The sequence below is a fragment of the Hirundo rustica genome, chromosome Z (genome assembly GCF_015227805.2).
Source record: "Hirundo rustica isolate bHirRus1 chromosome Z, bHirRus1.pri.v3, whole genome shotgun sequence".
In the NCBI taxonomy this organism is placed as follows: Eukaryota; Metazoa; Chordata; class Aves; order Passeriformes; family Hirundinidae; genus Hirundo; species Hirundo rustica.
This window is the reverse complement of record NC_053488.1, coordinates 50,182,768-50,471,125: the sequence shown is the minus strand read 5'-3', so window position 1 is coordinate 50,471,125 and position 288,358 is coordinate 50,182,768.

Genomic DNA, 288,358 nt, shown 5'->3' with positions numbered 1-288,358 from the left:
GGTCTCCCCCTGCTGCATCTCAGATCAGCTGGGCTTCTCCCCTCCACTCTTTTCCTCTGCGTCTGGAAATCACCAGTGGGGGGAGGAGAGCTCTGCCCACCCCTCAGTGACAGTCAGGGTGGCTTCAGCCCAACCGGGCCCATAGCTGTTATCCGGGGCCCTGTGGAGATCCATCCCTGTTCCAGGGGCTCTGGGTCTCCAGGGAGGTTATAAAAAGTAGTTGATGTTAAACTGCAACCTCTCCTCCCCTGCAGATGATGATCTGAGCGATGGAGCTCAGCCAGGCTTCGGGGCCAGCTTCCCTCCAGAAGGGGGGAGGGAGCAGCAGGCCCAAATTGATGTTACCTGTTCAGCTGACCAGAAGGAGAAGGGCTGACTTGAACAAAATCACGATTTATATGGGTACTCCCCAAAGCCGCATTCAACATTCTCAGTGGTCAAAGCAGATGCCAATATCCCAAACTAGCCTCTGATAGGTCCCTGTCCTTTCTAAAACAATTCCAAAGTCCTGATAGGGAAACACTCCACATTCCTCCCTAACTAAAAACCAAACTGTGCCAACGCATGACAGGAATCAAAATTGTAATTGTTTGTTTTGGGCTTTTTTTAGTGTTGCACAGTGTCTGCTTGGAGGAAGGAGAGTATGTACTTGCAAAATCTTTTTGACAGGTCAGTATATTGAATCAAAGTAAGATCGACACTAAGGCTGAGCATATCTGATGCAGTTGTGTTTTGAACATGCATATCTTACAGAACATGGACATCTGTTTCAGTTAAAAGAAGTCTATGACTGGAAATGCTAGCTTTTGCTATAAATTATATAGAGGATGCTGGAAATAATCCACAGAGCAGTGATGTGACACAGAGAAGACATCCATCTGATATATGACTAGTTCAACCCAGGTCTGCCTTTCGTGGCATACTCTGGGCAAGAAATACAATGCTGAGATTTGGCCTCCAGTCTGACACAGACTGTTCTTGCAAAGCCATCATTTTACAAACCTAGAGAAATAACTGTCTGAAGAATAGGTGAATCCCTCCCATTTACATACAACTAGTAACATTTTCTCCTAAGGATTTTAAGAAAACATTTTGCTACACCCACTGAAATTTAACTTTTCTACACTTTACAGATCTATCATAGTCCTATACTGGGTTTCCACAGTGTATTTATTTTACCTTTGAAGCTTGTGTGTTTGTCATACACATTTTCAAAAGTGTCCTTAATTTTTTATTTGTTGCAGAACAAAGGGTACACTAAAATGGATATATGAGCATAATAAGATTCCAAACAAGTTGATCCATTGATGTCCACTAGCACAAAAAACTATCTGTGTGAGCACATCTATGCTCTTTGCTTCAGCATAAAATGATGGATATATTCTTATTTTGAAGGGCAATGTGCAATATAGAGACATCCAAGGTACAAAATCAGTTTGCTGCATCACAGAGCATACCATTAGGCTGAGATACAATTTTGAATGTCAAAGGTAGTTTTGTGGTAGGATTTTAAACTTTCTTGTATGGGAATAAATGCATTAATATCTAAGTAGTCTACCATCAGTAATGTTAAATATTTAACTATACTTATTAGGGTATGCATATAATATATTCTCTTTTTTTTTTTTTTTTTTTTTTTAAAATTCTGATGTCTTCTAAATGCTGCTAAACTCTTGAAATGTGCAAGTGTCTCTGATCATACTCTGTGGATATTCTGATTCTTTCTCATGCAAAACTGATGAACAACTGATGGAGAACAGCAGTTAAAGGTGTTTTTTGAAACTTAATATATTTTTCATACTGTATTATCAATTCTTTAAAGTGAGTAAAGTCTTATGAGTTTTTTTTAAATTTTGACAATCATTTTAGTTTTGACACCTGTGGTTTTATGTGCTTGAATGCTCAGCTACCTGAGGACTAAAATATCATATTGCTATAATCATAATAATTTAAGGAGGTAAAATCCGAGACTATTTGTAACTATGTGTTGGGGCTTAGGTTTAGTTTTGGTTTTTTTCTTTCCCTACAGAATTTCCCCCCCCACCCATAAGTTGTTAAGAGACTAAATACTGATGCTTAAATGGTGCTTGACCCACACAAAAGAAGTGGTGAGGGTGGGGGAAGATCACTTAAGTTTGGGGGAGGGAAAGGCTCAGGGGCTCCGGGAGCTGAAGGTGCCTTTTCTCCTGCACTTGGCATCAGAGAGGACGGTCAGGCGACTGCTAGCTGCTTGAAGAGCCCACTGTTAATGGAGGGTCTGGTCCTGGGAATTCTATCACCATCCATCATCTGCTGGAGCGCCCAGGAATTCGGAGCTCCTCATCTGCCCTGCTGGAGCTGGGTCAGCCCCTGTCCAGACATGGCAGCTTCTTCAGCACTGCTCACTTTGCCTGCCGGGACACACCCCCTGCCTGCTGGGGACAACCCACTGTTTCCAGTCATCAGCCCGAGTGTCCCACCATTTTGGCTCGGTGCTCTCAGGGTGCCAAGAGATCAGACTGCCCCGGACTTGTGAGACAAAGCCCCTTGAGGTTCTTGGTTCTGTTTATTATTATTGTTATTGCTGTAGTTGTTGATGCTTGTTTGTCCTGTTGTATTTATTATTAAAGAACTGTTATTCCTTTCCCCAAAACTTTGACTGAAAAGCCTTTTTAATCTTCTAAATTATAATAACTTGGAGGGAAGGGATTGGAGTTCCCCCTTCCTAGAGAGGTCCCACCTCTCCCTAGCAGATAACCTGTCCTCTCAAACCTAGACAGTACAGTAGGTGAAGCCTAATTAGTTACCAGATATTTGGGATATTTATGTGGCTTTTAAATTCTGAATTGAACTTGCTTTCCCATTATTTCCTAGTAAACATTCTATCTGGCAACTTTAAATGCCTTGCAGTCTGGTATCTCTATCTCTGCTGATACGACCTTGAAACAGGACTTCTAATAACCTTCTGAGCAACTCTCTGTTTTGCCCAGTAGTAGAAATACCTTTACATCTTAAGATGTAAGTTAAGTGTGAAGGAAGGGTGATGAAGATTTTAATAGGAAGCAAAGTGAATGGTAGGTCACAGTCCTATCCTTATGAACTCACTTTACTGTAAAATAGCTGTAAACAGTCAGAGCCCTCTTCAATAAATTATTAAATATTGGATAGTGGACTAATATGGCAATAACTGAAGACTCGGTGTCTTAGAAGCTCTTCTCAGTCCCCAGAAAGGTGGAAGGAAAGTCTTTGATGAGAAAAGAAACCACTGGATTTAGTGGTTTCAAACCAAGGCTGACAAAACTTTTATTGTTTTCAGGCAGCCAGCAATCACTGAAGAGGATTTAAATGGGGACCAAAATAATCAATAAACCCCTGATGGCTACTTACCTTGTAACAGTGTGCCTGTATTCTGTTGAGGTTTTTTGTGTGTGTGTTTTGGGTTTGGGTTTTTTTTCTTTGTTGTTTTTGCTTTAACACATGTAGCTTAATAGAAATTAGGGGTTTTGTTCATATTTCCTTATTGTGGTGTGATTTTCTGCACTGCTTACTCTCTGAAAATCATGGAATTATGAGGTAATTCTTTCTGGAATAACTTAAAAATCCCAGCTGCAAATATTTTCATAAAGGTATGCTACAGTAGACAGCGAAGTTTACCTGGCTCCAGTGCCTGTACTTACAAGTGACTGCCTTCATAAGTTTGCTTATGCTTGGCAGTAGTTCTTCTGAGCATTTATTTTAGTTCTATCTTCATTCTCAGTTTTAGAATTTCTGTAAACATGAGCACAGGTGTGCTTGTCTTAGGCCCCATCTGGTGAGTTACAGCAGTCACTTCCTGGACCTAAGTGTTCAGTTGCTAAAAGTCAAAAACATCACTGAGAGAAAGATAGACTTTTATCTGCAGGCTGGCATTTGTTTTTTGAAATGACAATAGATGCCTATAATGATAAAGGAAAGAATGCAAACTAGAAACCCTTTAATACCTAATGGCTTCAGAACTTTGAAGAGAAAACCTTTAATTTGACTTCTGAGTGACTGAGAAGCCAACAGAGAGTAGAAGTATTCGTGTATTCTGAACTTTTAATTTTGACATCATCCAAAAATAAAGGGTGGGAGTGGGGTGTCTGTCCTTCATGTCTAATGAAAAACCAATGGAAGTTATAAAATCCATGAGAAATTTATTTAGTGATAAGTATAAAGAAGAGGGGAAGAAATCCAAGGAAAATATTTTTACAGACTTGATCTTAACATATGATATAAGTGCTTACAGAAAACTATGTTTAAAGAAGATTTATTGACCCATTGGAGTCCTCCTAGTTTCAGTTCTTGGCTCCTTCTGTTTGTCATTGTGTATTTATGATATTGAGCCACTCTTCTGAAACACAAAGTGTCATCTCTCTGGGGGTGGAGCAATTATTAATAAGTCAAATAAATATTTACATAGCCTTTCGTATCAAAATCCTGTGTGAGTTGGATAACTGATGAGATTGTGATAAACTGGACAGAGTTGTTTTAAATTCAAATACTTGGATGTTTGGTGTACAACTCTTTGGGAAGATGCCCTGCCAATTTGCAGTTCCTCGTGCTGTCTGGTGACTTTTTACTTCTTGGATGCTGCCTGTTTTAAATGTCAACCACCTTACTCTGCTCCTTTGGTGATCACACTGTTATATATGTGATATATATATATATGAAGTTATGTCTGGTTATACCATCCTAGTATCACAAAATGATTGTGTGCTATTCCTAATTACACCATTGTAGTGTATATATATCAAGTTAATAGCCAGTCAAAGCTTCACATATGAACAGATTTAAAGAAATAAATGTACTTTAGATGAGTTTCTTGTGAAAACAGATTTTGAAGTCACAAGGAGTTGACCTGCTTGGATACAAGACCAAATTCAAAGATTGTAAGGAAAGATGGAACAAGAAGTGAGAGGACCAGGAGAATGATTCTGTATTAGAAGCAGAACTGTAGCTGATATTCCAGATATGTGCTGCACAGTAGTTCATGAGGCTCATCATGTATCACACTGGCAGTTTAACACAAGTGAGAAAGCAAATTTTCTCTCTGCATGGACAATCACTCATCTCTATTATTTTCATGAGATACTATAGTGTACTTTCTTATGCAGCCGATATATGATCTGATCCATCAATAAAGGATGATGATTTCTGAGGAAATTATAACATATCAATATATTCATTGGTCACTTCTGCCTGATGCTTGCCATAGTAACTCAGTTTTAATGGTGTGTCCACACCATTTCCATTTGCCTCAGAACTGTGATACAGATGGCCAGAACCTATCACATTTTAGGACCAGACTGGTTATTCCCTACTACTAAATGTGAAATATGTCCAGATATTGTAACTACTTTTGCAGTATCATAAAACATAAACACTATTTCTGTCCCTACAGAGGACATAAAGACACTGCTTTAGTGGCTATGGTTGCAGTGGTAGTTAGTTATCCCTAGATACGTACAAGAAATGTACCTGTTATGTTACATCAGGTTTTCTGCTTAAAACTATTTTTATGTAAATGCATTTATTTCATGTAGCCACAGTTAGAATGAAGCAGTAGTGTGTGGACATAAAACACAGTGTACAGCTCTGCAATCCTTAATTCCACCTGTGTTGCTGGCCAGGAGATGTCAGGGAAAATGAGCTTTGGCAAACAAATTGTTACATGGTCCAGGGCAGTTCTTAGCATAGAATTATCAACGACTTTCTACATTAATTAAAAGTTCTGAATATGTTGCTTGGGCATTTGCATGGAAAAAAAAAGGTAGAAGAGTATCAATGCTGATGAAGTTGGTTTTTTTTTTTTTCTTGATTTGAAGTTTGGATAAAAGGGCTTTCACAGCTTTGAAATACCCGTTGGTGTAACAGTAAATATTCGCTGCATTGTGACATAAGACAGCAAGGTCTTGTGACATAAGGCAGCTTTCACAGCTGTCTCTTTCAGAAGGGTAGCTAGCATACTAGCCCTCTGCCACATGCTTTATATATTCTTTGACTGAGAAGGAAGACTGCCTCAATTGATGACATTATTTTAGTAAGTTGAGTTTGTTTATCTCAGAAAAATATGAACAGACTTTTTCTCCCATTTTTTCTCTCTGTCTCTTTCTTTTACATTTAATTTCATTTTAGTTTTATTTATTCAGTGCAAAGTCAAGATTTGTGTTAACAGTCACTGTGACAACAGCTTCTTCTAAAAGCCATGCTCAAAACTGCAAATTCCTTTAAATTACCTTTCTGGAGATATATTCCTGTCATGGACAGAGAATCAGTAGTTCTGTTTTTTGAAATATTCAGTTTTTCAAGAAAATATGTTTTGTAAAAATACCAGAAATCAGCCCAATATTTTCATTCCATCTGATAAACAATAATACAGAAAATAAAAGGTAACAGATGAACAATTCTGCCCCCCCCACCCCCCCACCCCACCCCCTGCCCCACCCTTATATTTTGACCATGTTTTGTCTTTTAATGACTATTTCATCTTTTCCATTTGGGCCTGTGCTACAGGAATAAATAAATAAATAAATAAATAAATAAATAAATACAATGTAAATATATAAATATATTTTTATGCAGTATATCTATCTATCTGTCTATGTAAAATTGACAGCATGTATTTCAAATAATGCTATATTTCTAATTTTTTGGGAGTCACAAAATTTGATGTTTTCTTTCCCTTTGCTTGATGGATTAAATAATAAGAAAATAGGGGAATATAAAAGAGAAATCTGAACTTGTAAAATTAGTCTGCAAAGCTGGTAAGGAAAACTCTGACTTCTTCCCATATAGTGGCATGCACTCTAATATTGTAAAATTTTGTGAACACCTTTGTGTGGCCTGAGATAAATGTTTAGGCATGGAGAGATTGAAACCTGCTATTTTGGCAGTAATCAGGACTAGGAACTTACAAGTGAGGAACGTATGGCTCAGTATGCAGAATGAATAATTGAATATATCTATATATATATATAGATATACTTACTTTAAAGAATTCTATAGCTGTTTTTAGAACAAGTTTTGCCCTTTTGAGGAGGTCTCTTAATCATGGTAATTTTGGACTCTTGGGTTCACTTGTGAAGGCATAGAGTAGGCAGAAGAAATAAGACCCTTCAAAAATATTTCCTTTCTTTTAATCCCCCGTATGAAGCTATGTAAGAGCTTATCACTCTTTTTGGTTTTTTGGTGTGACTCACATAACATCTTCACAGATTTCCTCTATATGAGCAATGTAGCCAGACTAAACCAATGTTGAGAAAATCTTTATATCATGCCGCATAAATGAAAGCCTTCATTTAGTTACGCTGCTAAAAGTATTGTTTAACCAAAGAAGACAAGTAGCATGCTGCTCATCACCAGCTTCCACTACATTTTTCACAAACTCCACTTAATTGTATTATGTCACTATATAAAAATTGCTTATCCAAGCAATAAGCTACACTTCGAAGCCAGACTTCCACAAGCAGAAGAGGTTTTTGCCTGCAATTATTTACTAAGAATCCCTTTTACTGCGAAAGAATACTCAAACTGCTGCTAGCTCATCAGGTAGATGAGCAGAGTTCTAGGGCTTCACATGCTTCCCAACAGCAGACTTTCCTAGGGACAAAAAGATTATATGTCTTTTCCCTTTCTGGTAAGAAGAGAATATTGATTCCCTCTGTTCTTTTTCACTTGTGTATTTGGACTGAAGTTCTAGTTTAATTTATAACTTCTATTTGTAAAACTTTTCTTTATTTCATAAGATGTCTCTATGTCTTTTGTAATTTTTTTTTTATACCATACAGAACTTACTCAACCTCAGTTTCTCTGCATCTACCCCCATTGTTTATTATGCTTTCCTTCCTCTTCATTATTCCCTTCCTTTTTCTTTCATTGCCCAACCCAGTTCTCTCAAGTGAACTTCTTTCCACATTTAGTACACTGTCTAATCTGTACAACCTTTTCACCACTGCTTAGCCACATCCCAAGACATGACACCAAAATTATGATTTTCTAGTCTGTCCTCATAATTGATGTTTGAGTATGTTCCATGTAATACCAAATTTCATATGATACACACTGCACTTTCAACTGAAACACTCCTGATTTTTTTTGTGTTCAATACAATAAACCTTTTTCTTAAAGGGACAGATCTCAAACAGAATGAGAGTATTGCATTATTTTTAATTTACTCATCTGTTTTTAAATGCTGTTAAGAATGGATATAAACAAATACATCCATGTTGTAAGGTTGCCTTTCTGTACATTCTCCTGTGATTTTTAATTAAAGTACTGAGTTGCTGGCAGGTATGTAATAGTAAATGTTAAATGTGTTTCTTAATTATTCATTCTTTCTTGTGTTAAAAAAAAAAAAATGGATTTGAAAATGCATTAGTGTGAAAACGCCATGTAAAAGGCGTATTCTATAAAAGTCTTAATAGGCAATCCTCGTTCTTCTTCAGGGGACAAAAGAAAATACTATTTAAAATGTTTAGTTTTACTTGCATGAAATATTGACTTTTGCTGAGAAGCAAAAAACCTGCTTCAAGTTTCAAAATTTTAAATCTCATCAATCTATTTGCTATAAGCCTGTGAATAGACCAACAAACTCTAATTAATAAGATAGATTCATAAAAGAATAATAATGAGTAATCAGAGCTGTTTAACATCAAAGATTAATCCCTTAAATAACCAAATTAAAAAATTAATGTTTGTTTACATCACTTTGGCAAATATCTTTCATTTGTGTGTTTCTGAAACTCAGGATGAAGGCAAATTTAACTTCAATTAAGTTTTGTTTTGCTTGGCTTTCTAAATGTCTAAACTGTTGTACTGTATGGTCATGGAGAAATCTAGATGGAAAAAAACCCTACGAGGTTTTGTCTTACTGGCTTTGTCTCCTGCTAGACCAGGATTCCACTCTCCAATACTCTACAGTTGCCTCTGCTGGCTGACTTGAATATGATGAAAGTGATGTGCTTGCAAAATTTTGCTGAGTTTCAACAGAACTCTGAACTAGATGTTTTCTAGCCTTTTCAGCAACTTTTAACTGTTTCTTGTCCATTTTCAAAAACTATTTTTAATTCCTACAACTACTGTTTATACAGTATTCATATCTTCCTGGTAATTGTACCCTCCTTTTTAGACAGAAATCATCTTCTATGCCCAGACCATTGCTGCTTCAGTTTTAATTTTCTTATTCCTACTTTTCTTTCGTCATGGTTGTTTTTATGGTTGCCCTGAGTCATGAAACTTGACATTCATGATCTCTGCATTAAGTATTTCACAATATATTACTTTTTACAGAATTTATCAAATTACATTTATTCTATTATTTCCTGTGTGATGAAGGACTAAGCAAAGAAAAGTAAAGAGGAAATAATGATTTAGATATGAAAATGTTTGTGACTGCTTGTGGGGTAATAACTTGGATCCAGTCTATGACACAATCCCTCTTACCACCCACTTTCCCCTGACATCTCTCTTCCAATAATCCTCAGTTGTTAAGAATGGGTAATAAGGAAGACAGAAGCTAAATATCAATTGTTTATGTGTACTATATTCAATTCTGAAATTTTAGACATACTGTCATTAAGTTATTTTGCTGCTACCAAGAACATTCAGGAGGTAGGATGGAATGGCATGCACAGATGGGGTCACATAAACAATTTTAAAGCATTAGGAGAAACCATGATGGATGGTACATATTTACAGTTTCATTACTGAACTATGTTTCTTACATACTGAGCTAAATTCTTACAGTGAGTAATATGAGGTCTATGTGACTTGGCGGAAAAAATGTGTAACAACAGAATGATATGCAACATTCAAATAAAACAGCTATTGATAAAAATTCATTCTCACAAGTATTACTATCTGATCAGGCTTATTTCTTGCAAGACTGGAGACCAGTAGCTAACTGCTAAGATGAAAACACCCTCTCTGTGGTGGTGTGTGTTTTGTTTTATTTGTTTTATATAAATTTATACGGAATTTTGTAATGGTTTGTTCCAATGTACCCCCCAGTCTTCTGTAATAGTTTGAACTTGTTTACCACAAAGTGGTCTTTTGTTCGTTAAGTGTCAATAATCCCTTCCCCCTACACCAAGTTGTCAATCCCCTCTCTTCCCCTCTTGGGCGCCCTGTCTATCATTCCGGGACCCTTCCCTGGCTTCTAGAAAGCTACAGGGAAGGTGTCGAGTGATAGGCTGGGGCCCTGGAAATCCCCTACTGCCCTTCTGTGGTTGGTCCCCAGTTCTAATGTTAACACCCCCAGTTACGCCCCTGTTCGTCCCCATTGGCTGATGGGTTGTTGCCACCCCTTATTCCTCCCCTGTTTATAAACTGTTGCACAGCTGCTCTTGGTGCTCTTTCTGGGCAGCAGGTCAAGAGTGCAGAGCTCTGTGCTCCCTCTCCCCTCAATAAATCCACCTTTAACCCTGCTCGGAGGAGTCGACTCTTCATTGGTTGCTGCGGTTGCGCATTCCATCATTGTGCCCGTCGCTGGTGGTGGGGATCCAAGTTCCCACAGGGAGGAGGTGGCTTGCCCTGCCTGCCACCCCGACCTTACCACGTTGCCGCAGTGAGGAAGACTGAGCTAGCCTGTGGCTGCGCTGGTCAGCGCTAGAAAGACACTGCGACACCTCTCTGTCTTCTTTACCTTGGTATCGCATGATACCTGGTATTGCCTGAGTTTCTTCATGCAGAAAGCAAGGACAATCATTTAATAACATAGATTCTAGAATCACTTCAGAGGTAGCAGGATCAGCACCTGATCCATTTCTAAGCAACAGGGTCTGAGGAATAAATGGGAAGTTCTGGTGCTGGGGTCCAAAAATTTCCAGTTGGAATTGCTTTTCCTCTGCAACTTGGTGATTCTTTTTCACCTGGATACTTGCACAATGGTTCACAGACAGCCGCTGCCTGCTTAGGGACTTCTGCTCTTGGGCCTTTGTTGTGTCCTTGCAGCAGTGATTCTGAGGACTTTTACTCATTGTCTTACCTTCAGCTTTATTGATGATAAGGATTTTCTTTGTCTTTTTGTAGTGGTTTCACATTCACTAAATTTTGGTCTTGGTACTTACTCTTTTTGTGGGAGAGAGACTAGGAGAAGAACACATCAGGCTCAACCTTAAAATTAACAAATAGTTTTATTAACATACACTAAGAAAATAGAAAAATGAAAGTTGAAAAAAAACAAAAATGGAATGAAACTTCAAAAAACACTTTTCCCACTCCTTACAAACTGTTCACTTTCTTACAAAACAACATGAAGAGACAAAACTTGTAATTTTCAGTCAGTTTCACTATCTGACAATAGTCTTTCATCAATTCATTAGGGGAAGAGTATCTTCTAGAGTCATGGATCCCACTGACAACTTAGAACAGTTCTCTTGTGGGTTTTAAACTGTCACAAAAACAACTGCTCGGAGAAACTTGCTTTTGTGACCCTCCCAGGAGCAGTTTCCCAAGCTGCTTATGGGTCATGGGTCTTAGATTTTTGCATACTGGGGTGTCACCTTTTAAAGATGAATAACTCCAAAGCAAAGGATTCTTCACTTCAAGGTACAGAGAGACCTTCTCACTTCTGCACTGGTGCAGGGGCTTCTCATCTTTATCTCTGTTCAAGCATCGTATAGGATATTACTTAGTCCATCACAAACACCTTTGCTTAAATCTACACACAAATTAAAACAATCATCTCCCCAAATGCATAACTTTCCCATGATTTAAAGGAATGACTTAAATATAGAGTTCATTTCCATGTCTCAAGTAAGAATAGAACAACCAACTCTTCAACCTTCTGTCTCAATAGTCTTTTCACTCTTGCTCTACTGACTTCATGCTGTTGTTCTTTATGTTCACTCTGTCCTTTCTTACTCTCTCAGAGAAGGGCCAAGCTCTGGAAGCTTCATGTTTCTAAGAAAGAGTTAAATCTGCTTGGAGTCTTTGTCTCTCTCTCTGTAGCTTGTGGTGTTAGATGTTCAAGGCCCAGCTGATGAGAGAGGAAGAACTCACAGAAACATAAGAGATTGGAGCACTCAGGCTGTCTGGAATCACAAAAAACCCCAGGCAGGATCATAAACGCCTTCTCAGCCCATCCCTCAGTGTAAATTGGGGTGGCTTCGACCCAGATGGTGCCCATAGCTCTTATCAGGGCCTAGCAGAGATCTCTCCCTGCTCCAGAGAAGTCCGAAGAAAGTAGCTGTTGTAAAGCAGCAACCTCTCCTTCCTCCCTCTTCACCTGGGAGCCGATGGAATCCGGCCAGGCCTCAGGCCAGCTCCCCCCCAAAATGGGGGAGCAGCAGGCCCAGCTCGATGTTACCTGTCTCTCTCGGGCCAAAGCAAGAAGAAAAAAGGACCTACCTACAGGAAATCAAGGGGTTTTACATGGTACTTCCCAAAGTTGCAGCTAACAATTTCAGTGGTCAGAATAGATGCTAATATTCCAACTAACTCTCTGATAGGTCTCTGTCTCTTCTAAAGCAATTTCCAGGTCCTGACCTGGAGAATTATTTTACATCCTTTTATAACTAAAAAACCAAACTGTACTAACCCATGACACTTTTGCTCCCATTTCTTAGCCTTTGTGAGCAGCAAAATTTAAAAACTATAAGAAAAGATACTGAAAGAAAATGTGTCATAATGGCTCCTTCTTCTTAAAGCATTGCATAGACTCTTCCTGTTCTTCTAGTGTGCTTAATTGGCAGTCTCAAAGAGATTTACAAGCATGAGGGAATCAGCATAATGGGTCTGAATACATGGGTTTGCCTGCAGGGACAGAATGGGATTCTGGGGAGCTGAGCCTCTTGATACTATCCACAAGTGGAAGCAAGTGGGAAAAATTTCTTGTCGTAGTTACTTTATCCATAAAAATAATTTCTGGCATTGCCATCACCAGATGAGCACTTTAAATGCTTTTTACTTTGAGAGGCCACATGTACAAAGTATGCAAAATGGATTAAAAATGTCATTGTGAATAATCATGGAATTCTGTGTGGCTATCTTAAAGAAACTCAAAATACAACAAACCAAATCTGCAGTAACAGTGAAGGTGTTAGCTTTTCATTGCACTTCTTCTTTTTGACAATCACACTATACAAGATCACGTTAACTGATGATAAATCATCATGCTGTGTTTTCAATCATTAGTGGTTTTTGATTTTGGAACTCTGTGGGCACAAGGAGAAATGTTGTCAAAAAGGTCAGATACAGTGCATGTGGTGCACGCCTCATTACAATTTTTTGCAGTGTTGGCCTTGAAATTACAATGCCAAATTAAGCTCATTAAGACCTATTAATATGATTACAACCTGTGCACAGATAATGGAAACTCCTGGTTCTTGGGAGACCTACATTATATACACGTGCAAAAAACCCCAGATTTGTACCCTTTATTCTTGTGTTTTTAGACATAGAAAACTCCACTCTTTCCACAAATCGTTGTTCATCGAATGTTCTGTTGACTCTATCAGAAGGATGTTGGGGTGGAGAGTTGGAGGGGGATAGGAAGTAGAAATATTTAAAAGGAGAGTGTATCAGTTGAGAAATCTGGGAAAGTAAATTTTATAATCTATATTCTTCATAATTTCTTTCTGTTTGTGAAATATATTGTTTCTGTTCTGTACTTTTTCATTACTTCCAGTGTACCACAAAATACTTTCTCCATTTGTGATCTCACTGAAATATTTCCTTGAGGCACAGATTTGGTCCAGGCTTTCATACGCATCAGAATAATGGAAGTTCCAAAACACTCTCTGGTGTTCCAAAACACTCTGCCTAGCCATCTTTCTGCCTAGAGATTCTGGAATTTGAAATTATATGTTGCTAGTGCCAGCTAAACATGTGCTTTTCAAACTTTCCACAATATTTCCCGGACATACCTGCAGAGGTTTAGGTCAAGCACTTAAACATTCATTCTTTTATACTTTATCAGGACATTCAGTTGTTCTGAGTTCAACCTGAACAGTGAGAGAATGGAAAATAGAGTTTTAGATTGCTGTTGTCCCTGTTTTTGCCACAGCACTGGGAATATATAAATTGAGAGTTGAAAACAAGTTCAAATGAGCAAAAATTAAGTGCTGACTGCCCAGTTTTCACATAGAACAAGAGAGCTGCATTTGTTTTAAAAGTGTTGCATCATACAGAATGTATGATCACCTTACAAAGCATAATTTAGAAGTTAAATTTGGGGTGGCTGGTTTTGACTATAGAGATGTAGGAAGCTGGACTATGCTGTGTCCATTCAAAAAAACTATACTAGCCATGAGTCTGGGCCTCATGTGTTTTTAGAACCTGATGAGAGGGTTCGTATATAAATGAATAACATAGGAGGTTAATAATTTATTTAAACCTCAAAGTTTGAATGTGGAAAATGCTTTGTGAAAAAGGCTCTCATCAAGGCTATTATAAGAGTCCACAAACCACATTAGAAATTTAAAAAAACAGACCAAACCGATAGTAGTGGAGAGATGAATCCTTACTAATACCAGCTAACAAGACTATTGCATATTCATCTCAACGATGCTGAAACACTTTGTTCATTGATTTTTTAAAAATAATTCAAAGACAAATAAGTATGTGGATGGGCAGGGAAGTGAAGTGTTGCAAATTCTTACCAATTTCAGACACAACCTCTGTGGCTACTGAGTCCTTTAGTTTTGAGCATGTAAGAAGTGGAGGACATCTGGCAAAAACAAAAGTGGATGTATAATGCCCGTGCTGAGTCTTTAATATTTCCTGTACTTCTGAATTGCTGCTATTTCTAACAAGAAGCATTGGGTCTGGTTTCTTGTTTACCTCTGCACTTCACAGGGAAGTCTGATGGAACTAAGCAGGGAAGAAGAATTCCTCTTTTTTCAGCTGAAGCTGTGGAAGTAATCACTATTGCAGAAAATGTGTAGTTTGTAATGAATTAGATATGGATATGCTTCTGTTAAATGTGCTTATGTGGGTTTCCTTTTTTTTTATTTTTGGCTTTTTAGGAAGATCAGTATATCTAAAGATTATATTTTTGACAATTCACTATATGATGCAGCAATTATACCAAATTTAGTGTGGAACTGAAAAAAAGAAAACCTGAGCCATTATTAAATTGTCTTTCTGCAACTGGATTATTTTTGGGCTTTAGCATGGAAATTAGAAGCAGGGTAGCCATGGGATTGAGTAACAGATTCTTATAGCGTCTGACTGATTTAACTGAAATAGATTTAAGGCATTAAAGAAAAATAAATCTTTAAGATAAATTATTTGAAAAACTTAATGAGCAGTGGCCTTTTAGGTACATGCATATTTCCTTGAGACATTAAAAGACCCCAAACCTCGAGTGAAGGTTAAAATGCAATTTCTTAATTAACTGGAGTTAAATTCAAAATTACAATTTTATGTCATGTAGTTTAACTGATATGTAGAATAATCAGGGAAAAAGTGTGGGTGGGAGACACTTTTCTTCCAATGCTCAGTATCCAAATTTTGAAGATTACGATGTGATATGGTTAAGTGTAAGCAAAACTTATTCTGATGTGTTTATTCATATTGGCTTGACTCAGCATGAAGGGCATTGTTCAGACATTGTTCAACCAAAGAGATCACTTTTTTAGTTCAGGATTTAAGTAAGAAAAATTGGTCTGAAATATATAAAATTTTGTGCTACAGTATTTCTCTGTGGTACCTGTATTTGTTTGAAGTCATGTAGTGCTTTGAAGTGTCTTAATAAAGGATATATATAGTATTTTCTAAGATTCTGCACTTGGTACAACAGAGCATTTAGAGTGTCATGGACTTATTTATGTTGTGTAGTCAGCAATTAGGAACCTTGAGCCCTGTTGCTTTCTTAGTAGTTATGTGTGGCCACTGAGTTCTTGGGCAAAACATCCTTATGAAATTTTCATTTATGAGAAGAGCTGTGGTTTTATTTTCAGAATGGTCTGAATGAATTTAGCTGCATGAGTCCCATTAATGTTAATAAGTGTTGTGCATCTAAATGACTGCATTTTAGTGAAAATTTACCTCTTGGTGTGCTTAGAGTAGAACAGGATATATTTGAAATCATTCTTCCTTGAAATAACCTGAAAATCTAGGGAATATGAGGGTAATGGGAAGGCATTCAGAGCTACAAATCAAAAAGAACTGGAAGGAACCACAGGGGAAAAAAACCCCAAAACTAAAACCCACAAAAAAAGACGCAAAGCAGATCAAACAGTCGTAAAGTCAAATGGAACAAGCTGGGAGCAAACAAGGACATTAAAGGCTTAACAAACCAGAATACAGAAGAATCACAAAACTGCATTTAATAGAGGTCACTGTTAAATTATAGGATTTCGTTTTAAATCACCTTCTAAAACCTAGAAATCTCTTCTGTAAATGCTGATAGTTGTGAATCATGGTATGTAGAAATTTATGGAGGTACTTCTATGCTTTCACCCCAAAGTATATCTTAGGACATCAGATTGATCATCTTGACTTTTCATGTTGGGAAGTCTAAATTTATACTTTCTTTTTTTCTTGACACAGAGATCATGTGTTTGACTGTGTAATCCTGCTGTAATACTCACAATTGATGCATTATAAAACTTCGCAGTATAGTCTTGCAATAACAAGATTTCTCAGTAAACTGACACGTCTAATCTCTGTGACCTCTGGCAGAAGAGATGAAGAAAGAGGAAAGCATGCTATCTTCATTTCCTCACATTTTCAGAGTGGGGTCATGTTGTTGATCATCTGCCGAAGATGGAGTAGCAGATTCTATAGCATAGGCCAGACTTTGGTCTGGCAGAACTGAACAGTAGAAGAGCTGCCACTTATAAATGAGATGCAAATTGCCAAGAAGTTTATGGGAACAATTTTCTCAGCTAGATTAACCTTTAAAAAAGCCACGTATTGTACTAATTTTCTGTGAGAGACTGGAATGTAAGATTATAATCAGAATGGTTTGATGGATAAAATCCCTCCCTCATTAATATTTGATAACTACTATTCCAAGAAAGAAATGCTTAATTTTGTTGAACATGCTGAAATATTCCTAAAGATAGAAAATTTTAAGTATGTGGTGAATTACTGTATGAGATCATGGTATTTATTGTGCTGGTTTATTATATTTATTATGTATATAATCAAAAATATAATCAAAGCTGCTCTGTAACAATCTTTAATCTACTATGGGTGTCCAGTATTGCTGTAGTGCTATCCCACATTCTGTGCAGCACTTTCTTTAAACAGTAACAATAAAAAAAACCCAGCCCAGAATGTTCTTGGTGGGCTGTATTAGTTTGGATTTATCTAATTGACATTTTCAGTTTGCAGCTCAAGAAAAATGCTTTGTGGTCTCATTAAGAAGTAGTGACAATTGCTTTGTCATGTGCCTCGGTTTTTATTGGTGGATGAATGCTAATGCAATTTTAACTCTCCACTTTAGATCTATTCTTCATCTTCCTTCCTCCCTTGTCATGTGTATACTCATATTGATAGATGAGTGAAGCTGCTGTGAGCAAAAGAGGTATTTCATAATTAAAAAATAACCACACACCATTGTGGTTTACAAGGTGGAGTTAGGTACTTCAAAGACTATGTTACATACTTTTCTTCTGCAAATATACTAGACTGGTAATTAGTTACTTCACAGCTGGGATGGGGAAAGCTTTGGTTCTGACTTATTTGATCACTATTGTGGCTTTGCTTCAGAGTTTTACCTAAAATGTACAACATTAGTCTGTGGACAAATTTAAATAAAATACATTAAAAAATGAAAGTAGTAATAAATTATTGCAGAGACTTTACTTATTGTTTCTGTAAAGATTAATTTACCCTTGAAAAATATCAGGATAGAATTTTTGAACATTCCAGACTTGGTAAAATCACATAATTTTTTTTCTCTGTTTCCTAAGTATCTTAATTACTTTTTGTATGGAAATGAAGCAATAGCTTTCATGTCTAGAGTGTATTGTCTCCCTGAGTTCCACATAAGGTTTTTCTGAAGAATGTAATCTGTTATATTCCCTATTGTTCGATGCATCTATACAGGGGATTAAACTTCCTTCTGAAACACTTATTATTTTATACACTGAAGCATTTAGATTGATTGGCCCCTTAGTTTCATTCTAGCTGACTTAGTCTAACAGTATATGCTATTTTTATTAATGAATGTTAAATCATTTTTATATGTCACAATTTTCAGTAATATCTGGTGGTATCAAGCACCACAAATTATTTATATGTTATATTGTCATAACTCACAATTTATATGGCATTTTAAATGTGTAGCCTTTTCTAATAGAGGACATGGTTTAATCCCAGCCAACAACTAAGTTCAATGCAGCTGCTCTCACTCCTCTCTCCTCCAGCCCTGGTTGGAAGAGAAGGAGAATCAAAAAAAGCTAAAGCCTGAGCCTTGAAATAAGAACAGCTTAATCATTGAAATAAAGTAAAACATTATAATAATAGCAACAATAAAAATAATAAAGGAAAAGAGAGAGGAATAGACCTCAAGACAAAAAAGTGATGCATAATATAATTGTTTACCCACTGACTGATGCCTAACTGGTCCCTACATATGCTTTGGTTAAGACTCTACAATATTTACAAATGCCAAATACTATCAGAGATTTTAAGAAAACATATTTCTGTGACATACTAATTGTTGATAGTTCTGCTGCTAAAAAATAGTGGAGTCCAATGAACAGAAACCTAAGCAGCGTAAAGAGTACATAGAGTGAACAGCTCAAAGACTACGTACACATTTGGGTATTTATGTGTGGAAAATACAGCTAGCACCTGGTAATAATAGGTATTTATAAAGACAATTAAGATACATTTTATTAATTGTTCTGCATCTTCCAATATTAAAGGTATAGTCAGAATACACGGTAATCAAAATCTTAAATACTATTATTCATTTCAGAAACTTAAATTTCAGAGTAATTTTGATCTAACTGGAATGCACAGAAAACCACATCTTGTGTCCAATAAAAACAATACAAATTTAATTTATCAAATGCTTACAACAAGGTGTTGATAGATCTATTCCAGACAAGTTTATATTAAATACAAATATTTTTGAATGCCAGTATCTTCAGATATACCCATCAATTCTATACAGAAGCAGCTAACTAGGACATTTTGTGTGAAATCATGTGCTGAGATCTGGTATTATTCTGCCAGTTTCAAAACCTATATCTCTCCTATCACACTGTAGAAATAAAATCAAATTACCGATTTCAGAATAACTACATTTGCATAGTTCAGCACCCACAATGAAAGAAATGTCAAATTAAAAATCTTCAAAGCTGTGATTCTGTTTTTCAATTAGAAATCACTGTGGTTTAAATGAAGTCCAATGCCACTACAAGCTGAGGAGAATCCTGTTTTAAGTCCCTTATCCTAGTCAGATAAATCACACATCCCTTTCATCCACAATAAATGGTAACTAAATTGTAAGAAAATAAATTCATAAATTCTGGTGAAGTAGCAAGAAGCCTATAGCATTAAAAAAAAATCTTAGAATCCATAATTGCATTTGATCTCAAGCTATGATTTTAGAGTATGTGAAATGAGGCTATTTACTGAATATCCACAGAGACTGAAAATGATTGGAAATGGTGGAATTTCTATCAGTTCTCCCATTTTCATACAGCTTTCTAGACTTGTAGGAAATCATGTATACAAAGCACAAGTCAATGTAAAACTATTTTTCTTATATCTCTGGGGTGAAAATGAATACACTGTTATATTGTTATTCATATCTTCACAAGGACCTCATTCATACTCTTTTTTCCAACCAGAAAAAGTAAGCCTGTCTTTTTCTTTCCCGTATGGAGTAAACAGGCAGATATTTGACTTTGTATGCAGGGTCTCACCTCCGTGGCTGTCACTGTGCAGATTGTCCTGCTATTGTAATGACACAGTGAGCACTCTTGTGTTTCCCTTCCCCTCTCCATTATTCTCTTATGTTTTTCATTTACAAAGAATCTAAAAAGATTTTAGGTTTCTTCTGCCCATTATGCTCTCTGAATATGAGAAAGACCACATTCAGTTGTCAGTGGTCTATCAAACAGTCCTTAGAGGCCTAATCAAATTCATACTGCTTGGAATAAAATGCACCGAGCATCACAAGGTAGCCCTGCATCCCTGCAAATGTGCCTGAGGGCATTATTATTGCTGCAACCTCTGGCAGACTGAAAGCCTTGAGGCAACGCTTCTTTAGTGTCTCTCTTCTATTTTGCACCTACAGTAATCCTAATTTAGCCCTTAATTAGCTAATTGTAGTGCTGTTGGGGTTTAGGTTTCTTTCTTTTGTTTCTTTCTCTCAAAGAATTTTTCCCCATATGTGTTGCTAGGAGACAATAGTGACTGGGTACTTAAGAGATCCAAAAGAAGTGGCCCCAGCTCAGGGGAGGGGTCCAGCTGGCTACTCTCTTTACCTGGGAGGTGGAGAGACAGAGATACCATGAGAATCGGGCTGGGGAAAAGGAAGCGGGGTGCAGCTCCTTGTTCTCTTGCACTCTCCGCATTCGGAGGCGGGAGGAGGCTGCAGCTGCTGTGGAAAGAATTTTCCACCACTGTGGGGTTTCGTCTCCTGTTGCCTTTCTTCTACCATGAGGGGAGTTGTGCTCCTAAGAGCGGTTGCTGCAGTGGGACCTTATTAACACCCTACCTCACCAAAGGACCCTTCACATTCTGCTGGGGTGCCTCAGGGGATCCCCCAGCCCTTTCCTCCTTCCAGGGAGCCTCTCCCTGCCCAGTTTAGGAGCTGGGCTGCTGCTGCCAGCCCATCCTGTGCCTGTGCCAGTGCTCCAGGGCATTTTACTACACTGAAGTCGTTCAACCCCTGCCTGCCTGTCCCGATTCCAGCTACAGCTGTGGAGTTTCTGATACATCTCGTGTACTACTCCGGGACTTTACTCCTCCCTGCCGTTCCAGTTTCCTGCTTCTAAGGTCCCTGCTACACCTCTTTTTGCTATTCGGAGGGGCGCTATGGCCGGCTGCCCCTTGGGGTTTATAAATGAAGCTCCGTCTCCCTCCCTTCTGCCAGCTGAGGAGAGTGGAACTCGTGCCACAGCGCCCCCTGCAGGGCAGGGGAATCACCGCACCTGCCCTGCCCGCCGGGGCCACTAGCGCCCCTGCCGGCTATGAGCGGAACTGCACCAAGGGGAAAGCCGCGGGAAGCGGTTCTTCATTGGGTTTTCTGGTTTATTCTTTCTTTTATTTGTTGTTGGTGCCATTGTTGTTGTTTGTTTGCCTTGTAACACACATACATAGTCAAGCACTATTATTTCTTTTCACATATATTTGCCTGAAAGACCCTTAATTTCAAAGTTATAATAATTCGGAGGGAAGGGTGTTGTATTGTGCATTTCAAGGGAGGTTCCCACCTTCCTTGGCGCACACCTGTCTTTCAAACCAAGACAAGTGGCTGTCTCAAAAGGCAAACTGGAATTTAAACACACAGAAATTTGTGTATGGGAATAAACCAGGTGTTTGTTTGTTTGTTTGTTTGTTTATACTGATGGCTTGTGCCAGGTTTTATAGAGAAAAGCATCAGAGGACACAAAAGTTTTGTTCACTAGTGTTATATTCTCTGGAGAATAACTACATCGATTGCTAATTGCTACAAAAAGCAGTTAAATGCTGCTGCTACTGAGATGGATTTGGTGCCGAAATGGAGACCTTTCCTGTGGTATTTTCATGTGGTTCAAGTGAAAAAGTGGGAAGTGAAAAGGCAAAAAAAAGTGGGAACCATTCTTTCCTCTACAAATCTTTATTAAAGCCCAGATACTTTCCGTGAATAACAAATAAACTCTGGAGAACACTTGAGAAAGAGTATGGCTGAATCAATGGAAGTTACAGACTCACTGAAGACTGTACCAATATACAGAGAAATATCAATGATCAGAATTGCAATCTAATAAGCCATAAGAATGTCTTTATTTGAAGTCTTTAGTTTCTTTGACTTTGAAGTGCAAATTTCTGTTGATAATTGAATTTAAAATGTGTTGGCATTACTGACAATCTCATTCAGAGTTCAAGAAGTCCTAATCTGTAGAAGTTGTCTTGGATGAACTACCTGATGAACTTCTCATGAAGTTTTTCGGCTTTTTCTATCTTCAAATACGACCCAAGTATCTAGCAGAAACAATCACAGAAGAAATATTGGTATGTGTTATGAATAATTTGTTAACTGTATTATAAGGATATTGACATGTTTTTTAAGGGGACGATGCTATTGCCCACAGATCTCCTGAAATGTCTGCACCTTTCTGTATTTGTCTTTTAAAGCGGTACAGCTGAATGTGTTGGGTTTTTTTTTTTTTTTTTTCTTTTTTTTTTCTTCTTCTTTTTCTTTTTCTTGTGTGTGTGTGTGTGTGTGTGTGTGTGTGTGTGTGTGTGTATCTTCTCTAGATGAAACACAGTCTCTTAGGAGGGGTGGTGGTTTGTTTTGTCCAATGGTGCTGTTTTCTGGTGTGTGAGAAAACTCATTCAGTCAAAACCCACAGTGGTGTAACATCAGTCCAAGTTCTCCCAAGTCTGTCTAAGCTTTTAAATTTGAAACACTATTGTTACATCACTTTCTTACTCCTCAGCATCACCCATGTAGAGGATTTAATTATTCATTGCTTTAAATTAATATTCTGTTCTGTTAAGTGTCTACATGACACCTTCTAGTCTATCTGCCAAGACTAGTGCCTCAGATTTGTGCTTTCTGAAATTGAGAAAAAATATTCCTAAACATAAGTAGTCATAAGTACACAAGTAGCAACCCAAATCCATAATAAAAGCTACAGAGGCATAAGGATAAAAAGGATCATATGTTCACCACTTTGCTGTTGTTATTTTGTCTTCTGTTCTGCTGACAAACTGGATGGGTTTTTTTAGCCCAAGAGACTAGAATATGCATGAAATTTGTGTCTATGAGAGGAAAATTTCTATTTTTAAAATTATCATCCCTTTCTTCATGCATGTTATTTCTTAATTGACTCTTTAAAAACTCTTGATTACTTTTCTGTGTTTCTGCATCTGCTGGCTCACTGTGAAACACAGGTTCTTACTCATGGATAGATGGGAAAGTATTTTTTATGATAATAGTGGGGGGGGGGGGTGGGGCGGGGGGCAGGGTGTTTCACTCACCAGTTCTCAGACTTGTATAGATTACTTTTACATTCTTCCTAGGTGTGTCTCTGGATAAAAACTGTGTCTGGTTCCATCCCGCACCGGGCAGGGGCTGACCTCCGGCTAGCTCGAGTCAACCCAGCCGCAGAAGGTCCCAGTTCGTTTCGGCTTCTCGGCTTAGCAGCTGGACCTGATTGTGTCGTGACAGCTGACAGCAGCAGAAGAGAAAAGTCTGGCTCTCAGCTTAGCAGGTTAAAAGGTGTTTATTAGCTCCAGAGTTGAGGAGCAGAGAGGCTCACAGCTCCGAGCTGTGAGCTGAGCGGCTGAGCGGCTGAGAGGCTGAGAGAGTTTTTTCCTCCCTCCTACCCCCTATAAGCGGGGGAGGGGTTCCAGGGAGGATACTACAAGACAACAAATCAGGGAATTCAAGGGGTAACAAGGTGTGCCCACCCCCAAGCCTTGGACCACTAAAATCCACAGCTAAAGGAATTCCCCCCCGGGCCCTATCACCTGAAGCCTTCTCCCTGAGATTTCACAACCTGGGAGGGCTCCTCAAAGTGATAGACAAGCTGCCCCAGAGAGGGGAGTTGGGGCAGAGGGGATGTTACAAGTCAGGTGAGGAGTGGGAGGACTGACGCAAAACACCTTATTATACAGACAACACAAAAGGGATACAGAATTGGGGATACAGTGAAATGAACCATAACATAAACTTCTTATAAAAACCTAATTAAACAGTTCTGCACCACCGCAAAAAACATAATATTCCACATAATTCTGGAAAAGATTTGTAGATCTATGACTTTTCTAATTTTACAGTAATAAAACTTGTATTTTCCCATGGAGTTCATCCTGTTTCTTCTTAACTAGAATGCATTAAATACAATTAAATAGATGTGCTAAAGTTTCTTTTTTTCCAGTTAGCACTATGTCTTAGGATGATTTTATGATGCTTGTATCCCCATTCATCTGTTCTGTTTATGCTGGATATTAAGTTCTTCACCTTTAAGACTGGTTCTGAGAACGAAGGTGGAGAGAAGGATTGTGAGGTTTGTTTTCAGAAACTGTACTTGCTCCCCTGCATTCCGTCTCACAGACAGTGTTGTCTGCAACATGGACAGTGGGAGAGGTCTCTCCTTTACTTTTTAGTTTGTTTTTTTTTAGCTAGCTGAAGCGGAGAATTTCCCTGGACTGTGGCTTTTCTTTTTCTTAGAACTAATCAGCCCTACTCTAGACTGAAAACTCAGAAAAAAGACCATGAGCTCACACCTGTGGCCCAGGATGTGGCATTTTCCAGTGCAAAAGGGACTGATAAGAGACTGGGCGAGCCGAGCTATACACCACAAAAAAGATGGGAATTCTGAGTTTGCCATATCTTCAGAACAGCGAGAGGTTTTATTGTTTAATATTATTCATTTTTTATACTTGTGAATACTTTGCTGGTTAAAACAGGTTTTTTCCACTTTTCTCCAAGGAAATCTTTTCCTGAACCAGTTAGAGGAGGGGCCTCTTGAATCTGTTTTCCGGAGAGACTCCATTTGAAAGTTTCTTCCCAAATTTGCCCCAAACCAAGACACACACATCTCTTTTTTGCTAAAACTTTGCTTAATTTGCATGTGTGGAAGCAAATTTTTAAAAAGGTCACTCTTGTTGTCAATATTGAGTAATGATTTGGAAGTAGCAAATATTTACTAGAAACTATCTTCCTGATCAGGAACATCATGGGGTCTATTTATCATTTAAATGTTATGCAAATCCTTGAAATTAGACTTAAACCTTGCAAATGTTTTGTGCATGAAGGTGAATTCCTACATAGTGAGTGTATATCTGAAACTAACACCTCTTTTCACCACCCTATAGGGAGACTGAGGATTCAAGCTTCAATTTATGAAATATATATATAAGCCTCCAGGTTTCCCCAGATTTATAGAGTCGTATGAATGGTTGAGGATCAAAAATTTGTAGCAGTTGATAATTTTCATTAATGCATTTGGACATTCTGTCTGATGAGAATAAGTGGAGTCTCTCCTTAGGGTTCAAAAAGGAATCTTGACCTTTGCATGCACAGAGGTAATACTGACATCAGCACATGCACACACACCCCCACACCCACACACCCCCCCAACAAACAAACAAATAAACAAACAACAAAAACCACACACCCCCACCCAACAAACAAACAGTTAAAAAAAAAAAAAATCCAATCTCCCCTCCTCCCCCCCCAGCATCCCCCGTCGCCAAACCCCAAACCACCCCAAGTCTTTTAGGCTGGAGTAAAGTCATTGACTAGAGTCTGTCCAGAAGGCAAATTACAATGAAACACGATGCAGAGAAGAATTAAAGTAGTTCTCTAATTAATTTTTAATTAATTGATTAATTATTTTTAATTAATTAATTAAATTTAACTCTCTGCGGGTTTTGGTTATGAGAAAGAACTTAATTAACTTGAGTAGAAGTACAGGGTAGAAAAGAACAGCTGTTTTCCTGGTCTGTTGAGATTCAGTATGAAATTTATAAAGTTAGAGTAGAACATTAGGAAATTCTAAGGAGAAGAGAAGGCTAAAAGAAATAAGGGCTGTACAATGATTAGTACCTTCTTGGATACTATAAATGTTTTGCCATAGGGTAGCAGGAGACTCTAAAAGGATATGCTGTCAACATATAAACCTAAATCTTACTTGTGATAGACTTTATTCCACATTTGCTTTCAATTGAAAAGACAGTGAAAACTTGGTTCGTCCTCCAGAGGGAAAATAAAGTAAGTCTCAAAGCTGTTCTGTCTGCCAGTGATTGGTAACAGGTCACTGAAATAAGTCTTGCTTGTCCCAGTAAATGGGCTGTCAGGATTGGGATATACCTGGCACACATTAGTCTGGGAACAAAATTATAAGTATGTGAAAGGCTTCTTCCACATTCAAAATGAGAGAATAAAAATCCTTCTGCAGAAAAACCTCTGTTACTGCAGGTTTATGTTGTTTTCCTGACAGACTGCAACAATACTGATAAAGAGAGGGAAAAAAAAACCCAAAACAAAACAAAACCCAAAAACATACTGAGAAGTGGACTGAGAGTAAAACTATCAAAGATGACCTTCCAAAAGCCAGTTCAGAAAAAATTGTAATATTAACCATTTAGGAAGGGAATTATTCTACTACAGTATAGCCATAAAAACCTATTGGCAACGGGTTGTTGGAAAGATAAGCTGGAACATCTGAAATTGACAGTTTAATATTTGTGATTTTGGCTCTGAAAGATTAAATCTGTTACAAGTACTTTCTTGATGCCACATGAAGAGGTAGTTCAATCATCCCTTTTTGGAAGTGCTAGCATAAGCATCACAAAATATTTTGGTTATTAAAACTTAAATAACACATGAAAGTCTGGATCTGGGTATCTCAGATAGATTAATGCTATAGCTGAGATGCTGGTCTTTGTCAGTGTCCTGAAACTCATGCACAAGATCGAAATTAGGTGTTCAAAGTGTGAGCACCTTTGAAATTGAAGTGTGTGGCATGAACATCACTTAAAGTCTGTCTCGATACTGGCTACAATATTTTTCTGTTCTTGTAGCAGCAAGGCTTGCACAATTTAAAAATGGACACAGTCCATATTTGTTTGTGTTAATAAAGGTTATTGCAAAGCACTGTCAGAAACCTATGTAAGACATTTGGAGCACAAAGGTTTTCAGGCCATTTCTGTACTGCATGTCCTTGCAGTTTTTATTTTTATTCCTGGAAAGGCTGTCAGAAAGAGAGCCAGGAGAGCCCTGCAACAAAGAATCACTGACTGTAGTTAGCAAATTTTCCTTCAGATCCAGACTCAGTTGAGTTGAGGCTTAGACAAAGAATCCAAACACACTGAACAGGAACTCTTCCAACATACAATTTAATAATAATTGAAAAAAAAATTTTAAATTATACTTTTTGAGTCTCTGATGCTGACTTTAAAAACATGATTCCAATTTATTTTGTTTTTAAGAATCAGCTCCAAAAAGAATTCTCTTAAAGAAAATATATTGATTAAGAAAATCAAACCAAACAAAATACTCTGGCAAGGGAGTTGTAGCAGTTTTCATTAAAATTCTTTAAAATGGAAAAATTTTACTTGATCCCCAGGTTTCCTCACACAAAGTAATAGTAGTCTTTGAATCAAAACTTCATTCTTCAAGCCTGGTATGAATCTGAGAATCAAGTAGCTTGTGCTAACTGGTTGTTGCTGTGAAATACAGCACAAAGACTTAAAAACCCACAAAGACTTAAAAACACAAAGACTTTAAAAAAAAAGCAACAAATAAGAACCCTTAAAAACTTTTAATACTTTAATAGCCTTGTAAATGCTTTCTGTAGACATTAACTTTTAGGACTTTAGTATTTATTTTCTCATAACAAGGGTGAATTGATTATTGAATGGTCAAATGATGCAGTACATATTGATCTGTTCATGCGTACCAGCTTTCTCCCAGCAGGCACCTTGCTGCCTGTAACATATTTTAAATAGGACTACTACTCATTAAATTACAATGACCTGGAGCAATGGTCAACAAAACTGAAATTGCTTCAGTTCATCATGTTTTGGTTCACTGCCATTAAATTTCTGTGGCTGTGTTTCCTTAGAGACCTGACGAACATATGTGGTTGAATGCTTCAACTTGTACTTAATCAAGTAAACCTAAAAAATTTATACCTACATTTGGAAGTTAAGGAAGTGTAAGAAATCATTTGTTGTAGTTTTATGGAATTTTAATACTTATTTTAGATTAAAATGTAACAATCTTTGGCTGATGTGATACGCAGCCATACCCTGATACACTGGCTTTTGCACACAGGGGATTTTATTTTGATTTAAAGAGCTGTGGGCCTGGTAGTTAAATCAGGCCAGGATCTTCCTTTTAGATTGTTTAGCCACATTTGTGTCTTCTAGTTTTAGACATGAACACAGAAGAGGGACGTAGAAGTCTATTTAATTACATGGACACTGGATCAAAAACAATACAAAGTAATTTTCCTTATTGAGTGATTAAACTGGAAGCTGTCATCTACTGTTTTCCAATTAATCCAAATTTAAATTATGTCTAAATGGGTCAGGAAAAAAATCTTTGCCTAATTGTAGTGGTTTCATGTTTGCTAAATTTTGGTTGCTAAATTTAGTGTAGTGGTCTTAGGGGTTTATTCTTTTTTTGTGGGAGAAAGATTAAGAGAAAAAGAAAAGCAGACTTAAGCTTAAAAATAAACAAATGGTTTTATTAACACACACTAAAAGGATGGAAAAAAGGAAGTTGGGGAAAAAACAAAATTGAATGAAACTCCAAAGCACTCTTCCCTCTCCCTGTAAACTGTTAACCTTTTTACAAAATAACATAAGAGAGACACAACTTGTGATTTTCAGTCAGTCTTACCATTTAAACATAATCCTCGTCACTTTGGGAGAGGAGCCTATCTAGAGTACCATGGAGACATTCGCCACAAGACTACAACAGTCCAGTGGTTCCCAATGTCACAAATCTGCAACTGCCCAGAATTTTTGCAGATTGTGGTGTTCGACCCATTAGCTGCCTTTCCCCTGGCTACTTATGGGCCTTTCAGTGTATCTGGGGTACTGTTTAAGAATGCTTCTTCTAGTACAAAATAAGGATTTTCTTCTTCTATCTCTAAAATCATCTCTATCTCAAAAGAACTAAAGGCTTCCTGTTACTTCAGGAGCCAAGGGCTTCAAATCACTTTCTCTCTAAAATCATCTTTGTCTCAAAGGCTGAGACCTCCTTTTAACCCAGGAGCAAGGGCTTTGAGATTCTCACTTAAATCTCAATCATATCAGTCCTCAATTTTGATTAGAACCAGCATTCCCCCAAACAACATTAAGATGTTTGTTACAAGGAACAGTCCATTTCTCCATAGTTTACCCCAGAGAAGTCCGGTTTAAAATGTCCACTTCCTTGATCTCATTGTCCAATAATATTATCAGTTCTTTCACTCTTGATCCACTGACTTCATGCAGTGTCTTTTCTACGTACACTCTGTCTCTTTCTTCTCTCTCTCAGGGAAGGGTTAGGCCTTGAAAGCTTCATGTTGCCAGGAAAGGGTTAAATCTGCTCAGGCCTGCAGTGGCCATGTGATGATTCTCTGTCCCGGGCTGCAGGGCTTTAGAGACGAAAAGCCGTGCTGATAGGGGAGGCTGGCGGATGTCCTCTTTTCCACCCCTCAGTCTCATTTAAGGTGGCTCAGCTCAGAGTTGTTATGAAGCTGCAGGCTTGCTTTCTCTGCTGCCAGCGGCTGTTGAGCCAGGCTTGGCCCCTTCCACTGCGGCCCTGGACACGTGGCCAGCACTGCCAAGCTGCAGCCTCCCCTCTTCCCTGCCAGCAGCTGGGGAAAAGGGGGCTCAGCCGGCCCAGGCTGCTCCCCATACGGGCAGCAGCTCCTGGAGGCCTGGCTGCACCGAGTCTGGCCACCCAAGGCCTGAGCCAGGCCCTCCTTTGCTGCCCACGATGTTACCTGGTGACTGACCTGGAAGCAAGAGAGTAACCTGCAGGGAATCAGAGTTCTTACATGGGTACTTCCCAAAGTCGCATTTGACATCCTTAGTGGTCAAAACAGATGCCAATATCCTAAACTAGTCTTCTGATAGGTCCTTGTTTTTTCTAAAGCCATTCTAAAGTCCTGACTCAGAAAAACATTCCATATTCCTCTATAACTAAAAAACCAAACTGTGCCAACCCGAGACACAGATTTTTGGGATATTTTTAAGGCAGACAGAAACTTGAAGCTATTAGCAAAGACAGTGGCACTGTTGCTCCTTACACCAGGAAGACTTTGGGATGAAACCTGGGAAATGCAAGAATCAAATTCTCTTTCAACCAGATCTAAGAAAGAATCTGGATCTTCTGTATAACAGAAAAACATTTTAAATGCGAAGATGAAGAGAATTACTAAAAAATTACTAAAAAATTTTCTCACATAGCATATGATATAGCAGGTTCTGTGTACCACACTGCAATTACCCTCATTTTCTTTCTGGCAAAAGTAGATTTTATTGGCCTTTAAACTATTGATTTATTTCCATATGAAGTCTTAAAGTTGAGGCTTCTTTAAGTGGGGAAGAATGAAAAGGAAAATAAAAAGAAAGAAATGGAAAAGGGAAGGAAAGGGGGTGGAAGAGGAAGGAGAAAAGGGAAAGGGGAAAAGGGAAAGGGGAAAAGGGAAAGGGGAAAAGGGAAAGGGGAAAAGGGAAAGGGGAAAAGGGAAAGGGGAAAAGGGAAGGAAAATAGAAAAAGAAAAAGATTTTTATAAAAATGTGTCTTAGTAAATAGGACCTCTTTTATGCAAGTACATTGTATCCCATACTGCCATTATGCTTTTGTCTGCAATTTGCCAATCTCTTGTTTGGAAAGACAGCTGTCTGCCAAGTAAACTAGAGCCACCCTTGGAATGGAGAATGGAAACCGCCTTCCCTCTAAATTATTATAATTTTGCAATTAGGGGCTTTCAGGCAAAGATATGGGAATAGGAGTAACAGTTCTTTACCAGGAATATTAAAACAACAACAACAACAACCAACCAACCAAAAAACAACAACAACAACAAAACCCCCCAAAAAACCCAAAAAACCAAAAACAAAAAAAAAAAAACCCAAAAAACCAAAAAACAAACAACAACAACAACAACCCCCCCCCCACACACACACAAAAAACCCCCACCAAAAATACCAAACAAAAAACCAAGGAAGCAAAAAAAAATCCTGGAAAAAACCCTGACAGAGTCAGGGATACGACCTGGCACCCTGCTGGTCAGGGTGTTGGAAGCAGACCAAATAAATCCTCGTGGAGTAACAGATGTGGTTCCGTGGAGTAGAGATGTTCCTGTAGAAAGTCCGGTGGTGAGGAGATTGGTCCAGTCTTCCTCCAGAAAACCAGTGGAAAAAACCAGATACCTTGTGTCTTTCAGTCCCAGTTTTTCTCTAGCTAGGAACAGTTGGCTCCTCCCCCACAGGCTGGAGTATCTCACAGTGGCATGCTGGAATGTGTCATGTCATGGTCCATTATCAGAAGCTGTCCCCCTGGAGGATGGAGGGGTGGTGAAAGAGATAAGAAACACTGCCCCACCTGGTTTTAATGGCTGGGCCATTATCAGAAGGCATCCGCCCCCCTCCCCCTGGAAGTGTGAAAGAAGGAAAAAACATCTCCTAGAAAACAGCTTTCAACAGATGAAATAGAATACACTTTTTAGGTTACATAATCCAATACAGCCAACCACTACTCTGGCCAGCCATGTGGCTTTTTTTAGAAACAGTCGTTTCTAAAACTGCTTTGAAACACAAGTTGAAGTAAGAGTGAATATTTTTCAGTTTTAGTGGAAACGAAATTAAATTTAGCCAAACATGCATTTCAGACTCTTTTTACTGTGTGTGAGTGTTGAAATGAGAGAGTCTACATCAGAACAATGTATGAGGATTGCAGGGTGGACATCAGTCTCCTTAGAGTCGCATTTTCACCTGCTTTTATGGTACACATCTATGCCTTGATGGCAGTACAATTGTCATTTTGCCACATACCAAATTATTATTTCAAGAGATGAAGTAGGTTTTTGTCAGTTTGCCCTTTTAGATGATGCTGGGTGTTTCCTAATGATTTCTTTCAGACTTACACTTCAAAATTGCTCTGTCATAATTTAGATCGACTTGTCTGAGCCCATGTGTCATGGATATTGCAGACATAATCCTATTTGTTTCATCTAACAAGAAGGTTTGTGGTGAGTGGAATGATTTCCCTAGTGAGACTGAATTCAAACTAATTAGCTACTGTTACTCTCCACTTGACAAGCCATTTGCAAAAACAAGAGGTGAGTCTTCATCACTCCCAATCTACATTGGACATATTCCAAGGGGATGCTACTCGATGATGCACAGCAGTATCTCATAACAGAAGATGTCTTGGTTCTCATTTTTACTTCTGCTTTGCTACTTGGCTTGTAGGCTTCTTGAAGGCTATTTTTAGTAGATATTTAAAGCTCTGATTTTAATAACAGCAATCAGTTAATGTCATTTCACCTTCTGTGTACTTATTGTCTGTTTTCTACTTCTGTAGATTCTTTTCTGTTAGCTAGAATGAAGCCTGAGGTTTTTTTCTCCATGCAGGCTCTGAATATGTATCTTCTTCTGCCCTATGTATCCTAATTTTTCATCAGCAATATTATGTCATTTACAAATAACTAATTGGACCTAAGTGCAGAAGTTTGAGATTTACAGTTGAAAAACACTGAAAGTAAAATTATGAATTAGTGCACATTTATTCAAGCTGACGGAAAAATAAAGACGTAATGTGACTGCTTAAGTGGGTAAGTATATTCATGTAAATACAAAATAATTTCTATACTCTTGAGGCAGATAATTCCCAGTTGCAGTTGACTATCTCTTTACATATTTGTATGTGCCACAAAGGTACAAATTTTGCAGTAACAAAGAGAAGACAGCAGAAAATTAAAAACACCTATAACTATGCCTTAAAACAATACCTTACTGCTTTTGGCTTTTAATTTCACTGGAGGATGTTCCCATCTAGCCAAGGGAAATTCTCCTTTGGGGTGGCAAATGTGGGATGAAACATTTTGGTCTGTAGAATGTATGCACATTCTGTCAAAATTCAACTCCTCAGACATTAGGCTTATAACCAGGCCTGTGTTTTAAAAGCGGGCCAAAAGAATAAATAGTAGTGTTGGTGCCTCCTTTTGTATAGTCTCTGTAATCTGATTATCATATAAGAAGCTTTCTGTCTTCTCATGAGAAACTCTGTTATTTAAAGTTGCCATAGGTGTCACAATCACTAAAATACTTGAAAGCATGTCAGTGTCTATAGGCTTTTTAAAGTTCTTTTAACAGTAGAGATAGGAATCTTCTGTTAAAACAGCTTGCTTATAGTGGATGAAGACATTCTGAAATTAGAAAATCTGAGATCCAGGAAACTTTGGGCTCCACATTTTCTTATGTGATAGTTGTTTGGACACATTACTTTTCAATGTATTGACATGATTGTTCTGGCATCCTAGGTAATGTGTTTGCAAATTTGGATTTTATTTTGTGACACTTGATGTCCTATGCACTATAAAGTGGGTGCAGAAACTTAATACAGTGTCATGGATTTTGCTTTAAGCCAAAGGGCTTGCAAGTTAGGTGTTATGGAACCTATGCTAAAGATGCATAGGTCTTTCCCTGAACCTAACCTGAACCACTTTTCATTGTGTTGAAATTACTTCTGTGACAAAAACTGATCTGTAGCATCCTGCAAAGAATAGTAGTACAGAGATTCAGCACTGAGTAAAAGAATTCCACTAAAACCTTGAAAACATGCTGATAGGGAGAATATATGCTGTGAGTTATTTCAAAAGTACCATTTATATCTTCTTTGCTTTTTGTTTGCAAAATAGCACTAAGCTGAAGGTACTTTTGCTACTTCTTATACTAATTTCTGAGATGCCTCTCTCACTAATTTTTTTTTTAGGGAGCTTAACATACCATTTCTCGAGTTTCAGTCAGAGTGAAACACTGAAGCACAGATAGTAGATCAAATCTGTGACTGGCCCCTTCATTTCTTTTCCTGTCTGATAATTAGGTGACACACTGATTCTGAGTTTTGCTGCTGTCTATAAAGCTTCCTTTCTCCATTACATGTTCTTTTCATTGGATTTTCTTTTGCTTGAGGATGGGGAGATGCTGCACAGCTTGTTGTTTTAAGAGAGATTCTAGGTCCCACTGGCATCCTCATCCATCCAAGAAGGAATGTTTTTTGCTCATATTTTAGAATTAGACTGGCTGTTTTCTTATTAAACACATTTTGAGAAACTTAGATCAGATACTGTGTATTACAGAGGTAACCCCTTGACAAATCTCTCCACATAAACATTGCACAGCAGCATTAATTGTACCCTGTTAGCGTAGTGATTACTAAATTATGGCACTTTTCTCAGTGTTCATAAACTGTTTAGTAGCTTACTTATTTCACTTTCATCTTTTCCTCTGAGTCACACTATTCTAGATGAGATTTTTAAAATTATGTATTTTTTTTTTAAATTGTGAAATACATGTGTATGCAAAGGAAAACATTTAAAAGCTAATCACCAGTTTTGATTCCTCTTCTATCTCAAAGTAGTAACAATAACAACAACAACAGCAACAACTCCGACCCCCACCAGTTTTCATATGGATAAAATGTACTTTTAACATATTGAATAATAATCAGAACTAAACCAACTTCGTTTGTCCAGTATAAATGCTCCTTCTTTCCTTGTGTTTCAATTTAATATCAGTGGATATTCTCGCTGTTTCTCTATGCTTTTTCTTGGCACTTGAGAAAAACTTGTTTTAGAGCAGAACATTTGAGTCTCTTTGCTGCAGTGACATCAATCCTCCCAAAGAGAACAATGGCAGAAAACATCTGCAGTTACCAAAAATCATGTGCTTATACTTTTAAACTGCAGGGTTGCCATGTATTTTCCTTACCAGTCAGCATTCTTACAGGAACTTGGGGCTACTCTTCAAGAGTTAACATAATCCAGGACCCATTCCTGGACGTTTGCACCTACTCCCTCTGCGCTGAAAGCTTGGAGGATTTTGATACTATGCACATTAGCTATTATGTGGCAGTTGTTCTAAAGTCAGAGGACACTTGCTGACAACTTTAGTTTAATTGTATTTTAACAGGTCACTTGTGTTACACAAATAATTCTATTAGCACACGGAAGTCTGTGTTCCTTATTTCAAAGTTTAGTGTTCAACAATTTTCTGAGTGAGGGCTCCTGAAAGCCAAACAATTTCTAACTCAGAATGGTTTAAAAGGTAGTGTAAGGAAGAATACACAGCCTGACCAACCAACCAACCAACCAAACACCAAAAAAACAAACAAACAAAAACCCCCACACCCTCCCAAAACAAACTAACAAATGGAAAATGCCACCCCCCCCAACAACAACAACAGACCAACACCACCACCACGACCACCACAACAAAAAAAACCAAACAACAACAAAAACCACCCCCCGCCAAATCCCCAAAACCCAAAAAACCAAACCAAAACAAAAAAACCCACCCAAAACCACCCCACCCCACCCACCCCACATTAGCAGCATTCCAGCTCTTTTTAAAAAAACATAATACAAATCCCAAAATCTATAGGTAGTTTCTGGCTAAACAAAAAGTGAAGAGAATCAGGTAGCAAACAGCATGATTCCTCTGCTAATCCACATTTTCAGGTAAGCTTTTGACACTTTCATCAAAGAATTTAGAGTCTTTTTAACTGATTATGAGGTAATGAAAATTTTGGGAATTATATGGTTTTTTTTCAAGGGACATATTCAGATGTGTCTGTGGTAGTCAGTGTTCTGCTTGCAGAAATCTAATATAGAAAAAAAGCTAAAGAACCAACAATTTAGGGATGCTACTAAATCTAACAATTTCTGAGTGGTATTCTGTGTTTTAAAGCAGAATTAACCAAGAAATGCCCTAGTGAATATATTGAATCTAATCTTAAAAATATTCCTTTAAAATTCTGATTTTTATGCATTTCTTTGAGCCTTTAAGGTCAATTTTTAGTAACGCTTACTTTCTGTGGCAAGTAATTTTTTTTAGTCTGGTTATTTACTGCTGTCATGATTACTCTTTGACCAGTGTTTGTTCCTAAATTAAAAATTGTGCCATTAACCTATGAAATGTAATTAAAATATGGTTGACGGAACACACTTAGGGTCCACTTGCATTTTTCCAGCCCTGGAAATAAAAGTGATGACAGAATTCTGCTTACATATACTTTAATATGGAAGTTACTGCTTGAAGATAGGTTGCATGTATGGAGCATTAGTACTGGAAAGCATTAATTTTTCAGTTTTTCTAGCACTGAGCAAGAAAGCAGCTCATTAGCTGGATCTGTTGTTTTTGTCAGACAGTTTGGGTAAAAATCCAGACTCACTGGTGTTCTCTGACCAATGGCAGCTGAATTTTCTGAAAGTAACTAATTCTTAACTGCACAATTTCAAACATTATCCAACAAAGGCCAGGAAGGCTCTTCAAAAACCTGTTGGACTTTTCCACCACAAAACCCACTCCTGCGTTGGTTCTTCTCCATGGGCCACTGCTCCTCACAAGAACATGGTGCTGGGTGGACTCTCTACAAACTAAAGGTTCCTTCATTGCATCTTCACCTGCTCTGGCGTGGCATTCTCCGCAGGTCCAAGTGTAGATATCAGCTTTATTGCAGTTGTCCGTGTGCACAGAGACAGTGTGCTTCACCATGGTCTTTACCCCAGGCATGCTGGGGAATCTGCGCTGAGGCCTGGACCTCCTGCTCCCCCACCTTCTTCACCACTATTGGTGTCTGTGAGGCTGCTTCTTAAATATTGTTTTCCTTATTCCTCTCCCATCCTCTGCTTTGTGACATTTTAATGCTTTTTATAAAATACTGTCTTGGACCTCCCATCACTTTGGGTGGGTGTGTTGGAATCTTCTGGAACTGTTTCTGGTACAGAGATGCCCAAGCTTCTCCTCACAAAAGCAAACCCTGCTGTCCCACACTGCCAGAACATGAGCACTTGTACACAATAAAGCTAACTAAAGTGATCTTCCAATGGACAAGAGACATCACCCCTGGAAATGACATTAGTGAGCCTTTTTACAGCTAGTTTCAGTGTAGAAGTCAAGGACTGAATGGGAGCATTGATTTATCTATCTATCCTTGAACTGAATCCTGAAGGTACTTTTTGTTTATCAGTAAAAATTGTTGGTAAAGCCGAGTACAGGCAAAGGCAATATCAGAGTCTAGCGTCACTTCACTCTCTAGGGAAAAATTGGTCATCCAAGTTATTAGGGTTCTTCACATGAAAAGTCACATAAAACAGTAACATCTGTTAGATAATTATGTTATTCTCAAAGCAGACTTGCATATTGTTCCTTCTGAGGATGAAAATAAGCTGTTTGAATGTTGAGCCTTTTATCCTAAGCCACTCATCTTGCTGTAGGAGAGTCCCCTTCAAGGGTCTTTCATTCTGTAATAGGGTAGAAATCTTAGAGAGTGGTGACATGGCAGGTAGGTGATTCATTTAGATTATATCCACCAATCTTTTGAGAACTAAAATCAGGGGAGAGAAAACTTGTACCAAACAGCCATTTCAAATAAGCCAGATGCACAGAATCTATCGGTTGTCATGGTATTAAAGAACTCTGAGAGAAAGACATTTTCTGAAGACTGTGACTGTAGAAATTCCCCCTCCTGCTGCTGCTGTGGACTCCAGGACGGTGTGGATGAATGTAGACGAGAGATCTCTGAATTTGGGTTTAGAAGATGAGGTTTATTGTAAGGGACATGAGGCCTTGCTTGGACCTGCCAGGCGCAGCTCGTGGCAAGGCCTAGGAAGGTGGGGGAAGGGAGAGATAAGGAGAGGAAATTCCAAGAGCAGATAGCAAAGAGGCAAGAGGCAAGAGGAGAGGACAAAGAGGAGAGGACAAAAGAGACAAGAGAACGGCCCACCCTCGCAGCCCCCTGATAAGGTGTTCCACCAGGTGGGCTGGAACAGGGCTTGTGCCAATGGGGTTACAGATACTTGATACTTCAGGGGAGAGTTACAGGTGTGGGATGAATCATACATTGGGTGTTGTTTTCCTAGGCATCCAGTAGCTAGGACATCTCAAACATCAAAACTTACTTTCAATTCTATCTCACTTACAGGTTTCACATTCTCAGAATCTAAGCAATCATATTTATAGGGCTTTCTGGGTTCATCTTTCCCAACATGTGACTATGTTGAAGACATGGATATAGTCCTTCAGGACCTCAGGTGGAGTCCCAGAGACTGTGACAAATGCCACTTCAAGTTTTGGTGCTTTTTAATGTGTGCAAATCAGTATAGCATCTGGCTTCTTTCAGTTTTTCCAGTCATATAGTGAAGTACTGGATAAATTTCCTAATTTTTTCTACCACTTCAGCACACAGAGAGTAATCAAAGTTATGCATTTCCTGGGACAGATTAAAGTCAATATAAACAACATCACTCCCCCACCTCCCTCTCCCTGCTTCATTTGAGCTTCTTCATTCTTTGATTGATTTTAAAAACATGACCTCACACTTGGTATATAGAATATTTGTGGTCTGCATTGACATCAGTATACAGTTCTAAGGCTTTTCAGGGGCATCATGGCTGACAATCATGAAAATGTCACCCATGTTTGATGCTGTTGCTTTGTCTCTGTAAAGATGGTGTCTTATGGCTGTCACCTTTCCTCATCTATTCCTGAATTAATTTCTGTAATAAAATGTTGAAGGGTATTTTCTTGAAATTTTCTGTTTACACAGACTGGCTATAAATACTTATGATTAGTAATGGAAAAAACCACAAAACACAAAACCCACTTATGATTAGTAATGGAAAAAGCACAAATAAGCTAGATAAGCATTATATAATATATTTAGCATGTGATTTTGAGCAATTTTTCATGCTCTAGAGAAACCAATATCCTTATAACGTAATTTAGATGTTTACAGGGTTAAATTTTTTGTGATTCTTTCAATAACTTTGTACCATGTACCACACATATAAATGTGTGCATATGCATGAAAATGTGTGTGAAAATAAGTTGGTGGTAAATTCTCAACTCTCTTATAGGGAGAACAATATAAATTACTTTCCAGAACAGAAAGTGTCACAGAAGAGAGTAATTAATTAATTAATTAAAAGATTGATAGCTTTTACTCTGTAGACAAAACTATTGCAAAAAGTTAATTCAGAATATCTAGTGTTAGAAAAACTGAGTTTCAGAGCCTGAAAAACAAATTGCAAAGTCCTATTTCTTTCTTATTTCAATAGTTTCAAAGTGTGCCTAATGAAACATTTAAATAAAATCCTGGTTTCCTGCATTCTCAGTTATTAAACTGTTCTTATTTTAACACATGGATTTTTCCTTTTTTTACATGGTACTTAGTTGTTGGCTGGAGACGAGGATAAAATTAGTATTTACCGAATGAGAAAAGTAATCTGCAATAGAAAAATAGAAATACACTGAAATAAAATTAAACTATAATAATGCTTTACACAGAGACTCCACATTTTGTACCTGATTTTGTAAATACAAACACACTTGTAAGCCCAGTCCCTCCTCTCTTCTGTCAACGTTTTTTAACAATGAGATAAGTTTATCATGTGATTGAAGCATTTAATTTTTAAACATTGCTAGCATGCATTCACCTCCTTGCAGTGCAAATATATGTGTACTGGAGAGGTGTTAGAAAGTGTGAGTGTTGAAATCATGGTGAAGTTGTGATCTTCTAAGTCACACTGTTTCTTAATTTTTAAATTAAGTTTTAATTTTGAGTAAAGAGGGAGAATACTGTTCAGATTTGAATTTCAATAAAAGTGAAGAGCCTTATATTGAAAGCATTAAATCCAATCTCAAATAATTTTGAGCTCAATGGAACAGCAATTTCTTCCAGTGAAACCCAACACTAAATTTAATTTTCCAATGCAAAAGAACCCTTGCTATTTAAGTAAAGGGAATACTTGTCTTTAGACAAGTGAACACATCTTATCTTTAGAAGAACTGGGTGGTCTGTCTTAAATTATAATGTAGACACAGTCTCTTTAATAATTCCTGGAGTACTGTGACATCCACAGGAATATGAGTCCAATACACCCTGTCTTCTTATGCCTTTTTCAGTCTGTGTAGTATTTATTGCCCCTGCTGTGCGAAATGGGATGGCATTCGCACAACATTCATTGTCAGATAGGACCTTAACACAGAAAGTTGTGATGGGTAAGATGGGAACCATGAAAGAATGAGCTGCTGTAGAATGTCTTACAAAGTGGGAAAAGTTACTAAAAGGCAAAAAAAATTAGCATTGGTCAGAATGGCAGATGAGGTGCCTTTTTTCATAACTTCTAATTTAGTTTAGTTCTATACTCTTTAGGAACACATTCGGTGCAGATAGCTTGAGGTACAGCTGCAGTGGAACAGCAGATTGAGCTCTGGGTGGCAGGACCTGAGACAAGAGGCCATGAACAGGCACTGACCCTTTGCACAACAAAGGACACAGGGATCTGTGGCATTGGTCACAGCCAGGTGAGAGACACTGAAGTATGCAGCAGGAGATGAGGACTCAGCAGGAAGAGCCAAGACTTCCATGCATTTGGACTGCGAGAGTATAAACCCCCAGGATTTCCTCTCTCCAGAGGCATCAGCTCAAGATATTGAGACACCATGTTTAAATTAATTTGATGATGCACAGGTTTGATACTGAGACACCATGTTTAAATTAATTTGATGATGCACAGGTTTGATACTTAAAAATGGGAAACTGAGAGTCAAACCAGAGAGGAAAGCTGGTCTGACTGAGTGACTGGTGTGACTAGGCAGTCAAATGGGGTGCCCATCTGGTTTACTGGAACCACCCATTGTGAAGAGTCTTTGGTCCAAGCAATGACAGTCTCATGTGGTGGGAATGTGACTGGCAGAGTGGCTCCCAAATAGTCAGACTGGGAAGTTTCCTTAACACACACATCTCTTTAAGGCAACTGGATGGATTATTTATCCTGGATAAACTGAATAAACTGAACATATTATGAGATGGTCAGCTTGGTATCAATCATTAGACCATCTTAGATGTTCTTTGCTTAATGGAAGAGCAGTAAAAGAAGAAAGATTTTATACAAGGCCTAAACAGATTTGGTGCTCCTGTGATTAGCTCAGTTTCAATGAACTTAGTTAAACTGTGTCTATATGCTGCAGCTTGAGATCTTGTCCTCAATATTGGTTAAGAAATGAGACAGAAATAACTGATATTATCAAGTAATAATTTGACCTGTTTAAAAACCCTGTGATCTGGAACCCTAAAATATGTCAAGAGGAAGGCTGAGGGGGAACAAATGATGAACCAGACTCAACAAATGATTTAATTATGTTACCAAACATTCAGCAAAACTAAAGTTAGATTTTAAAAAGTAGATCTAACATTCAATGCTCCAAATAGTTTTCACCTGACAGATTTAGGGATGATTTTTTAAAAAGAATTTTCTTAGTTTCAAATTAATTTCTTCACCTTTTTATCTTAAGTAGTAGAAGTGCTTTACAGCTCTTTTGAAATGGTTGTTGCTAATTTTCCAAGGTATCAAATGGGTGATGTCCATATACTGTGGGGTGGCTTTGAATATGACCGTGCTTTTGTGCTCAGATAATTGAAAATTGACAATTTAGGCATTTGTGGATAATTTCCATGTAATTTAAATTCTGCAACAAATGTTTTCCTTTTCCTTTACTCTGATTTTTTTTTTCTGCATCTTATTCCTACAAGAATTATAAAGCATGAAAAAAAAAAATTAGAAAAATCGAATTGTGTAGTAAGATCACTTGTGGTACCTCAGGTGATCTTGCCACTAGAGGATTTGTTGCAGAGGCCCAGGAGAGCTGCTGCTAATGTAAGAGAAATTATTTCATTATATGGTGAAAAGGGCTTCTCTTCTATGAATCCTTGCAGCATCATGTCAATGTCTTTTAGGTTCTGTTACTCCATTGGTTCATTAAGTTGATGTAAGCTCATGTCACCCTGGTCCCACCCCTGTTTTCCACATATGTATGTTCCCCAGAATGTTCTCCCTTCCTTCAGTCCTCATTGGTTTCTGCATCCCCACCTACCTACCCTGGCATCCTCTATTGGTTGTTACCCTTTACCCCACCCCTGTACCCTCAGATTATTGGATCTGACGCTCTGCTCCACCCCTACTTCGCCTGTACTTAAACCTATACCTTCCATTGCTCTTGGTCTTTCTGTCCCTGGAACCCTTGGTACAACTCCAATAAACTCCACTGGAACCTCACACAGAAGACTCTTCCCGCCTCTCATTTGCCGACTTCTCTCCATTGCGTGTGACTGTGAGGACAGTGTGATTGCTTGTGTGCCTACCCAAGCAGCTTCATGAAAGGAGACGCTTTTGGGAAGATTGCAGCATTTACCATCCGTGCACGCCGCCGCAACAGTCACTGACTAGATATGTAATTTCTTGGTATTTTGCTCCTTCGTGATTAGGGATTCTGTTTTGGTGTGGTAGTGGGTGGACCTTTTAAATGATGCATCAGAAATTTGTCTTTCAGGTTGTTATCTCAATTTCACATTGAAAAGAAAATTCTGCTTAGTAGAAATCTGTATGCATGTCACAAATAACAGCTCAAAAATATGTGTAGGACAATGCCTAGTATTTAATATCTACCTGTCCCTTGCAGCAATTACTGCCTTTGCAATGTAGTATTGTAGTAAAATGCAAACTGCCATGAATTAGAGGTATGGTTTTAACTGTAAGAGTTAATTTTTGAATTCTGGGTACTGATAAGGAAGTGGCTTTATACCAGTTTTGATTTATGGTTCAATATAGTTCTTCATTATTTGATTCTTGCAGGTACATGGCAAATGTTACAGGCTGAATTTTCCTGATAGAGAGCAAATGCCAAGGAACAACACAAAAACAAGCAAATATTACTAGTATTATGGAGATAACTGCTTTGGGTTTAGCTTGCATTCGATAACAAGTCATTCATGAGTAAAAGTCTTCTGTATAGCTATCAGAAGACTATTGGAAAGAATATGTAAAGCAGCAATGAACATTAATATCAACTGCTAACTTTCTTTTCTTTGCATTTTTAGGAAGACATTTTATAATAATACTGCTACAATGAGAGAAAAAGGCCATGCTTTTTATTTAATGCTACTTACTTGTAGAAATTCATGCTAGGAAATAAAAATATGCCTAATATAGGGATTTTAGGTATGTGTTTTCTATGAACAAAGAATGCGTTAGCTAAATATCTAGGTCTGCACTAAATGACAGGTAATTTACACTGTTGAAGTTTACAATCTTTTTTCTTTTTTTTCTAAAAGATTAATATTTTTATGTGTATTTTGTATTATTCAGGCATATCTTGTAATAAGAACCCCCTGCATGTAATATTTCTTCCAGATTAAGAAATAAAGTCACTGTTTATCCTGCTATAACAATTTAGATATACCTCCCCCATAAGGGCTTTTATTGTCTTTTACAGGAGATAAGGAGTTGTACACAGAATAACAGGGAATGAGTAGATCAGAAGAGACCTCCAAGATAATTGAGTCAAATCCATGCCCTAACACCTCAATTAGACTATAGCACCGAGTGCCACATGCAGTCTTTTTTTAAACATGTCTAGGGATGGTGACTACACCACCACCTTGGGCAGGCTATTCCAGTACTTCATAATTCTTTCTGTGAAAAATATTTTCCTAATATCCAGCCTGTATTTCGCTTGGTGCAACTTGAGACTGGGTCCTCTTGTTTCATCAGTTGCTGTCTGGAGAAAGAGACCAGCCCCCAACTGTCTACAACAACCCTTCAGGAAGTTGTAGAGAGTGGTAAGGACACCTCTGAGTCTCCTTTTCTCCAGGCTGAACAACCCCAGCTCCCTCAGTCGTTCCTCACAGGGTTTGTGTCGAAGCCCCTCACCAGCCTTGTTGCCCTCCTCTGGATGCACTCAAGCATCTTAACATCCTTCCTAAACTGAGGGGCCCAGAACTGGACACAGCACTCAAGGTGTAGCCTGACCAGTGCCGAGTACAGGGGAAGAATGACCTCTCTGCTCCTGCTGGCCACACCATTCCTGATCCAGGCCAGGATGCCATTGGCCCTCTTGGCCCCCTGGGCACACTCCGGCTCATGTTCAGCTGCTGTCACTAGTACTCCCAGGTCCCTTTCCTCCTGGGCACTGTCCAGCCACACCATCCCCAGCCTATAATGCTGCAGGGGTGTTTTGTGGCCAAAATGCAGGACTTGGCACTTGGACTTATTAAACTTCATCCTATTGGACTCTGCCCATGCATCCAACCATTCCGGGTCTCTCTGCAGAGCCCTTTGCCCTTCCAACAGATCAACACGTGCTCCCAGTCTAGTGTCATCTGCAAATTTACTAATGAAAGATTCAATACCCTCATCCATGTCATCAATAAAAATATTGAACAAAACTGGCCCGAGCACAGACCCCTGAGGGACACCACTGGTGGCTGGCCACCAGCTGGATGCAGCACCATTCACCAGCGCTCTCTGGGCCCAGCCAACCAGCCAATTCCTAACCCCGTGAAGAGTGCTTCTGTCCAAGCCACAGGCTGCCAGCTTATCCAGGAATATGCTGTGGGAGACAGTGTCAAAGGCCTTGCTGAAATCCAAATAAACGACATCCACAGCCCTTCCTGCATCCACCAGGTGGGTCACCTGGTCATAAAAGGAGGCCAGGTTCGTCAAACATGACCTACCCCTCCTAAACCATGCTGGCTGGGTCTGATACCTGGGCCATCCTCAAAGTGCTGCATGATGACACTCAGTATAAACTGTTCCATTACCTATAAACTGTTCCATATGCCATAAAGATTTTCTTTAGTCTGAATTGTGTTTTGATAGTGCAACTTTAGAAATTCTTTATTAAACATAATTAATATTTTTTCTGTACTGTGTTTAAGGTATCTGAATGACATTTGGTGGATATGGATGTAAGTCCAAACTTACATGAGTGATGATGATCTTCCACATAGTATAAAAGTTATGCTATCAAACAAAACCTGTAAAAGTAAATCAGGCTGTAGCCAAGAAGTGTTACATGAAAGGGGAAGAAAGAGGAAAAAAGGGAGAACTGGGTGGACAGAAGAATTTTGAGATTTCCATAGCTAGTTTAATTTCAGCTGGGACATGAAGCATAAGAGACTGAAAATCTATCTGCAGTCTGGGAGATAACATCACTTAAGGAGATAAAAATGTTTTGATAGGGCGTGCTGCTTTCCAGTGTTTGAGACTCCATGAACAGACACATTACTTGGTTTTGTTGTTGATAGAAAGGCAAAATCACTGAATCCCTGCCTTTATGGTAATCTGTGTCTAAAGCTCAAGAATATCCTGGACTTTAGACCATGTCACCAGCATCTGGAAATTGGATTGCCTAAGGCATGGCAGTTTGGAGGCTGTGAAATCCCTGTGTTTGAGGCAGTTGCCAGGTTTCTGGTGGTCAAACAGCAGATTGCTTTGGAAAATTGCTCCAGATGAAGGAATTTGGATGCTATGTAGGTATGAAGATTACTGTTGGCTTCCTAAATATTACCATACCACCCAACCAGTTTCAAGTCTCCAGTACAGTAAATAGCCAGAGACCTTGCCAGTGATGAATAAAAAGGAAGGTGAGTAGAGAGTTTGCTTTGGCAAATCTACCTGTATTCTCTCTGATGCAAAAGATAAGCATCTTTATCAAAGATTATTTTATAGGGGAAGTGGTTTCTCAGTGGATGGGTAAATGCCAATATGCTTTTAGGAATTTTCTTAATTGAGTTTGGAAAAAAACAACTAGGACCAGTGTAGAGAAAGTTCAAAAACCCTCAAGAATTACAAAAATGATCTGATTACAGATGTAGACCTGTTAAATTACATTGTCTCTATGTAGACATAAAGTACTTTTAATAGTGTATCTATTTGTACGACTGATTACCCTAGAAAATATAATGTTAAGTAAGAGCCATGATAGAAGTGCAGGAAAAATAAACTATTAAAAATGGGGGGGTTGCAATTTCTGTACTATCTTTTCTCACAGTGAGTAAGGCTTCATCTGTTTATGTAGATAAATACGCTGTCTGGGATTATAGGTGATGAGCATTATATTGGACCAGTGCTGTTAAATATCTTCATCAATAACACTGATGAAGAGATTGAGTGCACCCTCAGCAAGTTTGCAGGTGACGCCAAGCTGAGAGGCACAGCTGACACTCTTGAAGGACAAGATGCCATCCAGAGGGACTTGGATGAGCTTGAGAAGTGGCCCCTGGGAATTTCATGAGGACCAACAAAGCCAAATGTAGATCCTGTACGCGGATTGGGGAAACCCCTGCTGTCAAAACAGGCTGGAGACTGAAGGGATTGAGAGCAGCTCTGCACAGAAGGACTTGGGGGCACTGGTGGGTTTAAAATTGGATATGAGCCAACAAGGTTCAGAAAAGACATTATGGAGATGGTCCAGACCTTATGGACCAGAGGAGAAGCACAAAAATGATCAGAGAGCTTGAGCACATACTCTGTGGGGATAAACTGAGAGGATTGGAATTGTTCAGCCTGAAGAAAAGAAGGCTCTGGGAACATCTTATTATGGCCATTCAGTCTCAAAAGGGTCAGAAAGATGGGAACAGACCTTTTAATAAGGCCAGTTGCAACAGGACATGGCTTTAAATTTAAAGAGAGGAGATTCAGAAGAATGTGTGAGGAAGAAATTTTTTTATGATGAGGGTGGTGAAACTTGCACAGGTCGCCCATAGAGCTGATGGATAACTCATCACTGGAACATTCAAAGTCAGGCTGTCTGGGGCTCTGAGTAACCTCAATTCATCACTCCCTTGCAGAGGGTTTGAAGTAGATTAGCTTTCAACCCAAACTATCCTATGATTTTATTATAGGATGGAAAGTAGAAACCTATGCTTCAGGGTTTTACACAGTATTTGGTCATAATTGTACTCACATCCTGTTAAAATATTTTCCTGCACTTCTTTTATGTGGCTAGGTCTTGTTGACCTCAGGGTACTAAATGAGATGAGATGGTGACATTACCTTTTGTAGGACTGCCATAAAGTCAAGAAAAAATTAAATGTAGAATTTAGTTGGAAGCCAATGCAACCCTTCTCTGTCATTTCCCTCAGAGTCTGATTCATTAAGAACAGAATGTCATTCAGGGAAATGTCAGTAGATTATTGATTTGACTGAAATCAGTGGGATTTACATTTGAAGTTAAACACACCGTTGGTTATAGTTTTGCCTTATTATTTTTTTAAATTTTGCTAATATGATTCAGAAAAGCCTTCTGGGTATCAAAATTCTGATGTTTATAGTTCTTAAAAATCATCAGCAAAACATCTTCACAAAAACCTTTTGCATCTACAGACACAAGTACAAAAAGATCTTTAATGTGATAAAATTCCAGGTAATTTCTCCTTCTTGTTACACCACTCTGCTGTCATTGTGTGGCAAGATTAAATGCCCTAATGATTTCTTGAAGTAATGCTCCTTTTCAACAAGGTTAGTCATCTCGTGAAAGAAGTCGTACTGTTTACAAGCAGTTTGAATAAGAAAGTTTAAATAGTGCATAAAAATATTTGTAGATAAGGTGACAATAAGGGTCTAATGAACACTTATTGAGAAACGAATGATCTGCAAAGCGAGAGAGCCTCCCTACTTCCTGCGAATGTTTTGTGGGAGTTCAAGGTCCAAAATTACTTTAGAATATTCTCCTCACTGATCTCAATAACAGTAAAAAATCTTCAATACATTCTGTATTCAGTAACACAGACTGGTGTTCCAAGAGAGATCAGTCTCCTGAGTCTGGTTGTGTTTCTTTGTACATACGTATTGGTGTCATGCTATCCTTTGTCTGGTCTTGGTTAAAATTGTGCATATGTTCATGTCAAAGAATTGCTGACAATGCTGCTCTCCTGCCCCAAGACCTAGTTTAACCTATAATTAAAAAAAAAAAACCAAACCACTATAAAGGAGGCAAAACCTTCCTACCTGAGATACTGGTTAGATTAACTTTTCCATTTCTATTAAAAAGAGTTTTCAGGCTCAGCTGCTTAAGAGAAATAGATAGTGTTTAAAAATAAGCAAAACAAAAACTTGTTCTGGAAGATAAGGAAAGCAATGAAACATCAAGTAAAAGTTTTCTGCCAAAGGTAAATAGTTTCTAGATAAGGCAGTTGTTAAATACTTATGAACACTGAAACCTTTAAAGAACACGTTATCAATTCAGTGTTCAGCTCTTAGAACTTGAAACAACTTATATTAAAAGATCATTTTTTCTTATATATGTTATGAGCACAAAATAACTTGTAGATAATTTGTTCTTCTGCCTTTATTAATCAAGGTTTATTGAAAGTTCTCTTAGTGATAATTTTCATGGTTTGAAATTCAAATTATATTATCATCTATCTTTTGACATAACTCCATGACTGCAGCAATAGAAGGGCTTGTCAAACATATTACTGCATGATACACTTATGTGTTTTTCTGGCTGACCACTGCAGTGACCTCCTTCAAGTAATAGATTCAAAACTATTAATAAAGTTATAAGATTTATATAAATACAACATCAACTTTAAGGGGGAAAAAAAAGGGAGAATGTTTGAAAAATGCATTAAAATTAAAATTATTTCCAGAAATCAGGATGTTCTCCATATTTCGCAAATTAGTGGAAGGTGTAAAACACATAGCATAACTACAGTCTTGCAGAGGTTGCATTTTAAAGAAAGCTTTTTGGAAAATGTTTTTTGGAAAATAATTGTCAGAAAGAAGGGTTTTATTGAAAAGAAGAATTAATCAAAATCTATATGAACACTTTTAACTGAACTGATATATTATCCATAAATGCTTGTAAGGATATCATGGGTTAGCACAATTTTGTTTTCTAGTTGTAGAAAAATGTGAGATATTTTTTCCCTGCCCTAACCATGGAGTAGTTTGGGGAGGAGAACAAGGACCTACCAAAAAGCTAGCCAGGATATTGGCAGCTAAATTAACCAATAAGAAATGTCAATGCGACTTTATAGGGGACATTTAAAACTATCGGCTAGAGATCAGTCGCTCTCTCACTTTGGAAATCAGCCATGAGGTAACATCGTGGGCGGTGGGCGGCCCCAGGTCGGGCTTTGCTGCCCTTTTGGGGGCCGGGCCGGGCCTGGCCGGGTGTCTGAGGGCCGCTGCCCACACAAGGAGGGCCTGGGCCGGCTGAGCCCCTTTCCCCCTGCTGCCGGCAGAGGACAGGGGTGGCTGCAGCTCGGCAGTGCGGGGCCATGTGCTCGGACCGCGGCAGAAAGGGCCAAAGCATGGTCCAGCTTAATCGCCACTGGCAGTGGAGAAAGGAAGCCTGCAGCTTCATAATAACTCTGAGCTGAGCCACCTTGGATGAGACCAAGGGGTGGAAAAAAGGACATCTACCAGTTTCTTCCATCAGCACAGCTTTGTATTTTCTTCAGCTCCTGCAGCCTTGAGTGGTTTTTGCAAGCCTGAACAGATTTACCCCTTTTCTAGCAACATGGAACTTTTAGAGCACAATTCTTCCTTGAGAGAAAGAAGAAAGAAAACCAGAAAGTACACAGAAATAGACACTACATGAAGTCAGTTAGATTAGAAGTGAAAAAACTAATAATATTGGAATAGGATTGAAGAAGTGGACATTTTATCCGGACTTTTCTAAGGTAAATTATGGAGAAATGGACTGTTCTTTGCAGCATCTTAGTGTTGTTGGGTAGAATGCTATTCTAATCAAAATTAAGGACTGATATTACTGAGACTTATTTCGGAACTTTAAAACCCCTGCTCCTGGGTTAAAAGGAGGTCTCAGCCTTTGAGACAAAGATGATTTTAGAGTAGAAGAAGAATTCATAAATAGTACCCCAGATACACTGAGAAGCTTTGCTGATAGAACATCACAGTCTGCGAAAACTCCGGGCGGCAGCAGATGTGTGACATTGAGAGCACTGGACTATTTTGTCTTGTGGCAAACATCTTCATAAAAAGATCTTAGAAAGACTCTTCTCCTAAAGTAATAAGTGGTTATGTCTAAATAGTGAAACTGACTGAAAATCCTAAGTTGTGTCTTTCTATGTTGTTCAATAAGAAAGTTAATAGTTCGTAAGAGGAGAGAAGCATGTTTTAAAATGTTGTTCTGCTTTAGTTTAAGTTTTCTTTTTCTCAACTTTCTTTTTTTTTTTTTCATTCTTTTAGTGTATGTTAATAAAACTATTTTTTGTTCATTTTTAAGCTTAAGCCTGCTTTTTTTTTTCTCCTAATCTCTCCCTCCCACAAAAAGAAAATTAATACTGAACCCCCTACATTAATTGTTGTTTCTGCCCGGTTATATTAAATTAAAACCATTACAAAGGAAAAGTTACTTATGAGATGACATATCAAGAAGTTTAAAATTGCTTTGTCTGCTGACTGAACTATAAGCTTCTGCAGCCATGCCTACATAGTGGCCTCTACTCACTATTTTAATCGATGGCATATGACAGCTATAGGGATTAAAAGGTATTCCTGAGAGATGTGCAGAAGAGACACTAAATATAAGATACAGTCTGTCTTTTTCTGGACTGCTTCTGACATTAATTTTAAGCGGAATTGATGAATATTCAATATATTACCAAATTGCAACATCTAAACAAAAATTAGACAGTAATAAAACAACAGAAGTTTTGAGATTTGTGTGTGAATTTCTTCAGCAACATCTCCTATGTATGGAAATTTTTTCATCAGTCAAGTGGGGTTCAAAATATGGCAGGTAACTCTTCTTAAGATGCTGGAAACTGGCTTACGGTTTCTTAGTGACAGTATAAATGGAACATGACTGGCATCTTTAGCTGCATCGATGAAAAAAAAAAAAAATAAATGCATTTGCAACAACAGGAGACTTGTAAGGGCTATAATTTTTCCACTCCTCTAAAAAAGCAAGATAAGAGTATCTATCACGATTGATACAATTTCTTGTTCTTTATGTGTATTACAAGCATGTCTACAGAAGCAGATTTCGTTTTAAAAACGGGGCAATTACTTAAAAGAAGCCATTTTTTAACCTAGATTGATTTGACTTTTTAAAATGTGTGTTGGCTTGTTTTGTTTTGTTTTTAAGTAATTGCCTTGAGGATAAAAAATTATTCTGGATACACTCTGCATTTGAAACTATTAGCATGAAAAGGATAAAATTTCACTGAAGAGTTAATGAAAGTAGAGGTCCAAGATCCATGGAACCAGTGGGATATGGTTCAGACATTAAGACACAATCTTTTCCACTGGCTGCACTCAATATTTATTTTAAAAACTGTGGACTGTTTTCCATGTTTAAATGTCTGATTCTGTAGTGGTGGTCAGTGCATCAGATAGTAGTTTGCTTAGCTGTGCCCGAGCCTAGGAACCACACATTGACATGACAGACTGTTCCATTTTCTCCTGCATGCCTACTCTTTTGTGGATTGGAACAGACATTGCTAATAAGATTTTGTATGTGTTGACTAGGTTCAGAAGAGTCAGACAGACTAGCTTCTCCTATTATCTCCTCTTCTGTACCTGTCAAAAGACTGACATTCTTAGAATTGCCATTGACCTGATGAAACTGGGGGTCAGAGATGGGGGAAAGGAAGTGATGGGGCTTCATGCATTCCTCTGCATTTGAATCAGGCAAAATTTTATGAAATGGCAGCATATTACTTTTATGGTGTAGGCAGATTTGGCAAGTAGGAAATTTATCTCAGTTTCTCCTAGTAACAGTGTATGAATTGTGGGTCTGAGAAAGCTGAGCTGCTCCCAACATGAATGATCGAGGAATGCCTGTATGAGGCAATGAGTACAGCAGGGAGCTGAACCTGGGTTAATCGAAACAGAGTACCTGCAGTCTGAGGTACATTAGCCATGAAGATCACAAGAGGATGTGAGGGTGTAAAGGCTAGGGAATGTGTAGATAAGGCCTTCAAATGCAGGCTTTTAATAATGTTTGGAGCCTGAGGGCATGCTTAGATGAGTTTATGAGCTAGGTAGATAGTACATGCTAGACACTCAATAGAAGTCTGACAATTGGTAAGATTAAATCATAATATCATTTAGGAAACAAGAAAAGCATGTAAGAAAAAATTGTATGTAAGTGTGATACAGTTTAAAGAGTGTTAGTGCATTAGGATTGCACATGTATATGGTACTTGATTTTCAGTGAGAGTGTGTCCCTTAAGAAATTCAAACATTTGAGCAGTCAATCTCACCCTGAATTGAACTTTGGGGCTAGTCATATCTAGCTGAATCAAGTCAGTTGGGATCAGAGGCATATTCTGGAGTAATTGAAAGTAGCTGATTAATGAACATTCACATACTGGCATACTAGCAGCTCTGGGAGCAGCAGCTAGTGTGCTTTGGCATTAGGCATTACAGCTCTGAGCTACTGTTTGGACGAACTGAAGGAATCCCTATTACTGTGTAGGGGTGACCCTTGCTAATGTAACAGTGTCCACTGAGAGTAATGACATCCACTTGAAACTGTGACATTCAAAAATACTTTACAATAAAAAAGGACTAAATTTAATGTCAGGGAATATTATTAATTAAATGCAAGGGAAATATTCTTGTGTGTGTACCGAATTTAGAAAAGCAAACTCTAAAGCATCCAGCGTGTACCACATCCAAGCATCTTTTCATCCATCAAAAAAAGCCTCCAAAAAGAATGAAAGAATGGTTTCCTACAAAATATTAATCACATACAAAATTAAAGAATCAGTTGAAAAGTATTTTATTTTAAAAAAGTAATAGATATGAAAGAAAAAGACACTTTTAGAAAAATTCAAGAAAAATATAACTTTTCAAAATTCAAGCAAGCTTCATTGCAGTAAAAACCAGAAGTATAAGAATCTGTACATATTCCTTGGGAATGTGTGTTTTTCATTATGATGATATTCATGGGGAGAGCAAGATTTGTCTATACTTACACCAGATTATTTGGTCTATTGATACCGGTGTAGTGAGAAAAAGGTGAGGAATCAATTCTTCAAGTCTGACAGAAAAACAAGAAAAACATTTTCCTAATTTGTTAAGTGCATCTATTAGATATAAAGTTAGACTTAATATGGTTCAGTGTCAGAAATTTATGGATGTCAAAAAAGACTGTAGATTCTGCATAAAGATGAAAAACCTGAAATTGATAACCATATGGTTACAACCTCACAATGTGAAAGAGGAAGATTTGTAATATCAGCAAAACATTACGACCCTATGTTGGAGGGAAATTCTATTGAGAGTTATCTAAAAGTATACCCTGTACATTTATGTGTGCTGTGTGCCACGTGGGCAGAGCAGACAGTCATAAAAGAAAATTAGTCAGTTCCTACAGATCATAAAATGAAACTTATGAGTTGCCTTAATAAAGTACTGAAATTCTGTCTGTAATCTGTATCAGGTGGGGCTGAATCTGCATGATCCTTTTGATAACTGATGGGGAAACTGGTAGAGGCAAACCCAAGGCAGAGAAGCTTGGAACTATCTTTTCAGGCTTTAATAACAGGAAGCTTCTCTCAAGTGCCAGCTCACATGATATAATGGAGTCTGTGGTATTACTTCATGGTAAAAGAGAAGGGAAAAGAGCTACACTGAATAAATGGCTAGCTGCTAGTAACCAATTAAAATAATACCTTTACCTCCTAAATGGAAAGAATTAATTGAGCCTAAGGGAAACTGAATATTGTTAATCAAAACAGGAGTTATGTCAGCCAGAGAAATGGGCTTGGATGTTTTTGAAGACTTTCTTTCCAGTGACTTGCAATGCCTTTTTTTTTTTTTTTTTTTTTTTTTTTTTTTTTTTTTTTTTTTATAAAAAAAAAAAAAAAAACAAAATAAGAGAATTGAGTTCTGTTGACCTAGTTAGGAAAATTCATTCCATTTCATTTTCATTTAGTAACTTCTGAGAAGCTGATTTGTCAGTCTACATTATTTCTATCAGTGGAATAATTCACGAAACAACATGTTCTTTAGCTTAGAAGTTCAAGAACTTTCCTATGAAATACCTCAAAATGCTTTTAGTGGATCTTCTTGGTTTTAATGGAGGAAGAGTGAAGTCACAAATGAGAAATGATATGGGTATGAATAAGAGAGCATTTATTTTCTTATAAATCTAGTGCAGAATTAAGTGTTAAGTGTATGAATCTGTTAGGTAAGATGTCACATAACCTAATTATTATTAATTTGAATTAGGATCTGTGAGATTTATAATCAAAAGCAGAGTAAGGCATGGTGGATGATCTACTTGACTGAGATTTTGGGAAAGGCTGTTTTAAAGAGGGCAAAAGTAAAAAGATCACAGTCTAAGGTTGGGAGGAACACAGGTCAATGATACAGTGGATTGTCTTGTCCAGACTCGCTGCTTGAGTAGGGTCTTCCTAGAGCTCATGGCACAGAATTGCATCCAGATAGTTCCTAAATATTTGAAAATTATACATTGAAAGATTAGGACTAATGAAATTCTCCCTGGTTTCGTGTAAAGTTGAAACATCATTCAGCTGAACTGCAATGTGAAAATTACTCTGGAAAGTGGAAATAGTTCAGAATATCTATCTAAGTTAAAAGATTAAGGCACTGAAAGAACTGTTTTCTCTGTTACCGTAACTATGATTCAGAACCTCTCTATCTGAACCTAGGGATTTAGCTAATAAATTCTGTCCTTACAGAATAAAAAAACTAAATTGTTTCCCTGGGCAATAAAATACCCATGTTATTTTATTTGATTTATAAAGCTCTTTGACAGCAAACATTTTTGTTTGAAGTTATAACCTCTGGCAGAGAAACTGCTTCCTATTTTTTTTTTTTTCCCCCAGGACAATTAAAGACACAATACTAACATAGTTCCATGAGAAAATTTCTTTTTTTCTCCCGTAGTGAGGGTTCTAGTAAAAAAAAAAATTAAAAAATTATAATATCCACATTTAATTAAAAACACCCAATCCCCCAAAATCAACTGGTTCAGGGGTTTTCTTGGATTTGGTTTGGTGCATTAAGCTCTTTAAATGATTTAATTTTGGTGGCATCTGTATTGTGATGGGCCCTCTAGAACTACAAGACATGCATCCAGAGAAGAAACACAAACTTCAAACAGGAAAAAAACCCCAGAAATTATAATAGATAAAAGGTATGTCTCCAAGCTGCATGGTGATCAACTGTCTCATGATAACACAGAGTCAAAAGGTAAATGAACCATCTTCAGAAACTCCTACGTATCATAGTAAGCTATGAGTACTTATTTTGGAGGATTTCTGTAGAAATGTGGAGAAGTTGCAGAGCATATAACAGTCATGTCCACCAAGTTATGAAGGCAGCTGACGTATGTGACCCCATCAAAAGAAGTACAGAGGTATTTTCTGAAGAAACAGAGGCTGTCAAGTCTGTCACCATTTCTCATCCCTCACCTCTTTCAGTAAAGTAAGATAAAATAGTTTAAAGCAGAAGGCTGCATTGTAAAGAACAGAAACAAAGTGAAACTGGGAGCACCAATTAAAAAAAGTCAGTGCAGGGTGACTTTAATAAATTTAACTCATAGAAAAATGATCTTTTTTGTGCTTTTTTTGACTGCCTGACATGTGACTAGGCTAGTTTTGAGAACAGAGGTTGTAGAACTGTGGTGAGAGGAAAATGCATATCTATTACATGTGTTATGATTTGCAATATTTTTTGAGACATATCATCCTATATAATCTTTTATACTATGTACATCATCATTATCAAACCATAGATGGTCCATTATTATTTTTGTAAAGGGTAAAGGAAGTAAGAATTTCCCTTGGTTAAAGAGGATTGGGTTAGAGAATGCCTTGGAAAACTTGTCATCCACAAGTCATGGGGCTCTGATTCTCAGTATCCACAAGTACTGACAACGCTGGCTGAAACAATAACTAGACAGCTCATAATATCTTTAAAATGTTATGGCAATCAGGAAAAGTGCCTGAGGACTGGACAGAAGCAACATCACATCTGTCTTTAACAAGGGCAAGATGAAAGACCCAGGGAACAACTGGCTTGTCAGCCGAACCTAATTCCCTGGAAGGGTGGTGGAGTGCCTCATTCTGGAGGCCATCTCATCCAGGCAGATGACAAGAAGCTAATCAGAAGTAGTCAGCATGGATTCACTGAAGGCAAATCAAGCTCAACCAACCTGATTGCCTTCTTGAATGAGAAAACCACCTGGATGGATGAAAGGAGAGGAGTGGATATTGTCTATGTCTTTAGCAAGGCTTTTGACTCATAACCTCCTCACAGGCAAACTCAGGAAGTATGAACTGGATGAGTGAACAGTGAGGTGGATTGACAGCTAGCTGAATGGCAGATCCCAGAATATTCTAGTAAGTTGTACAGGGTTTATCTGTGCTTGTCAATAGTGGTGTTCCCCAAGGGTCAACACTGACCCCAGTATTGTATAACTTATTCATCAATGACTTGGATGAAGGGGCAGGTGCCTCCCCAGCCCATTTGCTGAGGTCACAAAGCTGGGAGGAGTGGCTGGTACCCCAGAGAGCTCTGCAGCCCTTCAGAAGGACCTCAACAGGTTGGAGATATGAGCAGAGAAGAACTAGATAAATTTTAACAAAAGCAAGTGCAAGGTCCTGCACCTGGGGAAGGACCACCCCCTGGAAGGCTCCAGGACAGGCTAGGGCAGCCCCCAGCTGACATGCTGGAAAGCAACTCTGCAGAGAAGGACTTGGGAGTCCTGGTGGACAACAACATATCCATGAGTCAGCAGTGCCCTTGGGACCAAGAAGGACAATAATATCCTAGGGTGCTTTAGGAAAAGCTTTGACAGCAGATCAAGGGAGGTGATCCTGCCCCTCTGCTCAGTCCTGGTGAGGCACATCTGGAGTGCTGTGTCCAGTTCTGGGTTCCTTAGTACAAAAGATAGGGAACTCCCAGAGTGGGTCCAGCAAAGGTCTAAGAATTTAGATTAAGGGACTGGAGCATCTCTTTTGGAAGGAAACACAGAGAAATATGGGCCTGTTAAGCCTCTAGAAGAGATGACTGAGATGGGATCCTATCAATGTCTAAAAGTATTTGAAGGGAGGGTGCCAGAGGATGGAGCAGACTCTATTTGGTGATGCGCAGCAACAGGACAAGAAGCCACGGGCAGAAACTGATGCAAAGGGAATTCCATCATGAAGAGGACCTTCTTTAATTTGCAGTGCCTGAGCACCTGGTCAGATTGTCCAGAGAGGATGTGGAGTCTCCCTCACTGGAGATATTCCAGAACCTGAATGCAATCCTGTGCAATTTCTTCTAGGAAGACCCTGTTTCAGCAGGGAGGTTGAACCTCATGGCCTGGTATGATCCCTTCCTGTACTGTGACTCTATGATTCTATTTTGGTGAAGGAAATAAATGAACCTGAATAGCTCCTAGTAGTGTTCCCTCTAAAAGAAAAGGTGTTTCCCAACAAATAGCCACAAAGCCACAGCTTTTACCCATTCTATTTATCTAGAAACCTATCCTAAATAATAATAATAATAATAATAATAATAATAATAATAATAATAATAATAATAATAATAATAATGTTATTCCATTTGAAACTGCAAAGCAATAAACTTCTGTGTGCTGCAGTAAAACAAATAAAATGGTTGCAATGTAAATGACAATCGTCTTGACTTGTATTCTAGAATACAAAATTACATGTACCAAAATTGCAGTAAAATGGCATTGATTTGACTATCTAAGCTTTGATTAAAGGATCTGGAGAACAAAAGAAGAAAAGTTAATAGTCATGCCACATTTGAAAGAAATTTGCTAACAGCACACTGATGTTCCATTTCATATTTTTCTTGATGTCTTTTAGTTTTTTAAAGTTTCCTGGTTGGGGATGGGGAGAAAAAATAAAATATATCACCAGGAATATTTTTTATTTCAAGGTAACAAGCTTGAAAGTGGCAATTTGAAGTTAATAAAGAATAATAATATCTAGTTTAATTGGGTTAGTTTTAAGCATAATTAGGGAAGGAAAAGTATGATATTTTCCTGATTAAGACCACAAGTATTGTTTGTTCTCCCTTCCCTCCTCAGGATTAGACTGCATAAATATTAATTCCATGTTAGGACAACAAAGGATTTTGTCGCAGTTTTCTGGGTACCAGCTGCTATGTTGCATTTTAAAAAAATGTATTATTTTCCCGCTAAAGGACATGAATTATCATATGGCATTTTGACATTATGAGAATATAAAAACTGCTCTGTCAAATAGTCTTTTAGAGTCCATGAGGAGAAAACTATTAAGAGAAATGTAACACAGCAGGACTTCATTCTAGCCCGGTTTTCAAAGAAATGTTATTTAGGTGTTTATTTGTTTTAAATGCCTATTTCTAGGGACTTTAACTATGCCAAGGATTATTTCACATAAGTTAAACAACCTTGAAAATCACAGTTTGTCACAGAAAAAAGAATTTTTTGGTTACTATAGAGCATTGTACATGAAATAAGAAGTAGGTTGTTTTTGCAGTTATCACACTATGAATTTCAAGAAATGGAGACAACTTTTTGTTTGTTTTTAATAAACATCAACTTTTAATAACAAACTAGTTTTGTAGCCTTGCTGTTGAAAAAAAAATGCTGTTCTCATGAAATTCACTTGCCATTGTAAATTTGCAGAAGAATCGATTAGTCTGAAGGGATACCAGTAGGGGTCCTCTGGTATTTTGTATTTTATCTGTGAGTAATCTTATTCTTCAAACATTAATGAAAATATAAAATGATAATAAGAAATGCTTGTGCCCAGTCTTTGCTACACAACAAGAATCTTTACAATATGGCTATACTTCTACATACAATATAAATATATTCTGAAGTACTCAGGTTGGGGGTTAAGTTTGGTTTTGCTTTTTTTTTCTCCTATAGAATTTTTCCCCCATAAGTTGCTAAGAGACTAAATACTGATGCTTAGATGGTGCTTAGATGGCCACACAAAAGAAGTGGCCGAGGGAGGAGGGGAAGACCACATAAGTTTGTGAAAGGGAAAAGGACGGTACTAGAGAAGCTGAGTGTTCTCTTCCTGCTCTTGGCATCGAAGAGGACGGTCAGGCTGCTGCTTGCTGCGGGAGGAATCCACTATCAACAGAAAGTCCGGTCCTGGGAATTCTACCATCATCCATCATCTGCTCATGTGCCCAGGAATTCGGAGCACCCTTCGCCTGCCCTGCTGCAGCTGGGCCAGCCCTGTCCAGCCGTCGTGGCTTCTTCAGCACTGCTCACTTTGCCGGGACACCCCCCTTGCCTGCCGGGACATTCTCCCTACCTTCTGGGGATATCCCGCCGTTCCAGCCACCAGCCCCGGAGTTTCCACCATTCCAGCTTGGTGCTCTCAGGGTCCCAAGGGATCAGACTGCCCCGGGCTTTGTGAAACAAAGCCCCTCGAAGTTCCTAGTTCTGTTTATTATTAATGCTGTAGTTGTTGTTTCTTTGCCTTGTTATACTTATTAGTGAAGAATTATTATTCCTTTCCCCATAGCTCTGCCTGAAAAGCCTCTTTAATCTTCTAAATTATAATAACTTGGAGGGAAGGGATTGGAATTCCCCATTCCTAGAGAGATCCTGCCCCTCCCTAGCAGATACCTGTCTCTCAAACCAAGACAACTCATAAGTCAAGAAAAATGAAGCAAAAATATTATGGAGAAAAAATGCAGCACCAAAAAAGATAGTGATATAAGTGTTGCCATACCTGTAGAAAAGAAATAGTCCTGCTCTGACATCTTTGTTACATGGAAATAAAGTAGCTCAGTTTCCTGATACTTGTAAATCTTTTTCAAATGTGCACGACTAAGCTTTTTTGGTGAATGATGCGTATTTAACTATAATGAATGACACCAAAGACAATGTTTTATTCACCTTTTGCTTAAAATCGGGGAAAAAAAAAAAAAAAAAAAAGAATAAGAGGCAACAGGGAAGCTTCTCAAAATATTTTAAAAATCAATTAAAAAGACTTTCTTTAAAAGAAAATCTCTTTTAGCTGCCATATGGGTGGCATTTAGTTTTTTCATTCCATGCTTCCTATAGCTTACTCTAACTGGTTGTCCATCTTCCCCCCTACAGCTTTCAATAGTCCTCACTTCTCTGCAAAGCTGCTTAACAATCAGGATAAAACAGTCATCCGTGAGATTTCCTTGAACCTTGCATCATTGGTTGAACCCAGCTTCAGCCAGCAAATGATTACTTGAGAAATGCTAACGTTGGCAACCCAGCTTTCCCCCAAAATATGCTAAGGAAACATGAAGAATTAGAAGTTAATTGCAGTTCAAATCATCTGCATGTATCATGCTTAGGTACATAAAAAGTCATGTCCTCCAGCCCAGAAGAGCCAGTCACATCACAACCATATAACATTTCTAAAATAATTTTTTTGTCATGAACAGTGTGCAATACTTCAATACTTGACTTTCTACACCATGTACTGCATTGACAGGTATATAAAGAGACAATTTATTTATAAAATTATTACAAAGGGATATTTTGCTAAAAAAAAAAAAAAGAAAAAAAAAAAAAGAAGTGAAGATCAATGACCAAATTCCATAGGAATTTCTGCTTATTATGGAACAGAATGATTCACAGAATCTAAATAACTCTAAAAATAGCTGTGTGTTTATTTTTCTTAGGATTCAAAATAGATTAAAAGGAGATTCATGTGCTTTCTCAGAAAGCCCCTAACTATTTTGAGTTTATTTTGTTCTTACTTGTTGAATATGACAATATGGAAGACTGTGCATCTGTAAAAGATGATAAAATGGAGACAAATAAAAATGCATTGTTTGACTCCCTTTTTCTTCCACCTTAATTTACAAAATTAAATGAAATTTTCTCAGTTGAAGGAGAAAACCAATGATAGTTTCTTGAAGAGCAATAAAAAGTAGTTCTGCAAAGCAGAGTAGTAGTTGAGTACTTTTCACAGTTGTCCTCAGTGAAACACATGTATGAAACTCCTGGAGCAGTTCCAAAGCAGAGAAGGGCGAAGAAAATGATTCAGGGACTGAGGCATTTCTCCTGTGAGGAAAGGCTGAAGGAGCTAGGGCCATGCAGGCTGGAAAACAGATGAGTGAGAGAAGATCTCATCAATATATGTGATTATCTGAAGGGAGGTGTCAGAAGATGGATGAGGCTCTGCATGGTGGTACCCAACAATAGGACAGGAGGCAATGGGCAAAAATGGATGCACTGGAAGTTCCACATTTTACTGCAGAGTGACTGAGCACTGGAACAGATTCTCAAGAGAGGTTTTGGAGTCTCCCTCACTGGAGACATTCCAGAACTGTCTGGACACAATTCTATGCCATGTGCTCTCGGATGATCCTGCTGGAGTAGGGAGGTTGAACCACATAATCCACTCTGGTCCCTTCCAACATTCCCCAGTCTGTGATTCAGCAAATCATATTCTAGCATCTGTGTAACTATGAAAAACTATAAGGAAGTTACTCATCCCCTACCATGAAATTTTCTAGCAGCTGTGGCTCTGGCTGTAGCAATAAAATAAAATTTCAGAAGCTAGAGGCAACTGCCTACACATGGATTATTGTCTGTCATTATGTGCAGACATGGCTCCACATAATGTTTTCTGAGTGAGGAAAGGCGGAAGTAGACATTGTAATTACCTGAGTTTATATTATTTTTCCCCATCCTTTGTTGGAGATGATAAATTATACCATGTTTAGAGTGTCCAAACCAGATAACGAGATTTTTTTACCAGAAAAAAATTTAGTTTTATTTTCCTGAATCTCTCAATACTTATTGTCTATTTAGAACATATGCCACTCTTCATTTTTATTCCAATGCTAAAATTCACCACTTTATAAGAGTAAATAATTTTAGAGTGGTAGCTGGCTAAGTATTTTTTGCATTTTTTATTGAAAATTATTATTTTAAAAGGATTTTTTTATTCCCAAATATGTCGAAGGTATGCCAGTAAAAAATATTGATCTAAGTTAGTTTATGGAAACATTAGTCCATTCTGTCCACTACTGACTGAAAATGTGGATCTAAATCTCTGTAAAAGAATCCTAATAGTTCTCTTGGGAGATTACAGTCAGTGAAACGTGAAATATGGTGGAGGTATGCATTTTTACATAGATTTTTATACACATATAATGCACAGAGATGTCAACTTTGCTACATTAGTATGTGAAAAATAAGAATATGAAAAAGTACCATTTATTGTTAAAGTGGGCTAAATTATCTACAAGTAACTGGCTGTCACCATTGCAGTATGATTTAATGTGGTCCCTTGAGAACTGTTTTCTATGTGACAGAAGTTTGCAGGGAAGTTTAGTGATATGTCTAAGAGATTATGCCATCTGAATTATGGATTCAAACAGTGTATCCTCTTATATGACCATAGAAAATGGTTTATGATTTATAGATCTTTTCCAATGTACATTTCTCCATTATTGTTCACCTAAAACTAGGCAATATATATACATACTTTCCACACTTTCCTTTGAATCCTTCAGTAAACTGTATTTAAAATTGAATGGCAGTACTACTTAAGTGAAATATGAGATAAAGCTATTATTACTGAACTAGCAAAAAGGCTCGTAATAGCCACTACTAAGAAAAAAAGCCTGGTCAGCAACACAAGATTTGATGGTCAGGGACTGAAATGGTTCGTAGTTCACATGTTGTTATGAAGGAGTTTTGCCCATTATAGCAAAAACTGTATAAAGAAGCTATGGCGGAGGAGCCCACCCCTCCTTAAAGGGAACTGTGGACTGTGAGTTAAAAACTGGGACTGAAGGACACAAGGTATCCAGTTTTTTCCACTGGATTCCCAGAGGAAGACTGGACCCATCTCGTCACCACTGGACTTTCTACAGGACCATCTCTACTCCACAGAACCACATCTGTTACTGTGGACTGTGAGTTAAGCCACCAAGATAAAATAAAGGGGACACTAATGTTCAATCATCTCAGGTTGAGGGAAAAGAATGCATCCACAAGAAAACCAAACCCAGCATCTGTGCTAAGAATCATCCCTGGTGGGGCCTGGGATGATTCTCACAGCCCCCAGAGCCCAGGTTTACAAAGACTCTCCCCCAAAATGAGGTGGAGGAGAGGAGGTTTTGGGTGTGTGGCATAACCTCTGGTCAGAGCCACTGAAGGCCCACCCCCCCTTATACAAACCCACCCAGCTGTGAAGCTCCAACCTCAGGAAGGCCACATCCATGGGACATTCACATGGGAGACAGCTGAGGGGGTGTGATAATCGGTCAAAGACCCCCTAAAATGCCCCCCAGACTCATTCCTGAGGCCTTGCACCACAGCACTAACACGTGATGCAAAATGATTCAACAGACCCAGAGTCTGCTGCAAGAGACTGTGTTGAACTTCACCCCCTGCCCTGGGGGAGGTACCTGGGCATTCCCACCTGGCCTGAATGTATATTAATCCTTTGGATTCTATGCTTTTGGGGGTACCTTCACCACCAAGAAGGAGAAGACTGGCTGGAGAGGATAATTAGGACACTGCTGGGATCCACGGAATGGTGATACTCTCTTTGTCACTCCCTTTGTGTTCCCCTACCTCTTTTCTATTTCTTTCTTTTCCATCCTTTCTCTCTCTCATACTTAGTATTAAAACCCACATTATTGACATTGGCATATGGTCTCATTTGCACCTTAATTCATGCAGAGGCATTTCTAATAACTTTCAAAACCAGACCATAACATTGGCATGGAAAGTGCTGACTTTTCAATTGTTTATTGGAATGTTTTTCTTGAATTCAAGGCCTTGTTTTGGTCGTATTTAATTTAGAATAGATATAGCTGGCTCTGCACACATTATTTATTGTAAAATTTCAGTTGTGAAAGCTGAGTCTGGAAAGACTTTTATTTTTTTCATTTGGCTGGCAGTGGTAAGAAGATATAATGGATTTTTTGTTTTGCTTTGCATTTTGCTAGTCAGATCAGGTTATAAATCTCATTTACGTTTCTTCCTACATTTTGCTATTATACAGAGATTGCTAGTTGTGATTCTGTTGTGCTTTCCCTGTGTTGACAACCAGATTACATCTGTTGTCTTACCATGACTTTCTCTAGGAGTGTTAGACATTGTCAGCTAAAAATTACAGCAAGCCAAACTTTCTTTTATATCATTGTCCTTACTCTAGGGTTTAACTGATAGAAACTGCTAATTGGGTAGTGTAGCATCATAAAGTGGGCATAGTCTGTCTGTGGAAAGCAGATAAAAAAATACATAGCTGCTTGTCCAAAGAGATTTTGTGTCTTCCTACATGAGTCAGCAGAAGGAAGATGGAGGTAGGCTGGGCCATTCCCACAGGAACTTTAAAAACTTCTCTAAAATTGTTTGTTTGTTTGTTTTTGGTTTTGTTTCTGGTTTTGGTTTTTTTGGTCTTAATGGTGACATTCAATGCCAGCAGAATGCAACCATGGTGGCTTTGTACTCTGTATAAATTTGTCACAACATGTAGAAAAGTAGAATTTTTTCTTTTTAAAGTATTAAAAAAAAAAAAAAAAAAAAAAAAAAACCAAAAAAAACCACACCACCAAACATTTAAGGGCATTACAGCATTCATTCTTTTGTTAGGTTGTGCAGTAACCAGCAGGGAAAATTATTTTGCCATTTTGAAAACTAGCATAGACAGGCAACTCAAGTAGAAAACTGACAAAAAGGAGGCAGTTGTACCTTTGGACAGGAGTTGTCAGTTCATGTCTTTGCCTTTGTTTCAGAACTAACAGTTCTTGTCTGTTAGAATTATCCTAATAATGAAAAGCTTTTCTTTTGTCTTAAAAAAAAAAGAAATCCTAATATTTCATGACATTTTGTGCATCTTCTTGTGTCTTTGAATTGTTGCAGTTTTTCTTTTGAGATCCTTAATAGCCAACAGACCTTAGAGATGCCACTGGGAGAGGGGGCGTTTTCTCTCCAGCTCTCCCCAAAGTACCGCTCTGTGCAATGCTTTTCTCAATCATACAAGTCTGAGACTTTTATTTTTTTTTCTTACTCTGGACTGGCTTATTTTTGAAGAACCACATATTTGTTATTATCATGGGTTGGCACAATTTTGTTTTCTATAGAAAAATGTAAGATGTTTTTCTCTGCCCTGACCATGCAGTGGGTTGGGGGGGGGGGAGGAGGAGGTGGGAAGACAGGGACCTATCAAAAATCTGGCTGGGATATTGGCAGCTAAGCAGACCAATGGGAAATGTCAATGTGACTTTGGAAGGGACATTTAAAACTAATCTGCTGCTGGATTGGGCCCTGCTGCCTATCTGGGTGGCTGGACCAGGCTCAGCTGGGCCGCTGAGGGCTGCTGCCCACACAGGGAGCCCACACAGGCTGAGCCCCTTTCCCCTCCTGGCCGGCAGGGGAGAGAGGCGGCTGCAGCTCAGCAGTGCTGTACACATGTTCAGACCATGGCAGAAGGGGCCAAAGCATGGCCCAGCTTAATCGCCGCTGGCAGCGGAGAAAGAAAGCCTGCAGCTCCATAACCACTCTGAGCCGGGCTGGCCTGGATGAGGCCAAGAGGTGGAAAAAAAGACATCTACCAGTTTCTTCCATCAGCACAGCTTTGCATTTTCTTCAGCTCCTGCAGCCTCGGTGCTTACACATGGCCCTTGCAGTCCCGGGTGGATGTAACCTTTCCCTAGCAACATGGAACTTTTAGAGCACAATTCTTCCTTGAGAGAAAGAAGAAAGAAAAACAGAAGGTACATGGAACAGACACTGCATGGAGTCAGTTAGATTAGAAGTAAAAGAACTAATAATAATGGAATAGGATTGAAGAAGTGGGCATTTTTAACCGGACTGTTCTAAGGTAAATCATGGAGAAATGGACTGTTCTTTGCAGCATCTTAGTGTTGTCGGGTAGAATGCTATTCTAATCAAAATTGAAAACTGAAGTAATTCAGATTTTATCTGAGAACTTGAAAGCCCCCGCTTCTGGGTTAAAAGGAGGTCTCAGCCTTTGAGACAAAGACGATTTTAGATTAGAAGAAGTATTCGTAAATAGTACCCCAGATACACTGAGAAGCTTTGCTGATAGAACATCACAGTCTGCGAAAACTCCAGGCGGCAGCAGTGTGACATTGAGAGCACTGGACAATTTTGTCCTGTAGCAAACGTCTTCATAAAATTTTAGAGAGGATCTTCTCCTAAAAAGTAATGAGTGATTATGTCTAAATAGTGAAACTGACTGAAAATCCTATGTTGTGTCTTTCTATGTTGTTCAATAAGAAAGTTAATAGTTTGTAAGAGGAGAGAAGCATGTTTTAAAGTGTCATTCTGTTTTAGTTTCTTTTCTTTTTCTCAACTTCTTTTTCTTTCATTCTTTTAGTGTATGTTAATAAAACTATTTTTTGTTCATTTTTAAGCTTAAGCCTGCTTTGTTTTTTTTTTTTTTCTCCTAATCTCTCCCACAAAAAGAGAATAAATACTAAAACCCCTACATTAATTGACGTTTCCTTCTGGTTTTATTAAATTAAAACAATTACAGTTATCCTTTCAATATCTTCATGAAGTGGGTTGGAAGTCTTGGTGATGATGCTGAGTCTGAAATTTTTATACTTACACAAGGAATACAAATGTGTAGGTGGGCTCTTCTAAGTGGAATGCATACTCTTTAGACAACTCAATATTAAGTTGCTGTAAGTGGAAGTTTGTTGTACATTCAAGCGTCACTGGTCCACCCCAGCCGACATGTTGGTCTGCAGTGTTCTGTACAGTGCCATGTGGTATTGCACACAATACTTTGCCTTCAGGATTGCACTACGATATACATACCTCTTGATGTGGAGTAAGCTTGGCTTGGTAACCAATGAGGAAGGCTCTTCAGATGGCACCCACTTGGTGGTAATGCTGATGCTGGTTGCATGTGTTTGTCATAAAGAGAAGAAAAGTCTTTCCATATAAAGATAATTTTGATCAAAATAGAAAAGATGAATAAAGTTGCTTCTTGCTAAGAAGTCTACGAAAACTCAACCATGGTGCTGCCTCTGCTGAGGCATAGCAACCTGGTTCAGGAACAACATGGCAGCCACAACACGGCTGCTCGGTCCATCAGCTCACAGACACCAATGTGGTGGACAGCAAATGGCGTTTATTAACTGGTTACATGGGGTTATAAAACTTCTGTTTGCTACATCACTTCCATCTGCTTACATTACAAATTACATGTTGCTTAGCTTATCGAGGACACTAACCAACTAAGTGTTGAGGGAGGGGTTCTGTCTACCCGTACAATGCGATATCTTCCGACCGCCTGTCCCTAATCTCCCACATTTCCCCCCCTTCTCATGATTAAGTAAAAAACCTATAAAAGTATAAATGTTACAAAAATGCAAAAGCTGTTAAAGTTAGTATAATAGGATACAAAAGCGATAGAACATGTTAGTAATAAGCGCACTCCCTGGTAATTGCAGGTGTTCGACAAATAAGATGTCGACTTTCTCTAAACGGCTCTCAACAAATGACACTAACTTGTTTAGAATGCAAGGCCCAAAAATCAGTGTCAGGAGTATCGTGGTGAGAGGGCCTATTAAGGTGGAAACAAGGGTAGCTAGCCACACTGACTGGTTGAACCATGACTTGAACCATCCTTGTTGGGCCTCTCTCTCTTTCTCTGGACTAGTCTTTCTCTCAGTTCGGCCATGGAGTCTCGCACGACTCCGGTATGGTCTGCATAAAAACAGCATTCTTCTCTCGAGGCGGCACACAGGCCTCCTTGCTGCATGAGCAAGAGGTCCAGTCCTCGCCTGTTCTGCAGGACGACTTCTGAAAGCAAGGAGACAGATTCCTCCAGAGAGGCGATGGATTTTTCAATTCTTAACAAGTCCTTGTCAATTGTCATTTGCAGCTGAGAAAGTCCTTGGTGTTGGGTCACGAGAGCTGAAACACCAGTGGCTGTACCGGCAGCTCCTAGGCCAAGGAGCACTGCAATGGTTATACCTGTCATTACTTCTCCTTTGTGGAGCTGGATGGTTTCTTCTAAAAAGCGATACATTTCTTCTTCTTGGTGATACAGGACTCTAGGAACAATTAGAACTTGGACACAAAAGTCAGAAAGGTTATTGAATTTACCAAGGTATACACAGGGGGTTCTTCCAGATTGTTGACAGACCCACATTCCTGGTACAAACAGCACCGCCCACTTATCAGTTTTTTGACTAGGTTGGATGAACTCAGCACAGATATTTCCCATCTGCTTTGCTAAGGTTACACTGCCAAAGCACTTGCCTCGGCCTGTGACTTGACTCAGGATAGTTTCCCTCCCGGGTGTGTCCCACCTACAGTTGTGTGGATTATCTGCTGCTGAATATTTGAAAGGAGCAAGGGGCAAGGGCAACACCCTCATAAAAAGGAAGTTCTGCATTATAACATCATGACCTCGTGGGCCCGTAGGCCCTTGGCTTGCGCATGGGGGTGATCATGGTAGGGTCTGTGCCCATGAGCCGCTGCAGGCTGGAGCCGTGTAGCAGATGATCTGCACCAGTGACCGGAGCTAGTTGCTTTGCACAATTGTCCTCCCACTCTTGTTTAAAAACTATCATCCCCGCCCCATCAAAAATCAATCTGCAGGTTTGCTTTATGTCAAATGGGTGCATGTCATCCCCTCCAAAAACACTATCAATGAGAGTGGAAACCATAGCTGAATTGATCCCTCTGTCAGTGATTGCTTTAACAATTGCTTGTACATCCTTAGGATTTACCAGTGAGTACATTCTCTGGTTTCCCCCTGGCCCTCCCACTCGGACTGGAAAAGCCAGTGTGGCCGATGGACCCCAATCGGTGCATGCCATTCTTATCTTCCTCCAGTCTGTGAGAGGAGTTCATTCTTTTTCTGACTTCCCCTCAACCCAAGTAGAAACATTGTTATTACTGATTTTGTATACTGTTACTTCTTCTTTGTCGGAGCCAGAGTCCCAGTCATCTGAGCTAGAGTCCGATTCAGAGCCGGAAATCAATTGACTGGCTGCTTCTGGGCTCTGGAACCTTTAGGTTGGGCTCCGACCCCGCCCCTTTCTCTCAGGGCTGGGCCGCTCCTTCCCCCTGGGCCCCCGCCCCTTTAAACTGTGTACCTTAAAAGAATGTGCTTTTTGGCAAGCGTTCTGATTAGCTTTAATTCCCCCTTTGAGTTTTCCCCCCCTTCTTTTGCTCACGCGCGTCTGCGTTATCAAACAAACTTTCTTTGTTTCCATTGGCAACGGGCCCGCTATCCAAAAGACCTTCTTTGTTTTCTGCATCCCCGTTACCTAACAAACATTCCAGTCCAACTGCATTCCTGCACTCTCCCAGGGATTCAGTGCAATCCCTTGCCACATAAGGTAGGGGTCCTTCCTCAGCCCCCCCAACAGCAATTCAGTGGCAGAATTTTTGGCAGAATTTCTGGCTTCCTCAGCTAAATCATCCCAAAATAATTTTCCATGCCTTTTTCCTTCAGCAGGTGACTCTGGGCTTGAAGGCTTTGAAGGGAGCTTTTGCTCCTCGAAGTCTCTGCACTCAGCAGAATTAACCTTATCAACAGCCTGAACACAGACGTCGTCCTTCAGATCGCATTTTTTAATGGTCTGACAACTCTCTGTAACAGTTTGCGTCACTGCCCCCACCCCTAATTGCGGAATAAATTTTAAACAATTCTGGGCAGTTTACCAAGTCTCCTGCTCTTGCAGAGCCTTTTGCAAAGCCTGCACAGTTTTTCCCCATGATTTAAGATTTTTCCCTGAGCCAGAAGACATTGTCTCCTCAGCCAGAGCTTTCGTACATTGATCCCATATATCTGGGTGGAGAATATACACCAGTCGATCAATGACCCCAAGTTCCAAAAGCCTCATCACTGCGAGGGTAAAATCTTTTGCTTTACAATCAATCCCCCACTGCTTATGAATCTGAGATATGACCTTCATGAGAGCTTCCATCCTCCTCCCGCGGGTCCTGGGGCATCCCCCTCTCCGAGCTGGTCCCGCCGCTCAGCCGTCATTCACCCGTCCAGGCGATTCCTGTTCTCCCAGGCGATGTCCCGGGGTTTTGGCACCGCTTGCTGCCTCCACTGAGGCATAGCGACCTGGTTCAGGAATGACACGGCAGCCACAACATGGCTGCTTGGTCCATCAGCTCACAGACACCAATGTGGTGGACAGCAAATGGCATTTATTAACTGGTTACGTGGGGTTATAAAACTTCTGTTTGCTACATCACTTCTGTCTGCTTACGTTACAAACTACGTGTTGCTTAGCTTATCAAGGACACTAACCAACTAAGTGTTGAGGGAGGGGTTCTGTCTACCCGTACAACGTGATATCTTCTGACCGCCTGTCCCTAATATCCCATACCATGGTACCCTCAAGCCTCATTGTGAATAGTAGAGCTGTTGTGCCCTTACCAGATGTCAATCCAATAATCTATTACTTCAGGTTTAGCAACATCAGAACAGGTGTAAAATTTTATAGTGAGCAAGCTGCTCTTGGAGAGTTATAATACCTTTCTTTACAGTGTTTTTCTTACTGGGGTTCAAAAAGATTGTGAGTCCCATTGTGTAAAAGAAATGTCCTTCTAGAAAGTGGCTTTTCTCTGTATCTCTCTCCTCCTTCAGAATATAAAAGGTCAGTCAAGTGAATTTCCATTGAAAAGTAGAAAGGAATAGCAGCAATCTGAAAAAATGGCAAAGAGAGGAAGAAAAGTTCTTATTAAAAATGAACTGAAGCATGGAAATTTTAAAGATTCTCTTCTACTCATTTCTCAGCCTTCATTATACATTGGGATACTTCGTTGACTAAAATTTTCCAAATCTCTGCCCTAAAACTTTCCTCAGATTCCAGACTGTTCTCTCTAGTTGTTGCAAGGTTGTCGCAGTGCCTCTGCGCTTGGCACAGCTCGCAGGCTAGCTCAGCGAAACTCACTGCGGCTAGCGCGTGGCAGGTCGGGGTGGCAGGGCACGCAAGCCACCTCCTCCCAGTGGGCTCTTGGTTCCCCAAGCGGCAACAGGGCCTAGGTGTCGGTACGACCACGGCGGCAGGAAAAGAGTCGACCCTCTGGTGTAGCGCAACAAGAGGGTTTATTGGAGGGAGACTGACAGGGAGCTCAACCTCGGTCGGCAGCTGCACTCAGAGAGCCCCGAGTTGAGCTGTGCACTAGGTTTTATTCAGGGGAGGGTTCGGGGGAGGTGACAACAGGTCGACCAATGGGGAAACGGAGGGGTGTAACAAGGGGTGTTAACTATAGAACGGTGATCCAATCCCAAATTGGAGGGAGGGGACTCCTCGGGCACCCACCAACTACTCGATGCCCTCCCTGGATCTTTCCAGAACCCAGGGAAGGGCCCCGAAGTGATGGACAGGGCGCCCAAGGGGAGAGAGAGGGGATTGACAACTGGGGTAGAGGGGGTAGGGATGATTGACATATAACGAATTAGGACTACTTAGCAGTAAACAAGTTGAAACCATTCGTAAGAGAGGGGGGGTACAAGGAACGAACCATTTACAATGAACATTAAAATATACATAAACTCATTAATTAAACTAAAAGCACACCGCCACACAAGGTAACATTTCAAAGCACATCAGCTGTAGGTATCAGATGTTCTCAGATTCTCAGGAGAGAAGATTACATAGTTGCAGCTAGAAGAAAACTTTTCTGCCAGGAATCTCTGATCTTCTCTCCTGTATGGGAACAACCCCCTCTCCATGTCTTGCGATCTGTCTGCTCGAGTGATAAGGGAAGAGAGTTTGCCAGAGAGGACCAAAGCAAAAAGTTGTTGAGTACCCCAGTTTTCTCACCTGTTACCACTGCTTTGCCAGCCTTGTTTATCAGTGAGGGTATGACTTTTTTGACCTTCCTTTCCTGGCTGACATACTTGTAGAAAGATGTAAGATGAATTTACAAAGGAATAACTGATGTGAGGTGCTTGGCTTGCACATTCCTTTCAGGTGATGGTAATCTGTGAAGAATGGTTTAATTTCCAGGGCTGAGGGTGGTTTTTCAAGTGCTTAAAAATAAACAGAGTGAAAAAAGATACATCTCCAAAACCACTTGCCTTAAATGGCAAAAAATTTGCTGTGCTAAATATGGAGGTTCGTAAGTCTGTTTTTACCAAGTTACGGGCAAGATTAGAAGTAAGGAAATGTCAGACCTGATACCATGGAATAATTGTGACCAGGATTTTTCCCTAAGTATGGTCTAGTAAATAAATACGTTGGAAAGTTTCAAGCATAAATTGGGAGATGGCTGTGGGGTCTGTTGGCCAGTTCTGTTTTTAAAAGGTTCCACCAGAGGGAGAGGAGTCCAACTACTACAATTCATAGATCCTTGATATTACAACACAAAAAGTCTGATGTCAAAGATAACAAAGGAATTAACTTCAAAACAGTAAAATGAGTCTTGAATCCAGCTGGAATAGTGCTAGGGGAATCATGTCTATCTCTTCTCTGGGTATTGCTAGATTTCTCTTTCTATACAAAATTCAGTATCTCTGGCTCCATAGTTACAGATTTTAGTGGAACAGCAAGTGCAGTTAAAAGGAGGAACATTGAAAATTAAATACATAAAGGACAAAATTTAGAATGCTTTTTAATTTCTCACTTTTAATTACAGTAAACTTAGTCCTTATATTAATCACTAGAATTCAGGAATTCCAAACCTGATAACCTGATAAAAAAGTAGAACATATTTCCTATATAAGAAATTTCAGAGTTATACGAAGTTTATGATAATTGAATTCTGATGCAATTCTTTACCTACTGCAGGCAAAGGGGAATACGATATTGAGGACCTCTTCATGTCTGCATATAGAAGAGTTCCTGCAACTTCCTATGTGCCTGTTTACTGATTCTGGTCTACTCAATTCTAGCCAATCAATGAGTGCACGTGATTTTTTTCCCAATTTCATGTAATAGGAACTATTAGGTCCCCCAACTCTGCTTTCTTTCAGTGTCTCTGTTTTCAGGAGTGTTTTTTGTTTATTTGTTTGTTTAGGGTTTTGTCTGGGGGTTTTGTTTGTTTGTTTTGTTTTTCCAGTTTAAAATAAAATCAATTTATTTTGATAGGAAGCCTCTTGCTTTTTGTTATTCACACAGTCCAATAATACTTGAGAAGAAGGCACACACTTTCTGCATTGCTTCCATTTGGTATGCTAAAGTGCATCTACATTAGATTTATGCTGCAGTGAAATGTAAAAACAAATGGACCAAAAGTAAGTTAATTGACTCAGAAAGCAATGGCAGTTTTGCAACTGCAGTTTGGTGCACAGCAGGGACTAATTTAACCTATCACCTGCAGCTAAAGTAATTTACACTGAACTCCAAAGTTGATAGTCAGAAATAAGATACTGTAATTACATACCTTGTGTTAATTGAAACTCTATAGAATTTGCCACAGTGAGAGTGACAAATTTTGAGAAAATTCGCTTTTGATTTTGTATATTGAAAGATGAAATAAAAACATAAAAAATAATATTTGGAACAGGAAGCAGTTAGAAGAGCCTTCTCTCTAGCCCGTGACATCTAGAATGACCTGAAACATCTGGATAATTATTGAAATATTTGTGAAAAGCAGCTGTTTATAGCAGGAAGAATAAACAACTTCAAGGATGTTTTAGTTCAAAAAGGTATTCAGACAAGCGAAAATCTATATTCTCTTAGGTTCTATGTTAATTAAATTTTTTTTTTAAAAAAGAGTGCAACTTTCATGTTCTGGTCTTGGTAATAATGATAGATTTCATGGGTTAATATGTTGAAAGAAAAAACATAGCATACATAAAGCATATTAAAACCCCCCATATTATTAGGAAAGATTGTAAGTGTTTTCTAAAGGATGAAATGAAGACATATTAACATGTCTTCTAATTTGTGTTTTGCTAATTCTTCACATCCCTGCAACATCAATTACAATTGTCATGCAATTGCACTTGACTACATACAGTAAAGCAGGCTCTCAACTGGTGCACATCTGCTGACTTCAAGGGAATTACTGTGTTATGTCTCAGCAAAAGATATTCTGTAAGTTGTTTATATTATGAATCAATGCAAAGTTTTTAAATTAAAAAGAAACAAATGTAAATGGATTCATTTGCTTATGCAGTTCTTTATCTATTTGTCTGTAGGATGGAGGCACCTGACTCTCAAATACCTGTCCATATCTGTTAAGTCAGAAAGTAATTGCACTTTTCTGAAATACAAGAAAGGTCTCTGAAATAATCTATTTTTTCAACATATTTTTACATCTATTCAGAACACTTTGTTTAACATCCATTTCATGCTTAGTAAGACTGCAGAATGAAATTATTTTATGACAAAATGTTTGCTTTCCAAGTCTCTTTATCAGAATAATTAAAATAATAGTGTGATTATTTAAATTTTATGGTATTTAATCCTGGAGGACCTCCAAGAATATATAATTTTTTGTCTGTAGTGAATCAAACAACAACATAAAGTGAAGAGAATATTTTATCAATAATAGTTTATAATATTCAAATAATATAATTTTCTTAATCTTGTCTTCAGAGATGTATATAAATAACAAGTAATTAGTGTCTTAAACCCATGAAATTTTAGAAATGTCAGTTGAATCAATTTGTTTTATGCAGGATGATATAACTGTTGGTCTTTCTATAGGCTACTGACATGAAGACAGATCACAAGTGTTTAGCTCATTACCACTTGTGTCATCTCTGCTGCTGGACACAAAATATATTTTGAAAACTTGTGGTCACAAAACAGGTTGGTTGTTTTGCCTCACATCTGCATGCCTAATTTAGGATCTTCAGACACACAGTGGACTGGCAGGAGGAAGAAAAAACCCTTACTAGGTTATTGGAGAATTGCCTAATTGTAATAGAGAGTTCTATGGGTGAAGCTACTGCTTTTGAAAATCAGTGAAGATGACAAAATAGCCAAGGCAATCTCAAGTGCTTTTTCAGTCCTCTGTATCAGAAAGTGTATTATGATCTATCTGGCTTATGTTTCTGGTTTGTTCCAAACTGTGTTGTCGTTTTTTTTTTTTTGTTGTGTTTTTTTTTTTTTTTTTTTTTTTTTTTTTTTTTTTGGTTTTGTTTTTGTTTTTTTTTTTTTTTTTTTTTTTTTTGTTTTTTTTTCCCCCTTTCCCCCAAAAGAGGCAAATGCCTGTACAGTTTTCTGGAAGACATATCTGTAAAACACATCTTTTGTGAATTTGTGCTTATCTTTCCAAAGTTTTCAGACCATTTTCCTCTATAAAGTGGAAGTTCAGACAAATTGGAGCTATTGGTGACAATTCTGGTTATAAATATTTCCCCAACCCTGTCTTTACTTTTAGATTTCTTTATTCTAGACAGCAACAGGATGAAATTCATTGTCCCTTCAGAGATTGATCTGTTTTCAGAATGTCTTCTTTCTCAGAAAAGAATGACATCTTTTATGTATAAGTCAGGACACGAGTATGTATGTATCTCTTCTCACTTCTTATGTATGATCATAAACTTTTCAATGAATTTTTTGTGACCTTTATTTCTGGGGTGATTTTTTTCTCCTTTACACAGTGTAGCTATCATTACTCTGTTTTCATATTCAATGAAGAAATTAAATAGAAAAAAATTGTCCTCAGTTCCCAAAGCAAAGGAAAATGTCATCTCTGTTGTGACTTCTTCTTCCAGTAGAAAGTAACAATCACAAGTTCTGACTGAAGAATATTAAAAGATTCAGTATCAGGCCAGGTGATTTTCTAAGACTTTTCTGAATATGTCTTTGGCACCTATGTTTTCTCACCCAGAGGAGTTCTAGGCCACCTTGAGCTGTTCCTTGTTTACAAAGGTGCAAGATCAGCCTACGTGGCCCACAACAATTTATTTTTAACATGAAGCATAAGTGCTGCAAAACCCAGTTTTATTCATGAACCTAATTGGCACAGACAGCTCAGAGTTCTTTGCAAATGAAAAATTATTTCAAATTAATTCAATGAAATAATGAAAATTATTTCAAATTCACATTAGAATGTGTCTAGACCAAAAAGAAAAACAAAATCCTCAGGAAATATTTTCTGCTTTTTCTCAACAGATTTACTTCTTCAATTCAGTCTCAAACCTGCAGAGGATCTATCACATAAACTCTTAATTTTCTCTTTAAATACACAAATATACAAGAATTTGGTTTAGTTGCATGACCTTTGAAATATTTTAATGTTGCAAAAGATACAATATTTTATATCAAGAACATAAAATTATTGCTGTTGCAATATTTTTTCCTCTCTTTTGTCTTTAGCTATGTTTTAATCTCTTAATTTGAAAATTGATGAGACAACAAGTAGACAAAGCAATGTGAGTTATCCCATGGGTCCCTTTATTACTGCATCTGGGTCTGCCTTGACAAGAAGGGAAAGAAAAAAGCATGAAGGGAAAGTTAAACATATCTTGTGCGAATGTAATAATGAACAACAGTGATATAATTCCACTGTGGCACTTCTGGCAGGGGATAACAGTACTAAGTAATGAAACAGAGAATGATGTTGTAACAAGCAACAGTATAATAAAAGGAGCATGTAATGAAGATAAGGGAAATGATCCCATAAATTCAAAATTATGTTCATTCTTAAATTTCTGTAAAGGGAGATCCCCATCATGAATACCTGGCAGGGCATTAGCTTTTGCTATTCTCTTTTATCAAAAACTCTAAGGAGAGGGAAATTAACTCCTTTATGTTTTGAGGATTGATTACAAGCCTTTACATTTACTTATTTGTTTGTTTTCTAAGTCAGATCTTTCATGACAGTCTTATAAAGTAGAATAAGCTGCAGCAGTGAATTCTGGCTGTCCAGTTTATTTTCTTTTCACAGCATTAATGAGCAGTGCATTTAGGAACAGGGCAGCTTCTTTTCTGCAGTCCAGATTCTTGCTGCTGTTAACTGTAAATTGGCAAAACGGCTGCCTGAATTTTCTGGGAAAAATAACAAAGTTGATAGCAAGTTCCAGCTCCGCAGCCTCATATTTGTTTAGAGTTTTTTCCACTACTACTTTCAAAAGGAACTTGAATATCAGAAATATTTGTATAGAGATTTTTAATGATCCATTGAAAATTTATGAATTCTGCAATTCACCATTTGCTGCATTTGCAGAGTTGCTTCAGTCCGAATAATTTAAAGGAGACATCTGTCCCTCCTGCCTTCCTGCCCCAGTTCCTCTGTGAGATGTAATGTATGCTTGCCAAGGTAAACTTTTCACATTCTATCAGCAAAGTTCTTTATCCCATATTAGTATAGGTGACAGAGGAGGGCCTTGTTAAGATGATTATCTGAGACCTACAGAATTTGCATCTGGGGGTGAGATAAACGAAAAACTGGGGAATTTTAGAAAATGCACTTGCATAACTCTTCATATCTCATCTGAGAGACAAACAACTCAGAAATTATAATCCTTTGAACATAGATCAATTTCCTGTCTCTTCTTTGAAAGTCCCCTCAGCTGTAGAAGCAATGATGCTTTGTAGCTCTGTGTTAATGGTGGGGAACAGAATAATTTGGGACATGCAAAATAAAGTTGGAAGAATCGCTACTGGGTGGTTGGTTGATTTTTGGGGGGAGATTTATTTGGTTTTGCTGCTCGTTTTTGTTTGGGATTTTTTTCCCCTTATAAGACCAGAGGCTGAGGTGGGAGCAATTGGAAGGAGATGAATAAAGAGGACAAAATATAGAGCCCTAGATTTTAGTTAATATCTTTCATCTATGTGAAATCTTTTGGATATGTTACAGTTGTGTGTATGTCTGTGAGAGTGTGGAATGGACCAGTCTGAATTGCTTCAGTTTGTGCTCTTTAAGACAGGGATTGTCCTTTAAAGGGCATTGGGAATTAAGATCCATTAGTGACTGTGAAATTATGAAAGCATGGGAGGGAAAAAAAAAAAAAAAAAAAAAGAAGAAGAAAAAAAAAAAAGACTCACACTTTTTAACCTTTTTAAAAGAAAATTGCAAATGCAAATTCAATAGTTCCACAGTTAGTGGGGATCACAGAAAAGTAGAGATGAAATCAGCCATAAGAGAGAATTTTGGATACCTGGACCACTCCTATGCATAATATTTTGCACTACTTTATTGATTTGATACTGAAGGAGTTTGCAGAAGATAAGGATTTTTGATGCTCTAGGATGTCTGGGTGCTTTTTTACAATTTGGCCAGGGTCAATTGGATAAGTATTGTGTTCAATTGCATAAATACAGTGTCCAGAATGTATGCCACGCTTTCCACTGGAATTTTCCAATGAGAAATATAGGAACCCCTAATGGTGAAAGACCGACAAATGCTGCTAATGTTTGATGTGTAGAAAATCAGTATGATCAATAGCGTTGCTGGCATGATGAAGAGAACCTGAAATCATTCAGAGTTAATTTAGACAGAAAGTTACTCCAGAATGTTCCCAAGATGACATACCCAGTAGCCTGCACTAGTGACAAATGAAAGAAGTCAGTTCAGAAAGAGAGCAAACATAAAATACCACTTTGAATTTCCCAGTTACCTCCTCCCAAAGAAGGGAATAATAAAATATATGAAAAAGGAAGAGCACTGAAAATATGATCAGTGAAAAGTGCAAGGTTTTGTTGTTCCTGTCTTTTTTTATTCTTTTAGTGTATGGTTGGAGTATTGCATTTAACGATGTCTTGGGCTCTGAAAGAGAGGGAGGATATATCAACGTGAGCCTGGGGCAGATGGAAATGAAGTAAGCTTTAAGCACAAGTCTTCAAAGGGGAAAAGCTAATGAATTAAAAACTGCTGCTCTTTCTGCCTTCCTATTCTGACTTGTTAATTGCAGAGTTGTGCATGATCTATACTTCAAGTGAAGCATGCAGAAGTGATTTTGTAAAGTAGGTGATAGCAGTTAAAAATGACACTAAAAATAACTCAGTCCTTTTACAATATATTATTTTCAAGTGCCTTGGGACATAATGTTGTATGAAAATCACTGTTCTAATTGAAATTACTATGTCTTTTCATAACAATTGACTTTATGAATCCCTTTTCTCCCAACTGCATAGAAAAAGAGGAGAAAGAAGAGAAGGCGGCAGCCTCCTACTTTTTGCAGTACAAAAATAGGAAAAGTTTGTGGGAGAATTCTCTGAGAATACTGTAGGAGAATATAAAATTGCAAAGAACTTGTAGGCTGCAGACACACATTATCTAGATTAATAAGATTCTTTTTGATGCATAAAAATTCAAGTAGAAAGAGTGGCTAAATACAACTCTAATGATACAGGGCATAATAGCCATTAGGGCATATTTTGCGACTTGCTAAGATCCTGTTATTGAGAGATGCCTTTGCCCAAATCAAGGTGCAAAGAAAATCACATGCCAAAGTCAAAAGCAGTGATGTAGTTTAATAGTAAATGTCAGGTAGAGAAAGAAATAGAGAAGAGTGAGGTCTGATGATAGAGGACATACAACTGACACTGTGAATGGTTTCAAGTCATCAGCCCTCTATTATGTCCCTGTACAACCTTTTATACCCTTCTCACATGCAAAACACCTGTGTGCCCTTTAACCTTTTCGTGACTGGTCAATACACATCAATATTCCTTGCTTCTTTTTCCTGCAATGCTGTTCACCTGTCTTACACAGCTGCAACTTATCAGGGGCAGGATTGCCTGCAGCACTATTTCTGTCCTTTTATAATCCATTCTCCCACGGGTTGAGAGTGGAACAGGGAAGAGAGATAGATTAAGCAAAAGAGAATTATCAGCTATAGATTCAGCTGTGTCTTGTTGGTCCCTCTTCAGCCTTCTCAACAGTTAGGACTCTCAAGTTATTGAAAATTGTTCATTGTTTATATATTTTAGAAAACAAAGAAATTAATGTCCATTTTTTACACTGTTCTCTTATTCTGTTGGTTAAATGATTCCCTCACTTCTGATGCTACTTAGTTCCATGTTCAGTTGTTTTTTTTTCTTTTGAGTTGGTGGGGTTTTTGAGTCAATGGTTGCAAACTCTTCTTGCCGGAATTATCTTTCACTTGATCCAAGCTGATTTCAGCACAGTTGCTGAGCTGACTTTCCTTATGGCAAAAAATTCTGTCATTAGTAGTGATTCATCCATGTCCCCTAGCTTTGCTTTCCTCTAAGTATGCCTGCCATAATGGAAAATGGTAACACCTTTATCTCAGGTTCCTGTCTTGGTGGCTTAACTTACAGTCCAAGTTTCAGATAACCAAAGAGGCATATCCGGGGGTGAGGGTTTAGTGATCCCAGATGTCATCTGTCTTATAACATGATAGTATCATTGTCTGACCAGGAATATAGATATGAGCAGTTTCTTTACAGTCTTCCACAGTGGTAATTTTTGTCTGGATGTGCATCCAGGGTGTGCTAACAAGGTCTTGCTTCCACCAGGCTTTGAGTTAGAACCATCCTGTCCACTCTGTGCTTATTTCTTGGCAAAATCCTTCTGTAGCCTAAACAGTGTTTGGTAAAGGCAATTCTCACCTTTAAGGCCTTACAGGACAGTATAGTAATTTTCAAGGTGTTTTCTTTCTGAGGTTGTGGTTGTATGGTTGATATTTCTTACAAGAATTTCTTCTGGTATAGGTTCTGGGAAAAAGCAATATTAATCAAAAAGATCTCTGACTTAATTTGTAACCAGGGATGGAACTGGGATGGAGAACTTACCCATACTTATAAATATCTTGGTGGTTTGAGATACAGACATGGGAGGAAGTTACATGGAAATATGTCTAGGAGGGACAGTTTATTACAAAATTTAATGTTTTTGGAAGTCTGTAAGATGAGATTGTTAGCATTTATTCATTTCTAAAAAAAACCACCTACAGCTAATTTCTTATTTTTCTCTCCAGTGGTTTTCTTTTCCCCTCCTCTCCACTCCAATTCCTTTTGTCTTCTTTTTTCTTGGTCACTAAAACTTGCTAATTCAAGTATTGTGGTCAGAGCTTCTTTTCTTGAAGAAAGGATCATATGTGCAAATATTTGCATGTTTTCTTTTAGATATTTCAGTGCGAAAACTGACAATAAAATCAACTCTCTGCTAAATTAATTTTATTCTAACTGAATAATGAAAGCTTCTGACTTTGTCTACGTACCTTATTTTTCTACTTGTGGACATGAGAAACATCTTGGCATATTCTGGCACAAGCATAGGTATTCGCCTGTAGACAAGAATCAGTATTTGTCTGTAAGACATAAACGATAAAGTAATGGTCTAGTATTTGTTCTTCTGTATAAATTTATGTTGTCCTAACATATTTTTGTGAGAGGAAAAGCTTTAACAGTAGGTTAAGTGCTCATTTCACATTAAATGGCATGGACTTTTATGATTATCATATTTGGTTTCTACATGCATGTATTTAAACTAAATAGAATGGTTTAAATTTTAATTTCTTATTTATTTTTGTGAGGGTTTTCAAGTTGCCATTACTTGTTCTTTACAAAATTAATTTACATTTGTTAATAATTCTGTCCAATTCCCTGTTCGAAGAAAATGCTCCATTCTCTAAATATATGGTAAAAATATTATTTAAAAACATTTCAGGAGTTTTTGAAACACTAGTTCAGATTCTAGACAGCCATTCATCATCTTTATGGTTCAGATACTTTCAGAAAATATGATAAACCATTTATTAATCCATTTGGCAACATATTAGCAATTGCCTGGGTTGGTAATTAAATAATGATAATAATAAAGCATGATAATGTATTATCAGAGAAAGAGGTCCGTAGGTGTGAATAAAATTATTTCAGATTCCAAGGCTCTGGGACAATGCATATCCATCCTGCTTCTGTTGTTTTGGTTTAGAAGACAAGGGAATAAAAACATGAGCAAGTAAGGAGACCTCACAAAATTAGCAGCAGTATATTAGCAAAAGATCAATTAAACTGTGATTTTAGTGAATAAATATAGAGTAAATTTTGAACAATGCTAAATTGTTTGAAATTTCCAGAATAGGCGTATCTGGAGAATCATCCAGATAAGCATGGAGTTCCTCCTTTTCTAAATGAAATTAGATGGCTATGTCAAGACATATAGTATTCATCCTTTTTTTATTATGGAAAGAGCAAAGGTATTTCTTCACCTCTCTCCAGGTCAAACGTATATTTGATGATGAATTTTAATTACCTTTTCAGTAACCTGATACACAAACAGTACAGGAAAAGAGAGACAGTTTTTAAAATCTTAATAAATATGAGGTATAGTGACTTGCCTGATCTCGGATCATGCCTGATGATAAGTTGTATGATAATTCTGAGACTTTTATGATCTGGTTGCAAAGAAGTTTGCAATAGGGGTTCTCAATCTTGCTTTCTGGTGATTCATGTTTGCATCCTCTCTTCTCTGTAAGTTGTGAGGATTGAAAGTGAGGGAGGTAAGAATATTTTTTGAGTTCTGAAAAATAGATTCCTTACTTGACTGAAATTTACCCAAATTAACTTGGTGTTTTTGCTTAAATTTACTTTAATAATTAATTCTGCTTGTATTTATGTAAATTAATATTGGGAAAAAAAAAGTTGTAGCATGATGTGACTGTGCCATGTCTCTGAATATTGTGATCAGACAGGGCAGGAATGATAGGAATAATTTTCCATATATTTTGAAGCTTGGAAAATAAAAACAAGGCTGCTCCACAGGGTTTATGGGAAATGAATGAAACTTTATTGAGAAAATAAAAATCACCATCAGAACAGACCCAAATGTTTTGAGGTAAATTTAAGTATGAAAAAAATGCTTGTGCAAATGAGATGTACTTTAAGCCTAATATAATTTTGTACCCTCTGCCTGAACTAGGCTTAGAACTAGTAATCTTTAGCCTCAGGACCTTATGCCTTGAACTTTTGCAGGGATAGACTGCTGCTTCATCCTTTCCAGCTGAGGAAACTCAGTATTCAAACATATAAGCTTATTAATTTAGTTTATTTTAAAATATTTAACCTTGTTTCTTGGCAGGTTTTTCTTTATGAAGTGCATTAGTGCTATAGACTTTTGCATTTACAGGGTTGCACATATGAAATACTGTGAAATGTCATGTCAGGTATTAAGTTATCATCATCATCATCATCATCTATTTGCTAATAATAGATTTCTGCAAAACTGTTCACAACCCTTAAAAATAATTCTGCTTAAATATAAAAGTTTACTATTAAATTTCTTCACATTATTTTCTTCAAAATTTCAATTAAAAAATGATAGATGTATATAATACTTTATTTATGACTTAGGAGTTAAAGCTTCAGATGAGCTGCTAAGGAAAAAAGAACATGCAGCTCTTTACAGGCTCTTGGTATTACTGTGGGAGAGCTGTAAATTTCCACTGATTGATGCTGTGAGATCATTTGGGGCTTCTGCCTTTTTTTTTTTTTTTTTTTTTTTTTTTTTTTTTTTTTTTTTTTTTAATTGCAAATCCCTGTAATTTTGTCACAAGGTCAAGGCTCCCAATTGATACCTCATGTCTTCATTGATCAATGAAGATCATTCCAAAGATTTAAGAACAAACTCTGTAAAATGATTTCCTAGTCAACTCAGTGTGGAGTTCATATTCCCTGGTGATCTCAAATTTGAAAGCTCTTTCTATGTCTTTATTTTGGTGGCCCTCAAAGGTTGTTACATCTTATTTGCAAAATTTAAATATGTCTGGGCTGGTAGATATATGTATATGTCTTTCTTATTTGAAAGCAAGAGTGATAAAATCACCTTGGAGAGCTTTGCAAGCTTTGCAAGATTTCAAAGATTTGAATTATTTTCTTTGCTGGGCTTGGCTTTATGCTGTCTCAAAATCTTGGAGGGGTGTTATCTAAAAGGTAGGGAAGTTCTCGGTCATTTATGATCTTTCTCAAACTATAAAAATATATAGCAGCTGATTCTGGTATCTTTGACCCTCATGTTAGAATGGAGGGTTGTATCTTTAGATGAAATATAAGCACATTTATTTTTAAGCTAAACTAAATTAATTTCAGAAATAATTGAGAGAGAGGTTTAGAGAGAGAGAGAGAGAGAGAGAGGAAGAGGGAATGAGCTGAATACTTCAGAAAGTTTTATTTTACTTAGAAAAATGGAACTGCCTTGGAAAAACACTTAATTTGTGGAGGAAACTTAATAATATGCTGGGTTAGTTCCTGAGGCGATAAATAGTTCTCATACACTTAATGTGGACTTAGGGATTCCTTTATGTTTGGGAAAAAAGTACTCATACCTGCATCAATATCAGGAAAGTTTTTACTACTTCTAGGCTAGGAAAAAGCTGATAAGTTATATCCTGTGTTGGCCCTTTGGTACCATTTGAACCTTGAAGATTGTACTCCACCTTGTTTATACAGTGCTTGTACAGTGTGAACAGCACTGTTAACTGTGTTAGGATTTCTTCAAACATCCTAAACTATCATTTGTAATTCTACTAACATTTTTTCTTTGAGAGTCACATGAAAGGGAGACCACAAGGACTGTTAATACTGTTCCAGGGATGAAGAATCTGAATTTACTTTTTAAAACTTACTGAGCAACAAATATAGAAAAAAGTAAAACTACATTTTAATTATTTTAAATCTCATATGGCTCATTACAAATAATATGTGACATACATGCCTAAAGAGTAGACTACTCATGTGATAAATAAGTGTGATATACTCTAGGCATCAGTGAATGTAGCAATACTATTTGAAAATTATATTGACTTAAGAACCTTATTTAAAAAAAAATATGGTTTTGTACAGGAGATCTGGGGACTGTCATTTTGTGTATTGTAGATGTGACATGTAGTAACACTAAGTCTGTCTGTATACAAGAAGCTATGGACTGCATTTTCTTATAAGAGACTGCATTGGATAGAAGGAGAGCATTTCTTACTGATCACTATAGTTCACATCTAGCTGTATATTCAGCACCCAAGATTTTATGGAGACCTCGGTGAAGGTTGAAATTTCACACATACAGCTTTAAATAATTCCTCTAGGACCTGATTGAAGCAGTTTTGCAAAGGAAGTATAACCTGTTTTGTAGACACCAATTAGTTTAAGCAGAGAAGTGTATGATTTTGCATGGCAAGTTCTTGTGAATATTCAGTTATTTTCCAATCTTCAGAAATTAATTACTGTCATCTACATATATTTGGCAAGAATTTGCTCCAAATTATTTTCAGCCTATTGCCTATCATACTGATTATTACTGTCTTACTAAATTATATTTTCCATACCTGTCTGTTGCCATCTTTTGACCATCTCTTGACCAATCTTGACCTGTAGATTACTTAGTACAAGAAGGTTCCACCTCAGGATCAGGGTGCTCGCATGATGTGGTATTACAATTACTCCAATTGTATTACTCCAATAGTAAAACCAAGAATAAATCACAAGGGAAAAAAAGTCATAGATAAAGAAAGAATGCTTATTAATGGCATAGAGTCACAGGATCCTAGAAATCAAGTTGGAAGGGGCCTGAGGCTCTTGTTTGTTCCAGCCTCCTATTCTAAACAGAGTCGTGAGACAATATATCACAGTTTTTATAAATAAATACCTTAAACTTCAGAATTTGGGGAATTTTCAGAAACTTCAAATCCCTAAATAAGTTACCATATTAATAGGCCAAAATGCCTTGAACATCTGAGGGAAAATTTCCAGTCTTTTTAATAAAATGCCTACAATTATTAAAAAACAGAAATAGATTCAAATTTTGGGATTTCTGTACAAATCAATAATCCTCCACAACCTAACAGTTGTGTTGTATGTGTTATTCTTAAGTCTAGAAGCATGCAAAAGGTACCACTATTCCAGACATAATTGCTGTATGATCAAAGGGAAAACCACCCCCTGCCCCCTTCCCCACCCCCCCCAAAAGCTTCATGCCTTCCAGGTATCTCAAACTGAAAATAATGCATGTACATGTGTGTGTGCACACTCTCTTCTCTCACTCACTTTTGTCTCAGCACTATAGCTGATTTGTGCTTTTGGTCCCGTGACCTTTACAGTTTACAGTGATTAAAGTTTATCAAGTGCTTCTGGTGACTTTAACTGTCAGAAAGCAAAAAAGAGTGACTGATGCATTCCTTGGTTCACCTTCTGGGGAAAAAAATCCATTTCCTGAAACCCTTTCCAAACACAAGGCTTTCTAAGTTATCAAAAACTTACTAGGAAAAAAAATCAAAAAGAGAAAGTGAAAAAAAAAATGTATTGAATTTTTTTTTATTTTTCTGAAGGAGAGAATGCAGCCTTGTAGAAGTTTATAATCTTCCTGTTACATGAGAAACCCCCATGTGATAGGTCATTGGACTGCATTTAGGCAGTTTAGCAAGACATCTGTAAAAGATATTTATAGATTTAAGGATAAATATCACCTGAAAAGCACACTAGCAAGTACCGAATCTTACAATTGTGACTGACTGTTCAGTAAAACTGTTAACTGCAGGGGAAAATGCCTATTTCCCCAAACCTATAAATTTCAGATCAAAATTCAAAATTTTATCACTCCTAAGCACAGTCAAATCTCCAAGCACCCTGGTAGCTGGAAATTTGAACATAATTTCAAATATTGCAACTAGGTTGTTTTTGATTTCTTTGGTTTTTGCACTGTGAACAAGATTTTTATTCCTACAATTAAGAAGCAGCAACTGCAGAAACATTTGCTGCCCAGCACTTAAAATCTAGCTTCTGGTCTCTCACTCAGAGTGCCTCCTATGCTGTATCTACATTTGCTTTGACCTTGTATTTGTTCCCCTTCGCTTTCTGACCCATTGTACTCCATGCCTATAGACAGGGTTCATCTTTAGGCTGATTTTAGCAATAGAGTTCCTTAAGGAGGTAAAATAAATTTTTAAACTAACTTTAATGCCCTGAGACATTTTAAGGGGGTTTTTAATAAAAAATGCTTTAAGTCTGTTTATGCCTTGCCTAAAGTAGTAATTCATACCCTAGAATAATGTGTATGTTTTTCTTTAATGGTCAGGAACATGAACTGTGAAAGATGAGAAAACCTCAGTCTTAGGGGATAAATGCTTGAATGCCTGTACTTATGAGAATATTAAAAACAAACAGATGAAAGATTCATTGCAAGAAACACTTGGAATTATGAGGCAGGTTGCAATGAAAACAGTAAAGCATCTATGGGTGTATGCATGAACAAACACACTCTAAGTTATTGTGGAAGAGATGAGACTTGTTTTAGTGCAAAGACCTGGAAATTGGGAAACTAAACCCTCTCATAATCCAAAACATCTCTTAGGCTAGGTATGAGGTCAGTGAGGTACAGATAGAGAGCATCTTTGAAAGGCAGAGGTTACACTGCTAGGAACATAAAGACAAACAGGAATTGCTATTTCAATTCGGGTGGACTCCTAAATTAGTGTAGTTTCTGTAAAGCAGAGCATTTAATGCCAAGTGCTTTAGCAGAGTTATATCTATTAAGGAAAGTTGTGCCTGGAGCATGAAGGCTGATCTTTCCATGTTTTTATTCTTACAAGGAAGGAGACATAGGAGACATTCTTTCTTATCATTAACTTAATGTCCAGATTTCTCCATACCTCATAGCTGATTTATAGAGGGTCGAGGTATGTAAAATAGAGTTTTCTGTAGCTGCAGTTTCTCATTACTGAAGAATGACCTCTATGTTTATGTTCTGTCCTTGCTCATTACCCAGTACAGAGAAACTGACTTAAAATTTGGTATTTATGCTCCCTAAAAAAGAATAACATAGGACAGTAGCTGGAGTTTTTTTTATTTAAGACAGGGTACCTTGGAAACCTTGGTTCAGTTGTTTAGCTTGTCTGGGCTTTACTATGTCATTTTAAAACTGAAGATAGTGTCATTGACACAGAATACTTAGAAGAATATTATGAAACTCAGTTAACTAAATCTTAAAGAATTTGAGCAGTCATTTGTCACACAACCTAACTGACAATAAATGAATGTGTATTTATACCTGAGACTGAGTATTCTACTCTGCCCTTGTGAGACCTCCAGTTGGAGTGCTCGGTCTTGCTCTGAAGGCCCCAACATATGGATGTGGATATGCTTGAACAAGAGGAAGCCACAAAGATCACAGGCCATGAGACATGGGGATGTTCAGGACTGGAGAAAATAAAGCTGTGGGGAGACCTCATTGTGGTCTTCTGGTATTTAAAGGGAACTTTTAAAATAGAGGGAGAATTAATTTTTACATAGGATAAGGGGAAACACTTTTAAACTGAATAAGGAGATGTATATGTTAGATTTAATGAAAAGTATCTTTACCCATAAGTTAGTGAGGAGCTGGAAAATGTTACCCAGAGAAACTATGAATTCCCCATCCCTGGAAGTCTTCAGGGCCAGACTGGATGGGGCTCTGAGCAACCTGATCTAATGAGTGGCATCTGTGTTCCTGGCAGGGGATATGGAACCAGATGATTTTGCAGATTCCTTTAAACTCAAGTTGTTCTGTGATTTCTTGCTTTGTTATGACAAATGAAATAGCCACAGCAACAGAAAATATTAGGGGAAAATTTTGGTAAAAAGGGACACAAGGGTTGCATGACTAAATGCTCCTCTGAGATCTGTTTTTCCAGATAGGAAGGTATATCAGCTTTTCACCCGGTCATACTCCTTTTCAGACCCATAGTGCTAAGTAATTTCCATTTTCAGCCATTCAGATGCCAGGTTTCTGATGACTCATTAGACTTCAGCCAAACTAACCATTATCAACAGTCCTCTTTATGAGGAATTAGTGCAAATATTTTACCTCCCCCGTGAATAGGACAAAAAAGAAATGTTAGTACCGAGTAAAAAAAGGAAATCCAAATTTATATAGAGAAATTACTCTAAATTTACTCGGCCTTGAATTTATATAGAGGTAGTTATTTCATACATATGGATCATATATAACTATAAATAAACAATATATATTACAAACTATATTAAATCTGTATATAATTCATATGTATTGCTATTTCAGAGAATACAGGGTATTGGTGAGTGAAAGAAAGGATGAAATCAATGACATTAAGGACTTCTGGATTTCTGGAAAAACGGTGTATATATGTTGCTGTGTGTTATTTGTTTTCATATTGTATTTCATTTTTATATTGGGTTTTATGTTATAATGGTCTGTACTCCCCTGTTCTCCTGGAAAATGTTATATCCCAAGGTTTGTCCTTGCCCCCCTTCCCTATCCATCCTCCCACACTCCTTCCAGTCCCCTCCTGCAGGCCCTGTCTATAATTCAGCTGTTCCTCCCAGCTTCTGGAGAGTTCGGGTAAAGACATCGAATGATAGGGCAAGAGCCGAGGAGGTTCCTCCCTTTATGTTCCCCACTGGTATCTTTAAATGTCCCTCCAACCCTGTTCCACTCCCACCTTATCCCTCATTGGGTGTTGGTTTGTCCCCTCCTTTAGCCCCTCCTCTGTATATAAGCCCAGAGCATGAGGGCCAGGGCATGACTTGGTTTGAGCAGCAGTCTGAGGCAGGCATCCAAACAGGACGGGACAAAGACTGGAAAAAAGACCTTGGATTTGCCCTCAGATCAAGTCTAACTCCTTTCTTCTGCCACAGACGTGGTCTCTCTTGGTAAGGGGAAAAAGGCCCTCCGCCACTCCCCGGGTTATTAGGACCCAGTGGGGGTTTTCCTGTATGTCACAGTCTTGAGCTAGCCTGGGCAAAACGGAGCCAGTAGCTCCGGAAGAGGCAAGCAACATACATATATACATATATACATATATACATATATACACATATACACATATACACATATACACATATACACATATACATATATACATTCACATTCACATACACATACACATACACATATATTAAAACCGGAATAATTTAAAGATAAAAACCAACTATCTCCGTTCACTCCATTATGTATTATTTTATTCTGCCAAACAAACTGAAGATTCTGAAGTGAGACATTATGATATGATATGATATGATATGATATGATATGATATGATATGATATGATATGATACATGATATGACAGATATGCATATCATATCTATCCATGCTGGGACAGCCCTGCTAGGGGCCTGGACAAGATGGTGTTTCTTTGTGAGTCCTAGACTTGATTGACTACGTGTTGTCCAGTTCTTAGGTTTGTGCACGCGGACATTTGATGGGTTGGTGGGTCATGTAAAGAGCATGGGAGTAGCTCAGACAGGGTATATCATCTGGGCTTTCCCAGTGTGTCTGTTGGTGTGCAGAGCTGGTTTTACCACACTGCTTAACAGACGGGACCTCTGGATTCCTCAGTCAAGGGAATTACTGGCCACGATTTTCTCTTGGTGAGCTTTACTTCTCTTCTACTGAGTGTAAAATCAAAAGGGAGATGCAGGAAGACAGAGGAATATTAGCTAATGGTGTTTCCATATTCAACAGAGTATCTGTTTGAACTGGTGGTATTAGAGGCTGAAATAAACTGACATGTAAAAAGGGAGAAATCTTAAAAACTATTGGTATGATCTTACTCTAAATATTCTTAGAATATTTGATGCTAACTTTCAAAGAACATAGGAACACATGTCCCATAAACAGCTAAAACAGAACTAAACAGTGAAACCTACTAGTTGATTTGATTGTACATTTGTGTCATGTGTCTGATTATTGTTTGAGACCTAAGTTTTTTCCAGGTATTTAGGCATAAGTCTGGAAGACAGGAAAATGAAAAAGCTAAATAGTCAGAATACAGAACTTTAAACATTAGATACAAATAAATTGAGCAGTGCACAGCAAGTGAAATCATATCTGCTACATCAACATTACAGAGACATTTTGTGTTGGGTAATGTTCTTTTGAAAGTACTAGACAAGAAGAGTGAGCTTTGAAGCAATTCTTTGAATCCAATTTGAAGGATATTGCTGTTGTGTCAGCTGAATGACAAGTGAAAAGCTATCTCCTGTAGGAGTCAAATGCACAAGAGGTACAAATCCAAAATACTTTTACAGCAAAAATTTGATGTTACTTGTTTTTGTTGTTACTTGTAAATGACTAAGGGGCACATTTGGAAGACTGATTTAATTTATGTTTCTTTGGGTTAAGTGAAGAAGGTAAGGAAGGATAGTTTCAAAGACATATTGGATTTTTTCTGAATTAGGCATTTTTTCTAACTTGTGATCAGTGTTGTCGATACTGCAATGTTGAATAGTTTTTAATAACTCTCTATTTAATAACTGCAGATAATATATTTTGTTTGCTAAAGCCTTAAAACTAAAGCTGTTTTTCTAATACTGTATCTGTTAGAGAAGGAATAGGATTAAGTCTTTCAGAATTTTATCTATATACTGTTTTTTGTGAAATACAACTTATCTTTCCCTGTAAGCAAACTAAAATACAAAGCAAACTGGAACCACAGTTTTGGTTTTTGACATGTATGTCAAAAAATAACTCAAACTTATTTACTACTGTAAGTAGTTACCTTCATGTGCAGGGTGGCTTAGTTTTATCAACATGGTAAAACTTTTGTTTTCCGTGACAATGCTTCATAAACCAGGAAGACATCAGTAATTACACAGCACAAAGGGGAGTCAGACCAAGAGGAGAGGCATAAACCAAGCCACAGAGAGTAACTTGGCTGACTGAAAACAACACATATCCTGGGAAATAATCAATAAAAATACACAAGCATGAATGAAGGTACATGGGGGCCAACATAGTGTCTATACAGGAACTGTTCAGTTTTCCTTTGGTGGGGAAGACCTATACAGGCTGTACATTTGTAGATATGATTTAAACGTATTTTTCAGACAAGATTAATGGAAATTTACCTTTATTATTGCACAACATAGGCCTTGCATATCATACTTTTTCAGTTAGATTGTCTATTGACTTGGCTTATAAGAATACAAATATACAAAATATTAATGTACAAACAAAGATGCGAAAAATTACTGTTTAACAACAGAAGACAGAAAACCTACCATTTACTAGCAGTTAATTATGCTTTTTAACTAAATGATTGTACTCTAATTACAATTTATTTTTATCAGTCTTTGTTTCGGCTTTGGGATTTCTATTATGGCTTTCAGTTCTAGGTCAGTCAGCTTACTTTAAATTAGCTCTTGCTGACTCTCATTACTATGACCAGTGAATTAAAGTTACAAAATAATTTCCTGGTTGTGGGCAGTTACATTAGAACTTCATTCATTTCACAGGGGGTAAGGATGGGAGACCTACCACGGTACTCTTCTTCAAATAAGAGCCCTAAAAAAGCAATATTACATATATTTATATTTTTTTATACCAGCACATCTTGCCATCTCTTCACTAGAACTGGGTAAAGGTATCGGTTCTCTGCTTACAACTACATAGTTTGTTCTGCCCATAACAAACAGGAGAGGCAACTGATGCACCAAATAACAGCTCAGAATACAACCACCTGTATCATGAATCTTTTAAAATTTCTTCATATAAAAATTTCAGTCCTTCAAGCGATGTAATTTCCTAATATGAATAAGAATGAAATGCAAATGTTTTGCCAATCTAATTCAATGGTTCAGAGGAGTGAGAGAGCTATATTATACAACTGATTTTCATAGAAGACATCAGTTAAAACAGGAGGCAAATTTCTGTCTTTGCTAACCAAGGCTACTTTGGGCCAACCCCTTCATTTTCTTTATATTCCAAGGTTGTAAAGTTGGCTTAGAACATTTAGGTAGTTCAAAATATCACTATGAGTCATCTTAGTTTTCCCAAAATGAACCTGTTTTGCTTTTTGTCCAAATCTGTCTGCCATTTGAGCAATTGTAAATAATTTTTCCAATAACACTTTTATCTGGCCACTTGACTCTGAATGTGTGCTGCTCCCATGTCTATTGAAGGCAATTTATCTCTAGGATGGGTTTACTGGTATTGTATGATTTAGACTTATTAATAACTGGCCCATGCTGAGAACATTGCTTAATATTACTGTTCTGTGCGTCTAAAAATGGAGCTTGCCTTCTGCACTTACAGATGTAGCCACCAGATTTATATTGCATAGGCAAGTAAATGGAACAGTTCCACAGTGCTTTACCTTTCAGAGATGGGTTTTCTGATGTTATTTTATGCAGATAAACTTTTACTATTTTTGGTCATAAAGTCAGAATTCATGAGCAATTCTGACTAAGCTGTAGGTCTTTTATTGCATTTCATTTATCATTAACTGCACGACACAGGTACCATAAGCAAAGTTGATGTCTTCTGGTATTACAATCAACCTCTTATCCTTACAATTAATATTTCGACAGAAGACTCATGGGAAAATAAAAAGGTAACTGAGGGAAAATGATGTGAAGACATATCTATGTTTAACTACAGTAGTGTCCACTAAACAGGACTGATTAATTCACAGTACATTTGATATATTATTGAAGATTCTAAAAAATGCTTTTTTCTAAATACAGTAATTAGGATTACCAGCAACTGGTGCATTCTGAAAACTGATGACATGCAGGAGTGTTAACTGTAGATATTGCTTCGCTGCAGACTCCAGGACAGTGTGGATGAATGTGGATGAGAGATCTCTGAAGCTGGGTTTTAGAAGATGACGTTTATTGCAAAGGATGCGAGGCCTTGCTTTGAGTTGCCAGGCACAACTCGTGGCAAGGCCTAGGGAGTGGGGGAAGGGAGATGTAGGGAGAGGAAATTCCGAGAGGAGAATCCTCAGGGAAGGGTGCCAGGCAAAAGAGGAAGAGGGGAAAGAGAGACCAACCCACCCTCACAGCCCCCTGATAAGGGTGCTTCAAGGTGGGCTGGAACAAGGCTTGGGCCAATGGGGTTACAGATACCTGATACTTCAGAGGAGGGTTACAGGTGTGGGATGAACCATACATTGTGGGGTGAGACAGAATATTCCATTTGACCTTTGGCTGGCCATATAATTGTTTTCCCAGACATCCAGTAGCTAGGACATCTCAAACATCAAAATTTGCTTTCAATTCTATCTCACTTAGAGGTTTCACATTCTCAGAATCTAAGCAGTCATATTTATAGGGCTTTCTGTCTTCATCCTCCCCAACAGTTAACATATTTTGTTTAATGATGCTATTATGATGGTTTCTTGTAAATGGGGGGACTGTCTCCTCATAATCTGCTATTATTGGCACTGGGATTTTGATTAAGTTTACACTTTAAAGGAATTTCCTTGGAATGGCAAGACAGAAGAGAGTAGGGAATAATACAGCTACTCCAATCATTACATTTCAAATTCCTTTCCATTGCAGGGATTGCTGTTTCCTGTTTCATTCTCCTTGCCTTAATTGCACCTTTCATATTTGTGTCAAGATGTTTAAGCCAGGTAAATTTTCAGCCATTACTTCTCAGCCCTATTTTTTATCTTTCTGACAATGGCTTTAAGTTTCCCAGAACAAATTTTCAACTTCTTCTGTTGTGTACAAGCATTGTGCTCAGTTTAAGATAAAAAATACTTGGCTTTCCATTTGTTCTTCAGGATATGATGAAACTATTTTAATGTTAATCTTTCTGGTAGTGCTGTGTCCTGGGATGACTGGATGATCCGGTATCCCCATCATTTGTTTTTTTGTATAGAAATGTTCCATAGTTTTAAGCTAGCCAGAGAGAGAGAGAGGGAGGGGGAAGGGTAGTGAAATGCCTTGCTGCTTGCGTTCAAAACACAGGGAAATAAGAAGTGCAGTGCTCTCTGAATTCTCAGCTCTGGAGGGAGAGATGGAGAGTTTTTCCTCTGCTGTTTTTTTCACTGGTTTTCCTCATTAGCTAAGGCAAGAAAACTTTTCCCAAGACTGTGTCTTCTTCTTCTTCTTGAACTGTTCAGTTTTCCTCTGGTCGGGAACACCAAAACAATTGCCCAGGGGCTCCCCAATCTGCACTGCAGCCTGGACATCAGGCCTGAACCCTGGAGAGACTGACCGAGATGGGGCAAGGCTGAGACACACCCACAGAAGGACTTCCTGAATTTGCCATATCTTCAGAGCAATGAGAGGTTCCATTGTTTAATATTATTCTTTTTCATGTTTGTGTGTACTTTGCTTGTGAAATAAACAGGGTTTTTTTTCCACTTTTCTGCAAGGAGATTTTCTCCCAAACCAGTTGGGGAAGGACTGATGGAATCTGTCTTTTAGAAGATGCACTCTTTCGGGAAGTTTCCTCCCAAGTTGTATCTCAAACTGTGACAAGCTGTGATAGAAGTGTATATGAGTTTTGAGGGCTTTTGCCTCCCTTCCCAGGACTATTGATCAATGGAATCTTTCCTTTACAACTTTTCTTTTTTTCTCTTTCGTGATGACTTTCCCCAAAATTTTTGTGAATCATTTTTAAGTCACTCTGTGTTGTATACATCCAATTTGTTACCAGACATATCAATACTTGTCTTTCTTAATATCAGCTAACATACAAACAAATTTAAATCCATGACATTGCCAAGGAAGAAACAACTAAATAAGAGATATTTGAATGTCAGGTAATCAATGAACACTAGAGTGCTTTGCAGAATATTCATGAAGATTTCCTGTCCATCTCAGGCAAGTGTTATCTTTTCTTTGTGTAAAATGACTAGCATATTTCTAAGGAAGGCTGTTCAGCATCAAGACAGAATCTGGAGTTAAGAAATTAATTAAAACTGTATAATAGCCTTGCTGAGCATTATCATATTTGTTTTATGTGAATATTTATTTATACTGTGATTGAACAAGTATAATGATATATCATGCAGTGCTTTTTAAAACAGTTTGGGTGCAAAATGTTATGGTATATTGGACTTGTTGCTTAATATTTGGGTGATTTTTTCAGAGCAATTTCATATATCTGTTCCCTTATATTTTTTTAATGTATCATCTGAATTTTGTTTTAAAATACGGTACATGAAAATACATACTTGTGTCTAGAAAATGGTTAATGTGATATAATGAATGAATCTTCTATTTAGTACAGAATGGCTCTGTCTATTTACTTTTACTAAATCAGGATTTTCTTTTTTAAAATAGTTTTTCTGGAATGAAAACAAAATTCAGTAGGAAAGCAATGAGTTTAATTCACTCTAGATTGACAGTTTACATTTTACTCTATTGTATTTGTTTGTTAAGATCTTGGACACTTACTGAATATTTTAAAAAGTGTCTTATTCACTGATATTTATGACTTGTAGTAAAAACTTCTATTCTTCTTAGGTTTTATATTTGGCCTCAGCTATTTATCTTGTAGTTTTTCTTCTTAAAATTTCTGTGATTTCCTTGTCAGAAGCTGTGACTACACTATCAAAAACAGCTGTCTAAATAGCAAAAATAATTTATTTACAGTTTTTCTATCCATTTCTGTTGTACAAAGTATATATTTATTAATTATGAAATATATATAAAAATCAAAGTTATTTGTAAACTTAAAAGAAACAATGTAAAACTAAACATCCTTCCTGATTAATTCAGTCCTTTCTGCTTTTATTACACATTTTAAAAGACTATTCAATTTGAATTTAGATGTCTTGTTGAGCAATTTAGGATACAATTTAAGAAACTTTGGAGGAAAATTAAAACATACTAGATTTAAGGACAGTGTCAGCTGTAAGTAAAACATATACAGAACAAAGAACACGTACAGAGAGGTCTCATGTAAATGTCTTCCACAAAAGGTTAAAAAAGATAGTTTTGGAAATAAGGTTTAAATAACATGAAACATATTTTCTAAAAATGTCAAAAAAAAGAGAAGATAATTGAATTAGCTCTTCAAAGCTAGATTTTCCTAAATATATGATAATGTCTAAGAATTTTATTTCATAGTTTAAACTTCCACATATTAATTATTATTAATTTATGGGAGTAGAACCCTCATAAATATGAAATAACCAGGCTATTTTTGCTAGATTAAGGTTATGTTTAATCCATCTGTATATAATTAGACAAAGTACTTCAAGTCTTCTAGTTTAGATTGCTATGATAATCTGAGGAGGAAGACATGACAATGGTGAAAAGAAAGAAGTATTATGAGGTGCTTTTGCCTCCAAAATTCAGGCTGACTTTCTTCTTATTGCTGTTGGTGTTTTTTGGTTTGTTTCTTTTTCCATTCACAACTAAGGTTTTAACTTAAAACACAAATCTGGTTTGTGTTTTGATCTACTAAATTGAAAATATGTTCTCAATTTCTCTTGAGAGGAAAGCAAAGTATCCTTGACAAAGAAAGAGCTGTCAAAACCGGCAACAAACACTAATGGTTAATTTTAAGAGACTGTAAACAATAAGAATTACAATTCATAGTGGAAGGATAGGGAGTAAACTCCTTCACTGAAATGCAGTTTTGACTTAAAAGTAGTAAATGTAAACATAAAATAAAGAGCTGCTAAAAGTGCACGTCAGAAAACATTCCTGTAACCCAAATCTCCTTAGCTGGTGAAATTTATTTAGTTAGTAAAAGATATGAAGATAAGTACCAGCTGCAAAATGTGTCTTAGATACAAAGGCATTGATGACTTCCTTTGTTTATAGTGGAATCCACATCCCAGAGTAAAATACCCAAGTGCCTTTCTTCACCAATGAATGTTTAAGAGCTTTAGCATGCTATTCTAAAACAATTTATCATTCAGAGCAGGGAGCTGTCTCAACATTGCAAATAGGAAATATTGAGTATATGTTAATGATTGCCACTGTCTACATCCATTCAAAGTAATCCGCCCTTGAAGATGTCTGCCAATTCTGCTTCCTTGAAGTGTGAAGCAGACAAATCATCCCAGTAGAACGGCCTCAACAGGAGAGAACTATCTTGCCCAGACAGAGGCAGTTCTGAGCATGTGAAGAGTTGATACTATGGGCATTTGAAAAAGACATGTTAAAAAATGCATCTGTTTATGGTGTTTACAAGGCCTTTAGAGTTAGCCAAGAGGATCACTGATTTGCAGGTATTTCAATTCCTGCTGTAAGCATCTGAGTCTTTATGATCTGATCTGGTTATTTTCAATGCCATTACAGAAAGCACAGCAGAATGCAACTTGGTTTCTCTGTGGGGTGTTATATTAGTCCATCTACTTTTGCATGCAAAAGTCTGGCATCTATCAAGTAATTATTCTATCTAAAAGACACCATTTTCTCTCTCCTTCCCTCTCTGCACAGTTCTGTCTTTGTGCAAGAGACTGAGAAGGAGAGAAAATTTCCCCAAAGTAGCAAAGGAACTCCTTTGAAATGCAAACAGAGATTATAGAGAGGTCCTATGAGTGATATAGGCTTTTTCTTCAAACTTACAAAGTTTGGAAGTTTCTGTTTCAGAAAGTAGTTTCAGTTGTTAAAGGGCAAAAAGAACTTGAACAAAGGATTTGGTTGGTTACAAGCCTTTCAATTCAACTTTTGCATACTCTATGAAATTCCATAAGAAGGTGAAATAAATAATATTCAGAATGTGACTTTCAGATTGTAAGACTGATAACAGGAATGGCAAGTTGTCCTGAGACTGTATCTCCAAGAGGGCGCTTGCTTTCTTATTTCAGTTCCAATGTCCCTTTTTGCTTGATTAGGGCATCCATTTTTGTTGATCAGTGTAAACTAGCAATGTACATTACAACCCTGAGGCAACATTTAAAATGCACTTAGAACTGTAATCTTTGTCTCCTAGTTGGTTGCGTTTCTATCAGAATGAATGGGCAAAGCAAAATTGGACAATTTGTGTTGTTTGATTATACCTTCAATTCATCTTTGATCTGTGAGCAGAAACCCCTTGTAAAACCTAGAGAAAGAATATAATCACAAAGGCAAGTTGAAAAAAAAAGAGGTATTACCAAAAAGCATCTAGCGTTGAAATAATTTACCAGCACTTCAAAAAATGTAAGGAATGGAGCTGAAGTTGTTCTTAAAATACTTTCTTTGTTTTGTTATTTAATTCTTAAAAAAATCCAGCTGTACAGCCAATACTGCAGTCTCCCAGCCTCCTAATTTCATTCAAAGGTAAAATTATGAAATTCCAAAATTCACCATAAAATTCTGTCCAAGATGTTAATTGCCAGCAAGGGACCTGCACAGATATATTGTGATCTCAGATGTGAGATCACAAATGCATACTAAAGACAAGTATTCACAAAAATGAAAACTCATTGGTAGCCACTGTTTCTTATATCAGAAATATCTTTCTGGAGGATACAAAGGATAAAAAACCTGCTGATTTATCTAATTCAAAGTAAAAATTCAAAGCATATTAGTTGTGCTCTAATGATGTATGATAGAGCGCTCTAAAAAAAACAATTAGTAGTTATTTAAACTGAAACAAAGTAATATTTATTGCAAAACTAGGAATGTGAATTGTACATTTAATGTAGGAGATTTCTCTCACTGGGGAACAAATATTCAAAGCTCAGAGGGACATAAAACGACCTGTCCATCTGCTTGGAACTGCAGGTCAACTGCACTCCCACTGGGGTCCCCTCAGCAGGTCACTCAGCCTGACTCAAACTAGACCACAGAACCCTTCACAACAGGTGAAGAGTTCAACGACCTCCAGGGTAGTTGTAACATTCTTGATCATTGGCAACAGGGGCCATTTCAGCACAATCGCAGTCACTTTCTGGAGTCTCTTACTTCTTGAGGAAAGGAGGATCTTCAAAGAACCGGAGCTGGGAGCAGGCAGGTGTAAGAGCAGAAGCATGATGATATTTGGGACCTTAAACATGTGAATGGGAGTTAATAAAGATCCCTGCAAACCACAGCAGAAAGCAGAGGCCACCACCAAATATCTGCCCCAACCCCAGCAGTTCTGCAGCTCTGCTTTTGCTCCACCTATCCACGTCTAGTATGTGATGCTCAGCAAGCAAGTGAAGGAGACTGAGATCCACTTGCCTTGTTAGTTGGAGAAGGCAGCTACATAACCACTAACCTTCTGCAGGTTGACCACCTGCACAGCTGCAATATCCAAGAGGGAAAGTGACTCCAGCCAGGCAAAAGGTTACCTCTCTCTCGTGCATGCTGTTGAGTTCCCCAGCTCTGTGCCAGCTGGCAGAGATACCAAGATCATCCAAATAAAGACAGCTCTTACAGCAATGTTTAGGATGTGTTTAATCAGATTAATCTCTTTACAGGATTGTGCAAATAAAATGAAACAACAGAGCTGTAAGAGGAGGATATCCAGTCTGGCCTGGCTCTATTTGTTCCAGAAACAGGCAAGAGGAGAACGGTGATTCTTGCAAAGAAGAAAGACAGGGCATCTCCGAGGGGACTCTGCACTGCTAGCCTTACTGATATACTCTGCTACAGAATTAGGAGCAAGATTTCAACCTGGCCATGGATTTGTTCTCATCTATAAATGTCCTCTTTAAGTAGCCTTCGCAACACAGCTGCCAGCACTGTGAACACCTGTTGCTGTTGGCTGCTCACTTCCCAGCGCTGCCAGCACAGAGGAACCAGGAGTTGACAGGTCAAGACTCGCTACAAAGAATCAGAGAGCTCCCAGTTGCTTATCTGTGGGTGTGTACAAATGCCAGGATTGGCATGAGAGTGCACACCAGAGTGACTGAAGAGGAGGCTGGCTCCCTAGCATATGCTGTAGGTATACTCCTCTCAGTCTCTGTCCAAGTATACTGGAGATCAGTGGTGCAGAAACTTGAGCTATGGAGGATGGTAAATGATCAGCCTCATTAATTCCAACACAGGCTCTATTGTATCTCTTGTATCACCCTTCCCTTGTGTGAAGGGGTGATGCAGAATGCTGTCACAATGGCTCAGGTCAGAGCATTTACCCATATGCACATAGGACCAGGACTGCTCAAGCATGCCCTGGCAAAAGTCCTCTTGGAATTATTTTAAAATACTCATTCTAGAAAGTCTTTTAGAAGTTGTTTCCTCAGGGTGCTGTTAGTTGGGTGGAAGATGTCTCACTAAGTATCCAGTCTGTACTGTAAGAGATCCCAGACAAATACCAGGACCAAGAATCTGCAGCCACATGTCACCCATTGACTCTGTGTGTTGCCTGTGGAACTATGTCCCAGCCACTTTTAGCATGCTGCATTCCTTGATGAGGAACTGATAGAAGACTGAGGCAAAAGAACTGTCCCACTGATGCTGGAAAAGCTCCAGCACTACTAGGGTCATGGCATCCTCAAGCTCTCTGTGGAAGTAGACAACTACTGCCCACATCACCCCAGAGTCTATAAAGGAGAGGTGGAAAAGGAAGTCACCAAAAGAAAATCTCCCAGCTTCTCCAGCTCTGTGTACATTGCTATCCCAGGCCGGGAAAACCAAAGTGTTAATAGTCTGGTTTGAATTAACAGGACTCCACAGTGCTTGCAGGGCTGGGATTTTTGCTTCAGGTGACACACAAACTCAACCTTCAGGTGACACACAACCATGAACAACCCTGAAGATTGAAGGAAACTGCTCTCCTACTACAGTAATAAGCACATGACTGTAATAAGCAGTAACAGCCAAGCCAAGTGACTGTGCAGATGAATTATCATGGCACCAGCTAAGCACACTTGCTGAAGTCTATAGGACAGTCCGGCTTGAAGAAAAAGAAGAAAAAAAAATTACAGACAGGGAAAGGGGGCAAGTAATGAGAGAAATCCTTACTCAAATTAATTTCTTGGTATGTTGGTCCTTAATATAAAGAAGTTTACTTTGCTATATAAACATTCTTTTCCCTCTAAGAGGACCAGCAGATTCCCCCAGGGCTAAAATTGCCCCTGTGCTACATATTGACATAACTACATTTTGAGGTACGTGGAGGCCCTTCTGAAGTCCATAACCTCATACTCTGAGTGAGACCTACAGGCAAAGCCTCTAAGAGTTCTCTGCCTGGACAAGGGCCCAACGGAGAAGAAGGAGGTGATAGGAGAGGATGGGGACATCACAAAGTCAGAGTCAGGAAGAGCTGGCTTCTCCCACCCATGGATCAGGTAGGAGAGGGACAACCCCAGCCAGCTAAGGATGTTATTTATGCATGTAAGACAAGCTGTGAGGAGCCACCCAGCTTCTGCTGTCACTGCTTCTAACTGCCCATGGAACTGCAGCCCTGGCCCAGAAGCTCCAGAGGAGAAACTTCTTTGTGAAGGAGTAGTGTGACAGTTATAGCTGGTCTGTAAGCTGCACAGATAAACTTGCCATAACAGACACCAACTTGACCAGCCTTGCTCATTATAGAATAGAAGTAAACAAGCCCCTGGGTATGATAGTGATAGGCTGGACTCAAACTCAAACACAGGACCCCAGCCAATCCCATTCAATTATGAATGCAGATGTATAATTGGCCAGTAAACTGGGCAGTGTTAAGACCTTGACTAATCATGTGTGTAAGCACAGGAAATTTGAAGCCCCTATAAAAGGGGAGCCCATCAATAAACTTTGCCTCTTGTCACGTGAACTTGGTCAATTTGGACGCATGCTTCTCTCCAAAGCTGTGATAACTGGCAACCAACCTCCAACGTGATGCAACACTTGCCATGAATAGGGCAGAGAGACAGAGGATAGCATGGAGATCTACCTGCAGCCTGTAGAGCTGCATAGATGAGTAATGTGGAGGGCCACATAGTCCTGACGGAGCAACCTGGAGAGCTGCGAGCTGTGTGCAGAACTGCAAAGAGCAGTGTGGAGAGCCACATTGGTCCAGCCCCCTGGTAAATAGAAGAAACCACCAAGAAACATGGGAGGATGGGTCTCAGTGGAAGAAGACCCTGTTGTAAAGGTATGGACCCTCTTTTTACAGAAACAGGGGATAAAATGTGATGAGTGGGCTTTGCTAGCCTTGCTAACATGTTCCGAGGACCATGGGCTGGATGTAGGAGCCACTCTTGATTTAGGAACATGGGAGCTGGCTGGCAGATTTATAATTGAGGAAGCCTTCATAGGCGATGAAACCACCATTAATGTCATAAAGCCCTGGAGGCTAATGGTGGACTTACTGAGGCAGTTAAAGACTGAGCATGATGCAAAGATGGCAGGGGGATGCTGTGGGCACTGCCCACTGAGATTTGCAGTGAAGACAGGGCACCAGGTGAGGCAGTGGGTGGCATTGGTGCTGCACTGGGCACCTGAGAGGGGAGGATGGGCATGACAGCTGCACTAAGCTGCGCTGCTGCTCCATGCCGGGATGCCTCAGCAGCACAATGCCCTGCAGCCATGTGAAGCTGCTTTACCACCCTGTGCTGGGACACTGCATCACATCACTGCACCACAGCAGTGCACAGCCCCTGCAGAAGCACTTTTGTCACCTGCACTGAGCACGCCTGTGTGGTCAACCAAACGGCATGCGCCAGAGCTACACATGTCCTTTGCCACCCCAGATGCACTGGGACTGCCTCCTCCTGGGGCTAATTGGCTTGGCTCCAAGATCACACTATGGCCCAGCCTCCACTGGGCATACCCACTCACTGTGTGAGAAAGACTTCTGAAAAAAAGAAAAATAAGACTTCTGAAAGTTATCTTACCTTTACTATTTCCCACATTGCCCATGTCAGGTTCTTGGGAGCCTGGGGACAGGACAGTTAAAGTATACAGTACTGATAGGCAGCAGAATTGTGCCTGATAAATACACACCATTTCAATGGCCAGTTCTTTCTGAACTATGCCAGCTCATTGCCAAGCCTGGACTGGGGTCCTGTGAAGTTGTCAACATGCTGTGGTTTCTAACTGCAGAAGAAGCAGTTAGAAACCACAGAATGTTAGATACCCTTTGATATAAAGCAGCTTGCAAAATTGATATATACCTAAGTCCAACATACAGTTTTTTGAATCGACATGGTGGCACAATGCAGAACAGCAAGAGCTAAGAAGCCTAAGAGTTTCACAACATGAACCATGTTTTGGGCCAGGGGTTTCTCAGCTCCTAAGACTACCATTGGTGAGGGGTCCATAACTTCAGGCAAGGTTACACCCATTGGTGCTGGCACAAATAAAAGACTTGGGGATGCAGACATTGTTCCATGTGGCAAAAATAGGTAGCCCGACCCAAAGGTACTTAAAGATCAGACAGGAGGTCTAAGAACTGTACCTGCAATTCATAGAAAGACTGAAGAATGCAGTGGAAAAACAAATCATAAATACTGAGACCAGAAATGAAATAATTTTACAATTGGCAAGGGACAATGCTAATGAATATTGCAAGAAAATCTTTGAACTGTTACCAAATGAAAATCCATCTTTAGACGAGTTGATAAATGCCTGTGCTAAAGTTGGATCTGAATCCCACAGCATGTCTTTATTAGCAGATTCCATTGCAGCAGCTGACATCCCAGAGCTACAGATGTGGACAACCAGGCCACATGAGAGCTTTTCCCTGCAAGCCCATTCTAATGGGGACATTTCAAGGATAGAGTAAACAAAAACTGCAGTCACTGTGGGAGACCAGGTCATGTGGCCAGATAATGCAAATCCAAAATCTGTACTAACAGATGTTTTCCTAAGGACCAGGGAAATGGAAGACTGTGCACGAGGGAGAGATGTGTGCTTATACAAGCAACTTCCTGCCTTCCTCTGCAAGCTTATGTGACCAGGAAGGACAGGAGGATAAACTGGAATGGATGTTTCCACCCCAATCCCAACAACAATAAGCACTTTAAAGGATCTCTCTCAAGGTAAATAGAAGATCTCTCTTGAGGGGCCCATCAGGAGAGGATAGAGTGCACTGTTGATTGGAAGATCCAGTGCCACTCTACAAGGTGTCTTTCTATACCCAGGTATTATATGTCTGATTTTACAGGACAAAACCATAACCTTGGTATAAACCCCTGCTCCACCTGTGACTATCCCTCCAAAAACCTGAATTGCTCAACTTGTCCCTTTTAAGTCTCCTGTCCCAAAATCAGATTCTAAGGTGTAAGGTGACCAAGGCTTCATGTCAACAGGAGAACCCCAGATATATTGGATTCAGGTCATAGGTGATCAAAGACCTAGTATAGTTTGTACCATTGGCAAGTGCCTCGCAGATAATAGTCAATAGAATGATGACAACATCATCTCTGCCAAGATCTGGCCTCCATGGTAGCCTACCATGGCTGTGGAACCTGCTGTTGCTGGCCTTGGAAGGACCACACAGAGCTGCTCGAGCCCTAAAATGGCTTACTACTTGACCTGTGTGTGTACCACTGTGGTCCCTTGAGAAAGAGAAACTACATACCCTAAAATCCTTGGTACTGGAGCAGCTAGCTCAGGAGCACATAGAACCATCTATAAGCCCATGGAACACCCCAGTATTTCTTATAAAAAAGAGGTCTGTTAAATGGAGGTTACTCCATGGCCTAAGAAAAATCCATGCAGTTGAGGAAAGTATGAATACTTTGCAACCTGGTATGCCATCTGGTACTGTGTTACCTGCCACCTTTTTTACTATCCCATTATTGTGGGTTGGCACAATTTTGTTTTCTAATTATAGAAAAATGTGAGATATTTTTCCCTGCCCTAACCGTGGAGTAGTTTGGGGAGGAGAACAAGGACCTACCAAAAAGCTAGCCAGGATATTGGCAGCTAAATTAACCAATAAGAAATGTCAATGCGACTTTATAGGGGACGTTTAAAACTAACCGCTGGAGATCAGTCGCTCTCTCACTTTGGAAATCAGCCATGAGGTAACATCGTGGGCAGTGGGCGGCCCCAGGTCGGGCTTTGCTGCCCTTTTGGGGGCCAGGCCGGGCCTGGCCGGGTGTCTGAGGGCCGCTGCCCACACAAGGAGGGCCTGGGCCGGCTGAGCCCCTTTCCCCCTGCTGCCGGCAGAGGACAGGGGTGGCTGCAGCTCGGCAGTGCGGGGCCATGTGCTCGGACCGCGGCAGAAAGGGCCAAAGCATGGTCCAGCTTAATTGCCACTGGCAGTGGAGAAAGGAAGCCTGCAGCTTCATAATAACTCTGAGCTGAGCCACCTTGGATGAGACCAAGGGGTGGAAAAAAGGACATCTACCAGTTTCTTCCATCAGCACAGCTTTGTATTTTCTTCAGCTCCTGCAGCCTTGAGTGGTTTTTGCAAGCCTGAACAGATTTACCCCTTTTCTAGCAACATGGAACTTTTAGAGCACAATTCTTCCTTGAGAGAAAGAAGAAAGAAAACCAGAAAGTACACAGAAATAGACACTACATGAAGTCAGTTAGATTAGAAGTGAAAAAACTAATAATATTGTAATAAGATTAAAGAAGTAGACATTTTTAACTGGACTTTTCTAGGGTGAATTATGGAGAAATAAACTGGTTTTGCAGCATCTTAGTATTATTTGGGTAGAATGCTATTCTAATCAAAATTAAGGACTGATGTAATGGAGATTTATTTGGGAACTTTGAAACCCCTGCTCCTGAGTTAAAGGGAGATCTCAGCCTTTGAGACAAAGATGATTTTAGATTAGAAGAATTATTCGTAAATAATACCCCAGATACACTGAGAAGCCTTGCTGATAGAACCTCACAGTCTGCGAAAACTCTGTGCGGCAGCAGATGTGTGACATTGAGAGCACTGGACTATTTTGTCTTATGGCAAACGTCTTCATAAAAAGATCTTAGAAGGACTCTTCTCCTAAAGTAATAATTATGTCTAAATAGTGAAACTGACTGAAAATCCCAGGCTGTGTCTTTCTATGTTGTTCAATAAGAAAGTTAATAGTTTGTAAGAGGAGAGAAGCATGTTTTAAAATGTCATTCTGTTTAAGTTTTCTTTTTTCCCTCAGTTTTTTTTTTTTTTTTTTCTTTCATTCTTTTAGTGTATGTTAATAAAACTTTTTTTTTTTTTTTTTTTTTTTTTTAATTTTTAAGCTTAAGCCTGCCTTGGTTTTTTTTCTCCTAATCTCTCCCTCCCCTATATCCATTACACCCTGAAGATACCCCAAAGTTTGCCTTTACTGTGCCATCCATTAATCATCCTGCACCAGTTAAGCATTATCAAGTTCTACCACAGGGAATGAAAAACAACCCACAATTTGTCAATGGTACATTGCACGGGGGCTTTCATCAGTAAGAGAATAATTTCCAGGGGCTTACTACTGTCAGTTCATGGATGATATCTTGATAGCAACCCCAACCAAAAAAAAACCTTCCACAGATTCAGTGAAGCCTGATGCAAGCACTAAAAATATTTGGGCTGCAAGTAGCACTGGAAAAAGTGCAGTAGCAACCACCATGGAAGAACCTAGGCCTCAAAATAATGGATCAGACCATACAGCCACAAACAATTTGACTCTTAGCAAAAATTCAAACTTTAAACAATGCATAAAACATTTTGAGTATCATAAACTCCTATCTGGGAATGACCACCCCACAACTGGCACCTTTATTCAACATTCTTAAAGGTGATACTGAGGCAACTTCTCCCAGAAAATTAACCCCAGATGTGAAAGACACTCTTGAAATAGTAGAGCAAGCTGTAACAAATAGATTAGTCCATCAGGTATGTCCAGAGGTGTGTATTATTGTATTTATTTTCATCGTTGATTTTCACCCTACTGGTTTATTGGACAGTGGGATACTCAATGGCCCAACCCATTGTATATTTTAGAGTGGATGTTCCTGTCTCACCAACCTAAGAAGATGGCACCTACCATTGAAAATATACTTCCCTCTAGCCGCCCCCCTGGTTCTCGCTAGCTCAGTTCTTCAGGGGTTTTAGGGAAATACATTTCAGAGAGACAGAATAAAGATTTCAAAAGAGTGGCTCTCACCCCCAGGCTTCCGTCCAAGCTTTATTCTCGATGTGATGTTCCAGGAGCCCGAGAAGAGAGAGAGAGAGAACAGGAAGAGACAGGGGTTTATTGAGCTTTGGGCCAAGAAAAGATGTTGGCCCTGAGCCAATAGGGTCAGGAGTAGGTGTAATAGGGAAGAAGGGTTAAACTACATAGCACAGGCTTCAGGGGGATTCTGAGGGGAAAAACTGTTCCTCAGAGGAATACAACATACCATCTTCAAGTCAAGTGCACAGTTAATCATTGAATGGTATCAGAGGTGTTTACAATTAAGTGCAAGAGGTCCTTCCAATTTTATTACACCTGTGCCACAAGAACAATTTGAATGGTGCTTTGCCAACACCAAAGCTTTACAAAGTGCCTTGCAAAATTTCTCAGGACAAATTAGTTACTATCTACCAAGCCATACATTACTGTAGCTGAGTGGGACCACTGTACTATCCCCCAAACCACTGAATAGTTGCACACCCCTAAAAGGTGCTACAGTAATTACTGATGGTTCTGGGAAAATGGGAAAAGCCATTGTAACCTGGAGAGAGGAGAATGAATGGCAAACATTGGAAGGGTGTGAGAGATACAAGTTGGTGCAGATACATGGTATAGCTGTGGCTTTTCAACATTTCCCACATATTCCTTTAAATGTCATGAATGACTTTGCCCATGTTGCTGATATTATGCAGAGAATAGTCCGAGACCTATTGAGAGAATTTACAATGAACCACTGTTTGACCTACTAAAAATTTTGTGGCATACCATTTAGGCCAGAACTTGCCCTTATCACATCTTACATATTAGAAGCCATACAATTTTACCAAGTTTCATTGCAGAGGGCAACACTTGAGCAGATTGGCTAGCTAGCTCTGCTTGGACAGTGCCACAGCCAGACATGCTTGCACAAGCAAAGGCATCACACTCATTCTTGCATTAAGGTGTTCAAGCCCTATAGTGACAATTCAGGTTGTCAAACACAGAGGCTTGTGTGAGAGATTAGGAACAGGCAGTCGGAAGATGTCGTGTTGTACTGGTAGACAGAACCCCTCCCTTAACACTTAGTTGGTTAGTGTCCTTGATAAGGTAAGCAACACGTAGTTTGTAACGTAAGCAGACGGATATGATGTAGCAAACAGAGGTATTATAACCCCATGTAATCAGTTAATAAATGACATTTGCCGTCGACCACATTGGTGTCTGTGAGCTGGTGGCCCGAGCAGCCTGGGTGTGGCTGCCGTGTCGTTCCCGAATCAGGTCGCTATGCCTCAGCGGAGGCAGCAAGTGGTGCTGAAACCCTGGGACATCGCCCAGGAGAACGGGAGTCGCCTGGGCGGGTGAACGACGGCCAAGTGGCGGGGCCAGCTCGGCGGGAGGGATGCCTCCAGACCCATACAGAGGATGGAAGCTCTCGTGAAGGTCGTTTCTCAGATTCATAAGCAGTGGGGGATTGATTGTAATGCAAAAGATTTTACTCTTGCAGTGATGAGGCTTTTGCAACTTAATGTTATTGACAGACTGGTGGATGTCCTCCACCCAGATATTTGGGATCAATGTACTAAGGCTCTTGCCGAAGACACAATGTCTTCTGGCACAGGAAAAAATCTTAAGGCATGGGGAAGGGTCGTGGAAGCATTGCAGAAGGCTTTGCAGGAGGAGGAGACTTGGAAAGCTGCCCGAAATTGTTTAAAGGTTCCCCCCAATTAGGTATTGCAGCAGCGACGCAAACTTTCTCAGAGGGAACTGTTGTTGAGAATTTTCAGAGCGTAAAAGAATGTAGTTTGAAGGTTAGTGATAATGTTCAGAGTGTTGATGGAGTTGGTTCTGCCAAGTGCAGAGGCTTGGAGGAGCAAGGGCTTGCTTCAAAGCCTCCAAGCTCAGGGTCACTTGCTGAGGGAAAAAAGCAGGCGCAGTCATTTTATAACGGTCTAGCTGAAGAAGCTAGGAATGCTGGAAAAGCAGGAGAGGGACCTCCACCTTATGCGCCACAAGGTGGCGCTGAATTCGTGGGGGGAAGTGGGAATGCGGTTGTATCAAATAAGGAATGCTTGTGATATGGTTATACTACAGAAAACAAAGAAAGTCTTTTAGATAGTGGGCCTGCTGCCAATGAAAACAAAGAGAGTTTGTTTGACAACACCGACACGTGCGAGCAGAAAAAGGGGGGAGAACTCAAAGGGGGAATTGAAGTGAATCTTTGCCAAAAAGCACGTTTTTCAAAGGCAAGAAGCTCCCACAGCAGGAGGCGGGGGGAGCGCAGGTGCAGGGAGTGGCTCAGCCCTGAGAAAAAGGGGCAGGGGCCCAGGGGGAAGGAGTGGCCCAGCCCTGAGAGAAAGGGGCGGGGTCGGAGCCTGACCAAAAGGCTCCGGAGCCCGGAAGCAGCCAGTCAGTCGACTTCTGGCTCTGATTCAGATTGTAGCACAGAGGACAGGGACAGCTGGTCATCTGCAGCCGACCCCGGCTCCGGCTCAGACAAAGAGGAAGTAACAGTGTATAAAATCAGTAACAACAATGTTTCTACTTGGGTTGAGGGGAAGCCAGAAAAAGAATGAACTCCCCTCACAGACTGGAGGAAGATAAAGATAGCATGCGCCAATTGGAATCCATCGGCCAAAATAGCTTTTCCAGTCCGATTAGGGGGGGCAGGTGGAAACCAGAGAATGTATTCACTGGTAAATCCTAAGGATGTACAAGCAATTGTTAAAGGAATCACTGATAAAGGGATCAATTCAGCAATGGTTTCTACACTTATTGATAGTGTTTTTGGAGGGGATGACATGCTGCCGTTTGACATAAAGCAAACTTGCAGATTGATTTTTGATGGGGCAGGGATAATAGTTTTTAAACAAGAGTGGGAGGACAATTGTGCAAAGCAACTAGCTCTGGTCACTGGTGCAGATCATCCTCTGCATGGCTCCAGCCTGTAACGGCTCATGGGCACAGACCCAACCATGATCACCCGCCATGTGCAAGCCGACGGCCTATGGGCCCACAAGGTCATGACAACTACCCGTGCTGCCACGGAAGCCATCCGCTCTGCTTCCATGGTCATTGCTAAACCATCTCTGTGGTCCACAATAAAGCAAAATGAAAGTGAAAGTTTTACACGATTCGTGGACCGGCTCCAGGCAGCACTTGACTCCTCAGCTTTGCCCTCAGAGGCAAAGGGTCCTGTGTTAGCAGAGTGTTTGCGCCAACAATGCAATTCAGCCACCAAGGACATTTTACGGTCTTTGCCACTCGGGTCCAACATCGCAGACATGATCAGGCATGTTGCAAAAGAGGAGCAGTTAGCCCCAATCCAGGCAGCCGTCCATACCGCAATAACTAGTGTAATGGCATGCTTTTAATGCAGCCAAGCATTTAAATTGGGCAAACGTGCAAATTATCAGACTCCTGCCTTCAGTACCCCAATCAATTAGACCCTATCAGATTCTCACAGCACGCAGACACAGGAGAGAGGCCACACTTGGCACCTCCTCCTCATTCAGTCCTTTAGCTATCTACCAAAAACCTAAGTCAGATCCTTACAATCCATTTCTTCGTGTGTTAAATGCTACCTTTTTGTCGTTGAACCAATCCAATCCAAACTTTACAAAATCATGCTGGTTATGTTATAAAGCAGAACCTCGTTTTTATGAAGGTGTTGCCCTTGATGCTCCTTTCGAATATTCTGCAGCAAACAATCCACACAACTGTAAGTGGGACACACCCCGGAGGGAAATCACCCTGAGTCAAGTCACAGGCCGAGGCAAGTGCTTTGGCAATGTAACCTTAGCAAAGCAGATGGGAAATATCTGTGCTGAGTTCATCCAACCTAGCCAAAAGACTGATAAGTGGGCAGTCCCGTTCGTACCAGGAATGTGGGTTTGTCAACAATCTGGAAGAACCCCCTGTGTGTACCCTGGTAAATTCAATAACCTTGCTGACTTTTGTGTCCAAGTTCTGATTGTTCCTAGAGTCCTGTATCACCAAGAAGAAGAAATGTATTGCTTTTTAGAAGAAACCATCCAGCTCCACAAAGGAGAAGTAATGACAGGTATAACCATTGCAGTGCTCCTTGGCCTAGGAGCTGCCGGTACAGCCACTGGTGTTTCAGCTCTCGTGACCCAACACCAAGGACTTTCTCAGCTGCAAATGACAATTGACAAGGACTTGTTAAGAATTGAAAAATCCATTGCCTCTCTGGAGGAATCTGTCTCCTCGCTTTCAGAAGTTGTCCTGCAGAACAGGCGAGGACTGGACCTCTTGCTCATGCAGCAAGGAGGCCTGTGTGCCGCCTTGAGAGAAGAATGCTGTTTTTATGCAGACCATACCGGAGTCGTGAGAGACTCCATGGCCGAACTGAGAGAAAGACTGGCCCAGAGAAAGAGAGAGAGAGAGGCCCGACAAGGATGGTTCGAGTCATGGTTCAATCAGTCCCCATGGCTGGCCACCCTTGTTTCCACCTTAAGGCCCTCTCACCATGATACTCTTGATATTGATTTTTGGGCCTTGCATTTTGAACAAGTTAGTGTCGTTTGTTAGAAGCCGTTTAGAGAAAGTCGACATCCTATTTGTCGAAGGCCTGCAGTTACCGTGAAGTGCGCTTGTTACTAACCTTTTATACCGCTTTTGTATCCTATTATACTAACTTTAACAGCTTTTGCATTTTGATGACATTTATACTTTTATAACATTTATACTTTCATACGTTTTTTACTTAACCATGGGAGGGGGAGGAAATGTGAGAGATTAGGGACAGGCGGTCGGAAGATGTCGCGTTGTACGGGTAGACAGAACCCCTCCCTCAACACTTAGTTGGTTAGTGTCCTTGATAAGGTAAGCAACACGTAGTTTGTAACATAAGCAGACGGATATGATGTAGCAAACAGAGGTATTATAACACCATGTAATCAGTTAATAAAACGCCACTTGCCGTCAACCACATTGGTGTCTGTGAGCTGATGGACCGAGCAGCCTGGGTGTGGCTGCCGTGTCATTCCTGAATCAGGTTGCTACGCCTTAGCGGAGGCAGCAGGCTAGTAATGTATTTTAACACCTGTGTTGACTGCCAAGGCCACACTGCACCACTGCAGAGGGGGGTTAATCCCTGTGGTCTGTGTGCTTTGCAAATCTGGCAAACTGATGTCACACACATCACACATTGAATTTAGGCATCTAAAATACATGAATGTACCAATACCTTCCCATCAACTATATGGGCTTCTGTACGCACAGGAGAAAGGAGTTAGTATACCATGGTACATGGCAATCAGCCTTTGCTGCTTTAGATATCTCCCATGCCATCAAAACACATAATGACTCTGCATATACTTCACAAAATATGAGACAATTTCTGCACCTCTGGGGTGTGTTTCACCACACTGCATTCCCTACTCACTAACAGGACAAGCCATCATGGAATTTGCACATGGCACTTCAAAACGTATACATGATAAACAAAAGGGGGGAATATGGGGTGAGACCCTGCAGAGTAGAGTGGCTAAAGCTATATATACTTTAAACCCTTTAACAGTATTAGAAAATTTTCACAATCCAGTAATTTTAAATTACTTTTTATCATTGCAATCATCCAGTGATGCCCAGTCGCCCAAACCCGAAGTGTGAGATATTACGTTACAGGTGGCGTGAGATATTATCATTAATAAATAGGATATTCTTACATGGAAATGTGGGAATGCCTGTGTCTCCACAGACACTGGAACATGATGGGTGTCTGCCAGGTGTGTATGCCCTGCTTTACATCCTGCTTGGAGCCACAAGCAACACCCTCCTGATGGCCCCTGAGCAGATGTCGTGGAGCAATTTGTCGAGCAGTGATTGAAACAACTTGTGCACCTGCAGCATGGAGATCTAGGACTCTTGAGGTGACACTTTATATAAGGATTTTATCTATTTAAGGATATGAAGACTGTATATATTTAAGATTTGAGGACTTAGGGTTTTTTTCTATTTAAAGAATAAATCACAAATCTGAACTAAGACAAATTATTTCTCCTGTTAGTTGGTTTCTTCACTGTTCTAAAGTTGAATGGCTTCCTGTTTGTAGAATTAAGTTGTAAAATTGTAACTTCCAAGTAATGAGCCTGCAGTATGCCACCTTGAAAACTTGTATTACTGGTGATCTCACTGGACAGCTCCTGGATATGAATGTTACATCTCCAGTGATATATGGGATACATTGCTGCCTGGAAGGGGCTAGGCTTGAATTGGATGGAAAGCCTTAATCAAACTAGGCTCATCATCAGTGTCATCATGCTGTCTTGTCATCCTGTCTGCAAGGGATTCTGCAGCAGACAAAGAACACTTTGCATTTTTTAACAGGAAGAGGGGGAACTGTGAGAGCTACAGCTAGTCTGTAAGCTGCACAGATAAATTTGCCATAACAGACACCAGTATAATTCGTTAGCGAATATAGTTAAACAATTCCCCAGGTGAGGCAATGATAGATAGGATTCAAACTCAAACATGGGACCCCAGCCAACCCTGTTCAATTACGAATGTAGATGATACAATATTAATGATCATCAGCCAGTAAACTGGGCAGTGTTAACACCTTGACCAGTCGTGTGTAAGCACGGGAAATTTGAAGCCCCTATAAAAGGGGAGTCCATCAATAAACTTGGCGGCTGTTGCATGAACTTGGTGTGTTTAGTTGTGTGCCTCTCTCCAAAACTGCAACAGAATAGCACCTGTTTGCCACAGAGAAAAGCAGGTATTTACTGCAGGTATAAACAAGACATTTACACAATTCTCCAGGGAGACTGGACAGTTATTTGCAAGAGAAATGTGGATGCAAAATAAAATACAGAACTATTGGAAAATTGAAGAATAAGAATAAGAATAGCTCAAAGTGGGTAGAGTACTCATGAGGGGAATTATATACCCATGCACTTTTTCACTCCTGAAGCAGACATTTTATTATCTATGCTGGGAGTCAGATATTATGCTAGTTAGACCCTTTTCTGATTCAGTTTTATGTTCTTACAAGGTAAGAAGGGAGAAAAAAAAAGGGTCCCAATAAATAAAAAAATTATGCTAAGTATTTTCATCTCCTAAGGTGTGTAGGAGGACAGAGGAACTGAAATGTAGGTGGGACAAAGCACTGTGGTGACAAGCCTTAAAAGTGAGAACAAAAAGTTCAAACTTTCCTCCTAAAAGAAACCAGGAACTGGCTGTAAAAGAGGAACTATCTCACTATGTGCAGCAAGAAAATAATATGTTTTTGACAGCGTCATGTTTGATGCATTGAAAAAGAACAAATTAGGATGCAAGAGGAGGATTGCAACATATCTCACATGAGAGAATAATTTTTTGTAAGGGAATAAGTAGACTTAGAAGTGAGGTCCTACTAGTCAGGCTTCTTCCAGTTAAGGATTCTAAACTGTGAAATCCAAGAGGTACTTATTGTGCTGCACCTGGAAACACAATGTCTTTTACTCTGGATTCATAATCAAATTAAGTCCCACAATGTTTGCATGTAATACTAGAATTATGAGTCATAATCCAGATGAAATCACACTGGCAGTCTTCTTTCTGATAGAAAGTACATAGAGGTACTTATTGAAATATTATAAAAATATAAAATGATCATGATACACTTTGGCTTTGACCTTTCACATTCTTTCATTTGAGAGATTTCTTCATCAAGACTTTACTATACAAGAGGAGCCAGAAAAAATGGGGAGTGCCACTGAGAAAGAGTTGGAGAAAAAATGTAAATAGCCTCTTATTCCATCACTAGACATCACTGAAGAGAGCCTGATGCTCCTCTCTTCGCACCTTCCTTTCAGGTTTGTTTTGAGGCTCCCTCTCAGCCTGCTGTTTAGACTTTGAGCTAAACTGTCCCAGCTCTCTCAGCCTTTCCTCACAGGAGGTGTGGCCTAGTCCCTTTGTCATCTTGATGACCCTTTGTTGGAAGATTTTCAGTATGCCTGCACCTCTTACGCTGTGGAGCTCAGTACCAAAACCAGCGCTTCAGGTCTGAGCTCACCAGTGCTGAGTAAAATGGAATCATTCCTTCTCTTGACCTGCTGGCATCTCATCTTGTAGCACAGCTGAGGATACTATTTGTCAACTGTCCAACAAGGGCACATGGCTGTGCTCATTCTGGTGCCCACTAGGGCTCCCAGATTCTTTGCTGCCAAGTTGTTTCCCAGCCTGTGCTGGTGCCTGGGGTTGTACCTCTCTGTGTGTAGGACTTTGCACTTCAAGTTACTGAACTTCATGAGGTTTCTGTCAGCCCTTTCTGCAGTCTGTCCAGATGGACATGCTGGATGGGAGCATGACCCTCTGGTGCACCAGTCACTTCTCGTAGTGACTCCAATTGGACACCTCAACACTTTTACCTCTCTTTACCTAAAATCTTACCCTTTTTTCATGGAAGAAAATACACTTATTGCTAAAGAAATGATACAATCTGTTCAGTAAGAGTAGAAATTCCTTCATGAGCATCTGAAAGTTGAAACGGAGAACTGGTATACTGTTGTCTGAATTTACCATAAATTGAAAAATTCCTTGAGATTAGATGTTTATAACCTTTGACATTTTCTTAATGCAGAAACAATTTTCCTCTGGATTGACATCTCCCAGATCTCATTACATCTGGAGATCATTTGCAGTATCCTGAATAGCCAGCAAATTAGGTGTTGCTTGCCAATCATTTATCAGACTACAATATTCAGTGCTGTTGTGTCAGAATAAGATAAAGCTCAAGATGAGTAATGTCAGCCAGCTCTGTAGTATACAGTGGGAATAACCTCAAGACAAAAAGGCTGTAACATGAAGGTCTTCAGGGAAAACGTGAATAAGTATTCTGCTTATCTTCCTGTCATGGGTTGGTACAGTTGGTTTTTAGTTAAGGAGGAATATGGAATGTTCTTTCCCTGTCAGGACCTTAGAATGGCTTTAGAAAGGACAGGGACTTATCAGAAGTCTAATTTGTGATATTGGTATCTGTTTTGACCACTGAGGATGTCAAATGTGACTTTGGGAAGCACCCATATAAAGCCTGATTCTCCTGCAGGTCACTCTCTTGCTTCCGAGCTGGCCACCAGGTAACATTGTGGGCAGCAGAGGGGCCTGGCCCGACTAGGCCTGGCCCAGGCCCTACTGCCCTTGGGCTGCTGGGCCGGGTGCAGCCAGGCCTCCAGGAGCTGCTGCCAGCATGGGGAGCAGTCTGGGCCGGCTGAGCCCCCTTTCCCTTGGCTGCTGGCAGGGGAGAGGGGAGGCAGCAGCTCGGCAGTGCTGGCCACGTGCCTTGTGGTGGTGTGAGAATTGTTTTTATTAAGTTATTAAGTTATTTTTCTAAGATTTTTAAGTTATTTTATAATGGCCAAGTCCACTGTATACCCCTGTGTTCTGCATTGGTTTTCCCTTCTGCATTGGTTGTTTTGTCTACTGTATAACCAGACGTTTTCTGTCATTCATTCCTTCCCTGCCGCTGTCAATTCCCCCCCTCTCTCCTCATGGTCGCCCTGTCTGTCACTCGGAGACCCTTCACTGGCTTCTAGAAAACTCCGGGAGGGGTGCTGAGTGATAGGCTGGGGCCCGGGAGACCCCCTCCCATCATTTTGTGGTTGGTCCCCAGTTCCATGGTTCACACCCCCGGTTAACCCCCCGATTCCTGTGACTGGCTGACCGGTTGTCGCCACCCCCGTTTCCACCCCCCCTTAAAAACTGCCGCGCGCCTGCCCTCAGGGTCTCTCCTGGGCAGCAGGTTGCAGCGTGCAGAGCCCCACGCTCCCTCTGCATCAATAAACCTACGTTACATCCTGCTCGGGAGAGTCCGCCTTTCACTTAGCTGCCGGGGTCGCTTACGTCATCTACGTGCCCGTCGCTGGTGGTGGGATCCAAGTTCCCACAGGGAGGAAGCGGCGCGCTTAGCCTGTCGCTCCGACCTTATCACGTTGCCACAGTGAGACCCTGAGCTAACCTGTGGCCACACGGTTCAGCGCGAACTGGACACTGTGACAGTGCCTGGTGCAGCGGCAGAGTGGGCCAAGCCATGGCCCAGCTTAATAGCTGCTGGCAGCAGAGAAAGCAAGCCTGCAGCTTCATAACAATTCTGAGCTGAGCCACCTTAAATGAAACTGAGGATAGAAAGGAGGACATTCACAAGCCTCCCCTATCAGCACGACTTTTCGTCTCTACAGCCCTGCAGCCTGGGGCAGAGAATCATCACATGGCCACTGCAGGCCTGAGCAGATTTAACCCTTTCCTTGTGTCCTAGGGTGACTTTAGGATGCTTGTATCCCCGGTCATCTGTTCTGTTTGTGCTGTATATTGTGTTCTGTGCCTTTAAGACTGGTTCTAGGAGCAAGGAGAAGCATGGAGTTTGTTTTGAGTAAACTGCCTGATTCCTCCACATTCTTCTCCAGACTGGGTGTTCAGCAGAGGCTTGGAGAGACTGCAGGACAGAGATATTTTTTGCTTTTAGTGAGTTTCAGCTAGCTAGGGCAGAGAAGTTCCCTGGACTGTTTTTTCCTTCCTTTTTTCTTGGGACTGTTTAAACCTGTCTGGACTGAAAACCCAGGGGAGCACTGGGGGCTGCACCTGCGGCCCACCGGGGCCTGGACCTTGGCATTTTCCAGCAGCGCCAGAGGGACTGAGACTGATAAAAGACTGAGAGAGAGCCAAGCTACACCCACGGCAAGAACTTTCTCAATTTGCCATCTCACTCCAGAACGAGAGGTTTTATTGTTTCATATTAATCATTGTTTATACTTATATGCACTTTGTTTATTAAGTAAAATAGTTTTTTCCACTTCTTTCTGAGGAAGTTCTTTCCCAGACTGGTTGGGGGGAGGGGCCATTTGGGTTTGCTTTCTGGAGGGATCCCATTCAGGGGGTTTTCTCCCAAATTTGCCCTAAACCAGGACACCTGGCAATTTGAAGTTTCCAAGGTCTAACCCTTCCCTGAGAAAGAGAAAAAAGAGACAGAGTGGACATAGAAAAGACACAGCATTAAGTCAGTTGATCAAGAATGAAAGAACTGATATTATTGGACAATGGGATTGAGGAGGTAGACATTTTAAACCGGACTTCGGTGGGGTAAACTATGGAGAAATGGACTGTTCCTTGTAACACCTTAATGTTGTTTGGGGGAATGCTAATTCTAATCAAAATTGTGGACTGATATGATTGAGATTTAAGTGAGAATCTCAAAGACCTAGCTCTTGTGTTAAAGGGAAGTCTCAGCCTTTAAGACAAAGATGATTTTAGAAAGAAAGTGATTTAAATCCCTCAGCTCCTGGGGTAAAAGGAGTTCTTAATTTCTTTTGAGATAGAGACGATTTTAGAGATAGAAGAAGAGAATCCTTATTTTGTACTGGAAGAAGCATTCTTAAACAGTACCCCAGATACACTGAAAGGCCCATAAGTGGCCAGGGGAAAGGCTGCTAATGGGTCAAACACCACAATCTGCAAAATTCTGGGTGGTTGCAGATTTGTGAAATTAGGAGCCACTAAACTGTTGTAGTCTTGTGGCGAATGTCTCCATGGTACTCTAGGGGGAATCCTCTCCCAAAGTGATGAAAGATTATGTTCCCGTGGTGAAACTGACTGAAAATCACAGGTTGTGTCTATGTTATTTTGTAAGAGGGTTAATGGTTTGCAGGGGGAGGGAAGAGTGTTTTGGAGTTTCATTCTGTTTTGTTTTAGTTTTGTTCCCAACTTTCTTTTTTTCATCCTTTTAGTACGTGTTAATAAAACTGTTTATTTTTAAGCTTAAGTCTGCTTTTCTTTTTCTCTTAATCTTTCTCCCACAAAAAGAGAATAAACCCTAAGTTCATTCTACACTACACTAAATTTAGCAACGAAAATTTAGCGAAGATGAAACCACTATACTTCCACCTCCCCAAAAATTGTTAAATGTGCATAAGAGAAGCCACTTAAGTCTCATTTAGTCAAGTGTATGTTGTTCAGCTCTTTTTATTTATGTTGTTAGTCCTATTCAATTCTACCTGTATGGTTCCATTTATAGTTCTAAGAATAGAGTAATATGTTAAAAATAAATGTTAAAAATAGAAAATGGATATATACTATTTCTTCATTCGATATGTACTATTACTTCACTTGATCTTAACATCAATTCATTCTCCTTTGTAAATAGCTAATGTTATTTTGTACTTGCCAAGTTCCCTTCATGTCTGCAATTCTTAACCAGACCAGTGTAGTAGAGAGGTTACATATTAGATCACTTTTTATCCATGCACAGTCTTGTATACCATTCTCTTCCTGATTAATCCTTCTGCAAGGTTTTCAGCAATTGGTCATATAAAAAAAATATACCATCATTTCAACCATATAAGTCTTTTAAAGATGGACGCAAGGAGAAGGCCCAGTGATATTTCATCAGCCAGTCTCCCACTGGTTTGATTTCTTGAGAATGGCCATCTTAGTTCTTCATAAACTCAGTATACAGAAGTGAAAAAATAAGACACACACTGTTCCAGTGGGAACTTAGTAGCAGGAGAAAAAGAAAAGGTTTTAACAATCTCTGTAACTTTTCTCTGTCATTTGTACAAAGCTAGTTTTGCCAAACCACGTACAAAAGCTCAAATTATTAATTCCATGACACATATTTCTTCTGAGGAAAAATATACTTAAATGGTCTGTCTCGTATTGCTGTTATCCTGGGTTCTTTTCAGTCCTTGATAGAAGATTATTAAAGGATAAAGAGGGTTGATAAATAGATGATAATTCCTTAGCCAAAAATTGATAACAGAAAGTGACTTCTTGTCACTTTCCATGTCATCAAATAGTTCTTGGTTTATTGACCTATAGCTCAGCAAATTATGCCTGTGGCTGCAGGATAAATGAGTCTGTCTACATATATGTGAGGCCAGTTGATGTAATGTCCGAATGCCACAATGTGTGAGATTGTATTGGAGACCTTCCTTACACATTTAGTCCTGGGTGATGTAATCTATTCCTGTGATAGGTGTCAAATTAATTTAGAATGTCACGTGGTACTAGAGAGAATGTTTTTCTAGCCCGAATGAAGTGAGCTCATGTAAAACTTAGAAAATTTTTGCCAATATTTTTGTCTTTTTTATTGGATAATAAAGATAAGAGGAATTCTAGTTTGAGGATTTAATTAATAGAGGAGATATTTTACTGTGGAACTGGTTAAGTTATGACATTGTAGGCTTCAAAGACTATATAGATAATAGTCTAAAGTAATGATGAGGAGTCCTGTGGAGGGAATTTATTTGGAGGCCAGAGATACAGAATATGGACTGAGGAAAAACATTTGTTTACATTTCAGAAAATTGATCACAAAACCTGGCAGAAGAGAAAGGATGAACTGTTGGCAAATTAACTAAATTAAGGAGAGAGTGGTATTGACAGGGAAGGAGAAGGTAGAGCAAAAGAGAAGAGGACTCCTGAGTTGTTGTGTCCCAGAGTAACTGGAAATGACTTGACCAAATAACAGCGTCATTACCTAAAGGGTTATTTGGCCTGTGAGTGGGTAGAGATCATGATTGTAGCTCCACAGAATTCCGTAATACACAGAAATTTTGTATATTTCTGTACTTTATTACAGATTACCACAAATACCGCAAAAAAAACCCACTAGCATGTAAACTACGATACGGAATCACCAGTAGCGGGTATATCTATGACTAATGAAGTGTATATATTTATATATAATACTAACATAAATTACTACCAACAATCAAATACAGCACCAATCAGTAGTAGAGCAAAAAGTAAATACAACAACATCTAATACAACAGCAGCAGCCAGCTAGGAACGTACTACTAGGAGCAGAAGCATACAGGTAGAGTACAACTAGATGTAGCAGTATAAAACTAGGTATATACTAGACATATACTATTGCAGATATATAAACATATCATTGGTGAATATGTTTATCAAGAGTATGCCAGCGAATATATTTATGATAAATTACTTCTATGGATATATACACACACATACAGTTATATATATAAAAAAGTATCAAGTGAATTATGCAGATTTCAGAAGAGGCCAAACTCTAACAAAAGGTGATGATCTGTTCCTAGAGGGAAGATCTTACTATGCCAGAGGTGGAAAAACAAACCTACAAAGAAGAGGGCGACCAATAAGGTAACAGGCAGGGTCTCAGCTCAAAAAGGACTGTGTCAAGGAGTCTTGTGCCAGCCAGGCATCCTTGGGGAAAGTCCATGATCTCTTAGAAAGTTTGTGTGGGATTCAATCTGCTTTAAAAAGTACATGCAACATGAGAAGATCTCAGAGAGACAGATTCCATTTTTGACAAAAATTGGTCCTTTTTTTTCGTCTTAGACATAAAGATCATAGACGTCAGGTCATAGGGTACCACAACTTTAAATCGCCAAGAGATACCTGTTAATTTTGGCTTTTCCCCTGTATTAGCCAATGATGATGATGCTTTCCGTTCTTTCAAATTAATTTTATTTTTCCAGACTTTATCACTCTTGCATATGCTGCTGTACTTGTGTAATTACACTTTTTCAATTTGCTGTTTCTTGGTTTTTCATTTAGTCTTGGTGGCTCAGGATATCTCTGCTTTCTAGGTATGGCAGCTGTACTTTGAAGAGGCCAGTTGCACTTTCCAAAGATGCTTTGGATTCCAAACCCTAATTTCTAGGCTCATAACTCCCAGGCTGGGGCAATTTATAAGTATTTTTCAGTAGACATTTTCTTCGGTTCACTGATCTTCCTGTCCTAAGAAAGAACATGTCAGATGGCAGAGGGGCTAGGAGATTTCACTGGACCTTGGGCAGATATTTTGTTCACAAGCAGTGCCTCCTTGGCCTTACTAATACCCTGCTACTCCTCCTTATTTGTGGTTCTTTACACAGCATTGAAATAGAAATTAGGTGTCTGTTCCAGCTGCAAGCTTCTAGAGCCATTTCTAAATCAAAGAAGCACCATGGGGAGGAGGTATTAGAAAAAGGAGCATCTTTTTTAAGCTCACTGGCCCTTTATTATTCCGCATCTCTTCTTCACTCCTTGTGATGCAATGTCAAGAGAGACACTAGAAAAAGCAGGAAAAGTCAACAGTGAGTGAAATCACAGGCTTTGTCTATTCCACCTTTGGGGAATTAATAAGACAAGAAAGAAGTGAAAAACAATCCAGAGTCCCAACTTTTGTCAGCCTTGCCCCAGACCAGTGAAATTTAATGTGATTTAGTTAGAAGCTCATTAAAATGTGAAAGCAATTTGGTTAGGATCAAAATCTGAAAAGGAAAGACTATAAAGACAAGACAGGCCAGACAGACATAATGAATACTAAGTTACACACAGTTTAGCTCAAAAAACATTTATAAGATAAACCATTAAAAAAGCAGGCTTTCCACAAGTATACACTTCCAAGGAGAAAAGTAAAACCCTCTTTGATTCAGGCGTGACTGTACTTTTCAGTATTCTTTTATTGTGACCACCACTGGCCATAATTTTTAAAGTAGAGGTGTTTGTCTTCTTAACACAGTATTAGTGTCAATTAGGTCTGTATGAGGCAATAAAAATTCAGATTTCACACTGAATTTGTATTATGTGCAGACATCATCCAGTTGAGGACTTGCAATATGGCATGTGAAACTTAAAAGGGGGAATCTTGCTGCCAGTGAAATCATTGGTTCAGACCCAATATCAAGTTAAATTTAAAACATCCTTTTCTATCCTGGTATTCGTACCATGTTTCTTATGGTTTCCATGTAGAAGGAAAAAAAAATAATGAATGGATGAAGAGTCTTGAATGTCAAATACAATTGAGACATTTTAATTTAGATCACAAATAGAAAAAGTGAAATTTGATTATTCAATTTTTTGTTTTTAATAATTCATAAAGTTCAAATTCAGAGCCAGCTGGATTTTTCTAAACAGATGAAGATAAAATAGTGAACAGTTACTTGTAATGTAAAGATTTTTAGAGGTTTGATACTGTTTCTTACTGTCTCTTTATTTTGTTCTCTGGTTCCTCAAATTATTTTCATTAGCAGACACCCTGCATTTTTTGCCTCTGGCCATGAGCACAGAAATTAGTGCCAATGTATTATTTTGAGAGGTTGATCAAGTCTTCCTAGTGGGTAGAAAAAAGGTACAAAGTACCATCTTTTGCCCTCAGGAAGACAGGCATGAATGCTGAGCATGAATCAAATGAACTTTAAAATGAGATGAAATTTTATCCATTCTGATTCCCTAGTCACAATTAAAAAACCCAAACAAAAAACCCTACACTCCTCTCCTAGTAAGATGAAGAGTTATTTAAAAAACAGACTGTAAGCTGGCGATGAGATTGTCCTACCTTTTAGCATATTAACAGGTTTTCAAATGTTCATATTTCCTCTGACATCTGAATAAACAAAATAAACAAGCTGGCCAGCTGGTCTGCACTACATTTCAGAGTGTTAATACACAGGAACTAAGGTGCACTTGATGCGTGAAAATGATGAATAAAAATGGAATACATCTGGTAAATGTGATACAAAGGTTAAAGTCAAATTCACCACAGAAGTACCTGCATTTTGATGGAGTCAAATAATCACATATTTCTCTTTTTCTGTGATGTATACAAAGCATCCAAAACGATTGCAAAAAAGAAATTTAAGATTTTAAGGTCAAGTACTATCATGGGTTAGCACAATTTTGCTTTCTAGATATAGAGAAATGTAAAATGTTTTTCCCTGCCTTGACCGTAGCGTGTGGGGGGGCGGGGAGGACAAGGACCTATCAAAAAGCAGACTGGGATATTGACAGCTAAATTGACCAATGAGAATTGTCAGTGAGACTTTGGATGGAACATTTAAAATTGATCTGCTGCAGACCGCCCACTCTCGCTTCGGGGATCTGCCATGAGGTAACATTGTAGTCGGGCTGGGCTCGCCTGGGTCGGGCTCTGCTGCCCCTCTGGGTGGCTGGGCCGGGCCCGGCCGGGCTTTCAGAAGCTGCTGCCTGCATGGAGAGCTGGGGGAGCCCAGGTTGGGCCCACCATTGCCGACCGGGCCGGGCCCGGCCGGGCCTCTGAGAGCTGCTGCCCGCACGAGAGCAGCCCGGGTGAAGCCTTTTTACAGCTTAGTGATAGCTCCGAGTTGGACCGCCCCGGATGAGACCGAGGGGTGGGGAAAAAAAAAAAAAAAAAAAAAAAAAAAAAAGGAGACATTTATCAGCTTCTTCTACCAGCATGGCCTTGCATTTTTTTTTTCTTCAGCCCTGCAGCCCGGTTCGTGCACGTGGCCTTGGTAAGCCGGGCGGATTTTATCCCTTTCTTAGCAACACGGAACTTTTAAAGCCCAATTATTCCTCGAGAGAAAGAAGAATGAAAACCACAGAAGGTACATGGAACAGACACTGCATGAAGTCAGTTAGATTAGAAATGAAAGAATTAATAATATTGGAATAGGATTGAAGAAGTGAACATTTTTAACTGGACTTTTCAAGGTAAATTATGAAGAAATGAACTGTTCTTTGCAGCATCCTAGTGTTATTTGGGTAGAATGCTATTCTAATCAAAATTAAGGACTGATGTAATTGAGATTTATTTGGGGACTTTGAAACCCCTGCTCCTGGGTCAAAAGGAGGTCTCAGCCTTTTGAGACAAAGATAATTTTAGATCAGAAGAAGAATTCGTAAATAATGCCCCAGATATACTGAGAAGCTCTGCGGATAGAACCTCACAGTCTGGGAAATCTCCGGGCGGCAGCAGATGTGTGACATTGAGAACTGGACTATTTTGTCTTGTGGCAAGCGTCTTCATAAAAAGATCTTAGAATGACTCTTCTCCTAAAGTAATGAGTGGTTATGTCTAAGTGGTGAAACTGACTGAAAACCCTAAATTGTGTCTTTCTATGTTGTTCAATAAGCAAGTTAATAATTTGTAAGAGGAAAGAAGCGTGTTTTTGAAGTTTCATTCTGTTTTAGGGTTTTTTTTTTCCAACTTTCTTTTTTCTATTCTTTTAGTGTGTGTGTTAATAAAACTATTTTTGTTCATTTTTAAGCTTAAGCCTGCTTTATTTATTTTTCTCCTAATCTCTTCCTCCCACGAAAATATTAACACTAAAACCCCTACAAGTACCAAAGAGCAGGGTAATTTCCTGCAAAAGAATCCCCCAAAACCTTAAAAATGCCCCTTTTGCAAGTGTTTTATGACAGAGTTAGTAATTAGAAATTACCTTTTTAATAGGAAGCTTCTGGCATTGGGGCATGCATCAGCCAATATAAGGAGAGAGTTGTACTTTGGGCTGAAAGAGCATGCAGAGGCATATAAGCTACCAGCTAAATTGCAGCTTTTAGAGAGAGGGATGCTTTCCCCTTTTCCCTCTCCCCTCTTCCCTTTCCGCTCTCCCCTCTTCCCTTTCCGCTCTCCCCTCTTCCCTTTCCGCTCTCCCCTCTTCCCTTTCCGCTCTCCCCTCTTCCCTTTCCGCTTTCCCCTTTTCCCTTTCCGCTTTCCCCTTTTCCCTTTCCCCTTTTCCCTTTCCCCTTTTCCCTTTCCCCTTTTCCCTTTCCCCTTTTCCCTTTCCCCTTTTCCCTTTCCCCTTTCCCCTTTTCCCTTTCCCCTTTTCCCTTTCCGCTTTCCCCTTTTCCCTTTCTGCTTTTCCCCTTCCCTTTCCCCTTCCCCTTCCTGCACCTTCCCCCACCTTTCCCCCCCCTCCCTCTCCCTCTTTCCCTCTCCCTTTTTCCTTTTCCTTCTGCCTGTTACCTTGATCTTGACTGTGTTTTTATGTTATTTATTGCTTTCACTCCCGCTGCTTTGCCCCCACCAAGGACTTCCTGTGTTTTCTCTCCCTGCTTTTCTATTTGTATTTACATTCACACTGCTTTTAACCCAGCTTCCCTTCTTGCTGGTGTCAGCCTCTGTTTCACCTACACTATCCTTTTTCTCTGTGTCTTTACCTTCATTGCTGTATGATGTTTTGCCAAGTTTATGTGGTTGCCTTGGGGGTAAAGTTGTTGCTGTATTGTACAGTTCCTGCCTGGCTGTGAAAGCCAAAAAATGTGCTACGTGTGTATCTACAGTTTATGTCCATGAAGGTGACAACAGTGTGAAGAAATGCCACTGTGCATCAGGGCCACTTAGATCAATGCAAGAGGAAAGCTCTCTTTGAATGAAGATGCATTAGGTTGCCCAATGCATCAAGAGCCCTACATGGGTTGCATCAAATGGGGCACAGTGTGGGAAGGGATGTCAGGTAGGGATTGTGGTTTCTTTTTTCACAGTGCTTCTATTCTTGGTAAAGCAGTATCTTGTAACATCACTGCTGTCTGCAGTGAAACTTCCATGTCAGACAGATAATTTTTAAGAAAACACGAATAGTTCCTGAGATATTATCCCATGATTTGCGTTTGCACCTCATTATATATCTTCATTTATCCTGGGTATCCAGTTTAATTCTTAGCGTTTTTGCTTACAGTTCTCTGAGAAAGTTGTTTGCCAGGTGAATCCAGAGGCTTCCTAATACTAGCCTGTAACTATTGCTGCAAAATACTGACAAGAGTCCTGTGTCAAACCCTTTCTTTCAAAAGACAACTCGTAAGAGTCACTGTAGTGAAAATTTGTCATGAGATTTCTAAATTTTATTGCAGTGGAAACTGCTGAAAATACTTACATCTCCATTGTAAGATTGCCATGTCAAGTTTGCCCTTACAGGCAGTTATAATAAGAGATACTTTCATTTTAGAGTTTGCTTCTCAGATATAATCTTCAAATTTATGTGCAAAAATTTAGAGAAGCCAGAGTTTTATTTTCTGATTGCACATAATGAATTCACATGGCTGTTGCTTTGCTTCGAAAGCTCTATAACCTGTGTTCACTATGTTTTTGCATCCATGTAGCTTTCAAAGAGTCTTCAGTGACTGTAGAAATCTAATTTCCTCCTTACTGACTGTTCCTATCTTATTGCAGGCTCCTCTGAAAAGGCAAATCTCTTTAGCTACCAGTTCAATTTTGGGACTGACTGTTGCACAATATGTTCATTAGACATCTCTGCATCATACCATTCTTAGATGACTGCTCTGGACATTAAGTTACCTTCCTAACAAGCTCTTTTAAGTCTCCCTTGCCTGTCTTAAAAAGGTCAATGTGTTGATCCCCCTGTACTCTTTTGATGTATTACCTTGTTGTATTAACACCTTGTTATATATGAAATAACACTTGTGGCTTCGTTTAGTCCAAGAACTTCAGATTTGCGCCCACCCCTACACCCCCCCCCCCCCTTAAAATGTTCTGTGTTTATTTATGTTTCTTTATTTATTTATGTCTGCTTAGAGACCTCTATTTTTTTTCCCCCTTCACAATAAAATTCAGTGGACTTTACTGCCTTCTATACAATTAAATAATGGTTGTATTTTCCTGTGACTTACTTTGGACATTACCTGCAGAAACTACTCTTCGAAAGAAGTTCTGAAAATTTAAAACTGTAAACTTTGTTTTTCTGTTTCATTGTCCAGAATTCAGCTGATTCATTAAATCTAGAAAAATACTTGGCATGGAAGATGTGTTCCAGAATTTTTACTCACCAGTGGTAGAAACACTTTTGTCTTTTCACACCTTTTTTAGCAATAATTTAGCATACTAGAAGCCAAAGCTTCATTCTTTTTTTTTTTAGTTGCTTTCTTCCTTTGCTTTTACTAGAGTGACAAACAAAAGACTTTTCTTCTTTTCTGCTTGCTCTGTAATTCCCAGAGAAGAAACCTATCCAAGTTCTCTTTTATCCCCCTTCCTCAGGTAAAAAGAATTTTCATTGGGGCAGAAAATTGGGCCACCTTTAGCTCTATTCTACACTTTATTGACAGCTTTGCTTCTTCTGAGAGCAATTACTATTTAAATTTTTCACAGCTGTAGAATCCATTCTACCAGTGAGAACAGTCTCTTGCAAAAACATGTGGATATGACATGTTTTGAATCCAGCAATTGGTGCTTTTTCCTCAGTGCTGTTATAAATCAAATAAATGTTCTTCCTCAAGAACTTGACATATTATCTCTTCAGAAAGACAAGTCTTTGAGCCTTGAGTTTCATCTCTTTCTTTACTACAGCCAGTTTTTTTGTTTTGTTTTGGTTGGTTGGTTTTTTTAGCACTGGTTCACCACTACAAACATACTGTATTTACCTATGCCAAACTTGCTAGAATCCTTGTTCTGCTTCATCACTGCTTGCAGCAGCTTTTTTTGAAGAATTTTTTTGAGCTAATAGCATTCCTGTTATCTGGTTTGTCCATGTTTGCAAACCCCAGCTTGCTGTGCTGGGGTTTGCGAAATGACACATTTCACTGTAGTCCTTTTGTCTTTCTCCAAATACTGTATTGAAGTAGTTTTGTAGTGTATTGTACTGTTGGAAGTTCGTGTGCAGATCCATGTACTGCCCTTATATGAATTCTGTTTCTGAGCGCTGTGTGATTTTTGCCTCTCATATATTTTCTTGTACTGTTTGAATTCTCTGGAACTGTGCTTACTAAATGATAGCCTGGAAGAGGTGAGGTCTTTGAGTGGCTTTTTCTGGGCAGTTTGCCAAATTTGATTCTCTATCTTCTAGCAGCCACACTTGGGCTATTTGGTTTGTATTTTTTATCTGGGACTTGACTCTGTAAAATTGTCACACTGATTCTTTGGCCTCAGATGATTCACAGTATTCTCTGTTCTGTGGATTGTTTCCTTCTTCATCAGACTTTCTCCATTTGTCCCTGTATTTCTGGGACCCAAATGAGAGATATTAGCAATTTCCCCATTACTCCAGTCATCGTCTGTTTTCTTACCCCAGTTTACTGACTTTAATCTGAGCAACATTCAGTGAACATGAAGCCTGAGAAGCAAGAGAGATTTCCTCCCACTGGAAATCTCTTCCATCTTTGTGCAGTGTGAAACACCACTCTGGATCTGTTTGTCTCCTGGCTTTAATAAAGGTAAATATTCTTCATTGTAGTCTTTCTGCTTTTCATCCTAATGCCTGTTGATGAGTTGGCTGTGGTAGATGAATCCATGCCAATTTCCTAGAAAGCTGGAAGAAAATATTTTGTGGGGATAATTTGTGGGGATCCTTGCAATTTTATGGAATATGAACGTATGGACTAGATCAAACAACTACTGGAGATTTGTAGTAGAACAACATGAAGTAGATACTTCCCTATCCATAATGATTATAGAATAATTTATGAACAGTTTAAGTAAATGCATTTTCCAGAAATTGTTCAGAGGTTGACATTTTTACCACATATGACTTTCAAATAATTTTGACTTGAAAATATATTTTTGTAATTCATGTAAACAACAATATGCCCTTTCCTGGACTTGTTTTGTGTACACTACTGCCAGTCTCATCATATTTCAATCTATTACATTAAACGCTGCATTTGATCAATGTGGTGGGTTGCTGGATGCCAGGTACCCACCAGAGCTGCTCTAGCACTCCGCTCTGTAAGTGGAGAGGAGAGAAAATATAATGAAAGGCTCCTGACTTAAGATAAGAACAGAGAGAACCCTGTCCTGCTTATCATCATGTTAAAACATACTTGGCATGGGGAAATTAACTGAAGTTATTATCAGACAGAATAAAAGCAGGATAATAAGAAGTAAAAAAAAAATCTTGAGAGCACCTTCCCCCTCCCCCTCCCTCGTTCCCAGGCTCTATCTCTCCCCTGCCAGAGGTGCAGGGAGACAGGAATGGGGCTTATGATCAGTTCATCACACATTGTTTCTGCTGCTGCTCAGGAAGAAGAGTCTTTTCACTGCTCCAAGGTGGAGTCCTTCGCACAGCAGACAATTCTCCCTGAGCTTCTCCAGTGTGAGTCCTTCATTCCTTCATGTACTGCTCAGTGTGGCTCCCTTTCCACAGTGTGCAGTCCTTCAGAACAGCGTGCTCTAGCTTAGGACCCCACAGGGTTAGAACTCCTACCACAAAGCCTGCTTCAGTGTGGGCTCCTGTCTCCATGGGCCTGCAGGTCCCTGTCAGGAGACTGTTCCAGCATGGGTTTTCATGGATTCAGAGCCTTCTTTTCAAGTGTCCAGCTGCTCTGGTAGGTGGATCTTTGCATTCCCCATTGACCTCCACGGGCTGTAGGGGCGCAGCTGCCTCACCATGGACTGCACCATGGGCTGCAGAGGCGTCTCAGCTCTGGTGCCTGGAGTACCCTTGCCTCTCCTTTCCACTGACCTTGGTGTCTGTAGAGTTGTTCCTCTCATGTATTCTCACTCTTCTGAACAATATATCTGTGCTATAACTTTTTTTCCTTTATGACAGAGGCTTTACTGCATTGACTGATGGCAAGGCTCAGACTTGGCCAGTAGCAGGTCCACCTTAGGGGGTGGCTGTCAGTCTCTGCTGAACGTGGGGGTTCTGTAATGTAATTTGCAGCTGTGTAAATAATGGTGTTCATAAATAAAAGTGTTCATTTGTCATTCAGCCTGCACTAACTTTTTCAGTTAGCATGAGCTACATGGTTGCATGAGAACATAGAAGCTCTCTTCTGTTCATGCAGTGGTTAAAACCAGAAAATATACCTTTCCTGGTTCACCCTGTAATCACATAAACATCCTATCACAAAAAATTTCATTCAGTAATTTGAAAAATCTACAGTAAAATACTAGTTGTCATATGTTATCAAGCATAGGAAAAAAACTCCCCTTAAGTTGTCTTAGGCTGATAGTGCTTCCTCAATAAGGGAAAAAAATCCATTATTGTATTTTAAAGCTTTTATTTCTTTCCTCCCTTCAGAAGAATTCCTTTTATGTGGAATAATTCCAATTGCAATTTTCATCATCAAAAGTGTTCTGAAGTAAACTGAAGGTGAAGTGGCCTAAATATAACACTTTGTACTATGATAATTGCTATTCTAGAGACCTGACAGCTGTATAACACATGAATGATTTGACTGTTTCATGTCTAGTGACTCCAGATGGTATGTTTTTTCTTTGGTGGTATGCTGGGTGTAAATCAGCACAATCAGGATCAGTATACACCCAAGTACATTCTATTGCTTCTTTTCCTGGTCATAGTTACTTCAACTAGTTATTAGAACCTTTTCACAGCATAACTCTCAATGAGCATGATGAGAATTTGCCAGTATTTTTTTTCTTCCACTATTCTGAAGCTAACAGCTAATCCTACTCTTATTTTCTGGCTACTGTAAGCTTGCTTTCACATATTCTTATTCTTAGCTTATGGTATTCTTAGCTCTTGGATTTCAGCACATTCCTTCAGAAACACACATGTACTTGCATGTGAGTGTCAAAGAGTAGCACCTGGAATGCTACAAGGAATTCTACAGAGGAATATGATCTACATTAAAGTTACTCTGTCAACATCTGTTCCGTAACGCTTCATCATTATGAATAAGCAAACCAAGCAATAAAATTTCTGTTCACTGAGAGTGGAGATTCTAATCTGCACTCAGATTAGAAGTCAATCTAGTTCCTTTATGCCTCTGAAGGTGCTTATATAACTATCAACCACTAAAATGGCTTCCCTAATGTGGGAAAATATTGACCCATGGTTGACACAAGACTTATTTGACATATATATTACCTTACCTAGGAATTAAATTTTAAATTTTCAAATAAAAAAGTGTCCTTTTTTATGATTTACCTTGAGACAGTGTTCAGTACAGGTATCACTGCATTTCTTCAATAGTTTTTCTACAGCAGAGTAGTTTTCCAATTATGGTCCCTTTTTTCTTCACTATCCTGTAGTAAAAGTCACTTTAATTTTGATAGTAGTGCTCCGGACTCAAAAGAATCCTTGAAGTGTTTGTGTTTTTGGTGTAAATCAAGCTCTAGAATAACCTGTTACTATTAAAGTTGCTTCTAAGGAGAGTTATTATCGCTGAAAGAGGTTAAATAAATGCAAATTTTCTTCATAAACAGTTTCTAGGCTGACCTTAAAACTGGAAAATCATGACCGTTTATTTTAGTTTACCAGTATTTTTGTGCACTGATTTTAAGGCAGATGAGAAATACAGTGAGGTAGACAGATAAATTAGAAAATTTTAAACTGTATGGGCTGATGATTTATCCTGTGGTAATGCCACTTTTTGACTTCATAAGAAATTCCCATGGTTCTGTTTGGAGGCATATATGTATTGGGTGGTCTAAACAGCTGCAAAAGATGTACACAACTTTGTCTGCCTTTCTTGACATAGGCCAGAAAACAGATGCTTTTTCAAGCTCTGAGAACAGATGAAACTACAGGTGTAACCCATTACAGTCATTGCTCTTTTAATAAGGACAATATAGGAGCGCAGGAAATACTGTGACTCACTGTGGAGCAACAGCAGTACTACCATTCTATTTCCATGTCTCTCTTAGTCCTAGGTACAGTTGCTCTGGTCTGGAAAAATAGAATGGCTTAGGACTCTCATTACCCCATAAGCAAGACAGCAAGCTTCAGTAAACACAGCAAGTAGTTGGTTTTTAAAGATTAATGTTAATTCAAAAGCAACTTTATTGAATTTAAATTTCTGAGCATTGCTTTCAACCTAGATAGTGGATTTTAGTATTGATTTTCTTAGTTAGTTAAATAATAGGTTAGTTAATCAATACCGTACTAAGGAATCTCAGATACAATGTCACTGGAAAAACAGTGACCTAAGATCTCAACCTCTCATTTCTTCTCTCAGGAGCAGAGAAGCTAGTGGAGGTAGGAAAGTAAGTTTATCTATAAGGAATAAACAGAAAATGTGTTAGTTTAATCTCCAAAAGCTTAAAACACATATACTGCACATAGAAAGGAAAATTTCTGTATTGAAAGGTAACCCAAGTAATTACTATATCAAAATTCGAATAACTATGTCAAATCATGTCACAGCACAAAGCATTATGAAATACTTACCATACAGATATTTGAAACAGTTAGGAAAAATATGAACTAATATCCTTTTAGTTTAGTGAAGTCAAAATATTGAACAGTTTTTTCATGTTACAGTCCTGTTTCCACCATGGCAGCTGCTTGGGATCAGCTGCTGCAGAGTGTAGGCCAACAGTGATTCACTGACTCGGGTCTGAGCTGTGGACCCAAGAGTGCTTCCCAGTCCCATGTCCCTCTGCTCCACTGATCTGATACTGAGTGCTCACTGTAGCCAGAGGAGTGTGTGCTTCACAGTGATCCCCAGGCTTGGTGAATTTTCATGGCCTGGACACATAATCCAGAGGGCTACTGGATAAATGTAAATCAATCTATCAGGAAAGACACTCCTCCTAACCCTTAATGTTTAAAAGACTAAGTCCTCTTTAATGAATTATTGTTTATTTTGTCTTCCTGGTTTTTGTTTTCCCAGAGAAAAATTTCATGGCAACATAGTGTTTGGTAAGGAACAAACTTAACAGTCATAAATCTCTTTTTATGGAGAGCCAGTGCCAATTAGCAGATTAAATTAAACTTAAGTATATTCATCCTTGAATTTCTTAGGTAGAAGTCATCTCAGTTTAGTTTAAAGGATAGTTCACAATACTTAATATGAGGCAGATCTCTCTCTGAGTCCATGCCTATGTCTGTATCTGTGTCTATCTCATTATGTGTGTATTTCATAGATGAGAAACTACCTTATGCAAAGTCTAAACCACCACCACCAAAAGGTTTAATTTCTATTTCCATTATTGTGACTTATTAAAGAAAATATGGGTATTGATCTAGTATCAACACCCAACTGTGACGAACAAAAACTCTCTAACAGTTTAAAGTTAGAAAGTGTATATTTATTACAACGCTGGGCAGCTTGCGGGGTAGCTCCCAAATTCACACCGCAATTTACAGTCCTTTTGTTTACAAAAGCATTAAATACCCAAAACACAAATGCATCTTCATAACCCTGGTACATCCAATTCCCTGCTTCATATGGTAATTAGCTAAAAGGCTATTAAGCATGCGTGGCTTGTTTTTTGAAATGGGTCGGTGGTCCTTTTCATGGGGTGGGGTCCCCAAAATGAGGAAGTAAAGAAGTCTTCGTTCTGACCTTTCTACCTTTTTGATGCAAATGTGATAAATGAACCCTTGGTATTTCACTTACCTTCACTTTAACTTACCTATTTCAGTTAATTTTGACAAAGCTTATTTCTAACTAAAATCTTAACCCCTCTAAAATCCTTAATTCTCTAAAGTTTATGTCTCAATTGGCTCACTCAGGAAGTGGTTCTGTTACTTTGATTATTACTTTAAATTAAAGTTACTACTTTAACTGCAGAGACAAATATATTTAGTCCAAAAGAGTAGTGAATGGTGTCCATATATTTGTGTGGCACAGCTTTCTGTGAAATTGTGTATATAAGATGGTTTCTGGATGTTTTTCTTTTGGCATCATACAAGAAGTGACAAAACTACCAATTGTAAAGAAACCAAAAGGTTTCTTTTGATTAGTAAAAGGAAATGTTTAAATTTAAATGTTTTGGATTTGAACAATGTAATTTAAGAACTTTGGTAGTCTACATGAAATGTTTAACAATCTGCTTTCTGATTGAGCTTGGAGTACTTAGAACCTGTTTAAAGTTGAAATATTGTATAATCAGGAACACGTGGATTTTATTAACTTTGAGTTTTTAGCAGAAGTGGTGGTGTAAGGTAACAAAGATAGCACAGCAAAATTCAGTCTCATTGGAATTCATGGTAATTTGATTTCCTGAAAGAAAAAACAGCCCCTACTTCTACTTGAATCATCCAGGAAGTTTTGACACCTAAATATTATTTTTTCTTACTGATATTGCTGGCTTGTCATCCGTACACACAATAGAGGTTTAAGAATTGAGGGATCACCGTGACCTGACTTGGCTGACTTCCAGCCACCCACCCAGCCACTCTCATTCCCTCACCTCAATAGGAAATGGAAAGAAAAAAAGAAGAAAATGCTTGTGTCAAAATAAAGACAAGGGGAACATTTACCAGTGTTACTGTTCTGGGAAAACTGGACATGACTTGAAGAAAATAAATTTTCTTGGCAACTAAAGTAGAGTTGGATGGTGAGAAGCAAAGAGAAAAATCTAATACAACTCCCTGTTCTTTTCCTTCTGCCCAAGTTCATAGTTGCTCCTTCATTCACTACTTTGCAATCTCATCCCCGGTGTAGGGGGAGGGGGTTTGGTGTCAATCCAGAACAGCTCCTCTCTGTTTTCTTTCCTCCTCATGCTTAGCACTGCTCCAGTCTGGGTCCTTTCCAAGGGCTGTGGTTCCTCTGGATAATGATTCTAAGTGAGTCCTCCAGTGCCTACAATGATGGGTCTCTGCTCTTGCATGGTTCTTACCATATGCCGTGAGGAAATCTCTGCATCAGCAACTGCAGCATCTCTTCCTCCTCCTTCTCTGACCTAGTGTCCTCCTGGTAGTTTCTTCCACTTTCCTCCACCCTTTCCTTCTCTCTCTGATGTGCAATGTTTTTATTATTTCATAAATACACTTTCCCAGAGGTGCCACCATCCTGACTGAGGGGGTCAGCTTTGCTATGTGATGGGTCCATTGGAGCGGACAGGAGCCAATTGCGTCTGGCAAGGCTGTAGTCCTGGTCTCCTTACAGGAGCCACCACTGCAGGCCCTTGCTGCCAGAACCTGGGCATGGACATCCAGTACAAAGGCTGAGCATGTGTTATGAATATTGAGAACCCAGCCTTGCAAAGTCTTTCTTCTCTTCTTCCATGTATTCTGACTCTTTAAAAGTGATAACATAAATTAGATTCTTACTTAGCAAGCCTGCACTGCACAATACCAGAACTAAGAGAAGCAGGGAACAAGTACTGACAGAAAACCATAAGCATGTGGGACAGGATGAGAGTTTAGAAGATCAAAGCCCACCGAGATGACCAGTACACTTTGTGTAACAGTTTAGGTGCCAGATGTGGCAGAGCTATTGCTAGTTCCATGTGAGTCACTGAGTTACCCCATGTCTCTTAACTGCATTAATAAAGCGATACGGATACTGTGTCTATTGCTTCCACTGGTTATTGTTTAGTCCTTGCCAATGTCTGCTCTGTTCTGTTGAGCTACTGGATGTGGAACCATGTGTAGTTTTATTCATACGTAGCAAAGGGAATCATAAGGAATCTGAGGGGCATCAAAAAAGAGAATTCACTGTCAGGATCTTCGGATGTTGCTGCACACCAGCTCTAGAAGTAATAGTTATCTGCATAAACACAGAACTCTCATCTATATATGTTTTGCGGTGCCTTGTACCTAAGCTCTCTGACCTCCATGTACTTCTGTTTCCTTCAGTCATTCTCTGATGAGAATTCTGAAACACTACCAACCATCTAGAAAAGATACATGGCATACTTTTAAAATGCTAGGCTGAAATTTTGTATTTTGTATGAGGTTACCATATTGTCTCCTCCTCAAGGAGACAGCAAATTTTATTTTCATATTACTTTGCTTTAGTCATTCATGTCAAGTTCTATGTTACAGTGTATGTTACAAACAGGAATTTACCAGAAAACTTTTCACAGCCTGCACAAAACAGCTGCACAGACTTTTTGTAGTTTAAATCATGAGATGATCAAGAAGGTACCTTCACTTTGACTTCTAAATTAAACAGGAACATGAAACACTGCTATATTTTGACTCTTTTTGATAGGAATTTCCCTCTTTCAAAGAGGGGATAATGTTTAACACACTGTATTCTGCTTATCCTCTTTATACTCTGGAGTAGAGATCTCATTAACCATGGTTGAGAACAGAATAATTCTCTTTTGTCAAGGTTTCCTTGCAAGTGAAGTTGTGTATCTGGGAAATATTAATATCTTCTCTGCCAACTTCTGCATGCCAGCAAACCACACAAAGGGACATCTCACCAACATTGACTTAATCTGTTTAAGGACTCTAAAAGACAGCCTTGAAATAGGTCACGCACAGGCTAAATCCTTTGATTGTTAACCTCATAGAAAGAGAAAATTAATTTCATATTGAAGTCTAGTTTAATTTGTCTGGGAACACAAATACTAGTATGCATTAATGGGAATTGTGTCATTACTTTACGAGATTTCTTTAAACAGAATTAAGGTTCGTGTTTGTTTAAGGATTTCCATAGCTTCATGTCTTCAAGTTTATTTTACTTTTACAGGAAAGATGGAGAGATTTTTTTTTTTTGTCTGAAGTGACAAGACGAGGAGAAATTGCTTCAGACTGACAGAGAGTAGATTTAGATTTGATTTTAGGAAGATATTCTTTACTGTGAGAGTGATAAGGCCCATAAACAGGTTTCCTAGGGATGCTGTGGGGTTGTTCAAGGCCAGGTTGGATGGAACTCTGAGCATCCTAATCTAGTGGAAGATGTCCCTGCCTAGCACAGTTGGATTGGAATAAGACAGTCCTTAAGGTCCATTTCTCTCCATGCATTTCTCTAATTCTGCAATATTTAGTATGACAAGAGCAAGCAACATACATTAGTGTTTGGGCACTGTGCCCCCAGATTTTCCATCTGTTAGCAACCACAGCTGCTAAAACAGGGAATGTCAGAGAATTCACTGGCGTGACTGGCAGGGATTTCACAGAGGGCTTTGATTTGTGTTCTCTTGTGTGCCTATAGAGGGAAAAAGATGGCTGTGTAGATTGATTCAGATCCCAGAAGAGTGTCTGAAATGAAGACATTCAAGCTGAACTTCTTGTCTGGCTGAGAGGAAGAGGCAATTTCTGAATGATATTTGAAGTCCTTTCTCTCAGTATTATTGTTACACAGAGCATTTATTAACTAAATCTCTATCATTGTTGTCAAAATTAGAATGCTTACTCATGTTTCTGAAATTCTCCATGCTCTCCCCTCAGGGGAAGCAGGTAGAATTATGTGGTGTGTGTAAACAGGGATTAATTTAATCTTCAGCCAAATCCACACATTGCTGTGTAGCTGGTTTGCATAGGATTATGAAAGCAATTTAATTAGATACAATCAGATATCTTGCTTTTTGAAGATACATATATTTCTATTTTTTTAAAGATTAATTCATCATATCTCCTGATTCAAACTTTAAGAAAAAAAAAAATCAAGTTTGCATTGCACTGCATATACAATGGGAAGAGACGTTGCTGGTATCTAGGAAAGGGAGTAGATTTGATGTCATTCTTAAAGCCTCAGCCCTCTCTGCAAAATGGCCAGCTTGCTTAGTGATATATGGAGAAACAACATTCATAACTTGGGACACCTTGCTTATTTTGATTCTCAGCACTGTTCATCACTTGATGGAGTCACATTTATTCTAAAATGTATTAATGGAGTAATGGAAAAAATTCCCTTATATACACTGCCAAAACAAAGTAAACAGAAAAAGCAAACATATTCTTGTAGCTCATGAGCTACGAGGAGCTGAAAAAAAATTAAGTATCAGATTTGATATTCTTCTATAATTTTGAGTTTTGTAGCTTATTGTAAGTAATTTCCATCTTAATTTTAAACCATATTTCTCTGCCTTTTTTTTTTTTTAATGAAGAGAAAATAGATCAGTACATCTGTTGACAAAAGTTTTGATTTACTATTTCTGTAAATTGTGAACCAAAGACTGTCATTCTTCTTACTTCCAAATACCTAAAGTCCTTCTTAAGTCAGATATAAGTATGATGTCTCTATGACATCTAAATGGCTGAAAAAGCCAAACATAAAAAGGAAAATAAGCTCCAACTACTGCATTCCAGTCTGAGATTTAGGGGAAAAAAAGCAGTTCTTTTTTTAATTGTAGTGTTTTTTCTTCTCAAATGATATGTATGCTATTAGTAAAGGACACTAAGACAAAATTTCTCGAGACCTATGTGAAAATGTTGTATTTTGATTCTCTATGTGTCTGCATACTACCTACAATATCAGGTATGTGTCCTGGAACTTGTGAGCCAAGAAACAGATGCTTAGAAAATACGGTTTGTCACAAGAGAACACCATGGTAATAATTATATAACAAGGAAATACTCATCTTCCCGATATCCAGTCTTGAATTCTAGGATTTGTATTAAAACTAGCATATTATTGATAAAACTAATATTGAGTAAGAGACTGATACATGTGAAAAGGAAATTTGACAGAATTAAAAAAGAAAGGGAACTTAGGACTCAGGCCTGACCCTCCTCAAATCAATGAGGAGAAAATTGGCTCTGAATTTTTGAAGGTACATAAAAGCTTGCATTCTTTTACTGCTCTGCTCATTACTTCGAATGGAACACAAATAAGGAAACAATTTCTAATTAAGTACAGGTAAATTAATATTGTAGAAATATACATTCTGTATTTTTTGTAGGTAGATTGTGAAATGTAGTGATAATCTGTCTTTTAGATTAAAACCATTAAGTTAATCTAGTCTGTCAGTTGGGATAGTGTTTATTGTAACATCACCTAGGTATTAATAAATGCAATGCAAGTAATGAAGATTTGTAGAAGAATTGTAAAATAGGTAAAAACATAGTAAGAAGTCAGTTTGGGCTCGTTATCTGTGTTTATAAAGAAGGTTTAATTTACATTTTCACAAATAGCAAGTGGGAGTGTCCTAGCAAATCTTTATGAAGGAGGAAAGAGCTTGAATTTTTGTGAGGACTGGAATGATATAGAAAGACCTTAAGCAGCCTGTGGACAACCGAGGTAGAAAGCAGATGAAATTAAGCAGTACAAACCACAAAGTTCCATTTTTTGTGATTAATAAAAAGTTGTTCCAGAAGCTGGAAGTTCATAATTTAAAAATGTCAGAGGAGAAAGCACAGCTATATTAATTAAATGCAGAATGATTGAAGTGCTGATAAGAAAAAGGTAAATGCATTCCTAAACTGTCTCAGATAAAGTATTTCTTGCAAAGACATAGAAATATTAAAATCTATTTGTCCAGTCCTCCTCTAAAAGGGGGAGTAGGGAGGATTCTATTTGATATATTTCTCCAACAAAAATAAACTGCAAAGGTGGCAATATTATATCTGTTTATTGATAAAAGAAGATCAAGTGTTCCTACTGTAGGGGGATAGAAAAGGGAGCAAAGAGCAGAAAAGAGAGATGGAGGTGAGACATTAAATTTGAAGAAGAAGGGATTTTTAGGAAAGTTAAGATAATAAGTTGTTGAAATAGCTGAAGTAGATAGGTAAGCTTTATTCGCAGTTAACAAAAGCCAGATCTTAGATAAGATATCCTGGATTTAGTAACTCATTGGTTGTCAGCTTTATGTTTATGTAGCTGTGCATGTAATGAAAAACAGAATGTGGTAAATAGGACATGAGATAGCTGCAGATTTCCTGCTTAAAGAACCCATTGAACACAGGAAACTATAAGTTCTACCAAGGATTCATTTGTCACGAATGCATTGAAAAGGTAGAAAGGTCAGGACGAGGAAGACTCATCTTACTTCCTCATTTTGGGTGACCCTTCCCCAGAATAGACCCCTGACTCATTTTAAGAAACAAAGTACGCATGCTTAATAGCCTTTTTGCCAATTAGCATACAAAGTGAGGAATGAGAGGTGACAGGGGTATGAATATGCATTTATATTTTGGGTATTCAACACTTTTGTAAATAAAAGGCTTTGTGAATTTCACAGTGCGAATTAGGGAAATATCCCATGTGCTGCCCGGCCGTAATAAACATACACTTTCTAACTTTAAACTGTTAGAAAGTTTTTGTCCATCACAGTTGGGTATCGATACTAGATCAATACCCGTATTTCTTTAGTAAGTCAGAGGGAGAAACAGAAGACAGGGATGGCATTACCATGAGAATTCCAGGACGCCTGATCGGCAGACAAAAGCATGTATGCGGCAAGCTGTGATGAGCCTGCATGGATCCTGTGGCAGGTTGGGCACAATTTCCAAACAGCAGTAGGCTGAGTGTCTCTTGCATTGCTGAGGAACAGGCTGCCGTGGCCACGGGTGCGCTGGAGGAGCAGCTGCAGCTGTGGCTGCTCCATCGGGGAAAGAGTGGAGCACCAGGTTGTTGTGGCGATGAGCTGCCCCAGGGAAGTGGCAAAACAGGGCAGGACAGGTGTGGACAGGGAAGCAGGCCCACTGGAAGAGAAAGGCGAGGGGGGCAGGGGGGCCAAGCTGAACCTCCGGGTGAGCCTCCTCTCCCTCAATGAAACACAAAGGAAAATGGCACTGGTTATGTCGCAGTTAACTGCTTTTATGTGCTAATGCTTCTCATAGTCCGATTTTCCAGGCATCTGCCTAAATGGCAAGAGGGGGTCGCTTCCAGCCAGGTCATGGAAGGTTTCCCTCCCCTGATCAGCTGAGGCAAAGCCTCCTGAGGTCAAGACTCCCAGCACTTGTACAGCCCCTAGAGTAATTTTTCAGCTCATCTCTAGCACATGTTGAAGTATAAATAAAATAAAGTGGTATATGAAGTATATTAAAGTATAATAAAAATCAAATTGGTGCATCTCAACATTCTACAAAGCACTGAGGAGTAATAATTTTAAATACTATATACATGAAAAATGAATTCAATCTCACTTAATGAAGGGGAAGGGAGTCTACTGGAAAGTAAAGGAGCACAGCTTGTTTAGATTAACCAAACAAAGGCTAAGAAGGGATATTTATGAATGCAGTGGGAGGGATAAATAAACTACGAATAAATTGAGATGGGGACTTTTGTAATTCTCAGGGGAATGAAATTCTGAAGTGATCTTTTGGTAAAAGCAGCGTGAATGAAACACTAAACTTCTTTACCAGGTAATAATTGTACTGCAATATAGATAGTGATTGCTTGTGATATCAAAGGACTTAATCTTATGACCTACAAAGCATCCTCCAGACAGTGTTTGTGCACTGAACAATCATGTTAGAGAAAACAGGTGACTCCTCTCAGAGTCTAGCATGAATGTCAAGGGACACATGGCAATTTTCAATAGCATATTCACAGTCTATGTGTTACTAAATCAAGCACAACACAGTTTAGAGAAAAGAACTTTAAATTAATAGCTATAACCTAAAATCCCCTTGCTTTAAATTTTATTTGAATATTATATCTATTATAATAATTTTTGTAATAAATAAATAGATTCAGAATAAAAGAAACAAAACAAAACAAAAATACACCTTACTTTTCCCCTAATCCCAAAGTCTCCATGCCAAAATAAATAAAACAAGAGACTACTCTAATATCTGAATATTTTCCATTACAATGAAGATAATAGTTCTGCTCTCTGTAAGTATTCAACACACATTATCAACAAAATAGATTCCAGCACACAGAAGGGACTGGATTACTGTCCAGTTGTTCATCTTCATGTTAATCTTGATAATGCTTTTGAGATCTTTTGATCCTCTGTTTTATCCCGTGTATGTCCCATGTATGCTTATATGTGCTGAATACACCTCTCAAACTTAGAAGAGTCTACTGTGAAAATCTCCTGGATGTCTTTAGGGTATAGAGGCAGAAGATACATGTCAGTGGAGGCTTTTTCAACTTTGAGGATTGCTTAACGCATACAAGAAAATCGCCCTCTCTCTGGAAGGAGCGTTTCTCCTTGGCTGACAGTTGCCATCCTGTGGCTGTGCTCCTTCTCCGCACCCGGCGGATGCCGGCCTCTGGCTGGCTCAGATCTGCACAGCGATCAGGATGTTCCCACTCCAGATAGGCACGCAGGTTATCTTTACCTGCTGGCTCAGCTTCTCAGCAGCAGCTGGACTAAATAGTGTCGTGACAGCAGCGGCAGTAGAAAAGGATGGCTCTCAGCTTAGCAGGTTAAAAGATGTTTATTCAGGCCTAACTGCGGTAGCACCACAGCTAGCCCAAAACCGCAGGCCAGAGAGAGCTTGAATCTCCCTTCTCCACCTTATACCTGGGGGAGGGTTCAGAGGGGGTTACAACAAGGCAATGAATCAGGGGATTCAGGGGGCAACAAGGGGGTGTCCCCCTCCAAGCCTCTGACCAACCATCCCCAGAGGAAAGGAATTCCCCCCGGGCGACCTATCACCTGAAGCCCTCTCCGTTTGATTTCTCAATCTTGGGAGGGGTCCCGAAGTGATAGACAGGCTGCCCCAGAGCGAGGCGGGGCAGAGGGGATTGTCCAGGTCAGGTGAGGGGTGGGAGGACTGACACAAAACACCTTATTACACAGAAAGCTAAAAAGGGTTACAGAACTGGGGATACAGTGAAATGAACTATAACATAAAACTTCTTATAAAAACCTAATAAAACAGTTCTTGCACCACCACACCATCCTAGAGAAGTCAACTTTTAACATGGATTTATCTCACCCAGTCATTCAGCAAATCAAGTTTTTATACACACTAAGCACAGGACTACCGTAAGATACACTGAAATAATTAAGATTCTTTCAGACAACAATTAGCTTTGGAAAATGCTAAAGTAATTGAAATTTAAGACACTTTAAAATTCAGTCCCATGTTTTTAAAGTACCTGCATTGAGTCTTTGAATGATATTTTAGCCTTTACGTCACCTGGTTTAGGTAACATAAAACCCAAATATTATCAGATTTCTTTCTTTGAAAGTGTTTTGTTCTAATGAATGAACACTTCTTCACTATATTAATCTGTAAGTAGTACAATCTCCCTTGTTTGTAACCCTATGCTATTATGTGTTTTTTTCATTGCAGTGCTTATTTTAATACCTCAGGCATATAAGTTGATATCTTATCTGCCATGCCAACATGAACTGATGTTATATCCCTCAGGTTTGTTATGGACTATTTTTGCCTCCCCCATTTCTTTTGTTGTCTTATTTGTTCAGTATAAATGAGGTTTTGATTTAATATTAAGAGTTATTATTCAGTTTATCTTCTACTAGTTCTGTGTCTCCTTTTTATCTCCCTGTACCTCCCTTGGAAGGAATTACACACTCTTTGGAGTTGACAAGTCAGACAGTTGAAATGTCAGCATTTCTGATAAACAAAATTATTAAATACAGAATACATACCCTGACTGTGGAAGTCAAAATTAATTTTATAACTGGTTGGGATCTACTTAAAGTGTGCACCAAAAAAATGGCAGATGAACTCTGCTTTATGCCACCGTCTTACTTAATCATTTTTGGTGCAAAGTAAACACAGGATTACAACACTAAGGGAATGAGAAACTGTCACTTAAAGATATGTGGGGGTTTTTTTTCCAAAAAAAATTTTTTCTCTGTTTTTGAGTGTCAGAGTATGCGCAAGGTTTTAATCTCATAACTCAGATCAGCCTTCCCTTCAAATTTGCCTTGTTTTCACCTGTGTTGTAGTTTTAATTTCAGTTTTTGATCTGAAAAAGTTGCTACAGCAGCATGTTAAGAGAGAAAGTTAAGACGGGATTATATGAAAATAAGAAAAAAGTGTAACTTTTCTTTATTTCTTTCAGCAAAAATGTGACATTATGCATAAAAAATGAAGCATATATTCACTTCCACAGGAAAAAAAAGAAAATTGCTACTGTTATAAAATTGTTGAAAGTGTCTTGTATTACATGCAGTTTTACAAGATCAGCCAGTAGCGTGATCCAGTTGGAAGCCGGCAATTCTATAACTAGATGTATTTCTCTCTTGGGAGTATGTCTATTATATTGTCATGTGGAGTATACGTGTTTCGTGAAATAGCCTCATATTACACAGAGATTGTCTTTTCAGTTGCAGTGTGGGTAGGTGACAAGGGAGGGAATGAAGAATTTTGTTGAAATGAACAGGTATTTAAGAAACTTACCTCATAATCAAGATGTTACTCAGATTTCTTCAGCTACAGTAATGATACTGGATATTGATGTATGAAGATGAATACTTTGGTCCACATTATACCAAATCGGCATTTTTCTAATTTTAATTGGTTTTGACTTCATCAAATACATTAATTGTGTAAAATATGGAAAATGTATCTTATTTTCTTATTTTTTCCCCTGTAGGCTTAGACAGTACACTAAAAATGTCAGCAGACCTCCTGGAGGCAGCAGGGAAACTATAAATATATATATATTTATATATATAAATATAAAAAATTATATTAATTCTGAGTGAAATCAAACCTACTCTCATATATATTAAGGCAAGCAAGTCCTTGGAAAAAAATTACAGATTTTTAATAAGTGCATTTTCAGTGGTTCCATTCACTCTGACAAACTCATAAATCTATTGCTGTCTTTCATCCATTATGGATTTATCACTTCACATGAGTAGATGTGACAGCTGAATACTGCTGAAATCCATACAGCAATATCTCTGTTATCTGTTACCACGAAAAATTCAACTTGGGCTTAAAGATGAGCTGCCTGGTTTGTTGAAGGTTTTGGACTGTGGTTTTCTTTTGCTTTGTCTAAAGCATGACTTAAACTATAGGAGACAGGGGAAATCAAAAAACATATTTAAAAGAATGTTTTGTTCTCTGGCTCCTTTCTTTGAGACTACAGTCAATGAAAACCACAATTTTGTCTTGACAATATTCCCATATTTTCTTTCAGTTAGCACTTAAAAATATAACTTCATTTAAAACATTATTTGCCACAGATATTGAAGAAGGTAAACATTATTAACTTCTAATATTTAGATAAAAGTCCTATCCATGTTCAATAGCAGCTCTAGAATTCAGCGTATCTGTAACACATGGGCTTTCCTTCTTTCCTTTCTTGTAGTGATGACCCCATGACTATCAATTTATGTATACTGTAAAACTACCATATTAAATAATGGGATCCCATAAGTGAATTTTGGAGTAAATACAGCATTCAGTACTCACAGTCTCTATGGGATACTTAAAAATAAAAATAAAAATTAAAAAAAAAATAAAAGTAGAAGGTGCCTTGCTGTTTATTAGTTTGGATTGTAAATTGTGAGAATGCTTTTGATAAATTACTCATGCACACAGCAAGGAAAAAAGTGCCAAAATATGCTAATGAGGCTGTAATCAGACTAATAAAGAGAACATTCAAGGTCCATAATTTTGCACTGAGAAAATTCTTTGGAAATGAAATTTTGAACAAGAAGACAAAGATTGGTGAATTTATCTGAATGCTTCCAATTTTATGACAGTATACAAATACAAATCACTTTTCAAGGCTGCTGAATAGATACTTAGAAACTTTCAATAGTACTAATTTGTGTCTATTTTTTCTTTCTACCACTTATGTAGCTCAGTAATTTACATGCTTAGTAACACTTTTCCTCCTCAATTCAAATTATGCCCTTTATAATCCTCTTCTTAATGCAGTGCCTGAACTTTAGAAAGGTCGTTTGCTGCCAAATGTCAGTCCATTTGAAGATGTAGCAATGGAAATCCGCTTGTTTTATCAATTCTGCTGAATAAAATGCTTGTGAACCAGTAAGATTGCCAAGTCTTTGGCTTCTGTTTCCTGATTATTATTTTTAAAAATAGAATAAAGTAAATCTGAAATAAATAAAGCTCTTCTGAGCCACTCTCCCACTAATGTCAGGACAAACCAAATTTAGGGGGAGAAGAAACCAATTAGGCATCTTCTACTTTAGTAGAAAAGTCAACCTAGAAACAATATAATAGAGAACATAACCTCTTAGCAAAGACACAGGAATTCATAATTGTAATCTGATGCAGACTTGCCTACCTTCAACACTGCTGGATTTACCCAGATAAACAATTTATGAACAATTTATGTCCACTCCCATTTTAAACTTTTTTTTTTTTTTTTTTTTTTTTTTTTTTTTTTTTTTTTTTTTTTTTTTCTTAGCAGGGAGAGTTCAACAAACCACAGAGATTTATCCTCGTATGAAATCACATTGGCAAACTCTGTTCTGCATTGACATTTTCATTGCTATAGTAGCATGTACATATTAAGTACTTTGAAATGGACAAGAGCTCTAATAATAAAGTGGATGGAAGAGACTTCTTTTTCAATAAAATTTACTTTGGTGCTGCAGGGCCACATCATTGTGGAAATTTTTTCTGTCCATTTTGTGCAGTTCACATTAAGGTAGTTTTCAAACCTTGATCTAGCATTGATCTTTACTGTATTGTATAGAATGCACTAGATTTTCTCCCATATGTAACTCCTTGAGGCAACACTGAAGGCTCATACTTATCATAGAAAAAATGTGCTCTAATTTTCTGGTATCAGTTTGGAGGGTGTGGAGAAAACATATTTCTTTTCTCCAAGACTATCTCTGGTTAAAACAAGCACTCACCTCTCATTTCATTTGGATATTCTCTCTCTAACCACCTAAAAGACTACCTGGTTTTTTTCCTCTCTGCTGCTTGTGAGGTGGATAAGAGGAAGGTTCTAATGGGATGACAGTGATCAGTTTCCTTGAAAATGAGAACTGACTATTTTGAGGAGTACAAAAGAAAACAGAAATCACCTAAACTGTGCAATAATCACTGGCTAGTGTAAAAACAAATACTCAGGAAAATTAAAAACATACTGCTCAATTCCCTCTATAGTTCAGGCATAATACCTGAATAATACAATCAGTGCTTATAGGTTTTGTTGTGCCCTTGATGCAGAACTAAGGGAGAAAACCTTGGCAGTGTGGGAGCTCTTGACTGAGCGAGGCCTTTAACAATGTGTTAGCTCTGTTTTAGTGTGCTCAGACAGCTGAGCACTCACGAAGCTTTACCATTGTGAGCAAGTTCTAAATCCCCTCAAATGCCAAGTTATTTGATGTGTGACAAAGGAAAGGTCTACTACAGCTTAAGAAACATCAACATGAATATTTTTTGTCATCAAGCACTTATGAGCAGCCACATAAACTGAGAGCTGTGAGCATGTCCTCATTCTACTGACTGAGTAAACTGGGAGGGGTCTTGGTGGAGGAAATCTGAGGAGATAGACACAAATGGCTTTTGCCTGTCACCATGATTACACTCATCTTTTCTCAGGTTTTAGCTGATGTGCCAGCCCAATGGCTAGCTCTGAACTAATTTATTTTACAGCTGAAGTCCAAATAAGATTCTCTACAGAAGGATTTTATTCATGACCCTTATTGGACAGAGATGAAAGAGTGACTATATTTGTCCTGACCATTGATTTGTAAGGCATGTCGTATTTTTTAATGAGACCAGACGACCGCCAATGGCAAAAGGAAAGAGCCTGCTCTCTCTCACCAGGTGAGATACAACAGCTTTATTCTTGAGACCTGCCCTGCCTGGCAGGAGCTCTTTCCCAGTGGCTCACCGGTGCCAGAGAGACGGAAGCCCTGCCAGTGCCACGGTTTTTTCCCCAGGGGGCAGGGCCCAGAGGCAGGGACAAGGCACTACCCAATAAGGGAGAAGTGGGTGGGGAGGAAAGTTTGGTTACATTTCAGTGTGGGGGATGGGCACTGCTGGGCAAGGAGGGATCGCGTGATACTTAGAAAAAACATTACAAATCCGATGAAATATAAATCCAATTAATGCATTACAACATTTCCCCTTTTCTTATTAAATTAAGAAGGATGAAGGCTCAGTTCTTGGGAGATGCTCAGAGTTCAGACCTTGAGTACCTTTAAAGTTGCACAAGAAAAAATGACCTTTAGTGTAAACAAAACTGTCTAGAAAAACACTGGTAAGGGATAATGATAATTAGAAGGAGAAGATTCGGCGCTTTCTCCTCCTCCAGACAGCCACTGGCCTCTGCAGGTGGCTTTGAAGTTTTAGGGATGAAAGGTTTCACACACTTGGCTGGCACCCACTTGGGACCTGAGGGAGTGGACACGCAGGTGTACCCATGACCCCAGGTGACCTGATCATGAGGACTTTCTGTTTCTCTGGTGGCTGGATCCTTTACAATCACATCCAGTAACTTTTGCTGAAAGGCAGAACTGGTTAAAGCAGGATTATTTAATTTAACATTTGAATTTTCTAGTTTTTTTGAAAAATTCCCTTTGGACCTTTGAGATCCCCTGCCCCCATTGTCCTGAAAGTCCAGAAATTGCTTCTTTAAAGGGCATTGAGATGCCCAATGTCCAGCCTGATCACACAGGAGACACATTGTTCTTCTCTTGGGCGGTGGCTGTGGCACAGGTACAGGAGGCATGGTGTCTGCAGCAGCAGCTTTTTGTGGCGGCTTGACTCTGGAACTGTGGTTATGATGAGCTTTTATGAAGTGAATCTTCCTGGCACACACCTGGAGCATGTCATGTAAAGTTGGAGCCAGTTCTATAGACAGGCTGAGGATAGCTGCCTTGCACTGTTCGTTTGCATCAGCCAGAGCCACCTCCTTCAGGACCTGTTCTTGGGCTCCTTCATTTTTAACCTGTAACTCGATAGCTTGGGTTAACCGCTCCACAAATGTTACAAAAGGTTCTGATCGAAGCGGCTTTATTTTACTGTAAGGTTGGGAAGACTCATTGGGCTGGATTGCTAATCAAATTGGCAAATTCTTATTATCAACAGCCATTTCAGTATTTTGCCAAAGCTCCGGAAGTAAATCTTTTTGGAGGTCAAAGGGAACTGTAGTAATCTTTGCTAAATTTGCTTTTAAACGGTTGCAAAAATGTTCTTTCCTATCCAAATTTGGCCTGAGCTTTGCATAAATCCTGAATCACTTGTTGGGGGAAGGGGTCCCAATTACTGTGGACAGCACCCCCTCTTTTTGACTGTTGATATGTGAAAGGGGTGGCAGAAAAGCCGTGATCGCTTCCTGCTTCCTTCCCTCCAGGGCGTGGGAACTAGGACTGTGGGCGGGGAAACCGTGGGAATCAGGGTCAGGGCGGGGCTGGAGGCTTGAGTCACACAGGGAGGAGTCGGAGGGTGGAGGTTTGAGGGTAGGGGGCAGAGTCAGAGGAGAGGGCAGTGCCGGGGCTGGCACCGAAGGGAGGGAGGGGTCTGGGGAGAGGAAGGGATTGCGAAAGGGATTGTGGGAAGGAGGGACAGACAAAGGGAGAGGCTCCTCGTGACTCGAGAGCACATGGCTTTGGCCATTTTGGGCAAAGGAGTCCCTTCCATCTTGTGACCCCCCCACCTGGGACTGGGACTGCCTGCAAAGGTACAAACTGGGGAAAAGCCACAAAGAACTGGCTTTCTTCCCTTTTCATTTTGCTTTTGCAATGCAAACTTAATTTTTGAGCTATAAAAAGCAAAATTTGAATTTTCTTTATTATTAGAGGAGCCAGATACAGCTACTTTATTTGCTATAGCTTTCCAAAATTCTGGGAAGCTTATTTGCTCTAATGATACATCTGAAAATTGAGAAAATATATATCAAATTATTTTTTTCAACTGTTTCTTTAGACAATGGTTCCTGCCATTTTACAAGGCACTTAAAATTTGATAATAGACTCTTTTTTGCGACACAGACAGCCTAGCACCCTTTTTTGGCTCAGATTTTAAGTTTCTGTGTCCCCTTTAACTGTGACTGGGAAACCAGAAGTTAAAAAACCCTCTCTGGAGAGAAAAAAAAAAACAAAAGGGGAAGCAGTTACCTTTTCCACCCTCCCCCCCCGGCCCCCGCCAGGCTGCTGAATGGAACGTGCTACTAAAGCACCCTGAAGGTTTATTCTGAAAGCAGAAACCTTCCCCGAAAGGAAAAAACCCTCTTCCCTGAGGATCAATGCCTCTTAAAAGGATTTTCCCTTAGAAAACCCAAAGTGGCACTCACCAAAAATTACAGCGTTCAGACAAATCTTTCCTTTCTTTCCCAATCACTCCTTTTGCCTGAGACTGACCCTTTTTGGTGCAAAAAGAACTTCCAGTCTCAGTTCCCAGGGTCATCTTTCCACTAACATGTAGTCACCTTCCCTGGGAGCAGCCTGCCAGTCGAGGGCTTCTTTGCAGCACTCCAATGGGTTCTTTAAGTCCAAAGGAGAAAACTACAGTCCCAGCCTGTAGAATCCTATGTTTTGGAGACTCCACAGCGAACACCAAGTATGATGGCTCTGTCTCTGTGTGGGTGGGCTATGTTTCGTGACTCATGTACCTGCGTGAGATTCTTTGGCCACGTGCTCCCCGAGTGGTTCTTCCAGCTTTCTGGGAACCTCTTGTGGCTTCGAGCCGCACGTTAGAGCGCCAGATGTGATATTTCTTTATGAGACCAGACGACCACTGATAGCAAGGAAAGAGCCTGCTCTCTCTCACTGGGTGGGATATAACAGCTTTATTTTCAAGTCCTGCCCTGCCTGGCTGGAGCTCTTTCCCAGTGTCTCATCTGTGCCAGATAGACTGAGGCCCTGCCCGTGCTGGGGCTTTGTCCCCAGGGGGCAGGGCACAGAGGCAGGGACAAGCCACTACCCAATCAGGGATAAAGGGGGAGTGGAACTGAGTTGGGTTACATTCCAGTGTGGGGAATGAGCGCAGTTGATCAAGGACAACCACGTGATACAGAGAAAATAATTACAAATCCGATGAAACACAATATAAACCCAATTAGTGCATCTTTGTCTCACAAGTCCCAGGCAGTCTGATCTCTTGGGATCACAAGAGCACCAAACCGAAACGGTGGAAACTCCAGGGCTGATGGCTGGAAAGGGTGGGTTGTCCCCAGCAGGCAGGAGGGTGTCCTGGTAGGCAAAATGAGCAATGCTGAAGGACCCAGGCTGACCCAAAATCCAGCAGGGCAGTTGAAAAACTCCAAATTCCTGGGCGCTCTAACAGATGATAGAATTCTCAGGACTGAACCGCTCCATTAACCGTGGAATCCACGCGGCTACCTGTCTCCCGACCGTCCTCCCCGGAAAACCAAGAGCCAAAAAAAGAACCACCACCCTCAGCTCCCGGGAGCCTTTCTCTCCCGCTAAACTAAGTGATCCACTTCTTTTGTACTGGTTAAGCACCCTTTAACTATCAATATTTAGTCTCCTAGCAACTTATGGGGGGAAAAATTCCACAGGAAAACTTAACCCCCAACATTATCCACCCCAAACTTTTTCCCCCATACTAACATATTGTATTGAATTTAAACCCTTAAATAATATACATATATATACATGTGAATATGAATACAGACAAAGTCACAATGTTCACTGAAAAACAAGGTCCCCTTGAGCTGTGCAGCGGGTCTCTCCATCCTTTTGCATCACCCACCATGTGTAGCCAGGTCCCTGAGCAAAAACAACCTCACGAGCGGTATTGTCTTTGCTGGAGGCCGAATTATTCCAAACAGTTTTTCCCAGCATTCCACTCATGTGTACCACTAGAACCTTATCTTCATCTCTTTTTCTCAAGGGCTCAGATTGGGCAGGGCCTGCTTGGTTGGTGGAACCTGAAGTGTTCATTAAACAGGTGGCTTTTGCTAAATTAATCTCCGAATTCTTGAAAGTCTCCCCACCCAGCGCCTTCAAGGTGGTTTTAAGCAGGCCATTGCACAATTCAATTTTCCTGGCTGCTGGCTCACGATATGATACACCCACTCAATGCCATGTTCTCTAGCCCAGGTGTTTTTAAGGCTGTTCTTGAAATGAGTCCCATTGTTGGACTCAATCCTCTCAGGGGTACTATGTCTCTACAGTATTTACTTTTCAAGGCCCAGGATGGTGTTCTGGGCAGTAGTGTGGGGAACAGGGTAGGTCTCCAACCATCCAGTGGTGGCTTCCACCATGGTCAGCACATAGCGCTTGCCTTGGCAGGTTTGGGGAAGCGTGATGTAGTCAATCTGCCAGGCCTCTCCATACTTATACTTGGACCATCGCCCGCCATACCTTAGGGCTTCACCCGCTTGGCCTGCTTGATTGCAGCACACGTCTCACAGTCATGGATAACCTGAGAAATACTGTCCATGGTTAGATTCAGTCTCATGCCCACTTATAGGTGGCATCTCTGCCCTGATGACCTGAGGCATCATGGGCCTATTGAGGTAGGAACAACTCTCCCTTGTGTTGCCAATCTAAGTCTATCATTGACACCTTTATCCTTCCAGCTTGATCTACCTACTTGTTTTTTTGGTTCTCCTCATTAGCCCAACTCTTGGGGACATGGGCATCTACATGGCGGACTTTCACAGGTAGCTTCACTACCCGAGTGGCAATGTCCTTCCATTCATCTGCAGCCCAGATTGGCTTTCCCCTACTCTGCCAATTGGCCTTTTTCCACTTCTCCAGCCAACCCCACAGAGCACTGGCCACTGTCCACAAATCAGTGTAGAGGTAGAGCTTTGGCCGCTTCTCTCTTTCAGCAATGTCCAGGGCCAGTTGAACAGCTTTGAGTTCAGCAAGTTGGCTTGACCCACCTTCTCCTTCAGTGGCTTGTGCAACCTGTCCTGTGGGGCTCCATACGGCTGCTTTCCACTTCCGATTCATCCCTACAATGCAGCAGGAACTGTCAGTGAAAAGAGCATAGCGCATTTCTTCTGCTGGCAGTTGGTTGTATGGTGGACCCTCTTGGGCACGTGTCACTTGTTCCTGCTCCTCTTCATCCGTGAGACCAAAGTTTTCACTTTCTGGCCAGTTTGTAATTATCTCCAAATCCCGGGGCGATTTGGGTTTCCAGTGCGGGCGCGCTGAATGATGAGGGCAATCCATTTGCTCTATGTGGCGTCGGTGGCATGATGGGTGGAGGGAACCTTTCCTTTAAACATCCACCCCAGCACCGGTAGTCGAGGTGCCAGCAGGAGTTGTGCTTCTGTGTCAATCATCTCCGAGGCGGCTTGAACTCCTTCATAGGCAGCCAAGATTTCCTTCTCTGTTGGAGTGTAGTTGGCTTCGGACCCTCTGTATCTTCTGCTCCAGAATCCCAGTGGTTGGTCCTGAGTCTCCCCAGGCACCTTCTGCCAAAGGCTCTAGGACAGGCCATTGTTCCCGGCTGCTGAGTAGAGCACGTTCTTCACCTCTGGTCCTGCCCTCACTGGGCCAAGGGCTACTGCATGAGCGATCTCCTGCTTGATCTGGGCAAAGGCTTGTTGCTGTTCAGGGCCCCAGCAGAAATCATTCTTCTTGCAGGTAACCAGGTAGAGAGGGCTCACAATCTGGCTGTACTCAGGAATGTGCATCCTCCAGAAACCTATGGCGCCTAGGAAAGCTTGTGTTTCCTTCTTGCTGGTCGGTGGGGACATTGTGGTGATCTTACTGATGACCTCAGTGGGAATCTGACGCTGTCCATCTTGCCCCTTGACTCCCAGGAACTGGATCTCCCGGGCAGGTCCCTTGACCTTGCTCTGCTTGATGGCAAAACCAGGTTTCAGGAGAATTTAGATCTCTCCTTTCTCAAACACTTCCATTGCTGTGTTCCCCCACACAATGAAGTTATCGATATACTGTAGGTGTTCCGGAGCCTCATCCTTTTCCAGTGAAGCCTGGATTAGTCCATGGCAGATGGTGGGGCTGTGTTTCCACCACTGGGGCAGTCAGTTCCAGGTGTACTGCACACCCCTCTAGGTGAAAGCAAACTGAGGCTTGCATTCTGCAGCCAGAGGAATGGAGAAAAATGCGTTAGCAATGTCAGTTGTGGCGTACCATTTTGCTGCCTTGGACTCCAGCTCGTACTGGAGTTCCAGCATGTCTGGCACAGCAGCGCTCAATGGTGGATTCACTTCGTTCAAGGCACAATAGTCCACAGTCAATCTCCATTCTCCATCAGACTTGTGCACAGGCCAAATGGGGATGTTGAAGGGTGAGTGAGTTTTGCTGACCACCCCTTAGGTCTCCAGCTCATGGATCATCTTGTGGATGGGAATCACGGCATCTTGATACTGTTGGCAGAGCACCGTCGAGGTGGCAACTTGAACTTCTTGCTCTTCTACCTTTAGGAGTCCTGCTGCAGATGGGTTCTCTGACAGTCCAGGCAAGCTATTCAATTTCTTAATGCCCTCTGCCTCCACAGCTGCTATTTCAAAAGCCCACCTGAGTCCCTTAGAGTCTTTGTAATAGCCATTCCAGAGGAAGTCTATGCCTAAAATATGTGGGGCCCCTGGGCTAGTCACAACTGGATGTTTCTGCCACTCCTTCCCAGTCAGGCTCACCTCGGCTTCCAGCAGAGTCAATTCCTGTGATCCCCCTGTCACCCCAGCAATGGAAATAGGTTCTGTCCTCACATATTCCGATGGTATCAGTGTACACTGCAAACCAGTATCAACTAAAGCTTCATATTTCTGTGGCTCTGATGTGCCAGGCCATCGGATCCACACCATCCAATAGACCCGCTTTTCCTGTGCCTCTCGCTGGCTAGAGGCAGGGCCCCTCTAGCACCGGTCATTATTCCCTTCCTAGCCATACATGGTAGAGGTTCCATCCAGGGGATCCAACATATCATCCTCACTTCTATAATACCTGGCAGCTTGGTCATCGATACTGAGGCTACCTACATCTTAGTGGGAGCCCCTCGGTTAGTGTTTCTCTCCTTGAGCTCACGCACCCGTGCTGCCAGGGCAGAAGTGGGTTTCCCATCCCACCTTCCCATGTCTTCCCCATGGTCACTCAGAAAGAACCACAGGTCAGCTTGTGGGGTGTACCCTCTCTCTCTAGTTGGGGGCCATTGAGCTCTGATTCTGGGGCCTGTAACTTGCACCGGTGCCACCTGGGAACTGTTCCTCCTCATCTCCTCCACCTTCTCCCTTATCTCCTCTCTGAGTTCCTTAGCCACGGCAGAGACCTGAGCCTGCATTGGGCTACTGATGATACTCTCGTAATTTTGGAGCTTTTTGGCTACTGAACCCACTGTCTCTTGGTTGTTATCAGGATTAATTGTTGCAATAAATGTGGCATATTGCGATGGTCCTAGAGCTGCCGGATTCCACAGCATTTGCCCTGTGCACCTGACTTTGTCGGGGTCCTTACCATGCTGTCCACCCCTCCCAAAGAGTACCTCCAATACTGCCACTTCTCTCAGCTGTTGGATCCCTTCCTCAAGGGTCTTCCAGAACATTCTATGATGATGCTCCTGCATTCTGTCTCTGTAGACAAACCTCTCCCATACACTGATTAAAAGCCGCTCCCAAAGGGAAAGGGGCCCTGGCTCCCGTACGAATACCTGATTCACACCTGAGTCCTGGGTCAAGGGTCCCAAATTCCTTGCCTCATCACTATCTAGTTGCACGCCTATACCTATAAGGTCCCAGACCTGAAGTAACCAGGTTGTATAAGCCTCACGTCCCTGTCGTGCAAGATCTTTTTGCAGATTATGGAGACTTTCATATGTCTGGGACTCAGTGATGATCTCAACCTCTGACTCCCCTGCGGGTTGTGAGGGCCCTCCTTTCTTATCCTTCTTGCCTGGGTGCTCTAATTTCACCTTAGACTTCTTTGTTTCCACAGGGGCAACTGCTGCTGGCTGTGGCTGCCCCTGTGGTTCAGCTGGAACCTGGACGGTTGTAACGTCTGTGGGTTCCGCTGCTGCACCATCAGACTCTCCTTTGTCGGGGCAGGGGGAGGGTTTCCCAGCAGCTGGGGCTAATGAGGCTACTACAGGGGAAATGTACTCCCTCAGCATCTCACGTATCTCCTTCACCAAATCTGGGTGGTTTATTCCTGAAGCAGGCTGTGGGGCAGGGTCAGGCTGTGGGGCAGTATCCTTATTCTCTAGGGTAGGTATCAGGGTGGTTATCCAGGCCAGTCTCCCCTTATCTTTAAATGCTAAACAAAACAGACATACCAGCAACACCAGCCACTGTATGATATCATTAACATTCAGAGATTTGAACCCTTAAAAGACTGGTGGGGTAGACCCAAAGAGCTGGGTGAAGGGTTGTGAAAAAAATTTCCCCTGGTGTCATTACTCTACAGTAAGTACCATTGTTAAAGTAACCCCAGAAACACACAGTTAGTGCATGATAGCCCTGAATCAATGTGCCTGCCTTCCAGAGGAAATTTAAAATCCATGAATTCCTCACCTTGTTAACCCGTATAGCAAACTGGATGACAGCCACAGTAGCCTTAGTTACAGGGCCCATGTTTAGGTAAGGGCCTGCAAATGGGAGAAATACGGTCACCACCACATGCCACCCAAACCAGGGTAAGCCAGACCACATGATATCCAGTACACAATAATGTAGGCACTTAAGAACTGTTATTCCTTTTTTCTCTCAATGCCCTTGTGCCCCACGTTGGGCACCAAATTCTGTCTTGGTTTGAAAAGACAGGTATATTCTAGGAAGAGGCAGGCCTCTCTAGGGATGGGGAATTCCAATCCCTTCCCTCTGTGTTATTATAATTTGGAAGATAAAAACCCCAACTTTTCAGTCCAAGCTATGGGGAAATGAGTAACAGTCCTTTACTAGTAAATATAACAGGACAGACAAACGACAACAGCAATTATAATAATAATAAAACAGAACTAAGAACTCCGAGGGGCTTTGTCTCGCAAGTCCCGGGCAGTCTGATCTCTTGGGACCCCAAGAGCACCAAACTGAAACAGTGGAAAACTCCGGGGCTGATGGCTGGAAATGGTGGGTTGTCCCGGCAGGCAGGGCGGTGTCTTGGCAGGCAAAGTGAGCAGTGCTGAAGAAGCCGCGGCGGCTGGACCCATGTACCCATGCCCAAGATTGAATAATATACCTGTACTGTCTCTTTGAAAAGCAAGTCACTTGCCATTTGGCATCTCAGTTTTCAGACACTGCTTTGCTTTGATGGTCTTACTTTGATTCCGGCCTTATGCAAGTTGCTGATCATAGATGTCCTTGCATGTGACTGAATGATATGGTTTGAAAAAGATGAAACAGCAATCTTGAAGGAAGTATTGGCTAATGACATAAAAGTAAATTCATACATCTTAAAACCACCTCTTTAATTTCCATAATAATTTCATAAATTCTTACAGAAATATTAAAAATCTGGTTTTAGATTTCCACAGCTCCTTGTGTCATGTGGAAGAGAGATGCAGAAATGTTTCAGTGTAAGCTAAAGGTGTTGGCAATGCTTCATGTATACTTCACACTTTCTTTGGTTCACATATGGAGTCTTACACCTGTGTAAGTTGTCAAATAGCAGGCAGTGTGATCTCTATTACTTTAAATGTGTTTCTTTTGTGTTCTTCAGATAACCTCAATGTGGTATGTGATTAGACAGTTCAGTAAAAGTCTCAGACTTTTATTAGTTATCCATAGTAATAATAAATCTGTGTATGAAAATTAATTTAATGGAAAACCTATTGGGGAAAAAAAAAGTTCTATGAAAACAAGTATCTTGGTTTAATCTAAAGAAAATATCATGGTTTAATTAAGCACTTCCAACAACTATGTCCCATACAACCACTTGCTCACACCCTTTAGATAGGGAAGAGAATTAGATGAGTAAAAGTGAGAAAATTCATCGGGTGAGATAAAGACAGTTTAATAAGGGAAGCAAAAGCCATTCATACAGGATCAAACCAAAACAAAGAATTCACTCACCTCTTACTCATGGACAGGCAGCTGTTCAGCCATCTCCATGAGAGGAGGGATCCCATCACAGGTAACGGTGACTTGGTACAAATGCCATCACTCTCAATGTCCCCCTCTTCCTTCTTCTTCCCCTCACCTTTATATGCTTTGCATGATACCACATGATCTGAGATATGATTGTGGTCAGCTGGGGTCAGCTGTCCTGGCTGCATCCCCTCTCATCTCCCTACATACTCCCAACCTACTAACTGATGTGGTGGGGGAGGAATAGAAAAGGCCTTAATGCTGTGTGAGAACTTCTCAGAAATAATTAAAACATCCCTTATTTATTAACACTGTTTTCAGCACAAATCAAAAATATAGCCTCATTTAGCTACTAGAAAATTAACTCTACTCCAGCCAAACCCAGAACTGACCTTTGAAAATGTAATACCCTTCTGACATTGCTGACTCTAATAGATGGCAACAGAGAAAAGGTAAGGACTTTTTTTCTCATCAAAGTACCTCTGTTAACATTTTTAATGATTAAAGTGTGGTGTGTTTTTTTTTTTGTTTTTTGTTTTTTTTTTTTTTTTTTTTTTTCCTTTTCTTTTCTTTTCTTTTTTTAATTCTAAGCCCTTACTTTTTAGATGATTATCAAGCTTGGTGTACCGTATATATTCAATGCCTGATATCTTGTTTTTAAAAACTTACCAAGGACAGATGAAGGAACCAACTAAGTAAAAGTGCTCATTTATTAGTACATTTTTCAAGACTTAAATTTTATGCTCTGTCTGAAACTTCAAAATTGTATCAGATTCCAACCTGCTTCAGTTGCCTGAGATATTTGTATCTCCATTCCTGATAAACTCATAGAAATGAATACTTTTTTTGCTGCTGCTTGTACCTTCTAAAAGGGTTTTGAACTGTAATGCAAGTGAGTGTAATATCTGTGAAGATACATCCTTTGCAAGGCTGAGCGATGCATTCCTTTGTTTTAAAGAACAAGAATTCAGGCTAAAAATTATAGCTTTTAATTAGGCTACTTACTCAAGAAAAAGAAGGAATGCTATAAAAAGATGTGTAATTTCTTGTATGATCAGTGGGGCAGTGGCCAAAATGACCTTAGGGAACACTACAAATATGCCCAAACCCCTTCCACTCTCTGAAAATTGGACACTCCTCTCTGTGCTGCTATAGAAGTGTTTGTCCTATCTCCTTGTCTTGGTTTTGAAAGACAGTTGTCTACCAGGGAAAACTAGACCTTCCCTTGGAATGGAGAATGTAAATTCCCTTCCCTCCAGATTATTATAATTTTGCAATTAAGGGCTTTCAGGCAAAAATATGGTAATAGGACTAACAGTTCTTTACTAGGAATATTAAGAGAAGGAAAATACAAATGTTGTAGTACAAAAAAAGAAGCAAACAAGCAAACAAAAATCCTGGAAAAAGCCCTGACAGAGGCAGGGGTAAAAACCTGGCACGCTGTTGGTCAGGGTGTTGGAAGCAGTCCAAATAAGTCCTCCTGGAGTAACAGATGTGGTTCTGTGGAGTAGAGATGGTCCTGCAGAAAGTCCAGTGGTGATGAGATGGGTCCGGTCTTCCTCTGGGAATCCAGTGGAAAAAACCCAGATACCTTGTGTCCTTCAGTCCCAGTTTCTATCTAGCTGGGAACAGTTGGTTCCCCTGCCCCACCCCCCCCCCCCCCACTGTGTGGAGCATCTCACAATGGGATGATGGAATGTGTCATGTCATTGGTGGGCCCTAATGGCCCATTATCAGAAGATGTCCCCCTGGAGGATGGAGGGGTGGTGAAAAAGATTAAGAAACACTGCCCTGCCTGGTTTTAATGGCTGGGTCATTTTCAGAAGGCATCTGCCCCTCCTCGTCCCTGGAATCACAAGAGATAAGGAAAAAAACATCTTCCAAAAAACAGTTTTCAACAGATTAAATAGAATACACCTGTTGTTGTTGTTGTTGTTGTTGTTGTTGTTGTTTTGTTACATAAGCACAGTCGGGGGTGGGGGGGGGTGTGGCAGGGAGTCCAGGTGTCTTTATTTTATTTATTTTTTTATATATATATATATATATATATATATATATATATATATATATATATGTGGAATGAACAAATCCTATTTTCAAAGTAGTATTGTGTACAGCAGCCTAACTGAAATGGAAGAAACCTAATATAAAGTATTTAATCCAAAGAAGGCATTCAGATCTATCTTTTAAAAAAGAGTATCAGGCCTGACTCTTTAATCCCATTTAAGCAGGAGGGTCCTGCATGCGGAACCAGAATATGGTGCAGTGGTCTCATTTTAACAGCAACAGGGAATTAAACTCCAAATAAGCCACTCCTCTTCCCCTGCCTCTTCTGGTAAGGAAGGCACTAAAAAGGAGAGATTGTGTGTTGAAATAGCAGTTCACTAAAAAGTACAAAACAATGGCCTAAGACACACATACCAACAGCAATGTTAAGAAGAGAAGTATGCAACAAAGGGAAGGTTTTTTCACCCACAAAAAGGTGTGAAAACCTTTAACTCACAGTGTGTGTTGATCTGAGTACTTAGCTCTATATCACTCTGATCTTTGAAATAGATGTAAACCCAAAAATTAGTGAACGTTGCAGAGGAATTTTGTATAGGCTTTTGCCCAGATCCAACAGCAGCATTAAGATATGTTTTTCCTTAAAGTTGCTAGCAGTCTTTCAGATATTACAGTTCATTGAGAAACATAGGTTTAATTCCTTCCTGCCAAAGGAATGACTCAAAGCTAGGTTTTAATTTCCTGTTTGCTTCATGGCATTGACTAAAAGATGGGCAGTGTCAATAAGACCTCTGTCATCATTATATCTTTTGAAAAATAACGTTTTCTGACTTCTAGGCCTAAATTCTGGACTTAGGAACCAGCTGGTGTTTAAAAGCCCATATGATGGGGTTTCAAGTGAATATTAGTTTAGGTGCTTTTAGTACTGTTCTGAAACATTATAAGCTCCTGTATTTGGATTCCATTCTGTGGCATAAGTGATTAAAATTTTGTGCAGCTTGGCCTAATTTATTGAGGGCTAAGTTCTTTCTTCAATTTAGTTATAATCCTCCCATAATTTCAGTAAGGATTGATAAAATCTGCTACTCTGTCTAGTTCACCTATCTAGTAAACTATTAAAAATAATTCCTTGGTAAAAATAAGACAAAAGGGGGAATAAGTAGGAAGAAATCCAGTAATTGGTCCAATATTTCTTTTTAGGGTGAAAGAGGGAAGCACAGAACAGCAAAATACTACTAAAGTAGTAGTTCAAGTCAACTTTGTTGTAGTGGACTAAATAGTTAATTTTTGTTATTAGATTGCACTGGGTGGTTTATCATATTTGCACAAAAAATAGTTTTGTTATTTTTTGAACATGGTATGTTCTGTACCCCCTCTGGGTTCTGGTGTTGATATCCTCTGGTTGGTCCCTCCCTACGCACCCCCCCTAAGTTTTTTCCCATTGGTTGTGGTTCCTCTGCCTGCTTCTTTCTCCCCCGGGTTTAAAATCCCTGCAAAAAAAGAGTCTCCTTTCTTTTCTTCCTAGGCTGTGAGTTCTGCAGTAAACTGTGGGACTGTAGTCCTGAGGAAGAAAAAGAGCACTTTTGTCTTTTACCTTGAGTCCAGTATCAGGGTAACACACCAGGATCTGGAGCTAGCCAAAATTTGACGCCGGGAGCAAGGAACCTCGATAAGTTGGTGTCCAACATGGTGGCTCTGCTGTTTTGGTTTGAGACCCCACGCCATAGCTGGACTTCCACTTGAGGATTTAATTTGTGGGTTTTGCAAGCTTTTGGAAAGTCAACTACCCTGGTTGTGACTGCTGTTTTTTGCACGGCACAGCGGCAAGGGACAGGACTGGCAACTCGTCTGAGACCCAGGAAGAATAGTTTGCAGGACAAAGGACTCCTTTTACAGCAGTTCCAGCCAGCCAAGGTCCTGAGTGGGGGTGTGAGTACACCTCGCTGGGGATCCCGAAGTGATCCCGGGGTGTGTGGGGGCTGCAGAGTGCAGAACTCCGGCTTTAGGGAAGGGAGGCCCCACGTGGCGGGGGGGTTGGGCATGCGGGGTTGTGGTGGTGCAGAACTGTTTTATTAGGTTTTTATAAGAAGTTTATGTTATGGTTCATTTCACTGTATCCCCACTTCTGTATCCCTTTTGTGTTGTCTGTATAATAAGGTGCTTTGTGTCAGTCCTCCCACTCCTCACCTGACTTGTAACATCCCCTCTGCCCCAACTCCCCTCTCTGGGGCAGCTTGTCTATCACTTTGAGGAGCCCTCCCAGGCTGCGAAATCTCAGGGAGAGGGCTTCAGGTGATAGGCCCCCTGGGGGGAATTCCTTTAGCTGTGGATTTTAGTGGTCCAAGGCTTGGGGGTGGGCACACCTTGTTACCCCCTGAATTCCCTGATTTGTTGTCTTGTGGTACCCCCCCTGGAACCCCTGCCCCGCTTGTAAGGGGTAGGAGGGGGATTCAAATTCTCTCAGCCTCTCAGCCGCTCAGCTCGGAGCTCTGAGCCTCCCTGCTACTCAGCTCTTGAGCTAATAAATATCTTTTAACCTGCTAAGCTGAGAGCCAGCCTTTTCTCTTCTGGTGCTGTTGGCTGTCACAACACTATTGGGGTCCAGCTGCTAAGCCGAGAAGCCGAAATGAACTGGGACCTTCTGCGGCTGTGTTGACTCGAGCTAGCCGGAGGTCAGCTCCCGCCCGGTGCGGGACGGAATCAGACACACGGGGTGGCGGCAGCTCCCAGGCACGGGGGGGGTGGGGGGGGTGGGTGGGCAAACGCGAGTGGGTGTTATTTTACCAGTGCAGGTGGCACAGACCCGTGGATTTTTGCGGTTTCCCCGTGGATTTTTGCGGTTTCCCTGGCTCCATCAGCCACGTGCTGCAGCGGTGTCTGTGTAGCTGCCAGTGGCAATTTAAAAGCTGCGGGCTTCCCCACACAGTGAGTTTCTTCCACTTGCCTCAGAGCTGAGGGGAGAAGAAACTGTTAACTCTTTCCTAGGTCTAGTTTTGGTGTTTTAAGTTTGGTTTGTGTTTTGCTGCAAAGGGAGGTAGATTAAAACTACGCGGACTGCTTTTAATCGAAATGGGTTCTAAGCTCCCTGCACAGGAAAGAGGCATATATTCCCAAGTCCTAGATACCTTAAATAGTGGGAACATTAATGGTCTAAGGGGAAATTGAAGCAGTTTGTTTGATGGCTGTCTTTTCATCTGCAGAATGTAAGTTCTGTCTCTGCCTGGGAAAAAGTGGGAGTATTATTAACCTCCAGAATTGAACAGGGAGACAAAGTTGCATCTCAGTTTATCCCAGTGCTCCTTTTAATTCATAAAGAACTAAGTAAGAAAGATATGAAAGAACAGTCACGGCAAACCTCCCCCCCCTCCCACCGCTTTTCCTACCCCTTCTTAAATTTCCTCTGCCCCTGAGCTGGGAGAGATGCGCAGGACAGGCCGAGAAAAGCAGGGGCCCTGGCAAGAAAGCCACTGTTCCCCTGGTCCCTCGCTTCCCTCTCAGCACCATGGCTGTGCGCACGCTGACAGAGAACTTTCCCTGTATCCCTCTTTCCTGGTCGCTGTACCTAAAACTTTGCGTTTTGCTAGCCCTGAAAGTAACCCCCCTTATCCCCAAAATGGAGGGGGCCAAATGGCCAGGATAAAAATGGTGGTGGCCATGCAGGAGACTCCCATCTTATCCTCCTCCTACTCACAATCCCTTTCTCCCACTTGTCCCCTTCCCCAAACCTTTCTGGTCCCACAACCCCTTCCTCTCCCCAGACACCACCTCTCCCTTCCCCATGTTCCCGCCCTGCATGACATCATACTGCAACCCCGCCTCCAGATGTTGCAATCATGGTTCCCACGGTTGCTCCACCTCTGTGGACAGCTCCATCCTGTTTCCTGTTTCCCATGCCACCCCACCCAGTTCCCATGGGGGTGACGCTGGGGCCGATGGGGGTGGGGCTGGGGCCAGGGCCAACGGGGGGTGGAAGTGGGGCCGGGGCTGATGGGAGTGGGGCTGGCAGAGGGGGTGATGGTCCCAGTGGTTCCCACGGGGATGGGACCCCAGGGGGTGTTGATCCTCTTAGCAGTTCCCAAGGGGGGAGTGGGGCTGGGGAAAGGGTGGGGCGAAAAGTGAACCCCCAGCCAGTTCCCATAGAACCAGGACCAGTTCAGAAGGCCCTAAAGATCAAAAACAAGAAGAAGAAACAATACCCATAGCTGCCCCTGTCACATATACTGGTAAAAAAAACCAATTAGAAGTTGCCAGCTCTTCTCCCAACAAGATATAAAGGAATTGTGCAAGACCCAAATACAATTTGGCTGATATTGTAAGATCTTTAAAGGGATGATGAGAGCTACTTTAAAATCTGCTGAATTAGTCCAACAGATCTCAAATATATTTTCCAGTGTCTCCTTACACCCTCAGAGTTTGATCTCTGGGAAAACACCTGGAAAAGATGTTTGAGGAGATTCCTAGAAGAGCTTAAGCAAAACAAAGGATATAGAAGGTAGTGATATCATTTATGAACATCTATGTGGTGAGGGGCAGTGGGTTAACCCCGAGGACCAAGCTCGAGTATTATCAAAATTCATTCTAGATGACATCTGTAGTGTTGCAGAAAAGGTTTTTAACCAATTACCAACAACTAAACTGGTAGCTATGTCAATATTAAACATTGTGCCTCAGAAAATTTCTTGCAGTTTGTCAACAGGCTTCGAGCAGAAATAGAAAGACAAGTACAAGACCCAATAGCACAGGCAGAATCAATTAAGGAGATGGCTCAGAGGAATGTCAATGAAGCCTGCCGCAGAGTGATCCTAGGACTGCCTATCAACCCTTCACCCACACTGCCACAAATAATTGAAGCATGTACCAAAAAAGCAGAACCGTTCAGCACACCAGAGAGAAAGCCTGGATCAACCAACCCAAGGGCTGTATCAGCTGTATCACCAGAAATGAAGTGTCAACAAACATCACTAAGACAACTTCAACACATCATCTGCTTCCAGTGTAAAAAGCCTGGACACTTTGCCAAGGACTTGTCCCCAAAGCCAGCAGCGTAAGAATCACAAAGATGAAACTACCAACAATCAAAAAAACTAGGAGCAGAGCACAAGGCCGTGCCACACCATGACATAAATGCAGTGGGCTCCACTGTGGAAAAAGACCCTCTCTCAGCAAAAAGGGGGGGGGGGGGGGGAAGCTGGGTGCGGGGCAGCTAAAAGGAAAAAATAAGGAATGTTTGTCTGACAAAGCTTGGCAGCCTCTTGGGTGTTTCAAGCTTGTAACTACAGAGGCTTTTCAGATATGCCCACTGGACAGTCATTGAAGTGGACTTGCCAGAGGAACCACAAGATTTAACAGTAGATCACACAGTGTCACCCTGTTTTTTCTGAGTTTTTTTAAACCTTCTAATTGTTCATAAGATGGAGTCAGTCTCTTTAGCTTCTGCACAACATTAGGAGCAGTTTTTGCTCTTCTCACACATGGTAGCATAAGCAAACCTTTTGTTTTTCATTCCCTGTCCTTTGTTTACATATTTCTAACTTGAAAACAATTGTAACTGACAGCTGGTCTGGCCACTGGGCTAAGAGGTGGTAACCCCAGAAGCCAATCCACAACCAGACCCACAAATGTATCAAAAGTAAGAAATAAACAGGCATAGAAGCTCTCAGCCATGGCTCAGCCTTGGGCTCTCTCGGAGGAGCATCTCTGCCCTGCAAATCTTTGGTCTCCGTGTGGTTGCCTTGTGTGTCATGATCACAACTGGTGACCCCCCGACGTGTCAGAGAAACAGTCTGGTGATGTTTTCCTTTCCCTCTTTCCCTGTTGTGTGCCTGCTATGCAGGACGCTCTGGTGTTCGAGGTTTGGGGGAACCTCTTGGAACGGAAACAAGCTGAGGTCTCTCAGGAGGGGCTTCAATGTCTGTTCGCGTGGGACAGAGAGTGTGGATTCTTTCCCACGCCAGATGCTGTGCTCAGTTGGGAGGTGTCGTTCCTCCTGAGGGAATGTCTGATGGAGGCACTCGAAACAGAATTTGATGAGGAGATTGCATGCTCGTTGGTGCAGTGGAAATTATTTGAGGGGGCTGTGTTGAGGTCGACCCCCCCAGTTCGCAGATGTTGTGAGCTGTCTCCCCCGTTTCGAAGCTGGACGGGGGGCTGGAGGAGGGCTGGAGGAGGGCTGGAGGAGGGCGGGGTCATGATATCAGACCCAGAAGTATTGTCTGAGCCCGAACTTCAGCTTCCTTGTGAGATGGACTCAGCCTCTCTCTCCGCAGTCGCTGCGCTGGGTCGTCTTTCCCTCTCGGGCCCCGGCGCTGATCTCTGAGGGGAGGGGCGCATCCCGACCCCATCGGTGCTGCTCGGGCAGCGGGGGGGTGGCGCCCCGCCGAGCCCGGGGCCGGTCCCGCCTGTCCCCGCGCTGTGGAGCCGCTGGAGCGGGGCGGGGCCGCCTCCCTTCCATGCCTTTTCAGTGCTGGTGGGGTGGGGGGCGGCCCGGGGGCACGACCCCAACTCTTGTTTGACTGGGATTCGGTCACTGTGTGGTGTCCGTGCTGCGGCATGTCCATCACCTATCCGATGGAGCCAGGTGGAGTGGTCCACCGCGCCCTGCCACCTGGGCTGGGCATGGAAGGGAGTGCCTTGGGCACTTCTGTCCCCGCGCCACCTGTTGAGGGAGTGCGGGGCGGGGACGCTGCCGGAGGCAAGGTCCCGGTCGGTTCTTCAATGGACACCACCCCCAGGGGCAGGCTGACAGCTCCACCCCGCTTGGGGGTGGCGGTGCCTGCAGGCCTCCGCCCCCATGATGGGACTCTTGTCGGGGAGGTGCTGGACCCTCCGCTCCCCGCGCCAGCCCTGTGGGCTGTGGCTGGGGGCAGTGCTCGCGGGGACGGGAGAGACTCCGGCACTGCCAGCTCTGATGGGCTGCAGGTGGGGGCTGGTGCGACCTCAGCAGCGGCTGAGGTTCTTCCACTGTCTCCGCCTGAATGCAGCCCGAGCTTCCCAGCTGCACTGGGATGTGTACCTGCCACGAAGCCTTTTGACCGGTCTCCGGTGGCCGGTGCCGTGGCGCTGCTGGTGAGCTCCAACCCCACTGCAGATGTGGCAAGCCCAGCACCAGCAGCTGGCCAGGCCCCGCCTCTGCTTCCCGCTGCAAGTGTTACGGCGGCTGCGGGTGCCAGGGTGTTTAAGTTCAGCGCGAGCAAGGACATGGCTGGAATGAGGCCGGTTTTTGACAAGAACAAAGGGCCCCTCGCTGTTGGTTCTTCCTCCACAGCCGGGTGGACGGTCCCCCCCCGTCAGGTGACCGTACACCCGAAAGACCGCGGGTGATTCTGCGGGGAGATGAAAGCTAAGGGTGAAGGACTGAGCGATGGTGCTGATGCTGGTGCTGGACCTGCAGTGTCTGGTGTTCAGCCGGTCCCCAGCCGAGTGCCTGCCTCTGACCCTGTGGGGCCCACAGGGCAGGATATGGCAGGTGCTGCTGCTTCATCTGGGAATCTTTAGGCCTTCCCTGTCCTTCAGGGTACTACTCATAACACCTATCAACCCTTGGCTTGGCAGGCCTTCGCAGAGCTGTGTGATGCAGTCAGGAAGTATGGTCTGGGCTCAGCTGAGGTGATGCAAGTCCTCCGGTATTTTAATGAGAGTCTTTTGATGCCCTTTGACATTAGGAGATTGGCTCAGACCCTTTTTCCACCAGTCGAACATGACTTCTTTGAGTATAAATGGACTCAGCTGGCAGTCAGAGAGGTGGAATGGAATGTGACACTGGGTCCATGTGATCCTAGATGTATGGCTAATACCGATATGCTACTAGGAACAGGCAATTATACCAGGGCCGAAGGGCAGGCTGGTTTTGAGCCCTTGGTCCAGGAGCAGTGCCAGCAGACAGGCATGGCAGCCCTGGTTCAGACCATACAGCAGGCTACTCCACAGGAGTCCTTTGTAACGGTCATCCAGGGAGTTGATGAGCCCTTCCTGTGCTTTGCAGGATGGCTGACTGCTGCAGTTGAGAAGCAGGTGGGTGATCCTGCGGCGAGGAAGTTCATGCTTCAGTTCCTTGGTCAAAGCACCTGTAATGCTGTTTGCAAGAGGAAAATTGAGGTGCTTCCTGGGGAACCACCCATGTCGCTGATGGTTGAGGCCTGTGCGAGGGTAACCCCTTCCAGCCAACAGATGGTTGCCATAGCTACGGCTGTACAGCCAGTCATGACTACAGTTGTCCTACCAATGGTGGCTACTGTGGTCCAACCAGCTGTGCCTACGGCCGTGCAGCTGGCTGTGGCTGCTGCTGGGCAGCCTGCCTGGATCATTCCCCAGGGCATGCAACGGCTGCAAGGGGGTGCTCGGGCCAGAGGGAAACAGGGCAGAAAGGCACAGAAGCCTATGGCTGTCTTGTTTTATTGTGCATGATGTGGAAGGCCGAATCACGCTGCGGACGCGTGTAAGGCAACGGTGCACGTGAATGGTCATTCGTTGGTCAGTTCGGGAAACACAACGCGGAGCGTGAAGGCGAGACGCGTGCCGACACAAATGTCTCTGCCTCAGCCCCAGCCAATGGAGATCTGCTCAGCAGGCTTGCAGCCAGCACCTGCGGTTCAGCAGGTGTAGATGTCTGCACAGCCGAGTCTGTCGTGATTGATTCAGACAAAATACACAAGGTTCCCCTGGATGCCTTTGGTCCCTTGGGTGATGGCATGAGTGCCTTCCTGATGGGGAGGCCCAGTGCCACCATTCAGGGTATCATGGTGCACCTGGGACTGATTGATGCGGATTTTTCAGGGCAGATTCACTCAATGGTCTCCACACCCACCCCCCCTCTGACTATCCCAAAAGGCACACAAATTGCTCAACTTGTTCCTTTTAAGTCTTCTGTTTCCAGAACCGAGGACCAGTCGTGAGGTGACGGCAGCTTTGGCTCTACTGGGCCGGCTCAAGTGCACTGGATTGCTGTCCTGACCAAAGACCGTCCTGAGATGCTGTGTACCATGTCCATGGCTGGTGCCACACCGTTGGAGATTCACCTTCACAGCCTCCTAGATACCAGGGCCGACGTGAGCATTCTCTCCCTAGCTGCTTGGCCCTCACAGTGGCCCTTGAGCCTGGCAAAGACATTGATAGGGGGCTTAGGAGGAATGAAGCAATGCTACGTGAGCCAGAATCCCGTGGCCATCACGAACCCGGAGGGACAGATGGCCATAATTTGGCCTCATGTTACTGAGATTGCTCAGAACCTCTCGGGGAGGGATGTTTTGGCTGCATGGGGGGTGCAAATGCGAACGGATTTTTGATTGGGGCCACTGTGATGAAGGGCACAGAGCGTCTCATGCCTCCTTTACTGTGGCTGGTGGACAGACCCATCTGGGAGAACCAGTGGCCCCTCCCTCATGACAAGCTAGTCACCCTTTGTGAGCTTGTACAGGAGCAGTTGGACCAGGGGCATTCGGAACCATCTACCAGTCCCTGGAATACTCCTGTCTTTTGTATCAAAAAGAAGTCTGGGAAATGGAGGTTGCTACAAGACCTCCGAAAGATCAGTGCCGTGATGGAAGGCATGGGGACATTGCAGGCAGGCATGCCATCGCCTACCATGCTTCCCGCAGACTGGCCGGTCCTCATTGTGCATCTGAAGGATTGTTTTTTTACGATCCCTCTGCATCCCGATGACAGACCAAAATTTGCCTTCACGGTACCAGCAATAAATAATGCCGAGCCTGTGCAGCTATATCAATGGAAATTTTTGCCTCAGGGCATGTGAAATTCCCCAGTGTTATGCCAATGGTATGTAGCCCATGCGTTGTCTGGAGTTCGCAAGCAGTTTCGTGATGCTCACGTCTATCTCTACATGGACGACATTTTGGTGGCTGCGCCCACCCAGGATGAGCTGCTGGGGAATACAGCCTCAGTTGTTGAATGCTCTGCATTCACATGGACTGCAGGTGGCTCCAGAAAAGGTACAACAACCACCTCCCTGGAAATATTTGGGGGTCAAAATTCTGGAACGGACAATCCGTCACCAGGAGGTGCAATTTGTGCAATTGGTGAAGACACTGAATGATGTTCAGAAGCTGGTAGGTGTTATCACTTGGTTACGTCCTTACCTGGGACTGACCACAGCACTACTGTCTTCCTTGTTTGAATTGTTGAAAGGGGACACTGATTTGAAGTCAGCACGTGAATTCACCCCTGAGGCACAAAAAGTGCTGGAGGAGGTTCAGCAAGATGTTGTGGCTCTCCAGGTGTACTGCATTGAACCTTCCACTGATGTCACTGTGTTCATCAACACTCCTGATTTACATCCTATAGGTATCATTGGCCAATGGAATGATGATTGGACTGATCCTCTGCACGTCTTAGAATGGGTCTTCCTGCCTCATCAGCCACATAAGACGGTGACAGCGCTGTTTGAAATGATTGTGCGCTTGATAATCAAGTGCCAGCAACTCTGTTTGCAATTGATGGGTGCAGATCCCTCAAAGATCATACTCCCGGTTCAGAGGGAGGAATTTGATTGGCGCTGTGTGAACAATGTTGCGCTGCAAAGTGCTCTCAAGGGTTTTTCGGGGCAGATCCCTTATCATCTGCCTAGCCACAAGCTATTGCAAGTGGCAAAAAATACTCAATTTTCCCTACGACCCAAAAATAGCCAAGAGCCAGTGCAAGGACCCACCGTCTTCACTGACTCTTTAGGTAAGACAGGAAAAGCCATTGTTACCTGGCAGGATGGATCTGAGTGGCAGGTTTTGGAAAGCCATGAGGATGGGTCAGCCCAACTGGTTGAACTAAGGGCTGCTGTCATGGCATTTGAGAAATTTTCGCAGGAATCTTTCAATTTGATCATGGATTCAGCCTACGTTGCCAATATTGCACAGCAATTGGGTTATTCAGTTTTGAAGGAGGTCAGTCACCCTGCCTTGTTTCATTTACTGAAGGCCCTGTGGTGTGCAATTCAGGCCAGAGTTCATCCATACTACATTCTGCATGTATGGAGGCACACTAACTTGTCAGCGGAAGGTAACGCAAGGGCTGACAAGTTGGCTAACCCAGCATGGGTAACTCCTCAGCCTGACATGTTCACGCAGGCCAAGGCATCGCATGGGTTTTTCCACCAAAATGCGCATACGCTGTAGAGGCAGTTCCAACTGAAGGCCACTGAGGCTCTTGAGCTTGTCGAGTCATGCGACGACTGTCACACCCTTGGTGTGCCATTGCTGGCAGGGGTTAACCCCAGGGGCCTTAAAGCCTTGGAGTTCTAGCAGACCGATGTCACTCAAGTCGCCGAGTTTGGCTGCCTCAAGTATGTGCCTGTCACGGTGGACACGTTCTCCTCTGCGATGTGGGCTTCTGCTGACACAGGAGAGAAAGCCCGTGATGTCATTGCCCACTGGAGGCAGGCCTTTGCTGTTCTTGGCATACCTTCTGCTGTGAAAACTGACAATGGTCCTGCTTATGCCTCGCAGCAGGTACGGCAGTTCCTACAGTCTTGGGGTGTGTCACATAACTTTGGCATCCCTCATTCTCCGACGGGACAGGCGATTGTAGAACACGCTCACGGTACACTCAAGTGTGTTCTTCAAAAACAAAAATGGGGAATGCAGGGTGAAACCCCGCACAGTCGGTTGGCAAAGGCTTTGTACACCATCAATCACCTTACGGTGCCGCAGAACTCAAATAATCCTGTAATTTTGAACCATCACCTCTTGTTGCAGTCTTGGGACGACGCGCATCAGCCTCGAGCAAAGGTTCGGGTCAGAAATTTAGTCACAAGCAATGGGAAGGGCCCTATGACCTTATCGCTATGGGGCGTGGGTATGCGTGTGTGTCCACGGACACTGGGACACACTGGCTACCTTCAAAGTGTGTCCATCCTGACCTGCGACCACAGAGGCAGAATTTGGCCAACAGGCAAGGTGGAAGCCATGATCAACTTGAAAGTCTCCAGGTGGATGAATCCTCGAGTGATCACTCTGATGATTCCTCCACAGACAGTGATTGAATTTGTATATATTCCCTTTGTAAATTTGTTCATTTTTCTTTTTCTGTTTTTCTTTTTTTGTAAAGTTAAAAGGGTGAGATATCACCCATGTTTTTCTGAGTTTTTTAAAGCTGTCTGATTGTTCATAAGATGGAGTCAGATTCTTTAGTTTATGCACAATATTAGGAGCATACAACATATTTTTAACCTGAAAGCAATTGTAACTGACAGCTGGTCTTGCTGCTGGGCTGAGAGGTGGTAACCCCAGAAGCCAATCCACAACCAGACCTACAAATGTATAAAAAGTAAGAAATAAAGAGGCAGAGAGGCTCTCGGCCTTGGCGCTCGGCCTTGGGCTGTCTCTGAGGAGCAACTCTGCCCTGCAAATCTCTTGTCTCTGTGTGATTGCTTTGCAAGCCGTGATCACAACACAGGACTGAACAGTGAGGATTTTGTCATTGGGGACGCAGCACACACACCCATGAAGATCGGGATTGCTCCCATGACCATTAAAGGAAACACACCTAAACTCATTCTCCTGGCGTGTTGTCCTCAGCCACCTTTCTATTTGGCCAAAGGGCAAATCATTGCCCAGGCCATTCCCACTCCAGCGGGAGTCCTAGTAGATGAAAAAACACATGATGTCTACTGGGCAGAAGTGGTTGGTGAGGACAAACCCATAATGGGATGCAACCTGACCTGTGGAACAGACCATCTCCACATGGAAGCTTTACTTGACATTGGATAAGATGCTACAGTTATACCCGAAAAGATGTGGCCATCATATTGGGACTTGCAACCTGTAGCTGGCAAACTTCAAGGTATAGGAGGGCTCCAATCGGTGAAAATCTCAAAAAACATTGTGCAAGTTGAGGGGCCGGACAGAAAAATGGCCAGTGTTCATCCATTTGTCATTGATTATAAGCCACCCTTGTTGGGGAGAAACACCATGTCCCAGTGTGGGGTCAGATTAGTTATCCTTAAAAAACCCCAGGATTTTTAGAAGCAGCCACTGTAGAGCGCCCTACCCAAAGGTTAACACGGCTGGATGACACCCCAGTCTGGATAAATCATTTGCCACTCAGTAAGGAAAAGCTGAAGGTGCTCAAGGAGCTTGTAGAGGAGCAATTTGCCAAAGGTCACGTAGAAGAGACAACCAGTCCTTGGAATTCCCCAATCTTTGTAATAAAAAAGCCAGGGAAGGGTAAGTGTAGGCTCCTCCATGACCTCCGGGAAATAAACAATTGAGGACATGGGGTCACTCCAACCAGAGATGGTTTCCCCAACAATGCTCCCTTGAAACTGGCAATTGGTTGTCCTAGACATCAAGGACTGTTTCTTCCAAATTCCACTACACCCAGAAGATGCTCCACAGTCTGCATTCTCAGTTCCTACCATTAATTGAGAAGCCGCAATGAAGTGCTACCACTGGAAGGTTCTGCCTCAAGGGATGAAATGCAGTCCTTCCATCTGCTGGTGGTATGTGGCTTCATTGCTGTCCCCAGTGTGCGCCAAAAGAAGGGAAGCCATCATTCTCCATTACATGGATGATGTGCTTGTGTGTGCCCCCAATGACACTATACTCCAACACACACTTGACCTAGTGGTTAAAGTTTTAACCTCTGCTGTATTCCAACTGCAGGAAGACAAAGTTCAAAGGGTGCCACCTTGGAAGTACCTGGGTTTGGAGATCACTGCGCAGACCATTGTTCCACAAAAATTGGAAATCAAGAGTGATCCCAAAACCCTAGCAGATCTCCATTCCCTGTGTGGGTCATTGAACTGGGTCAGGCCCTGGCTAGATCTCACCAACAAGGACTTAGAACCCCTCAACAAATTATTGAAGGGGGAGAGAGAGATGATCTCTCCCAGAGAACTTACCCCAGAGGCAAAAACTGCAATCAACAAAGCACAAAAAGCTTTGACCAAGAGACAAGCTCACCATTATCAGCCTGAGCTGCCTTCCAAATTCATTGTTTCGGGAAAGTTGCCACACTTGCATGGTTTGATATTCCAATGGATCGAAGGGCAGAGAGATTCACACTTAATAATACAGTGGGTTTTCCTCTGCCACCAACGATCCAAGACCATCACAAGGCCACAAGAGCTGATAGCTCAGCTGATCCAAAAAGCCAGGTTGAGACTGCGTGAGCTGGCAAGTCGTGACTTTGCGTGTATTCACCTCCCAGTCATGCTTTCTAAGGAGGGAAGGAACTCTCCCAAGAGACTGACTGAAGAGATGTTCGAGTGTCTGCTCCAGGGAAATGCCAACCTCCAGTTATCCCTGGACAGCTACAGTGGACAAATATCAGTCCACACCCCGTCACACAAGTTATTCATTGAGGAGTTCCACCTCATTCCTCATGAGAAAGGGAGTCATAGGCCGCTCAGAGCTCTCAATGTTCACTGATGCGTCCGGTGCGTCCCACAAGTTGGTGATGACTTCGAGAAATCCACAAACTCAGCACTGGGAAGCTGATGTGCAGTTTGTGGAGGGATCGTCCCAAGACGCTGAACTGGCTGCAGTCATGAGAACATTTGAGAAATTCTCAGAGCCAATTAATTTTGTCACTGACTCAGCCTATGTGGTGGGGGTAATGTCCAGGGCAGAGTAGGCAGTTCTCAAAGACATCAGGAATGAGCATCTCTTCAAGCTGCTCTCAAAACGAATTTATTTAGTTCACATCGAGAGCACCCATTTTATGTGATGCACGTAAGGTCGCATATCGATTTGCCAGGTGAGATCGCAGAGGGTAATCACAAGGCAGATTCCCTTGCAGCCCCAGCAGAAATGGCACATCTTCCAGATGTTTTTCAACAGGCAAAGCTAAGTCACCAACAATACCATCAAAATGCACCAGGCCTGATGCATCACTTCCACTAACACAGGGTCAGGCTCAAGCCATCGTGGCTACCTGCCCTAATTGCCAAGTCCAAGCCATACCATCACCAGGTATAGGAGTTAATCCCCAAGGGCTTAACCTTTTGGGCTTTTGGGATGTGAATGGTATGGATTGTCTGCTGTAACATGGCTTAGAATATTACACCACCTTTTGGTAGTGAACTCTTCTTGATATTGTAGTATGTTGTGAAAGGCTTTAGTGTTAGACAGTGGGGTAAAGATAAAGTGAATGCAGTATGGTGCTGGAGAGGAACCTAACAGTTCTAATTCTTGGGGTTTGTGAGCTGCTCTGGGCAGCTTTGGTAGCCACTCTTCTGTGGGATTTGTAATCATTACAGCCTGCTGATGACGGATTTCATTTGGTCGTGTGTTGTGTGATTTGGGACCTGGGCTATGTATACTTGTGTCAAAACTGGCTGGATACTCTCCAGCTTGCAGGGGAATCCCTAGCAGGCAGGCAGACATAGCGTCTCTTGCTACTGCATAGACATGAGTGCCAAGAATTTCAAGGACTCTGTTGCATGAATTTAACATCAAAAGCACCCAACGTCCACACCGCCCTCTAAGAACTGAGAAGCTTGGCTGGACAAGTAAAGCAAGAATCGGAAGACTGGTTCAGTGGACTGTTCAGAGGCTGGGGACTCTTGGGCTGGTGGACTTCCACAGTTAAAACAATTCTGTTGTTTTTTGTTGTTTTGTTTTTAATTGTGTTAGCATTCGGAGTTCTATGTTGTTTAATTTTAAAAGCCTTCAACAGTTTTATCCCTACTACCTCAGAAGTCAACCATGGAGAATTGGTGGACCAAGAGCAGCCTAACTTGCCCGCAAATCACAAGTGGTGGACAAATTAATATTCTGAATCAAAATAGACCCAATGTCTTTCTTTTAACTTTATTCCGGGGTGGGGAAAAAAAAAAAAAAAAAAAAAAAAAGGGTGGGGGGAGATGTTGTAGTGCGCTAAATTGTTCATTTTTGTTTTTATGTTGCACTGGGTAGTTTATCATATTTGCACACAAAAATAGTTTTATTATATTTTGCACATAAGTTCTGGTGTTGGTATCCTGTGGTCGGTTCCTCCCTACACCCCCCATCCTAAGTTGTTTCCCATTGGTTGTGGTTCCTCTCCATGCCCCTTTCCCCCCAGGTTTAAAATTCCTGCGGGGGGGGAAAAAAAAAAAAAAAAAAAAAAAAAAAAAAAAAAAAAAAAAAAAAAAGGCTCCTCCTCTTTCTTTTCCTCCTGGGCTGTGAGTTTTACAATATACCTGTGGGATCATGCTCCCAAGGAAGAAAAGAGTGCCTCTGTCTTTTACCTTGAGTCCATTATTAGGGTAACACACCGGGGTCTGGAGCTAGCCAAGATACGACCCCAAGAGCGAGGAACCTTGATAAACTTAAATACTAAATACTAAAGTTCTGGTCAACTTTAAACATAATGTGTAATATGAAAACTGCTCAACTGAATCTTAAAAAAGGACCAGCCTAGTTGAACTAGGGACACTAATTCACAAATTCATGAGTTCTGTATCTTCTTTGCCGTGAACCACATGGGTATTACTTTTAAAGAATGTAATTGTAAACTTTATTCTGAGAATATAGCCTATACTTGTGATAAAATTTTGCCAAAAACAATTATATAAACACTCTTTTCTAATGAAAAGAAAATACTGAAGGTATGAAAAAGCTGCATGAAATGCCAGGAAAAAATCAAATCAAATCAAATCAAAACAAAACAAAACAAACAAACACAAAAAAACCTACCCCAAAAGTTTATGTTATCTTTCCAGGGGATAATTTAATGGATTTCACACCTTTTATTCTTTTTAATGGACTGTATTTTGTCTGATAAAATTAAACAGGGTTTATATAATACTGTAGCAAGTGTTGCCTTATTTGGGGGTAATGTTAAATTCTCACAAAAATTTATTGATTTAAAATTATTATGACTGGTTTCAGATAGTTTGAAAAGGTTACAAGTGGAATCTCTATGTCATTCTTATTTTCTTAGTCCAACATTACCCTCTTTCTGGAAGCATCATGCATAGGTTGTGTTGAAGACTTTGCTTTAAAATACAAATCTAGGGTTCATGTGAAGGAGAGCTAATAGCTGCCTTGTTGCATGAAAGTTTCATGGTGCTTGCAATGAAGATTAAGGGGCAGTCAGGCAGTAATGTCCAAGGAGAACAACTGAATCTGCAATATATCTGAGGGTGAGGGGACCTGACTAGAGATATCATTATTTCACATCCTCAGTGATTTTTGACAAGCTGTCAAAATATTATGAGATTTATATAATCACAATATATAACTGAGAATTTAAAATGTTACTGTGTCATGTTTATAGTACTTTATGTTCTTTTAAATTAAGTGTTATGATTACTGTAGGGATTAAATCTTTTCCTTGTTGGATCAGAATTGCTGTAAGTGTTAAAAGTGCATGTTAAATAAAAAATTATATATCTTTCTTCTTTACAAATATTACCCAAACTCCATGTAGTTTTTCAACTCTTTGTAGGCTCACAACGCCTCTGGAAGGGATTGTAAAAGATACAAAGGGATTGTAAAGAATGAAGCAACTCATAGATCAAATCCAATCAAGGGCCTCAGAGAAGAACTTTTATTCATAGACTGTGTTCCTGTCTTCACACTCAGATTAGAGAGCATATAGGTTGGGCTATTGTGCTTAAGAGAAACCATTGCCTCTTAATTTAACAAGATGGCAACACAGATTCACTAGTTTAATAACTAGGTCTCCAACTGAAGAAAAAGTATAAAAAGTACAAAATAAGTTGGTTTGTTGGTGTTTGTTTCCCCATTTTTAAACACAGATGTGACACCTAGTGAATCTGCTGAATTTTTTTGTTTGTTTGTTTGTTTTTTTGTTTGTTTGTTTGTTTTTTCATAGATTTGGGTTAAAATGAACTGTTCTGTGGAGTCTGTTGAGAATAAATGTCTAATTGCTCTGGCTGTTGACTGGATGTGGGTGTAGAGCACATTCTCCCTACTGCGCTGAATAAACTCATAAACTTCTGTTTATGTCCATGGAGTGACTCCTTAAAAGATAGGGACCACCGATCAGTCACTAGACAGGCAGCAGCTGAACAGGCATTTTCATGCTGCTTACTTTCAATGTTTAGGTACTGTTGGTTTATGCTCCCTAATGTAAGACTTTGCCTCTCCTGATGCAGCTCTGAGCCATTCCTACGTGTCACTCGATCCAGGGAAGAGTGTTCAGCACTTCCCTCTCCACTCCTCAAGAAGCTGCAGAGAGCAATGAGGACCCCTCTCAACCTCCTTCTCTCAGAATTAGACAGAGAGCTCTCAGTTGCTCTGCACAGTATATGTCATCTTAACCATTACATAAAGTAATGCTGCATAGACAAAGGCAAATTAACTGATGGTTCCCCAGTTCATGTCCTCAGAAGTCAACAACATAGAGATAAAAAATGCATGGGGAAATCAAAGTAATACACAGAAATAACCAAATAATATCAGATAATTCCTCTAAATAACTAAACAAAAAGCAAAAGAAATTCAATTTGTACAGTTATGGAACTAGCCTATAACATATAATTATGTTGGATACTGTCTTTCTGGGCTTGGAATGAGGGAATATCACCATAATTTCAGATAATAAGTTGACATAAATAGTTCCTGGCACATTAAAGCATATAATAGTTAGACAAGTGGAAGAAAATGAGTTCCTGAATTTCTTCCTCTTGAAGCTATTTTCTTTTTTGTTAAGAGTTACATTGTGGTGGTGCATATCCTGCATATCTGCCCTCCTTGGGCTGTGCTGCTATCTTAGAAATGCTTGTTTAGGCCTCAGTCTTGATGAACAGCACCTGGGCTAAGCTCCTCTTGAGCTTATCAGAAACACTGTCTGCTCATAGGACAGTGCTTATGCTGGCTGAAAAGCTCATAATTTTTAATGCACACTGATTCACAACATACACAAACCTGTGAATTCTGTGAGAAATACTTAATGGGTTTGTGAGCAACCAATTTAATTTTAGTTTTGGTTTGTTTCAACACTGGTTGTCAGAGAAGCGTGGGGGAGGGATGCAGATTGCTGCTTGCAAGAGGGAACTGGAAGAAGCTGTTTTTCTCTCTCTCTCTCTCTCTCTCTCTCTCTGTCACTTGCGCTCCCCATTCCTTTTCCATTTCCCCTTCTCCTGCTCTGTTTTTTCCAGCCCTCTTTCGTTGGGTAACAGCTTTTAATTTCTTGGATTGGTTTTTTTGTTTTGTTTTGTTACCAGTAAGTGGTCCTCAGATACAATGTTTGTATCAGTTGACTTAGTTTCATTCCAGACCATCTATTATTAAACGAACTCCTCACAGTTCCTCACTGTGGAATGCGATAGGGTTAAAAGAAATAATCCCAATAAAAGAAATAATTTTCTCAAGAAATGTTAGCACATATATTAAGGCAGATTATCCTCTCTGTGGTAATTTTATTTGAAATGTTTTCATTTTGCTTTTCACAAAGGTTGTTTGTCACCTTTTTGAGAGAAATTTCTGCAATAGTAATTTTCCTTTTTATTTATTTGTTGTTTTAATTTAGTTTTTTTCTTTCCCAAACTAGATTATTGAGGAGGATGAAACCTTGTTGCATGTTCCAGTCGAGAAACATTGGCAGCACTTTTATAATTAAAATAGTTATATATTTATTGGTGTTTTAAGAATTGATCAGCAGTAAATAAAAATAAAAGACAGTTTAGCCTCCTGCTGACTTTTTGGCTGATGTCAATTCTATTTGACACAACTGAGGAGTGATGCAAGTGGAATTGATCAGCGAACAGATAATGGTCTCCAACAGCAAGTTAAATTTTGAGGCACTGTAAATGTTGTTATATGAAAGAATGCTTAGATGAAGATTAGACACCTATTTTCAAAGCAGGGGACCATTTTCCAGTTGAGGGATTAATATTATAAAAACAATACATAAATAAAAGTTGCTCTGGATCAAAAGCAGAGCTATATGCACCAAAATTCTGTGTTTTAGTGTTAGGCTACAGGAGTTTTCCCCATGCTATGCATGCTGAAGCCAGTTTAGTTAGAAGCAGGAGATGTAAGAAAACAAGAATACTAGGGTGAATTGATAAGAAATATAAACCAAAGTTTTGGTAACTTTTTTTTTTTTTTTAAAAATTAAATCTGAAATTTCTCATAAGAGGAAAACAAGTGTATACGTCTACATTTGTCAGAGACAAATTCAAGGGTATGTAATCAAATAACTAAAAAAAGGCTTGATGGAAGCAGCCAAAACTTTTGGACCATATTGGTTGAGAGGATCAGAAGACATCAGTACAGATTAACTTACAAATCTTAAGTTGGGAGGGGAATTAGAGCCTGATGTGAATTATTTCTTTATTAGATAAAGACCATTTTAGTTGTGAATGAGTTAATTTACGGACAAAATTTATGGAATTTTGATTGCCTCTGTTAAGGACATTAAGAGGTGTTTTCAGTCATTAGTGTGAGGAATAAAACACATTTTCTTCCCACTTGCGCTTTTACTTCTTGTTCTAATAATTGTTCTCCTGTCTTCTCATCCTGTCCACAAGGTGATCTTATCTGGTGACAGCTTCAGTAAGAAAACACGAAATCTGAGGCAGGAGCATGGCCCTGCAATGAGGGTTTTTTCTCACTGGTTGAATGGTGCTGCCTCTCTATGTCTTTCCTCACGGTGTTTGGAAAAGCACAGATGTTTTTGTTCAGAGAGCTGAATTTCTTTACAGAGGCCACCTGCTGTTTAACATTATCTGCAAATCCAGTTGTTATATGAGGAGCAGTTTGAGAACTGCTTGAGAGTTTGAGAGTCAGTTTGCTGCCACTCAGGGTTGGTGTAGCTGGCTGGAGGTCTCTCCTGACAAATGATGGTGAGATGTTGGAACATAAATTTCATTTGATCATAGTGTTTAGCTGAAAATCTTTTGTAGTGAAACTGTGTCTGTTTGGAAATCCAAAGGATATCAGAGTATGGAGAATGGGAGAAGACTCACTCTAAACTGAATCTAACCAGGTTGAACATTTCTTCCACCATGACAGGATTTTCAGAACAGGATGCACAAGTACTGGGGCTCCTTCACTGTTTTTAGAATAAGGAAGGCTAATACCACATATTAATTTGACTGTCCAGGTCTGAAGGGATTTAGCCCTGAGTACCTTTCAAAACTGGCAAAATTCAAGTTAGTTCAGAAACTGTGATGTAGCTTCAAATGGGTCTTGTAAAAGCAACGGTGTTAGCATTGAGTTATATGAAGCAACAATGAGTAAGGAAGTTCGGCTTCTGTTCTCATCTGTGCTGCTGACTTGCTTTGCCATTTTGCCTTTCTGACTTCAGTGTCAAAATAGAGATTATAACTGGTATATTGAAATCTTCAAGTAAAAGGCTTAATACAATTGAAAAAAATTACTCTGTTCAAAGATAAAGAAAGTTGTACTTGTTCATAAAATATAACTGTCTATTTTTAAAGGATACACAAAAATGTATATTTTTAAAACTGCCTACTTGCTACTGTCTTGTGATCTGAAAAAGAACCACCAGTAGGGTGGTGGTTTTTTTTTTTTTTTTTTTTTTTTTTGGTTTTTTGTGGGTTGTGTGTTTTGTTTGTTTTTGGGGTTTTTTTGGTTTTTTTTTTTTTTTATTTAATTGATCCATTTACAGCAATGACAGTTTTAGTTGTGATTGTATCAAAATATTTCAGAACCAGGTGCTTTGCATAAAGATGCTATTTTATTTTAAAAAGGGTAAGCAAGAAAAGGAAAGGAAAATGTAGCTCTCAGATAGGAGGAGAAATTTTGCTTTTGCTGATTTTCTTGACATTTTGAACTCCACTTGGGAGTTTTGTTTCTGTGTGCTGACCAGGAAGAAGTTAGCTAAAAAGCTAACTGCTGTATATGAGTGAGGAAATATAAAGAACACACAAAAAATAGGGAAAAGGTTAAAGCAGTATTTACAGTCAGTCTTCTCTAGGAAATATGAAAGCAACAGCTTATTTAAAATGTCACCAACTGGATGTATTTTTACAAAGACATACTTCCCCCCCCCCCCCCCCCCCCCCCCCCCCCCCAGTAAAACATTCTTTCATCATAAAAGGAGTAGAATAATGAATTTTCAGGGGTTTTGGTGATTAAACAGAGTCAAAATCACACTCTTTCATTTTTGGTTTTCCTAAATTTTTTTTGTAGCCTTTAAACATTTTTTTTCCTTTTTTTTTGTGAGTGTCTAAAGCCTGAAACAATTTTAAATGAACTTGTGAAATGTTTTCTTGACCCTTACTGTGTGTTACTTGGGCACAGGTCTCTTGATGAGCTCCTTCTTTGTGATCTACTGACAGTTTTGGCTTTCTTTCCATTTCTAAAACTTGGTATAACTTTTCTCTCTCTGAAAGGCTGTGTTCTTGTAGTGTTGGCCAAAAAGCAACCATTGACTTGCAGTCAAAAAACTAAAAAATTAATATCATGGAATATCTTGTACTCTTTACTTCTTTGCATTGAACTCAAAATTGTAACCTCTTTTTAGGAAAACTCTAAAAATGTAAATGTTCAGTAAAGAGAAAATAAAACCACAGCAGGCAGAGATACAGTTCAAACATTTTTGGATCTTGTCTAAAATGCTTTCTTTAATGTATTGCATGAGTTTCAATAACCTCTAGAGTCATCCATTAAAATAAAATGAAATAGACTGTAGAATTGCTGTAGAATTTTATGGTCAATTTTTTCCCCTGGGTTGAAAATATGAAACCTCATTAGGTTTGACTCTTCTATTTAAATACATTCCTTTTTCCAAAAATTGGAATCTTGCAGTGAGCATTGAGCTGAGGTTTAGCTACTTTTACTTTTGCTGTGAGAAATGAACTAAATGATATCCTTTGGATTTCCAAACAGACAGAGTTTCACTACAAAAGCTTTTCAGCTAAACATAATGAGCAAATGAAATTTCTGCTCCTGGTTGCTGTCCCTGAAGTTGTTGTTCTGCTGCTCAATTTTGAGTTGATATTTGAAATGTTTTTACTTGTGGTAACAATTTACAACTATGTTTAAATCTAGTATTAAATTTTCAAATACCATTTATATCTGCTGAAGATTTATTGGTCAAACTTGCCTTGATTAATGCATGAATGCAACACTTCTTTCCTTACTGACAAATTGCTTTCCCACAGTGGTTAAGAAATGATTGCTTTTTGCTCTTAAACACATACTCTGACATCTCAAATCTTACATTAATCCAAAAGAAAACAAAAATAGTCTATGAATTCCTCCACATCAAGAAGCTCTAGTGTTTATTCTGAAACAAAATAACCTTTATAGTGGGAACTGAGGTGCACTTTTGTCTTTCCATGCAGAGCAACAGCCATGTTTTTGAGTCATAAAGATTAGGAATGGTAATATATATATAAAGGGTATATCAGGGATGACATTAAATAAATTACAAGAAGGAGAAGAATAGCTACAACAAGGCCAATAATGAACATCAAATTAAAATGGAAATTTGGTTATATTTTAAACCCATATCTCAGAGAACAGCAGCAATGTATAATCAGTTCTTGACAAAATGTGCAAGTAGATGAATCTTTAGGTTTTACAACTGCATAGATATATTCAGCAGAGTTCGTATCTTTTAGAAGTGGGACCACTCTCTTAGGAGGGACATTTGTGTGCCAAAAGCAAGAACTTGTTGATTAATTAAAAAAAAAAAAAAAAAAATCATAAAAGTCTCTGTCCCCAAGACTCATGAAGCCTGAATCCATCAAAACTACCATTTGATGGAAAAGAATACAAAGTCGGTAACACTCCTGCAGTGCCTTCCTTCTTCTTCTTAGCCATCAGTATTTCACTGAGAGGGAGTTTAAATTACAGAAGCAAGAAGTATTCTGGAAGTTATATAATTTTGTAACTGGTCTATTCCACCTTTTACAGAAAAATGCTATTTTCAGAAAATGCTATTTTGGACTATGAATGTGCCAAGATGATCTTGGCACTTAAGGCTTTATAATTTTTATTACGTTTCCCTGAGATACAGATTCAAGCCACTGCTGTCTAAAGATTCTGATTTTCATAAAAATTTTAGAAATTTTGTGTTTTTTAAAACTCGTATAGAGCTGGACACATCTGTTTTCTAATGGCACTGTGGTCCATGTTTCCACCCCTATTTTTTACCAAGTAAATATTGCATATAATGATGGGGGGGGGGGGGGATTGCTGAATCCTGAAGAGCCATATAGAGAAAAACTTAATGTATAGAAGAATAATTATACTTAACAACCTTCTCGAGAAGAAGTGAGACAAGGCAGGCTGCTTTTGTATTTGCTTTGTGGTCTCTTAGAAACCTATTGGTAAAATTAAAAATATTTTGTCTTTAATGAAATAAGTAAAGAAACTCCCATTGACTCATCAAGGGCAAGATTGTAAGTTAAATGTCTTATAAATAATAACGGGTGAAAAATCTTAACTATATGATAGCTGTTCACATTAATTTATCAATTTGGATATTATGCTCTAAAAAGGCTATAAAAATTTTGTTTTCTACTGTAAGTTTTGGAATAATTGTTTCATTTTCACAGCCGTGTCTTACCAGCATATTAGAGCAAGACATATTCCAGAGGCAACACCATAAGGCACACTCTACATTATTCAGAAAATGTAAGAATAGAAGTTCAAACATCTACTTGAACTTCTTCTGTTAAGTCTGTAAAATGTTACATAAAACACATTTTAAGAAAAGGGAGGAATAAGATATTACATTTATGTGAGAGTATATACTCTTCTTGGAGTCTCAGAAAAAGTCAGCTGAAGAAATTTATTAAATAGTAAGATGTCTGTAGTGTGTGAGTTACTTGAATTTGCAGCAGAAACAAAACTACCTTTTCAGTACATGGAGACTTGTACCAACTCTCCCACAATTTTTTTTTTTTAATGGGGAGCAAGGTGATAAAACAAAATGATACATAAATTATCTTGAATCTCTGCCAATACTTTGTCGCAGACCTCCTACTCCTTCTATTCCAGGAAAGCCAGGTTTCCCTGACTTTTCTAAAAAACCTAATATTCAGAGCAGGTTAACAAATTCTGGTCTCTAAACTTTGGTACTTGCTGTATGTCCTCAATTATTGTGTTCCATGGCAGGAGGTACACAACCCAGCCAAGTAATCTCTGCAATCTCTTGCAATCACTCTTTTGCTCCCAGACAGTATTCTTATGCTTATGTCCCAGAGGACACCACATATATCTGAAATTCTGGACTGTAAGAAACATGTCATTATTTTCATACAGAGCCATTTATCACAAAGGGAAACAGTTGGCCAGTGCTCCCTTGCCATATATGTTCCTGTGATTTGTGTCTCAGTGAGAACCAAATGCTAATGGGACAAATGCCTGCTAAAAACCAATCCACTTTTTTTTTTTTTTTTTTTTTTTTTTTTTTTTTTTGATTCACCAAAAGGCCATCATACAATAACCTATTAATATATGTAGATAATAATCCACTTATATACCTTTGTAGAACAAATTGATTTGTTTTTCCTCTTTGGCAACAAAACTCCTGTTGTGTCTTTGTTTTTGAATTCTTTGCTTTTTAGAAGGTAGAATTATGTTATGCAAATATCTTAATAAAAGGGGCAAAATCTAGATTTTTTTCCCCCACTTCCTAAAAAATCAGTGAGAAAATAATTTGGGCTTGAACTACCACTGAAGGTGAAGAAAGTTAAAGGGAAACAAAATATCTGAGTAATTTTTTCTCACAGTATATTTTTACTGGGAAAGCATTAAAATATTTCATTTATTTTTTATTTACTACTGTATAAGAATAATAGGATCACCCATTTTAGAAAAGAAAGAAGGAAAAATAGAAAAAAGTCTATTGTAGAGTTGAAGCTATTTTTTAAAGGGCTTCAAATACTTTTTTCTTTTTTTAAGCTTATCAGACTGCTGTATTTAATACAAAAATCTTCTACCTGTATTTTAATGTCATTTACAGAACCAGCATCAAACACAGCAGAAAATTTATCAGTCATCTAAATTGTATATTATTAATTAGTAAGTAACCTTACTGTAACTACCCTGGTTACTCCCTGCTGTGAAAACAAAATCTACCTTCTGACAAGACCAGCATCCTTTTACAACATGCCTCTTGCAGAGCAGTTATTTGAGAATGTAAATCCAACCAATCTAAAACTTTTGTCAGGTACACAGCCTAACCACAACATTTTGTCAACATTTACTTCAGTGAATTTTACATACATTTGGTTTTTCCAATACCAAATTTCTGTCCTTTTGTCTTGCTGCAGTTCTTCAACTGAAACCAATGGAGCATGTGCATACAGGGTAATGGCTTATTAAGTAATCATTGCTCCAGATGAAATTAGTTTTTGTATAATGGTCTTTTGATATAATTCAATCACAGAGATGTATTTCTGCTTCATCCTAAGCCTATCTGATACTTAACAACCTGTGAACCTGCTCTCTCTATATATTAATATAATTTCTCTTCTAGGCTTTTCTGCCTGTGAACCTGCTCTCTCTATATATTAATATAATTTATCTTCTAGGCTTTTCTGCTAGGGAGTTTAAGAAAAATTAAAACGATCTTCTTATTTTGATTGAATACTTGTCTTCTTATTTTGATTGAATACTTGTCTTTTTTTTTTTAAATGAAGTTTAAATTTAGTCTAGACATAATAAATCTAAATCAGTTATAAAATCCACATTTGCTGGATTAAAATGTCATAAGCACTCTGCACTATCAATCTAGTTATAATTTATAAAGAGATTTTCTTTATTTTAATTTTGATTACCAACTTAAAATTCAGATCTTTCCTCACTGGAAGAGCTTCTAGTCTTCAACTGCTAGAATAACTGTAGCTACCACCACATGACATAGTTCACAGGTAACAGATAATTTCTATGTTTTAGGTAAAAACATAGAAATCAAAAATTTTTATAGTCTTAAGAACAGATGAAATTTAAGAATTCCAGCATAATTTTATTTTTGTATGTGTGTATTTAAGCATGACTCTCAACAGTAAACCTGAAACATCTTTGTTCTATTAAACTCAGAGAAAATGTATTAGGAAATTGTCAGTTTCTAATGCAGTCTAGTAAGTATCTATATGCTGGCTATAGAATTTTTCCCTATTCTTTTTCTTTAGACAAAACTCATTCTATCTGCCAAACAGAAAAACAGAGAACACAAGTGGTCTCTTTCAAGCAGCAGGTAAATGAGAATGTAAATGTCTACAGCATTTGGACTTGCACTTCTGACTCATCTTTTCTCCTTCTGTTCAGGAGTTTTTCTGGTTGTTGTTGTAGTTGTAGTTGGTTTTTTCCTAGTTTGCTGTACCTTGCACAGCAGCTCCACCCCGGCATATTCTCTGAAGGGAACAGAAGTCATATGACCATTCAAGGCTATCTTATGACCCCTGTTTTAAATTAAATTTGCACATTTTCTGAAAATACCCAAAACTCATCTGTTTGGAATTTTGTACAGACATTACACAGCATGACCTGTTTTGGTAGGCAGACCTGGAGTACTACCTTTCAACAGTCATTGCTATGGATCTTTTCTGTAGAATATTTTTTGCTTAAAATGTAAAGATGAAACAGGATTCCAGTAAAAAGGAAGATGCCTGGCACCAATAAAATTTGCCTAGTTGTATTTACCTTTAATTTATTGAAATGATCATGGAGTCTGATTTAGTTGTAAAAACATGTAGTATTAAGAAGACATGTTTTATAAATGTTATATAAGCCAATCACTGCTAAAAGTTAAATATATATGATTTATAATTTCTATAGCAATCCACTTTCCTTGTTTAGCTTTGAACCAATTAGTTTTGTAGGCTACTTTTTCTTACTTACTCAAATCATTACTGGGTAAATTTATTTCACCAGTTGCTCTCATTATTTCAGCAAATTTCTTGTAGGCAGGGTGTTTATCAGCCCCACAGTGGGGGTGTTTAGCAATATCTAATGGATCAAATGAGTCTTCCTATCATTGCCACTTGTATTCTCATTATCACAGTGCAAAAGGTAAGCCAGAAACTTGAATATTGCTATTAAAATATAATCTCCAGTGGTTCTAGTCTGTTAAAAATATGGATAATTGAAGTCATTAGCATTAAAAATTTCTGAAGACAGTGCATTTCATATCCCTGCTACCTGCTACATGAGGAATCACATCCTTGTGTTTTATTTAACGTCCTGAGCCTTTGTAGAGTAAGAGCTGATAAAGAACTGACCTCTCATTGCCCTTTGAGAGTGATTATCCCCATTGCTCTTGTGTGAACATTTCCAGGTGTGGATGAGTCAAGGACTCATAATATGCCTGACAAAATGGCATTCTCTGTTTTGTTTCCCCTGAAATATGCCTTTTGTTTTTAATCGTTACTGGCAGTTTGCTAATGTTTTGATACACACTAAGTGTTATTCTTGAGCAGTAAGGGGCAGCTCCAAGCCATTATTTTATATGGGTAGGAACTAGATGGAGGAGTGCATTACTTTCTGTTGTTTTAAACAGAAATTATATTTCTTCTTTGCCAAAATATGAATAAGATCAAACCTTTACTCTGAAACACACAATTCTCTATTTTGAATATTGGAAAGAAAATAAGACAAAATGAAACAAAACAAAGCAGGAAGTACAGGTCCTTCAGCTTTTCTAGGAGAGAGTTCATACATACAATTGTAGAAGCACTTGCACAAGTCAGAGATGTAACAGATTTGTGGCAGCAAATAAGTGTCTAAAGGTTATATAGCTTAGTGCCAGAATGTGCAGAGGAAAAAAAACCTCTGAGATTAGCTTAATGTAGAAATGTTTACAGTGGGCATTCGGTGAAATCTGCTAATAAATACTGTTTCTCTAACTACTGTGTCTTATTGTTAGCTGCATTCTGATAACAGATTTGAAGCAAATTCTTATTGTAAGATTTTTTGTAAAGGAAGTTATCCCAGGTTCCATGTGAAAGAAGTGGACCTGGTTGTAAAATAACGGCAATAGATTCATCTAACTTGATCTGAAAGATATTCAAAGTATGAGAAATAACTCTAAAGAAGACAAAGGGCAAGAATGTAGTGCATTTGTATGTTATACTGCAGTTCAAATGTTAGTGTTTGCTGTTACTAGTTCTTTGATCAGAAATGTACACACATGAAGGAATGCAAAAAATTTCATCATGTAGCTCGGATTGACACTTGAAGATTTCAGGCAATACTCCTGATCCAGATGTTAAGTGATGTCTTGGTTAAGACAACTTCGCAGGAAATGTCCTGAAATGAACATCTCCTCTGAAGAAGGTATGTTTCAGCACTCCAACCACCTCCCTGAGCCGCCGCCCGCCCCCCGCCCACCCCCCCTAAATCCGGGATATTTTATCTAAGATCTGGCTTCTGTTAACTGTGAACAAATCTTACCTACTTCAGCTATTTCAGCAACTTATTATCTTAACTTTCCTAAAAATCCTTAATTCTTCAAATTTAATGTCTCACACAGGCACAGGGAAAAGAGCAATAACTGCTAATATTTGAACTTTCTCACTGTGGAGAAAGTTGATGTATTTGGAGTTCTGCAGTTCTGCTCGGCTTCTCCCGAGGTTCGGAGCCGGGACGTGGCGTGGGGCTCCCTGCGATGTTTGGCTCTTCGGACTGGAGCAAAGCTGAATGGTTCCAGAAGAAGAAGCTACAGTCCCAGGAAAAACTTCTTGCCTCAGCTAACAGAAAGAAGCCGGCTACAACCAAAGAATTTAACTCCTTCTCTCTGCTGAGGAAAAAAACCTGAGAGATGGGAAGAGTATCTGTGTTTGAACAGACTGCTGAAAGAATTCCCCCAGCTTTCCCCCTCCCCCCTAACTTAACTTAAAAACTTAACTTAGGGCTTAAGTTAAAGTTACAGGACCCACTTCTGGGCAAGCTACACTTGCTATGAAATAAGCAAATAATACCTTGCAAAAGAGCAAGTATATGCAGAAAATATTTTAGCTGGAGAAATCCCATGTTGTGCGACTATGTAGCATCATTCTCAGTGACTGTAAGTCAGAATATTGACTAATAGAAAAATTCTGAAGAAAAAGAATGGGCAGACTTGTCAATGAAAGACAAGAAAGATAGAGTAGGGTCTGAGGAGAAATCCATATAGGTTTAACAGTCTTTGTGATACTCTCCTATCAAACAAGAGAAATGGGTTAGGGCAATATATAATAATTTTTTTTTGGAGGAAAAAATCTATTGCTCAAGAATTATATGTTAAATGTTTAGGTTGTCACCAACTAATGTATTAGTTAAGAAACTGACACAGTCTAAACTCAATGGTGCATCACCATGTTCTGAAAAGAAATTTAAACACTGAATGCAGTACAAAGAGGCTTAGAGGAAATGGATTGATCCCTTTTGGCTTTCCCCTGTTGGGTATTGGCATTTCCCACTTATGTGAACAGTGAGAGAGACTGACTAATGAATAATGCTCCTGTCAACCAGACAGCACCTAAAGATAATCTCTAGATGTGGTGTGGTGTTATCGGATGGAGTATTTAAAACTGCAAATTAGTTGATTCCCTGAATCCTGCCACTACAAGGTAACAGTCTGTTGATTCCCTGTGGGAGGTGGCAATAGTGGAAGGACAGCAATGTCATCCTGTGACACAAGTAATTTGCAGGCTGTTGAAATGGCCCTACGATTATAAATCTGCTTATGCTTAAGAACGAGGTAGTACTCATTAGTACAACAGTACAAATATGAGGACTACGATGCAAAGCCAAATTAGCGGAAGGGGCAGCAACAAGCTGTGTGATTTGTCTGATTGTGAAAGGCAACAACAGTAAATTGCCCTGACATACATTGGTTCTTACATGTTTGTAGCAAAATGTCTTTCTTCTCGCTTTTATTCTTAAAGAATGAAATTATTTGACCAGATGGCTGTGTGTTTAGGTTGCCTTATAAACATATATAAATAAATATAAATATAAATATAAATATAAATATAAATATAAATATAAATATAAATATAAATATAAATATAAATAAATAAATAAATAAATAAATAAATAGCTTTTTTTCTGGTCCTAGCTGTGCTACCACAATTTCCACTTTGCAGCTCTGAACCTGTCTTGGGCTTAAATAAGTAATGACACAAAAGTACTCAGATTCTTGATATGGATGAATTTGTCTCATCACCTCAGAAGCTTTCTTCTATTCTGCTCCACTATGCTGAGTGTTGCCCAGTTTTTCCAACTCTTTATCTGCTCGTTGTTTGCTCTTCCCTAAGTATCTCTTGGCAGAACTTAGCATAGAGATAAAGAAGCAACTCTTGCTTCTAAACAAATATTGTATTTGATACCTGCCAGTATTTATCCAATATAAATGGTGAAGAACAACAGTGAATGGAATATAAAAACACAGTCTAGTCATAAGTCTAGTTACTTTATTTTGCTACTTATAAAATTGTAGCCCTGGAGAAATCTTAGAGAACACCAGAGCTTTTGCATTGGCAGCACAGATCAGAAAGTAACTCTTTTCCATCCACATTCCACAGATACATAAAAGTATTTTTATTGATGGTGCTTTAATTAACTTTTGGAGCCTAGAAATATTGAAATTTTTCAAAAGGATATGATAAAATATCAGTCTGGAAATATTATTGCTTTTTCTACATTTTTTTTACCTCTGTAATATCCTGTGATTTCCTTCATTTCAGAAGCATTTGGGACTTCAAGGATTTATTGGACATCATTATATGCAATCCATTTTATCAAATCTTACTCCTCAAGCATAAAAATTTATTTTCAGCACCTTCCCCACCAGCTTTCCTGGAGATTGCTGGCTCATGGTGCAGAGGTGCAAGAAGATGTCATCCCTTTCACAACCACATTTGGGAAGAATGGCTTATTGAACCACAGCAGTGTTACACTGAACAGCTGCAGTCACTGTCCTGTGGATTGTGGGGAGAAACGCTTAAAATTAAAAAAAAATAAATAATTAATGTTCTGCATGACCATTTTTATCATGTGGGAAGAGTTATGGAGGCAAATTCAAATAGGGCTGATAAGTGTAGAACTTGCTGAGATTTCATTATCTCATGCCAGGTCATCAAAGAGCTTATGATGACAGAAAAGTATGTGCAACAACGATATAAATGATTTTAAAAGTCTCACATAACACAGTAGCAACTTGACTGAGAGACACACACTGTGATTGTAAGACTACAGATGATTATAGTAAAATAACTGATGATGGAAGTATCCAGTACATTTTAATATCAATCCTGAGTAATAAAGGAATTAATACAGTACTAATATTTTTCTTTTTTTATTAGTATGATCATTATGCTTTTTGTAACAAAACTGTGGATCCTCCTTGGCAAAGATTTTTATTGCCGCTCAAAATTAATTACAGCGTGACTATATCACAGAAGTGAACCTATATCCACCCAAGTCACCGTTGAATTTTCAAATTTATATGTTTCTCCACACTAATTAGCCCAGCTTGCTTGCCCTGTATGAATAAAGAGCTGTCTTTGTACTATAGACATGGCTGCAATCTTTTATTAGATTGTTCCCAAGGTGTTCACCCTTCAAAGCTTTACAATATTTAGGGGCCACAGCCCCTGCAGTGCAGAAGGCAGGAGGAGAGTGGCTGGAAAGCAGTCCGCTGACAAGGGACCTATGGATGCTTGTCAACAGCAACTAAACATAAACTAGCAAGTTGACCAATGGTACCAGGCCTGTATCAGTAGTAATGTGGCTACCAGGTTTCTCTCTAAACTATCTGAGAAGAGAGTGTAATAATGTGGAGTTAATCTCTTCTCCCAAGTCACACATTATAGGACAAGAGGAAACGGTCTCAAGTTGCACTGGGGAAGTTTAGATCGGATATTAGGAAAAATTCCTCCCTTAAAAGGGTTGTCAAACACTGAAAAAGGATGCCTGGGGAAGTGGTGGAGTCATAATCTCTGGTGATATTTAAAAGAAATGTAGATACAGTGCTGAAGGACCTAGTTTAGTGGTGGACTTGGCAGTGTTGGGTTAGTGGTTTTACTTGGTGATTTTACAGGTCTTTTTCATCCTAAACAATTCTATGGTTCTATCTTTACACACTTTCAGGAAATTCTGGGTACAGAATCATGAAATACCATCTTCCCTTATAGTTACACAAGCTGTGGAACCATAGTGGGCAATGAGAGCATCTCAACCAGTCAATACCAGATTTATGTGGGATAACTTGCTTGCCCTCCTTGTGCAGAAGAAATGAACATCTCTGCCTTTCTTCTTTCTTATTCTACCAGGTATTTTCTCTCAGGAAAATGTTCAAAATTATGGAGTTTTTGTTGCCAAGTAACTGTTATGTGTGATGAATCTCTCCAGGAAATAGCTGAGTACCATGTGACAGAGTGAATGAATTCCTTGTTTTTCTTTGTTCATAGAATTTTTCCTTTTTCTATTAAACAGTTTTTATATAAACCCTTAAGTTTTTGCACTTCACACCTCTGACTATCCCTCATATCTATGTGGGGGAATGAGCAAGCTATTCTGTGGGACTGCTAAGCTCCACAGAAGCTAGCAGGCCTCAAAGCTACTATTTCCTATATATAAAAGTTACCAATATAGTACTTATTCTTCAGTGTCAGATCTCCATGCAAATATTTTATTAACTGCACTGATACACTTTCTAGATGCTTGATTGCTTTGGATGTTGTCACTATCAACTGCTGTTCCGCAGCATGCTTGAATGTGAAGATAGCAATAAATGGCATTTCTTCAGAGTTCCTTTTTTCTAGGAAGCAACTGTTCACAGTCTCAGTGCTGCTTCAGAGTTTCTTTTTTCTAGGAAGCAACAGTTCACAGTCTCAGTGCTGCAGACTCACACTTTCACCCAGTTCTGTTGTATTACAACAGCAGCCTTTAATACAACTAAAACAATGTAGGGTGAAACTTTGAAATTAAGGTTGCCTTTCTTGCCTTAGAAATTAGGAGGTTTTTTGGTAAGTTTTAACTAACATCAAATACTGGAGTTACTCAACCTGCTGTATGTTGCACAGGCTTAAAAAAAATCTCCCTGTTTTTAGGACACACTGTTCCCTTGTGCTGGACTTCCAGAGACAAGCTTGTGGAAACCCATTACACACTGCTGGTGTTTTACCTGTTGGCATATAAGCTTCCTATGCTGTCAGTCTGACCTTCGTGATGGTTTGTAGCTGAGGTAATTTTCTTCACAGTAGCTAGTATGGAGCTGTGCTTTGTTTTGAAAACAGAGTTAATAACATGGAGATGTTTTAGCTATTGCCGAGCAGGGCTTGCATGCACAAGGGCTTTTCATCTTGTTATAAATGGATAGCCTATTTCATTACTATAAAGAATTTATTCCATAGTAACAATACAATAGTCAAAAGCCACAAGTAAAAACTGGTTTGATACTGTGCAGGCGAACAGTACCTAGGTGAGACAGGGAAGGACCCTCCGGCACCGCTTCACCATTTTTCATGAAATACAGTTATTAGCGTGTTCCTTTTATACTCTCTCAATCCCTTTTGAGGGGTCCCTTCTTTTCAGTGGTCTTGTCTTACATGTTGAGACATGTCTCTCTTTTTGTCGTTTCCTTGGGATGCTGTTGGAGTCCAGGGCATTCCTTTGGTTGCCCTGGAGGGTCAGGGACCTGGGCAGGGGTGTCTGGGACCCCAGCCCAGAGCTCAGAGAGACACTGGCTTTGATTTCAGTCTATGGGAAAAACTTCCTACACTGGGAGAAGGTTTACAGGCCACAAGAGTGTGAAAAATAGTAGTTTAGCTTATCACGGGGTGAAAAAATAGTAATTTTAGATTCCTAGCATTGAAGTGAATGGGGACAAGATGGAGAATCTGGGGCATTGTCTCCTTCTTCTTCCTTCTCCTTCCCTCACTTCATTTCTGCAGTGATGTGGCACAAAGTAGTTAGTGAGGATTTGGTCTAAGTAAAGATGACATTTTTAGTAATAGTGATAGACATTGGTAAGAAATAGTAAATAAGAAATACGTAGCAATTAGTATAAAAGATAAGGACAACCCAGCTCGGGGGGAGACGTGAGGAGTCCATGCAGCTGCGAACACCTTGTTGGACTCTGAGAAAATTGTAAGATAAGAAACAATAAACGAAGTATGCAACCTTGAAAAATCTAAACCTGATGACTCCGTCTCTTCCTTCGGTTTGGCTCAGAGCTGTGCAGGAGGGCAAAGGACCCTGAAACCACCTGAAAAACGGGGAAAGCCCCCAAGAGGATGCAGTCCTTCTAGATGAATATTTATATTGGTTCCAGTAAAGATCAGACAAATATTCATATTTGTAATAAATGAACAAGCCCAATTCCATAAATCAAAATTTAGAATTTTATTTCGAGACTTAAATTCAGTCTCTAACAGCCACAATTAAAAGGAACAGCATCAAACCCCGGGGTTTTGGCACCGGGTGAACGCAGAAACAGACTCTACTCCTCTGTATCCACTCTGTTCACCAAGTGTGCCCAGAGCCGCTGATTTTCATACAGTCTTTCACTGAGAGTGGACGGCGACCGTAGCGCTCTTGCTTCTTGGTAGCTTCATTAGGTATTCATGTTCAGGTCTCCGGTCCGTTGAATAGGTTCTTGGAGTAAAACAATGTCATGATTGCCGGGTTCGGAGAAGGTTTTGGAAATGTTAAACCAGGCTGGAACAGATAAGATATCTATCTTCTCTTAATCGCTAGGTCGTTAGCAGGTCCATCTCCGGGGGAGACACAGTCTATCTCATCATCCTTCCCATTCTTTTAGTTTTTTTCTTTTGTTGTCCTGAGGCTTTTCCCAGCAGGGACCCTCCTTGTCTTTCAATCCTTGTGTCCCCTTCTTACAGTTCAGCTTTTTTTTAACCCCAAATACACTTTAGGTTCTACAGAGCTTAAATCCGAGTGAACGTGAATTAACTTTATATTACATATCACAATACCTAACACGAATTAACTTTAGGTCACATATCACAATATTGGTTCCGGTAACATCTCCTGAAATACACATCTCCCCAAGAATACTCAGGCAACGTGTTTCTGGTAAAATCTCCTGAAATACACATCTTCCAGAGAATATTCAGGCTGGTTTTAATGTAATCTTGTGGATGGAAATTCTCTGGGATATACATCTCCCAGACAGATATTCATGCTGGGATTTTTTTATTAGACAACATTACTTTGGTTTCAGCATGAATTTTTATATGGTGTATTGCGATCTCCTCACCCCACCAGTGAGCAGGCTGGTGCTCAAGGAGTTGGGACAGGACACAGCCAGAAGAGGGGACGATGACCACAGGGATATTCCAGACCATATGGCATAATGCTCACCATGTAAAGCTGGTGAAAGAAGAAAGAAGGAGAGACAATTAGTCATGTCATTTGTCTTCCCAAGTTATTTATGTACAAAGAAGCACTGCTCCCCTGGGTACAGCTGAACACCTGCCTGGGGTGAATGAAGAAGAAAGGTGAATTAATTCCTTGTTTAGTTTTAATTGTATCTGTGGTTTTGCATGAACTATTAAACTATCTCACCTCAGAGTTTTACCACTTCTACCTTTCTAATTCTCTCTCCCATCTCACCAGGTGGAGGGATTAAGTGATCATCCTGTTGGGGGTGAGATTTGTTTCTTTTTTACTTATCGAATTTCTTTGCATAAATTGGTAGGAAACTAACTACAGGGTACTTACGTGTACCTAAGCAAAACAAAAGAAGTGGACAAAGGAGTGGAGTGTAGCACCTGGCTACACTCCTGGCTTCTCTTGTCTCTGGGAGTTTCTCCCGGAGTGGGTAGAAACCACGAGTTTTGGGGGCAGGTAAAGAACGGGGCCGGGGGGCAGCTGTGCTCGCTCTTGGCATCGGAAGGATGCATCAGCCAAGCTGTTGCTTGCTGAGGGAAGAATTCACTCTCACCATTTGAGTCCAGTCCTAGGGACCTACCACCATCTGCTCGGGTGCCTGGGAATCCTGAGCTCGCCTTTTCCTGCCCTGCTGGGAGCCGGGCCGCTGCTGTCCTGCCCCCGCCGCTTCTTGGGCACTGCCCTGGCCTTTGCTACGCTGTAGCCCCGCACTGCCCTGTCCTGCCGGGACATCCCACAGCTCCAGCTACCACCGTGGAGCTTCTGGCGCATGTCATCCACCAGCCCACCATCCACCAGGGATTTCTGCTCATTCCTGCCATTCCAGCTTAGTGCTCCTCAGAGTCCTGCAGGGGCACAGGGATCAGACTGCCCCAGGGTTTTGTGAAGCAAAACCTCTCCTCTGTCCCTTCCCATCTCGGCCGAGGAGGCTGTCATGAGGTTCCTGGTTTCTGTTTTGTTGTTAATGCCATAGTTACTGTTTGTTTGCCTTGTTATACATACTAGTAAAGAACTGTTATTCCTACCCTCGTATCTTTGCCTGAGAGCCCCTTAATTTCAGAATGATAATAATCCAGAGGGAGGGGGATTGCATTCTCCATTCCAAGGGAGGCTCCTGCTCTCCCTAATAAACACCTGTCCTTCCAAACCAAGACACACCCATGTGGGGCTTAATTGCCAGCAATAATTAAGCCGTGACATACTTTCAGACTCTAAATGAAATGAAAGATAATGAAATTACTATCCACAGATGTTGGGGGTTAAGTTTTCCTGTGGAATTTTTCCCCCCCATAAATTGCTAGGAGACTAAATACTGATAGTTAAAGGGTGCTTAACAAAAGGAGAGGATCACTTAGTTTAGTGGGAGGGAGTTGAGGATTCTTTTTTTGGCTCTTGGTTTTCCTGGGAGGATGGTCGGGCGACTGGTAGCTGTAATGTGGATTACACAGTTAACAGAGGGGTTCAGTCCTGAGAATTCTATCATCTGTTGGAGTGCCCAGGAATTTGGAGCTCTTTGCCTGCGCTGCTGGATTTTGGGTCAGCCCAGGTCCAGCTGCTGCGGCTTCTTCAGCACTGCTCACTTTGCCTGCCGGGACACCCTCCTGCCTGCCGGGACAACCCACCGTTTCCAGCCATGAGCCCCGGAGTTTCCACTTTTGGTTTGGTGCTCTTGGGGTCCCAAGAGATCAGACTGCCTGGGACTTGTGAGACAAAGCCCCTCGGGGTTCCTGGTTCTGTTTTTATTATTATTATAATTGCTGCTGTTGTTAGTCTGTCCTGTTATATTTACTAGTAAAGGACTGTTATTCCTTTCCCCATAGCTCTGACTAAAAAGTTTTTTTTGTTTTTTTTAATCTTCCAAATTATAATAACACGGAGGGAAGGAATTGGAATTCCCCATTCCTAGAGAGGCCTGCCTCTCCCTAGCAGATACCTGTCTTTTCAAACCAAGACAACAGATAAGAAACTAGTTGAGAAATTCAGATATATAAAATATTCTTTTGCAATTATTTGAAAATCTGGTTAATGTAGCAAGAAACGTGCCTTAAAACTCCCAAACACAGTGAGGGAGAGCAAGAAAGAATTTTGCAGAATAATTGTTGGTTAGTTGTCTAATAATTTATCTTCATTTCACCAACATGCTTTACAGCACGTCATACATACAACAGTGCCTTTGTTTTTCACTTTTGAAATTCAAAGGCTATATATTTCACTTAAGAGTATGAATTGAAATAATTTTAATTTTTTGAAACAGATGTGAATCATATCAAATAAAGTTATGTGCAATTACCGTTGATTGGAAAGTAATGACTTCAAAGACCCTGTCTCTGCTTTTGAAGTAGAGTTTCTCAGTGCAAAAAATTATGCTAAGCATGTATTGGACTTTTGTCTCATAAACTTTGAACTGGAACATTCTTACATGCAACATAAGGATTTGCAATAAGAATTTTTTTTCTTCTCCTTGTTGGGTTTTCTTCAGACAGCCATAATTAATTTTAGGAAAATAATTGTTCTAGGTTAAAACAATTTATTTTTTAGCCTAGTCCATTATGCTTCAAATTTAGATTCCCTTGTTGAATGTGAAATATATATTTTTTCAGGTTAATTTTCAAAAGAAAGTTCTATTTTGTACCTCTGCATTGTAAAATTATATAAAACATTGTACATTTATATAAAAAATTAGTATTCAAGTAATCCAAATTAAGAAGAGGGATGATCATGTGCAGAGTCATAAAAACGAGACAGCTTCTGTATACATATTAATGCACAGATGATTTATGTGACAATTACATCTCTTTAAAGCATAAAAAACACCACAGAAAAACTAAATTGTTTGAAAGGACATATATTTAAAACAAAATTAAAAAGTGGAAATTTAAGGTAATAGCCTGAAATGTTATTATGTAAAACTGCAAAAGGTTTATTGACATGAAAAAATATTGGGTTTAGTGAGTCATATCATATTTACTAACCAGACACATGGTGTGGAAGTAATTACAAAGGAGTATTTGCTGAATGTTCTAGTAAAGTTACCCTGTGGTTGCTATTACTACAACGTAAAAAACCCCATCTATTTCAGATACAACTTTGTCACAGCAGTTAGAACAAACTTTTAATGGCACCTCCAAGCTATGAGTTATGAAGCCAAATAAGGAAACCAGAATATACTCCCAGGAGGTTCCTCTAGTTCCAACATTATGTTCAGCTCAGGCTGAACATAATATAAAAGTAAACAAGATCATATCCCATTTTTTAAAATGAGACTTCGTACCAGGAATGCTTTTACACGAAAACCTTGCTATGTGATGAATTTTTGAAAGCTAACCTTTTATTTCAGGGAAGTAGAGATAAGAACAGCAGGTTCACATCAGAAAGGCCTGTTTAGCTGAGTGAATACCTTCATCCAAAGGTATCTTGCATAACCAGAAGCATTATTTGAAAAAAGATAACATATCTCAAAATATTTGCTTACAAAAATGACAACAATTTAGTCTTAGAATGTATTGTTGTATGTTTTTATAGGACTTTGAAAATATTCCCTAAAAATTCTGATAGTTTTCATTCTTTGTCTGAATCTTGACATGAGCTATTCCACCCTAGCTGAGCAAATTCAACACAAAAACTTCATTTCTATCAGCAAGCACAGAGAATCGTGTTGGGAATCTTAAAGTATTGATGTGTGTGAAAATTATATTGCTGAGCTCTCTATAATTGTACGTCACAATATAGTTTGCTGCCAGGTAGACTTACTTTCAACAAGTTCCCAGTAAATATTTTTAAAAAATATATGCTGCTGAAGTGACATAAAAATGCTTGACTACCCACCTTTTTGGTTAGAGTAAATGATCTGTAATCTTAGAAACAAGATGGCAGTAAGCTGATAACATACCACCAAACATGATATTTGGAAATCAAGTTTATTAATTTGCACGATTACTAGTTTTAGTCCCCTTATGCTGCTACAACGTGTTGTCCGAAGTCATTACATGCCATTCTGGTAAAAAAAACCAAAAACAACAACAAAACCAAACAAATAAACAAACTATAACTCAAAACCAAAAATGTACTACTACAAATGGAGGAAATGATCCCTTGAGCACAAGGAAATACAGTCTGTTGATGAATACAGATAACCTCTGTGTAAGTTACATAGGAGAATGAGCTAAATAATGCATCAGGTCCTGGAAGCTGCTTAAAATACCAACACCCCTACTCCTCCCAGCCCCCAATACATTTCCTCACTCTGTTAAGCAGCAAGTGTTGTAAGTCTGCCCTTGTTTCTTTCTTTCTTAATAGTCTTACTTTCATTTTGTATTAAGATTCTTGCTGGTGCTGCTTTAGGTACAATATAACATAATGACAATGAACATTGCCTAAAGACTACCCCACTGCAATTTTCCTCTATTAGAAAGACTAGTCTATCAGTGTTAATATCTACTGTAACAGAGGATGGACCCATTTCCATTAAGGGACAGTACGCAATAATAAGGTGAAAGTGGTTATGTGTCCTCTTTCACTAAACCTCTTTTTATAATGCTTATTCTTTCATAGGGCCCACATCCAGTTGGTGGTTTTTTTTAGCAAATAGCATACTAAGCTGATGTAAAGGAGCTGTAATTGAAGTGTAAGAAGAATAACTAGAACTTCTGATTTATACCAGTGATGCAATTTACTATTGATAGTATTCAATGATCAAGAAATTTTTGTCTAATATTTTCCACATCTCCTAAGAAAGCTAAGAATAAAAGCATGGAACCCCTCAGAGGTCTGAAGACTGTAATTTTTGTTCATTTCTCAGAAAATGTGTCTTAGGTAAAAGATTTGTTGTTTATTTTTCTTCCTCGTTTTTTCCCCCTCTCTGTGTATACTTTTACTTTCTGAAGGATGTATAAAAAGAATTTTCTTTTGAATATATAAACCATATATTTTAAATCTAACACAGTTTTGTAGATAGTCACCTTCTTCATGCTTCAACATCTGTATTACTGGCTATTTAGAAAAACTTGAAGGATTATGATCCTGAAATCTTCCTTTACCACACTGAATGAGTAGTATTAACAAAAGCAGTGTCTCTTGTCTAGAAACCTAGCTTCACTTTCACACATAATTGTCGTGGATGAGGTAACAGTTGTTGAGATGAACAACATTAATCTTTGTTGTGGTTCTTTAGAGAGACCCAGACAACCACTGATGGCAGAAGGAAAGAGCCTGCTCTTTGTCTGGGGTGGGAATTATACCTTTATTTGGTCCAGAGCTATTTTAGCTCCTTTCCCGTCCCCACTGGTGCCAGAGAGCGTGAGGCCCTGCACGTCCTGGGGCTTCTTCCGCATGGGGAAAGGGCCCAGAGGCAGGGACAAGCCATTGCCCAATCAGGGATAAGGTGGGAGTGGAACAGAGTTGGGTTACATTCCAGTGTGGGTGATGGGTACGGCTGAGCAGGGACAAACCACGTGAAACAGATTCCAAGGGGAACAGGGAAGAAAACATTACAAACCAAAAGAAACAGAATATTAACCAAATTATCACACTGTAATATCTCCCTCTTTCTTATTAAACTAAGAAGGAGGAAGGCTCAGTGCGTGGGAGACGTTCAGAGTTTGGACCTTGAGGACCTTTAAAGTTGCAAAAGAAAAAATGACCTTTAGTGCAAACAAACTGTCTAGAAAAACACTGTTAAGGGATGATGATAATTAGAAGGAGAAGGTTTGGTGCTTCCTCCTTCTCCAGGCAGCACTGGCCACTTGTGGAGCCTCTGCAGGTGGCTTTGCATTTTTAGGGATGAAAGGTTTCACCCACTCGGCTGGCACCCACTTGGGACCTGAGTTAGTGGACGTGCAGGCATACCCACGACCCCAGGTGATCAGATCATGAGGACCCTCTGTTTCCCTGGTTGCTGGATCCTTTACCATTACCAGTGGCTTTGCTTTCAGCTGCAGGTGGCAATTCTCTCTGAAATGGAGCACAATTTGTGGGTTAAGATTTTCAAACGTGCAATTTAAAAAGTTCAGAGTGAACAAGGCTTTGGACAACTGGATTTGGGGTGTTTCCAATTTTAGAAACTGATGTTGTTGGCTGAGGACCCTTTTGAGATTTTGGTGGGTCCTTTCCATGATGGCCTGACCTGTCAGGAAGCAGGGGATGCCTGTTTTGTGCTCTGCTCCCCATTGCTGCAGGAAGCTTCTGAACTCCTTGGATGTGTACGTGGGTCCATTATCAGTTTTTATTGATTTGGGGGTGCCCAGGAAGGAGAAAGCCTGTATTAGGTGTTTCATGGCATCACTAGATTTCTACCCTGAGTGGGCAGAGGCATAGACAGCTCCAGAAAAGGTGTCTACAGATACATGGACATACCTTTGCCTGCCAAAGGACATGATGTGGCTCACGTCCATCTGCCATACCTCACAGCTGTTCAATTCCCTGGGGTTTGCTCCTGCACTCAGGGCTGGGAGTGCATGTTGCTGGCATGAGGGACACATTGACACAATTGCCCGAGCCTGTTCCCAAGTTAGGTGGAACTCCAGATGAGGCCTGGGACATTCTGGTGAAAAAGCTGATGGCTGATTTTGGCTTGTCCAAAGATGTTTGGGAGTGGGGCCATCTCCACAGGTGCAGCAAGGGCATCAGCCCTTCTGTTGCCCTCAGCTATGAATCCTGGTAAATCAGTGTGTGATCTGATGTGCATCATATAAAATTGTTGCTCTTGGTGGGAGATCAGATTTACTAGTTTTGAGAGCAAGTTGAAAAGTGCAGCATTGGAGACCTCACTCAGTACAGCTTGTTCAGCTCTGGATACTACACCAGCTACATAGGCCGAATCTGTGACCAAATTGAATGGTTCAGGAAACTTTTCAAAAGCTCTAACAACTGCAGCCAACTCAGCTACTTGAGGTGATCCTTCCACATCGACAATATCTTTTTCCCACTGCTGAGTTTGAGGATCTTTCCAAGTTATTACTGACTTATGAGAGGCTCCGGATGCATTTGTAAAAACAGTTAGAGCTTTTAAGGGCCTCCTGCTCTGAACACTTTTTAATGACATTTTGAATTGAATTGGTTCTCTAAATAATTTGTGAGCAGGCCGATGAATTGAAATTTGACCTGTGTAGCTATCCGGAGCAAATTGCAAGGCTTCATTCTCATGAATCAGGTACTCCAACATTGCTTTTGTGATTTGGCCTGAGTTTATCTCAATTAGGATGTGAATACACTCAAAATCACATCCTGCCAACTCCCTGATCTGGGCCCTGGCTTTCTGGATTGATTCTGCTACCAGTTCCTGTGGTCTGGTCATTATTTTGAACCGATGGTGACTGAGGAAAACCTACTCTATGATTTAGAGGGGATCCCTACAGTCTTTGTCCTTTTTTGATTTTTCCACTCTTTCCCACTGAAAAATCATCCTGTGTAAAGTGTGTCAATTTGCCTAAAATGATGAATTTAAATGGCAAGTCTGATTTGCACCTGTTGGCCTGTCTGGTGGCCATACAGTCCTGTACCTTTTCTAGGGCTGCTCTTGCCTCTTGGGTGAGGGTCCTAGGAGAACTTAGCTCCTCTCCCCCTTTTAAAAGATTAAAGAGGGGGTCTAGGTTCTCAGTGGTCAGACCAAGCCAAGGTCTCACCCAATTTAAGGGCCCACACAACAGCTGGACATCTGCCAAGGTCCTGATGTTATTTATTACAACTAATTTTTGCAGCACAATGGTCCGCTTACCAGTCTCCAGACCCAGGTACTTCCAAGGTGGCATCCTTTGAATCTTTTCCTCCTGAAACTCGAACCCTGCAGCAACCAAAGAATCGATTGTCAGGTCAAGCATGTGGGACAGTAAGTCATCAATGGGGGCACACACGAGCACCTCATCCACGTAGTGCAGGATGATGGCTTCTCCTACAGCTGCGCGCACTGGGGACAGCAGGGAAGAGAGGTAACATTGGCAAATAGATGGCGAGCTTTTCATCCCTTGGGGAAGAAATTTCCAGTGGTATCTTTTCCTCGGGGCTTCTCGGTTGAGGGTAGGGACCGAGAAGGTGAAACATGGGGCATTGTCAGGGTGCAGAGGGATCTGGAAAAAACAATCTTTGATATCAATAATTGCCAAATTCCAATTTTGGGGGAACATCGCTGGGGATGGCATCCCTGGTTGGAGAGAACCCATGTCCTCAATGACATTGTTAATTTGACGGAGATCATGGAGGAGCCGCCACTTGCCTTTGTTTGCCTTTTTGATAACAAAGACTTGGGAATTCCACAGAGATGTGGTTTCCACAATGTGGTCTTTAGCTAGCTGTTCATCCACTAGCTCCTGGAGCGCCTTCAATTTTTCTTTACTGGGCGGCCACTGCTCTACCCAGACTGGTGAATCAGTTTTCCAACTGAGTTTCTGGGTAGGGTGCTCTTCAGTGGCCGCAGCCCGAAAAACCAGGGGGGCATCTGGAATGCTGTTGGGGGCTTTCACCAACATTCAGGTGGTTTCAGGGTCCTTTGCTCCCCTGCACAGCTCCAAGCCAAGCCAAAGGAAGAGACGGAGTTCTCAAGTTTAGATTTTTCAACGTTGCATACTTTGTTTATTTCTTCTTATCTTACAATTTTCTCAGAGTCCAACAAGATGTTCGCAGCTGCATGGATTCCTCACGTCTCCCCCCGAGCTGGGTTGTCCTTATCTTTTATACTAATTACTACATATTTCTTGTTTACTATTTCTTACCAATGTCTATCACTATTACTAAAAAGGTAATCTTTGACCCAATCCTCACTAACTACTTTGTGCCACGTCAATGCAGAAATGAAGTGAGGGAAGAAGAAGGAGAAGAAGAAGGAGACAATGCCCCAGATTCTCCATCTTGTCCCCATTCACTTCAATGCTAGGAACATAAAACTACTATTTTTTCACCCTGTGATAAGCTAAACTACTATTTATTCACATTCTTGTGGCCTGTAAACCTTCTCTCAGTGTAGGAAGTTTTTCCCATGGACTGAAATCAAAGCCAGTGTCTCTCTGAGCTCTGGGCTGGGGTCCCAGACACCCCTGCCCAGGTCCCTGACCCTCCAGGGCAACCAAAGGAATGCCCGGGACTCCAACAGAATTCCAATGGTGGCCCCCCACTGGGCCATCAGGTCTCTCCCCAACAAGGGCTCTGAATAATCTAAAACAAATGGACACAGTGTAGCTATTGTCCATTTAGTCCCTTAATTTGCACAACACTTTTTGATTGTGTTGCCTATTTCATTCCCCCTATACCTTCTACGTGCCCAGCCACATTTTGCAGTTCCCAATGTGAGGGCCACATCCTTTCTGGTACAATCGTTACATCCGCGCCTGTGTCCAAAACTCCTTTGAGGTTTATTACTTCCCCACCGTGACGGACCTCACACCCTATTATGAGTTTGTCCCTCCCAATAACTCGTGTGGGGCAAACCTCAAGGTGTTTGTTCCTTGTGATGTCTTTTTCAGGGAACGGGTCAGGTGCTGGAATTGCCTGAGCTATTATCAGCCCCTTAGGCAGAAACAAAGGTGGGCAGACACAGCGCAGCCAGAGAACTAGTTGTTTAGGGTTTGATGAGACGAGACCTGGAAGGATCTCAATCCCTCTCGGTGTGTACTTGGTGTCCCCAGGGATGACATAATTACTGCCAACATGTTGCCAGGAGCCTGGCACCTGTAGATCCAATGAACCTAAATGCCAGTCTGTGTCACTTAGGTGCAAGGATTCTGTCAGTTGCAACCTAAAAGGCCTTTTGGAGACATTCTGTGGTTAGACAGGGTCTGCTTACATCATGATCTGAAAGGGTCATATCTGGTGACTTCTGCTGAAAGGTAGAACGGTAGAACTGATTATAGCAGGATTATTTAATTTAACATTTGCATTTTCTATTTTTTTCTCCCCCCTCCTCGGACTTGCCCTATTTATGTCAGCACGCTGGGCAAGCCGGCGCTCACATTTTAGTTTTTTGAAAAATTCCCTTTGGACATTTGAGATCCCCTGCCCCCATTGTCCTGAAAGTCCAGAAATTTCTTCTTTAAAGGGCATTGAGATGCCCAACGTCCAGCCTGATCGTACAGGAGACACGTCATTCTTCTCTTGGGCGGTGGCCATGGCACAGGCACAGGGGGCATGGCGTCTGCAGCAGCAGCTCTTTGCGGTGGTCTGAATGCATCTCTGGAACTGTGGTTTAGGTGAGCTGTCATGAAGGGAAACCTTCCCAGCACACACCTAGTGCCATGTCATCTAAGGTTGGCACTGGTTCCAAGGGCAGGCTGAGGATGGCTGCCTTGCACTGTTCGTTTGCATTGGTCAGTGCCATCTCCTCCAGGACCTGTTCCTGGGCTCCTTCATTCTTAACCTGTAACTTGATAGCTCAGGTCAATCGCTCCACAAATGCTACAAAAAGTTCTGATGGAAGATGCTTTATTTTACTGTAAGGTTGGAGAGGCCCATTGGGCTGTATTGAAAAGAATACTTTGAAAGAAACATCTTTAATGTGCTCTAAAACAGCTAAAGGAATTTCCTGAGCCTGCTGAAGGGCTGAGACCCATTCACCATCACCACATAGATGTTCTAATTGAATTGGCAAATTCTTATTATCAACAGCCATTTCAGGATTTTGCCAAAGCTCTGGAAGTAAATCTCTTAATCTTTTTTTCCATGTAGAGTCCCAAAGCCTAAACTGTGTGGACGGAAGGAGGGCAGAAAAAAGCTGCTGGAGGTCAAAGGGAACAATAGGCTTCCCTGCTGAATTTGCTTTTAAAAGGCTGCAAAAATATTTACTTTCATGTCCAAATTTGGCCTGAGCTTTGCATAAATCCTGAATTGCTTGTTGGGGGAAGGGAATTGTCTACAACTGTCTACAATTACTGTAGACAGCACCGCCTCTTTTTGACTGTCGGTATGTGACAGGGGTAGCAGAAAAGCCGGGATCGCTTCCTGCTTCCGGGTTCTCAACTCCCTGCTCCCCCCACCCCCGGGCGTGGGAACTGGGACTGTGGCGGGGAAACCGTGGGAACCAGGGGCAGGGAGGGGCTGGAGGCTTGAATCACACTGGGCGGAGTCGGAGGGCCGAGTTTTGAGGGTAGGGATGGAGTCAGAGGAGAGGGCAGTGCCGGGGGCAGCACCGAAGGGAAGGAGGGGTCTGGGGAGAGGAAGGGATTGCAAAAGGGATTGTGGGAAGGAGGGACAGCAAAGAAAGAGGCTCCTCGTGACTTGAGAGCACATGGCTTCAGCCATTTTGGACAAAGGAATCCCCTCCATCTTGTGATCCCCTCCCCCCCCAGAACTGAGACCAGCCTGGGTATCACTAAGATGGGGTTTTGAGCACTCAAACTGTCTGCAAAAGTACAAACTGGGGAAAAACTACAAAGAACTGGCTTATTTTCCCTTTTCGTTTTGCTTTTGCAATGCAAACTTAATTTTTAAGCTATAAAAAGCAAAATTTGAATTTTCTTTATTATTAGAGGAGCCAAATTCAGCTATTTTATTTGCAACAGCTTTCTAAAATTCTGGGAAGCTTATTTGCTCTAATGATACATGTGGAAACTGAGAAAACAACCACCAAATTAATTTTTTCAACTGTTTCTTTGGACAATGGGTGCCACTATTATCCAAGGCACTTAAAATTTGATAATAGACTCTTTTTTGAGACACAGACAGCCTAGCACCCTTTTTTGGCTCAGATTTTAAGTTTCTGTGTCCCCTTTAACTGTGACTGGGAAACTGAAAGTTAAAAAATCCTTGCTGGAGAGGAAAAGAAAAAAGAAAAAGCTGAAACAGTTACGTTTTCCATGCCCCTGCCCCAGGCAGCCCAAAGGAATGTGATATTAAAGCACCCTGAAGGTTTATTCTGAAAGCAAAGACCTTCCCCAAAAGGAAAAAACCCTTTTCCCTGAGGAACACTGCCTCTGAAAAAGATTTTCCCTTAGATCCCAAAGTGATAATACTCACCAAAAATCCAGTGTTCAGACGAATCTTTCCTTTCTTTCCCAATCACCTCTTTTTGCCTGAGACGGACACTTTTGGCGCAAAAAGAGATTCCAGTCTCAGTTCCCAGGGTCAACTTTCCACAAACATGTGGTCACTTTCTCTGGGAGCAGCCTGCTGTTCGTGGGGCTTCTTTGCAGCACTCCGATGGGTTTTTTAGGTCCAAAGGAAAAAGCTACAGCCCTGGCCTGTGGAATCCTGTGTTTTGGAGACTCCACAGTGATCGCCAAGCCTGACGGGTCTGTGTCTCTGCGTGGGTGGGCTACGTTTCATGACTCACATACCTGCGTGATATTCCTTGGCCAGGTGCTCCCCGAGTGGTTCTTCCAGCTTTCTGGGAGCCCCTTGTGGCTTTGAGCCCCACGTTTAGGCACCAGTGGTTGTGGTTCTGTAGAGAGACCCAGACGACCACCGATGGCAAAAGAAAAGAGCCTGCTCTTTGTCCGGGGGGCGGGGATTATAGCTTTATTTGGTCCAGAGCTATTTTAGCTCCTTTCCCGTCCCCACTGGTGCCAGAGAGCGTGAGGCCCTGCAGGTCCTGGGGCTTTTTCCCAGGGGGGATGGGCCCAGAGGCAGGGACAAGCCACTGCCCAATCAGGGATAAGGTGGGAGTGGAACAGAGTTGGGTTACATTCCAGTGTGGGAGGATGGGCGTGGCTGAGCAGGGACAAACCACGTGAAACAGATTCCAAGGGGAACAGGGAAGAAAACATTACAAACCAAATGAACGCAATAGGTACCCAAATTAACACACTGTAACAAATCTTAATATCTCTAGTTAATGCATTCAGAGGGAGCTTTTCAACTCTTAAATGGAAAGAGAAGGTTTCCAGGGGTTCTCAGCACTTCTTGTAAGAAATGTCAGCTTCCCAGAAACTTTGAAAAACTGACCAAGGCATCTTGATACTATACAGTGCAGCACCATCTTGCTGATACGTAACTTTTTACAAGACATCTGCTAAGTCCATCACACATTGCTGCTATAGCACAGTTAAGTGCTGTGCAGAGCTTGTGATACAGAGGTGGTTGCATTTCACTATATGCTTTTTTAGGAGGACTCTGGCACCCTACTCAGTAAGAGGGAGATAATTTTTATACAGCAACACTAGTGTCATGATTTCTGGTACTGTCTTACAATTCCAGAGTTTGTTCTGGCATTACAATGTGCTTCCACATATCACTAACAATTAAAATGCTACTAGCCATCATTGAAAAGCCCAGACTCAGGTCTGGAAGAAGATTTCTGAAAATGTTGGCTTTTATCCGCTTCCTGTGATTTAAGGCAGTACCATAGAACCACAAAATTAGCTGAGTTGGAAGGAACCCATGAGGATCATCAAGTCCAACTCTTGGACCTGCACAAGGCACCCCAAGAATTACACCACAGGGCTGAGAGCATTGTCCAAACATTTCTTGAACTCTGTCAGACTTGGTGCTGTGACCACTTCCCTGGGCATCCTGTTCCAGTGCCTAAAGCCTCTTTGGGTGAAAAAACTTTTCCTGATATCCAGCCTAAACTCCCTTGTTACAACTTCCGGCTGTGTCTTTGAGTCTTGTTACTGGTCACCACAAAGAAGAAATCAGCATCCATGTTACAGAACAGGCTATACTTTGTGGGGACAAGAAATCCTGTTTGCTCTAGCTCAACAGAAAACACTCTGGGAATGGTTCAGCTATAGTGAGTTACAAACCAGGTCCTGTAACAAGAGATTGGGCTATATGGCTGTTGTGTGCTTGCCTCGTGCATGAGGCAGCTGTTGGTTGAGGAGGTGCGTGGACGCCACTTGGTCAGAGAGCTGGTTGGGTATGCATGAACAGTGATATTGCAGTGGCAGGCAGCCAAATGAGGACTTAGTTTGGGTTAAGGTTAGAACACAAATGTTCAGTTTGTTACAATAAAACAATCTTCTTAGGGACAAGCAAGGAGGTCTGTGTCTTTGTTCCCCACTGCTACAATACTTCTGTAACAAGTCAATGCAGCAGTGGGGGAAGACACTGGAAAATTCTTTTAACTACAGCAGGTAGTGTATGATCCTTATATTCATGGTTAATGCTTAGTTTTGTATCTTCCAGTGGTTAGAACAAGTGCCAGAGATTAGTGTGGCCTTGTGGTAACTCCCTATATCTGTGACTAGTAAGCCAACTTCCACCTAATGCGTCCTTGTTTACTTCTATGAGTGCTTAATATGTACTAGCTGATATCTTAGTTTTGAGAACAAGGATTGTGTGTCAGAGCAAAGAGTGATAAGGGAAGTATGACTTAACATAATTGAGGTATTCTCAAGGAGAAAAGATTAATCAGAAAATCCAGAACCATACCCAAACAAATCCATGGAAATAATTAGCATATATGCATGTATTCAAAAATGTGATGACTATTTATTAGTTTCAGGAATAGAACCTGATCTGTAAGGCTGCTGAGCACACATGCTTTGTGGAGAATTCCCTATGCATCTGGCATTGCTAATAAAATATTATCAACTTTCTAATCTAACAAACTGGTTGGAGAGTTTTTTTCCCAGATTTTAGTGGCACCTGTCCCACTTCCCCTTGCAAGGAAGTTGTAGACTGTGATGAGGTCTTGCCTCACTCTCCTCAAAGCTGAACAAACCAAGTAACTTCAGCTGCTCCTCATATGGCTCCTCCTCAAGGTCCTTCACTATCCTTGTGTCCTCCTTTGGATGCTGTCCAATAGCTCGATGTCTTTTCTGTATTTTGGTGCCCAAAACAGCCTCCAGGATTGGAGGTGAAGCTGCCTCATCGCAGGTCAGAGTGGGACAATCCCCTCCCTTTCCTGATAGTGATGCTGTGCCTGATGCACCCCAGCATATGCTTGGTCCTCCTGGCTGCCAGAGCACTGCTGATTCAGATCCAACTTGCCATCAACCAGTTCCTTCCCATGGCGCTGCTCTCATTTCCTACTCTGTGCACACAACCAGGGTTGCACCATCCCAGCTGCAGAATCTGGCGCTTACTCTTGTTAGGCTCCATACAGCTGGTGATTGTCCATCTCTCTAATTTGTTGAGGTCTCTCTACAGTGACTCCCTGCCCTTGAAGAAGTTGACAGCTCCTCCCAATCTACAATAATCAGCAAACATAGTATTCCTTTGAGTCCCTTGTCCAGGTTAATGAAGATATTGAAGAAAATTTGGAGTTTATGTAGGTCATGGTAGGCTAGAAAAGACAGATTTATACATCATCCTTTTATACATCGAAGAAGATATATTCAAAGTTTCCATATGCACAGAATGGAGGTCAGAGGTGTACTTTATCCTACTAGACATGTGCTGTCCTCCCTACAGAACCAGAGAAAGAAGATAGGGAACAAAACAAGAAACTCATAATTTAAAATGAGGTCTTCAAGAAGCCTCTTTTATTGTCTAGTGCGCAGGGAGGCAGCTGGGCTTTGATTAGCATTGATAAATAATCCAGTTCCCTTCAGCCATTTTTAAAAAATATTATTTTATTTTAAACTTAAGTGAGCTTGAAACACAATACCACTATATATTTATGTGTTTTGGGTCTTTACAAGGAATCTGGGCTGCCAAGGCACTTGGAAAGCTGTGAGGAATTCAATGCTTAGATGTCACTAATATTCAAAGCTATGTCATCCAATACTGATTGAGTCCAAAGAGATAAAAATTTTAATTGGTGTTTGTGTTTGTAAAACTGTTCAAGAGTTTTACATATCTGAAAGGCTCTGTTGTTCTATTTTTGCACCATACTTTGCAAAAGATACCTTTTTAGTAAACATTATTATCTGAAGGTAGAATGTATTCTTTTAAGATGAGTAACTTATTAATTTAAACTCTATTAATTTTAGTTTTATTTCCTTAAAGAAACATTTGGGTTTAATACTCAATACTTTTCTCGGAGATTGGTGATGGAACTGGTAACCAATCAGTTGGGAAATTCTAAGGATAGTCAGCTTATCACTTATTCTGTTTATCACTTATATTTGGCAGTCTAGGATTCAAACCCATGAAGTATTTTCATACAAATACAAAGCTAACTCTTCAACACAATTTACTAGTCATTCCTCTTCTTTTAACCTTGTAGTGGTTTTAGTGTTTACTAGAATGATTTATTCTTTTCTTTCTTCTACTGTAAGATATGATTAGGAAAGAAGCAAAAGCACGTTCAAACTTAAGGGATGTCCTGGTTTAGGGACAAATTTGGGAGAAAACTCCTGAACAGGATCCCTCTGGGAAGCAAACCCAAACGGCTCCTCCCCCCAACCAGTCCGGTAAAAAACTTCTTCAGGAAAAAGTGGAAAAAACTATTTTACTTAACAAACAAAATGCATACAAGTATAAAGAATAAATAATATGAAACAATAAACCCTCTCATTCTGGAGTGAGATAGCAAATTGACAAAATTGACAAAGTATAAAAATATCAGAGTTCCACTCTGCAAGAAGCACAATAGCTCAGTGTTTCTGATCTAGCACTTGGCATGTGATGAGAGAATGGAAAGGACAAAAGCCTTTCAGTTCAGTAATGACTAGTCTGTACAGTGTTTAAATCATTATAATGTCTGTTGTGTTGACACAAGTTCATGTAATGGATCCATGGATGTCCCAGCTCTCAGATGGATTTCCACAGCTTTTGTGTCTCTTCCACTCTGTGATTCACCACAGCCTGCTGAATAACAAGCATGACTGTCTTGGCTGCTGTAGAAGCAGGAGAGGAACAGGTTTAGCTTGCAGCTTATGCCCTTTACTCGTATGGAAGGCTCCCCAGACTATCAATTCCATCACCAGGGATGTCTTTGTTTAGGCTTGTGCAGTCTTACCTCTTTCCCTTCTATAATGCCTGTGTGTTTTTGTTCCCTTCATCATAGAAAAGACATCTTTGGACAAAATGTCACCGAGGAAGTAGTTGAGTTCTTTGTGTGTAAAAATGACTGACTTTTTAAGGCAATGCTGATAATCTGTAACTAGAATTTTATATTTTTTAGCTGATTGCTTTGAGCACAAAGTTAGGACTTTGTTTTAACACTGAAGCATGCAATTTGGAAGCATAAAAAACTGAAGGAAGTAGAAGGCCCTACATCACATTAACACACAGTGGAACAAGTGCTTCTCTGCCAAAATGGATATGCAGGACAAAGGTATGCTTGCAGATTCTGTCCTCAGAAAAGGTGTAATCTTCCAGCATGCTTTTCTATTCCTCCTTATATTTAATTATTTAAGATTGCTTAGTAATAATAGTAGTTATCATCAATAATTTAATTCCTAATGGCCTCTAGTAATATGTATACAACTGCTGTATGTCTTTCAAGATAATCCAAATTTCTGACATGAGGGGAAATGTGTAGTTCTACAACAGTATTGATTTACTCATTTGATCATTTTGAATTTGTATTTCCATGACAAACATAGCTATCTCCTTTTGACTTTTTCAACTTCTAGAAAAATATCTCTCATTGGAATGATGGCTGCTCACAGATGTACACTTGTGGTGCTGCTGTATTTGCAATTGTATATGTGGCATTGACTGTAGTAAGGACAAGAGCCTATTGGCCTGGATAACATGAAAATATAGAGGGAAAACATTGAAGACAATAAGCATCCACTTAATGGAGTAGAGAAAGTGGAACAGTAGATAACTGATGTAGAAATGTGTAATTACCTAGGTGAAAGGCTTGGAGAATGATCTTTGCAGAAATATTCTGTATGGGTATAAGCCAGAAGAGACTACATTTGTTGAGGATATTTGGTTTGCATTACATGGTTTTCGTAGAGGGCGCTGCAGGAGTGGCTTCTATGAGAAGATGCCAGAAGTTTCCCCCATGTTCAATAGTCCCAGCTCCAACCATCTCCAAGATGGACACGCTACTGGCTTAATCTGAGAACCAATGACATTGATAGCTTTGAACAACAGCTGGGAGAGAGGAGTGAGAATGGGAGAGAGGAGTGAGAGTGGGAGAGAAACAAGATGATCCAGGTCAGTGAAGGGGTGGGGCGGGGGAGGAGGTGCTCCATGTGCCTCAGCAGAGATTCCCCTGCAGCCTGTGGTGAGTACCATGGTGAGGCAACTGTGCCCCTCCATCCCTTGGAGTTCCACAGTGGAGCAGTGTAAGAGCCTGCTAATAAGAGAAAGGCTCCAAAACGTGCTTTGGTATTATGTCTGCTTATCGTAATCACTCTTGAACACCTGAAAACTATGTGAGACGGACTCTGAGTAGCCCGCCTTTTTCCATAAAAAAGGAAGGCAAAACTCGTGCAAGATATTGAGGGGAAAGCAAGGGGCAGAATCCTATTACCACCCCCATTGCCTGCTGTGAGGTACCCTGAGGCTTCCAGGAGCTGATGATACCCACTTAGGGAGAACCTCCCAATCCTGTTCCCCTGGACAGAACTCATGAGTGAGTTGTGGAACCCCTAACCTGCTGCTCTGTCCTGTGGTGAGAGCACTGTGAGTGGACTGAGGTGCAGCTGCAGCGACTGGAAACCATGCCTACATCCCAGAGGATTGGCCACTGCATCCTAGCCAAACTGCCCCAGAGATCAGACAAGGCAGATAAAATGCCTTAAACAACAGGAAAAAAAAAAAAAAAAAAAAAAAAAAAAAAAGAGGATAAAATCTTCTCTGCTCCTCCCACCATCTCAGCATCAAGAGGTAGCACAGCATGATGGTGATCTATCCTATGTTTTTTTAAGTAACCTTAGCTTTTTCTAACTTTTCTCTACTTTTCTCTCTCTTTCTGTTTGCTTCTCTTACTATTAAAGAAAAATATATCAGGGTTTTTTGGCATTAACACTTAATTTTTTTGGTTTTAATCTTATTTTGGGGAATATTTTGAACCTTCAAAGTTCTTTCCATTTTCTACACAGAGACTTAGTTTTCTTTGCTCTTCTGGGTTTAAACAGGTTAATTTAAACCAGCAACGGTGGATGACCAAAGAATAATCCTCCAGCCTGCTGGAATAGGCTGCTGACTTGTAGCTTTATGGAGAGAGAAGCCCACACAGGAAGAGGTTTTCTGGCAGGACTTGTGACCCATGGGAGGGTCTTATATAGGATCTGTCCTTTCCTGAAGGACTGCACCTTGAGGAGGAAACTGCTAATGCAGCAATTTTTGAAAAAGTAGATGAAAGACTGTCCTTTGTATGTGGGATCCTATGCTCAAGCAGGCAGAGAACATGAGAAGGAAGATGTAATGAACTGACCTGAATCACGGTTTCCTGCACCCCCTGCACATCTTAGGTGGGGAGGGGGGTATAGAAAACTGCCTGTAAAGTTCAGGTCAGGAAGAAGGGAGTGGTGGGAAAAAGGTGTTCTAAAATGTATTTTTATTTGTTATCCTGCTCTGATGTTTGATTGGCAATAAGTGATATTAATTCCCCTGAAATGAATCTGTTTTATATGCAATGGTAGTTGGTGATGAGTGACCTCTCCCTGTCCTTATCTTGATCCATATTTTTGTCACACGTACAGTTGAGGGTGATAGCACAACTTGGTTGACCACCTTGCATTCATCCAGGTTCAAGCCACACACAAGTAAGGCGGCAGGATTAGTAAGGGGCAGGATTTGTTTGTATTCAGAAGATCTGAAGTCTCTGTGGCCTGTGAACTTTTTGTGGCTAATAAGCCTTGTATTTGGCCACAAAATGCTTTGGTAATTGTTGCAACACAATACTGCTACAGTTATGTAATGTGAGCATATCTGTGGAGAGAGAAAATAAAATAGAACAGAGTTACAGGCTGTGGAGATGCACCTGCAGAACCCCATGGCAGCAGAGAGAGGCTTGTCTCAGCCTGACTTGGAGGAGGGAGTTGCCACACAGCAGATGTCCTGCACAGAGAGGAGCCTGCTGGAAGCTGCCAGACACCTGAACAGCGTGTGATTACCCCATAGAAGGACATTAGGAAAGCGTGTTGCTGACATGAAATGTCACTTAGTGAAAAATACCATGTAAGGAAATAGAGTGTCTTGAAGAAGTGCATAAAACCAGCTCCTTTTTCTGAATAAATATCTCAGTATCCTTGCTGGTCTGAGTCCATGCCTCAACTGTTACACTTATCAACACGGGAATAAATTTTGTGATGTGACTTCCCTGCCTGACATTCTACATTCAACTGTTCCTTGTGAAGAAAAAAGATGAATTCTGTTGATTTATCTCTGGAGAATCAGGACCTGAGAAACGCTAATTAGTACTTATTTGGGTTTGAATTTCTTTTATGCATTGAAGATGCTTTCACCAATAATATGACCTAAGGGATTTTATTCAGCCAAATGAAAATTTATGTTATTGCAGGTTTATTAATCAGACTATCACTATGGGAAAGAAAAAAAAAATATTTTGCTCTTCTCCCTTTCACTCCTAGAGCAAGACCTTAAAACAAACTATCTGTGATGTAGCACATATTTTGTGCTATGAGTTTAGAAATTCAGCTCTGTTTTCTGGTTATGTTCTTATTTTTTATTTCCTCAATTAATAGGTTTTCACGGTCCTAGTGTGTTGTGATACAACAGATATTGGTTCACTCTTGTAGTAGATCTTTGCTTATCTACTGTGCAGTGGAAAAAAGGAGCCTATTTCACAGTTTGTAGAGGCTGAAACTGGTAGGCAGATTTGCTTTCATATAGCTCATTTGACTGTAGACATATCCAATATAAGCATCCCCCTCCCCCAAAAAAAGATCAGTAATTTGTCATGGATGCTTCCTCCCATATTTTCTATAGTGAATAGTCTTCCTTCCTGATTTACTAAGCTGGCTTTCAAAACAGAACACAAACCTATCTAGTAAATGTAAGAAGTAATAGAAAATTAAGGCATCTGTTTGATGATAGCCAAACTTCATGAATGAAATTAAATCTTTTCTCTGCTTAGGCTTAAACCTCTCAAACTCCAAAACTATAAAAAAGGAGAGATTTTTGTTTTGTACATATAACTGTGTCAGCCACCTAGTTAAAGTGCCTCTAATATGACCAGCCTTCAAAACAGAAGGGATAAAAAAATGAAGCTAAAATCATGTTCCCCTTAATTCCAGTGTCGAAACTCCCACTGATTTAATTAGGGCTATAATGGTCTTTTGTGACCTAAAAGGTCTGTGCACAATAGTCTCAATACTACATACCTGAGCTTTAAAATCAGAAGTGATTCAGACATCTTTGGTATGGGAAGCATTCCTGCTTAAAAGTATAGGCCATAGTAGTCTGCAAATTTTGCCAGTTAGTATCTCTGTTTTGGGGAGCCAGCTTAACATTAACAAACCTTATAATTGTACCTGTTTAGGTACGCTGGATCAGACTCTGATTAACTTTTTCTGAAGGTTAAAACTGCCTAGTTACTGCTAGTTTGTGAGTTGCGAGCAACTTCCTCTTATGCACCAGTGCTTTATACATCAACTAATGTCCCCTACCATCTGTAATAGTTCATTGCCAAAGGATTATTGAAACAATAAATAATACATTGCCATTAACTACTAGTTTCCTTATGTAAAAAATAATTTTAGCACAAATCTTGTCATGTGGTTTCATGGCAGTTTAAGGCAAACAAATCACTGAGCTAGAAAATTCCATGTACCTTGTCCCTTTTTCATAACCATAAATTTCAGCCATCTTTTTTTTTAACTTTAGAATGGGGCAATATTTACTTTGAGTAAGGCTCTAGATTTTTCTTGGGAAGGTTCACCTAGGCAATAGGTAGATCACATATCCTGGAAGAACTGATTTTCAGTAATATCCCTGAATACTTAACTACTGAAGGTGCTGTCAATGTCAATGTAAGGCTGATTTCATTAGTGTGTGTGGGTTGGTGGGGTTTTTTTGTTTTGTTTTGTTTTTTTCCCTGCAGTGTCTTGGATGATTGAATATCTTTCTAAGACTAAAAACTCTTCTGATGATTTTCTGCATATATGTACTTCTATCATGACTCAACCAGGAAGTGAATAGACACAGTCAATCATACAAATTTTAGCTCTGATATATGGAAACAAGATATAACCCCCCATAACTTTAGCCAATTCATAAGCTGAAGTCTCTAGCTGCTATCAGGGTGAACATACATAAAAACCCTTGTCAAAAAATGTGGCTACTTCCCAGACTGAAAGAAAAAAACCCAGTATACTGGAAAAGTAATTGTACTGCTCAGGAATCGTCCTGGGTAACTTTATGATGCCCAATTGTCTGTTCTGTTTATGCTGGATATAAAGTTCAACACCTTTAAGTCTGGTTTTAAGAGTGAAGGGGGAGGAAAAAGAAGTGGTGAGTTTGTTTTCAGAAACTGCACTTGCTCTCTTATGTTCATTCACCCAGACTGTGTTGTCTAGGGAACGGACAGTGACAGAAAGTTCTCTTTCAATTTTTAGTTAGTTTTTTTGCCAGCTGAGGAAGAAAAGTTCCCCAGACTGTGGTTTTTCTTTTTCTTAGAAATGTTCAAACCTGCTCTGGACTGAAACCCCAGAAAATAGTGGGAGCTTTTACCTGTGGCCCACCAGGATCCAGGACATGGCATTTTTCAGTGCCGGAGGAACTGATAAGAGACTGAGTGAGAAAAGCTATTTCCCATGAAAAGGACTTACAGAATTTGCCATCTCTTCAGAATGGTGAGAGGTTTTATTTATTAATATTATTCATTTTTTAATGATTATGAATACTTTGCTTGTTAAATAAATAATTTTTTTCACTTTTCTCCAAGGATGTATTTTCCTGACCCAGTTGAGGGAAAGGCTGCTTGGATTTGCTTTCTTGAAGGACCCCATTTGGAAGTTACAAAATTTGCCCTAAACCAGTACAAATACATTTTTTGGCAGCAAGCATATGGCTTGGAAAAGTGGAATAAACCTGTAATGATTGCATTTTGGTTGTACTTACTCTGTATTGAAATAAAGCAGTCAATAGCCATGTTGCTTGAATTCATATTGTCTCTCTGGGTGGAGGTTTTCATGTGTCTCTGGTGCCTAAGCTTTTTTGAGATTTTAATATCTTTCTGGTCCCTAAACTTATTTTCTTATCCGGAGATAGCTCCAGTATTGTCCCTAACGTAGTTTTTACAGTAGAGGGGCACAGATCAGAATACCTATTTTGCTGGGCATGGTGATAATAATTTATAAGTTAAAAAGGTACTGGGGTTTGCTCAAAATATTAATGAATTATGGTTTCTTCATACTACTATGCATCCTACCCTGCATCCTAGTTCCAGCAGCATGGCATGTTTTGAAAGTTTATTACTAATTGCACACTGTTTGTTAGAGGAAGAGCAGGGGATGAGCCTTCCCCTTCCCCTTTCCCTTCCCCTTCCCCTTCCCCTTCCCCTTCCCCTTCCCCCTTCCTCCTTCCTCCTTCCTCCTTCCCTCTCCCCTTTCCCCTTCCCCCTTCCCATTCCTATTGCCTTCCCCCTTCCCCTTCCCCCTTCCCTCTTCCCCTTCCCCTTCTCCTTCCCCCTTCCCTGTTCCTCTATAAGCTTCCTCTATATGGTCAGCAGCTTCTCTAGAGTGAGGACTGAGATTTTCAGAGGGGCTGATGAGACCCCTGACCCAAAAGTAGACCCAGGCATGGAATCATCCATGGGAAAAACCCTCAAAGACAACTCCTGACAAAAAATCAGAAGTCACTAATGAGTTATTTTCCCTGAGGGTCCTTCATGGCCTAAGAAAGCATTACAGTCGGTGACCTAATGAATCTATAATTAGTTGGTTAGTCCATCTTTAGAATGCTGCAGATGAGGCTACAATTCTGGATGGTACCAAAGCAAGGCATTTGGAATCCCTGTCACATGATCAAATTATTGACCAAAAAATTATAAAAGGGGCTAACTCTCACGGTCTCTGGGCATGGATCTTGGGAAGTGTGGCACGAAGATATCAGTGTGCAGACAATCTCCATATGTAGCAAACGCAGTAGAAGACCACAGAACAAAAGATTCAATGCTTGAGAGAAATAGCAGTGGCAGAAATTGTCTTCTCAGATAACCTAAAAACTAAGAATCCAGACTTGGTAGCATGTACATCTGTGATGCCATGAAAACTTGTACAGCTTGGGCCACAAGAATACCCTTCTTCTTTAGCAATAATGAAGTGGGATGACACAGAGGAGACTGTGCTTGATGTGGTGAAGGAGCTCCAAGCATATGCAGATGCCCTGTGTGGCCCAACACATGCAAGAATTGCAACACTGAAAACATGTCTGCAAAATTTAGAAAAATATAGAAGAGAATCACAAGAAACTCAGTAAAAAAATTAAGAGGGCTTTCCCTCTATCTTGGCAGTACAGATCAGAGTTCTGCTACCAAACGCAGATGTCCCCCAGATGAAGAGAGAAGGTACACCCCATGAGCTGAGCTGTGACTCTTCCCACATGATTGTAGAGAAAACATGAGGAGGTGGGACGGAAAATCTACTGCTACTCTGGCACACCAGGTGCTTGAATTGAAGGACAGCAGAACTCAAGTTCCACAAAAAAGGAAACAGCTCCAGTAGCCCGTAGCTGAACTTCCAGGGGTGATGATGACATGCCCGATCCCCTTGAAAGAACCTCCAAAATATATGCCTGAAGAAAGAAAGATAACCAGGCTTAGAAGAGCCCTGCCTCTATCCAAGCAGAGATTAGGAAAAAGACATGCTTTTTAGACTGCATGAATTTCTTGGTCTGGCACACCAGAACCACAAAAATATGAGGCCTTAGTTGATGCTGCTGCACAGTGCACACTAATCCCATTGAGACATGTGGGGACAGAATTTATTGCTATTACTGGCATGACAAGGGGATCACAATATTTGACTTTAGTAGAAGCTGATGTGAGCCTCACTGGAAATAAGTGGAAGAAACACCCTATTGAGACTGGCCCAAAAGCCCCTTGCATTTTGGGCATAGACTTCCTCTGAAGTGGGTATTTCAAAGAGCCAAAGGGACTGAATTAGATGCTTAGGATAGCAGCTGTAGAGACAGAGGGTGTCAAGCGTTGAATACCTTGCCTAGACTATCAAAGAACCCACCTGCAGTAAGACTTCTGAAAGAGGAAGGGCAACGACTACCAATTGCCACTTCAACAGTGCATCGCCGACAATACAAAACAACTTGAGATGCTGGGATCCCCATCCACGAGATGATCTGAGAGCTGGAGAGCCAAGGAGCGGTCAGCAAAACCCACTCATCCTTCAACAGGCCCATTTAGCCTGTGCGCAAGTCTGATGGGGAATGGGGATTGACTATGGAGTACTGTGTCTTGAAGGAAGTGACTCCACCATTGAGCGCTGCTTTACCGGACTTGCTGGAACTCAAATACAAGCTTGAGTCTAAAACAGCAAAGTAGTATGCCACTACTGACATTGCCATTTTTCTCTGTTCCTTTGGCAGCAGAATGCAGTTTGGCTTCACATGGAGAAACATGCAGTATACCTAAAACCAATTGCCCCAGAGCTGGAAGCACAGTCCTCCTGTCTGCCATGGACTGATTCAGTCTACACTAGAAAAGGGTGAGGCTCCAGAATATCTGCAGTACATCAATGACGTTATTGTATGGGGGAATATGGCAACAGAATTGTTCAAGAAAAGATAAAAAAATCATCCAGATTCTCCTGAAAACCGGTTTCACCATTAAAAATAACAGAGTTACAAGACCTACTCAAAAGATTCAGTTTCTGGGAGTAAAGGAGCAAAATAGATGGCATCAGATTCCCACTGATGTCATCAGCAAAATCACGTCTCCACCAACTGACAAAAAAAACCCCTAAGCTTTCTCAAGTGCCATAAGCTTTTAGAGAATGCACATTCCTGAATACAGCCAGATTGTGAGCCTGCTCTACTTAGTTACCTGCAAGAAGAACACTTTCCAGCGGGGCCCTGAACAGAAACAAACCTTTGCCCAGATCAAGCAAGAGATCGCTCATGCAATAGCCCTTGGCCCAGTCAGGACAGGACCAGAGGTGAAGAACAGGCTCTATTCTGCAGCTGGGAACCATGGTCTGCCCTGAAACCTTTGGAAGAAAGTGCCTGGTGAAATTCGAAGTCAACCACTAAAATTTTAGAGTCAAAGCCACAGAAAGTCTGAAGCCTACAACACTCCAACAGAGAAGGAAATTTTAACAAGCTATGAAAGAGTGCAACCTGCCTCAGAAGTAAGAGACACTAAAGCAGAACTCCTGGCACCGCAACCACCGGTACTGGGGTGTATGTTAAAAGCTGAAGTTCCCTCTACCCACCACACCACCAATGCCATATAATGGATTTCTCTCATCACACAACGTACACATATTAGAAAATAGAATTGCCCTAGGATTTTGAATATAATTACAAATTGGCCTGAAAGTGAAACTTTGGTCTCACTGACGAAAGAGAACAAAAAGTGACACAGGCTGAAGATGCTCCACCATACAACCAACTACCAGCAGACAAAACACATTAGACTCTCCTCACTAATGGTTCTTGTCTCATCGTAAAGATGAAATTAAAGTGGAAAGCAGCTGTATAGAGCCCAAAAGGACAAGTTACAGAAGCTACTGAAAAAGAAAATAAATCAAGTCAACTTGCTAAACTCAAAGCTGTTTAACTGGTCCTGGACACTGCCGAAAGAGAGAAGTGGCCAAAGTTCTACCTCTACACTGATTCATGGATAGTACACAATGCTTTGTAGGGATAGCTGGAGAAGTGGAAAAAGACTAATTGGCAGTGTAGAAAAAAACCTATTTGAGCTGCTGAAGAGTGGAAAAACATCCTTACCAAGGTAAAGAAACTACCTGCAAAAGTCCGCCATGTAGATGCCCATGTCCTCAGGAGTAAAGCTAATGAAAAGCACTGAAACAATAAACATGCAAATCAGGCTGAAAAGATAGAGGTGTCAAAGATAGATGGCCAATACAAGGGAGAGTTGTTCCTAACTTGATGCCTCAAGTCATCAGAGCAGAGATTGCACCTATAAGTGGGCACAAGACTGAGGGCTGAATCTAACCATGGACAGTATTTCTCAGGTTATCCATGACTGTGAGATGTGTGCTGCAATCAAGCAGGCCAAATGCGTGAAGCCCCTATGATATGGCAGGCGGTGGTCCAAATATAAGTATGGAGATGCGTGGCAGATTAATTACATTACACTGCCCCAAACACACCAAAGTAAGGACTATGAGCTCACAATGGTAGAAACCATGACTAGATGGTTGGAAACCTACCCTGTGCCTCATGCTACAGCCCGTAATGCCATCCTGGGCCTTAAAATGCAAAACCTTTTGAAGCATAGTAAGCCTGAAAAAATTGAGTCAGACAATGAAACTCATTTCAAGAGCAGCCTTATCAACACCTGATCTAGGGAACAACATGGCATTGAGTAGGTGTACCATACTTCCTACCACACACCAGCTGCAGGCAAAGGTACAACAATGGACTGTTAAAAACCACCTTAAAAGCACTGGGTGGGGTATCTTTCAAAAACTGGGAGCAGCAAATAGCAAAGTCCACCTGGTAAGTTAACACCCGAAGCTCCACCACTGAGCAAGCCCTGACCAATCCAAACCCCTATGTATAGCAGAAACAAAGTCCCAATAGCACATGTCAGAAGTTTGTTAAGGAAGACAATTTAGATAAATTCTGCCTTGAATACAGACAAACCCATTTGCAGATTTGTCTTTACTCAAGGACCAAGTTGCATGTTGTGGATAATGCAGAAAAATAAAACAACACAATGTGTACCTCAAAGAGATCTGATTGGTAAGTGGGAACCATATGTAAATATCACTCTTTGTTAAATGTTACCGCCATTGTCTGGGTATAGCTATATATATATATATGTCTGTGTATAGTATATATGTGTATGTATAAAAGTATATGTTTGTAGAGTTAGAATATATATTAGTTTTAGTAGTAAGCTGATGATATGAAGATAAAGGGTGGAATGTCCTGGGGTGACTTTATGGTGTGACTAATCATCCATTCTGTTTATGCTGGATATTTAATTCTGCACCTTTAAGACTGGTTCCAAATGTGAAAAGAGGGGAAAAAGATGCATGAAGTTTGTTTTCAGAAACTGCTTACTCCCCTGCATTCCTTCTCCTGGACTATGTTGTCTGCAGAACAGACAGTAGGAGAGAGCTCTCCTTCTCTTTTTAGTTAGCTTTTTTAACTAGCTGAGGCAGAGAAGTTCCCCGAACTGTAGTTTTTCCTTTTTCTTAGAACTGTTCAAACCTGCTCTGGACTTAAAACCCAGAAAACTAGGAGGTCATGCCTTTTATCCACCGAGGCCCTACAACGCTGTATTCCAGCACCAGGAGGACTGACAAAAAACTGAGTGAGGCAAACAACACCCCACAAAAAAACTTTCTGAATTTGCCATCTCTTCAGAACAGCAAGAAGTTTTATTATTTAATATTATTCATTTTTTATGCTTGTGAATACTTGTTAAATAAACACCTTTTTCCACTTTTCTCCAAGGAATTTTTTTCCCAAACCAATTGAGAGAGAAGCCATTTGAATTTGCTTTTTAAAAAAACCCATTCAGAAGTTTCTTCCCAAATTTGCCCTAAACCAATACAGGAATTTACACACTTTTTTTGCAAATATTGATTCCATCATAAAAATGTGACTAGTCTAGATGGCTACAGAAAAAACCCTCTAACTTGGGTTCATATTTTATTGTGAAAAGACTAAATTTTGGAAGTTATATTCTTTCTGAGTGTTTTTTAAATGGCTGAAAGAGATATAAAATAGGTAGTCTGAGTTAGATTTTTTTTTCTTTATAATGTGCCTGTCACTGATTTTTCCCAATACCTTTCCTCTGGGCAACATGTCAAATTAAAAGGATTTTTTTCTTGATGAGAAAGCACTTCAGTTCCACAGCTGATTGCCTTCTAGAAAATGATCTCACTGGCCAACAGCTCACTTCACCCTCCCATTTTTAGCATACTCAACAACCATGAAAGAGGAAAAATTTATAGTCAGTCTGAGTCAGATTTGTTGCTTGGATATAAAATTACTTCAGAGGTTGTTGAATTTTCTTTAATGTAGATTTGTCTGTTTCCTGCAAAGCTGAAGTATAGTACCAGAACAGAAAAGCAGGCCTTTTAGAATTTTACCAGTCTATTTCTTAGATGCAGTATAAAATTAAACTCATGACAGCAAAATATTAAGAAAGGATTAAGTAACAAAAGCTAATATTTAAAGGCTTTTGCCATCTTTTCAGAGTGAAGTTCAAGTGTGATAATATGGTGATGGTCATTTTTATCCAGACTCCACACTCATTCTGTACAGGCCCACCTAAAACTTTAGAATAAATACTTATTTTTGTGCATAGATTCTACAGATGAATAAAGACTGACATACAAAGCAGATAAAAAGTCCCTCATAAAATGGGAAAAAAGAGATCACTCCAAGGAGAATTTCCAACAACTCAATCTGTCTGGAAGGTTCAAAAGAGAAGGCATGGGTTTCTTTGGTGACATGTTGAAAAATCACCTGGCAGATCAGGTGAGGAGAAGACTGCACAGTACAATCTCAAAATTTCTAGTATTTTTAATGCTATCTTTGAGGATCTGAAGTGTGGTGCGGTGGTGGTGTTGTGGTTGTTTTTTTGTTTGTTTGTTTTGTGGGTTTTTTTTGTTTGTTTTTTTTTTTTTTAATACCTAGAAATATACCTTTAGGACACTAAAGTTAAAAATAAACTATGCTTGCTTTGTTGAAAAAAATACGCAAACACTTTTAAAAAGTCTAATAGAATTAATAAATCTTACAGCAAAGGTTTCTTACCAATTAAATCAGTTACAACAATTTCAGTTACTCTACTTGTAGTATCACACCATTATTTTATAGAAAAAGTGTATGTAATCATATATCTGTTAAGAGACACAGAGGTATCTGCTCTGAAAACATTCAGCTGTTTTAGAAATATTTTTCAAAGAGTCCAAAATTAGTATAGACAGTTACTTTTTTCTTACAAAAAAGGAGCGTTCTGTTTGCATGGTGTGGGACAACAAATTAGAAGACAGAAAAAAATATGGGACTGTCCCTGATCCTTGTCCTCTGGCTACTGTGTTTCATAACTGAGGTAAAAGAAGCAAAGTTACTTACTGTGTTTACAAATTACTTACAAACTAGAGAAATTCTCAAAATTTACAGAATTGATGTAGTCAGATGTTGTGCCATTCTCATTTTCAGTTCTGGGTACAGCTGCAAAACTTGGCCAGCATGTACTGCTCTTGGGCTTTTACAAACTGGGAAAGGATTCTCAGGGAGCTGCTCCAAGTTGGCAGAGTTCGAAATACCACCTGCGCTCTTTTAAATGTTTCTAGTGTAAGTGCATGATTTGACCCAGAATCAGAAAGCTATAACTAGTATACTCCATTTCTCAGAGGAGAGAGGAAATATCATATAAATTATGTGAGTTCAATGGATAAAAAACATATTTAGTGCAGTAGACGCCTCGAACCAATATACTTAAGACTCAAGTGTGTTCTTGTGTACCCTTTATTGAACAGCTGAAGACAATGAATAAATGCATGGCTAATCATGATTTGTATGAACAATGTACTGCCAAGGCAGAAAAAGGAAAAGAAAAAGAAAAAGAAAAGAAAAAGGAAAAGAAAAAGAAAAAGAAAAAGAAAAAGAAAAAGAAAAAGAAAAAGAAAAAGAAAAAGAAAAAGAAAAAGAAAAAGAAAAAGAAAAAGAAAAAGAAAAAGAAAAAGAAAAAGAAAAGAAAGAAAAGAAAAAGAAAAAGAAAGAAAAAGAAATAGGAAAGGAAAAGAAAAAGAAAAAAGAAAAAAAGAAAAGAAAAAGAAAATAAAAGAAAATAAAAGAAAAGAAAAGAAAAGAAAAGAAAAGAAAAGAAAAGAAAAGAAAAGAAAAGAAAAGAAAAGAAAAGAAAAGAAAAGAACACACTCCCCAAAAGCCCCCCAACCTCTAAAAAAAACCCCAAAACAAAAACCAAAAACTCCCAAACCAACCCCAAACCCTACAACCCCAAAACAAAGAAAGAAAGAAACAAACAAAAAATCAAAAATACAAATTTTTAAAAAAATCAATTTATTTCTTTCAATTAATAATTTGTCTAGCTCAGCTGCAAATTTCATTATATTGTTTGAGTCTGTTTCCATGTCAAGCCAATATCACCATATTATTTTGCCTTTGACCTTTTGCTTCTAATGATTTACAACAATGACTCCTGAGACAATTTCTTCCAGCCAGTAACTTCCTGGGATCCACCAGAATTCATTGTCTCTGCGCAGTTGGTTAGACAGCCACATTAGAAAATAGGTGAAATCACTAACATAAAACAAATGATTGTTCTCTTCTTACATGGCATTTCTCCACCAAATTTGTAGCACAGGAAAATGGAAGTGAAACACAAGCACAATCTCTAATCTCTGGTTATTGCATATACGTGAAATAGAGGGGAATAACTCCTAGATGCAACAGAACTTCCTGATACAGATCTGAACTTCCTGGCCTAAATTATGATTTTTTAACTCTATGGACAGAATTGAAACCCAGTGATAATCTCTAGTGTAAATTTTATTATATAAAAATTATTTTATAATATTAAAAATATTATATAAAATTATATATAATTTTAATATAAATTATATAGCTAATTGTATAGCTGAAGTTGAACATAATAAAAGCTTGGAAAGTTGCATTTGTAGACTAAAAAAACCATTGCTGTTGTGCCTGCCTACTATGCTGTCATCATAATGAGATGTGCGATACCTCCTCTGAACTACCTAAGTCTAAATCATTACATGTGAAAGGACCCATCTGAATGTGGTGCTTAGAGCCCCACAGATTGACACAAATAAATCAAATTCATGTAAAAAAGGTAGCTGAGGTAGTTAAGAGTGAAATGACTGCTAATCTTAAAACAAACTGTTCCTCACTTCGTAATTAATAAAACCAATATGTGCTAGATAGTGTTAAAGATGAACAAGAAAAACATAGAGTAATACCTGGTATTGCCACAGATCCTGTGCACTATGAATATAGCATCATTTAAATTGATCAGAAAAATATTCTCACAGGCAACACCCTGCACTTGCTTAAAAGACATTTGTGATTTCTGATACAGTTCTTTAAACATTAAGGTAGAACAGGACATGATTATTTTGCCTTCAACATATTAAGGCAAAGGACATGTTTCAGCAGAGCACATATCAGTGTCAGTTGCTTTATTTGATGTAGTGGAAATGTTGGTCCTTGGTCCCTAAGAAAATTGCTTCAACATTTCATGTCAATGTGAACTGTACCAGTGACATTCTTATGTTTTATTCTAACACAAAGTCACAGAATGCCACTGTTATGTAATATTTATTCTTATTGATTTCAAGCTTATAACGGGTTGGCACAATTTTGTTTTCTGGTTATAGAGAAATGTGAAATGTTTTTCCCTGCCCTGACTGTGCAGTGGTTTGGAGGCGAAGGACAGGGACTTATTAAAAAGCTAGCTGGGATATTGGCAGCTAGGTTGACCAATGGGAAGTGTCAATGCAACTTTGGAAGGGACATTTAAAACTAATCTGCTGCTGATCACGCTCTCTTGCTTTGGAAATCAGCCATGAGGTAACATCGTGGGCAGGGGGCGTGCCCGGGTCAGGCCCTGCTGCCCCTCTGCGTGTCCAGACCAGGCTCAGCCGGGCCTCTGAGGGACGCTGCCCTCACAGAGAGCAGCCTGGGCCGGCTGAGCCCCTTTCCTCTGCTTGCCAGCAGGGGAGAGAGGCGGCTGCAGCTCAGCAGTGCTGGCCATGTGCTCGGACCATGGCAGAAGGGGCCAAAGCATGGTCCAGCTTAATCGCTGCTGGCAGCGGAGAAAGGAAGCCTGCAGCTCCATAACAGCTAGGAGCTGAGCCACCCTGGGTGAGACCGAGGGGTGGAAAAAAGGACATCTACCAGCTTCTTCCATCAGCACAGCTTTGTATTTTCTTCAGCTCCTACAGCCTCAGTGCTTGCACGTGGCTTTTTCAGGCCTAGGCGGATGTAACCTTTCCCTAGCAACATGGAACTTTTAAAGCACAATTCTTCCTTGAGAGAAAGAAGAAATAAAAACAGAAGGTACATAGAAACAGGCACTGTATGAAGTCAGTTAGGTTAGAAGTGAAAGAGCTAATAATATTGGAATAGGATTGAAGAAGTGGACATTTTTAACCGGACTTTTCTAAGGTAAATTATGAAGAAATGAACTGTTCTTTGCAGCATCTTAGTATTATTTGGGTAGAATGCTATTCTAATCAAAACTAAGGACTGGTGTAATAGAGATTTATTTGGGAACTTTAAAGCCCCTGCTCCTGGGTTAAAAGGAGGTCTCAGCCTTTGAGACAAAGATGATTTTAGATTAGGAGAAGTATTCGTATATAGTACCCCAGATACGCTGAGAAGCTTTGCTGATAGAACATCACAGTCTGCGAAAACTCCGGGCGGCAGCAGATGTGTGACATCAAGAGCACTGGACTATTTTGTCTTATGGCAAATGTCTTCATAAAAAGATCTTAGAAAGACTCTTCTCCTAACGTAATGAGTGCTTATGTCTAAATAGTCAAACTGACTGAAAATCCTAAGTTGTGTCTTTCTATGATGTTCAATAAGGTAAGAGTTTGTAAGAGGAAAGAAGCATGTTTTAAAGCGTCATTTTGTTTGTTTTCTTTTTTTCTCAACTTTTTTTTTTCTTTCATTCTTTTAGTGTATGTCAACAAAACTATTTTTGTTATTTTTTAAGCTTAAGTCTTCTTTATTTTTTTTTCTCCTAAACTCTCTCTCCCACAAAAGAGAATAAATACTAAACGCCCTATATTAATTGGTGTTTCTGCCTGGTGTTATTAAATTAAAACCATTACAAAGCTGTATCCTTTTTCTAGAAGTGGTTGTCAGGATGGGATTTCTGAGCTTTATGTTCACAGCTTTGAAAAAGTCCCTTGACAGTTTCAGTTTACCTTACTTGAAAGATTCTACTGTTTAACTTCTGATGAAATAAAATTGTGGAATAAATGAAGAGGAAGTTTCCCCCTCATAATGGATCATGCATTATCTTCAGCTCTTATTCATCTATAAATTAGAATAACCAGAAGTCTGCACATACTCATCAAATAAGGTTTGTGAAGAGTGAAAAAGAGAATTGAAGGAAACTGTCAGGTAACTGATTCCACTGTGAATTGCCTAGATTTTGTCAATCATCTGTGAGATAGAATAGATGGATGGTAGAAGCATTTCAGGAAGTGTAATTTCTTGTTATAAGCATTAGCTTTTGTATTTGTTGCTGCTTTTCGCCTTGAACAAATGGAAACAAATTGAATTCTCAATTCTGTGTTTCCCCCTTTTATTTCAGGGAACAGTGCTGGTCTGTCTTCCTACTTAGAGATACACAGTGCAATGCCTGCTTGTAAACTTCAGTAACATAATTTTGGCTCTTGAGGGTCTATTAGATAAGATGAGTTCAATGAAAAGTCTGTGCTGATATATTTTATGCCATAAGGTCAAACTGGTACTTGGCTTATGTACAGTACAGAAACAGAGTGGGCTGTGGGCTGTGAAAGAGTGTAATAAAACCTTCAGAATGCATACGGTCATAACAAATCTTCCGTATCTAAAATTATAATATTTGATCTAGAGTTACATGTCTTTGCACAACATGGATGCAAAGAATATGAAATAAAAAATTACATGTTCAGATAACAATAATAGTACCTAGCATTTATGTATCTTTCCTTCATCAAGAGCTGTTCACATATTTTGTAAAAAGTTCAGCACCACTGTTTTGTTTACTAGCTATATAAACTGAGACACAAAAGGTCTCTTGGCAGGTTGGAAGCAGAGGCATACAGGATACCTGTCCTGTAGTCTATTTGTTAGATCTTGTTAGATTCACTTGTATGACCTACATCATTTTTTTAGTAGTAATTTTGATACTAACCGTAAAAACAACCAACCAACCAACCAACCAAGTGAACAACGAAAATAAAAACAAACAAACAAACAAACAAACAAACAAAAAACCAAAAACAAACAAAAAACCTCCCACTATAAGTTATTGCAGTGGTCTTATTTCACATGGCATAGTTGCACTGTGAAATTCTGTTTACTAACTGATAATCAACAGAAAAATATCCTAAATAATTGGAATTCTATGTCATTGCCAAATAAAAAATAGATGTCAAATAATAGTTTCTACATTTAACTAGAATGCATATGCTATGCTTTTACCTTCTTTTAATGTCTTTTAAGACAAGACAAAAACCTTACATCCGTCTGTGCTGTGAGGGTTCTGAAGTTGTTTCTCCTGTTGGAGAGCATTGTATCTGAATTCTTAGAGCTTTTTTGCATGACAGCTACAACACAGACTTGTATCACACCTACATTGAAGGTGAAGCCCTACATAAGGGATATTTTTTCAGTAATGTGAAGTGCACCACTTTCCAGGTACCACAGTAAGCATTGCATCCTAGACAACGCCATAGACCTTTACACTGCTGAATAGTTGATACAGTCCAATGACTCCACATATTCCAATACCGACATATAGTGCCCTTCTTCACCATTGGTCTGAAAGATGTACAGTAACTCATGAGTACCTTCTTTGAGGCCCATCTCTTCTACCACCTGGTGCGTATGTATATTTGTGAAAAATAACATTACTTTTATTGCTGTGTTCATCCTGTTGTCAAAAAGATCCCAAATAACTTACTTTTCATTTTTGTCATGGAATTTTCTGTGTTTATTTTCCAATCTAAGATAACAAATGACAACAAAAAAAGTCTTCACTATGGTTAATGTCACCATTCTCTTTTTTTTTTCTCTGTTAATATGAGGAAATAAACAGTGGAATATTAGGTAGTAGATATTCAAAACAAGATCCTCAGTTATTCTTAATTGTCTAACTGCTTTTTGTCCATCAAAAAAGTAATATTTGTCAACTTTTGCTTGTTACACCTTGATTTTTATGTAATTAATTTCTTTCTTTAGGGTTTCTCAACAGCTATTAGTAAATTTATAACTATTATTTTATTTTTTATGAGCTTATGCAGACACAGTGAAGTGGCTTTAACATTCGTGGCAAAACTGCTGTCTTCAAATGATCAGTACTCACAGAGCTAGAAGCACCTGTGGAACTGATTCTCAGTTATTGCACATCTCAGTGCATTTGGCTGCCTAGTCTGAGAATAGAGAACATGACTTGGCCTGGAATAGCAATTAGATACTGGTTATGTTCTTCAGACAGTAGGTGACAATTAGCAAGTGCTTATTGAAAGATTAACTTTGTATTTTCTATCTCATTGAAAGTTTTCCATCCTGGGGCATGTATTAATAAAATTAAAGCAAAACCAAAAATTAATTTCATTAATTTCTGGGAAACATCTTGACCTACTGTCAAGGGCTGAGTACAGTAGAGTAAGCGTGGGAAGATTTTTTCCAAAATCTTTTTACCTCTTGGCTGAAATATTTTCTGTTGTCAGCTTTTCACTGATCATTTTTTTCCCTTTGTCTTTGGAGAAAAACAGACACTTTTGGATAGAAATGTAATTTTAAAAAGGTAGTTTCAAGTACTTTGAAAAAAGTACTTTGAAAAGTAGTTTCAACGTATAATTTTTGGCTAGTAGCACTAAAGCAAAGTAATACAACTTTAACAAGAGATTCTGCTAATGGTATATTTCCTAACTTGCTAAGTTACAGGTTATTACTATGCATCAAGCAAGATTTTCATTGAGTTTCACTTTGCCTGAATAAATTTTCTCCTTACAGCTTCTCTGCCTAGAGTTAATTTAAACCTGTCATACATGACAGCTCCTGTTACTCAATATTCCTAGAAAAAAAAACCCCTCCACAATGCTTAAAACACCCTAGGTGGTGTTCAGGTTCCTCTGAACAAAGAGGGGATGAAGAGAGATTTGCTGGTTCCAAGCCGTTGACTGCAGTGCTCAGCAGCACTTTTTTTTTTTTTTTTTTTTTTTCTTTCTTTTTTTTTTTTCCAATTTTGTTGGTCTGATGAGAGATCATCAGCTGTGTCATGTAATAGTATCAGGCAGAAGTAACTAAACTACATGAATTACAACTAATGTGTTTTTCCAAAAAACTGAGGAAAAAATCTTCAGATGAGTGGGGAAAAATAACAAATTGGAGATCAACTCCTAACTTTAAAAAGAATAAGCTATGGGAGTCAGCGAATGCATTTCCAAATGGTTTGCACCGACACTTCTGCAATATGTGCTGCCAGAAGACACACCTTCTGTTTAAACAGCTTTGGTTACACCATGAAAAGGGCTGTGGGGAGGCAAAAAGAAAGAAATTTTTATTTCAATTTGAAGAGAGGCTTATTGAAGAGAGATGGAAACTTCATAGCTCTTTGAAAAATATAGAAACTACCCTCACTTTTTGGGATCTCAGGAGAAATACAACTTGTGCCTCTCACATTTCCTCCCAGGTTCTTCTGTGTCACCAGTGAAAACTTAGCCAAATATCCCACTGCAGTTTATCTAGTGAATTGATTTTTTACTTAAATGTATGTAAATTATGTAATTTAGTAATGGTGTGAAGACAAGGGAAGCAAACAGTGATGGCCAGCTGCAATCACAGGTAATGAGTGTAGTGGTATTTCCAGTACGTCCCTGAACATATGCAAAGCTCACACTGTAAAGGTAAAGGAACCCCTTGATGATAGGAAAACTGAAGAAATGGAAAACCTGACTCTGCACATGACACTAGCTGATATTCTACTGGCTATTGCAGCTGAGTTATTCCAAGTGGTAATACTGGAGTGATTTTTGCCTTGTGAAAGTTGCATTGGGGTGCAGATGACTCAGTCCTTTGGGTGGTTTGGTATTAGTATTGTTATATTTCCTGGCTTTTGGCTTCAGTATTAGAATTTATGGTGGTGTGGTTTTTGTTGTTGTTGTTGTTGTTTCCCCCTGCTTTTACTAAGCCTCTCTTTTTTTGTCACCCTTGGAATTATAATGAATGGTACAGGCAACTTTTTTGCATAGCAGTAGAACTCTTAGCCACACATCAACAGAATGCAGAAAACTCTTTTGGATGAATGACCTGCAGAACTGAGCCAACTTTCAGTTGAGGCCAGTGCATGTGCACAGGTCTTTTACATCTGTGATAAGCAGGTGACAGACTTTTTTTGTTGTTGTTTTTTGAAAGTAGAAACTACTCTTCTACTTTGTTTAAAAAGTTCTGGTACCTTCCAGAACAGTCAAACCTTTCTTAGAATGATCATTACAACAAATTATTGCTGTCTTCTTTTGGCAAAATCTGAAGAATTTTTCCTCACAAAATTATGCAACTCTTGAGTAAGTCTTTGGAGTTACTGTAAGAACATTCTAGAATTTTCTGGAAATGATTTCTTAATTTTTCTTAATACCTAGTATTTTCTTTGATGCTTATAAGAAACCATGTGTTTGGGATTCTTGAGTGTTAAATACAGACCATTCCCAGAGATTTATGAATTTACCATTCATCAGCCCTTTCAAAGGAGACAACGTCTGCTTATAAGAGAAATTATAAGAGAAAAAGACATAGGTTAAAGACGTAATCCATGGCACTGTTTTCATATGTCTTTCACAGGTATAAGGCTCTGTAGAATTGTATACATTTAAGATGCCAGCTTACATGAGATCTCACAATTAATATGCATGTTTAAGATTGTTCCCTCTCCTTCTCACTATGCTTTATAAAAAGCTGACACTGGAGTTTATCTGGCTACTATGGAAACTCAACCCATCAGGTGGGTTTGAGGTCTGTGTATTTCTTTTTCAATAGAGACATTCATATTACCCCCATTAACACCAAGATCATGAATTAATCTTTTCTTCTTTCAAAACCCTAGAAGTGTACTTTGTGAAGGCATTTCCATTTACTACTTTGAGTATCACAGTGATCAAGGAGTTGTTATCTCCTATGAAAGCAGGTGGAAGGAAGAAGAGCTTAATTCAGTGCTGTGATTTCTATCAGTTAGAGGGAGGGCAAAAGAAAAGAAGGAACTAGGAACAGAGCAAATTTTTGTTGTAGTACTCAGTGTGAATGCTTTCTAACAAAAAGGACCTCTTAGACTTATTAAAACATTAATCTGATTTGAGGTCACTGAAAATGCAAAAATATATCAAAATGTACATGGCAAAACCTGGACATTTAAAATTTAGCAATACCTTAATACAATTTAAAGGCAGGTCAGGATTAAATCACTGGAGAAAATAAAAAACATTCACACACCACAATTTTCTGTAAATTGAACTCTTACTAGTTTTCTTAGTTTTAAAGTTGAAGTCTGACACTTTGCAGAGAGATAATAAATAAAATGGACACGTCCTGTTAATAGGTACACCAGTAGGAGGCTGGCCTAGATTGTTTCTTTTTAGAATTAGATTACCAGGAGGAGAGAAAGAAACTATATTAAACCAAGTCTTTTCCAATTTACATCAGAGAAAGAGAGAAGGGTACACTTCATTACCTATTTTATATGAGTCCACTTTTGACGTGCACTGAATAGTCTTTCTTAAAAGGCAGTTTGGGGATATAAATATATATTTTTTCAAACTCACGTCCCTTTAGTACTCATAGAAGCTTTTCCACACAAGTTTGCCAAGGCAACACTGGCGGTTATTAAGGTGAGAGAATTGTGCCAGATTATATATTATGTGGTGATTTTCAGATACAGATAAATGACCAGTAAAAATAAAGAAAGTCTAAGCAACATGCAGTATTGCTATGTATAGTGATTCATATTCAGTTCTTGGTCCTCAGATGTAAAAGGGAATTTTATGGACACATCATATATTTTTTTGTTTTTACATGGCATGAGTCCAAACATATAAGCCTTATTTATATAAACAACTCATGCTTATGTAAATAATCCTGTTGGTATTGCTGGAGGAAAGTCTAATTGTGAAAGTAAATATTGTTAAGAATTATACCTCAGTTACACCATGTTAAAAATCTTATTGTTGCCTGAAATTTCAATGCCAGTTTCTTCATCTTGCCTTTTATTCTGTGATGTCTTCTGGGTGGAGGTTTAACTTTATTCCATTTTTACAGAACCCACCTAAATGAAGCCACCACACACAGATGGAAAAGGCAATCTACAACACAAGATAATATCATTAAGCAGCTGAAAATACAAACTCTTCTTTTAATATTAAGCTGTCCAGAAGAAAAACATATAAAGATTGCATTGCAAAAAGATAAGAAAGATCAAAATTCTGTATTTTGACTTGCATGTTAAGTACATACAAGTCAAAATACAGAACATGTACATGATTTAAGTGCAGACATTACCATGTGTATGAAGAGCATAATGAGACAAAAAACCACTTGTCCCTCTATCTCTTCCTCCTTCCTGCCCATTTCTACATGACCACATGATGAAATAAAACTTTTAAGCTCATGTTTTACTCTTGAACTAGGTGTTTTAGACCTAGCCATGAGAAGCTTAGTTAATATTCCAGAACTCTATCTTATGGGGAAAAAAAGATAAAGAAAAAAAAATATTATTGTCTGACGAGCTGTAATAGTAAAGTTGGAAGATGCCAATACTCATTAACATAGTACACAGAGGAATCTTGATTATCCATGTGAGGCTTTTTGTTTTGCACTTCAAATACAGTGAAATCACAATCTTCATAATTTCCTTATAAAATTGAATGCATTTCACTCATTAGTGCTTCCCCCCTAACATAATCTGAAACATCTCAGATTTTATTCACAGATCATTAAGAACCAAAAAGGCCAATTATAAGCAAGAATCAAGCTAAGATATAAAATCCCAACCTATACTGTGAGAGCTGGGCTGCATACTTTGTCTTTATAACAAAGATGTAAAATCAATTTAATTTAATCACTTTGAATTACTACGTACTGCCAGGGAAATAGTCAGAAGCATATTCGTTAACTAAGTCAAAGAATATTTTGTATTTTACTCCCTGAATTGCACCACTACTGCATAGTTATTATATTTCTATACACTACGTTAGTTACTGCTGTGGAAAAAGCACTTAAACACTACTGCACTAACGAATTCGGTCTGTGCCTCTTCAGTTTGCCTCAGACGTAACCCATATTAAAACCACAAATATCTCTTAATTCTCTGACTTTTTAACTTGATGTACAAAAGATTCTGGAAGCAAAAACATACAATTTCACTTTGACTAAAACCAAGGTTGTATAAAGCAAAGGGTTTCCTGATGGAGTGTCAAAAGCCATGTTTATAGATACCAGCACCTCACAACTGGAAAATGTCTGAAGCCTACTACTTACACTGGTTGTCAGCTCTTGAGCGCCCTGTGAACTGCCACACCTATCTGATCATCAGGATTCTTTTGCCAAATATATTTTATTGACATATTTTTGCTTCTAATCTACTACATAGTCCTAGGTCAACCATCTCAAGTGCATGGGTACCAATGCATGCACCTTGGGGAAAAAATAGAACGAGCTGGAGTTCCATGGCTGGTCAGAAAGTTAGGATATTGTAGGAATAACTGTATAACTGTATGACAACTTACATGACTGGGGATTCACAATGGATGACTAGAGTCTGTAAGATTCTGAGACTAGTTGAAACAGAATAAAAGCATACCAGAGATGGCAAAGTGGACAAAGACCTGTTGAGAACTACAAGTTCACTGCTGGCGTTGCGCTAAGATTCAGTTAGAAAAGCAAAATCCTAGGGAGATTTGAAATTGGCCAAAGATGTCAAAATCCACAAGAAAGGGTTCTTGTAAAGACCAAGCATAAACAGGAGAATACTTCCCACTGCTAAACAGAAGTGAATTAGTCACTATTAATGCTGAAAAGGCAGAAGGTCTCTATGCTTCCTTCAGCTCCATCTTTACCAAAGCTGTTTGACCCCAGGCCTTGGGAACAACAGTCCACGTTGATGATAACGCAGGCTAAGAGTCAGTGAGGGAAGATTTGGTGCAAGAACTTTCACAGGAATTTGACCCCTTGCACAAATAAATGGGGCCTGACAATACCTGTCTGGGAGTATTAAGGTTGACATCATTGTGAGGCTGCTCTCCATTGTCTTTGAGAAGTCATGGAGATCTTCCCTGAAGCCTGGAACAAGGCTGTCACTCCCATCTAACAAGAAGAGCTTAAAGGAGGATACAGGAAATTATAAGCCTAGAAGTCTTACTTCAGTGACTTGGAAAGTTGTGGAACAAATCCTCCTGGAGGCTGTCACAAGTAAAATTATTGGGAAAAGCCAGCATGGATTCACCAATTGCAAGGTGTGCTCGACAAACTTGATCACCTTCTACAACAAAGTAACCTATTTGTTGATGTGAAGCAAGTATGGGACTGTCTCCCTGGATTTCTTCAAGGTTTTTCACAGGATCTTCCACAGCCTCTTCTGTGAGAAAGTGTTGTGTTACAGTTTAGATGAGTGGTTTGTGGGGTGGGTGTAGCTGACCAGTCTCACCCCAAGAGTGGTGGTAAATAGCTCCTTCTCAAACCTGGCACAAGTGGTGTCCCCAGGGGCAAATACTGGACTCAATTGCTGTCTTAATGTTTCCATGAGTACCTGGAAAATAGGATCAAATGTAACCTCATAAGGTTTGCCACTAATACCACACGGAGTGGTGAAGTGCACACTTTGTCAAAGAGAGCCACCCTGCAAAGACCTGGATAGGATGAAAAAGTGGGCTAACCAGACAAGTGTAAGGTATTGCACCCAGAAAAGTACAACCTGGGACTGCAGAACAGGCTGGGATCTACCTGGCTATGGAAAGGACCTGGTGGGCAAGTTCAGTATGAACAACCTCTGTGATGCTGTGGCAAAGAATGCCAAAGGGATGCTGGGCTGTCTCAAAAAGGGCATGACCAGCAGAAATAAAGTCATCATTCTGATTTACTCGGCTCTGGTCAGGCCACAGGTGGAATACTGTGCTCAGTTTTGGTCCCTACTATACAAAAAGATGTGGACAGTCTGGGGAGTGTCCAGAGAAGTGCTGTAGAGATAAGAAAGAGAAGCCTGCCCTCTGAGATAAGGATGAGGGTGTTGGACTTGTTCAGGTTTGAGAAAAGAAGATTTAGGTGAGAATTTATCACTATTCTCCAGTGACTACAGAGAAGACAAAGACACCTTTTTACAATAAGTAACAAGGAAAAATGAGCGCTAATGGGGAGATTACTTTTGGGTAGATTGTAGTGGGACACCTTTAAGATCCAGATGGACAAGGTGCTGGGCCATTTTGTCTGGACCCTGCTTTTGACAAAAAAGGTTGGACCAAATAATCCTTGAGACCCCTTCCAGTATTTCATATTCTATGATTCTTTTATTCTATGATTTCTCTAATATGGCACTGAATAACGTTTTTTTTATTTCCTTTTCACCAAAAACAAGCAATGGTTGGAGAGTCAATACCTTAAAACCTTTTTCTCTGTGGGTTTCCAAGTAGTGGTTGTATTCCTGATTGCACCGTGTAAACTGACCTTAAAAAATTAATAGGTTTACAACATAAAAGACTTGCTGACAGCTTTAATATGTATTGTGAGAATGAGAGAAGACTTCCTTAGCCCTCCAGTTCTAATATTCTGAATGAATTGGGTAATGAGATATGAACATAGCAGTCATTCCAAGGAATAAAAGTTGCTATAGATGGAAAGAAGAACCCTTTTTCCCTTCTTCTTCCTATTTTTACAAATTATTCTGTAAATAAATGTGCCATTTTTTTTTCTGGATGTATAACAGGGCTGCTGATCTTAGGCTCTGTTAATGGATATGAAAGTGTTGGATATTATTTGCAAATACTTAATTAAGGAATGTACAGCCATTTTAATTCAAAGCCTAGCAGTAACCCAATTCTCCTTGTAAGGTCATACTAAGAATATTTGCCCTAAATCTTGCATAATTATGTTGGTTATTGCCTTTCTCTTTCCCAGGAGGACTACAGAGAGCTGAAAATTGGCATGAGATTTTTCTCCTGAGGAGGATACTGTGACAAGGTTTAAAACCAATTCTCAAGAAAAAGCCTCCAATTTTTCCCTTTGAACCCCTTCTCTCTATATGCAGACAAACAAGCTTGCCCTCAGCAAGAAAAGCACTTGGGAAAGAAAGAAGAAGAAAAAATCAATGTTCCAACAAGATCAAACCAGTTCCAGGTGCTCTCAGGAATTTTTGGAGGCATGCAGAAATGTCATTGTGTTCATTAAACTCCTAGACAGCATTTTCATTTTTACAATGAAAGCAGTGCTGACCTTGCCAGTCCATTAAACCCTAACAAGGGTCTCTGCAGGTTCATAGTTCCAATCATGACATATTTTATAGGACCCTAGCAATAAATCTTTGACTTGCTGCACTGTGGGTTGATCTTTGCTGCTGCAGTTTCCAAATAAACAATGGGCTGGGAGTAGAAACTCAAATGCTTGCTTTTTCTTTCAGAAATAGAATACTGGAAACATCTTGGCTAACATGCAGCTGAGATTCTCAAGGAGACCTTCCCCTGGGCTTGTGTTGAAGTTAGTTACTTGGTTTTGGCTGAGTATCAAGTCTGAAAACAATACTAGGAAACAAATTAAACAATCTGTGAATATATACATAGCATAGATGTACATAGTGTGTGATAATACAGGATTATTGACTAGTAAAAAAAAATGAATAGGTATGCAGGTAGTTATGGTATATGAATCAAAATTTTTTTTACTTATATAGACCTTTTACACTGTCCTTGCAAGTAAAATTGGAATATTTTATGATGGTAAAGCTATAGGAAATGTTGTAGAAAATGTTACCATGTTATCTCAGATTCATAAGATGCATTTTTCAAGAGAGCCCTTAGGACTTATTTCAAATGCATATAAGTCCTTAAAAAATGCAAATATTTAAGAATGTTGCTCTGCCTCCCTTCAATAAAAAAGATAGTTATGTGTGCTGTGTTCTAAAATTATGAGAAACAGTAACAAATTAGAAAAAAAAAGAAGTAATAAATAAATAAAGAAGTGACAGAAATACTAGTAAATGATCAACTTTCGTATATACAGAAATGGTGTGGTAAAACTATATGAAAATAACTTCATAACTTTTTTACATTCAGAACTGTCACAAATCCTAACATTTCTTCTCTAGTAGACATGCTTACATTAAAAGTTACTGAAAAACTCATGATGCAAAAATCACCCATAGCATACTGCGTGTTTGAAATTGTAATTAGAATAAGAAATCTTTGGAGAATGTCATTAATGGGAACTATGAATAAAAATAAAATGCAATCTCTTCTCTATCATACTAAGTTTTCAGAAAATACGTGTTAATACATTAAATCACTTGCAAAAAATTTGAATAAAATTTTATGAAGCCCTGGAATGATTTCAACTACTAAACAAATAGAAATGTATATCTATAAGAATACTGAAATAAGAAGTGATAACAACAGTACAGGGTTTTTGTGTATTTCACTTTTATATCTAGAGTTAATATAGAATTGCTATGACCTTGGTATTAAAAATAAGTAAATAAGATAAACCCAGTACAGTAAACTTATCTGTTTGATCCAAGAGTCTTGAATAATCTCATTTTTTACTTCCTTTTTCACAGAAAGGGGTGGGAATATTTCCAGAGTATGTTTGTTTTATGTCTCTTACATAAGCATTCAAATACTGATTTTATACAGCATTTTGCATATACAATTTCTGAATGGTTATGACTTTTCAAATCTGAAAGGTCTAGAGAATGCAGTACGGTCATGCAGACAAATGATGTGTCTTCTTGACAGGAATGTAGATTGCTTGCTTATAAAGCTTCTAAGATTAATAGTCAATCCTGCAAGTTATATATGATATAATGAAAATGATATCATCATCTGAAATACAATCAATAAAGAAATCTCATAAGCCTCAAAAACAAAAACAAAACAAAACAAAAAAACCCACAAAAAAACAAAAAAGAACAAAACAAAATTTATGTGCTATAATGACATCAGCATCTTAAAATCTTATACCAGGTTTATTTACAGTTAAGGAAAAATATTGGTATAGGAAGTAAAATTACTTGAATACTTAATCTTTCTATTTGTTACAAAAAAGAAGAAAATATATAATGGATAAATTGCTATGAGATGAGCAGGATGGAATTAATTGGCAAAAAGAATAGGACTGATAAAATATTGTAGTGTTAGTAATTTTTGGTTTTGTCATTATAAAATTTTAATTACTTCCTCAATCATTTTTAGTAAATATGTTTTAATGTTAAAAAGAAACCTGTTATATTCGCTAGTTTTCACTCTTCTTTTTCCAAACATGACTATAATCTGATGTAATGTTTGTATGTTTTCAAGTTTGTAAATTTTTAATATTTCTCCACTTTGTTGATTCCAGCAGAAATATGAAGATCTGTGTATTATGATCAAAATAACAACACAATTCAAGTAAGCAAACAAGGTTCAAATGTGTTTTCCAGGTTTATGGGCTTTTTCAGCTGCTGTTACTGTCAAAATGAGACAGTAAATAAAATGAGACCAAAATCATATAACACTCAAAAGAACTCAAGTCCAATAATATAGGAATATACTGTGATACCTTTTGGAAGCAATAAGTACTTGCATCAAGACAATGAATTCAGAAGTTCAAACCCTTACTTATTGAATTATTTGTATATCAGATATTTAGTTAAGACTGACTGCTTCAATGATATCAGTGGCATTTTATGCCAATCTTTGTTCTGAGTCTAGGCTGGTAGATGCTCTAGGCATAGATATGCACTAAAACGATCCAGGCAAGGATGTTGAAGCAGGGGAAAAAATAGTGGAACCAGTAGGAAAGTTCATTAGTCTATGAATATTGCCTTCATTCTGCTCATAATGTCCTTTTGTTTCACTGGTGCATGGGTTTGAATGCAAGATTCTAAACCTGGATTTTTCTGATGCTGCTAGATAATACGACTAAAAAGGAAAATTCCCATCATCACTAAATATTGGCAGATGGATGGCAAAAGGATATACTGAAGGTCAATAATCACTATAATGCACAGAACATAAATTAATCACTTTTTTACCCAGGTCTAAAGGATGCATATGCCATGTGACCTCAGGGTTTTTCAATTTCCTAGAGTTGACATTACCTATGGGTCAACGGCACATGTTTTCATCTTGCACAGGTCTTACAAGTACTCAAAATTGCTGTTTCTAATGAGTTAAATTGTGTAAGGGGTCGTATTTCACATAATTTGATGAGCTAGAATGGGAATAGCAATCAGTAATTGTCAACACTTTTTTCTTTGTTAGTTGTGTATCTGCTTGCTGTATATTTTCTGCATATGTGTATCTGGTATTGTGTGGAACCAGATATATGGTTCCATATGTATGTTCCTTCCTATGTATAGGAACATTTACAGCATTCAAATGAGCTGAAGACAAAAAATTACCAAGTCTCATTTGAACACACATCCTCATATAAAAACAATTTGGTTGAACACGAGACAAAAGGAGACAATCAGGCTGAAGCAAGTCAGCTACTCCATTAAAAAAATGCAAAGTATTATCACTGATTGTATTAAAAACATCATATATAGACAGTTGAGGTAACTTCAGAAAATAGCAGTAACCTTTAGAACACCTTTTAAGGTCAGTCCAAAATCAGTCTATGGAAAGAATAATGAAGTGAGAGTCCTTCTCTAACTTGTATATTCTGAAGGATAAGCCAAATCCTATAGAAGCAAAATGGTACATTAACCTTCCTGCTAGAAATTCAACCATTTGTCATTGAAGGTGAATTTTGGTCTATTTCAGCTCAGGCTGCTGGGGAAATTGCCAGGCTGTGAGGAAGTTCACAGAGTAGTCATATAGAGTAAGACAGATAACATCGAAGGCAGAGCTAAGATTGTTCAGATAATGCTAGTTAGCAGCCCAAGAATTCAAGAGGAAAAACAGTCCTGTCAGATAATATAAAATCCTAAGATAAAAAAAAAGAAATGGGGAATTGGAAGATATAAAATCAGCATCACGTTCACAAGGAGCAAAGACCACTGAATCTGAGAATCATAGAATATACTGAGTTGGAATGCATGCACCAAGATCATCAGGTCCTGGCCCTGAACAGTACCATCCCCAAGAGCCACACCATGTGCCCAAAACTGTCCCCAGCACTCAAAGTGAGGCCACCCCATTGCAGAGAAGAGTGGGACAATACTGTCCATTGCCCAATTGGCAATGCTGGGCCTGATGCCTCCCAGGACACACTTGGCCCTCCTGGCTGCCAGGGCACTGCTGGCCCATGTGCAACTTGCCATACACCAAGGCCTGCAGGCCCCTTTCCATAGCACTGCTCTCCATCCTCTCATTCCCCAGTCTGTCCATACATCCAAGGTTGCTCCGTCTCAGGTGCAGAATTCAGCACTCTCACTTGTTGAACTTATGGCTGGGGATTGCCCAGCACTCATCAGATGTTTGCTGTCTCTGTGCAGGGCCCCCCTGCCTTTGAGGGAGTCAACAGCTCCTCCCAGTTTTGTATTGTCTGTAGTCTTAGTATCCCTTCCAGTTCTGCATCCAAGTACTTTATGAAAACATTGAAGAGCCGAGATCTGAGGATGGAGCCCTGTGTAACCCCACGACTGACAGTCTGATGCAACCCCATTTACTGTAACCCTTTCTGCCTGACCCATGAGGCGCTGGCTCACTCATTGCATGATGTGTTTATTCAGTTGTGGGCTCCTGCTGTCCTCTCCCTATCTCCCCTGATGGCTGCCTGTCTGCAAGTTACTCATCACAGGGTAGGGGTTCTTAGAAGGTCTATTAGTGGTTAAAACATTAATTATAGTGATTAAAACATAGGCTTTAAATTACAGTGTTTAAATATTATTAATAAGCTTTAAACATAAATTACAGTGATGAAAAGATGTCATTACAATTATAAATATTTATTTTATGCAATACAGAACTGCTTGAATCTTTGAACTGCAAGTTTCTATTCCTTCCTTAGATACATGTAAGTAAATATGAATAAAAAAAATTTAAAAACCCATGATCCCTTATTTTTAATAATTAGCTAACTTGTAACCTTAATATATCCTAAGTTTTGCATTCATGTATCTGGTTTTTGATGAAACATTTAGAACACAGAACTATAATTGGCATCTCTTTATTTATATTCAAATAAATAATTATTTTACATGTATTTCCAATTGCCTTGTGTGGAGAGATGAACATGTATTCAACAGAGCAAAACCTGAATAAATCGGCTCAGTAGGAGTGAGATGGACTGATAATGTGGTGTTAATTTTTTTCACTAAATTAAAATATAGCAAACCATTGGCAAAGAACAAAATACAAAGCTGTAAAGAAAGGTTGATTATGTTTTCTGTGTCATTTAGAAACATGTTGACAAACCACTTTTAGTTGTTTCGAATGTGTCCCGACATATATACAATGAAACTGGAATGAATTTGTGTTTCAGGGGCACTAAGAGTTTAAAAAGAGACACCTTAGTTAATAGTGTTTGTACATAACTGATCTAATTTATGGTGAGATAATATGTTAAGGCTTTTCCTATCCAGCTCACACTAACTAGTGGAGTTAGGGCAATGGAATTTATTTTTGGAAACCCCTACATTCACACTTCAACAGGCAATATTACATAAGCAGGTTGATCCTAGATATCACATAAGTCCCCATTAAGCCACTTGCCCACTTTCTCACAGAGATGGACGAAAGAATCAGGACAACTGTGAAAGAAACAAATGGATTGAGAGATAAAAAGTCTGCTTGTGCAACAAAAGCAAATAAGGAATTCCTTCACTATTCCCTATGGACAAGCGTTCAGCCATTTCAAGGAAAGCAAGGCCTCAGCATGTGTATCAGTTTCATGGGAAGACAAGTGTGATAATTGTTAATGTCCCACCTTTCTTCTGGCCTTGAGTTTTTCACTGAGTGTGATGCTATAGCAGTGTCCTCTCACACCTCCAGGCGTGCAGGTTAGCTCAGCTCTGCACTGCCACTACGAGGATTGGTCGGGGTTACAGGCAGGGCAAGTAACCTCTTCCCGGTAGGTTCTTGTTTCCCCACACCAGCGAGTGGACCTGATGGAGCTGCGACGGCTGCGACGGAAAAAGAGTCGTCTCTCTTTAGGCAGGGTAGAAGGCAGTTTATGAAGGGGAGTCCGGCAAGGACCGGACTCCGCCACAGACCACTGCTGCCCAGAGAGAGCAGAGATCAAAGCTTGACAGCCACTTATAAATGGGGTAGGGCTGACAACGGGTCAGCCAACCAGGGAACACGGGGGTCGTAGCAGGGGTGTCAACCTTTGAACCATTAACAAATCACAGGAGGGTAGGAGGGGATTCCCCGGGCACCAGCCTATCACTCGACACCTCTCCTGGATCTTTCCAGAATCCAGGGAAGGGTCTCGAAGTGACAGACAGGGCGACCATGGGGGGGGCGGGGGGGGGGGGGCGGGGGACAGGTGCAGGGAAGGAATGACTGACAGAAAACGTCTGGTTAAACAACCAACTTGTAAGGGGGGAAAACTATTACAAAACACAGGGGGGTACAGTGAACTGAACCATTACAAAAATAACTCAAAAAATCTTACAGAAACAACTTAATAACTTAGTAAAACAACTCTCACACCACTACATGATGCCATATGGTATAGGATTTCCCCTTGGACATTTTGGGTCAACTGTCACAGCTTTGGCCCCTCCCAGCCCAAATAGAAACAGAGGAAACTGAACAAATAGAAGCTGAGGAAACAGAAAAGGTATTGACGCTGTGCAAGCACTACTCAGCATCAGCTAGAACACTGGCTTTTTACCAACATTGCTCTGGTCTCCAGTCTAAAACACTGTATCCTCTGAGCTGCTATGAAGAAAAAATGGATCCAACCAAGGAAGACTAAGCACAATTACATGAAATATAAAAAATCAAAATCAGTTTTTCAAAGTCTAGTAAACATCAGACTCTAAGGCTCAAGCATCAAACTCAAATTACAATCCTTAATTCTTCCTCTCACATTTATACTGTTATTACAAGACATATATGGCAAACACTGGCTGAATATGAGCTAGCAATGTTCTTGGAGGTGACCAAGAAGGTGTCCAAAAAGCATCCAAGAAGGCTGATAGTACCTTGTCTGTATCAGAAATGGAGTGACAAGCAGAATCACAGAAGCGGTTCTTCCCCTGTGCTGGGCACTGGTGAGGCTGCACCCCAAGTGCTGTATTCAGTTCTGGGCCCATCACTACAAGAAGGACATTGAGGAGCTGGAGTGTGTCCAGAGAAATGCAATGAAGATTTCATTTGGGGGCTGGGAAAAAGTCTCATGAGGAGCAACTGAGGAAGCTGGAGAAAAGGAGGCTCAGAGGAGACCTTATCACTCTCTACAACAGCCTGAGAGGAGGGTGTAGCCAGGTGGGGGTCAGTCTCTTCTCCCAGGCAACAAAAGATATAAGAGATAATCTTGAACTGCATCAGGGGAGCTTTAGTTTGGGCATTAGGAAGAATTTCTTAACAGAAGTTGTGATTAGACATTAGAATAGGCTGACCAGAGAGGTGTTGGAGTCACCATCCATGGAGGTGTCTAAAGAAAGAAGAAATACGGCATTTAGTGCCATCATCTGGCCAACATAGTGGTGTTTGGTTAAACATTGTACTTTATGATCTCAGAGGCCATTTCCGACCTTTCTTATTCTATGACCTTGTGGTATAGCAACTATTTTATTTATTATTATACATATGGATAATATAGATACAGGCATTGATTCTTGGAATCATAGGAATCCTTGGATTCATAGGAATCCTGCTATTTTAGTACAATTAAATCTCTATGATTGATAGGATATGAGAATCTGACCCTATTTTTATGTGATGACATATCTTACCATACTTCCTGTCTCAGAATGTTCTCCATATTATGCACCTTCAACTGGTTTCTGTGGCACTTTATTAAATATAGATATTGACTTCAGTCTCAGGTCATGCTGTGTATGTTGTTGAAGAAGCTGAAAAAGTAAATTACTTTTTGACTTGATATTTATAGACTATCTAATGTCTAAAGAATGTTTCTCTTTCTTGCTGAATTTAATTCAGCTGCATTCTCTGCTCCCGTTTGCCTCACATTGTACAGCTAATAGAGCTTCTCTTCTTCTGAATGTTTCTATCTTAAATTTAAATGGGATTAATGCTGTTAAAATTTTAATTTAATAATCTGGAAATTATGGCTACCCAAATAATGCACTACAGCTAGCACCAATTTTAGTATTTGTTGTAATTCAGTGGAAATGTGTATTGTGTGTACATGTGCTTCCAAGGTTCTCAGGTCATAGCTCTAAGACACCCTGATTGTAGCCACCACTATGATTTATCTCCTTTTTTCTTTTTTTTTTTTTTTTTTTTTTTTTTTTTTTTTTTTTTTTTTTTTTTTTTTTTTTTTTTAAACCTGTTGAGACTTAACCAATACTGAATATGTTCTTGATTGCAGCAACAGCTGTAGATATTTCCAGGGGTCATATGACAAGCAAGGTACCTGACATAAATCCTGGATTAATTAAAATTTGGTTTATAGCTGAGTGGACAACTCCCATTAATGTTAATTTCCCATTCACCTGAGCTTCTGGCTTTTCTTAAAACACTTCAATTGGGGGGAAGAAAAAAAAAAAAAAAAAAAAAAAAAGTGTAGAGATCATTATTCTGAAAGGTTTTTCCATATCTTAACTTATTTGCTTATATTGCAGTCAGTTTTCCTCTTGAGAAATTTTGCTTTGTTGAGAAGTTGGTGTGTAACTCATTCAGGGGATATGATTTTCTGTACTGGCTATGCCTAAAATTGATCACATGCCTACATGCAACATTGTCCCATTATCTCTCAATCTGAACTCTTCTATTAATTTTCCTTTAGCATTTAAATTGAAAAGCAGTACAGACACTTCTCCAAGATAAGTAGAAATATATGTGGAAAGGATGGATATAGTCAAGGTTTAAAAGAGTCTGGGGCTTTTTCAAATTCAGGATTTACAGGTAAGAATGCAGAACCTGTAGACATCATATAACTCTCTTTCCTTGCACTCCAGTTCTGCATATGGGTACATAATCCATCACTGTGATCCCAGTCACACATCTGACTATTTTAAACTTCTGTCTTTCAGAATACCTTCTCCACCTTAAGTTGTCTTCAGCAGTGAAAACAAAACAGAAAAAAACCCACAAACAGATAAACAAAAAGGAAAAATCTACTTTTCTAATAACTACCATGAATTTAAAGGTGCTCAATATCCCATAGTTTTATACAGATTCCTCATAAGCTCTTTAACCTCTTGAAGCCTTTGGGGTGATTAGATAAATATTTCTCCTTACCAAGTAACAATTTCAGGACGAAATCTTTTGTGTGGACTTGGTTTTACATTAAAGATGGGAAGCACAGATCAAATATGGCCTTGACTCCACTGACTCCATTGGGGATACACCAAGAGTAAATTTAAATCAGTGTCTCTGTGTCTTTCTGTGGTTATAATTTTCATTTTTCATTGAAACTATTTTGGAAGAATTTCTTTAAGTAGTCACATTTAGAGAACTGGCAAAATCTGATGACATAAAATTTTGGACAGGGCAGATAGAGCAGCTATCTAGCTAGAGAATATTCAAGAGTGACTCAGTGAGCTGAAACTTAATTCATACTGAGGGGATTTACATGAACATGAACATTATGTTTACATATACATGAACAACCCCAATACATAGCCTTATCCAGGTTGTCTGTTGGGGAGGAAGAAGCCAAAAAACCCTATAAATATGATTGCCTCTATTCTGAGAATGAGAAACCTGTAAGTGAGATAGAATTGAAAGTAAGTTTTGATGTTTGAGATGTATTAGATACTGGATCTCTGGGAAAACAGTTATGTGACCATCTGAAAGTTACCTGCAGCCAGACCCAGAGGTCAAATGGAATGTTCTGTCTCACCCCTCAATGTATGGTTCAACCCACACCTGTACCCCTCCCCTGAAGTATCAGGTATCTGTAACCCCATTGGCCCAAGGCTTGTTCCAGCCCACCTTGAAGACCCCTGATAAGGGGTCCCAGGGGGGCTGGACGGTCTCTTTTTGCTTGCACCCTTCCCTTAGGACTTTCCTCTCTTGGAATTTCCTCTCCCTACTTCTCCCTTCCCCCACTTTCCTAGGCCTTGCCACGAGCTGCAGCCTGGCAGCTCAGAGCAAGGCCCCCACATCCCTTACAATAAACCTCATCTTCTAAAACCTAACTTCAGAGATCTCTCGTCTACATTTATCTACACTGTCCTGGAGTCCTCAGCAGCAGGAGTAAGCAATTTCTACAGTTGTCAATTAATGTTGGTCACCAATTCAGCTATATTTACTGTGGTGAAATAGTAGAAGATGGAGTCCCCTCTGACACAGTACTGAAATCTTGCCTGGCCGTCAGACTAACAGTAAAAGGGTAACATGGCTACTCTGGCCACAGTTGAGCGCAAGTTTATATGTGTTGCTGGACTGGGAGTTGACTGAAATTCATAATTCTTCTAAATTTCACAGACTGTTCAAAAATTCTGCAGGTTTCGGGATGTCATTGGGATCCACAGAAAAGCTCTTCCTGGCTTTGCGCTAGGGAATGAGTGAGTTAGGTGGAGGTTATATAAACTTAATACCATGAAAATCTGGAGACTGCGATTTGGGATTCCTGTTTTACAGGAATTGCAGGACTTCTGTACAAAAGTTTTCACTTTATTTTTCTTTCCATTTCAGCAGGTTTAAAATTCAGCAAGAGAAATCCTGTAACTGAAGTAATGACTTTATTAGCTAAGTGGATATTAACGATAAAAGTATGAAACTGGTGTGTTAGCCATGAGACCTATTATAATTCCATCCCAGACTGACCCAATATAATAACAGATCCCTATATTACTTTCAGATATCTCATCTTGGAAGAATGTGTGTGTGATTATGTGATGTAGTGATGATAACAAAGAATTTCAGAGAATATTTATACTCCTGAATTCAAGCACTTGTCTACATCCTAGGAGGTCCTAAGCAAAAGATTGTGTGGAACATCTGCTGTTCAAGGATATCATCTTGGGCATCTTTAAAGAAACGTATATTACTTATTTATTTATTGATTAACAATGATTATTGAGTAAAAAAAAAATCAAGACCTCATAAATCCAAACATTTTAAGAAAAGCTGAAACAAAATTATGGCCAAAGTTACACAGCGCAACTATTGTTTTCTAGCAACAATATTGGATTAACAATAAAACCATATCTTAATCTCAGGGCATCTATGTAATGCTTAAATTGTTTCAGTTTTTTTGCTTCTTTGTTTTATATCCAGCCTCAGGTACTTTTTGTCAGTCAACACAGCTTAAATGACTTATGGAAAAGGTTACAATGAAGGATATTAGTAAAATATCCCTTGAGGTCTGACCACACCAAATGTGAATTGCCCAGACAGACAATGGAGATGGCTCTGCAAAACAAAACCAACAACAGTAATAATCATATCTGATATCATCAAGCCAAAATAACCGGACAAATAATCATAGCCAACTAAATAAAATATCTCAGTCTCCAAATGCTGTGATAGGAAACCAATGTGCTAATTAAACAACATACTTGTAATCATGTGACTTGGTTTCAGAAGTATAAAAATTTAAAATCATACAAAAATTTGTAGATGTGTTAAAGCACTTCCCCTCCACCCCCCATTTTTTCCTTTAATCCTTTCTAAAATTATTATGTATTAATCTCACATTTAGAGATGCAATATTAATCAATGGTGGGAAGTTTTGGGATTTTTTTTGGCAAAAGAATCAGATGATTTAATATAATTTATTCTTCTGTGCTAAAAATAAAGCAAAGGAACCTGACATGCACAAGATTAAAACTAATTCTCCCCAAACATTTCACTTACTATTATCTTCTTTATATCTCTTGTGTAAAAATTAAAAAAAAAAAAAAAAACGTTTTTATTATACCATTGACTTCTTTGATACAGCCAAATATTTCTCATTTTGAATCCCAGTGACTGAAGGAAATGCAATGTATTTCAATTACAGTTGGGCTAATCTCCCTGCCAAATGGGCTGGTCTGTGTAAAACTATAATGTGAGCATTGAATGAAATTGATAAAATTAGACAACTTTAGCTGAGTTGCTCAAGTCAGAATTATGAGTTTAGATGACAGAACTGATTTAAAGAATGAACCTTCCTGATCCCTACTTTATAGCAATAAAAATGCCACCAAGAGTCAGACATCCGGATGACAACATTATGAAAACACAGCAAATGGGAAAACTACCAGGATCCTAAATTAGATTTATAATTTCAACCATATGAGAGCAAGCTATATAGAATTTCTAAGGATTTCCAAATTAGATTTTTATATTCAACCATATGAGAGCTAGCTCTGTAGCAGGCATAACATCAGGAGACAGTCCACATTAGGAGAAAAAAAAAAAAAGGAAAAAAAGTGACTTTTTTCCATACATTAAATTATTTGCATGCATTTCACTCCTCATCTTTCACCTTTGTTTCCATGACCAAAGCCTCATGGCTGAAGTGTTGTAGAAGTAACTGCTCCTCTGGATGGGACTAGTGTTCAGGCTCATTACATGAAAGAAGCCTTACTTAATGCAATAAATGTATTCATATTTGAATAAAACTAGAGATGATTTCTGGCTCAAAACAAGCAACATAACATGTTTTATTAATGTGGTATGAACAGTGAAACAGTAAAAAGAGGTGCAAAGACAGGCTGAATTAATATGATTGAGAAAAGAATATTTCCATTCTTCCTTGCCAGCCAAATATGTTATTATAGTAGAAGGGTGTAGCATTTACCACAGATATTAATTATGAGGCGTGTTCACTGGGCTCATCTGTGTAAGCAGCTCTGTGACCTTCTGTTTAAAAGACTCAACCACTTTCTGCAGTGAAAGCTCATGTCAGGCTTGTTGCAATTAATGTAAGACCCCCTGTAAACATTTATTGGATTAGCTTGGGGAAATGAATTTAAAAACCTACGAAAATTAACTGCCACCCACTTCATATGGAAGAAGGTATACAACTACATCAGCTCACTGCTCCACCCAGGCTGGAGAGCCCTTCTTCCAACAATCAGGTTTTACCCACAGCTGTGGATGTCCTTCTGCTATTGGATTGTGGCGGTGCATGTTTCTGTTTTCTTAATTTTATGAGTTTTATATTGAAATTTGTGATGGTTGGTTCCAATGTACCCCCTGGTTTTTCCCAATGGTTCCTTCCCCACCTGTTTGTTATATAACATTAGGTTTTGTGTCAATCATTCGTATCCCTCACCTGTCCCTGTCAATCCCCTCTCTCTCCTCTTGGCCACCCTGTCTGTCATTCTGGGGCCCTTCCCTGGCTTCTGCAAAGTTCCAGGGAGGGCGTTGAGTGATAGGTTGGTGCCTGGGAAACCCCCCACCCACCTCTTGTGATTCGTTCCCTGTTAAGAAGCTGATACCCCACCCCCCCCGCCCCGTTATACCCTTCGACATCCCGATTGGCTGACCTGTTGTCACCACCCCTTCATCCTCCCCCAGTTAAAAGTTTGTGCACGATGTTTATTGGGGCTCTCTCTGGGCAGTAGTGGTCCGGGGTGGAGCTCCTGGTCGGTCTCCCTCTTAATAAACCCTGTTGTACCCTGCTCAAGAGATTTCAGCTCTTTGTCTGCTGCCAGCTTTGTGATTCCATCTGGTCCTACCACCAGTGTGGGGGAGCTAAGGCCCTACAGGGAGGAGGTTGCCTGCCCTGACCTCACATGCATTGGCCACAGTGCAGAGGCTGAGCTAGCCTGTGGTCAGCACCTGCAAGGTGTGTGAGGACACTGCGACACTGGATTTAGAGTTTATCTGTGTCTCCATGAAGAAGGGCTGCATTGCACTATGTAGGTGCATCCCCGATGTGATATATGTCCTAAAGTTAATTAGTGTTTAGTAATAAGATATGTAATTCATTCACCGCGGAATGTAATAACATACCATGTAACATTGATCCACTTTAAGTTTGGTTTAAGATCAGTAAACTCAAAGGTGTGTACCGGGTTAACTGAGATGAAAACGACACAGAGGGACACGAGGAATTCCTGCCGGGAATTGTTTTAGAAATGGCACAAAAGGACAGAAAAGGGAGATGGGTGCCCTGATGATCTTATGATTACATCAGATCGATATCTTATCTGTTCCGGCCCAGTGTTAACATTTCCAAACCTTCTCTGGACGCGGCAATCAGGACATTGTTCTGCTTTTGAGGAGCTATTCAGCAGACCCCGGACCTGAACGTGAATATCTAATGAAGCTACCGCGAGGCAAGAGTCTTACGGTCTCAGCCGGCTCTCAGCGGAGGACTGTATAAAAATCCACAGTATTGGACCCAATTTGTGAACAGAGGGGATAACAGGCTGACAGAGTCAGTTACCGTGTTCACCCAGTGCCGAAATCCCAGGATTCGACGCTGTCCCTTTTAATTGTGGCTACCTGAGATTGTGTTTAAGTCTCAAAATAAAATTATAAATTTTGATTTACTGAATTTGGCTTGGAAAATTTATTACACCAGATGTTTCTGTCAGCTGAACAGGGGTCTCTGATCTGACTCTGCAAAGACAGAAAGGGAGTGGGTTGCTCCTGCACCTTTAGAAATGTGGAGAATTTGGGGTCCAGTTGTGTTGATGGACAAACTGCCCCATCATATTGTCTTTCTGTGTGCCTGTCTTCAAAAATAGTATCATTTCGTCTCTGAAAATGTGACTTTTCTCCTTCCTTACCATGAAGCCTGTCTCCCCAAAGGTCTGAAGTCTTGTATCAGTCTAGAAGAATGAAATAAATAAATAAAAAAAATTGTAATCTTTACTGACCTTTACAAGGACATTGCTATGCAATGTTGTCGTGAAATAGCAAATGTGTGATTAGTGAGAAGGGAAAAAAATAGAAGAGACTGCTGTTGATAGAAAAAAGGACACAGAATAAACCCCTGAAAACTAGGAAAATTTGTCCTATGTTAGCTGAGGAAGGTGAGGAAAGATTTGAGAGTTTCTTGGTATTATTAATACAGACATTTCCTGAGCTTCAGGAGTTACTTTTCCAGCATTAATATTTCTGGCTGTAATTTTTGTAAATGGGAGAAGTCATAAATTCTAGTTTGTACACTGCGTTGATCCAATTAATGCCTTCTATATGAAAGTTTCATGGGCACGTGTGACAGATTTAAGTTATGCAATATTCATTTTTCTTGTTTTCATTTTTATTTCTGGGAGAGATATTGCTTTCTAGACCCTTTCTGTCCTTTGTGTTCTGATGAATTTCTGTCTGCAACATCCCTATATCCATTCCCAGATCAGATTTTTGCTTTTGTACTTTTCATATTTGCTGGGAGAGTTTCAGTTTTGAGAGCTGGAACATTTAGGTTTAGTTTCAGGCTGTGGAAACTTCAGCTGGGCAAAGAAAAGTGTATCCTACATTTGGAAAGCAATGAAGGAACTTACTGTTTTTAAACATTTTATTTAAAAATTAAAGTATTATATGTATAGAATCCTAAATGCTCCTCTAACAAAAGGTTTGAATTTCATTTTCAGATTTTATGTAGAATTTGTCAGTTCTATGGATCTACATGTTCCACACAGAGCTCTCACTAGCTCTGTTAAAGGGAAACATAAAAGAAAAAAAACCAAAACAAACAAACAAAAAAAATTTGCAAATTTTAAGAGAATAAAGAAAGGAGAAGAAAATCCTAATACATCTTTTTAATACATTATCATTACTCAGACATGTACAGATTTTATTGTATTATTTTTGTCAGTTATAGTCCTTTTCAACCTTAGTATAGTAAGGGTTTTATATTGTTCACGTACAGTATTTTTCAGTGCTGGGTGTGGGTATTTGCTGGAGGAATGCAAAGAAGAAAATTAAATGTAAAATGGAGAAAGCAGTTGTGTTAATGGAATTCAAATTAGCATTCTGGATGAAGATATGAACCTCATAACTTTTCTAAATATAAGTGCAAACCCCAGGGTGATAATACTTCAGTATTTCATAAGTTGAGCAGATATACAACAACAAAACCAAGCTTTTGAAACTGAAACCCTTTCCTGATGGTCCTTTGTTATTCCCATATAGACAGAGAACATAAACTGCTTCCCATTGGTACCATTTTTACCCCAAGGCATGAACAGTATAATTTGGGAGCATCGAATGTGAAACAGGCTATTTTTATAAATGCAACAATTAGCTAAACCCACATTTCATTCAGAATGATTGTACCCTTTTCATTTTCTATAGTCATATGCACAAAATGAACTTTTTTTTTTTTTTTTTTTTTTAATAATATTAGAAACCAAGACTTATCTCCATCTCATTTCAACAGGTTAGACTTTTTTTTTGAAGGAATAAAGTTAAAATCCAACATGTTTGTTATGATATGTTATGTATTTGGTCTTCTTAACATCATCCTGTGATGTACTATCATACATTTTCCTTATCCCAAGCCTGTAATAGACTACTCAAGATTGTTTTCAAAAACAAGATTGAAAGAGTGAATATCCTTGGGCTAATCACCACTCTGCCTTTTTCTACTGACCAAGAATGCTTTTTAAAAGCCTCTTTATTACTCTAAGTATGTTTCTGTCCAGTGTCTGGTCTAAAATTAGAACTCAATCTGCTCTCTGTCCAGCTCCTAATGTTCCCCAGGAATCTATTAAATAATTTTGACCCATAACACCTAACTAGGAAGCATCAAGCAATGCGGAGTTTAACTTGAAAAAACTACTTGTAATTGTTAATGAGAAACAAAAATGTGGAAATAAGACGGAAAAATGGAGCAAACCATGTAGATATGGTTTCAAATGCCTGGATAGTCATGGAGACATGTTATATCTAAGAGACCACATATGGCTCCAGGACAAAAAATTAGTGTTCAGAGTTCAGTAAAGTTTTCTTAGAAGACATATTTTGACAATAGGAAGCAAGGCAGAGAGACAGGTGTGTTGTTTCAGCCTTGGATCTGATATTTAAGAACTTTGCCTGGGGAAGGCCAGGAGACTTCTGCTGCAGTGAGGCACCTGATTCAAGAAAATAAGCCTTAACTACTTCAGGTATATTTTCAAAAGAGGAGGCTGATGATGGAGTAGAGTGTATCTGTCATCATTTTCTGATGACAGATAATTGAGAGATGGGGCTGATACACCAGAGGGTTGTGCTGCTATTCAGTGGGATTTCAAGAGGAAATGAGCTGACATGAACCTCATGCAACAATGGGAAGTTCAAAGTTCTGCACCTGGGAAAGAACAACTCCAGATACCAGCACTGGATGGGAAACACCCAGCTGCAAAGCAGCTTAGCAGAAAAGGACATGGGAGTCTTTCCAGACTCCCGAATGACCCCAAGGCAGCAGTGCCATTTTCTTGATTCCATCATAGTTGCTTCTGATTGTTTAATTAAATAACCATTAAGGTAATAAAAGATGGAGGCAGGGAGAAGGATTGAATCCATAGTTTTGTTTTTAGTGAGTTCAACTGACAGATGGGAATAGTCAGTTGCTCCTAGCTGCCCCAATAAATACTTGATTAAAATGGAAGTCTTCCAAGATGAGAGTTAAAGACCCAGCCTGCTGTTCACATTCATCTGAGAGCAGCATTCTATTAATATGCACACAACTGGGTGGGGTTTTTGTTGTTGTTTTTGTTTGTTTGTTTTCTATTTTCTGTAGTTTGTATTTGCTTTAGGCTTTTTAGGCCATCATGCTTAAATGGATTGTCTTCCAAGAGAGGTCTGCTCTTTGGTAAAAGAATGAGCAGCCAGTCTTGGCAGAATATTTTAAAATGTTGCCTGGTCATTAGACCAGCAGTTTTGGAATGATAAATATCAATGTAGCTTTGTATTTAAAAACTGGTGGAAATGTAAATCTTCCTGGGAATTCTGAGTAGTCAGTAGGACTTATATGGTGAACTTGTATAAGTGACTAATAGATAACATGAGAACAGCGTTGGGGAAGAAGTTTTCTGCTGTTTAAAATAGCATTTTCTGTGAAGTCATATGGGCAGCAGGGCACAGGTCACTGCTGGACAGTGATGAAGCGTGGAACGGTGTAAATTTCTCTTTCAGCTACAGCTAAGGTAACTGGTTTGGCAATACAAAGTGGCACTGTGTTTAAATATGACTAGTTCGTTCCTTTCTCCAAAGAATTCTCTGAGCAGATATCAGGAGCCAGAGTAAGCCTACAGAATATTCTTAAAGAAAATGTGCAGCTAAGCAGTGCTGAGCATGCTGTACTCAAGTGATAGGATGATGTGCATCTATCTGACTAAATTACAGAAAAAAATATCTGGAGAATTCTAATTTATCAAAAGATTTTAATGCCTGCTATACTATGCACTACATAGCAATGTTATAATTTTGTACTACTGTGCATTTCAGCTTTTTGCTAAAAATTATATTGAGTACAAGCATCATCTGCTTTTAAAACTATTCCTCCTTACAGAGAAATTAATAACATTGCTCAAAGACATACCGTATAATTTTCTTTCTCTCTGCCAATTTTATTATCTCAATTAAGTAATTATACGATTCTCAGAGCTAAAGATGCTAACAATGTCTCAGCATGAAAAGACATCGCAGATTGATTTGTTTACTGCTACTTAAATAAAAGCAAGAGTTGAAAATGAGATGATTGCGTTGTCACTCTTTTAGCTCAATAGGCTTGATTATTTACTAGTTCTCTGGACAAGCATCTGCAATCCGCAAAAAAATTCAGATCTTCTGTTCATTCATTTCTACTCACACACTCCCTACAAAGTTTGAACTGAAGAAGACTTGACATTCAAATGCCACAAGTTGCTTCCTATTTTTCCACTAGTAATTATAACACAGGTCTATGAACTGACTTAGCATGCGCTTATGAGAAGCAAACAATGAAGGGACAAAGATGGGCACAGAAAGCCTAAATTATCTGATTCCTAGGCTTTTTTCCCTTCCACTGGTATTTTATGTGTGTACCTCAGCTGGTTTGGAGGAAGCACTGTTGAAATCACAGCTGTTTTTCTGAACTATCAGTTAAAAATCACTGTAAAGAAAATTAGCTGTCTATGTTTCAATCAAAGGAAAATCTTATATTTTTACCATGTTGCTTGAGGCTTCTACACACAAGTCTCTGCTTTAGTCCCCATCCCTTCCTCTTCTTCCCTCCTCCTGTATTTACCTATCCTCTTTCTGGAAAAACTCCTATTAGAGGAATAATAATAAGTCACACAAAACTCACTTTTTTAGGCTCCCTTTCTTCTATTTCACTGATACCTGACTTGGAGCTGCATGGTGTGTGATGGTGAGCAAATACTATCCTAAAGTAAATTTCACAGGTAATAAACAACTGTATGGTGCATGTTCTTGAATAAAACAGAAGCCTTCAAGGCTGTTAATTTAACAATTTTCTGGAAAAGCAACCCTGTTGCCAAGACTATATTCACCAACTCAGAAATGCATGAAGTTGTCAATGGACTCTACCACCTGAAGTGGCTAGCGCTGGATTCTTGCTTGTAGTTACTGCTCATGGTAGACTGATGATTTTGTTGGAAATCAAAATCACTTGCATATGTCTGTAAAACATAGAGGTGGAGAGGCAGCTTTTTCCCTAACAAATATGTTAAAATTCCAGGGGGAAATGCCATCTGGAAAAAGTAGATCAGTTGACCTGTTCATCTAATTACATGCCTTTTTTCTTAACAGTGAGAAGATGCCCTATTAGTGCTAAATGTACTGATAAATTTGTAAAGTAGACATTTCTTTGTCCTTTGAATGAGGCAAATAACCTCAACCTATCCACTTACTATTAATCAGTACAGATCAGTGACCTAAGTTGCTTTTTTCTTGAAAAGAAGCTTTCTTAGTCTGAAAAAAGACCCTCTTTCAAATCTTGCTCACCATCTAAGTACATCCTTTAAATATATACTTTTAAAAATACAAAAGAGACAAACATTAGGCAGACAATGAAATTAATATTAGCCATTTGTTTGTCAGTGTTCTTGTTCTTCACCTTTCATATATTCTTTTTAATTTTAATAAGCTCTGGCTTCTAAAATTGCATGTGTATTATTCTGAAAACTTAAAACTTATAAAACGCAGAAAGTCAACTAGACTTGGGACCATGATAATACATTCACCAAGTAATTCAAATGACGGTTTTTGGGTTTTTTTTTAATGTTTCTACTGTCAAAAAAAAGTACTGGCCTTTGAAGAAAATCTTGACCATAACAAAGGCACTTTAACCACACCCCTTGATATTCTGCACAGGAATCACAGTAACACAGAAACATTTTGGTTGATAAACATCTTCAAGATCATTGAGTCCAGCCTTTGACTGATCACCATCTTGTCATGTAGGTCATGGTTCTAAGTGCCACATCCACTTGGTTCTTGAACACCTCTGGGGACAGTGATTACACAATCTCCCTGGGCAGTCCATTCCAATGCTTAGCAACCCTTTTAGCAGAGAAATTGTTCCTGATGTTTAAGCTGAATCTTCCCTTGTGGTATTTCTCCATGAGACTAGACGACCGCCGATGGCAAAAGAAAGAACCTGCTCTTTGTCCGGGGGAAAAATATTGCTTTATTCTCCAGTCCTGCCCTGCCTTGGCTGGAGATCTTCCCTGAGCGCTTTCCGGTGCCAGAGAGACCTCGGCCCCGCCTGTCTGGGGGCTTTTTCCCCAGGGGGCAGGGCCCAGAAGCAGGGACAGGACATCATCCAATCAGGGAGAAGTGGGAGTGGAAGAGTTAGGTTACAGATGAGTAAGGAAAAACCACAATACAGATTACAAATCCGATAAAACACAATATAAACCAAATTAATGCATTACAGCATTCCCTGGCATAGATTAAAACTGTATCTTCTCACTCTGTCACTTGTCGCCTGGCAGAATATCTTGACCCCTACCTAGTACAACTACCTTTCATAAATTTATAAAAAGTGATGAGGTTCCCCCTGAGCCTCATTTACTCCAGGATAAACCCCCCAGCTCTCTCAGCCTCTCCTCATCAGACTTGTGCTCCAGATCCTTCACCAGCTCCATTGTCCTTCTCTGGACGTGGTCCAGCATCTCAATGTCTTTGTTGTAGAGAGGGGCTCAGAATTGGATGTAGGATTTGAGGTCTGGCCTCAGCAGCGTTGAGTACAGAGGGACAGTCACTGCCCTGGTCCTGCTGGCCACACTATTGTTGACACAGGCCAGGATGCCCTTGGCCTTCTTGCTCACTTGGGCTGGCTCATGTTCAGCTGCTGCTGACCAGCACTCCAAGGTCCTTTTCCACCAGGCAGACACTCTGCCCCAGTCTGTAGCACTGCAGGGGTTATTGTGACCCAAGGGCAGGACCCAGGACTTGGCCTTGTTGAACCTCAGGCCACTAGCCTTGAACTGTTGATCAAGCCTTTCCAGATCCCTCTGCAGGGCCTTCCTGTCCTCCAGCAGATCAACATTCCCACCCAACATAGTGTTATTTGCAAAGTGACTGAAGGCCCACTTGATCCCCTTGCCCAGAATATGAAAAAATATAAAACAGGACTAACCTAACTAGTGAGCCCTGGTGAACTCCACTGGTGACTTGCTGCCAGCTGGATGCAGCACCATTCACCACCACTCTCTGGGTCTAGCCATCCAGAGAGTTTTTAACCCAGCCACGAGCACACCTGTCCAAGCTGTGGGCTGCCAGTTTTTCCAGTAGAGTGCTATGGGAGAAAGTGACAGAGGCTTTACTGAAGTCTTTTGATACTGAACCATTCCAGTACGTTTCTAAGAAGTCATATTCAGTGACTTTTCCTGCCTTGAGTATGGGCTTCTTGGAGTGTCTATCAGATGATATTGCAGAGATCACAACATAGACAAAAAACATGTCTGAAGTAAAGTTTGGTTCAGCTGCCTTGCTCTGTGACTGAGTCAACAGTCCACATTTGCACTTGAGAAACTGAACTCAATGTTCGGTCATGTGTGAAAATCTCTAGATTGCTTACATTTTTCTTTACAAAATTTCCATCAGGTCCTCTAAACTCCCCAGTATTTCCAGATATCTGCAAATACTCTGCAGTTGTCCAGCTTACAGATATGAATACAGACTATACAGACTGTGAAAGTTCCTGTAGGGACAGTTGGCATGTGTAGGTCACCCGAATGTAACGTGATAAACTAGACTACTGCTTTGTCTTGTGGTTACCAGCCAGATGCATATTTTGGGTCACTGCTGTGCTCAGTTCTCAGCAATCCAGAAAAGTTTTAAATAGCCATGTGAAGGACCCTATCAAATGCTGTTTCTCCCAGACTTCCAGTTGTCATATCTTTGGCAAATAATTGGAAAGTGGGTTGCTGAAAAGTTAAGTAACCTCTGGTGTCATCCAAAACTTGGGGGATAAAATGCATTTCCTGAACTCAATTACACATTTAGGTACTGGATCGAGATCTGATGAATAAGGGCTTTCTGAGTCATAAAATCAATGCATACATCTTTCATTGGCACTGACTTAGCTCTTTTAAGTTAGACTTTTTTTTCTTCTTCTTCTATTGTGGGCCATTTGAAATGTAATATTTATGGTTTTCAAAGTGCCAGAGACAACTTTCAAAAAAGAACTTGTTTTAATTTCAACAGATAGGTTGACTGAATTACTCTGTAAAGTTCAGCTTTGAGGTCTGGCCAAATCCTGAAGTATCTAAGAAAATCCCCACTCACTTGGAAAGAGGTTAATGAGTTGGCACTGGTTATATGCTGTGTAGTGGAAACTCTGAGAGGTCTTTAATAAGGAAGCCCCAACTTGTAACACCCAGTATTAAACCAAGCAAAAATATCACCTTAATAGGCTGTTCAGTAGTGTTTCCTCTCACTAGAGCATGAGTGATGACTGTTTTCATACTTGCTATTATTTTTCCTGTTTGCATTATTAAACCAAATTACAAAGGTTACAAAGGATTCCCTCAAATTTAATATGACTTCACCTGATTCTTTGAACTCTGTTTAACAATGTTTTCATGTAAATTCTATATGCAATCTCAAGAGATTTTTCTCAATAATATTCTTTTTAATTAATAACCAGTTGGAAAAAAAAAAAAAAAACAAAAAACCACCAAAAAACACTAAAACAAACACAAAGCAAACAGTGAAGCTCAACTACTTTCCAAGGGTAGTATAATTCAAGACCCCAGTCATTGTACAGATGTGGCCCTCTGCCATGCAGGACTAGTTTTTAGCAGAGGACATAGAAGCAGGTGAAAGCTAGACCTATGTCTCATGTCATGTGTAAGTGTTGCAGCCATAGAGGAGAACCTCCATCATCAGGATCATGTAATGTGTCTTTCTTTAGCTTACATCTTCAATTCTCCTCTTATTCTACAGCATGATTCCATGAAATAACTACTACAAGTGCTGATTCTAAGTAAAACCTAAGCATCTATTTTTGGTCCTCTATGCTTTTTCCTATATAAAAACTAGCCAGAAAATAGCCAGAAAAATTATCTCTAGAGGATGCCTGAGGACTGTCCCACTCTATATGATTTCCCAAGGTGGCCTAGAGCCAGGGTGGCATGCATGGAAAGGGTCAGTTAAGGGCAGATTCAAGATGTCTCACCTAATTGCTGCAGACCGTGTAATTTAGATGAGCTATAATGGCCTTTTCAGCTAAAACTGAAAAAGGTAGCTTTGAATCCCTTCTTCCTTTTCATGATCACCTTCACATCTGCACCAATCACCATTCTGGAAAGTATCTAAAAGGCTGGTGGATGTGGCACTTGATTATATGATTCAGTGGTGAACATGATGGTGCTGGGTTAAGGGTTGGATTTTGTGACCTCAGAGGTCTTTTCCAAACTGAATAACACTATGAATATATAAACATGATCTCAGCATAAAATGAGACTTTGCATGTGATGACTCTACATTATTTCAGGCTTTCTCTAAAAATCTTACAGCAGTAAACTCTTTGAATCAAGAATGAAAAGAAGAGTTAATTACTGGAATAACTGACTCAGCCACTAACTCTAAACTGTTAAAAAATGTTGGTCTTTCAGGGAAAAAAAGTGTATTGAAATGAATGTTTTCTGGTCCAGCATGTTTGTTTCTGGTTTGCTAAGAAAAACAAAAACCAAAACCAAAATGAAAACAACAACAACAAAGAAAAACAAAACAACCCCAGAGCTCAACTTCTGCTGTCCTTTGGACAATTGTTGTTACAGAGAGGTGTCAAAAATTATTCTGATGCTATTTTTTTTTTCCCCTAAAGAAAAATACGGCTGTAGTATGTTTACAGAAATGTCACAATTTTGTTGTTGCTCTTTGAACAGTCTTTCCTGCCTTCTTCTCTGCTCTGCAGAGCCTTCAAAGCAGCGTTGTGCTTAAACTTTAAATGGTACTTTAACTCACTGCAAACCCCCGAGGTGTGGCAGTGCGAGAATTGTTTTATTAGGTTTTTATAAGAAGTTTTATGTTATGGTTCAGTTCACTGTTTTGTAACAGTCCATCCCCTTTTGTGTTTTCTGTATAATAAGGTGTTTTGTGTCAGTCCTCCCACCCCTCACCTGACCTGGGCCATCCCCTCTGCCCTGCCTCGCTCTGGGGCAGCCTGTCTATCACTTCGGGACCCCTCCCAAGATTGCAAAATCATTCAGAGAGGGCTTCAGGCAATAGGTCCCCTGGGGCAGAATTCCTTTGCCCTTGGTGTCAATGGTCAGAGGCTTGGGGGTGGGCACACCTTGTTACTCCCTGAATCCCCTGATTTGTTGTCTTCTTGTAACCTCCCTCGAACCCCTCCCCCAGTTATAAGGTGGAGGAGGGAGATTCAAACTCTCGCTCTCTCGCTCTCTCACTCTCTGGCCTCTCTGGCCTGCGGTTTGGACCAGCTGTGGACTTCCCGCAGCTGGGCCTGAATAAACATGTTTTAACCTGCTAAGCTGAGAGCCATCCTTTTCTACTGCCGCCACTGTCACAACACTATTTAGTCCAGCTGCTGCTGAGAAGCCGAGCCAGCAGGTAAAGATAACCTGCGTGCCTATCTGAACTGGGAACATCCTGATCGCTGTGCAGATCTGAGCTAGCTGGAGGCCAGTGTCCGCCCGGTGCGGAGATGAACCAGCAACAGGACCGAGGTATGGGCACACTTCCAAGGTATTTAGGACTTCTACCACTTTAAAGAGAGGAAGGAGTGTGCGAGAGAGATGAGGGGGAGAGGAACAACTTGTAATGAATTCCACACCTGCACAGCTGAAAAGCGTTTTATTATTGGAGGTCTCTGGACTTTTTCAGGTCTGGAGATTATAATGTAGCAATTAAAGCAGGCATTGTAGTAGGACTCATTATCTTAGCAGATCTCCATCATCTGTAATTGACAGAGAAGGTTTCATCTCAGACATTTAATAAAATAATGTCTGGACCAGTTACACCAGGAGAAGGGAAAGGAATCATGGTGCAGGTCCTAATATCTTCTGAAGGATGAAATAAGTAACAGTTCTGTGGAAATTTCCATTTCCAATGAACAAAAAACAACACAGATGTGGTTCTTTCAGTAAGAATAAATTTGTGGGGTTGATGCATAAATAAAATTATTAATTACTCAAATAAGTAATTTGTGTTTTTACTTCATCCACTAACCACAGATGCTTTCACTTCCCGTTATGAGTAAATGTTTTGCAAAAAGAAAAACAATCCTGGAAACACTGAAGGAAGGAAGTAAGGAGAAGGATTTTCTGAAGTTATATTTGAAAAGTGAGTATTAGCCTTATCAAAACATCAGCAAACACTCTAAAATCCTCCATCTGGGGTCACTCTCTTAACAGCAGTGTTGATGTTTGGGATCAGTTCCACCATGACGAGGGGAAACACATGCCTTTAGGTAAAACTATCCTTTCTTTTTTCAAGAGGCAGATCCAAATGGTAATAAATAAACTTAACTTGTGACCACATCATACCCCACCACGATTCCCATCCTTCATACGTCTCTCTATGATCTAGAAAGAAACAAGTGCATTACATCAGTGTCATTGGTATAAATAGACCACAGAGTTAAAATTGTGCCTTTAGAGTTGTGCTCATAATTTAAAACACAGCCTTGGCTTTGTTAGGTTTTTTGCAGCTGGTATTACTTACTCTTCTCCAGTGTGTGAGGAAAACTAGGGACATCAACACAGCTACTGCTGAACACCAGCTCAAAAACTAAAAGCCTTTATAGATTTTGGTCACTCCTAAGTGGAGAAACAGGAAAGAGTTGTGGAGTGTAAAATGGAGGAAAGTTTCTTGCTGAAAAGCTAGGCTTTATAGATCAGAAATTCAAACAGTGTTATTTAAAAATCTTCAAGACAAACTATCACAGAAATAGCAAAAGCTCTGATCCTCTCTCCACTCCACACTTATTCTAAAAAATCTATTGTATGAAGTTTGTCATGCTGCACATTAAATGAGCAAATATTGTCATCTATGTGCGATTTTCTTCCAGCCATTCTTACAGTTTATATCACAATCCCATTTTCCCAGACTGCATTGGATATAAAAAACCCTGTGTCATATGTACAAGAACAACCACCACTTCTTAGCTGTTACATAGCATTAGGAGATTGAGGATAATGTGAACTTTTTTTGTCTAAAATTTGGAAGTGTTTGGAGTAGTTTGCTGTTTATTCACTTTCACAAATATCTTTCTCGATGGGAGTATAATGAAACTAATTCACAGGTCATACATTATACTTACGCTCCTCAGAAAAGTACACACAGTACATGCTCTAGTGGAGACTGAATCTTTCATTGAGACCTAATTGTTTATAAGGTGCTAAGGAAAAGAAATCTGTACCCCATCTTCCACAGATGCACTGGAATGGCATGCTGCCTTACTTTGTATGTTCCACCCAAACCAAATGACTACAGTAACTTGAAAATTCTCATATGTATGAAACAGCCAGTGTTTTAGCATTTTTCTTTCCATACTGTAATTCAAGGACATTGACAAATTATTAAGGGAAAAACGCATACCAATCCTTTTTTAACTCAAGACTTGAAATGACCATCAAACTTATTTATGCCATACTGAAAAAACCCTGTCTTCTATCTTCCAGAAAAATTATGGCAGAAAATAACAGGAAGCAATCTGAAAGAGGATCACAGGAACAGTAACATGTAGACTGATTCACAAAACACAGAGGGGAAAAAGGACAGCTTTTTCACTATTTGAAATAGTGAGACAGGAATCCTTGCAGAACTTTAAAGGCATGTGGAATTTGGTTTTTTCATAAAGTACTCGTTGTCCATTTTCAAACTAATTCCTTTGTGCTCTTGAATAACTCCGAAAATATAATTTGGATGGAGTGGCAAGATGAAATTCATGGGACAAGAGAAAGTTCATTCATGCAAGCTCCCTGCTGACCTTGGGAGCTGATGTCAGAGCTCCTGGCTGCAGAAGGCAGGCCTACTCCATGCAAGCAGCCTTTGCCAGAGTGGGTTACCCCAGACACAGTTGCTTGATTCACCAGCTGTTTGAGGTCCAGATGATCTCCTTAGCCATTTGAGCTTTGCCAGGATTTTCTTCATTTAGTACTCAGTAATCAGTATGATGACTCTGTCCAGAGTTTTCTATGGTGAAGGAGTGCGAATTCAGAAGAGAGAAGAGAGTCTTAAGAATACTGAAACTTTCAATGTTATACTGAAACTTTCAATGTTATCAACATTTTTGCTTCAGAAGAAAAGAACTCTCGCAGTTTATATACCTCCTTTTATGACTTTTTAGTTCATAACTGCTGCTTGTATTGGTAGAAATCTGCAGACACAAGAGTCACCATTATAATATGAAAAACAAAAACAAACCCAAGCTAAAAAAAATGTCAACTTGGCTCTAGAGTAAATAAAAGAGTTGAGATGTGGCAGAGGATAGTCTAAAATATCTTTGTTAATGTTTAACAGAAACACATGCTCAGATTTTTCAAAATAATTTTGTGGGGTTAAAGAATCTAAGCCCGAATCTGCTCTATCCTTTCATATTCTCTTTATTGTGATTAAAAAGTCACATTTTTGTGATTTTTTTTTTTTTTTTTGCAAAATGGCAGGAAAGTACCTTTATCCTAAAATAATAGTTGCACGTGATCTAGGTGAAACCAGCTACATAACTTTAGGCCCAGATGAATACATATGGCTGTTTTAGCAGTATTTTGAATTACATAAATCAGACTCAGGCAGCAGGCTGTATCTTTGTAAGTAATAGTGTTAAAATGCTTAGATTTCTGAACAATTAACAACTTATTGGACAGCATTAATGGTTTGTAGCTCCTCTTTACTTTGAAAATGACCTTTAAAGTTCAAGGTGAAAATTTCCACAGCTTTATTACATTAATACAGATGATGTCACGTGTTAGTTTCTATAGTATCACATCTGGGGGCTGTGAAGAAAGAGCTGATGGAAGACTAAAAAATAATGTATAGAATAATGCAATCTTTTAATATATTAGTAATAACTTGATTATAAACAGAGTTCATGAGCAGAAAATAATAAGGATTTCCATCTCTTATGTAGTACTGAATCACACAATATAGAAGCAGGAATTCCTCCTTAAAAACAGTAATCCATATCTTGATGTTCCTATGTCTTTTTTATGTAAATTCATTAACTGAGAACAGTCAATTCCTGGGCCTGATAAGTAACCACTATAACTTACAACATAAAATATAATCTGTTTTGCCTACTCAAACAATGTATTCTAAATTATAAATCCTTTCTCAGCATTGTAGCCTGGGAAATTTTCTTTTCCTGTTGTATGACACATTGCTATTTAGCCAATGAGAAGTATTCTATGTTAGTATTTTTCTCACCCTGATAACTTTGAGATGTAAGAAGAGAAAGCAACCCAGGACTTAACAGACTTGTTAACCGGAACTCTTTTACCTCGGGAATATCAAGCTACACTGATATTCATAATGCCAGCCCTTTGTTCTGAGTTCTTTTTCTTTCCTAACTTATTTTGTAAATATAAGTATTTTTGCATGGTTTATGCCAAATCATTTATTAGGGAATAATTACTTCACCACTGGCTAAATGCTGTAATTTTAGGTTGTGCCACTTAGTTAATTAGCTTTTATACTAACTTCCTGTTATTTGAACAGTAGAAGGTTGGTTTGAGATATCTTTAAGTGAATTTTCTCTAGACATTGTTGTTTTTAAGAATTTATGCAAAGAATAGAAAATACACTGTAGCTCACAAAACTTCCTCATACTACTCCCCTCTGCAAGGAGAGGGCAAGGTGATAACACACCTCAGTACAAAGAGACACCGTCAACGGAGGCAGAAAAGTGTTTTCACAGGAGCTTCCAATAGATTTAATTGCAAGAGAAATTTCACACATTTTGGTTTCTGAAAAAAAACCCAGCAGCCTTCTCTACACCAAATTGCAAAATGTTAGTGATTATTTTGAAAGTTTTCACACATATCCCGAAATTTGCAAGGAGAGAGATGGAATGTTTCTTTCAATATGAGTGAAATTTGAAGTGGGGGAAGGTGAATATCTGTAATAATGATGATATGATGCTCATACCATGCAAGTACAGTGTTAATATATTAGCTTATTTAGTCCAGAATCGTCATCCTTATTTTTGTACAGTACCTGAGTGGAGTGGGATCCTGATTCAGGGAACAGTGTCTGGTTACAAAGCTAATAATATCAGCAACAGACTGGATAAGTACCTAATTTTCTTGTATCTCATTGCATAGGGTTGTGGAGATTTAAAATGTACTTAAGCTTTGGAGAACTTAGACATCTAAAGTAGGTTATCTGGTGCTGATTACTTTTTGTCAGCTGCCTTTTTACCCTGGGAATATTTGTACTTAAATGTCCCAGCCAACCAGACTTGAGTTTTTAAATCTTGTACGAGGACAGTCCAGTGCAGGGCAAGCTGACACCTACCGGACCTGACATGGATCCCAAAACTGAATATTGCCCAGGTAGATTCTCTTAAGCAATGCAAATGCAAATGAAGCTAATGCAAAGGAATAGGACAGAACACAGGACAGAATGGATTTTTCCCTATTTTGGAAATATACCCACAAAAAGAAGGAAAGTTTAGATTTCCTTTTTCTTCAGTATTTAACACATATGTATGAAATCAGAGACCCCTATTTACACTGCAGCCTGCATGGGTATACACTCTTGTATTCCATAAATCTCACATATTCTTTATGGCATGGATTTTAATTACCTTGCATTGCTCATGACAAGTAGGGGGAAATAGAGATATTCCTCAAATACCCCACTTCAGCAGTGCTGGAATTGAAGAGGAAAAGACTTACGGGTTTTAATAATCTAGGATGCAATTTGCTAAGTGTGTGGATATTTTTAAAGCCATCCCTTCCTTTCCAACCTGCCCCTCCCCCTCCCCGCCCCCGCCAAAAAACCCCAATTCTTATCTAAGAGTAGGTCATAGTAATGAGGCATTAAGGTTTCTGCAGTCTGTATTTTAGAAATAAGAGGTGTAGAGCTGGAGAGCTGGGTAGATAGACAGACTCAGATGATGATGTCTCAATAGAATCAATATAACTTTGTACTCCTGAATTTTGTCCCAGTCTATCTTCTTTTGCTTTCATCCATCTGATAGTGTTTAAGGGACCAGTAGGTCTATTTTATTTATTGTCTGGTAAACATAACTTCCAAGTATTTTAACAAATCATAATTTCTCAGAAAATGCCTTTTGTTTACATTAAGAACTCATTAATGTTTCATGAGTTCAGTCCAACACCACCATTATTCTGACAGATACATTCAGAAATCAATCCGGTCATGAAAAATAGGTCTCAAGTTATTAATTTAAAATTTAGCATAGACAAGGGCACAGTACCAGAAAACAAACAAACAAACAAAAAACAACTAAAGAAAATTAAGAAGATCTGGGTATTCAGTTATCTATAAGGAAATATCCTGTGGTTTTCATTCTACATATGAGTCACAAAAAGGTAATTTTGTGGACAAGTCTTCCATTAGCTGATTCTAACAGAGGTATTCTATGCAGAATATTCAGAAAAATCACTTGTTTTCAATCTAGTTCTCTGTCTTGGTTTGAAGACAGGTGTCTGCCAAGGAAGGTGGGAACCTCCTTTGGAATGGACAATATGATGCCCTTTCCTCTGAATTATTAGAACTTTGAAATTCAGGAGCATTCAGGCAAGGATCTAGGAAAAGGAATAACAGTTCTTTACTACTATGGATGTGTAGAACAAGGCAAAACCAAACAACAACAATGGCAGCAACAGCAAATAAAAGAAAGAATAAACCAGAAAACCCAGTAAAGTCTTCCTGCTCTGTAAGCACTTTCCCCTTCAGTGCAGTTCCGGTCACAGCCGGCAGGGGCGCTTGTGGCTCCCGGCCAAGCCAGGTGTCTGCGGTGACGTGGTCGCAGGGGTGCTGTGGTGCGGACTCAGGAAACACGCGGAAATGGCGGCTCTGCCCATATGGGAAGGAATGGAAAAAGGGCTTTGCTTTACAACCGCCCCTCTGAACAGCAAAATGAGCTGTAACAGGGACCTTGGAAGTAACAAGCTGGAACGGCAGGAACGAGCATAATCCCGGATGAGTACATGAGATGTATCAGAAGCTCCTCAACTGCGGCTGGATGTCCGGGCAGGCTGAGCTGCGAGGCTACAGTGTAGCAAAAAACCCCAGAGCGGCAGCAAGGAAACGGTGGCGGCTGGATAGCGGCAGGCCCGGCTCCGAAACATGAATGGGGCAGGGAGGGGCTCTCTGGGAGGGGGAATGGGTTCAGGATCACAGGGTTTCCTCTGAGATGCCCCAGCAGATGGTGTAGGTCCCTTGTTTAGTGGCGTAGATGTAATTAAGATCCCAGTTCAATGGCTGCTGTCACGAGCAAAGGGCCCATCCACGGCGGCAGAAGCAGCAGGACAGGGCTGGGCTCCAGCGGCGGCGAATTTCCGACCCCCACCAAGCAGCTGCTCGACTGTCCTCTTCTAAAGCCGAGAGAACTATCCCAGCCTACTGACCCCCTCCCCCAGACACCCCCCCCACTTTTTTTTTCTTTTTTTCTTTTTTTCTTTTTTTCTTTTTTTCTTTTTTTCTTTTTTTTCTTTTTTCTTTTTTTTCTTTTTTTCTTTTTTTCTTTTTTTCTTTTTTTTTCTTTTTTTTCTTTTTTTTTATTTTTTTTTTTCTTTTTTTTTCTTTCCAGCCCCAATTCTCATGGTATCTCTACCCCTCCTAGAGTCACCCTCAGATAAGAGAGTAGCCAGCTACACCCTTTCTGGGGCAACTTAATTCGTCTCTCTTAAGTGCCTGGTCGTTATTATCTTTTAGCTACAAAATGGGAGAGAATTCCCCGAGAGAATGAAAAGAAAAGGAAAAACCCTAACCTCCAACATTCTCCTTGTAGCAGTCAAGCAAGTAACATAGATTATTAAAATTAATTAGAGGATTGTTTGTGTATACCAGTAACATAAAAACCACCCTATTATTTGTTTCCATTGTAAGCTTTATTTTTCCCACAATAAAACTCAAAGACATTATGACCAATTACTGAATAAATTAAGGGATTATGTCATGGATAGGACTTGATGACCTCTCAAGGTCCTTTATAACCCTGTATTTCACTGATGATAGGGGGTATTAATTCAAGTTCCAAGTGAGACTGCATAGCACCCTATGCCTGATAAACGTGGATTTGTTGGTTGTTTTTTTTTTTTCTGGAAAGGAAGTTAATATGTTCTCAAGATATTAGCCATACACATAATAAGAAACCCGGGCAGACTAAGATAAGATATTTCTGGAGAAGTAATTTCAAGAGAGATGAAGGCAGAATTCAATGTTTGGCAAGGAAGCAATAGTTCCAGTTATCTCAGCAAGTGTATCATGCTTCATACATCGGTAGGTGTAAGTCCCTTAAAGGTCCTGCCAATCTAAATAAGTGAAAAATTCCTTGCTCAAGCAGGGAATAAAGGTATGTCTGGCTTGTACCTATAGTGGGTAGAATCTAGCTGTCATCTCACAGCACAGACATGGTCTGGGCTGATATATAATTCAGAGGAAAGCAAGGAAAAAAATTCACGCCCTGAGGTCAAAATGTCCATCAAAGACAATTCTTTCCTGACCCCTATAGATTACTAAAGGAAAATCTGAAGTATGAAATGTTATTATATTCATTAGCAAAATATACAACTGCAACTGTTAGAGTGATGTCACTCTTGCTTTTTTTTTGTAAAATATATGTAAGAAATTGTATCTTGCTAGTTAGTACTATTTAATCCACTTGTGATTCCCAGTGTTCAGCTGTAAATGCTGATATCAAAGTGAGTCCAGCTGGAAGCTGGATCTGGCTGTAGTTTCCATTTTTAATAAAAATGTCATTTTTTCTTGGTACAAAAAATGGATTAAAAAGTTTATTCCAGTTATTTTGGTCCTCCTCCCTACCCACATTTTAAGCAATAATAATTTTGAGGATTTTATTCTGCAGTTTGCATTAATCCCAGTTTGTCTAAGCAATACAGAGTATATTTAGCCAAAATTAATACTTGCATAAATTAATCTGGTTCTAGGTCAGCATTATTTTTTGAGTTGCTTTGCAATTTTGATTGCTGCTGCCAGGCATTAGAAATTCTTCATTCTGTAATCATTCAGAAGATCAATAGCCAAGGTACTGGGTGTTGTGGGGAAAAAAATAGCCCACCGTTGATTCACAAATTTGATTAGATGAATTCACAATGTTGATTCCACAAATCTTTAGAAATCCATTAAAGGTTAGGCAAGGTTTTGAGATATCTTATGCCTTTTGAACTATAGTAGCCTTTTGAGTATCTGTCATGCACGGCTTTATATCTGAGGAGCAGTATTCAAACTGTTGCTGTGTGTTATTTGTTTTCATATTGTATTTCATTTTTATATTGGGTTTTATGTTATAATGGTTAGTTCTGTACTTCCCTGTTCTCCTGGGAAATGTTATATCCTGAGATTTGTCCCTGCCCTTTCTTCCCTGTCCATCCTCCCACACTCCTCCCAGTCCCCTCCGGCGGGTCCCATCTGTCAGTCAGCTGTTCTTCCCAGCTTCTGGAAAGTTGGGTAAAGGACATCAAACTATAGGGCAAGAGCTGAGGAGGTTCCTCCCTTTGTGTTCCCATTGGTTTCTTTAAATGTCCCTCCAACCCTGTTCCACTCCCACCTTGGGTGTTGGTTTGTTCCCTCCCTTAGCCCCTCCCCTGCATATAGGCCTCAGCCATGAGTTAGTTTGAGCTGCGGTCTGTGGTGGATTTTTGAACAGGATGGGACAAAACTGGAATAAAGACGTTGGATTCACCCTCAGATCAAGTCTGACTCCTTTCCTCCACCACCGACGGGGTCTCTCTTGCGTGATAAGGGGAAAAGCCCTGCGCTGCCTCCCAGGATTTTAGGACCCAGGGGAGTTTTTCTGTCTTGTCACAGTCTTGAGCTAGCCGGGGCAGAACGGAGCCAGCAGCTCCGAAAAAGAGAAGCGACATCAAACATTCTAGAAGTTATTGAATTCCTGTGGACAAGAGGATCTCTTAGCATTTACTTTTTTTGCAAGGCCATTAGACTCCTTTTCAACCTGGCCTGAGGTCCCTTTAGTCACTCAAGAGATAAGCTGCTGGATGAAAATGAGTATTACTTCTATTAACAGGGTGAGTGCTTAGCTCTAGGTCCTCAGTTTTTTTTAAATGCATCCTGTCGGGCAGCTGCTCTGCATAACTTATTCAACCTGCTGGAAATATCTGCTCATTGCACATACTGAATGGTGCATGGTCCATTAATAATGGTCTGTTATTAGCTCAGCCACACCTTCACTTACCTTTACATCTCTCTGTAAGCATAGGGACATCTGTACATTCTATTTATCCTTGTAGGGCTCTCCTCTTCACAGATTTTTTTTTTTTTTTTAATGCTGAGTATATGGTTTGATACTAAGTATAATGTAAGAATGATAATATTAAGTAAAATATTATTAAGCAAAAACATACTGAAATAAATTTATGGCATAGGCCTATATTATGACAACACAATGAAATAATGAAATTGATTTAGTATGGATTTTCTGTTTTTTATACTTTAAGCTGATCTTCAGAAAAACAAAGAAGAGACTTCTCTTCATTAATGCCTCCTGCATTCCCAAAATGTTCAGGTGTATTGTTGAAGCCTTTAGCTTTTCTCTGCATATCAAGTACTGATTGTTTCCAGAAGCAGGATTTTGCTTGACTGATTGACTGAGAATCAGATCTGTTATGTATATCTTAGCTCAATGAGATTTGGAGTATCTTGATTTGGGGGGGGGAAGGGAACAATATTTTAACAAAAATCTAGCCTGAGTTATATCTTGCAATCCCATTATTGTCATCTTATCTTTACCGAGGACTGCATCTAGCCCTGTTAGAGTTAAAAAGCATGGAATTAAATTCTCACTATTTATTTTACATGTTAATGTAAAATTGTCAATTAGAAGTTAATGAAGAGTTCATTCTTGTTAATTTTTAATTGCTAAGGATTGTTAAGGATTTTGATTCAGAATATTTTAACACTTCAGCATGATCTTTAAAACACTTTCAAAGTAATTTTCTGGTTGTGAATAAGATTTCCCTCTGCTGAGTGGTCCTATATGCCAACTATCCACACAGAAGCTTGATAGATTTGATCATTTCCTCTGGATCATTTCCTAAATTAGTTGATGGCACACTTCCATACCAAGTCTATATGACACCATATTTACAGAATCTAGGTATTTTACTTTTATAAGGATCATGTGTCTATGTGACTCGAAGCAGGGATTTTTAAACCACAGGATTAATTAATGTATTTTTACAAAACATTTTGTTTTGACACTCTTCCACAAAACCAGCCTTTGCATTTTTGTTCTGATCTGCTCTTAGCACGAAAAAATATTGATGTAGAAAACACTGCATTAAGGTTACTGAGAGAAAATACAGTTACTGTACAGCTGTGAGGAGGAAAATCATACCAACAAAGTAGGAAAAAAAATTATGTTTTGAAATACCAGAGTAATTGAAATCCTAGTTTATTAAACCATGCTAGTGTCGCAGTTGTAGCTGCCAGATAAATATAGCCATATCAGACCCCCCAAACCCGACCAGCCCAGAAGTAAATAAAGTTCCCAGATAAGGTGGGGATAGGTTGGATTCAAATCCAAACAGAGAACTCGGTCAACCCCATTTGATCCTAATTGCTAGCATATCACTGGTCAAGGAGATGGGTGGCATTAAGACCCAGACCAATTAGCTGTGTAAACCTGGGAAATTCAAACCCTCTATAAAAGAGGTGGCCATAATAAGCTCAGGGCTGTTTGCTGAGGACCCTTAGTGAGTTTGAGTTCTTTCTGTCATTCCAACCAATGACCCTTAATGTAATACACCAGCAGTATTTTTTTAGATATAAACATAACTCAACATTTATAGGCCTTTATCTTGAATAATTTATTTCCAAGAGAAGCAAGTTAACTTTTCAGAAGATGTATCTATCCTGTATAGATAGGAAGAAACTTTTATTGTGATGTTTGAGGGTTTGTTTTTGTCTGCTGTATGAGCAGGTCCTGTAGCTACCTGCTGACTAGTGAAAAAGACATTCAGATGGATAACAATTGATTTAGCTGTTCATAGTAGTGCTCTTCCTGAGAGGCCCTCTGGCTAATAATAGTCAGTTTCTTATTGCCACACAGCTGACATGACAATGACCACAAGTTACCTATTTTTCTCATTAGGTTCTGACAAGAGCTCTTCTGATACAGTCATGGTAACCCAGAAGGCTTTTATATTCTAAAGAGGTTGAAAAAAAACTGTAGGATTAAAATTATCTTCCTAATAGTTTTACATGTTATCATGGGTTGGCACAATTTTGTTTTCTGGTTATAGAGAAATGTGAAATGTTTTTCCCTGCCCTGACTGTGCAGTGGTTTGGAGGGGGAGGACAGGGACTTATTAAAAAGCTAGCTGGGATATTGGCAGCTAGGTTGACCAATGGGAAGTGTCAATGAAACTTTGGAGGGGACATTTAAAACTCCAATCTTCAGCAGATCGCTCTCTCTCGCTTTGGAAATCAGCCATGAGGTAACATCGTGGGCAGGGGGCGTGCCCGGGTCAGGCCCTGCTGCCCCTCTGCGTGTCCAGACCAGGCTCAGCCGGGCCTCTGAGGGACGCTGCCCTCACAGAGAGCAGCCTGGGCCGGCTGAGCCCCTTTCCTCTGCTTGCCAGCAGGGGAGAGAGGCGGCTGCAGCTCAGCAGTGCTGGCCATGTGCTCGGACCATGGCAGAAGGGGCCAAAGCATGGCCCAGCTTAATCGCCGCTGGCAGCGGAGAAAGGAAGCCTGCAGCTCCATAACAGCTAGGAGCTGAGCCACCCTGGGTGAGACCGAGGGGTGGAAAAAAGGACATCTACCAGCTTCTTCCATCAGCACAGCTTTGTATTTTCTTCAGCTCCTACAGCCTCAGTGCTTGCACGTGGCTTTTTCAGGCCTAGGCGGATGTAACCTTTCCCTAGCAACATGGAACTTTTAAAGCACAATTCTTCCTTGAGAGAAAGAAGAAATAAAAACAGAAGGTACATAGAAACAGGCACTGTATGAAGTCAGTTAGGTTAGAAGTGAAAGAGCTAATAATATTGGAATAGGATTGAAGAAGTGGACATTTTTAACCGGACTTCTCTAAGGTAAATTATGGAGAAATGAACTGTTCTTTGCAGCATCTTAGTATTATTTGGGTAGAATGCTATTCTAATCAAAACTAAGGACTGGTGTAATAGAGATTTATTTGGGAACTTTAAAGCCCCTGCTCCTGGGTTAAAAGGAGGTCTCAGCCTTTGAGACAAAGATGATGTTAGACTAGAAGAAGTATTCATAAATAGTACCCCAGATACGCTGAGAAGCTTTGCTGATAGAACATCACAGTCTGCGAACACCGGGCAGCAGCAGATGTGTGACATTGAGAGCACTGGACTATTTTGGTCCTGTGGCAAACATCTTCATGAAAAAAATCTTTAGAGAGACTCTTCTCCTAAAAAGTAATGAGTAATTATGTCTAAATAGTGAAACTGACTGAAAATCCTAAGTTGTGTCTTTCTTTGTTGTTCAATAAGAAAGTTAATAGTTTGTAAGAGGAGAGAAGTATGTTTTAAAGTGTTGTTCTCTTTTAAGTTTTCTTTTTCTCAACTTTTTTTTTTTTTCTTTCATTCTTTTAGTGTATGTTAATAAAACTATTTTGGTTCATTTTTAAGCTTAAGCCTGCTTTGTTTTTTTTCTCCTAAACTCTCCCTCCCACAAAAAGAGAATAAATCCTAAAACCCATACAATAATTAGTTTTTCTGCCCGGTTTTATTAAATTAAAACCATTACACATGTTTTGCTTTTCTTCAGGGACTTGTATGTGCCTTCTCCTCTCATTATAAGAAATGGATAGCATTTTCATATTTCAGTTATGAATCAGATCTAGAGAATTTCCCAGTAACTCCATTCAGAAATATCTGAACCCTTCAGTTTATAATACTGCGATCTTAAGGTTCCTTGTTCACTGTGGAAGTTTATGGCATCACTGCTGTGGTCTCAGACCTTTCTGAAGGTTTCTGGGATAAGGAAATAGCCCCTATGCATTGTCATTGGGTGCTATAGGTCAGATGGTTATTTTTTCTTGTTTTCTTCAACGTGCTGAGTTCAAATCTTCCCAGTGCTCTATTTTCTCTCTCCAAATGGCAGGAGCATAATTTTGAACTGAGTGATTGCAGCACCAGCATTCACTCATATTTATGGATCAGGTAATTCATAATAGTTATATTATGCTATATATAAGCATTCTTCCTGGAATGTTTAGAAAAGTGCCTTTTCGCAGACACAGTGATTTTTTATTTTGGCTATGTAAAGTTTGTTGGGTTTTTTGTTGGCTTTATGTTTCTTTTTTTTTTTTTTTTTCCTTATTGCTAGCTAAGCTCAGGAAGGAGTTAATTTGCAATGTTAAGCCCCTGACCTGGCCAAAGGCACAAGGGTTGGAGGCTGTTAATGGAAACAGCCATTAATTTATTGTACCACATGTTTTGAGTTCTACATTATAGGAATTCCTGTAACAAGAACTACCTGGACCAGTGGTGGATGAGCCTCACTTGAGGTAGTGCAAGTGAAGCTATGACCTGATCTGACTTGGCTTTGGTGCCCAGTAACTCCACAAAACACACACATCTCTTGTCCTAAGACAGGTGGAGGCCGCTAAGACAGGTGGAGGCTCAAAGCATGAACTGCATGAACACAGTGAACAATTGTGGGAATTTTACAGACATTTCATAGAGATGGTCTGCAGAGCAGGGGAATAACATCTGCACGTCCATGTTGTGGCAGGAAGGAGGAAGGGGGGTGAAATTTGGAGTGATGCTTTTCTTCCCAGATCACAGTTACATGTGGTGGAGTTCTGCTCTCCTGGAACACCTCTCTGCCCATAGGAAGCAATGAATGAATTCTTTGGTTTGGTTTGCTTGCCTGGGTGGCTTTTGCTTTAGGTATTGAACTGTGTTTAACTAAATCCATTAATTTCTCTGGGACTGTTGGACAGAGAAGGAATTTTCTGGATGGCTGCATTCAGTTACAGTCAATGGTTTAATGACCAAGTGGAAATTTGTAGCGAATCATGTACCTTAATGCACCACCAATACTATTTAATATCTTCCTTAATGATATAGACAGAATTAATTAACCATCAACATGTTTGCAGATGATGCCAAGCTGACCGATGTGGTTGATCTGGCAGAATGAAGGTATGCCATCCAGAAGGTCCTTGGCAGGCTTGAGGAGTGGTCCACAAAAACTTCATTAACAAATCCAAGTCCTGGGTCCAAAGTACTGCTTCTGAATTAGGACGACCCCCAACATCCATGCAGACTGGATGATTACTTGATTTAGAGCAGCTTGGGGGGGAACAACTTGAGGGTATTGCTTGATGTAAAATTGTACATTATCTGGCGGTGTGTGCTTGCAGCCCAGAAAGTCAATCATATACTGCTGCCTCAAATGCAGCAATCACATGGAGGTGATTGTCCCCCTCTACTCCACTCTTGTGAGACTTCACCTGGAGTACTGAGCCCAGCTCTGTGATCCTGGCGTAAAGATTTGGTCCTGTTTGAGCAGTCCAGAGGAGGTCACAAAAATGATAAAGGCTGGACCCCTTCTCCTAGGAAGATTGGCTGGGAGACATGAGGTTGCTCAGCCTGGAGAGGAGAAGGCTCTCTGAACAACTTATTAGAGACAATATATGTAAAACAGACTTACAAGAAAGGTGGACAAGACCTTTTACCAAGGCCTGTAATGAAAGGACAAGTGTTATTGGTTTTAAGCTAAACGCATATCAGTTTGTACTGTATGTCATCAGGAATTTTTTTACATTGAGGGTGGAAAAACACTTGAACAGATTGCCTGGAAAAGTTGTAATTGTCCAGTTGCTAGCAGTGGTCAAAGTCAGATTAGATGGGGCTTTGAGTGACCTGATCTAGTGAAATATGTCCTTGCCCATGAGAGGAAACTTGGACTAGATGATCTTTGAACATCCCTCCCAAACCTAAACAGAAATATTCTCTAATTCCATAATTCTGTGATTCTCTGATAAGCATGAATTAGTTTAGGTATTAAATGCTTTTTTTGTTAACCTATATTTTCCATTCATCTCTATCTGTATCACTAGGGGCCTATTCTACTTTTTAATGAACATTTTCTGACCTTGTTAACTTCTTTATCCTTGTCTTGTTGTTACACAGTCTTTTTAATTATTCCCTTATACCTGATGCAGAAATCATTAGTGTAATTGTTCATTAGATTTAAGTACTCTTTAAGATAAATAATGTGAACACTATTCAAAATTTGCTTGTGTATATCACACGTATATGTAAATGAAAAGAATGTAGACATACCAGATACTCTGCTAATCTTCTAAACCCAGGGAAGGAAGATATATCGTAGCAAACTTAAACTGGTTTTAAAGTGACTGGGAGAGTTTCCAACAGATCAGCCAAAAATTTTGGATTATTTTTGCAGGTAGATGTTTAAGTGGAAAATTACTTGTTCCTGTTTTTGATATAAATTAAGCCAATTTTTTTTTACAGTACTGGGACCTTGACATAGGATGCATGCCTAAACCTTTTCTTTTACATGAAGTCACATAGAAACCAAAAGTAAACATCAAGGTATCAAAGATTGTTTATTTGCATTAAGTTTACATTTTTTAAAGGTCCTTTTAAAATCTGTTGCCTGCTTTTATAATGTTTCCAAATAAAATATTCTTCCTGACTGTTTTATTTGGAAGGTGGGCATAACATTTTCTATTCATACAAGTATATGAGATTTTACAGTTAAGAGAATTTAAGGCATTTTTCTATGTGAATAAAATATATTGCTGAGGTAAATAAAAAAGAAAAAAAAAAAAACAAACAACACTCCCCACCCCCCCCAAAAAAAAAAAATTAGAAAAAATGATCAAGTAGTCCTCATGCTACTCAAGTATTAATAATACCTTGCTTGTTAAAAGAGAGATCATGTTCCGTCTATACTCACAGAATGAGAGCTGGCAGTGACAGATTACCATACCAGGGAAAAACTTGCCCTTCCACTGAGTACCTCAGTTGATAGAAGAAAAAGGTTTGGACAAAGGGTTACGCTGATTACATGTTTATACCAGATTTTTTTGTATTTTGGGTAACTTTCTTCTGTCCATTTAACTTCAGAGAATTACACCACTTACATGAAATATGAATTTGGTCTCATGGGCTGAAATTTTACAGTCATAGAAAAGTCAACACCATCAAAATTGAATGAAAAATAAAATCCTGTCCCTACTACATAATATTATACATTTCCACACACTGAAGAGAATTAGACAATATCTTGCATAATTTTCTTGTTTCACTAAATTCAGAATAAAAAGCTCTTTTTCCCTTCAGCAACTGTAATTTAAGAAAGTGAAGACTAGAACTGAATATTTTTCTTCCTCTGGTGAAAGAATCCTAGACTCTGAAAGTGCTCTTTATCTTACTCTTTCTACTGTTAGATTCTCTTTCTCTCTCTCCCTACTTAAGCCAACACCAGCTTCTTTTCACATTATTATCATTCACAAATGGAAAATAGAGAACAGCTTGAGGGTGAAATTGAATTACCAAACTGATTCCCCTCCTCAATTTAGTACTTCATGGAGGCTTTTTTCCCCCCGACAGCACATATGTGATAATTATCAGGATAAGAACTAAGTAAACGTTGGACATGAAGAACTTCAAAAGAATCAGGGTCACACTAACATTCTTCAAACACTTGCTCTGTGGTCATTTTATGCTTTCAGATCTGTTGTAGCACATTTAAAATGCAGACTTCTAGCTCTCATTTTTCACCACTTACATATGTTAAACATTCTTACTGAAGGCACTTTATTCTTCACTTTTTTCTCTTAAGCTATCATTATTCTTATTTCTTTGTCTTCAGTTGTTCAAATTCCTTTCAGGTTGGCAGTCTTCCTTCCAAGGAGAATAGTAAAATTATATAGTGAACAGTAGCATCAGACAGTCCTTCAGAAAGTCCTTGAAAGGCTCAGATTAGAGATGCTTTATATATTTATTTTTTTAAATATTCAATTTGCTATGCAGTTACAATCCCACTGAAACATTATTCCTTATTTCTCAACAGTCTGGCGGTCTGTTTTCTATAATGCGGCTAAACTATTTAATTCCTCCTCTTCTATGTTGTCAACCTGTGCTAATTGAAATGTTTATAAAATGCTGATACTGAAAAATTGTAGCTTAGTAGTTCAATAGTTCTTTAATGAGCCCTATGTTTTACTAATAAAATGATTTATAGAAATATTTAATCTCAATGATTTACCTTTAGTATTAATGAGTCTAGTTATTGAGCACTTTATTTCAGAATGCCACAAAGATACAAACCCTGTAAAACATACAGAATCTTGTACTAGATTATTTTGTATTTAGAGCAAATGAATGGTTTTGAAATCTCACAGTTTTTTCTTAGTGAAACATGGTTATTCATTAGCATAAAACTAATTGACTCTTCTATATGCAGTATCTTTGTGTTAAGTTATTTTATATTTAGAGAGAATCAGTGGTGTGAAATTTCACAGTTTTTCCTCCATGAAACAGAGTTATTCATTAACATGGAAATACAAGGCTCTTTTATATAATCTCCCTTCCATTATTATCAGGTTTTATGCAAATAATTTAGCACAGGGCCAATCACAAAAGTAATCCCAAAGACTGAAAATAGAAGTGCATAATGAGTCAGTAGAAATAAAATATTACCATTGTCGTTGGCTATTAAGGAAGGACTTCTTGATTTTCAACAATCTGATTCTTTATTACTCTTAAACTAATTTCTTGAAAGAAAAAATTTTCTAACAACTACAAGTGATATTCAGCCATTACTCATGTTGTTATGTACCTTCTCATTGTTTTTCAAATTAAATGGTATTCGTTCAGCAGATTTCCACCAACTTATGTATCGGGAAGTCAATATTTTGGGAGCAACTTCCTACCATGATGAGCTGAATGAAGAAGTTGCAAAAGTCACTTCCAGAGTCCTGGAAGGTGCTACAGACATTTTGCTTTTCTCATTGACCTCTCCCGGATACAGCCTCAGATCTAGGAAAGAGAAATGGGGGGGGGGGGGGGGGGGGGGGGGGGGGCAGGGCAAAAATAATCTTCTTTTTTCCATTACTTTTACCTATTTTTTAATGTCCAGTAATGATTTTAATGGGAAAGAAAGGAGACCTTTGCCTTGTTAGTCAAGGGACTGTGACTATATTCCCTCTCAATGTATAGACTCTGCTATGTAAAATATGTGCTTATGCATTTCAATCTGTATTTTCTTTATTTGTATAAATTTTTAATGAAAAATTTTGGTATAATCAAGGCAATCAATTTTCAGTGAAAATACTTATTTGCAATTTATTCCTGTAAAATAAATTAATAAAATTAAACCTTCCCACAAAATCAACTGGATTCTCCATAATTTGACTTCATGTGTATTTGCTGGAAAGTTAAACAAGAGTTGTAGATGGAGTTGGAGCTTTCAATAAAGATTATTAGAAGAGCCCTGCTGTTGAGTCATGAGGTGCAGAAAGGACCCTCCTGTGTTCTAAACTCCTTAGAGAGGAATCAAGGTGTGGTTGGATCCAATCATAGCTCCAGTCTTTATCAAAGGTTTAATCTCTCAGGATTAAAGTTTGAAAATCTGATCTATTTCTATAAAGTGAGCTATTTATTATGACAAATGATTAGACAAAGGACCTTAATCACAATTTTTTACTACACAGTATAAAAGTTAAAACTACTAATAGTGTATAGTATAATATAGTGCACTATATTAAAGCATTTATGTTAAAACAATTGTATTAAAGCTAGCAAAAATAAACAATTATTAAGTAGAGATTGATATAACTCACAGTGCCAACACTCATGTACAGGTCTTTTTCACTCAGTTTTGAGGAGTATCCTTGTGGGGCATCCCCAAAATCCAAAGGAGGATTCTCCACACTTTCCAAGGAGGAATTGTTAGAATGTTAGAACAACCTCACGGTATGAGACTGGACTTTTATAGTGTAAAGTAATTGAATGCCAGTCACATGCCTCTAGTTGCCTCCCTATCAGGGTGTTAATTTGAGATTGGTGAGCTGTTTGGTTTTAGCATAGTTCGACACCAAAACTGGCATGACACCCCTCTCGATCCACCATCTGGAGACTTGCAAACAGGGCATCATCTGAGTTGCTTCACTGCATACTAGGGCAGAGCATCCTGCTATGCCAAGGTCTCCCTAAATGTCTCTGAATGTCATAAGACCTTCTGAGGGGTGTCCGTAGACTGTGGGGTGTGTGACAAATCTTCGGTATGGCATGTATAACCAGACTACTCAGTGTTTTTGTGCGAAATTTCTGCAGTCCTAAAATAATTTTGCAGACTCTCAATTTGTTCAGTTTTTCTGCTTTTAGAGGCTCACTTCTTGTAAGAGAGTAGTATTGTTGTTACAGTTGTGGTTAGCAGAGGGCATTCATGCAGGAGCACGCATAGGCTCCACACTTATATCTCCTAGAGAAAGATTTAATTATACAGAAAATGGCACATTCACTACTTTCTTAATGGGAGATTAGACCACCATTTTTATAGGAAAATAGACTTACGATAGGGTCTTTCTTTTGCTGGAGCAGCTTTTTTCTGTCTAGGCCGATGTGGACATGTGGTGATTTCATCCGATTGAAAGCAATGTTTTTCCAGTGTCGAAGGAAGCAGACAGTAGGGGGCATAAAAGCTCCCTTTTCTGAAGGGTAAAAAATTGTCTGCTCTGAACCGAGTCTTTGTGTACAGAATTCACTTTTTACATCCTTCTGAGGTAAATCCAGGCAGTCAGGCTGTATTCTGTATTTATTCTCTTGCTACATTCTAAATTACGCCATCTATTTTTCCTGTACTTAAAGACATTTCGGGCTATCGTGAGGATGGCACAGGATGTCTGCACTGCAAATATTATCATCATTATTTCTATTATTATTGCTCTTTCCTCCATTAGAATTTTATAGTCTCAGAGCAGAAGAAAGGCAGTAAGTCTACTTGTTTGTTTTAGTTAAGTACAAAATTAAAAAAAAAAAAGAGAGAAAAATATGTTGAAGCTTAGAAACATGCAAGTGAACAAATCCCTCAGAAAAAAATATTTTCCAGACAATATTAGCCTATTAAATCAGGCCATAGCTTTGGTTTTTGCTCTAGCTTCTTTCTGCTCCTGTTTAATGTGAAGAGAAACAACCATTATCCTTTTCAACAAGGGACAGAACTGTAGGGAAAGCTGGCAAGTTTAATTCATTTTGATACACTCCATATGAGTGTGTGTCTGCGGATGTGTGTGGCTGTTGATGATGAGGCACTTTCACTTTTAACAGTGTGCTATGTAACATTCATCTGTGTATTTAAAAAAAAAAAAAATTGTTGGGAATATTTGGTATTTCAGCCTGAAGCTGTCAAAAAAGAGATTCCAAAGTATTGAGCAGCACAAAATAGCATAAAAAGAGCTTTGCCACTATTTATCTCTGCTTGCCAGCTTGTAATGTTGATTTATGATATCTCATAATAAAGCACTGAAATGAATACAGCTACATAGAAAAGTGACGTTGCATGGCCACAGAGAGTGAAATATGCTGATTCCTCCCTGGCTCTCTTCTTCATCCATTCACACACACACTTGAAGACAATACATTCTCACAGTGATCCTGTTGTAATTCTGCTATTTGACAGCATACCAATATGGTGCACAGAGCCTTCCAAAAATTACAAATAAAAGTGATAAAAACTGTTTTATGTTTATTTCAAATTCATAGTTTCCACTGACCTCACAGTGATGATGCTCAACACTTTCTGAAATCCAGGGCTACATTTAATTTTCCGCCTCCTTACAATTTCCATACCTTTTAAATTTCCTTTAAATTATTTGTATGTGTGTTTCTGTATGTATATGTGGTTTTTAGCTTGCAAAAATGCAAAAAACTTTGCCTTTTCCCCCTCACTTCTTGATGTGAATAAATGTACAAAATACAGAAATATCATAAAAGGCAAGAAATTCCATACAGTAAATTTAATTATTTTTAGTGTAAATGTAGAAAAATCTATTCACTGTAAATCACTTAAACCAGAAGATTTCCCAGTACTTGTGAGAAAAGATGCTATGCCAGAATTTTTCATGCTTATTTAAGAAGGTGCTCTGCAAAAAATTAAATTAAGTAAAAATAATTTTCCCAAGCAGACTTGGTAATAGGAATTTTAATAAAAAATATTGCTCTGTTAAATAACAATTTCCCCTTCAGCTGTTGATCTGGCATCAAGTTCTGACACAGTCCCCATTATAGAAACTACAGCAAAGTACAGAATTATTATCCTGAATGCAACATGTGACACTTCATTGAATTTATGATATAATAACTCTTTAAAATCTATTTCTTATAGCACTCCACCTGCTCTCCAATCATTTTCATATTATGGTCCCTCCTCTCAGTCAGATATTCTGCTAACTGTGGTGGAACATAGTCCATATGAAAATTTGTCCTATAAACTGTACTTTGCTTAACCTGGACAGTTTTACAGAAAATTGACTTTCAGAACACATTTAGTTACCTGAGTGTAATAGGAATGAATAGGAGACTTAATTATTTTTATTATCACAATTTTTTTTTTCAACTTAAATATATTTTTCTTCTTTTCATCTCTTATTTACTTTTTTGATTCTGTTCCTGTTTCTATTCTATGGCAAACACCTGTCTACATTGAAATTAACAATATTATTTCTGTGTGCCTAATAACTAGAGTTGAAACAAAAAAAATTTTCACAATTGTCACATCTGCCCATCATGTGAACGTTAACTGGTATTGTACTTGTATGCAAATAGAGTATCATACAGATTTCACCCATATATATATATTTCACATACATGCAGAGAAATCACATGAACTTAGTTGTAAAACTGATTATAAGCACAGAAAAAAAGAGTATACAATGCAACAACATCTAATTTCTCAAAATGTAGTCCATCTTTTGAAAGCAAAAAGAAAACAATATGTTTAAGTGAGTTACTTCTTTCTATTGGAGAATGTTAGAAATAAAATCTCCTGGAGGTAGTTTCTATTTGTTTCATTAGCTTTTGTATTTTTTAAAGCTTACAGAGGCCTTCGATATTTGATGAAACACTGCTGAGATGTTTAAGCCATGATGCCTCTGTGTTGATACAAATTTCAACTCATTTCTAGATAGAGAATACTACATCTTGGAATCGTTACTTCTTCTTTCGTCCCAAAATATTATCAAAAGAAAGCAACTGACTGTCACAGGACAAGGCATTACATTCACTATTCTCCATCTTGAATTTAAGCTCTGGTTCTCAGTGTGTCTCTCTATGGTGACCAATCCACTGTTGATCTGGGTGCTGATTATATTAGCCATTTTATGCTGTTGCTATGGTCACATATAGTGTATTGCCAACCACCAGATTTTGCTTTTCCTTGCATTTTCTACATGTTCTATATTTTGGTTTTAAAAGAAAAAGAAATCTCTAAACTGATCGTCTCTTTAATTTGAAAAAAATATCAAGGAATAATTGTGGCTAAAAGGTAGGTTTTAAAAATTTCTTCTTAATATATACCAACAGAGTTGTGATATGTTAACATTATAATGTTCTTTTCCAAATTAGGACTTTAACACGGCTTTAAAAAGTCCTGAGAAG